Below are 288358 nucleotides of genomic sequence, written 5' to 3' on the forward strand. Positions count from 1 at the left end.
TCGGTCCACAGTAATCGTCTTCAGATCTGTTTGGAAAACAATAAGTTATAAAATAATGAAAAGAGATTCATTCCGCACAGACAGAAAACACGAGCTTAATTATGTTATGAAACATACCAAACTAAAACAGAGAAATCCCTATATTATTTTGTGCAGACGGTGTTGAACTGTTTTTAGAAATGTTAAAAAATTGCATCACACCATCTTCGAGAATCAAAACCGATTCAGCTAGATATTCTCGTAATTTCAGTCCCAGCTGTAAATTACAGACTGTTCCATTACTGTTATTAACCGTCTATACATATCCTTATGTTCAGTCAGCGTCAGAGACGGTTGCATGAGGTCGTAGACAACCATCTCTGACGTTGCTAGACATAAAGGTTACATGTAGACAGTTAATAATAGTAACTGAATAGTCTGTAAGTTACGGTTGATACTGCAACTACAAGAATTCATAGCTGACTTCTTTTTGAGATCCGAAGATGGTCTGATGTTAGACCGAAGTCGATTATCTTCAATAAAAAAAAATAATGATACATCTGAGTATTTTATAACGCAGTTTTTAACCCTGTACTATCCTAAAATGATTAAACCAAAGCGAGAGCATCTTAACACGGATACAAAGTTAGCTTCCCATTGTCGAGCAGGTATAATAAGACAGTGCAAACAAGACAACAGTGATGGTAAAGTCGTTAACGGCGTCTTCATAACAAACAGGGTACAGCTGCGACAACACACACACACACACACACACACACACACACACACACACACACACACTCACTCACACAATGAATTATACTCATCAGGTGTCGCTACTATACATATAGTTGACAAATATTTTGGACAACTACGTAAAAATTAAAATTAGTTAAGAAACTATACTGGAACTAAAAAGATTTGTTACAGTAATAAACCAAAATAATCGAAATAGTTAAATGAAAAAAAATTGTTTTTAGATTGATAAAAAGAAAATGAAGGAGTCGACATACGTGAAGTCTAAAAACTATGGTGGTAACTTAAATATGAGTAAGAATAGGTACATATATCAAGCTAAAGGAACTAACCAAGTTAAATAAAAATGCAAAAAATAAATAATAAAAAGAAGCCAGACGAACAATCAGTGGCCAATGCTGACATAGGTTTTTTCCTATTTACCTATTTTGATGTCTTTCATTCCGAAATATCCGAAGATGTCGATAGTCTTATGAAACGTCCCCTTAGAAAAATTATACATGACTGTGCTTAAACTGACGCACAATATTTTTAGCGCAACGCAATCTGACTTTCCAAAATCCCTACAAAAGAATGGCCCTGACTAACATTAACCTATACCTTTCACAAATCACTTACCTCACAAAAATCTTCGTTACTCGAACTACAGCAATACAGCGAGCGCCACTACTGCCAGCTAAATAAAAGATTCAAACTACGGAAGGCACTAACTACTGATAGGCATAGTTAGCAAATGAAAGATTTTAATAGAGAACAAACAATGTATTTACCTTAATAGTCATCAAAAGTCATAATATATATAGCAGTTCATTACATCCAGTCTTAGAAATTTCAAAACTCCGCCATCTCTCACCCCACATCCACCACTGCTGGCGGCTCACCTCCAACTGCGCAACGCTATGCGCTGTTCACATCCAGCTGCCCAACACTACAATGGCAGACAACAATGCAAACTAACCACAGACTGCACACAGCACAGCCAGTGATTTTCATACAGAGCGCTACGTAACGTTGCCAATAAGAAAACATAAACAGCCTACTTACATAGCCCCCATGCTCCCCAAAAAAATTTTTCGAATTGTTTTGGGCACTGGTCAATACATATTTGTTAAAAATTTTTCACAATTACAATAACAAAGAAATCAAGTGCACACACGTATTAATACAATGTTGGTCAAAAGCTAAAATTTTCTTACAGTCCATAAAGACAGTCCTCATCGTTCATCACAGTAAAATCGCAGTGTTTTTCTCAAAGTCTGAGCACTAAAAGAAAATGCACACAGAAGTGTTGATTTCCGTGCAGTCTTGAAGAAGTAGTGTTGTCCTTCCAACAGAAAGACAATGCTGACTCTTGACATGCTGACAGGTAATGGGTCTCAACAGAGCAAACCCACAGCAGAGTCATTCGACGTTTTGAAGAATATTGGTATGTAGGTCATCACAGAGTAGACCCACTGTAGTCCTGGAAGAGATTACGGTATTGGTGGGCCACCAGAGGTGCAGAACCACTGCAGTCCTTGTAGAAATAATGCTACTGGTGAGTCAGCAAAGGTGTAGACCCACTGTAGTCCTTGTAGAAATAATGGTATTAGTGGGTCATCAAAGATGCAGACCCACTGTAGTCCTTGTAGAGATGGCCAGCAGCCATCTGTTGTGACTGTGCAGGTGCACAATCACCATTGAAGGGTCTTGCAGATAATATAGCAAGTCCATAACCACCACTTGTGCACTCACAAAGTTTTTGGAATTGTCCTTAGAACCAGCAATGCTGTTATCCAGTCCCTTGCTGAATTATTCACACACATGCAAACACTAACAGTCCCTACTTCTCACATATTGTCCATATACTGTGACCAAAAGAAATGTGTGCAGTGAAATGTAACTTACAAGTTACTTAATTTGATGAACTGGTGTCAATTACAATTTTATAACATAAGAATACGATAAGAAAGGTACAAAATACATCATTAAAGAACATAACAATACAGAGAACATTTGTAGTACAGGCTTTACAACAGAATAGAAATAAACATATACATCAGTGTTACAGAAATTATGACATAAGTAAATACATAAAAGATCAGAATAACTTTTGAAACATCAACTTCACACATGAGCAACAAAACAGAACAGATAAATAATGTCTAAGCATATTTACAATGTAAATAACATATTATTAATGCCAATTATATTTGAGGATAACAGTATTCCTCATCATAGTGAATGTAGCTTAGTACTAGAAAATTTCTACAACATAAATCTTATTAACTAACCACATAAAGACAGGAAAAGCACAAATACACAAGAGTACACAAGCACATAGTGGGATAACACACAAGGAAAGGACAGGGTTCGTTTTCAGTGTAACATTTGGTACTGCAGTCCAACCCAAAACTTCAGTCCATAGATCTTTTTTTTCTTATTTCAACATTTGTTTCCACCAAAAAAATCCTATCCAAGATTGCTTTCTGTGTTCTGTTCATATCCTCTTTCAAAAATAGTTTTTCTCCACTGTACACTACTTTTTTTTGGCCAAACCATTTTCTTATAGCTTCTCAATGCATTTCTTCCAATCCATCATAGTTAGTTTCTTATATAGTCTACCCCCACTTAAGCTAACTTAAATCTACTGAGCTCAGATATATATACCAAGGGACGAGGCAATGCAGCAGCACAAAACAATTAATACAAACAGCAATGAAAATAATTCAAATTGGCAAAGCTACCAGCAATATTACAACTAATATAAGGCAATAAGCAGCAAACAAGAAAAATAAATCAGTAGTAAACTGGCTTAGCAGAGTAATACAAAGTGAAATTTAGTAGCACTATGCCTGGCAAACAGGAGCAGCAAATGCAATAACTTATACCTAAACTTGACAAACCCACAAGCAAAAAAAAATAGTACACTAGAGACAACAGTGCGGATAAGGGAAATGTCTATTCACATCTTAATGTCTATATAATTAAAGTGGTGCACCACAAGAAGTTATTCTACCAAAAAATTACCAAGTAGTTGAAAAGAAAATTCCGTATGCAATTCCTGTGAAGGGAAATGTCTTTTTATGCTCCTTCGTTTTTTTTAATAGATCATAAAATTATTTACTGGATCGGTAGGCATAAAATATTTATATTAGTACATCTATTAAATTTTATTTTAACCAATGCTGCTGCAGCTAGAAACTAGATATTAAACAAAATGAGCAAATATGTACAAAGGAGGGCATGAAACATCATTCATTAGCCATACGGCATTTCATAAGGTAGTAAAAAAATCTCTCAACTAGAAAGACAGTAGTCATAATCAGGTGTATAGACATAAAATATTTCTCGTCATTTCATTAGACATTTCAGTAAATATCATAAATTAAGAGCTCCACAGTGTTATCATATGTTTTCAAGTTTGAGCATGTCGTATTTGCGATGCTTCCTACAAAGGAATGTCAATAGCGAGGATAATGGCCTCCCCTTTTTTTTCTACCTGTGCCTCTGAAAAGGCACACGCTAATGGCTTTTTTTCCAGGCGTCTTTCGTGCAGCTGGGTGCCCATGATGCATTACGTGAAGGTGGTCACTTAACTTTCTTACCGAAATATTTACGACAGCAGTTTCCGCTACAGTGACAGTCTCATATACAAAATTTCACGGGTCGAGAATTTGCGTTGCAAATGTGTAGAAACAAAATCTTATGAATGTAACAGTGTCCAAAAAATTTTCGCCGGCATTGTGATACATTCACGCATTTACACACATTTCATAACTCTTAAAGTACGATTCTTGGTTTCCAACATCCTTTTTCACAAGTCAGAGTCCCTAACCACTATTCATTATTCCTTACCTTATTACACATATACATATTCGTCGACACTTCTTCAATATTTCATCATAACAGATACGTAGCATAATCAAATAACTCATATAGCATCAGCCCATTAATCATAAACATACCTCAGCAGCATAATACACATCGTCATCATAATAATAACATCATAACACCTCAGTCAAATCTCAAAAACGTCGTAGCTTTCTGCAATAATTTCAAAACCTAAAGAAATTTCTCCGCTCATTTCAGTAGTCTCATCTACCTCAAATGTACTTTAAAAATAATGATCTCGTACCAAATACATCATTCAAAGCTCTCATAGTATCACAATGGTTCCGAAAAAATATGAACAGTTCACAAAGTACAGATAAAATACAGTTTCATAAGTGTGACGTTATCCAACTGTGTAATTACGTAAACATTTGTTACTGATGTAATAAAAAAAATGTTTATCTCTCAGTTAAATGACCAGATAGCTGTGTAATTTGTGTGTTAGAGGAATATGGTACCGATGTGTAAAGTTTATAAGCAAATACCATATTAGCTAGGGCTCCTTGTGCTTGCCACACACATGGTGCACAAAGTAAGCGTGTACCCCCCTGAGGATTAATGTAATTATACTCTCAGGTGTTACAGATTACAGCAATGGAATGAAATGTATCACGGAAAACCTTTGTACCATTGTACTTCAAATATCTTTAAAAATAAATATTTTAAGTACAAAATTAATCACTCAAATACGTGTAATGTAGCGCTAAACTGTGCGTCTTGCTGTAAGATAATTCTGTGGATGTGTCGTAGTTATCGTCCTCTGAAAGCTAAGTTCTGCAGAAGTCAATGTACTTACCTCATGATAAACAAAAGTGAAATGCTTTCGTATAGATATCGTAGTTATTACGTACCTTAGTGTGATCAAGAAAGTACTATAATGTAACGTATTGTTGTGCTACGAAAGAGGCTGTCTCACTGTAGCTATACCACAAAAGTTACTACTAAAACATGTTTTACTTTCCAGAATAATTCAGAAAAACTGTGCAGATATAAAACAGAAACACCGCAAAAGCAACATAGTAAATTGTCACTCATTAGTAGCGTCATGATCAAATCGTGTATCTGTCACATAAACTAACCACTGTGTCATCTGGTATTTCACAGAAAGTACTTTAAATCCAGAATGTATTTTCAAGTAAACCAAAATTTTGCATTAAAATCTCATTAGCAGTACTGGTAAATGTTCTAAGTATGTGAGCCTTATAGTCGTTACGTAATCGTGCAACTAACAAGCAAGAATGCACACACACAATAACACTGTGTCGTCTGTTCACAATAACAATGCATTCGTAATTCTGTTTAAATAAGTTCTCTTGGTTCTTGACTGGGTATTTAACTTCAAACATTGTTGCATGTTAACAGTTTTTAAGTGTGACAAAGAGTACCAGTAACGTGAAGTCAAAGATTTTATGGCAAAGACTAAGTTAAAAACAGATTATCTTTCAATAAACGGTTTTACATGTGAAATGTGGTGCAATCCTTTTCTCTTCCTAGTATGCAGAGGTTCAACTTGAACAGAATTATCATGCGGTATACGTCAGTGAGGAATGCTAAAATTTTTCTCAAGGTTAGCGTCTATGTTATTTTTCTCTAAGCCAGCCGGCGCACGCGGTTGCCTGCGGTGCGAGTCATTGTCTGTTCCTTTGTTGGCGCGCGTCGTTGTTGGGATTAGGAGACCCAAGTTCTACAAATTCGCCTTGCCGAGAGGGCCCAGCCCTGTTAGGATCCCGCCAGTTCTGATGAAATTCGCGTCTGTCGTTATGATTATATCGTCTGTCATCATATCGGTTGTTCCTGTAGTTTCTTTCTTGTCGGTTAAGTGGTGGAGAATTTCTCCCTGAATCGTAACTGCGCGCTGGACCGTTGCATCTGAAGTTATTCTGTCTCCCTTGATAATAATTATTTTGGTTCCCATATTGTCTGTTTCTCTTATTGTCTCTGTGATAGTCATTACCGCAGAGAGGTGATCTTTCCCTGTAATTATTACTATTCTGCCAACGATTGTCATACGGGTGGTGTCTGTTTTGGTCACGATTTGTGTTGTGAGAATAGCCTTGTCATGTCCAGTTATTATATCTTTCATCGCGGAATTGCGACGGATGTGACCTGTAATTGTTGTGTTCCTGTTTTCGCGTTCCGCGATTGTCAGTGTCAATTTCTAATTCCTGTAAGAGTCCCTGAAAAGCTTCAGTGTCGTCTTTGCAACGCCCTGCGTAAAATAATATGTCGTAAATGTTCAGGCAGTTTGATTAAGCAAATGCGGATGAGTTCTGAGGGACTGTATGGGTTTGACAGGTACTGATTCTTGTGCAACATGTCTTCAAAATATTTCACAAGACTGGAAAATTCAGATTGTTCGAAATGTTTCATCATTATGATGCTATGTTTTACTCGGTCTTGTGTAGCTTGAGACCAATATGCTGAGAGGAAGGCATGGTAAAATTCTCCTTCACTGTGACAATCGTGAATGACCGATCGCATTCTTACAGCTGGTTCATTCTCTAAAAAGCCACACATAAATTCTAATCTGTGCTCTAATGACTAGTTGGGAGGAAAACAATGAGAGAATTGATGGAGCCACGCTTGTGGATGAATGTCGTTGGCAGAATTCTTAAACGTTTTGAATTTACGTGTAGTAATGAACAGCTTATAGTCAAAATCATCGTGTCGGCGAGTAGCATATCGGTCATTGTTACGTCGTGTCGGCGGTTCCATCTCAAAATTCGGTGCACCTTGCCAATTTCTTTCATAATTTCCGAAATGCCCTGTGTTATTATTTTGTGGCTTTTCCGTATTTCTAAGTTCCTCTTCTCGTGTTGGAGCGCGAGTGTCCTCTGAAATATGAAATTTTTGTATTACTTGTGCCAACTAATCTTGTACTTCCCGGATTTCTCTTTTGTATTGCGTATTAATTTGATTCTGATTTTGTTTGAATTTCTTAATTTGTTCATACTCTTCTGCGTCAGTGATGGCTACAGGTCTTGTGTCATTCAGATCATCATCTACCTTTGCAGATAAGTTAGTGAACTGATCCGAAAGTTCGGCTACTTTCTCCGATAGTGTACTTATTTCCTCAGTGTGTTTTTCTGAACCAAGTTTCAGAGTGTCCATTTGTGTTGAAATCGTATCCACTGTGTCCTTTGAGTTTTCTTGAGTTTTTGCAAGTTGCGTAACCGAATCGGTAGATGCAACTGAGTCAATTTTAGCTTGCAAGGTGTCGTGATTTTCATGAACAATAGTTTGCAGTTCTTTTATGGCTGCTTCGTGATTCTGTAATGCATTTTCATGACGCGAAAAAATAGGTTGGAAATGCTCACAAATTTGTGTTTTTACGTCATTACAGACTTTTTGACATTTCGATTCGATTTTATGTAACTCAGTAGTTAAATCTTCACGTGTTTGTTCAAGCGTGGTGTCTAACTTTTGAAGATTTTGTTCCATTGTGTCTAACTTTTTAAGATTTTGTTCCACTGTGTCTAACTTTTGAAGATTTTGTTCCATTGTGTCTAACTGTTGCTGTGTTTGTCTCTGGTGTTGTTCCATTGTGTCTAACTTTTGAAGCCTTTGTCCCATTTGTCTCTGATTTTGTTCCATTTGTTGCATTAATTGCAATAATAATGTATTAGTGTCTGGAATCTGTTTCTATGCTTTTCGGCAGTGAATTTGCACCGGCAACATTCACATTTTGACAAGCGGAAAATGTGTCTTGACTCATTTGAGAAAACGGTGAGAACCCAAAACCTGAGTCTACAGTATTTGCAATATTGTGTTCTGTCATTCCGGATTCCTGAGGCGAGCTGTTGCCGACCGATCGATCGATAATGCTTCCCTGTTCACTACCTGTTTCACTGTCTACACCATTATTTGACACCCGCTCCATTTCCCTATGCACAGTTACCAAATTACTACTTTGAATGTTTGTTAACTCACTACACAGTGGTACTGGTAAGCTACGCTCGTCGTCATTATTATTTCTCAGTTTACTTTGGAGCCTAGTGTTACGTTATCCACACGCCATTATTGTCACAACATTTCAGACGATAACACAGAAAAACACAATTTGAAGAGCAAAAATAGTGGAACACATTAACATAGCACTGAAAATAATATCTAGTTAATTGCAAACGCAGCTGCGAAATACTTGGTGCAAATCTACATGCGTGCCACACCTGTTTTACTGTACAACAATGAAAGACTTCAACTACAAAGGAGATTCTCCCTACAATTACGCGCTAGCAATAAACAAAATCTACACTAATCACACAAACTACAAGAAGAAAAAATCAGAAGATTCCAGTGAGGTATCCTCGGCTAAGGGTCGACATATGAAACGTCCCCTTAGAAAAATTATACATGACTGTGCTTAAACTGACACACAATATTTTTAGAGCAACGCAATCTGACTTTCCAAAATCCCTACAAAAGAATGGCCCTGACTAACATTAACCTATACCTTTCACAAATCACTTACCTCACAAAAATCTTCGTTACTCGAACTACAGAAATACAGCGAGCGCCACTACTGCCAGCTAAATATATGATTCAAACTACTGAAGGCACTAACTACTGATAGGCATAGTAAGCAAATGAAAGATTTTAATAGAGAACAAACAATGTATTTACCTTAATAGTCATCAAAAGTCATAATATATATAGCAGTTCATTACATCCAGTCTTAGAAATTTCAAAACTCCGCCATCTCTCACCCCACATCCACCACTGCTGGCGGCTCACCTCCAACTGCGCAACGCTACGCGCTGTTCACATCCATCTGCCCAACACTACAATGGCTGACAACAATGCAAACTAACCACAGACTGCACACAGCACAGCCAGTGATTTTCATACAGAGCGCTATGTAACGTTGCCAATAAGAAAACATAAACAGCCTACTTACAGTCTGACTACTGTTTGTTAATGATCATTGACTGGAAGTAAAAAAGGATATTCCCTTATTTCTTTTTGTGACAGACGCCAAGTTTATTTTGTTTGCATATGATATGAACGTTTGCAATAAATAGCCAACGAGGTATATGCTTTTAGAGAGATTCGTTAAAGAAATTTCCATGGACATCAACAAATTGATTTAACCGTGGTGAAAAAACAGTGGGCTTAGGCCCTGTTTCCCAAGCCAAAATTATATTTATTGTGTGCTATGCCTCCAAGCCTTTCCAATAAATCCAGCGAGTATCCTTGAAGAATCGTTCTTTTACTAGGACAATTTTTCATCAGTAAATTTGGCAAAAGATACATTTTGTGCATCTCAGAAGTTGCAAGACGTTTCCTCCCAGTGTATGTCTAAAATATGACACTAAGCAGATACAAGACCTTGACACTGTCAAATTCTTGTGATTACAGCTTGGTAGTAAATTCAGTTAGGAAGGGAATATCACAGAACTGGTCAAGCACTAGACAAATATTTTCAGTGTGGATGCTGTCATACATAGATGACATAAAGTAAAAATACTACCATATGTTAGATACTTTCATTTCATGTCATATGGGATCATTTTTGGCGGTAACCCACTAAGAAAAGCTAAAGTTTTCAGAGACCAAAAGTATAGCACACAAATTATTTGAAGTGTGGATCAAAGAAAGCCTGCGGACACCTGTTTAAGGAATTATGGATACTAACTACTGCTTCCCATATTTTAATGCCTAACGAAATTTCTCATAAATAATGTACATCATTTTCAAGCCAACAGTTCATTTCATGGAATCAGTACTGTAAATTAGAATAGCCTTCATAAAGATTTAAAGTGACTTTTTTTCCAGATTAAGGAACACACGTTTTCAGTAACTTGCCGCCAGCCATAAAATGTATAGCCATTACTAACTTTCAGTTCAAGAAAAGCCTGAAGGATATTTTGGAGGCTAGCTCTTTCTACTACATTGATGAATTTGTTAGTGAAGTCAACTGACCTGTATGTTATCATAATGGTAAATAACATGAGTGTTACATAAAATCTCTTCACGTATTCAGCATAGTAATGTGAGAAATGTAAATAAGTGTCGTAAAATGATTTTCAGTTTGATGATGCATGGTTACAAAATCTGAAAATTATGATAAACACTTCACTGTGTTATACATTTACATGTTATGTGACAAGGTTGCAGTAACGTCTTAAATGAAATACGTTCAGGGTTTTTTGGGTTATTCCATATCCGTGAGAACTATTTCTCTTAGAATCTGTGGAAGTAACATTAAAATATCTCTTTTTAGCGTTCCGTATTGTGCCGCGTGTCGAAACCTTCCGCAAAGTTTTGCTGTTGTTCCACGTTGTGCCTGTCTGGTGGAATCGTTGTTGTGTAGAGTCTCTCTACCAGAGAGGCTTGTGGTGCGAATGTGGTCCGCGAGGCGGTGTGGCAAAGACCTGTGCTGGGAGCACCCCGAGTATGAGCCAGGCTGTGGTTGAGAGACGTTGTTTGGAAAGCTGTAATTTGGAAAGAAGCTACCTTTTGGCATCCAAGAACACTTCGGTTGCACAGTATTGGTGTTGTCCGCACCAGATTGGCGGTTAATGCAATGGTTGGAGGTCAATACATCTGTCACTATAATGTCGCTGCGTCCTGGCTGCATTACACATGGGTACTGGATAACTCCACGTGAAGCTGAGTACTTGCCCATCTCTGTGTTGTAGTCGTTCGTCTTGCATAATTGTAACTGAGTCTGCCCTTGTGGGGCACCATTAGTTCCACTATTTCGTAACTAGTTTTCATTGAGTTTGCCCAGGTGGGAGCCATTGTTTTGTACGAATGTGTGGGTGCAGTGATAACTGATTTATGTTTCAGGTCTTATCACGCCAGTTTAATGATGTGTGTAATGTATTGGCAGGTACTCTGTGAACCCACTGAGGTAGCAGAGAATGAATTCTAATGCTGCAGATTCGTTCTTGAGTTACGTTATTACCTTTTGTAACTGAACAGTTCCCGTCTCTTAATTTGGCTTTCATCTCAAGGAGTTCTGCACCTAAAGATGCTTTGTAACTGTTTACTACTCCTGTGCAGTAGCTGAGCAAATTTTAAATTGTGGCACGAGAAACTGGTGTGTACAAAACTTGCTATAATGGGGTCCCGCTGTAATTTGTTGTTGTGTATTTCAACTGCTTTGGCTAAATAGGATTTATCTGAATATTTTTTCTAGGTTTGAATTGTAATTATATATTTTTTTAATAATTACTACATGGATTATTAAGATAGCATTAGTGATTTTAAATGTTTTATCACAATTGTTATCAAGCTCGAGTTGAAACTTTTAACTGATGTTATAATTGCTTTGGGCTCAAATTTGACACTACTATATCACCCGTACTTTACCCTTGATATCGTATCAGTGTAAATACTCGTTCTTATCAGTTAAGGCTATCCTTGAAATGGCTCCTCTTTAAAGAAGAAAAATAAAAGAGATAGGGAAATATGTTTTTTAATAACGGTTGAGTAAGAATTGCTTGTTAACAAGTTATGTTTAAATTAATGTTACCCCGGCACCATACCATTCCTTCACAGCTCCTACCATACCATGTATCTCATTCGGTAAAAATGGAACCTTTATCGGATCACTTCGTTGCCCGTCTGTCTGTATGTCCTACTCTTAAAATAAGGAAACGAGTCTCATTCAATAACGAAAGAGACAAATGGGTCTAAAGAAAAAAAAGTATATTTTTACAAAACATAATCCCCTCGAACATTTATGCACTTGTTCCAACTGGCTACAAGATTTTTATCCTGGCTGTAAGGAATTCTTTATCTTGATGTTTGGACCAATTTTCCACAAACTTTCTCACATCCTCGTTGTCCTGGAACCTCTTCCTACGCAATGCCTCCTTCAGTGCAGCAAACAAATGGAAATCACTAGGTGCTAAATCAGGTCTGTTAGGGGGATGAGGCAATACTTCCCAGCCCATTTTGTCGATGGTTCGCTGGTTAGCTGATCAATGTGAGGGCGTGCGTTGTCTTGCTGGAGAATCACACCTCTCCTCTGAGATCCACGACGTCTCTCTCTCAAAGCTGGCTTCACCTTGTTTGAAAGCAAATCCGAATAGTATTGGCTGTTTATTGTACGCTGCTCTTCGAGATAATCACAAAAAACTGGACCTTCAGCACCCAATAACACCGTCAGAATGACTTTTCCTGCTGATGCTTGTATTTTGAATTTTTTCTTGACAGGTGAGTTGGTGTGCTTCCACTCCATACTTTGTCTTTTTGATTCTCGCTCGTAATAGTGAACCCAAGTTTCATCACAAGTTAAAATTTTATTGAAGAAGTTCTCACTTTCTCTTTCATACCGTTCGATTGGCTCTGTGCACACTCTTAACCTTGTTTCCTTATGTAACCGCGTCAACACCTTTGGGACCCATCTTGCACCTGTTCTGCGGTACTTCAGTTTGTTACGGATAATGTTGTAAACTGTACCAGTACTAACTTCAACCTTATCAACTATCATTTCAACAGTCACACGGTGGTCGGCATGAATAAAGTAATCAATTCCACTTTTAAGTGAGGGAGTCGAAACTCCAACTGGTCGGCCAGAACGGTGTTCGTCAGTCACTGAGTCGCGACCATTTTTGAACTGCTCTACCCACTTGTAAAAATTTACATGAGTCATACAACCTCACCATAAACTTTAGACATTCTACAGTGTATAATTAGTTTCTCGCCTTCAGAGAGTAAAAAACGAATAACAGAACGTTGTTCAACTAATGTGGACGTTTCAAGCTGACTCGCCATCTTGAAATGTATTTATGAGGTTGTAAACAAAACAATGTTGATACATCAGCTGATTAGGGCTCATCCCACAACTTAAAGCCATAAAATTACCAAACTTGCCCTACTAACAGTTTTTTGCCCAGACCAATTTCTTTTGTTTTTTTTTTTTTAATTATTGAACGACCCCGTATCTACGGTCCCTTGGCGGTGCAATACATCGAAACTTCAAAGTCAATCAAAAGATATTGCCGTTTATGCCAGATATTTTGATGCTCTAAAACTCGCTCGTCAAAAGCTATAGGGTACTTTCCGTTGATCTAGAATCATGAAATTTGGCGAGAAGCAATATTTAACAATACAACTATGGAAGAAATAGGAAAATCGTTAATTTTTAGTTATATAACAGGAAAAAATATTTCGCTGTGATATTTTGCCAGACTGTCTGTCCATCCGTCTGTTAAGACCCCTTTTTCTCAGCGACGGGTGGACGTATCAATTTGAAATTTATGTCACTTACTAAGATCTATGGTCCCTTGGTGATACAAAAAAGTTAAGCTTCTAAGTCAATGAAATCAATATGGCACATATTTTGGTACATATTTTGGTTGACCTAGAATCCGGAAATTTGGCAAGAAGGTAAGGAGGTTTCACAGTGCAAGTAAAGGAAAAAAAAAAAAACAGGAAAATTTTCATTTCGTCTATATTCTCAACCCCTAGGGTGGATGTACTGCGTACATACATAATTAAGTTGGTATGGAACCTTGTACTGTTTTTTTAGGATGATCTTTCTATTTAAAGTGAATCTCAGTCAGCCTATTTGTATTTCTCTGGACTGCCGTATGTATCTTCACGGTCGAAAAACGTCTTAACGTCACTTTGACTTCCTACCAATGATTACAGCAAACATCATCTGTTTACGAATAGTGAAATTCGTACTTCGTTCTTTCCATATTTTTGTTTCCTTGTGACATATGCGGAGGACTCGGAAATCAGCATGATATTCTCCTAAACTAGTGTGAGAAACACCTAGATCCCACACGTGGACTGGTTAAAATACAAGATCAATGGACGTTAACGCTTCGCTTAAAATTCGATTTGCGATCGTATAATTTCCTTCTCACAATGACAAATTTTTTGCTCTGCATTACAGGAGCAATTTATTATGTAACTTAAAAGATGGAACTTTTCAAAACTGAGCACAGAATCTGTTTAACACGTCACAGTATGTATTCTTCTTTTTCGACGGCGTAAATGAATGTAAGAGGAGATATTATCTCAGAGTTCATTTATAGAATACTGTAAAACATGCTTTGGCCAAACGTAATGAATAACAGTGAGCTGCAGTGAATTAGCTAAAAGAATCTGTATTAATGGTCAACGTCTAAATTTTTGAAGCGCCCCAAGTAATTCGCTTACAGTTGTTGACTGGTGTTACCAACGTGTGAGAATTCTACCGAATACACTACTACAACGTCAAAGTAAAAACAGAAATACGTATGTGTAGTTCCCGTAAGAATCTGTACGAACCGTCGGCTGTATTTTTTTTTTATTGAGGAGCGTGCTTGGGGTAATCTGTACATTAGCAAACACAAAGGAAGCTGAAGATAAAAAAATGTTCAAATGTTTCTGAAATCTTATTGAAGTTAACATCAGTCCCTAAGCTTACCCACTGCTTAACCTAAATTATCCTAAGGACAAACACACACACCCCCGCCGGGACCAGCTGCACAGTCCATGACTGCAGCGCCTTAGAGTGCTCTGCTAATCCCGCGCGGCAAAGCTGAAGATAAGCAAACTCTTTGTAATGCAGTACCTCGTCACCAGAAACGTCCAGGCTGCCGGAGACTGCTCAGTCCAGAGGTAACATACGAATTTAGATGAACTCTGAACCGATGAATAGCAAGGAAAAGTGTTCGGAGAACCAGTCGTACAGAAGCGAGGTGGAGTCATGTTGCTTTGTAACTCTCTCAGTAGTACGCTGTTCGCAAGTAAAATATTAGGCGGAAATCAGCGGAGCAGACGTGTGTGTACCAGGACATATGATAAGACCATAAAGAAGTTTTGCTTTTTCTTAAACTGTGCTTCAGAGGAGCAAACTTGCGTGTGTACCCAGGACATACGAAAAGACCATAAAGGAGTTTTGCTTTTTCTCAGACTTTGTGCTTCTGCTACGTTTATTTCAGAAGCTACGTTTTTTTCTATCACGAATCTATAGAACGTAAATGAGTTTTGCTTTTTCTCTCAAACTGTTTTCTAAAGACCATAAATGAGTATTGCTTTTTTTCCCAAGCTTTGTACTTCTGCTATATTTATTTCAGTCACTAATGTTTTCTAGCACTCTCCCTCTTGACTTATCTGTGATACGTCCACCATGTCTCTTCGCATACTGTGGCGATGAGCTGTAGCTTTCTGAATCTCAGCAATGTAGTAGTTTGTACAACATAATTACAGGCACTGTGGGTGGCTAATATGTCAAAATACATTAAAGACAAGGCAGAATAAGCTTACAGAGTTTTTATTTCTCAATTTCATCTTTACATGAATTATCTCTATATCGATGGGAGGGGGTAAGCAGTTCCGGCATTCGCCTTACAACCAAGGGAAACCTCCCGAAAACCCTGGTCGGAACTGAGGGACCACGCTAAACTGTCATGCAGAGGCGTCGTCCTCAGGGTCAGCGGTGCGTGGCAGACGAGCAGTGGGTGGAGTGGGTCGAGTCGCTCCTGCGTAGTGTGGCCGACGTGTAGCGAAGAGGCGCCGATTCGAAGCAAGATTCGCGGATGCGTAGAGTCGCAGATGCGTGGCAGCCACTCCTCCACGCCGTACGTACACTCGACGCTGAACGTCCGCTCGCAGGCCTCTTGCGCCCACACTCGTCGACGCCGTACGCCCACTCGTCTGCGGCCTCGACTTCCCGAAGCTCTGAACCTGCAACATGACCTGCGCACGGCCTGAAAAGGCCGGCAACAAAACCTTAAAAGGTCGGCAGGCCTCAGCAGGATACAGGGCCCGTCAGGCCGACGCGTGGCGCGGCCTGTCCTAGGAGGACCAACGACGGGCCAAGCCAGAGCTTAACTCGGCCGAGGCAAATCGCAGACTGGTGGACGCACAGCGTAGACTTCTGGACGTGTAGCGTAGAGTCGCGGACGCGTAGCCTGGCGTAGTCCCGTGGGCGTGCGGCGTAGACTCGTACATGGGAAGCGTAGGCTCGTAGATGCGAAGCGTAGACTCGTACATGGGAAGCGTAGACTCGTACATGGGAAGCGTAGACTCGTGGATGCGAGGTGTAGACTCGTGGATGCGAAGCGTAGACTCGTGGATGCGAAGTGTAGACTCGTGGATGCGAAGTGTAGACTCGTGGATGCGAAGTGTAGACTCGTGGGTGCGAAGTGTAGACTCGTGGATGCGAAGCGTAGACTCGTCGATGCGAAGCGTAGACTCGTCGATGCGAAGCGTAGACTCGTGGATGCGAAGCGTAGACTCGTGGATGCGAAGTGTAGACTCGTGAATGTGCAGCGTAGACTGTGGGTCGCGCAATGTAGAGTCCCAACAGAGTTGCTTGCCAGATGTGAAGAGTACGAACACGTAGCATTTCCATATGCGTAATCCTAGGCACATAAAGTCACACACATAGATAAAAGTCAGACGTGCAGCACTGGACGCGTAAGTCAGATTAGTAGTCACAGCCAACGTGTAGCCATCCAGGCGTCTGAAGTCGCAGATGAGAAGAATTTGTGGAAGCCGCAAAGGTGAAGAGTTGCAGACGCGTATTCGTCGACGCACCTGTGGAGAGACGTACTTACCTATACTTACGTGAGAGGCTCTCGCTGTGCAAAGCTGCCGTCGCCCCGTGTTGTCCTCTCCTACTGCTGAAACGGTCTGTCGCCCCGTGTTGTCCTCTCTTGCTGCTGAAACGGTCTGAATTTCAGGGGCAGCGCGCCTCCTTATATAGCCATTGCGGCTTTGTTGAGCTGCATTTCCGAGGAAACCGGGTGCGATATATCGTTGCTGCGCCCCCCTGGTTCTAGTATTACAATGATCAGTAATATATTACACATCTCCCCTCTTTATTCCTGCAAATACACATGCTTCCTCACCTTTCCGAGAAGGCCGCTTTTAGCCGTCCTGCCGTTTTTAATGAACGGTTGCAATTTGCAGTCCCTAAGCAATAGCAGAAACGTGTTCTCTTATCTGTGTCCTCATAACGATTTTGCGACGCCCGCTAGCCATTTGTCGCCGAAAGCAGCAGACCTTCGTCTGCGCCGTTGTAAAATCACTATAACCGGGATGTTTCGGATGGAAAAGAAAGAAAAGACCCAGTAATCTTTTTGAAATGAGACGTCCCATCGTTCTTGGAATGTTAGTCTCTGATACTACTTAGTTTCGTTTCATCCTGAAACTCTTCATTTGTGGATACAAATGAGACAACAGTACTTTGCATGACTAGCAGTCAGTATATTTACGATTTTCTATCGAGTCGTTGAAAACCTTTAAAGAAATTTCGCTGTGTGACATGATGTTAGCGCACTAAGACAGTCTAACGCTTTTCAGTTGAAACTACTTCATCTAGGTCACGTACAAGGAGTGTAATTCAGTACGATGAGGCTGTAAGAATGCTCGTGGAGCAAGGAAATCATTCGACAGGATTCTTGTGCCATTTTACATAACTTTGACGAAGGTAGCTTATTATGAATTTGTGGCTCTATGAGTGCACCATTAAACGACGACGGCCATTGGATACTGTCTGATGATTTCTTTTGGGTCTTTCGATATTTTGTGAATGGTCGTGAAATAGCTAATACTCGAAAATGCATGGGATGTTTCACTGCATAAATGAAATAGACTATGCGCAGGGAAAGCAGCAAAAACACAACACATTATCATGCCTAATGTAGAAATGCCATTGGAATTCAAAGCAGCATATAGTCTTTGCGGAATGGATAAATATAGTCCCTGTGTCGTTTTCAAGTGAATCTTATACTATTCTTCCCGCAAAATAGTAGCCAGTTTAGGTAATAATGATGATCTTTGGTAGTAACGAGATCTTGCAGAGTATTCATGGGGTCCATGGAATACCATAATGTACCAGCTCAGATCATCACCGCATCCCACGCCGTGTGTTTCACTCTAGGGTCGTAGACTCGGCCAGAAGTTGGAAACAGTCATCAGAAAGACTCATTCAACCAACTGATTTTCTTCCATTGCTCCTTCGCCCACGTTTCATGTCTACGGCATCACGTTGTCCTGTTATGGCATTTGCATCACAGATTAGTAGTTTTGGAAGTCCAGCTTACCTTTCAATTTTTCTGCTTCTGGAGTTCTCTTCGTGTTGTTTCGGTGCTGAAAGGATTCGCGCGTGCGACATCCAGTTCTGCAGTGACTTTTGTAGCTGTCGCCCTCTTTATTTTTCCCCGCAATCCCCTTCAAGGTCCGTCTATCACGATGACTCAGCACAATCTTTCGTCCGCGTTGTGACTTAGAAAATGATCTTTTCCGCTTTCGTGTGTGCGGTATAAATCTTCGGTAGGGTATCTCTTGAGACACCAAACAGTTGGGCTACCTTGATTACAGAAGCACCCAGCATACGTGCAACACCAATTTGCCCACGTCTGAATTCACTTATCTCCGATGCGCTGCACTCATAAGTACACAAAAGACTTGCAAGGAGACAGACTTATTTGCTATTACGATTTTCAAGAAGTTTTGGGTTAAATGTAGAGGAACTGCGAATTTGATAAATGTACTCAACCTCAGTAGTATCTGGCTTTGTAAATATTTTTCTTATACCGCAAATTTTGGTCATTGTGTGCGTCTGTGTGTGTGTGTGTGTGTGTGTGTGTGTGTGTGTGTGTGTGTGTGTGTATGTTTTAGACATCCTGGCAATTTACTTGGTTTGAAAACGATGGAAACTGACCTCCTGTATAGCTGAGGCAGCATTATTTATAAAAGATTTTCTAATTATTCTGAGAAAAATATTTGTGTAACTGAGATGATATGATTGCAAGAATGTCAGAAGGGAAGTTTTCTAAGGCAAGGTAGTTTTTTTTATATATATTCGTAGCTATGTAGTTTCTTATTGTTAGAACATTGTGTACGGTTAAAATTACTACAAAAGTTTGTAGTGAAGTACATTGTTTTGTCTTATAATTGAAATAAGTGTCAAGGAAAGTAATTGCAAACAAGAAATTTATGATGATGATGATGTTGATGATGATGATGATGATGATGAAAATGTTTGGTTTGTGGGGCGCAAAACTGCGCGGTCGTCAGTGCCTGTACAAATTCCCAATCTTGACACAGTCCAGTCTAGCCACTTCACGAAATGATGATGAAATAATGAGGACACCACGAACACCCAGTGCCAGGGCAGAGAAAAATCCCCAACCTGGGACACCAAGATCCAGAGGCAGCAACGCTAGCCACTAGAAATAAATTTAGTACGAAAGATTTTTGCTAACTTGTCTAGTTGTGAGAACTTTATAAAAGGGTGTATTGTTGTTAATGAAGCATTGTTATACTTGGAATCTTTGTTCTCATTTATCAGTGGTTAAGTTCAGTTCGTCATTTTCTCAGTCTGTACCTTTGTGAATGTGTCTGTATACTCGCACAGCGCATCACGAGTCGTGTGCTGCAGAAGCATTTTTAATGAAAAGTGAAAAGATACTATCTTGCATTCAACATTGCAAGTATGGTAAATGAAATTTCATTTTTGACTGTTTCATCGTTATCTTAGTAGTACCAGGTTGCAGAACCTACGAGCGTTCCTTGCGCAAAGCTAGGAGAACAAATTTAATTATCAAAATTCATGTCCGCTGTAAGGTACAATGATTGTCGGAATGTATTTATGAAAATACCAGTTCAGAGATTTCGTATGAGTAAAAGATTTCAGAAAGGTGTTATCCTGTGAACTTTCAAGCAGTTTTAACACAAAGGCAGATGCGTTAATTTTTATGTTCACTTGCTCTGTGATTACACTGACAGTTCTGGTACAGTGATTATTTGCGAGGCTAAAGATAAAAATTTGCTATATTCAGGCCCAACATTTTCCAAGTCGTTTGTTTTTCAGTCAGACAGCATACACGTATGCAAATTTCTGAGTCATTTGTTTTTCAGTCAAACAGCATGTTAATTTCATTGAGAACGGATTTCTCTCTCTCGCAGGCGAATTGTTTAATGTACTGGCTAGCCTCGACTTCGCATCGTGTAGCGTCTGCTTCACATACTTGCGTTCAACATTTAATATTTAACACAGTCGTCACCCTGTACCGAAATTTACACGTTTTGATATCAAGATAAGTTTTATCAGATACCAACCAGACATTCACTAACACGAGTTTAGAAGTTTTTACACTTTACATTGTAAGTAGGCTGTTTAGGTTTTCTTATTGGTAACGCCACGTAGCGCTCTCTATGAAAAATCACTGGCTGTGCTGTGTGCAGTCTGTGGCTAGTTTGCATTGATGTCTGCCATTGTAGTGTTGGACAGCTGGATGTTAACAGCGCGTAGTGTTGCGCAGTTGGAGGTGAGCCGCCAGCAGTGGTGGATGTGGGGAGAGAAATGGCGGAGTTTTGAAATTGTAAGACTGGTTGTCATGAACTGCTATATATATTAGGACTTTTGATGACTATTAAGGTAAACACATTGTTTGTTCTGTATTAAAATCTTTCATTTGCTAACTATGCCTATCAGTAGTTAGTGCCTTCCGTAGTTTGAATCTTTTCTTTAGCTGGCAGTAGTGGCGCTCACTGTATTGCAGTAGTTCGAGTCACCAACATTTTTGTGAGGTAAGTGATTTGTGAAACGTATAGGTTAATGTCAGTCAGGGCCATTCTTTTTTAGGGATTTTTGATAGTCAGATTACGTTGCGATAAAAATATTGTGTGTCAGTTTAAGCACTGTCATGTACAATTTTTCTAATAACATCTACATCTACGTGATTACTCTGCTATTCACAATGAAGTGCCTGGCAGAGGCTCCAATGAACCACCGCCACTATTCCGTCCACGACTGGTACTTTCAACGTACTGAGGACACTGCACAGACGCCATTCGCGGCCAGATACAACTGCGCTACCTGCAGGCTTGGCCAGCGTCTGCATTTATGTTCAACCATGCGGTGTTTCCATATTATTGTCCAGCCCTTTTAGCAGTCAGAGCCAGAACTGCCAAGCAGCTGCAATTCTCGGGAAGGCAGAAGTATTTTGGGTTAATGAATCATGGAGCCTCTTACATCACGCCTATGGCATTTTCAGACTACCTACATCTTCCACGAGGACGCCCCGTCGATAATTGTTTCGCGGAACAGAGGAAGTTGGTTGTCACGCGGCGCTGTAGGAAACAATGAAATTGATAACTTTGACTGTTTTGGTACTTTCATGGGGCAACATCCAAGACGACGAGTGTGGTAATGGTATGTCTGACCTATTGAATCCTTTAATAAATGATGCCGTTCCTATAAGCTGTTGTTGCATTTTACAACCGCAGTTACTATTCTGGCTTTCGATATCGCAGAGTGTGGAACACTATACAGTGCCAGCACAGTACTGGCCAACGACCGCTTCGTTGTCTACAGGAATTCTGCGATCTTATTGTGGGCTTATTGTGCCTTTTGTCTCCTGCCGCTTACCCACGACTTGAAGATCCCGTGCCGGAACAACTCGCTGCTGTCTCGTACACCAGGCGTGGTGCAACATGTAGCTGGCTACCTGGGCATAAAATTCAGGCAGAACACTGTACATAGTTTACTGGTTTGCAGTGAGTAGCGTAAAGTTAGGCCAGCATTCCGATATTAACCCAGAAGAACAGAATGGCCTTAACCGTACTGCGAGTAAGTTGGAGAAGTAGTATAGAAGTACATGCAGAATGGTTCAAATGGCTCTGAGCCCTATGGGACTTAACATCTGAGGTCATCAGTCCTCTAGAACTTAGAACTACGTAAACCTAACTGATCTAAAGACATCACACACATCCATGCCCGAGGCAGCATTCGAACCTGCAACCGTAGCAGTCGCGCGGTTCAAGACTGAAGGGCCTAGAACCACTCGGCCACCGCAGCCGGCTACATGCAGAATCGAAGCAGTGCAGGGGCCTGTCGTGAATCATGCATAGATAGCTAGCTAATTCTAGAAAACATTCCCCGCCAAAGACAAGGTCTCGGGTTCGAGTCCTGGTCCGGCATATGGTTTGTGTGTAGCGCGGGCTGTGCAGAGAAGTGCATGCGCTCTGAGTGAATGATGAAATTCTCGTTCTCCACTTGATAAAGCCATCCCACATCGCTAAATTTTCTGTCGTTTGTTAGTATTGAAGCCGGCCGTGGTGGCCTAGCGGTTCTAGGCGCTACAGTCTGGAACCGTGAGACCGCTATGGTCGCAGGTTCGTATCCTGCTTCGGGCATGGATGTATGTGATGTCCTTAGATTAGTTAGGTTTAAGTAGTTCTAAGTTCTAGTGGACTGATGACCTCAGATGTTAAGTTCAATAGTGCTCAGAGCCAATTGAACCATTTTTAGTACTCTAGAGCGACCATAAGTGGAATGACCACATAAAACTAATAGTAGGAGAAGCAGATGTCAGACTGACATTCATAGGAAGAACGTAAGCAAATTTAACTCATACCCAAGAGAGGTAGCGTACAAGTCGCTCGTTCGATCGATTCTTGACCGGTGTTGATCAGTCTGGGACCCGCATCATGTAGGACTGAAAGAAGCGATAGAGGAGATTCAACAAGGAGTGGAGCACTTCGTCACGGGATCGTTTGATCGACGCCGGAGCGTTACAGAGATGCTACAAGAGAGGTGTTGTGCGTTATGGAGAGGTTTACTACTGAAATTTCGAGAGAATACTTTACGGGATCAGTCGGAGGACATATTACTTCCTTCCACATACATCCCGTGAAATGACCACGACGAGAAAATTCGGTAATTTAGAGGTAATATAGATGCTTACCGACAATCATTCCCAGGCGCCATTCGCAAGTGGAACGGTAAAGGAGGGTCGTCCAATAAGTAGTTCAATACTTTTTTTTCTCTGTCAGTTTCGGTCGAAAAATTGCGGAAATTGTTGTGGGACATTCTCTCTTCAGCCCCTATAGTTTCATGAAGTTCCGATAGGTGGCGGCGCGATGCGTAGCATTCAAAATGGAGTCTGCAACGGAGGTGCGTCCCAAATACACTACTTGCCATTAAAATTGCTACACCAAGCACAAATGCACATGATAAATGAGTATTCATTGGACAAATATATTATACTAGAAATGACATGTGATTACATTTTCACGCAATTTGGGTGCATAGATCCTGAGAAATCAGTACCCAGAACAACCACCTCTCGCTGTACAGCTTCAACACGATACCACAGTTCATGAAGAGTAGTGACTGGCTTATTGTGACGAGCCAGTTGCTCCGCCACCATTGACCAGACGTTTTCAATTGATGAGAGATCTGGAGAATGTGCTGGCCAGGGCAGCAGTCGAACATTTTCTGTATCCAGAAAGGCCCGTAGAGAACCTGCAACTGCGGTCGTGCGTTATCCTGTTGAAATGTAGAGTTTCACAGGGATCGAATGAAGGGTAGAGCCACAGGTCGTAACACATCTGAAATGTAACGTCCACTTTTCAAAGTGTCGTCAATGCGAACAAGAGGTGACAGAGACGTGTAACCAACGGCACCCCATACCATCACGCCAGTTGATACACCAGTATGGCGATGACGAATACACGCTTCCAGTGTGCGTTCACCGCGATGTTGCCAAAGACGGATGCGACCATTATGATGCTGTAAATAGAACCTGGACTCATCCGAAAAAAAGACGTTTTGCCATTCGTGCACCCAGGTTCGTCGTTGAGTACACCATCGCAGGCGCTCCTGTCTGTGATGCAGCGTCAAGGGTAACCGCAGCCATGGTCTCCGAGCTGATAGTCCATGCTGCTGCAAACTTCGTCGAACTGTTGGTGCAGATGGTTGTTGTCTTGCAAATGTCCCCATCTGTCGGCGTTCCTTATTACCCTCCTGAACCCATCGATTCCATATTCTGCTAACAGTCATTGAATCTCGACCAACGCGAACAGCACTGTCGCGATACGATAAACCGCAATCGCGATAGGCTACAATCCGACCTTTATCAAAGTTGGTACGCATTTCTCCTCCTTACACGTGGCATCACAACAACGTTTCACCGGGAAACGCCGGTGAACTTCTGTTTATGTATGAGAAATCGGTTGGAAACTTTCCTCATGTCAGCACGTTGTAGGTGCCAACCTTGTGTGAATGCTCTGAAGAGCTAATCATTTGCATCTTCTTCCTGTCGGTTAAATTTCGCGTCTGTAGCACGTCATCTTCGTGGTGTAGCAATTTTAATGGCCAGTAGTGTAGCTTGTATGAGTGTCTGGTATCTGTTCTGTCGGACATGTCCGAAAGAACAATCACCACGCAAAATCTGCAGCTGTTATACATTACACGTAAATTCAAGGTGGAGAGGGAATGAACGGAAAGAAATGGAGGCGAGGGATCACTGCTGTCAGCTGCATCGGTACATTAAGCGGAATCAACGGCGACGAGTGAAAATGTGCACCGGACCGGGGTTCGAGCCCGGGACCTCATGTTTACTGGGTATGTGCATTAACCACCGCCGCACCCAGCGTTATCGCAGCTGCACGGACTATCTCGGCTCGTCTCACGGCCGATCCACAGTCCCATCGAGTGCCACCTGTCCGCAGCCACGGCCCATTTCCTCAATGTGCGCTCTCTGAGATTTCGACAGGTTTTTTTTCTTTTTTCTATTTCAACTTTCTATATGGAGTGGGCTGGCAGCAGCATAGGCGCCGCTCTACAGGCGACAGACCGACAGAAACTACAGAACATGGAGACATTTAAAACATAAAGAAGGAAATACGGCGAAACAGAGATATAAAAGGGGAAACGTAATGAAAGATATCGTAAAAAGGGCGATAAAAATCATGAACCTGTACACAAAAAAACCACACACTATGACGATTAAAAGACACTCAAGGTGAAGTACGGCCGGAGAATAAAAGCGATGGGGGGCGTAGCACATAACAACCGCTGACACCAACACTATCTACAAGTACAGCACACGATTAAAATGTCAGCTCTTGACATCACGGGACAACGGCACCAAACACAACAGTGACGTAGCACACCGACGACGATGAACAAACTGAGAGGATCTGCCAGAGGGACGGAGACGATGGAGAAGGGAAGAAAGGGGGAAGGAGTGGTGGTAGTAGGGGGGAGAGGGGGTGAGACGGCCGGAGAGCGCGCCGAAGGGGGCCGCGGAGGGAAGGGCGTGGGGGGGAAACAGTCGAGGAGGGGGTGCAGGGACTCAGGGGGAAGGAAGAAAATCCGCTCTGGGAGAAGGAGGGAGATTTCCACAGGAGATCGGAGGTATTTGTGCATCCGCACTGAAGAATGTGGATCCACTGGCCAGCTGTTGTTGTTGTTGTGGTCTTCAGTCCTGAGACTGGTTTGATGCGGCTCTCCATGCTACTCTATCCTGTGCAAGCTTCTTCATCTCCCAGTACCTACTGCAACCTACATCCTTCTGAATCTGCTTAGTGTATTCATCTCTTGGTCTCCCTCTACGATTTTTACCCTCCACGCTGCCCTCCAATACTAAATTGGTGATCCCTTGATGCCTCAGAACATGTCCTACCAACCGATCCCTTCTTCTGGTCAAGTTGTGCCACAAACTTCTCTTCTCCCCAATCCTGTTCATTACTTCCTCATTAGTTATGTGATCTACCCATCTAATCTTCAGCATTCTTCTGTAGCACCACATTTCGAAAGCTTCTATTCTCTTCTTGTCCAAACTATTTATCGTCCATGTTTCACTTCCATACATGGCTACACTCCATACGAATACTTTCAGAAATGACTTCCTGACACTTAAATCTATACTGGATGTTAACAAATTTCTCTTCTTCAGAAACGCTTTCCTTGCCATTGCCAGCCTACATTTTATATCCTCTCTACTTCGACCATCATCAGTAATTTTGCTCCCCAAATAGCAAAACTCCTTTACTACTTTAAGTGCCTCATTTCCTAATCTAATTCCCTCAGCATCACCCGACTTAATTAGACTACATTCCATCATCCTTGTTTTGCTTTTGTTGATGTTCATCTTATATCCTCCTTTCAAGACACTGTCCATTCCATTCAACTGCTCAAACTTGTACTACTGTAGTAGGCGTGGGCTTCGTATCTATCTTGGCCACAATAATGCGTTCACTATGCTGTTTGTAGTAGCTTACCCGCATTCCTATTTTCCTATTCATTATTAAACCTACTCCTGCATTACCCCTATTTGATTTTGTGTTTATAACCCTGTATTCACCTGACCAGAAGTCTTGTTCCTCCTGCCACCGAACTTCACTAATTCCCACTATATCTAACTTCAACCTATCCATTTCCCTTTTTAAATTTTCTAACCTACCTGCCCGATTAAGGGATCTGACATTCCACGCTCCGATCCGTAGAACGCCTGTTTTCTTTCTCCTGATAACGACATCTTCTTGAGTAGTCCCCGCCCGGAGATCCGAATGGGGGACTATTTTACCTCCGGAATATTTTACCCAAGAGGACGCCATCATCATGTAATCATACAGTAAAGCTGCATGCCCTCGGGAAAAATTACGGCTGTAGTTTCCCCTTGCTTTCAGCCGTTCGCAGTACCAGCACAGCAAGGCCGTTTTGGTTATTGTTACAAGGCCAGATCAGTCAATCATCCAGACTGTTGCCCTTGCAACTACTGAAAAGGCTGCTGCCCCTCTTCAGGAACCACACGTTTGTCTGGCCTCTCAACAGATACCCCTCCGTTGTGGTTGCACCTACGGTACGGCTATCTGTATCGCTGAGGCACGCAAGCCTCCCCACCAACGGCAAGGTCCATGGTTCATGGGGGGAGGTTAACTAGCCAGCTAGGCCAGTCAAATTATATGAGAGTGTGATGTCAGTTCTTTCGGCATGTAGCACGTAACATGGTCTGGCATTTAATGTGATTAACTTTACTGATGTGACAAGCCATTATTTTAGGGGCCCCAACTTTTACAACTGCACGTGCAGATCTTTGCCGACATATCTCATGTGACGGTGTTAGATCGCTCTACCAACTGACTGTTTGTTAATGTGAAGTGTGTTTCTTGTCCTTCTGAAGAAGACGGGTTTAAATCCGTTGAAATAATGTTTAAGGTTAATTGAATAGCATCATTTATTGCAACTGGGCGGCTGTCTTATTCACCTGCTGTCACTTGTCTGTCTGGAAAGTGAACTGCTTTATTTGGTGAGGCGGTTAAATTTTCTTTGCAGTTTGTTTAGCGAGATACAAATTAGACATGCCTAAAGCCTGTTTAGCGTTCAACTGCACAGCACGAAGTGGCAGGAGCCAACGTAGAGATGGGCAGTAAATATGAAACGGTACAGAAGTGTTTCGAACAACCAGCTACATTTGCTCAAATCGTTTCAAAGAGAACTAAACGTACGACACAAATGATCTGAGGCGCCTTTTGTTGAAGTCAATGCCAATTTGTCTTTTATTTTTCACAACATTTCCAAAAAACGAAAAAAGATGAAATCGCACAAACAGGGTCATGAAAGCCAACTTTCGACAATTTGGCCCTTCAAAGTCTGTGTGTGCTGTACACCGCCCATCCCTTAGTGCAACGGGTCCAGGAAAACTGTCATTTGCTCACTCTTGGTGGAGCCACTGTGATGTTTCTGTGGGTTCCTGGTCATGTTGGTCTGCCGGGAAACGAGGCTGCTGACGCTGCCATAAAGGCTGGCGACTCGTTCCTATATCCTCTCCGATGATCTCTGTGTTGCCGTCTGTCAAGAGGTGGTGTCTGTCCGTTTCGCATCGCCAATGGTCCTCCCTTTACGGGAATAAGCGACGGCTTATTGAGTCTCTCCCAGCGCCTTGGACGACCTCCTTTCGGCCCTCCCGCCGGGAAGAGGTCATTTAAACTAGGCTGCGTATTGAGCACTGCCTTTTTAGTCATCGTCATTTGCTAAGTGGTGCTACCCCACCACTTTGTACACATTGCTCCCAAGTTTTAACTGTCCGCCACTTCTGACGGAATGCATAGTTTCTTAACCGTTCACGTTCCTGCTTGGGTTTGCCTTCTGAGTTATCGGCTGTTTTAGCAAATGACGCACGGGCTGACGGCCGCGTTTTACTTTTTATCCGCCAAAGCAATATGGTGAAAGCCATTTAATTTTCAGTCTTGGACCTCCGTTTCTGTATGGTGTCTTTTTTAGCTCTTTCTCCACGTCCCTGTTTCTCGCTGTCTTCTCTTCTGTCAATTGGGACTGACGTATAGTTGTTTTCTGACTCCTCTCTGTCTCCGTGGTTCAAATGGTTCAAATGGCTCTGAGCACTATGGGACTCAACTGCTGTGGTCATCAGTCCCCTAGAACTTAGAACTACTTAAACCTAACCAACCTAAGGACATCACACACATCCATGCCCGAGACAGGATTCGAACCTGCGACTGTAGCAGTCGCATGGTTCCGGACTGCGCGCCTAGAACCGCGAGACCACCGCGGCCGGCTCTGTCTCCGTGTTCTATAGTTTTGACTTGGGCGCGTATGACCCCAGTTGTTTTTGCACCCTAAAGCAAAACAAACAAACAATATTCTTAATGAGTCATAATAAGTTTGTAATTTAATAGTTTACGGATTTTCATAAAAACAAAAATACCGTGTCTATTAGCTAACCAGAACGTATTTCGAAGTTTCCTCCATTACATTCAGGTGGAACCTGTTCATTTTGCTTCGATTTACGTTCATTTTGCGGGCAACAAGAAGTTATCGTGGGTGAACGAAAATTTTGAGCCGTCTTGCAACTTTACCTACATCGAAATGTTTATCTATTTCGACTAAACTTTCCTTGTTGCTGTCAGTGTACAGAGAAATCACCACTGTTTACTGTTTTTTTGAGAAAAAATAGAGCTAGCATGAGATATTTGAAGATAGTCAAAGTTAATTTCAAAGGGGGTGGAGGGGGGTCGGTGCCACAGAAGACGACGGCTTTGACTACACATAAAATGACGGACGGGTATTCAACTTATATCATACATGGCGGACGTATACCCACTCTATGAAATTTAAACTTGTTGGTGAAGTAGTTATTGTGAGAACTGCGATTTCTCAGTCACCTTGATTGGTAACAAATGGTTCAAATTGCTCTGAGCACTATGGGACTTAACTGCTGTGGTCATCAGTCCCCTAGAACTCAGAACTACTTAAACCTAACTAACCTAAGGACATCACCCACATCCATGCCCGAGGCAGGATTCGAACCTGCGACCGTAGCGGTCGCACGTTTCCAGACTGTAGCGCCTAGAACCGCTCGGCCACTCCGGCCGGCGATTGGTAACAGATACGTGATTTCTTCCCATCCCTACTGCTCTCCATGTCGAGTGAACAGCGATGAAACATCGGCTGACGATCATCCAAACTGTGCACCAGATTGCTGCTACGTGCTTCGGCCTGCCATTTAATTGAGCCCATGAATCGGACTCGCCGCTGAGACGTTGCATTGGGTCGTTACTGATTTTGCTCGGTTGGCGTGAAGGGAGCACCTATAGAATAAATAGCTTTTGTATCTCGTAGCGCCTTTGGGACTTGTTGGGAGCGCCCACGAGACTAAAATTCAGTGGTGTATATCGCAAATTCAGTAATAAGTATTTTGAATTCGTCTCACGCTTTAACAGGTCTTCTTCAAAACCAAATCGTGCGGGTTAGTTCCGTGGAATCAAGTTAAGTTCAGTTGTGTGTGTTTTCTTTTAATTGTATAATACTGTTATAAAATCTGCGATAGTTATTTTGTATTTTGGGTTCCCCTTGTGATTAAACAGGGTATCTCTACACTGAGTTTATTATTCTTGAGAGGTGGCCATTGTCTTCGGGCAATGGCAACTCTCACTTATGTTTCTAATAATGTAACAATATTTGATGCAACTGATCGTCGTGTTCTTCTGAGAACACGAGTTTGATAGTAATAATATCATTTTTTGATCGTATCATTTAATTTACAAAGTACAGACTGACTGCCGTTGTCTGCAAACCAACACCAAGTTATAAAAGATTGACCAGAGGAATCGAACTGTTTTTATTGATTGAATAAGTTAAGATTGCCCATTGTTTCGTATATTTCCGTGTCATATTGAGTCCACAGCAGGAGGGAGAAAGAAATGAATGTATGTAAATAATTGCAGGAAGAATATTGGGGAGAGAATAAGGATCGAACGACACTTAGCGATTGTGGGTGTACGATAGGGAACAACTAGTCGATAGGCAGCGATTATGGAAGCTCTGAAACTTCAGTCTTTGGCTGTAGCGAGGTGTAGGAAGGTTGGATAGTCTGCAAAACTTACGTTTCAGTCTTTGGGAGGCAAAGCGCGGGGTCTATCCCACTGTGTATAATAGAGGTTTGACCGGCAAATTCTGAGCTGATGATTCGTTTGGAGCCGCCCCCACCATGAGCGGTCAGGCGAGCAGAACAGTAGCGTGGGTCCGAGTCGGGAACTCGTGCTGAAGACTTGGACGAGAGAGAACGCTTTCTGATATGGGTCGAGCCATGCTCGATTTGAGTGTGGGAAATGTGCTGTATTTATGATTAATGGTTTCACATTCGCTGAACAACCCTCATTTTGCAGCTGGACGTAAAGTAATATTAATATTTTGGGGGAATGAAATTTATTTAGGTAGGTAATGTTCAATAGTAGGTGATGTAGAAATGTTGCTTTGCTTTGTGGTAGTAATTCGCAATTTTGGGGTTTTATTACAATTTCGCGGTGAATAATTTAATCTAATATGTTTGAGCAAGCAGGTTTATTAGGAAAAATGAAATATTTAAGTGCGTGAGGCAATTTACTTAGATTTACACCTGGTACTCACCACGTGGGGATAATCAAGAATCTTATAACTAGTGGAGGCACGAGTGCTAGGGACCTATAGCATGTAAGTAGGAAGTGTGCTATTACATGAAATATGCATGTGGAATCAAGTACTGTTATACTTTTCCAGTTTTCTTACATATTGAAATCTTGAAATATTTAGTAACGTGGATTCCTTGTTAAGGACACGTGGTATCTCGTGTGAAACCGTGAGTAGAATTTTAGCAAACCAAGTGAAGATAATGCTTGCTTATTCATGTTTATTGGAATGTAGAGTCAGGTGGGGAGATTTTCTGAATAATTAAAATTGCAAAGCGGGGAAAGAGATTAGTAAACTGATAACGTAGGCATGAACTTTGGCTGCAACAAAGTAAGTAGTTGCACTCTTTCTATAAGAGCAGACAAACTTTCACTATTTTGTTTTATTATCTGTCGAAAAAAGAAATTTAATTTAATGATTTTACCATGTGTTTGAATGTCATCATTGGGCCAAGCAGAATTGACATAGCTTTCAGGTTAGGGCTTTTTTGCAAACGTTCCGCAAATAAATCCGTTGCGCGTAGTGTTAAACTGAAGTAGTAGAGGGAATCTTTCATTCTGAGGGTTGTCTCTTTCACTCATTAATTGCATTTCGAAGCCTTTATATTAGTATACTAGCATAAAGCATGTCATGTAATATCTTAAAGGAATTCTTCTTGGACTTGGGTTTATTGTGAGTGGTAATCCTGAATATGATCTGGGGCAAACGCGTTGAGCTTGGGTTGCAGACGTTGTTTTACTACGATAAAGATGTTACATGTGAGTTGTGTACAGCTCTCAGTCCAGCACCACCACTATCATCTACCGACACCACAGTTCTGTCTCCCAGAAAGACTCTTAACAGAGCTCTGAAGTATATTTCCTTAGGTTTGCTACGTAAGTATTACGGTAATTAACGGATAACAAAAGATAGTAAATTACAGCTTTCACGCCATAAATGTTCCTCAGTGGTAATTTCTTGTCTCACTTTTCCACAGACGTACACTGAGGTGACAAAAGTCATGGGATACCTCCTAATATCGTGTCGGACATCCTTCTGTCCGGTGTAGTACGGCAGTTCGTCGTGTAATGAACGCAACTAATCGTTGAAAGTTCCCTGCAGAAATAGTGAGCCACGTTGCCTCTGTAGCTGTCCATATTTACGAAAGCCTTACCGGTCTAGGATTCCGTGCACGAACTGATCCCTCGATTACGTCCCAAAAATGTTTGATGGCAGTCACGTCGGGTGACTTGTGTGGACAAAACATTCGCTCGAATTCTACAGAACAATCTGTGGCCCGGAGACATGGCGCTCTATCATTGACAAAAACTCCATCGTTGTTTGGGAATATGAAGTCCAACAAGCCGAATATAGCCATTTCCAGTCACTGATAGATTCAGTTGGACCAGAGGACCCAGTCCATTCCATGAAAACACAGCCCACACCACTGTAGAGCCACCACCAGCTTGCACAGTGCCTTGTTGAAAGCTTGGATCCACGGCTTCGTGGGGTCTGCGCCACACCCGAACCCTGCCATCTGCTCGTACCAATTGAAATCGGGACTCGTCTGACCAGGACACGGTTTCGCAGTCGTCTGGGGTCCAACCAGTACGGCCACAAGCCCAGGAGAGGCGCTGCAACCCATGTCGTGCTGCCAGCAACAGCCCTCCCGTCGGTCTTCTGCTACCAGAACCCATTAACACTAAATATCGCCGGTCTGTCCTAACGGATACGTTCGTCGTAGGTCCCACATTGATTTCTGCGATTATTTCACGCAGTGTTGCTTGTCTGTTAGCACTGACAATTCTACGCAAATGCAGCTGCTCTCGGCCGTTAAGTGAAGGCCGTCGGCCACTGCGTTGTCCGTGGTGAGAGGTAATGCCTGAAATTTGGTATTCTCGGCACACTCTTGACACTGTGGATGTCAGAATAATGAATTCTCCAACGATTTCATGAACTTCCCTTTTATACCTTGTTTACACGTCTGTATATGTGTGTATCGCTATCCCCTGATCTCAGTACATGTCGACAAACGTTCTAATTTTAACAAGAACAGAAGTGGCAAAACATTTATAGATAGTTGCATATCTTAGGAAAGATACACCGTCATGTGGTGGTTTTTGCGAATCATCAACATGGACAAATGCAATTAATGTGGATGATATGATACTCTATGGTATTCTGCGGTTTGAAATCACTCTGTTATTTAGCAGTTGCATCAATTTGATTTTGTAAATGATACTGACAGTATTATACACATGTATAATGCATTATTAATACTACAACTTCTCCCGGATAATTATTTTGTTCAAATTGCACAAGAATTCCACATGACGTAGTGTAATAATGTTGACTGTAAGTTGTGTTCATATCACTAAAATTACAGATCGTACATCAGAGCTTTTATAATTTTTGTATTCGATGTATTCAATTATTCTTAGCAAATTGATCATGAAAAGGAACCACAGAATACCACCCGCACACAACACTGACATATACTACCAGAAATATTTTTCTCCGTGATTCGTGCGTAGTTTAATTTTGGCCTCATACATCAGCAATGAAATCTTGTTCAACAATAAACACCATCAGCACTGTTCTTAGAAAATGCAGTCTGATTCGATTTAATTTTTTCTTTTATAAATAGAGTTCAGTACCACCGGTGCACATTTATTTCTTACACATCGGAATATTGTTCGCAGGTTCAAGTAATTTAAACTTGCTGCTGTGATAAAAGTTAAGATGGCGACCAACAAAAGATTTCATTCTTAATTAAGATTTTCCTATGATCAATAAATAATTAATCATTTAAATTGATGCCACCAATAAAAAATTATTAAATTGTTTTGCAAATTAGTTTAACACAAACCCATGCTATTTTCAACTACAAGTACAGACGAAGTTGCTATATAATCGCAACTAACAATGGCTGCGCTTCTTGCAGCTATGATAAAACAATTAATACAAAATTATAATTAAAAGAGAAAGTGATTTTTCAATAATTAATCATAAATAGTTTTAAAGCATTTGGCTCTATTTGTTTTTTACCAGCAAATGAACATAAAAGTACAATAATTTTACATTAAATGTTTTTCATTCAACAGACCTCAAATCGATTAGCGTCTTGTGTCGGCGACGTACGTCAGAAGAAAACGACAAAAGGGTACAAAACAAAAGAAAAGAATGACATAGATTAACAAAGAATGTGAGACAAATATTGTCTCTGTTTTACATAATTATCATCTTTTAAAGAAATAATTACATATTATTGATTTACGTAATTTTCCACACATCCATATTCCACTCGTAATATATATATATATATATATATATATATATATATATATATATCGTGGATGTTATAGTCATATAGCACTTAGAGCACTGGATCTTTATTTTCCAGTTATTTTCATTTTTGCTATCACAAAAAAAGAGGAACGTAAATCAGGTTTCAACGATCCCCCTTCGACGACGAGTTCTTTGGAAGGAAGACATGTTAGGATGTATCGCAGTGTCTATAGTGCGATTATTAAAGAAGCTCAATATCTCAATGGACAGGTTTACGTAAGGAAATCCACTGTTTCCAAAATAATAGTCCCAACATTGGCGCCAGTAGATTTAGGGAAATCATTGAAAACCCAAATCTAGACTGTCGGACAGTGGTTCCAGCCGCAGTCCTCCAGAATCAACGTCCATTTCCTTTACTTGTCAGCCACTGTAGTAGCTGTCCTCGGAGAAATAACTCCAAGTCTCTCTTAGGACTGTTGTGACTCATGGAGCTGAGGTTTATCTATATAAACGATTTTGGAGACAATCTGACCAGCCGTCTTAGGTTGTTTGCAGATTACGCTGTCGTTTGTCGACTAATAAAATCATCAGAAGATAAAAACAAACTGCAAAACGATTTAGAAAAGATATCTGAATGGTGCGAAAATTGGCAGTTGACACTAAATAACGAAAAGTGTGAGGTCATCCACATGAGTGCTAAAAGGATTTCGTTAAACTTCAGTTACACGATAAACAGTCTAATGTAAAAGCCGTAAATTCAACTAAATGCCTAGGTATTACAATTACAAACAACTTCAATTGGAAGGAACACATAGAAAATGTTGTGGGGCAGGCTAACCAAAGACTGCGTTCTATTGGCAGGACACTTAGAAAACGTAACAGACCTACTAAGGAGACTGCCTACACTACGCTTTCTAACATTCTGCGTGGTGTCTGTTGTTCTATGTCGTGTCTCCCTACCACTTTCGCGCAACGACGCTCTGAGCGTGTTTTTTAGGGAATTGACTAGTTTGAACCTGGGACCTGTTGCTGGTAAGGAGACGCCAGACCACACATGACATGTAGAATTCTGAAGAGTTCAGTGAGACTAGCGATGATATAACCAAATACTTAATGATTTCAGTGTCAGCTGCACTGCACGCCCTGTGAAAGAATCTTAATACTAACTAAATTTAGTGGAAGGGGTTCAAGGCTCTCCTATTTTTAGTTATCTGGTAAAATAACGTCGAAAAAGCAGTTAAGTTTACCATTGGAAATTTTATTCTACTCACAAACCATTGTTTATAAATTGCACTATTGATAAAAGGAAATTTTTTAATACAGGATGATAAAAACCAACTGCATTCAACAAAAATGTGAACGAATATTCCCTGAATGGGTTTCCAAGTTCTACAATGGATAAAAGGATGACCTACGCCATATCACATCTATAATCTAGGTTTAAATTAAGTTTCACAAAAGAGAAAACTATCAAAATGGTCTACAGTGACCCTCAATTATCTTTAATTACTTATCTAACTTGACATAAATTACAGTGGCTGATGTGGCTTCTCTATAATTATATAACAGAAAAATCATCGGTTTCAGATTTTAACTTACGTAGCAAATGTGAATACCATGAGCTTTAATTGACGATCGACCCTAGTATTACGCAAAACGCGGGTGTAACAGATGAGACTTCTGTAGTTGTGAGTGAAGCTTTATGCGCTGTTATGCGGCATCGTGTGCGTTCATGACCTTGTCGTTGGTTAGGCAGCGTCAGTGGGCGTCGGTCGGCACAGCTCCACGCACCTCGCCGACTCGGAAGCAACTCTCTCCTAACTTCTCCTTACTACAATTTTACCGAAGTTGGTTTAAAAAAAACTATTTGGCTGTGTTTTCATCTGACCAATCAGGGTCTCAATGTCAACCTTAAGCTCAGCCTAAAAAAATTCTGTCTATCCAATCAGAAACGTTATACTTTTCGTGGTGGGGCAATGTTTTTAACGTTTGCAATGTAACAGAGACGCGAAAAAGTCTCACGCTAAAACTTGTAGCTGGTGTGGCCCTTTTAATGCTATCGTAAGATCTATACTGTTCTTCTGGAGGGCTCTAGCTTTTAACATGGGCTGGGGGTGGTCCTGGTGGTTAGCTCGCGACGTGGGTGTCCGCCCCTTATCGTAGGGCCTTCTAGCTTAACACGGTTCTGCTCTCGGCTTCTGTTCTCGTTTCTCCCCTCGGAACTGCGTCTGTCTCACGGTGGGAAGGTATGACATGCATTTAGGCATTCTTGAGTTTGTCTGTGGTATTCCATTTGCTCACTTGCTACTCGTATTACTTTGGTTAATTTAATGTCACGATTTATTCGGAGCTATGTGACATACTACTGGATTTGCTTATCATGTCAGGGTTTTCATGGAAGGTGTTGGATTTGCCCGACACCTTACAGCTTGTCCGTCCTCTTTTAGAATACTGCTGCGCGGTGTGGGATCCCTACCAGGTAGTACTGACGGAGTACATCGAAATGTGGAAGAAAGTGTCACAGAAATGATACAGGATTTTGGCTGGAAATCATTAAAAGAAGGGCACTTCTCGTTGCGACGGAATCTTCTCACGAAATTCCGATCGCCAACCTTCTCCTCTGAATGCGGAAATACAGGGTGATTCAAAAAGAATACCACAACTTTAGGAATTTAAAACTCTGCAACGACAAAAGGCAGAGCTAAGCACTATCTGTCGGCGAATTAAGGGAGCTATAAAGTTTCATTTAGTTGTACATTTGTTCGCTTGAGGCGCTGTTGACTAGGCGTCAGCGTCAGTTGATGCTAAGATGGCGACCGCTCAACAGAAAGTTTTTTGTGTTATTGAGTACGGCAGAAGTGAATCGACGACAGTTGTTCAGCGTGCATTTCGAACGAAGTATGGTGTTAAACCTCCTGATAGGTGGTGTATTAAACGTTTGTATAAACAGTTTACAGAGAATGGGTGTTTGTGCAAAGGGAAAAGTTCTGGACGGCCGAGAACGAGTGATGAAAATGTAGCACGCATCTAGCAAGCATTTGTTCGGAGCCCAGGAAAATCGACTCGCAGAGCTAGCAGAGAGCTGCAAATTCCACAATCAACTGTATGGAGAGTCCTACGAAAAAGGTTAGTTATGAAACCTTATCGTCTGAAATTGGTTCAAGCACTGTCTGCGGCTGATAAGACTAAAAGAATCGATTTCTGTGTTTTTATCCTTGCTCAAATGGAAACAGATGAATCTTTCGTTTCAAAGATTGTGTTTAGTGATGAAGCAACTTTCCACACTAACGGGAAAGTCAACCGTCACAATGTCTGTATATGGGGCACTGAGAATCCGCGGGAAACAACTCAGTATGAACGTGACTCGCCTAAGGTGAACGTTTTCTGTGCCAATTCAGGCAATAAAGTTTTTGGTCCCTTTTTCTTCGAAGGTGCTACTGTAACTGGACTACAGTATCTGGAGATGTTAGAGAATTGGCTGTTCCCTCAGCTCGAACAAGAAGCACAACAATTCATATTTCAGCAGGATGGATCGCCACCACATTGGCACTCACCTGTCCGTAACTACCTGAACGTCAACTACCCGAGGCGATGGATCGGCCGCCAGGCAGCCAGTGACAGAGCACTTCATCACTGGCCTCCAAGAAGCCCTGATCTTACCCCCTGCGATTTTTTCTTATGGGGGTATGTTAAGGATATGGTGTTTCGGCCACCTCTCCCAGCCACCATTGATGATTTGAAACGAGAAATAACAGCAGCCATCCAAACTGTTACGCCTGATATGCTACAGAGAGTGTGGAACGAGTTGGAGTATCGGGTTGATATTGCTCGAGTGTCTGGAGGGGGCCATATTGAACATCTCTGAACTTGTTTTTGAGTGAAAAAAACCTTTTTAAATACTCTTGGTAATGATGTATAACAGAAGGTTATATTATGTTTCTTTCATTAAATACACATTTTTAAAGTTGTGGTATTCTTTTTGAATCACCCTTTATTTTGTCGACACCAACCTACATAGGGAGGAACGATCACCACGATATAATAAGGGAAATCAGAGCTCGTACAGAAAGATATAGGTGTTCATTCTTTCCACGCACTATACGAGATTGGAATAATAGAGAATTGTGAAGGAGGTTCGATGAAGATGTAGATGCAGATGCAAATGTAGGTCGCGTTGAGTGCAGGAGGCTGCGCTAGGAGTGTGGGTACGTGGTGTGTTTTGTGTGCGGAAGCGCTAGTGGCATAGCTGTGTTCGTGATAACATTTTTTTTGTTACAGGATGAGTTTACAGGTGTTACAAAGAGTCTCAGTGCGTCAGACAGTGACCGGGCGTTAGCGCGAACTCCAAAGAAGAGCTGACGCACCCCGTGTGTTGTAGCAGTAGCGTGGAAACGGGTAGGCGTCGGCCGTACGTTCAGTATTGCAGAAGTTACTCTAACACGTAATAGAGCTTTGCTACCTCCAGAATAAAATCACCAGAAGCTGACACGCTACTTAGAGCGTCTTCCAACATCCGAAATGCTAGCTCCTTTGCGACAAATCGATTGTGTGTGGTGCAGAATTCTTGGCAATCAAAGAACACATCGTAAATGACTACTTACAGCTTCAAATTTCAGACTAACACTGATGCTACTCTGTCAGCATTCAGACTAATCCCAATGTGGTTTGCTGCTAGAAAATTGAAAACATCTAGATTGTATCTCCTCTGATGATAACTCAAGCATTGCCCCGCCACGCATATCAGCTGCTGAAACCTTGGTCCAGTCATAGGAGCAATAGTAGGAGTATGAGACAGGTCATAATCGGTCGTCATTTTCTTACTATAAACACCCTCATGCTGTACAGATAGTCCCAGTCATCCCAGGAATACTGCACTTCAGCACCGATATATTGTGCATTTTCTGATTGTATAACTACTTCAAAGACACTGTCAGGTGCAGGCCTACATTTACACGTTCAGAACGACTGCATTTACACAGTACGTGTCGGCGAGTAACAGTACACTTGTAGTTGACTGCTGTAACTGTGCTCCAGCATAGTGAAATTGCATCAGATCCAAAAAGTCAGCAAGACATTCTGTGGGCAGCCTTGTGGTTCAGGCGGGATTTGCTGCATTCTCTCTTTCAGCATCAGATGACGGTCTGTAACAAAAATAGCAAAAAAATAATAATTATAATGAAGCATACACACCTAACAATAATAATTAGAGTTGAAATGGCAAAGTACTAACTTCTGATTTTGCCAACTGATCGCTGCTACTGGCGGCAGTTGATGCTATACAGCATACGCAATCAACTTATTACAAAGCAGATGCTCAAAGAGTGGGGAGCTGAACTTACATGAAACTGACTGCTAAGTGCAGGGACGCTCTGGGCATGTCAAATTCCGAGTATTCAATATGAAAGGAGGCAGACTTACTTGCCATTACGATTTTCAATAAATTTTGGCCATAAATATGAATCAAGTTTCGAATTTGATAAATGTACTCAACTTCTGTAGTATCGCTATAGCTATATTCTTTGTAATTGTGTTTCTGAGGCCACAGATCTTGGTCAGGGAGGTAACTTCTTGTGAAGAGAGTAGCAAGTAGTGTTTGTTAGACAGTCTGGTTACGTATTCGGTTTGAGAAGAAGGAAAGCTGGCCTGTCGTGTATTGGAGGCAGCATTATTTAAGAAGCGTTTCGTAATAATATGTTTTGAGAAACACTGGAGATTTTTAGCAAGTATTAATGAAACAGTAATAAGAACTTTTATGGTAATTCAGTTTTATATTTGTAACTGTGTTGTTTCTTATTGTTAGAACATTGCGTATGGTTGCAGTATGCTGTAGGAATTTCGTAATTAAGCGCATGGCCTTGTCTTGCAGTTGAAACAAGTGTCAAGGAAGGCCGTTTTATGCAGAAGAGCTACTAAGAAAAGTTTTTGCTAACTTGTCTAGTTGTGAGAATTTTTAAAAAGGGCGTCTTGTTGTTAAGTGCATCGCACATCGCAAGTACGAGAATCAAATTTGATTTTGACGGTTTCATCATTATCTTAATAGTAACAGGTTGCAGAACAGACGAGCTTTCCGTTCACACAGGTAGGCCAATGAATTTATTAATCATCAAAGTTCTTGTTCACTGTAACAGGCAGTGATTATTGTAACGTATTAGTGAAAATGTTATATCTCTTCAGGGGCTTACTGCTAGTAGAAGATCTCAGTAAAGAGCTATCTTGTGAGTTTCAAGCAGTTTTATCAGAAGGAGAGATGCGTTAAACCTTATGTTCATTTAATGTGTTATTCTAATAATAGTTCTGATACAGTGGTTGTTTGCAAGACTAAAGATAAAGATTAGCTATATTCAGAGCCGACATTTCAATCTGAGTCATTTCTTTTGCGGTCAGATAGCACACACAAATTTCATTGAAAACGTGCTTTCTCGCAGGCGAATTGTATAATGTACCGGGTAACCTGGATTTCGCATCGTGTAGTGTGTGCTTCACGTATTTCCGTTCAAAATTAAATTTTAACACAGTTCTGTTGCCCTGTACTGAGACTCACGTATTGCAATATCAAAGTAAGTTTTATACATTTCTGAGATACCAACCAGACATTTACAAACAAGAGTTCAGAAGTTTTAACATTAAACTTTCACCTGTCGACCGTTTCTGCCAGGATGGTAGTATGCTAATTTTTTGCAGTCAGATAAAGTTTTGTTTTGCAGTCATATACATGTTAGAGTTTCAATTATAGACTTTGACTAAGCAATTACTTTGAAGATTTATGGCACAACAACTGATATGCCTAAACGGTGTATAGCGTTACAGCAACACCGTTTGTTTTGCTTATTTATTACCAGTGACCACTATAGACAATTTTTTCTGGAGAACAGATAAAGTTTGCTTGCACAGGAATAGAATTTTTGTGTATTTTGAATGCTGAACTGTGACAAGTATTTTAAAGAGTGTAGTGCAAGTGAGATTCTTCCATTTTATGCATTTGTAATGTTATACTGTGCCTAGAGTAAATGATTTTTTCTATTTATCTTTGGTGTTGCTTATGATGTGGTCCTAGTGTAAGGTATTCTTGTTTATTGAATCTTGAAGTGTTGTATGGTTAGACAAAGGTTTTTTCATGGTGTATGCTACTTTGTGTCCTTTACTGACGTATAGGTGTTTCTTTGCACAGTGATATTGCCAAAAGCTTGGATTTGCATTTATTGGGTGAATTCTGTCACTGGTAATCTAAATATTTTTCTGTTTTCATTAAAATTTATAGGAAGTAGTTTTTACTGTTTATCTGTACAGTGTTGATCTTCAGTGTTGCGACATTTCCTTTTGCTAGCTGTATTGCATTAAAACGTCAAAAGCTACCAGAGCTAGGTTAAATGCCATAGCTGCCGCTTATGAAACTTTTGGTAATTCTGTATACAGCTAAGGGACAAGTGAACAAGGATGTTCTCACAATATTGATTTAACTGGGACAGATAGGACAATGCCTGACGGGATTGATCAGCGTAATCCTTCAGTGCCAAGCATGGAACAAGAAACTGCAGTTGGGGATCTGCTAATAGTGAATTACTGACGGTACGCATTCCTGATGACTTAGTTAACAAACTTTTGAGTTACATACAGCTTAGTTACGACCATTTTGGGGCCCGAAAGTGTTTTTACAATTTACGTGTCACTTTTTATTTTCACAATATGAACAAAAGAATTCGTACAGTACTTTCAAAATGTAAACTATGTCAACCTCCTACTATATCCCACTCTGCTCCACTGTTTCCCATAATGCCTACTAAATTGAGACAACTCGTAGCTGTCGATTTCTTTGGACCCCTTCCCAGAACAAACAACCGTTACTGTTTTGTTTTTGTGTCAGTAGAACGTATGACGAGATTTGTGTCATTCACCCCACTGCGTCGAGTAAAAGCAAAATCTATATCTACACACTTGTTAAACACTTTTTGAAAGAAGTTGGCCACATAGACAATGCAATACTCGACAGTGGGCCACAGTTCCGATTCATTACGCCATAGGAAAATTAAATCTGTCTTTAACTCCTTGGAAGTTTCAGACCCTTGTGAGCGCAAAATGAAAGAGCTTGGGAAACTCCTCAGACTGTATTGTCGCTGCAAATACAACAGTTGGGATAGACATCTTCATTTGTTTCAGAATGTACTGAATGAGTTACCGATTGATTCTACATCTTTGCCATCTTTTCTGTTGTTAAAGAACAAGCAGCCACCTGACCTAGACAGAGAAATTGTCCACTACCCAAACAGAGACAACGACGTCATCAAAAGTGATTGATGTAGCCTTAGCTAACATTTAGAGGGCTACTGAAAACAGGAAGTAGTTGCAACGATGTGTAAATATCAAACAGTCATACATAGGCCAGTAGGTCTTGGAGAAATCTCACATGGGAAAATCTCTCAATCATAAGTTCTTTCTTCTCTGCAATGGACCATTTCGCATACGTCGCATTATTCATGAAAATGCTGTGGAAGTGGACAAATTGAGGACACATAAATCGCTAGGTGTTCATCATGTATCTAATGTCACAGTATTTAATGAGTAATATAGCTTGAGGATCCATCTCTCTTTTATGGGTAAATCAGCTGGTGACTGATGCCTCTTCGAGCTGGGTGTTACTATTCCTTCTTTTAATTCATGGTACACTCCATTTCTTCTACTACTCTGTGTAGGTAGTAAGTGTAAGCGACTCTCTCATACTATACTAATTAAGTTGGCCTTCCACTACAAGAATTTATTTTCCCAACTGTTGATAAATATAATTTGCTATGAACTTTTGGTAGTTTGTGAATAATGTTTCAGAAGACTACTGTATTGATGCCATTTTTGAGATGTTTGAAAATATCTGAATGGAGCTAACATTCCCCAGCTACTGACTACTGGTAATACAGGGATATGAATTGCTAATTCCAACTGAATATGTATATTGTGAGATACTGCAACCAGTGCAAAGAATGATAAAGTAAGGTTGAAGTATAACATTTGTTAAAAAAGAATACTCACACCAAAAGGTAAGAAATGGTGTGCTTATGATGCAGCTGTATTTGGGCAATGAAATAGTTCATATTATGCAATTCTGTAAATGGTAATTACGCTGAACAATAATAAAGGAATAATATGTATTTAATTATGATGTGTTTCTAGGGGAAGAGATGTTTCTAAGAATAAGTATTTCAGGAAACCACTGAGGAGCAGAACATGATGTTATTTCAATAGTGATGATGTATGTGGATGTTTTCATGAATTATAATTTCAAGCAGCCAATGAGGGTAAGATAAGATTTTTGTCTCAGTAATGATGTTGAATGTTGTTTAATATTAACTTTAAAGGTACACTGGGTAGCATTGGAAACAAAAACCAAAGTACATTTAACATGAACATTTTCTTTCAGAACTGTGCTCTGCATGTGTGTCTTTATGAGGAATTCATTCAACAGATAACACAGCTACTTTGTGAATGGCTCCTGAACTTACAATTTTCAGGAGCTTGCAGCTTGTTAAGGAAAATATAAGTAACATGTTACTGTTTTATCATGAGTAATGATAACGGTTTTGTGGTCATAATGATACCATTGAATCTGATAAATGCTAAGATAATGTTGCATCGCAGATTTTTGCTCCACCATGATAAGCGGTTGACTGGTGCATGACTGACAGTAACTGTACTGTAATAAGGTTCTTTTTATTCTAAGAATGTGTATACAATAACTAGCTAATTTGGTTGTCACCATACTTATTCTTAATGTTATTGTACATGAGACATGCCATAGTTAACATTCTGGCCAGATAGATAAATGTATGTTAAGCAAGACACTGGATCCAAATCTTTTCATTTCTGTGATGTACTTTAAGAATAGAGCTGAACACTTAATATTGACAATTGACATCAAAATGATGATCAATTATATGGTTGTTTAAGCAATGTGGTTAAAATAACATCAGAATTTTACTGACATGTCTTATATACAATTCATGTGATACCCAGGTTATAAGATAACACTGAACAACAAATTTGAAGTGAAGGTGTTTAAATTGCGTGATTTTCAGTTAATTATGTTTATTTCAGTACAAAATGATACAAACTCATCATATTCACAAATATTTAGCGCTAGTTTTTTTTAAAAAAGTAACCTACATTTTTGTCTAAATGTGCGGTTCTAGGCGCTGCAGTCTGGAACCGCGAGACCGCTACGGTTGCAGGTTCGAATCCTGCCTCAGGCATGGATGTGCGTGATGTCCTAAGGTTAGTTAGGTTTAAATAGTTCTAAGTTCTAGGGGACTGATGACCTCAGAAGTTAAGTCCCATAGTGCTCAGAGCCATTTGAACCATTTTTTTGTCTAAATAACTCACTATCTAAATAAGCATTCATGTTCCAAGATTCTGCATAACAAATTTTAAGTGAATAATAACTCGAATTATGTTATGTGTTATCCACTGATAAATGTTGATGAAATCGATCCCCATGTTCATTACTTACTGCACCACAATCTTTCAGAAAGAAGTCAAGATGATTATGTAAGAAATGCATTTTCAATGACATGTTACAACAAAGTTTTTCATAAGATGACAACATGTTATCTACAAAATCCTTATAATTTATTGCTCGTTTTTTTCCCTAAGAACTGTAAACAGACTGTCTTAAAACATTTCCATGCACGCTTCTCATCACCTTGTATGATTTCAGCAAAAGTACGGTCACCAAAAAGCTCTCGAATCTGTGGGCCTACAAAGATGCCCTCCTTTACTTTGGCATCAATTAAGTAAGAGAGTTTGTGCCTTACGTACTGAAATGCGTCACCATCTTTGTTCGTTCTCTTAACAAAGTTTTTCATGAGACTCAACTTGATGTGCAAGGGCGGGATCAGGATCTTTTTAGGGTCTACTAAAGGTTCACTTTTAATGTTCTTTATACCTGGTTGAAGAGATTTTCTGGTGGGCCATTCATGTTTACTGAAATGAGATTTACGAGTTTGGCTATCCCATTAACAGAGAAAGGAACAATATTTGGTATACCTTAACTGCATACGTAATAGCAGTGCAAACACTTTCAAGTCACCACAAATCTGTTATTGAGAGTCATTATACTTGATAGCTTCTAGTAAAATTTTCATGATTTGGTATAACTCTTTCATATGCACACTATGCCCAACTGGAATAGAAGGAATCTCATTAGCAATATGTATAAGCACTGCTTTTAAGCTCAGCTTTGACGAATCAGTAAAGAGTCTCCACTCATCAGAGTTGTAATTAATTCTGAGATCCTTCATTAGACCATTTATATCTATACAAGCCACAAGACTCTCTTGCAAGTTATAAAAAGGAGTGAACTGTTGTTCTCTTCTGCAGTAGAATGAAACATTTATATTGCTTTCCACGAATGCTAAAATCTCTGCCTTAGCTTTAGAGAGCTCCAAATCTGTAATGAGATAACTTAACTCATTCTGATACATTTGGCAAAAACTCTAGATCTTGTAATGTACATGGTTCAGGACATTCAGAATCCCTGTCAGAAGTAATCTCATACTCTGTCAGTGGTTCAGGTATTGGCAATCCTTCCCCATATAGAACTGGACTTATGGAATGTTAGGATTGATCACTGTCCGCTTCTTCTTCTTGGATATTCCCTTCTTGATAGGATGAACCATACAAAAGTAGCAGTCACTGAGATGTTTAGTTAGCTCACGCATTACATGCATTAATAAAGTTACTGAAGTTGAAGAGGAGGGAGACAAAAAGATCACTAAAATTTGTGTCAAAATGTTTATCTCCAAAACATTGCACACAAGTATGACTAGGTACAATAATATAATCCATTCTTACTAGTTACTATGACTTTGACAAACCATTATAATATTTGATTTTAAACTTAACATAAAAATCCATATATAATTGTCTCACCGTAATAAAACAGTGTAACATGAAAATTAGAGCTAATTTTGAATTGTCTTTGTGATATTCGCGATCTGCACATTAGAATTGATAGGAATTGGCTATTTTTCATTCTATTTACATTTTCATTGCTGCACAGTGTAATCATTGCTATTGTCTATATTAGATAAGCATTTTGAATAGGAGACATGTTCATACATTTATATGTTTTCATGTCAGTCCATTACGGTATTAAGATGGATGTAACTAATTATCTAATTCTTTTGTAAATTCGTTTCATGTATTCAGTGCACACTTTGTAGATAACCTTGGTTAACACACACACACACACACACACACACACACACACACACACAAAGCGTAATGGACAGAATATACTGGATGGCTTCATGCAGTTTTCTGTGACACTATGTTGAGTGTCACATCATATCTCAGCTTATGAAAGATGGACCATTGGGAATACTTTCGTTATATCAATCCTACAGTGATCACTGTAGCTCTTCAGATTTTGGGTTGTCAGTGGATGTTGTAACAAGACACTTCATTCTCCATGAGTCTGCCTGGATAATGTACTTATTTTGAGCCCTGTGGATTGTCAGTGGAGAACCTTACGTCAAACTGTATGCTCCCTGAGTCTGCCCTAGGACAGTGCTCATTCTACCATGTTGGTGCAACTGTGATAAGCGTGTGTGCAGCAAAACAGTTATGTGTGTGACATTTTGCTGTGGTATTTTCCTCCCAATGCATGACGTTGTCCTCATAGGTTTTCTGAAAAATTTTGAACAGACAATTGGACTCATTTTTGAACCATACTGTAAATCTGAGTATCTATCTTGCTTTATTTGAACTGACAAGAATATTCACTTGCCTTCATAATATTATCTTAAATATTAGGATAGACAGTCATGGCTGCTTCGGAAAGTTTCGTACCATGTAGCATGAGATGTGTGTACCTTTCTACTTTTGCTACTTTCTACTTTATCTGTATTGATGGGAATTCTTACTTGTCCTTTAGGTTTCTTCTGAACATTTGTTCAGGTAATTGTAATTACTTTGTAATGCTTTGTATCTTATTACAAAATTATATGTATTTATGCCAACGTATTTAACTCAACTAGATTACTGTTCCACCAAAGCAAAAATCTTGTTATGCTGTGCCTTCTGTACCATCACAAATACGTAAAGTGACTTACTACTGGCAGGTTTGCACACTTTTTTGTATGCATGCATGCACTGTTACATTTATTTCAACTTACGTACCATATTAATATCACTTTGTACCTGTTCGCTAACATATTGCACTCATTGTCATCCACCCCACATTTGGATCCATGCTTTCATGATTATTTCCTTTGGAGAATTTTTTGAGTCCTTCCTGCTGTTGTACCAGCAGAAACTACTCGCAAAATTCTTGTTTGATAGGGGAGGGGTGATGAAAGGAGGCTGTCTTATTTACTATTACAATTTTCGAGGAATTTTACCCATAAATGTAAATGAAATTGTGAATTTGATAAATGTACTCAACCTCTATGCTATCGACATAACGATATTCTTTGTAAGTCTGTTCTGAGCCCACAGATCTTGGTCAGAGAGAATACTTGTTTTTAAAGAGAGTAGCAAGTAGTGTGTGTTAATTAGGCTATGTACTTGGTTTGAAACTAATGGAAGCTGGTCAGCTGTGTATTGGAGGCAGCATTATTTGAGAGGGATATTGTAATAATATGTTTTGAGGAACATGAAAGATTTTATGCAAGTATTAATGAAACAATAAGAAGAACTCATGGTAATTCACTTTTCTTTTATATTTGTAACTGTGTAGTTTCTTATTGGTAGAGCATTGCGTGTGGTTGTAGTCTGCTGTAGGAATGATTTAATTAAGCACATGGCCTTGTCTTGTAATTGAAAAAGTGTCAAGGACGGCAGTTATATACATGAGAGTTATTGAGAAATATTTTTGTTGTCTGTTTGTGAGAAATTTGTGAAAGGATGTGTCGTTGTTATGGCTTAATAAAGCGTAGTTATACTTGGAGCCTTTGTTATCACTTTTCAGTCGTTGAGTTTATTTCTTCGTTTTTTATTCTTAACCTTTATGACTGTTTTGCATACTCGCATTGCATGTCGCGAGTTTGCACTGCAGAAGTATTTTTATGCAATGTGATAAGATACCACTTACATTGCACATAGCAAGCAAATGAAATTTGATTTTTGACAGTTTCATCATTATTTTAATAGTAACAGGTTGCAGAACAGACGAGGGTTCCGTTCACACAGTTAGGGCAACGAAATTAATTACCATCAAAGTTCTTGTCCGCTGTAAGGTACAGTAATTGCTGGAATGTATTTGTGAAAATATTGTATCAGTTCAGACGCTTTATACCAGCTGAAGATCTCAATAAAGTGCTATCTTGTGAGTTTTCAAGCAGTTTTATCAGAATGGCAGATAGGTTAAATCTGACATTCATTCGCTGTGTTCCCCCCCATGGGAAACAGACGATTTTTCTGTTATGCTCATTTCTGTCTTTTTGATTTGATGATCAGGCTGGCTCTGAGCACTATGGGTCCTAACAGCTATGGTCATCAGTCCCCTATAACTTAGAACTACTTAAACCTAACTAACCTAAGGACATCACACAACACCCAGTTATCACGAGACAGAGAGAATCCCTGACCCCGCTGGGAATCGAATCCGGGCGCGGGAAGCGAGAACGCTACCGCACGACCACGAGCTGCTGACTGATGATCAGGACACAATGAAAATGAATATTGACGCACAACTCAGGGCCAGTTTCGTTTTCTGCGCTATGAATTTCGAAATAAAAATGTGACGCAAAACCTTTGTTCTATATGTGTGTGTCAATGATCTGCCAGTGAACATGACAAATGACTCAAAAAATTTTCTCTTCGCAGAGGGCACAAGTGCTACTGTGGAGGCGTGGAATTTGATATAAATTATATAGCTAGCTTTCCGACGATATATCTCCTAAATGATGGGCCACTAAGGTGAACGACTTAAGAGGTGAGATATGTGGCAGCTGAAGGTGTTGTTGTTGTGGTCTTCAGTCCTGAGACTGGTTTGATGCAGCTCTCCATGCTACTCTATCCTGTGCAAGCTTCTTCATCTCCCAGTATCTACTGCAGCCTACATCCTTCTGAAACTGCTTAGTGTATTCATCTCTTGGTCTCCCTCTACGATTTTTACCCTCCACGCTGCCCTCCAATACTAAATTGGTGATCCCTTGATGCCTCAGAACATGTCCTACCAACCGATCCCTTCTTCTGGTCAAGTTGTGCCACAAACTTCTCTTCTGCCAATCCTATTCAATACTTCCTCATTAGTTATGTGATCTACCCATCTAATCTTCAGCATTCTTCTGTAGCACCACATTTCGAAAGCTTCTAGTCTCTTCTTGTCCCAACTATTTATCGTCCATGTTTCACTTCCATACATAGCTACACTCCATACAAATACTTTCAGAAATGACTTCCTGACACTTAAATCTATACTCGATGTTATCAAATTTTTCTTCTTCAGAAACGCTTTTCTTGGAACTGCCAGTCCACATTTTATATCCTCTCTACTTCGACCATCATCAGTTATTTTACTCCCCAAATAGCAAAACTCCTTTACTACTTTAAGTGTCTCATTTCCTAATCTAATTCCCTCAGCATCACTCGACTTAATTCGACTACATTCCATTATCCTCGTTTTGCTTTTGTTGATGTTCATCTTATATCCTCCTTTCATGACGGTATCCTTTCCGTTCAACTGCTCTTCCAAGTCCTTTGCTGTCTCTGACAGAATTACAATGTCATCGGCGAACCTCAAAGTTTTTGTTTCTTCTCCATGGATTTTAATACCTACTCCGAATTTTTCTTTTGTTTCCTTTACTGCTTGCTCAATATACAGATTGAATAACATAGGGGAGAGGCTACAACCCTGTCTTACTCCCTTCCCAACCACTGCTTCCCTTTCATGTCCCGCGACTCTTATAACTGCCATCTGGTTTCTGTACAAATTGTAAATAGCCTTTCGTTCCCTGTATTTTACCCCTGCCACCTTCAGAATTTGAAAGAGAGTATTCCAGTCAACATTGTCAAAAGCTTTCTCTAAGTCTACAAATGCTAGAAACGTAGGTTTGCCTTTCCTTAATCTTTCTTCTAAGATAAGTCGTAAGGTCAGTATCGCCTCACGTGTTCCAGTATTTCTACGGAATCCAAACTGATCTTCCCCGAGGTCGGCTTCTACTAGTTTTTCCATTCGTCTGTAAAGAATTCGTGTTAGTATTTTGCAGCTGTGGCTTATTAAACTGATTGTACGGTAATTTTCACATCTGTCAACAGCTGCTTTCTTTGGGATTGGAATTATTATATTCTTCTTGAAGTCTGACGGTATTTCGCCTGTTTCATATATCTTGCTCACCAGATGGTATTGTCAGGACTGGCTCTCCCAAGGCCGTCAGTAGTTCCAATGGAATGTTGTCTACTCCGGGGGCCTTGTTTCGACTCAGGTCTTTCAGTGCTCTGTCAAACTCTTCACGCAGTATCGTATCTCCCATTTCATCTTCATCTAATTCCTCTTCCATTTCCATAATATTGTCCTCGAGTACTTCGCCCTTGTATAGACCCTCTATATACTCCTTCCACCTTTCTGCTTTCCCTTCTCTGCTTAGAACTGGGTTTCCATCTGAGCTCTTGATGTTCATACAAGTGGTTCTCTTACCTCCAAAGGTCTCTTTAATTTTCCTGTAGGCAGTATCTATCTTACCCCTAGTGAGATAAGCCTCTACATCCTTACATTTGTCCTCTAGCCATCCCTGCTTAGCCATTTTGCTCTTCCTGTCGATCTCATTTTTGAGACGTTTGTATTCCTTTTTGCCTGCTTCATTTACTGCATTTTTATATTTCCTCCTTTCATCAATTAAATTCAATATTTCTTCTGTTACCCAAGGATTTCTACTAGCCCTCGTCTTTTTACCTACTTGATCCTCTGCTGCCTTCAGTACTTCATCCCTCAAAGCTACCCATTCTTCTTCTACTGTATTTCTTTCCCCCATTCCTGTCAATTGTTCCCTTATGCTCTCCCTGAAACTCTGTACAACCTCTGGTTCTTTCAGTTTATCCAGGTCCCATCTCCTTAAGTTCCCACCTTTTTGCAGTTTCTTCAGTTTTAATTTACAGGTCATAACCAATACACTCCTGGAAATTGAAATAAGAACACCGTGAATTCATTGTCCCAGGAAGGGGAAACTTTATTGACACATTCCTGGGGTCAGATACATCACATGATCACACTGACAGAACCACAGGCACATAGACACAGGCAACAGAGCATGCACAATGTCGGCACTAGTACAGTGTATATCCACCTTTCGCAGCAATGCAGGCTGCTATTTTCCCATGAAGACGATCGTAGAGATGCTGGATGTAGTCCTGTGGAACGGCTTGCCATGCCATTTCCACCTGGCGCCTCAGTTGGACCAGCGTTCGTGCTGGACGTGCAGACCGCGTGAGACGACGCTTCATCCAGTCCCAAACATGCTCAAAGGGGGACAGATCCGGAGATCGTGCTGGCCAGGGTAGTTGACTTACACCTTCTAGAGCACGTTGGGTGGCACGGGATACATGCGGACGTGCATTGTCCTGTTGGAACAGCAAGTTCCCTTGCCGGTCTAGGAATGGTAGAACGATGGGTTCGATGACGGTTTGGATGTACCGTGCACTATTCAGTGTCCCCTCGACCATCACCAGTGGTGTACGGCCAGTGTAGGAGATCGCTCCCCACACCATGATGCCGGGTGTTGGCCATGTGTGCCTCGGTCGTATGCAGTCCTGATTGTGGCGCTCACCTGCACGGCGCCAAACACGCATACGACCATCATTGGCACCAAGGCAGAAGCGACTCTCATCGCTGAAGACGACACGTCTCCATTCGTCCCTCCATTCACGCCTGTCGCGACACCACTGGAGGCGGGCTGCACGATGTTGGGGCGTGAGCGGAAGACGGCCTAACGGTGTGCGGGACCGTAGCCCAGCTTCATGGAGACGGTTGCGAATGGTCCTCGCCGATACCCCAGGAGCAACAGTGTCCCTAATTTGCTGGGAAGTGGCGGTGCGGCCCCCTACGGCACTGCGTAGGATCCTACGGTCTTGGCGTGCATCCGTGCGTCGCTGCGGTCCGGTCCCAGGTCGACGGGCACGTGCACCTTCCGCCGACCACTGGCGACAACATCGATGTACTGTGGAGACCTCACGCCCCACGTGTTGAGCAATTCGGCGGTACGTCCACCCGGCCTCCCGCATGCCCACTATACACCCTCGCTCAAAGTCCGTCAACTGCACATACGGTTCACATCCACGCTGTCGCGGCATGCTACCAGTGTTAAAGACTGCGATGGAGCTCCGTATGCCACGGCAAACTGGCTGACACTGACGGCGGCGGTGCACAAATGCTGCGCAGCTAGCGCCATTCGACGGCCAACACCGCGGTTCCTGATGTGTCCGCTGTGCCGTGCGTGTGATCATTGCTTGTACAGCCCTCTCGCAGTGTCCGGAGCAAGTATGGTGGGTCTGACACACCGGTGTCAATGTGTTCTTTTTTCCATTTCCAGGAGTGTAGATTGTGGTCAGAGTCCACATCTGCCCCTGGAAATGTCTTACAATTTAAAACCTGGTTCCTAAATCTCTATCTTACCATTATATAATCTATCTGATACCTTTTAGTATCTCCAGGGTTCTTCCATGTATACAACCTTCTTTCATGATTCTTAAACCAAGTGTTAGCTATGATTAAGTTATGCTCTGTGCAAAATTCTACTAGACGGCTTCCTCTTTCATTTCTCTCCCCCAATCCATATTCACCCACTACGTTTCCTTCTCTCCCTTTTCCTACTCTCGAATTCCAGTCACCCATGACTATTAAATTTTCGTCACCCTTCACTATCTGAATAATTTCTTTTATCTCATCATACATTTCTTCAATTTCTTCGTCATCTGCAGAGCTAGTTGGCATATAAACTTGTATTACTGTAGTAGGTGTGGGCTTCGTATCTATCTTGGCCACAATAATGCGTTTACTATGCTGTTTGTAGTAGCTTACCCGCATTCCTGTTTTCCTATTCATTATTAAACCTACTCCTGCATTACCCCTATTTAATTTTGTGCTTATAACCCTGTAGTCACCTGACCAGAGGTCTTGTTCCTCCTGCCACCGAACTTCACTAATTCCCACTATATCTAACTTTAACCTATCCATTTCCCTTTTCACATTTTCTAACCTACCTGCCCGATTAAGTGATCTGACATTCCACGCTCCGATCCGTAGAACGCCAGTTTTCTTTCTCCTGATAACGACATCCTCTTGAGTAGTCCCCGCCCGGAGATCCGAATGGGGGACTATTTTACTTCTGGAATATTTTACCCAAAAGGACACCATCATCATTTAATCATACAGTAAAGCTGCATGCCCTCGGGAAAAATTACGGCCTTAGTTTCCCCTTGCTTTGAGCCGTTCGCAGTACCAGCACAGCAAGGCCGTTTTGGTTATTGTTACAAGGCCAGATCAGTCAATCATCCAGACTGTTACCCCTGCAACTACTGAAAAGGCTGCTGCCCCTCTTCAGGAACCACACGCTTGTCTGGCCTCTCAACAGATACCCCTCCGTTGTGGTTGCACCTACGGTACGGCTATCTGTATCGCTGAGGCACGCAAGCCTCCCCACCAACGGCAAGGTCCATGGTTCATGGGGGAAGGCAGCTGAAGGTACAGTACATGATCACCATCCAGTCCGCTTTCCAGTCCCCAAACCCGCTCCCTCCCGTTGTCAGTATGTCATCAGGGGGGGGGGGGGGGTAATTTCCAAAATTGTTCGCCTATCGAAGCCGCGGGCTCCGAACTATAGATATCGAACGTGAGATTCTAAATCGATCACGCGACTGTGGTTACAAGCATATTTATACTGGTAATTACAAAGGAAACGACTTACCTCATTCGTCGTCGACGTTGTCGTCACGAAAGAACGTCCATTTGATGTGTATGCTACGGGAAGTATTCCCTTTTTGCCGCAACCTGAGTAGATTCTACCAATGTCACGCAAAAATATGGGTAGAGTGTCACATTTCTGACAAAAATTCAAACAATTTTCTACATTGCATAAGCATGGAATTAGATTCTTCTATATGAGGTAATCGGTCAAAGAAACGACTACAATACCAGACATCCCACTCACTACCGATATAAATCGTTTGGTTTTTCCTAGTAACTCTCAAATAAGCATCATAACGCCCGTCACCCAGTCGCGTGATCGATTTAGAATCGCATGTTCGATATCCATCGTTCGGAGCCCGCGGCTTCGATAGGCAAACATTCTTGGAAATTGCCCGACAGGGCTTGACGTCGTGTTGTATTCGCCATTCCCTAAAAAAAGAAAAAAAAATATCTACACATCACGTAGGAATAGGATAGCAATCGGTAGTTGCCATGTACGTGTACTGACAAATAAATGATTAAAGTTTTAGAAAAACTGGATGACTGATTCAAGAGAAAAAGCTTCACATATTCAGCAAGTTGCAAACGCGTCGGTGCATCTCTGGTCTCCATTCAAGCTGTTATTCGGCTTGGCATTGACTAGCAGTGTTGTTGGACGTCCTCGGGCTGGAATCTTATTGGCTGGAGTAGACGTCTTCAGTGAAGAGTTCCGCTCCGAAATGAGCCTCGATGATCAGCGAAGACGTGTCTGGAGACATGGTGGACAGCGGTAGGGAACCAACCTGACAGTCGCTCGCCATACGGCCCGACAACTAGAAGTGATGGTATGCGGTGCCATTTATTTACGTGTCAGGACTCTTTTGGTTGTCTTCGGCGGCAACCTTACAGCTCAGCGGTATGTCGATGATATTCTTCGCCCAATTGTGTTGTCCTTCATGGCAAGCCATCCTGAGCTTATACAGGGTGGTCCATTGATAGTGACAGGGCCAAATATCTCACGAAATAAGCATCAAACGAAAAAACCACAAAGAACGAAACTCGTCTAACTTGAAGGGGGAAACCAGATGGAGCTATGGTTGGCCCGCCAGATGGCGCTGCCGTAGGTCAAACGGATATCAACTGCGTTTTTAAAAATAGGAACCCCCATTTTTTATTACATATTCGTGTAGTTCGTAAAGAAATATGAATGCTTTAGTTGGACCACTTTTTTCGCTTTGTGATAGATGGCGCTGTAATAGTCACAAACGTATAAATACGTGGTATCACGTAACATTCTGCCAGTGCGGACATTATTTGCTTCTTGTTACATTACCCTTGTTAAAATGGTCCGTTTACCAATTGCGGAAAATGTCGATATCGTGTTGATGTATGGCTATTGTGATCAAAATGCCCAACGGGCGTGTGCTATTTATGCTGCTCGGTATCCTGGACGAGATCATCCAAGTGTCCGGACCGTTCGCCGGATAATTACGTTATTTAAGGAAACAGGAAGTGTTCAGTCACATGTGAAACGTCAACCACGACCTGCAACAAATGATGATGCCCAAGTAGGTGTTTTAGCTGCGGTCGCGGCTGATCCACACATCAGTAGCAGACAAATTGCGCGAGAATCGGGAATCTCAAAAACGTCAGTGTTGAGAGAGCTACATCAACATCGTTTGCACCCGTACCATATTTTTATGCACCAGGAATTGCATGGCGACGACTTTGAACGTCGTGTACAGCTCTGTCACTGGGCACAAGAGAAATTACAGGACGATGACAGATTTTTTGCACGCGCTCTTTTTAGCGACGAAGCGTCATTCACCAACAGCGGAAACGTAAAACGCCATAATATGCACTATTGGGCAACGGAAAATCCACGATGGCTGCGACCAGTGGAACATCAGCGACCTTGGCGGGTTAATGTATGGTGTGGCATTATGGGAGGAAAGATAATTGGCCCCCATTTTATAGATGGCAATCTAAATGATACAATGTATGCTGATTTCCTACGTAATGTTCTACCGATGTTGCTACAAAATGTTTCACTGCATGACAGAATGGCGATGTACTTCCAACACGATGGATCTCCGGCACATAGCGGTACTGAATAGCATATTTGATGACAGGTGGATTGGTCGTCGAAGCACCATACTATGGCCCGCACCTCCACCGGACCTGACAACATGCATCAGCGCATTGCCAATGCATGTGCGAACATTACAGAAGGCGAACTACTCGCTGTTGAGGGGAATGTCGTTACACGTATTGCCAAATGCATTGAGGTTGACGGTTATCATTTTGAGCATTTATTGCATTAATGTGGTATTTACAGGTAATCACGCTGTAACAGCATGCGTTCTCAGAAATGATAAGTTCACAAAGGTACATGTATCACACTGGAACAACCGAAATAAAATGTTCAAACGTACCTACGTTCTGTGTTTTAATTTTAGAAACCTACCTTTTAGCAAATGTTCGTCTAAAATTGTTAGCCATATGTTTGTGACTATTACAGCGCCATCTATCACAAAGCGAAAAAAGTGGTCCAACTAAATCATTCATAGTTCTTTACGTACTACACGAATATGTAATAAAAATGGGGGTTCCTATTTAAAACGCAGTTGATAGCCGTTTTACCCATGGCAGCGCCATCTAGCGGGCCAACCATAGCACCATCTGGTTTCCCCCTTCAAGCTTGACAAGTTTCGTTCTTTGAAGTTTTTTCGTTTGACAATTATTTCGTGAGATATTTGGCCCGGTCACGATCAATCAGCAAGATAATGCACTCCTGCAGACGGCGAAAATTTCCTACGCTCGTATTCGTGCTTTCCAAACCCTACCTTAGCCAGCAAAGGACGTTTAGAGCATTATGCGCAGCGCCCCCTAATCATATACTGATCTTGACGATCTAACCCGTCGGTTGGACGGGATGTCGCACGACATCCCTCAGGAGGACATACAGCAACTCTGTCAAATAATGCCAAGACGTATAGCTGCTTGCATAAGGGCCAGAGGTGGACAAAACCGTTATTGAATTGCTGAATTTGTGAAGCTCATTTTCTGGAATTTGAATCATCTGCTTGTCTGTACACGTGTATCAGATCTTCCGATTTTCATCCCATTAGGACAGTTGCCTCGTGGTGCGTCTTTTTCTTTGTATTAGCTGGTGGCGCCGAGTATCTCGACTGGAACCCGGCCAATTATTTGGGCGGCGTCCCGAGTCGCCTTCTGCCCGCCGGGTTCCACAGACCGGCTGAAGAGTGTACAGCGTCCAGGCCTTCCCAGGCCCGGCTGTCAGCGAGCGCCTTGCCGCCACACATCACGGCTGCCGACAAAGCCAGACGGAGACTCAGACGTCCCCGTGGCGTGGAGGGGAAAGGAGGGTCCTGCCTGCCTCTGTTTTGCCGCACCGTTACCGGGCAACGGCACGCCGCACCGGCAGACCATTGTTGGTCGTTTTGCAGGAGCACCGCTGGGACAGCCACCCCGACCGGCCGCTCACCTTGAGAGTAAATATAGACAGCCAACGGCGGCACCAGCCCTGCTACGCTCCATTCCACCCGCTGCCGGCGGCGCCTTATAAAGCAGGTAGAGTCCGCCCGACTAACCCCGGCCGCGGGCGTATACGGCCGTCCACACAGTGGACGCTGCGGACACGGGTCTCTCGGTCAGTGTTCCCCACCAGGTACAGCTTCTCCTCCAGATGTCGATCTAGAGTTCGGTTATACAGGGGAGAGGGATGCCCGTTTGTTACCTTCTCCGTTCAAATTAAGGATGCCTCAGATAACTAAGATGAAAATAATAGTGAGACACGATGCTTGACACAAAAAAGAAAAAAGAAAAAAGAAAACTGCAGGACGCAGAAGTGCAGGAGTAAATGAAATGAAACTTCACAGGTCGAGATGGTATGTGATGTTATTTCAGTGATTGCAAAATCGAGTGAAATTTACAAAAAATTTGGTAGCATGAGCCCACTTATCAATATGAAGTTGAATCGCCTCTGTCCTGTATACAAGCCATCATTTGGATCCACAGGTGTCAAATACCCGTTGTATCCTTTCCTGAGACAAGCTGCCCACAATTGTTGTAACTTTTCCTTGATACTCTGGGACGAAGCTGACGTCCAAGCTACTCCCACACGGGTTCTATCGGGACAGATGCGGGGATCTTGCATCACGCAGACAGTTCAAAGAGAGACCTGCCGTGTAGACGAGCATTGTCGTGTTGGAAAATGACACCACGGTACTGTCGCATCAGAGGTAGCACAGGAGGATGCAGAATGTCCGTCCGTGACATACCGTTGTGGCAGCCATCACCTGAAGCCACGCTGGTTGGCTCTCGACTGTAGTAGTAGTATGAGCCCACTTATCAGTATGAAGTTGAATCCCCTCTATCCTGTATACAAGCACTCATTTGGATCTCAAGGGCGTTAAATACCCGTTGTGTCCTCTCCTGAGAGAAGCTGCCCACAACTGTTGTAACTTGTACTTGATACTATGGGACGAAGTTGATGTCCAAGCTACTCCCACACGTGTTCTATCGGGACAGATGCGGGATCTTGTTGCTCGCAGCAGTACCTCTGCATCACGCAGACAGTTCATAGAGACACCTGCCGTGTGGACGAGTATTGTCGTGTTGGAAAATGACACCACGGTACTGTCGTATCAGTGATAGCACAGGAGGATGCAGAATGTCCTTTTGTGACACACCGTTGTGTTAGCCATCACCTGAAGCCATGCTGGTTGGCTCCCGACTGTATTACGCCAGGAGGAACAAATATTGGAAGAATGGGATCTCCCCCCAGGCGCTGCAGTCATGGACTGTGCGGCTGGTCCCGGCGGAGGTTTGAGTCCTCTCTCGGGCATGGATCTGTGTGTGTGTCCTTAGGATAATTTAGGTTAAGTAGTGTGTAAGCTTAGGGACTGATGACCTTAGCAGTTAAGTCCCATGCGATTTCACACACATTTGACCATTTGAACATCTCTCCCCAGGTCGCCGCCATACTCACTGACGATAGTGAACTAGGGTACTGTAGAACCGTGATTCACTGCTGAACAACGTGCGACGCCGCTCACCAACAGTCCATTGTTCCCATTCACGGCACCACTCCAAACGCAGCCCTCTGTGCTGTGGTGATAAATGCAGTCTACACATGGAACATTAATTCCCAAGTCATGCTGCTCTTAGTCTCTAACCAACGACGAAGGATGGCGCAGAGTGTTGCACGGAGTCCCTTCAAAATGGTTCAAATGGCTCTGAGCACTATGGGACTCAACTGCTGAGATCATTAGTCCCCTAGAACTTAGAACTAGTTAAACCTAACTAACCTAAGGACATCACAAACATCCATGCCCGAGGCAGGATTCGAACCTGCGACCGTAGCGGTCTTGCGGTTCCAGACTGCAGCGCCTTTAACCGCACGGCCACTTCGGCCGGTCGGAGTCCCTTACATGTTTTCGAACGGCAGGCGGAAGTGTGGGTGTGGTGCACAATCCGGCGATTTGTTGTTATGGTGATCAGACGTGGTCAACCGTAACCTTGAAAATAAGTATACCTGGCCTCACGTTCCTGTGCAACCCAGCCTCGGCCAGCTGCCACATCCGAATAATCTAAAAGTCTGGATATTGCACGATTCGACCATCCAGCCAAACGGAGACCCACAATGAGGTCCCTTCTAGACTCTGTCAGGTTCTGATAATGCTGTATCACATGATTACACGGCATCTCCGTGCCCTTGATGGTGATCACTTAGCATCTAACGCTGTTCACGCCCTTTACATACACTAAGGGCCTAGTAACAACACTAAACACAAACAACAGTTCTACCTGTCACACAGAACTGCAACTCTAATCATTTTCATTGGCCCCAATGGAGTGCACGTCTACGAAACTGCATTGGCATCCGACCACGTGTTCTGGCAGCTTCACTGTTTTTGTCAGGCAGTGTTAAATGCTAAAAATTTTAAATTGCAAAAACTTTCCTGGTGTTGTGTAAAATATTTATTTCATCATGAACCAGGTTTCGGCTTCTTAGGTCATCGTCAGGTGACGACTGAACGTTGGACCCGCGGATAAAATAAAGCTCGACTCAGATATTATTCATGCAGATGCAGAAGGTACATAGAATGATGAGATATAGGTACACGTAATCGCAATGGTGTCCACCCTTCATCATACGGCACACGTCTAACCAGGAGCATAATTCTGTTCAAACCCGACCCAGAGTATAAGCAGTGGCGGTAAAAAGAGCTGCTGCGATGCGGTGTGACAAGTCTTCTGGTTTCTACAGTAGAGAGTGAACATAAACACTATCCTTGATGTAGCCCCACATGAAAGAATCGCTAAGATTCAAGTCCATGGCTACCACCAGGTACCGCAATGTCGGCAGCCACTGGACGGCATGTCCAACGACATGGCAACGTCTCATTGTGGTAATCTCGTACACAGTTGTGGGAATGTGGAGGAGCGCCATCTTGTTGATAGATGAAATCCCTGCTATCATTTTGCAGTTGTGGCTTGAGTCCCTAAGGCAACACGTGGAGGTAGGTGACAGGCTACCACTGACAGATCTCTCAGCGAAGAAGACTCCATTCATTTCTTGAACGACTTCGCTGTGTTGTTGTAAACTGGTGGTGTCTTGCGAAACATGCCACGGAAAGCTCTTTGAACAGTCACGAACCACTGTAACGGTCATTTTATAGCACGCAAAGTGTTTTCTCTGCTTGGTTCGGCGCCATTTTTCAGCAACTACGGTAGGTGATACACCCTTTGGTGATTTTCCAAATTAATTTGTCGGCAGTACGTTCAGAGAAAGGTATGAGAGTTTGTGTTTCACAAAGTGTACCATTTGTTACGTCATGTGTAGCCTTTTACCTATACCTATTTTTTTTAAAAAAATTTCGGGAATTTTGCTACTCCGTATGTAAAAATATAAACGCTACAACCCATTTTTTGAATGGGGTGGTCCATGACCCACCACTATTCCCCCGCCGTTTCCCGGGGATTCTTGCCGGCTCATGTCTCGATGCCAGATACAAAGCCACAAAAACATTTATATACCGCAAGTCACCTTACGCTGTACTTATCAACATACCTCCGTATACTGATTTTGTCGTGCTTTTCTGATATAATTTCGCGAGATGTACGTGGAATGAAGCATACATTGCTCGAATCTTCTCTGAATTTACCCTGTTAGCCTCACAAAAACAAATCTCTCCATGATGTAATACGTCTATCTTGTAGCGTCTGAAACTGCAGTTTATCATGAATCTTCGAAACGCTGTCGTGTATCCAACTCACTGACAAGAATAATGTGTAGAAGAATGGAAAAGAAATGTGAGGATCCGTTAGAAGACGATTAGTGTAGCTTTCGGAAGGATAAAGGCAACAGAGAGGCAATTATGACATAGCGCTTGATGATGGAAGCAAGTCTGAAGAAAAATCTAGACACTTTCATAGAATTCGTCGACCTGGAACAACCGTTCGAGAATGTAAAATGGTGCAGCCTGTTGAAAATTATGAGCAATACAGGGTAAGCTACAGAGAAAGACGGGTAATTTTCAGTATATACAGTACAAGAACCAAGAGTGAGGAATTAGACTGGAAGACGAAGAATGAAGTGCTCGGTGATTAAAATGGATGTAAGACAGGGATGATGTCTTTCGCCCCTAATGTTCAGACTATAATCCAAGAAGCAATGTCTGAAATAAAAGAACGGTTCAAGAGTGGTATTAAAATTCAAAGTGAAAGGATGTCAACGATAAGATTCGCTGATGACATTGCTACCATCAGTGAAAGTGGAGAACAACTACATTACACTAAATGGAATTAACAGTCTAATGAGTGCAGAATATGGATTGAGAGTTAATCGAAAAAGATGAAACTAATGAGAAGGAGCATAAATGAGAGCAGGAAGAAACGTAACATCCGAATTTTTGAGCGCTAAGTAGTCCGCCCCCAGTAGCTGAGTGGTCAGCACGACAGACCGTTAATCCTAAGGGCGCGGGTTCGATTCCCGGCTGGGTCGGAGATTTTCTCCGCTCAGGGATTGGCTGTTGTGTTGTCATCATCATCATTTCATCCCCATCGACGCGCGAGTCGCCGAAGTGGCGTCAAATCGAAAGACTTGCACCAGGCGAGCGGTCTACCCGACGGGAGGCCCTCGTCACACGCCATTATTATTATCACGAAGTTAAGGGATTCTGTTATCTTGGAAGAAAAATAATGGAGCAAAGAGTGCATGAAAAGCAGATTAGCAGTGGCGAAAAGGTCATTCACGCCCAAGAGAAGTGTACTAGTGTCAAATATAGGTCTTAATTTGAGGAAGAAGTTTCTGAGAATGTATGTTTGCATCACAGCACTAGATAGTAGTGGAAAAAGGACTGTGGGAAAACCGGAACAGAAGAGAATCGGAGCATTTAAGAGGTGGTGCTACAGGAAAATTTTGAAAATTAGGTTGACTGATAAAGTAATGTATGAGGAGGTTCTCCAGAGAATCGGCGAGAAAAGGTATACTCACAAGATTTGTTAAGACATGTCGTCATGTGCTTTCCAGCAAGAAGCATTCGCCTCGGCTGCCCCTGTGTCCCCACTCTGATGCATGGCCAGTGCAGCGCTCGCACAGCTGCTGCATTTGCACTTTTCACGGGAGTAAGAGTCGACCGCAGTTTTTGTATTGCATTGTATTGTATGGTTGGTTGGGGGTTGTTTTGGGGAAGGAGACCAGACAGCGAGGTCATCGGTCTCATCGGATTAGGGAAGGACGGGGAAGGAAGTCGGCCGTGCCCTTTGAAAGGAACCATCCCGGCATTTGCCTGGACCGATTTAGGGAAATCACGGAAAACCTAAATCAGGATGGCCGGACGCGGGATTGAACCGTCGTCCTCCCGAATGCGAGTCCAGTGTTTAACCACTGCGCCACCTCGCTCGGTGGATTGTATGGAACTGGGGACCAAGACACGATGGAGAGGCTTCGTCCCCGCCGTAGCCCTCAGTGGTTCGCAACCCCACAACAAGCTACAGCAGTCCACTCTTCCCACCGCCGTCCCACACCGAACTCAGGTTTATTGTGCGGTTCGGCCCCCGCCCCCCTTCTCACCCCCCCCCCCCCCCCCCCGCCCCCTTAAACCAGACGAGTGAACCCCAATGTTCGCGTGGTAGAGTAATCATGATGTACGCTTACGAGGAGAAAGTGTTTGCGTAGCAATCGCCGACATAGTGTAACTGAGGCAGAATAAAGGGAACCAGCCCGCATTCGCCGAGGCAGATGGAAAACCGCCATAAGAACCATCCACAGACTGGCCGGCACACCGGACCTCGCCAGTAATACGCCGGGCGGATTCGTGCCGGGGACCGGCGATCCTTCCCTCCCGGAAAACTGCGTTAGATCGTGCGGCTAACCGGGCGGGCCGACCGTAGTTTGCACACGCATCTTCGCACGTACTACTTGAACGTTTCATGTTAAGACTTGTAAACTTGTGTATGCAAGTGTCTGGTTGGCATCTCAGTGTTAAAATTTAATTTTAAATGGAAATATGTGAAGCACAGGCTACACGATGCGAAATCCAGGCTAGTCGGTACATTAAACAGTTCTCATGCGAGAAAGCGGTCAATTAAATTTACATACTCTGTTTGACTGCAAAACAAACGACTCAGATTAAAATGTTGGCCCTGAATATAGCTAATCTTGATCCTTGCGAACAATCACTGTATCAGAACTGACATTCTAATAGCACAGCAAATTAACATCAAGTTTAACGCATCTGACCTTCTGGTAAAACTGCTTGAAAATTCACAAGATAGCATTTCACTCAGATCTTCTACTGGTAGTAAGCCTCTGAACTGATATAATATTTCCTGAAATACATTCCTACAATCACAGTACCTTATAGAGAACAAGGAGTTTGGTGGTTCAAAAATGTTCAAATGTGTGTGAAATCTTATGGGACTTAACTGCTAAGGTCATTAGTCCCTAAGCTTACACACTACTTAACCTAAATTATCCTAAGGACAAACACACACACCCATGCCCGAGGGAGGACTCGAACCTCCGCCCGGACCAGCGGCCCAGTCCATGACTGCAGCGCCCTAGACCGCTCCGCTAATCCCGCGCGGCGAACTTTGATGGTAATTAAATTCATTGGCCTAACTGTGAGAACGGAACACTCGTCTCTTCTGCAACCTGTTACTATTAAAACAATGAGTAAATTGTCAAAAATCAGATTTCATTTACCGTAGCTGCGATGTGCAATGTAAGACGGTATCTTATCACTTTGCATAAAAATGCTTCTGCATTGCCAACTCTCGATGTGCAATGCGAGTATGCAAACACATTCATAAATGTAAAGAATAAAAAATGAGGAAATAAACTTAACCACTGATAATTCATAACAAAGACTCTGAGTGTAACTACGCTTTATTACGCCTTAACAACAATACACCCTTTCACAAATTTTTCGCTAATAGACGAGTTAACAAAAATATTTCTCAATAACTGTCATCTACGTATATAACTGCCTTCCTTGACACTTTTTCAACTGCGAGACAAGGCCATACGCTTAGTTTAAAGTCCTGCAGCAGACAAGAACCACACGCAATGTTCTAACAATAAGAAACTACATAGTTACAAATATAAAAGAGAAGTGATTTACCTTAAAAGTTCTTATTATTGTTTCATTAATACTCGCACAAAATATTCAATGTTCGTCGAAACATAATATTACAAAATCCCTCTCAAATAATACTGCCTCCAATATACAGCTGGCCAGCTTCCATTCTTTTCAAACCAAGTACATAGCCTGATTGTCTAACACACGCTTACTTGCTATTCCCTTCAAAACAAGTATTCTCTCTGACCGAGATCTGTGGGCTCAGGAACAGAATTACAAAGAATATCGTTATATAGATAGTACAGAGACTGAGTACATTTATTAAATTCACAAATTATTCACATTTATGGGTAAAATGGTGGTGGTGGTGGTGGTGGTGTTGGTGGTGGTGATGGTGGTGGTGTGGGAGGAGGAGTGGTTCACAGCACTCCTGAGCAACGTCAGTACGCAGTGGAATATCCCCTCACTCTTCAATGACAATTCTACGTAAGTCACGTCGAGTATGTGTCCCTTGTTGACACCCACAAACAGCTCGTTTCAGTTGATTGCTTTCATGTCCGGAGAACAGGCAAGCCACTCTATTTTGGTGAACCAGCATGCTTAAAAAACTTGTTCATGAGTACAGCACCATGAGCAGGCGAACTATCCACCATCACAACAAAATTGTCACCAAAGTGTTGGTGATATGGTCCCACTATTGGTTAGAGAATCCATTTCCTGTACCGTGGAGCAGTCAGTCCGCCCTCAATAACTACGAGAGATTTACATTGGCCCCATATAATGTCACCGTAGAACTTCGCCCCAACGCCACAGTGCTGCACTTACGGGATACAGTGTTTGACGCGTTCAGTATTACAGGGTTGTCTCAAACATGCTGTCTGCGATTGTCGGGGTACTAACAGATCCGAGTTTCGTTCGTAAACAACACCTGACGCCAATCCTGAAATGTCCATTCTGCATGATCGGTTGCCCATCTGTAACAGAATCCATGGTGCTGTGGCGTACGAAGTGAAGCTATCCATGGTCGTGGGGAATGGAGATTCGCATCATGTAGTCTGAGTCATCACCTAACAATTTGCTGCGACACCTGATGTCCTGTAGCATCTTCGAACGCCAAAGTCAGTTCTGGAACACTCAGCTCTTGGTTCCTTTAGTCCCGTGCTCCTGTCGAACGTGGACGGCCTTTGTGGTGTAAGTCCTCAACACTAAATGTCACTTGGTACCTACTGCATGTCAGCAGCAAATTACTGTGGCTTCAGTGCACACGTCGAGCAGCTTCCCTGGTTGAGAAGCCTTCTCTGTAGAAAGTGACGATAAGGACTCGATCATTGGTCACATTTATCCTTCCTGGCATGAGTGGATGTTCACTCGACTGTTCCGCAGACGGCGGTAATACGTCTCTGCTGGTGCTTCACTTTCAACTGAAGTGCTGCAATCCGTTAAGGGTTCAGCGTTTTACTCCCAGATGGCGCTCACGGTAACGGCGTGCATGTTTACAAACAATGTCAGGGGTGACCTCCCGATCGGTACAGGAATTGTCACTATAGGAATACGCCTGCACGTCACATCGGAGTGATGCAAATTTTCTGTCAACGATTAGGGCCTCCCATCGGGTAGACCGTTCGCCTGGTGCAAGTCTTTCGATTTGACGCCACTTCGGCGACTTGCGAGTCGATGGGGATGAAATGATGATGATTAGGACAACACAACACCCAGTCCCTGAGCGGAGAAAATCTGCGACCCAGCCGGGAATCGAATCCGGGCCCTTAGGATTCACATTCTGCCGCACTGACCATTCACGTACCGGGGGCAGCCTGTAGCAAACACCGTTCCTCACTCCCTTTTTATATGACTACAGTCGGATACGAATCACTCCCACATTTGTTGACTCTTGAAGACAAATTGCTACTTCTCACTTTTCATATTTCCATCGTTGTTGGACTTTTTCTGTAATCTCATAAATTAAGTGCTCGAGAGCAAATATTGTTTATCAAATCACTTCGTTGTCCTTTGACATTGTTTGCAAAACCACCTTCGCTGGGTGGTTAAGACATGGTTGCTTCACATTACAGGCAACAGGAGAACGAACAGTTTCAGGACTCGGCCATCCATGAGTCGGTTTCGGCAACCACCACTCTCTCAACAGTGGTTCTCTATGGAAAACCGTCTGGTGCATGGTCCCTTGACGCCATTCGCGTGATCGCTACGGTCGCAGGTTCGAATCTTGCCTCGAGCATGGATGTGTGATGTCAAATGGTTCAAATGGGTCTGAGCACTATGGGACTTAACATCTATGGTCATCAGTCCCCTAGAACTTAGAACTACTTAAACCTAACTAACCTAAGGACATCACACAACACCCAGTCATCACGAGGCAGAGAAAATCCCTGACCCCGCCGGGAATCGAACACGGGAAACCGGGCGCGGGAAGCGAGAACGCTACCGCATGACCACGAGCTGCGGACTATGTGTGATGTCCTTAGGTTAGTTAGGTTTAAATAGTTATTATAAGTTCTAGGGGACTGATCACCTCAGATGTTAAGTCCCACAGTGCTCAGAGCCATTTGAGCCAATTGAACGCAATTCGATCAAGATGTCTACTCCTGTTTTTCCTCATAGTACCATCATTCAACTCTAAACGTGTAAATGGTAGCTCTATCCAAATGACTTGCAATGCTAAAAACGCTGATTGTGTACTTGTGGTAGATCTGTGTACCAATTACGTAGTTGCAAAATATTCTACCACTGCTTTTTTTCAGATTCATTGCTGTTTCTAGTAGTTCTATTAATTTATGGCCGAAACTTCAACAACATACATGGTGGTATAGGGAAATAATCAGCTGGAAGGGTGGGTCCACAATTCTTGCATCATTCGTCCTTTGAATGATCACATTTATTTTCATTGCATGTGATAGCACAAAATAAAACACAATAATCACCAAATATCTTTGGGCCTAATTGGCTGTTAAATGAAAATAAGTCTTTTTAAATTTTAACCACAGATTGATATCACTATACTTTCAATTCTTGCCTGCCCAAGGAATCAGTGATAGCAACAAATAAAAAGTATGTCATATAAAACCTCTCTTAAACAATAAGTATTTAAAAGTTACACCTTCACAATCTCGTTAATCGGTCAAAAGAATGGTTCAAATGGCTCTGAACAATATGGGACTCAACATCTGAGGTCATCAGTCCCCTAGAACTTAGAACTACTTAAACCTAACTAATCTAAGGACATCACACATATCCATGCCCGAGGCAGGATTCGAACCTGCGACCGTAGCAGTCGCACGATTCCACACTGAAGCGCCTAGAACCGCTCGGCCACCGCGGCTGGCGTTAATCAGTCACAGTTATTATATTAAGAACTCCTAATTTAAAAAAAAAAACAGCCAAGCGTAGCAGATCTGACAAATTTTCTTACATCCATAGAACTGATACAATGACAAATTCAGCTTAAGAGAAGAATATTGAGCTATAATTAAAAATAGAAATCTAAGGAGATGGCAATCAGAACGAAGATTACTTTAAAATTTTCCTCAGCACACCAAGTATATACACAAACATTTGGACACGCGAAGGAACAACCTCAAAACTTAATTAGAACATCGCTTACATATGGACCTTTAGGCAGAATATTTAGAAGTTAAAGCAACTACATCAGAAACTAAGAAGAGAAAGGCGAAACTTAAAGAAGGCAAGCCGCCTAAGTGATCAGTTCGACTACAGTAACAACGGACACGCCTCAAATACAGCCGGAAGGCACGTGCAGGGGCACAACAGCAACAGGCCCTCGCTGCAGGCAGCCGCAGAAATATTGGGCTCGTGCTTCACGAGGGTGAGAAGCGCTGCTAACAGACACCACACAAGTCAGATATAGGCTACAGAAATACAAATTACGTGAGCAACAAACGCCACCATGTTAAGAGATCACGGCTATAAGCCCAAAAAGTCCATCATTAAATAAGGTAGCGAAAATTACTCCCAAAAAAACTGCCCAATGGAAATAGGTCTTAAATCACTAGTAAGGGAGTGTAAAAATATAATAATTAACGTCTTACCAAACAATTTAGGTAAACTTTGCACCAAAATTATTACTTTTACCCCTCCAAGGAAGTGTTTCCTTGAATCAGTCTTCAAACTTGACGACCATCTAGAACCTAGTTTCACAGCAGGCATATTATTACAGGGTATTTCCCTTAAAATAATTTAGAGATAAAACTTGCAAAATGTAAAAAAAAATCTTGAAGTCAGTGAACAGGAATTATGCCACAGGGCCCCTTACCAAGTTAATATAACTGACTAAAGAACTTCATTAAACACTAAATCACAAACAGCAAACTGTCATACACATTAGGCGAAAGGTAAGTTCCACTAGTAAATTACTGAATTAGAAAGTGTTGCAAGGCTTATGGCCTTTGTAAACCACAGCAAGTAAAAGTCTCAGTGCTACACTTGATCGCCAACGCAGGGGCAGCCACTAATTTACACCCAAAACTTTCACCAATGTAATGAATGCAAAGGTACAACACGGTTGGGACCAAAATGTTCCAGTGATCCATAAGGCACCAAAAGCAAAGGCACTGATATCAGAGAGCGAGCAATTCTGACTGCAGAATTTTCCATTAATAGACTTGCATACGCGGAAACGGTGAGGGCAAAAGTGCAAGCTTCCAGGTCCGCACAGCATAGATAAACAGGGAACTGAAAATCCATTGAAGGCCGTAGGAGGACGCCGCCGATACAGCAGTATGATTGTCGCTACCCAAGGGAGTCATAAGCTGATCTCGGCACAAAATGAAATAAGGGCCGAAGGAGCCGTTGTGTGCGAAAACCCACCCGTGGTCTGTGCGTTCTCGCCTCACATCCTGCCAACCTATTCCAAACACTCTGAGCCAGCGATCATCTACGAAGACAGCAAGTTAAATTTGCACCACCTATCTGGGCGCCAGTGAAAGAAGGCAGCGGGAAGACAGAGATAAAATGAACTGGAACCACCACGACTCAATGGCATCTGCTACATTAAGCACAGGGTTTGTGATAAATGTGTTGTACGTATGCTGCTTCATATCTCATCACAATTCTCATATCAGATCGGCAACAGGTAGAGCCAGATTAGGTTTGTCCGTCGGATCAGTGTGCTCAGTTCTCGGTTAGTGTGATTTTTGTTTCATACTGGCAACGGCCTAACAATGGGGCATAGGCCGCACAGAGACCGTCGTGGCCACTGAGGTTGGATTCCAAGGAGACGCGCCCACTCCGTGCATTTTGGCGCGCACCGCAAAACTGGCCAATCAAAACGCTAGTGGATTCCTTGCACAAGAAGTCTGGACGGCGACAAGGCAGAAAAGTCCTGCAATTTTTAGTGATTTGTGGTGGTTAGATTGGCAAAACTGTGAAAAGTTCTCGAGGCCAGACGAAGAGATCGTTTAGCACGTAACGAGCTTGTCACAAATGTGCTCCAGTCTCCACGGAAATAAGTCACGTTGATTCGTAGTTTCCTTGAAGAAGTAAACGTGTAAAGCCTAAAACACCAGTAACTTAAAGTGGTAAAGACTGAGCAAAATAAGACTGTCGCAGAAAATTTTTTAAGCTCCTCAACATAGGCAACTCAAAGTACCTCATCTGTATCTGGGGTAGGTGACGTAAGCTGGGTTGCCTATCTTAAGCTGATTGAAATATTTTTCGGGCAGTCTTGTGTTGTCAAAACTGTACAAGTCGAGCACATCCATTTCGTCATTGTTAAGTTCATTTAATTATGAATCTGCAGTTCTCATTCAGCTCTAATCTATTCAATTGATAAACAGACATAAATGCTTTGCCTGTGGAGACATAATTACCACGTTATCGACTTGTGCTGTGATGATAATTTATGATCTCATCAGTCAGAGTCTTAGAAGACTGGTAAATATGGTATTGTACTCGTCGCTAAACGGAAATTAAAACAAATCTAATTTCATCATTCTCATACTGAAGTAAATAATGGATCAATGGAACTTATTCCCAAATTTTCATGTCTCATTTAACTCAACTGTAATTAACATCATTTTTATACTTTTTTTGCGCACATAAGCGTGCGTCTTAACCCATAAAAACAATATGGCGACCCTGAAATAAATAAATGCCACATATCGTGATATCCACCTTTGGAATATAATTATTAATAGCAACCAACACTCCTATACTGTTTTCAGTTGCCACACGCCAAATATATGATTCAAAAAATGGTTCAAATGGCTCTGAGCACTATGGGACTTAACATCTATGGTCATCAGTCCCCTAGAACTTAAAACTACTTAAACCTAACGAACCTGAGGACATCACACAACACCCAGTCATCACGAGGCAGAGAAAATCCCTGACCCCGCCGGGAATTGAACCCGGGAACCCGGGCGCGGACCACGAGCTGCGGACAAATATATGATTAAATTTGTCCCAATAGTAGCATTTACCATGACAAATAGCGTGACAAGAATGAGGTACTCCATACAAGAGTAAACGAAGTGGAATAATATTGTGCTGAGACAGAAGAAACGAGAAGTAAAGGTCATTTAAAGGAGGACCGGATGTTGAAGGTCCCCAGTTTTGGCGGTGCGTCCGCTGCGCAAACGGGCGTGGCCTGTGGGCGGGTTACCACGGCCAGAACGTCTGCTTTCCGCAGAAGCTCCCCGGGATCCATTAGCATAACCAGTAGTCCGGCGGCGCTGCTTAGGGTTGCGTGGGGACAGTCGTTAAGGGGAATCCAAGGCTGTGCGGATCTGAGGCTCGCTACTGCACGCTGGAATTACTGTTCCCTTGCGAGCTGCAAAATTTGAACGCGATAATCCTCCTCATTTCTTGCTTGACAGTATATACGCTGCTCACGTCACGGTCCGTGTATTTTGACAAACTGAACTGTAAACTGTTTGTGGAAGAGTTTAGGAAATTACACAACTAGGAATCATGTGTAGGAAAAATGCAGTTGGCATACTACCACACTGCACACTATTAACGAAGGTCCGAGCCTATGGAATACGTTCACAGATGTGTGAGTGGCTCGAAGACTTTTCCAGTAATGGAACCCAGTGCGCTGTCTTGAACTGCGATTCGTCATCAATGACAAAGTAATCGTCAGGACTGCCTCAGGGAACAGTGACAGGCTCACTCTCTTTCTTCATGTACACGACGTCTCTCCTAAGAGTAGCCAGGCGCACTTTCCCTGGTGTCTCGGTAGACATGGGAAACTTTGTTTCTGCAATATGTAGCCAGAGTCAGTCCAAACAAACATTGCTCATCACGTCTTTCATGCGACGCCCAGCGTCGGCGCAAAGCGTCGCTCTGTTTACTGTTACAGAGAAAATAATTTTCGACGTGAAATTGTACAGCCGGCCGGGGTGGCCGAGCGGTTCTAGGCGCTACCGTCTGGAACCGCGCGACCGCTACGGTCGCAGGTTCGAATCCTGCCTCGGGCATGGATGTGTGTGATGTCCTTAGGTTAGTTAGGTTTAAGTAGTTCTACGTTCTAGGGGACTGATGACCTCAGAATTTAAGTCTCATAGTGCTCGAGCCATTTGAACCATTTTTTTGAAATTGTACGCGCACATTCGACAACAGTCCCAAAGTAGTCTAGTGCGATATTCGTTTTACCGATATGCATTTACAGGGACAGTAAAACACAAGAAATAATCAGCACTCCAGACACTTCTTCGGTTGTCATCAGGGCTCAGTTCGAAGCGGGACTCTTCACTGAAGACAATCCTAATACAATCCCTGAGATTCCAGGCCCAAGATGAGTCTGCAGACGCCCTGAATAGGGCCTTAATCTAGCTTCTAAGATAAGTCGTAGGGTCAGTATTGCCTCACGTGTTTCAATATTTCTACGGAATCGAAACTGATCTTCCCAGAGGTCGCCTTCTACATATTGATGGAATTGTATTGCGGTGGTGCGTAAGTTCGTAGCGTTTTTCCATAAGTTTAACAAACGCCACAGATACATATAACACAGACTTCAGTTATCATTAATACCTTCTCCGTCACTATTTACCTGAGTGTAGGTTGCCCGAATACCAGGACTAATGGTATAGGGTGCCATTTCTTTTCAGAGTAAGACCCCTTTGGTTGTCATCTGTGGAACCCTTACAGCATAGCGCACGTCGACGATATTCTACACCCCGTTTTGTCGCCCTTCGTAGCAAGCCATCCTGAGCTTACATTTCACAGGTAATGCCCGACCGCATACGACGAGAGTTTCTACTCTTTGTCTTCGCCCTTACCAAACCCTACCTTGGCCATCAAAGTCGCCGGATGTCTCTCCGAGTCATGGTAACGGAGCATTATGGGCAGAGCCCTACAACCATCTTGCGATTTTGATGATCTAACTGGCCAATTGGACAGAATTTGGCACGACGTCTCTCAGGAGGACATCCAACAACTCTGTCAAGCAACGCCAAGCCGTATACTCGCTTGCATAAGGGCCTATGGTGGAGCAACGAGTTACTGACTTACTCAATTTGTGAAGCTCTTTCTCTTGACTAAATCATTCATTTTTTCTGAAATTGTAACCATTTGTTTGAGTGTACATGTACATCACATCTACTGGTTTCCGTCCCATTCGAGTAATTCCTTCGTGGTGCCTCCCTTTTTTATCATGTTTTATTTTTAATTACATAAACGATCTGTCGGATAGGTCGAGCAGCAGCATGTGACGGTTTGCTGATGACGCTTTAGTGTACGAAAGTGTCGTCATTGTGTGACTGTAGGACGATACAATATTTGACAGAATTTCTGTTCTGTATGATGAATGGCAACAACAGTGTTGTGACGCTCGAGTACAGTATTAATGGCGTCGTTCTTGACACAATTACGTCGATTAAATATCTCGGCATAACTTTGCATAGCAGCATGAAAGGGAAGGAGTACGGAAGGTAAGTTTTAGGGGACGTAAAAGGTCGACATCGGTTTATTGGAGAATTCTGTGGGAGTGTAGCTCATCTATAAAGAAGATAGCATACATAACATTTGTGGTAGCCTTTCTTGAACACTGTTCGAATGTTTGAGATCATCGTAGCAATTCAGAAACATGCTACTGGATTTGTTACCGGTACGTTTGATCATCACGCTAGTATTACGGCGATGCTCCATGAACTCAAATGGGAGTGCTTGGGAGAAGACGTTCCTTTTGCGAAATACTATTGGGGAAGCTTTGAAAACCTGCGTTAGTGACAGGCTGCAGATCATTTCAGAAAAGGGAATGAACAGAATTGCCAGTAGGTACCTATTCCTAGCCACCATATGGCGGCTTGCGACGTCCGTTGTTGTTGTTGTGGTCTTCAGTCTTGAGACTGGTTTGATGCAGCTCTCCATGCTACTCTATCCTGTGCAAGCTTCTTCATCTCCCAGTGTCTACTGCAACCTACATCCTTCTGAATCTGCTTAGTGTATTCATCTCTTGGTCTCCCTCTACGATTTTTACCCTCCACGCTGCCCTCCAATACTAAATTGGCGATCCCTTGATGCCTCAGGACATGTCCTACCAACCGATCCCTTCTTCTAGTCAAGTTGTGCCACAAACTTTTCTTCTCCCCAATCCTATTCAATGCTTCCTCATTAGTTATGTGATCTACCCACCTAATCTTCAGCATTCTTCTGTAGCACCACATTTCAAAAGCTTCTATTCTCTTCTTGTCCAAACTAGTTATCGTGCACGTTTCACTCCCATACATGGCTACACTCCATACAAATACTTTCAGAAACGACTTCCTGACATTTAAATCTATACTCGATGTTAACAAATTTCTCTTCTTCAGAAACGCTTTCCTTGCCATTGCCATTCTACATTTTATATCCTCTCTACTTCGACCATCATCAGTTATTTTGCTCCCCAAATAGCAAAACTCCTTTACTACTTTAAGTGTCTCATTTCCTAATCTAATTCCTTCAGCATCACCCGACTTAATTCGACTACTTCCATTATCCTCGTTTTGCTTTTGTTGATGTTCATCTTATATCATCCTTTCTAGACACTATCCATTCCGTTCAACTGCTCTTCCAAGTTCTTTGCTGTCTCTGACAGAATTACGATGTCATCGGCGAACCTCAAAGTTTTTATTTCTTCTCCATGGATTTTAATATCTACTCCGAATTTTTCTTTTGTTTCCTTCACTGCTTGCTCAATATACAGATTGAATAACATCGGGGAGAGACTACAACCCTGTCTCACTCCCTTCCCAACCACTGCCTCCCTTTCATGTCCCTCGACTCTTATAACTGCCATCTGGTTTCTGTACAAATTGTAAATAGCCTTTCGCTCCCTGTATTTTACCCCTGCCACCTTCAGAATTTGAAAGAGAGTATTCCAGTCAACATTGTCAAAGGCTTTCTCTAAGTCTACAAATGCTAGAAACGTAGGTTTGCCCTTCCTTAATCTAGCTTCTAAGATAAGTCGTAGGGTCAGTATTGCCTCACGTGTTCCAATATTTCTACGGAATCGAAACTGATCTTCCCCGAGGTCGGCTTCTACATATTGATGGAATTGTATTGCGGTGGTGCGTAAGTTCGTAGCGTTTTTCCATAAGTTTAACAAACGCCACAGATACATATAACACAGACTTCAGTTATCATTAATACCTTCTCCGTCACTATTTACAACAGTCTGTCAACACTGGGTAACTTTTCGATTCCGCGACTGTAGAAATCACGTGGTTTTGAGGCGAAGAACTCGTCATTGGAGCGAATTTTCATACGGAAAAGAAGTTCCTAGAATGTTGTGCGATAGAGAACGGAAAAGGTGAGAATCTGAGGGCGCAAGGTCAGATGAATAGGGTGGGTGCGGAATGATTTGCCAACCTAGCTCCTGTGTAGTGTTTTTTGTCAGTCTAACAGAATGCGTGCGGGCATTATCGTGGAGTAGTATCACTTCACGCAGTCTTCCTGAACGTTGTTCTTGGACTGCGTCTGCAAGGCGTCTCAGTTGTTGACCATAAATGTTACCAGTGATGGTTACTCCTCGGAAAAGCGGCTCGCAGTACACCGCACCGTCGCTGTTGCGCCAGATGCATAACCATATCTTTTGGGGATGCGCGCAGGTCTTTGCACGAGGAGATAATGCTTTGTTTGGGCTCAACCGTTCCCTTCTTTTCCATACATTAGCACAAAGATACAAGTAACAATACCGTACAGGAATGATTGGTGTTGTTCACCAGCCAATTGATGAAAAGCAGTCACAGATACACATATGGCCACCAGCTAATTTATGAGATTTTGACCTACAGCCACGCACTATCCATACGCTCGATTCTTGAACTTTCCCCATTGCATGCACAAGGTCTCCAGATGATGGAATGATCGCAGTTTATGACATTTGCCAGTTCTCGAGTACACTGACTTGGATCATTGTGGATTAATGCGCCAAACTAATAGATATACGACAGCTGAGCGTCGAATATGTGGTATACTGATCGCCACATTAACTAATACACTATGAAGGCGGCTTGTAACAAACGTCGTGTTGGCATGAAGTGTACTACATCCTCAGATATGCCGATGATTAACTTTCAGAAATCGCATTTTAATGTTGTGTGGCTATGAGATGTGTCGTGCCTCGCCTGTGAAGGAAAAGCATTTATCAACACATGTCGGAATTCGACAGTGGCAGGATCAATATTGTGGTTTATCATTCCACAAAATGCTGCTTGTGTTGAAAGCGTCCACGCGTGTCTAGCGTAAGAGCGAACATTCCGGCTGGTTATACACTGAAGAGCTAAAGAAACTGGAACACCTGCCTAATATTGTGTAGGGCCCCCACGAGCACGCAGAAGTCCCGCAATACGATGTAGCATGGACTAGATTAATGTTTGAAGTAGTGCTGGAGGGAACTGACACCATGAATCCTGCAGGGCCGCCCATTAACCCGTAAGAATACGAGGGGATGGAGATCTCTTCTCAACAGCACTTTGCATGACATGCCAGATATGCTCAATAATGTTCATTTCCGGGGAGTTTGATGACCAGCGGAAGTGTTTAAACCCCAAAGAGTGTTCCTGGAGCCACTCTGTAGCAATTCTGTACGTGTGGGATGTTTCACTGTCACTGCCCAAGTCCGTCAGAATGCACTAAGCACATGAATGGATGTAGGTGATCAGACTGTCCTGCTTCCTTTCTTTCTGTGGCCCTCCACCGCAGACTCTTACTGTCTCGTGAATAAAATGTAGTGAAACGTATCTACGTTTTACGAGAATTGTTTAAAGCGACGTAGCATTGTATTCCTTTGTTTCCACCGTCTTCGTGCAGGAAACCGATGCTGACTTACGAAGATACACACGGTCGACAAAGAGAAGAACATCGATGGCGACTAATGAATTAATCTTGTGGCGGAAGGACTAATTCTATGTCTAAGGTGAGAACTCGGATTAAATCAACAATGACGTAGAATTCTAAAATGTTATTGATCGGGATTGTAAATTATATTACACGCAAATATAACTCTGTACTGAATTTGTCCGCATTAAAGCCAGTCAATACAGCCCGTAAAAAAGCCTTTCAAAAATTCTAAAGTTAAAGTTCAATAAACATAATTTTTTCTCTTTTCAAAAAAATCAATAATTTTTTTTTTGTTTATTTCACCACACAGATCTGATGAAAACAATCCCACCAGTGAACTGTTCACAGTACATGACTTTCTGCCCTACCTTCCTATTCATAACAACCCTACTCAGGTTAGACCATTTTTTGCTGATGTGGATCTTACAATATATTCGTCTGGCCAGAAACGCATATCATTCTTTCCATTTCACTTCACCGACCCCCACAATATCTAGCCTGTACCTTTACATTTTCCTTTTTAGATTTTCTAGCTTTCCTACTACGTTCAAACTTCTGACATTCCATGCTCCGACTAGCAGAATGTTATCCCGTCGTTGGTTGTTCCTTGCTTTTTGCATGGTCGCCTTGCCCTTGGCAGCCCCCTCCTGCTGATCCTAATCACTTTTTCAATTACAAGCCACATGTCCTGTGAATACACATTATGTGTCTTTAATGCAGTGGTTTCCATTGCCCTCTGCGTCATCATGCCGTTGATGATTTGTCCGGCTTTCTGTGGCAGTTCCCCACCCCAAGGGCAAGAGAGTGCCCTGAACCTCTGTCCCTCCTCCGCTTCTTTCACAAATCTGTTGGAACGAAGTGACTTCTTATGCCGTAAGACTTCGGCCGCCGTTTCTGATGATTATTATTCGAAATTTAAGCAGTGGCTGTGTTTGAATACGGGACCAGAATGTTTTGATTATTACTCAAAGACGCTGCCGCTAGACCTATCGCAAGTAATTAATTTCCTCCTACACGCGTCCGTGTGATTACACACTCTATTAAGAACAATTTCCCACTGTTTGTAATGCCCACGGGACCATCCTGAATGACTGCTTTATAATTATTGTCTTTGAACGAAAGAGTCATTTGTGTTCCTCTCACCGCATGTTCCCTTCAGTTACAAGTTAGATACCGTGGTGCATTTTAAAGGGCACAGTGCAAAAACATCAGTACGTAGGAAAGAAGAAAAGAGAGAAAGATGTTTCCAGAATGAAATTTTCACTCTGCACTGGAGTGAACATTTCACTCTGGAAACATCCGCCAGGCTGTGGCTAAGCCACGTCTCCGATGTATCCTTTCTTCCAGGAGTGCTATTTCTGCAAGGTTCGCAGGAGAGCATCTGTGAAGTTTGGAAGGTAGGAGATGTAAAGTTGTGAGGACGGATCGTCAGTCGTGCTTGGGTAGCTCAGTCACTAGAGCACTACAATGCGAAAGGCAAAGGTTCTGCCTTCGAGTCTCGGTGCGCACATAATTTCAATCTGCCCGGAAGTTTCAGAGAAAGATATGACAAAAAATAAGATGGTGTGAGTTGTTGAAACTGTTGCGAAGGTATCAGGAAAAGCAAACATGGAAAAAAGAAATATGGGACATGTCGGTTGGTGGAACAAGTACAAAGAATTGGAAAGTAGTATATGAATAAAGAGATATAATAAAAAGTTAGATGGTGTGAGTCTATGCGGCAAGTACAAAGTGATCAAGAAATAAATCACGAGGGAAGTTGGTCAAGGAGTATAGAGGTCATTGAGAGTAGCAAGTATAGAGAGAAGAAAGGAGTAACACAAAGGAGGAAGTACATTGTGATAATTCCTGAACTTTTAAGAAATAAATGGATTTTTCCTGTCGCTGTACATTAGTACTCCTGAATGTGCTAACTCCGTAATTTGCTCCCTGCATAACAATTACATATGGAGGACTACGTTAGATGAACTGCTAGAATAAACTGTGGCGGTTCGCTGACTGTGGAAAGAGAGGAATGCTTACCTCATGTCTTCTAAACATGTCTCGTTTTCCCCATTGGAATTATTCTCCATCGGTCGCTGCTTATAATATTGCTGTTTTGAACACCGAAATTGATTATGGTCATTGAGATCACTACTGTTATCAGTACAAGAATGTTCAAATTCTTTAATTTAAGAAAATTGTATGCCAAGCTATTCGTCTTATTATATGAAATAAGGGAACACTTATATCTGGCGACAGGATAAAATCAATGCCGCGTCAGTGTTACGGTCAGAATATCGAACACGACTACTGTTACCAATGACGGCATAGTCTTTTCTTGAGAATCATTTAATATCGAATCAAACTTTCAACATATCATTCATTTTTAACTTTTTTCAGCCATCGGCCTTGTGACTGGTTTGATGCGTTATGCCACGATTTCTTCCCTTCTGCCAGCCTCTTCATATAAGATTAGCACTTTTGACTATAAAACCATAATTCGTTCGTTCGAACTACCTGTTAGCATCAGCGAGTACTGAGCTAGCTTGCTTAATGACCACTACTAACAGTTTCTTATTTGCCCCTGCAGAGCGCATTTCCGTCATGGAGGTCGACCATCTCCGCCGACATTCGTCTCGTTCATTTGATTCATTTGTTCAGCCTCGAAAAGTTATATTTGATAAATAGTGTTGCCAGCACGAAAGATCAGTATGAATACGAATCCAGCGTGTTCAGTTTGGTTTATAGAGTTGCAGTATTCTTTTGGAAAACTTTTTATTTGCCAAGATCGCAAGGAAGGATACAACGACTGCTGTTTTAGATCAGTAAAATGGCCCTCTTCAGATACCACAATAGAAAATACACCCATGCTCATAAATTAAGGATAATTGTAGAATATGGTGCCACACAATGTGGCACTACACTAAACTGCCACTAATAGCATAGGCACATAGGGAACACAGACTACACAGATCTGTAAGTCCACGGTATTGGTGATAAGTTGAGAAAACCGTCCCTAAACATATGTGCTACAAAACGCCACTGTTTCCTGCCCATGTACCCAGACATCAGTGTGGGATATGATCACCACGCACATGTACATATGCCGCACAACGGGTTAGCATACTCTGGACAGGTGGTCGAGCAGCTGCTGGGGTATAGCCTCCCATTCTTGCACCAGTGCCTGTCGGAGCTCCTGAAGTGTCGTAGCGGTTTGAAGACGTGCAGCGATACGTCGACCGAGAGCATCTCAGACGTGCTCGATGGGTTTTAGGTCTGGAGAAAAGGCAGGCCACTCCATTCGCCTGATATCTTCAATTTCAAGGCACTCCTCCACGATGTTAGCTCGGTAGGGCGGTGCGTTATCATCCATCAGGAGGAAGGTGGGACCTACTGCACCCCTGAAAAGACGGAAATACTGGTGTAAAATGACGTCCCGATACACCTGACCTGTTGCAGTTCCTCTGTCAAAGACACACAGGGTTGTACATGCACCAATCATAATCCCACCCCACACCATCAAACCACGACCTCCATACAGGTCCCTTTCAAGGACATTAAGGGGTTACTATCTGGTTCCTGCTTGACGACAGATGAAAACCCGACGAGAATCACTGTTCAGACTATACCTGGAATTGTCCTTGAACATAGCCTGGGACCACTGTTCCAATGACCATGTACCGTGTTCTTGACACCAGGCTTACGGGCTATCCTGTGACAAGGGGTCAGTGGAATGCACCTTGCAGGTCTCTGGGCGAATAAACTATGTCTGTTCAGTCGTCTGTAGACTGTGTGTCTGGAGACACTTGTTCCAGTGGCTGCAGTAAGGTCCTGAGCAAGGCTACCTGCAGTACTCCGTGGCCGTCTGCGGGCACTGATGGTGAGATATCGGTCTTCTTGTGGTGTTGTACACTGTGGACGCTCCGTACTGTAGCGCCTGGACAAGTTTCCTGTGTGCTTGAATCGTTGCCATAATCTTGAGATCACACTTTGTGGCACACGGAGGGCCTGTGCTATGACGTGCTGTGTCTGACCAGCCTCCAGTCGCCCTAGTATTCTACCCCTCATAACTTCATTAATATGTGTTCTTTGAGCCATTTTCAACACACAGTCACCATTAGCACCCCTGAAAACGTCTGCAGACTTACTCGCTGCACCGTACTCTGACAATCACCAGCACCCCTCTGCGTATGTGGACCGCTGCCAACGCCACAGTGCGACGAACGCAGGTCAAATGCACCGCATGGTCATAAAAAATGGCTCTGAGCACTATGGGACTTAACTGCTGTGGTCATCAGTCCCCTAGAACTTAGAACTACTTAAACCTAACTAACCTAAGGACATCACACACATCCATGCCCGAGGCAGGATTCCAACCTGCGACTGTAGCGGTCGCGCGGTTCCTGACTGTAGCGCCTAGAACCGCTCGGCCACTGCAACCGGCGGCATGGTCATACCCCGAGATGATTTAAACCCACAAACCGCCCACCAGAGCGTTGTTTCACTATGTATATCAGCATTATCCTTAATTTACGAGCATGAGTGTAGTTCTTACATCCGTTATTAAAGCGAGACCCTTTGTCACAACCATGTTTACAATTCCAAACTCAAAAATTGTGGGAACTACAATTTTTTAGTTCTGAATTGTAAAAACGATTGTGACAAAGCGTCTCGCTTTAATTAACGATACAGAAAGGCTTTCTATTATGTTATCTGAAATGGCAATTTAACTTGTCGAAACTAGTAATCGTTGTATCCTTCCTTCCGATCTTTGCAAATGAGTGAAGTATTGAACGATCAACTTGAACAACTGTCATGGGATGTCCGTCCAGACCAAATGCCGAAAAAATTAACATAAACAAAGGAAGAAAAAATTGGCAGAGCTCTTGTCCGCGAAACGCAAAGTTCGCGAGTTTGAGTTTCGATCCGGCACGCATTCCTAATCTGCCAGAAAGTTTCATATCAGCGTACGCTCTGCCGCAGAGTGAAAATCTCATTCAATACAAAGGGCAATATGCACTCAGATTTTACATACTGGAGGAAGAGGAAGAAATTCCAATCAGCAACTTTCTCCTCAGAGTATGAAAACATTTTGATGGGGTCCGCCGGCCGTTGTGGCCGAGCGGTTGTAGACGCTTCAGTCCTGAACCGCACGACTGCTACGGTCGCAGGTTCGAATCCTGCCTCGGGCATGGATGTGTGTGATGTCCTTAGGTTAGTCTGGTTTAAGTAGTTCTAAGTTCTAGGGAACTGATGACCTCAGATGTTAAGTCCCATAGTACTCAGAGCCATTTGAACCATTTGAACCATTTGAATCATTTGATGGGGTCCACCTACATAGGGATAAACGACCATCATCATAAAATAAGGCAAATCAGAGTTCGCTCGAAAAGTTTAAGTGTCACTTTGTCACGTGCTGTTCGAGAGTGGAGCGGTAGAGAAATAACTTGAAGGTGTTTCGATGCACCCTCTGCTAGACACTTAATTGTGACTTGAGTGGTCATGTAGATGTAGATGTACAGACGAGTGAAGATGGAGAGGCCCATGTCAGTTCACATTGTTCATCTACTACCTGATTTCGGTTAGTATAGTCTCTGGACACTTCGGAATACAATTAAAAGAAATGCAGAGTCCTCAGTATTCTTGTACAATAGCCTGCCGCAGAAAGCAGTTGACGCTGCACGGTACAGGCGTTGTCCGTAGTCGCTGTTGGAAAGTAGTCGCTCTCTGGAGACCACCGCAGCGCAGGTGACCCTGTAACCTGTTTAGGTGTAAAGGGGACGGCGACGCCGCAGCCGCCCGTACAAGGGTACGCACCCGACGGCTTTTCTTGCGAGGGTCCGGCGCTCCCGGTGAGTCACGAGGTGCGCAGTCGCTGACACCCGCAAGAAGTCCCTCTGCGCTCGCAATGGGAAGACGGCAACGCGTGAGACGGGCCCGCCGTCTGCCGCGCAGGGAGGCGAGGCAAGGGTGAAGGCCCTGGCGACACCGCTCCCACACATTCCCAGCCGGACAGTCGCCGGCTTCTCCGAGCAGTCCCACAACGTGGCCGCAGGTCACAATCCGTCCGCACGTGAAGGGCTCTGATTCTTCAGTTTCAGATTCTTCAGACACAACCTACACGATGATTCCATCCCGTACCTCAACCCTAAGATTGGTTTGAACTCCACGTGCTGCTTCACGAACGTGTTCGATCGCCGCAATGAGACGGTAGTCGATATCTATGAGGTTCATTCAAATGAAACCTGGCCAGTGCGTCTACCTTTGCCTTACACGTAAGGTTGTAACGCCGGAAATGCATATCCTCCTATTTCCATCTATTGTACTATAATTTTTTTCCTTATTTTGTTACCCGAAGATATGATATTTCTGTGTCTTTATACAGGGTATTACAAAAAAGTACGGCCAAACATTCACGAAACATTCCTCACACACAAATAAAGAAAAGATGTTATGTGGACATGTGTCCGGAAACGCTTAATTTCCATGTTAGAGCTCATTTTAGTTTCGTCAGTATGTACTGTACTTCCTCGATTCACCGCCATGATTTCATACGGGATACTCTACCTGTGCTGCTAGAACATGTGCCTTTGCAAGTACGACACAGCATGTGGTTCATGCACAATGGAGCTCCTGCACATTTCAGTCGAAGTGTTCGTACGCTTCTCAACAACAGATTCGGTGACCGATGGATTGGTAGAGGCGGACCAATTCCATGGCCTCCACTCTCTCCTGACCTCAACCCTCTTGACTTTCATTTATGGGGGCATTTGAAAGCTCTTGTCTACGCAACCCCGGTAACAAATGTAGAGACTCTATGTGCTCGTATTGTGGACGGCTGTGATAAAATACGCCATTCTCCAGGGCTGCATCAGCGCATCAGGGATTCCATGCGACGGAGGGTGGATGCATGTATCCTCGCTAACGGAAGACATTTTGAACATTTCCTGTAACAAAGTGTTTGAAGTCACGCTGGTACGTTCTGTTGCTGCGTGTTTCCATTCCATGGTTAATGTGATTTGAAGAGAAGTAATAAAACGAGCTCTAACATGGAAAGTAAGCGTTTCCGGACGCATAACATATTTCCTTTCTTTGTGTGTGAGGAATGTCTCCTGAAAGATTGGCCGTACCTTTTTGTAACACCCTGTATATTGAAATTGTTTTACAATTTATATTTATGCATTTATATCGATGTATAATTGGTTTGTTTTGTAAATATTATTTGTATTTTAACGCTGGACCTTGCCTAGGGAAAACTATGCTATCGAATGGTTACATCGATAGGTCATGTGGAGAACCAAAGTGTTTAGGATCTTTGGTAGCGTTGGCTCAGCCGCGTGGAGCTTGGGAAGAGCATGGTCTGGCTGGAGTAGGGGGGTGGAGCAGGTGTGTTGTGTGACGCTCCCTCGAGTTGCAGCGCTTTCGGGGTCTGGCAGCATGTAATTGCGCTCGACTTGCTATGATAGTTTCTGGCACGCCGTCGCGGACGGGAAACATTAGCTGGCACACATCAAGAGCCCGTTTCGCCTTGTGACCGTGTGGAGAAGAAGGCGCGCCAACATCCAGCTTCTGCAACAGCGACGGCCGATAATAAGTGATTGTCACCACCTCCTCGATCGACGACTTCAAACCTTCAATCAACCAACAAGGAGGACTAAAAGCACTTAAAGTTTTAGAACTGTACGGCAGACCTCAGCTTTTCAAACTGTTCCATTTGCATCACTAAAATACAGCAACTTAGCACGAACCTTAGTTGCTCATTGTCCCAATTGCATTACCAAGCAGGGTCCCTTCCTTTTCCGAAATGAACGCGTGTGTCGTTAATATTCAAACGCCAGCATTAAAGTAATATTATTCTATTTCACTGCTTTAATTTCAAAGTCCAGTTAAGGTATTCGTAGCTGGCTACAATATTTAGATTACACAAGCACAAATTACGAGTGCGAGTTTTGTCACCACATTTTAGCTTACCTGTGACTGCAGCTCTTGTACGTACAAAATTTTACTAATGTTAATTGTTCAAAATCATTTAATTCAAGTTCAAAGTTAAATCTCTTATTTCTAAATTGTGTAGATTCAAGTAGCTTTTGAGATGATTATTGAGGTAGCTCAAGGCTAACCACATTTTATTTAATTTCGTAGTGCTTCAGAAACAAAGTTCAATATTAAATTCAGTCACTAAATTAACTTTCAGTTTTCCGGTTTTATTAATTCTTTTGCTAAATTAAGTCAGAGTTTAGCGAAATTTATTACTTTTGACAAACATTCAGTTTTCACACAACATGTGTCAACCTTCAGTTGCCACGCTTTTAGTGCTAATTATATGTGGATTAACCTTCTTTTTTCAGTTATTATAGTAGTTGTCCATAGGATTGGCGACCGTAATTTTCCCCATATCTCAAAAATCTAATTAATGCCAGTTGATTGTTAACGTAACGACCGCACATTTACTTTCTTTATTAACTTTACCCTTTTTCAAAATTAATTTACACCAATTTCATTTGCATTTTTCCTTTCATTTAGATGTAACCCTTCCTCCCTCTTTACCGACAGATTAACTTCGGTGATCATTGCTTTTCCCAAATTTCCATTAGGTACACGCGGTTTAATTTTTCACTGTCATTATGGTCGATAAGTGAGGGGGAGGTTACAAGGTGGCACCACGTAACTCCTCGTACGGTGGTGCCATCTATTCGTAGAGAGGCTGACTCGTGCGCACCGTCTGATGCTGCATAGCGCCAGTGTGGTTTCACGCCGAAGAGAAGGTGGTCACACAAGTTATCGTCCACCACCGAACATATAGGCGAGTAAGCGGGAACAACGAAGAGTGATTCGATATTTGGCAGCGGAGGAAGTTGGGAGGCCGTGAAATATATCGACGGATGAAGACTACGTACGGCCAGTACAGTCTGAGTCGTTCAAGCGTTGTGGAATGGCGCAAACGATTCCTCGAGCAGCGAGACTCACTGGAAGACGATGCTCAACCTGGACAGGCTCACCGTGTCATCACACCGGAAATGGTTTCGGAAGTGAGTGCTTTAGTCTTGGAGAGCCACAGAATCACCGTGGACGAGACCGATCGGTTACTGGGTATTAACGTGGGCGCCGCCCACACCATAATGCATCAACACTTGAACTTTCGAAAAATCTGTGCGCAGTGGCTTCCCCACTAGCTGACCGCCGAACAGCGCAAGACTCGAATGGCGCTGTCTTTGAGTCATCTGCAGCGTTATCATGAGGAGGAATACGACCTTCTGTCGTGTATTGTCACAGGTGGCGAAACATGCTATCACCATTTTGAACCGGAAAGCAAGCGTCACAACAAGAAGTGGAAACATGCAACTTCACCACCTCCAAAGAAATCGAAGGCCGTGCACACCAGTTCTGGTAAGGTCATGATGTCCTCCTTTTTTGACCACAAGGGCTCACTGCTTGTGGAGTTCTTGGAATGGGGAACCACCATCAATGCTCAGCGTTGTCAAGTCACTTTACAGAACCTTAGACGAGCCATCAAGTAGAAACGCCGAGGCATGTTGTCCAATGGCGTTATCTTCCTGCATGATAATGCCCGCCCACACACGGCCAATGTTGGGAAGATGACATTGCAGAAATTTCGGTGGGAAACGCTGGAACATCTACCGTACAGTCCCGACCTTTCACCGTGTGACTTTCATGTGTTTGGACTTCAAAACAAGCTATTCGCGGACAGCGATTCGCAATGGGCCGACGAAGTGTGTGACTGGGTCCAGGCCTGGATCCAACAGCAGGTTACTAGCTTCTTCAAGGATGGAATCGACCGGCTAGTGTTGCAATGGGATAAATGTGCCAACAGTTTTGGCGACTATTTTTGAGTATGTGTACTGTGTATAACAACATTTTTGAGTTTATAAAATCGTTACCATTACTTTACACTAGTGACCGGGTTTCATTTGAATGCCCCTTATACACCATCTGCTCAAAAGTATCTGGTCACGCCAATATATTGTGTAACTGATCACTAGATGTCACGAAAGCTGGTTCCGCCAGAATGAATAGAGGGTGGGAGTGTTGTGTTGTCAGTGTAGAAGCAGTAATACGAAACCTCAGTTACTCTCAACATGGACTAGCCATTAGATGTCACCTGGGTAACAAACTCATCAGAGACATTCGGCCAGCCGCTGTGACCGAGCGGTTCTAGGCGCTTCAGTCCACGACTGCGCTGCTGCTACTGTCGCAGGTTCGAATCCTGCCTCGGGCATGGATGTGTGTGATGTCCTTAGGTTAGTTAGGTTTAAGTAGTTCTAAGTCTAGGGGACTGATGACCTCAGATGTTAAGTCCCATAGTGCTTAGAGCCATCTGAACCACTTGAAGAGACATTCGAATCCATCTAAAGATGCCCAAGTCAACTGTTTGGGTGTTATGTGAAGTGGAAACGCCAAGGAACAACCACACCTAAACCAAAACCAGGCAGACCTCATGTACTGACGGACAGGGACCGCGGAGCACTCTGGAGGGTGGTTGTCGGTTGTTTGATTCGGGATAAGGGACCAAACAGTAAGGTCATCGGTCCCGTCAGATTAAGGAATGATGGGGATGGAAGACAGCCGTGCCCTTTCAAAGGAATCATCATGTCATTTGCTTGAAGCGGCTAAGGGAAATCACAGAAAACCTAAATCGGGGTGACTGGACACGGGTGTGATCCGTTTTCCTGCCGAATGCGAGTCCAGTGTGATAACCACTGCGCCACCTCGATCGGTGAGGGTGGTTGTAAAAACTCGCATTGTATCAGCAGAAGGGATCATTGGTGAGTTCCTAAGTGCTGCTAGCAGTGCAGATGGCGCAATGACTACGAGCAGTGAGTTAGAAGGAAATGGGTACAATGATCAAGTAGCTCCTGATATGCCACACATTTTTGTAGCCATTGCAAAGCGATACTTGGGGTGGTGAAAGAGCGACACCGCTATCTGTGAATGACTGGAAACGAGTGATTTGGGGTGATGAATCCCACTATTCCTTGTGGCAGTCCAATGAAAGGATTTGGGTTTAGTGAATGCCTCGTGAATGTTCCAGCAGTATATGTTGTTCCAGCAGTGAAGCACGGAGGAAGTGGTGTTACGTTATGAGGGCGTTCTTCTTGGACAGGATGTAGTCCCCTTATCGAAGTTAACAGCAAATTTGGAAGGATATGAACACATTTGGAGGAGCTGTTCGGAGACGATAATTGTTTCTATCGGCATGTGAATGCACCTTGTCATGAAACAGCATTTGTGAGGCAGTGGTCTATGGCAAACGACAAGCCAAAAATGTGCTGGCCTGCCCAGGGCCCCGACCTGAGCCCAGTGGGATGAACATCTCTGGGATGAATTAGAACGTTGACTACAATCCAGACTCCTGCATCCAACACCACTACCTACCGTGGTTTCAGCTTTCGAGGAATGGGCTGTCATTCCTCTGTAGACATTCAGACACCTCGTTCAAAGTGTTTCCAGCAAATGTCAAGCCATCACGAAGGCGAATGGTGGACTAATTCCATATTAATGTCTACTCATAGGTGTTCAGATACTTTTGATCAGCTAGTGTACATCTATAATGATTGATCACCGTTGTGAGACTTTGCATCGACATCTGTATTCAAGACGCCATTTGATAATATATGGAGGAGAATACTATAGAGGGGCCAAGCAGAGAAACCTCTGTGTGAAGTCAGGGTAGCTGTTGCGAGCCTGTGAAGCGTCTTCGACACTAGTAGATCATTATTAGATTTCAATCATTTATTCACAGTGTTTACAAGTTGTCGTTCTTCCTCGCTAGCTTTGGCTACCGCTCATTCAGATACATATTAGATTCTATTTGATGACTGTCCAGGAGAAGAATTTAGTATACTGTCACTGCAGTAGGTTCCTGGCGAAGAGGGGCGGCTGTTACCAGCACAAAGCGATCTCGCGCTGTCTGCTGGAGTGTACTCGGTCCCATTCCGAATTCTACAATGGCGCTTCATAACTTATCTGCGATGCACCTGTGTTGGTAGGCGTGTGGTCAGTTGATTTCCTCTCTGCTGCCTGTTAAGTTTCAGCACTTGGAAGTGCCTGAGTGTTGAACAGGAATGTGGATCCCAAAAGGCCCTGTTGCTGCCTTCCGTGTTGAAGTTCAGAACTGGGAGCAAACTGTGGTGTGGTGTTGTTGGAAGACAGTTTCTCCATCAGTAGATGGTAGATTATGAAAAGCATGAAGTTCACCAAGTGAAGACCATCATATATATCGTCAGCTAGTTTATGAACAGTGCTGTAATATCTAGCACATCATCGTAATCATAGAATCGAGTGGCATTACTATGAAAGCCATCGATCTCAGTGTTCAGCTCATGACGAGAGCTGGAGAGCTGGGATATTTAAAGGGAGCTGGCGTTAGACTACGACGCGACTCTTGGTTTGTAACAACTAAATGTCTCCTCCTTATTCTGCTGTTTTCAGTTAACAGGTTGCTAACTGCTGTGTCGGTTCCTTGTTCTGTGCACTCGTGAAAGATGTAGAGTTTCTTGCAACATGTCTGACAGCTAGCGAATTTGCTTGTCTCGTTTCCTTTGATTTTCTGTAACAGCCTCCTTCCCGCTGAATGTGTGTCCTCTCTCGGAATAGGGCGTTGTACTGTGCCGATGTCGACCCACATCATGATTATCTTGCAACATAATGGCTCTGTCTCTGGCATGACTTAATTCTTCCTGTGGCAGTGTTATAAGTTTTAATATAATTTCTAATTTCCTACCCCTTAGTATTCAGTGCCATAACAATACTTCTGGTATCGCCATCATTTCCTCCTTTTCTGTTCCACTGGTGGGTGGTGCTCCCCCCCCCCCCCCCCCCTCCTATAACATCAATCTCTGATTTTCTCGTCGTCATGATTTCACAAGACGACCTGCTCGTATAGTGTAATCTGTAGCACGCTGTCTTGGTTGGTTGGTTGTTTTGGGGAAGGAGACCAGACAGCGTGGTCATCGGTCTCATCGGATTAGGGAAGGATGGGGAAGGAAGTCGGCCGTGCCCTTTCAGAGGAACCATCCCGGCATTTGCCTGGAGTGATGTAGGGAAATCACGGAAAACCTAATCCATCAGTCCAGTCTTTTGACTGGTTTGATGTGACTGTCACGAATTCTTGCGCCAACCTTTTATCTCAGAATAGCACTACCAACCAATGTCCTCAATTATTTGCAGGGTGTATTCAAATCTCTGCCTTCTTCTACAGTTTTTACCCTCTACAGTTCCCTCCATTACAATGGAAGTTCCCTGATGTCTGCCGGCCGAAGTGGCCGTGCGGTTAAAGGCGCTGCAGTCTGGAACCGCAAGACCGCTACGGTCGCAGGTTCGAATCCTGCCTCGGGCATGGATGTTTGTGATGTCCTTAGGTTAGTTAGGTTTAACTAGTTCTAAGTTGTAGGGGACTAATGACCTCAGCAGTTGAGTCCCATAGTGCTCAGAGCCATTTGAACCATTTGAACCCTGATGTCTTAACACACATACTATTCCTTTCCTCACCTTCTGGGAGAACCTCCTCACTCCTTACCTTAGCAGTACAGCTAACTTTCAATATTCTTCTGTATCACCACATCTCAAATGATTCGATTCTCTTTCGTTCCGGTCTTCCAAAAATCATGTTCCACTACCGTACAATGCTGTGCTCCAAACGTATATTCTCAGAAATTTCTTCCTCAAATGAAGGCCTGCGTTTGATACTAGCGGACTTCTATTGGTCAGGAATGCACTTTTTGCCTGCGCTAGTCTGGTTTTTATGTCCTCCTTGCTCCGCGGATCATGGATTATGTTCGTGGGTAGGAAACAGATTCCTTAACTTCATCTACTTCCTGACCACCAATTTGGTGTTAATTATATTGCTGCTCTCATTTCTTCTATTCCTAATTACTTTCTTGTTGCTTCGGTTTATTTTCAGTCCATATTCTGTACTCATTAGACTGTTCATTCCATTCAACACTGTCTGTAGTTATTCCTCACTTTCACTGAGGATAGCAATGACCTCAGCAAATGTTATCACTGACATCCTTTCACCTTGAATTTTAAACCCATTCTTGAACCTTTTATTTCCGTCATTGTCTTTACGATGTATAGCTTGCATCCCTGTCTGAAACCCGTTTTAATCCGAGCACCGTTTTTACTCCGAGCACTCCATACGATCGTACTTCCGATAATAAGCGTAGACGTGGACCTGAAAACCGTTTTCAGAAATCAAGAAATTCTGCATCTGTTTGACTGCCTTGATTCACGGCTCTAAGGACATCTTGTCAGAAAAGAGTGAGCTGGATTTCACACGACCGGTGTTTTTAGGATCCATGATGGCTGGCACGGAGGAGGCCATTGTGTTCGAGACACATTACTACGTTTGAGCTCAAAACATTTTTTAAGATTGTGCAGCAAATGGATGTCAAAATGTTGGACGGCTGTTACGTGTATCACCACTGGTACTCCTCTTATAGATGCATGTGGTTTGTGCTTCTTTGCAACAACTGGACACGGTTTTATGTTCGAGGGACGCACGGTTTATTGTCGTTAATTGAGCCGCAAATTCTGTATAGAATTATAACAGCGATTCCATCGGGTCCTGCAAATTTGTTCGATATGACACTAGTATTTGATTCACTCATTGTTACAATGGCGCGAGAAGTGAATTGGGGTAATAGTTTCGGGGTTTGTAAAGTGTGATGTCTTGTTTTGTCTCGGCTCGATGGTGATGGTTGTCCCAGTCGAGATGACGCGGAACGGCGTCCGTCGATCACGACAACGCCAATCTGTAACTATTATAAAAACAAACTCCTCTCGCGGTTTGGTTATTTTTCAGATACTGTCTCTCAAAACTGATATCAACGTCTCGATGGAGCAGCACGCCGGAGTGTGTGCGCCGCCCTTGCTTGCAATTAAAGCAATTGTGTTCGATGTCTGTCGGTCATCTCCAATTATAAATATAGCGACTGCACCACTTGATAACGCGATGACTCCCTCGATCTGAAATGATAACCAAACGTCCTTTGGGTGTTCGCGACAGACTTTTCAGTTTATGCGAAATTGCTGACTGTAGTTATTATGCCCGGTTTGAGAATGGGTATTCAGACGTTGAAAATATAATGTCTCGAATCATCAATCCATCATCCAAGCCGATGTCACATCATGATTTTTGCGAGGATATTGAGTTGTTAATTATTACTCCGTCGTCAAGGCGTTCCTACGTCGCTTATTCAACAACTACACGACGTAATTGCAGAGATAACATACCCTTGAGCAATGTTCAGAATGCGTCGCATTTCAGTGTAATGTTATTGCTGTTTACAGTTAAATTGTCACTAAATCACTTTTCCGAAGAGTCAGTTAATTCCAAAAATAAACTTTAAATATCCATTAAATGATGTATGCGACACGAAGAATTAAAGTTGAATTAAAGTTTATTGCTCTTCCTAATTATTTACCCCTACACTGAGCACACACACCGATTTTTCATTCAGGGAATTGCGTCTGTTAGCATCAGCAATTCTGACCTTGACGATAGCTTCTGACAATACGGCGCAATTGTAAGTGCTTCGCGATTGCGTTTATCTTTTGCCTACTCAAGTCTAATAATTGAGTTTATGTCGGCGATCAGTCTCTTTCTGTGTCCCTTGATGTTCGTGACTATCAAGTATCACGAAGGCTAAGTCCCATCACAAATCAGCAATCACACGAGCTATTTTTCTGTCACATATATCAACTATCCCGTTATATGTCTAACGGTAAAGATGATTTTACTCCAGTCAGACTTCTGACTAATACTTCCAACCGTAAGACTTTTAAAGTTCAGATCGGTTTTGAAACAATCTAGTAGCGCTCAACATGCTTACTACTATTGCAACTGTACAAGAGAGAAGTGAAGCTAACATCTCCATTGCCGAGTTACGTTTTAGGCACAGCGAACTTACAGCTCGATGCGGCTACAACTCTCTTCTAGGATAAATGTTATTTTTGGTCAGTTGATGGTCTGGGCCTTAACCTTCGTAAATAATATTTTTTTTTGATTCTTTCCTTAGAGTTTCTGTTTCGTATCATATGGTATTCTTTCATTCAGTCCTTTTTTATAAGCATTAGTATTTATATAACATTCTTGTTAATCAAATTGTGAAGAGTGTAAATTTTGTTGTCAGTAGCTGTCATCACTGTCAGGATGACTGATTTTTATATTTATTTTGGCAACAAAAAGGTGTTCATTATGGGTTCTATCATTGGGGTGTTACAAAGGTACCCACTGATGATGGCACAAATGTGCAGAAACCATGTTATGCTTTATCAAGCAACGTGTTCCCTTAGTAGGTAGACAAAATTTTGATAATTTAATCTGCAAACAAGGCTGCTGCCAGAGCTTCAAAACCAAACGATGACGAGATACATTTCTTGCTGGTGGCAAATCTTCACTGAATTAAATATGCTGGACGCAGGGTGCTGACGTAATAAGCTCCAGACGTTTCGTACCAGGACGGGCGTCGTATTTTTGAGTTGGCCGCGCCCCTGCTATAACGGTTCCAGAGCTCTTGCGCCGCTAACGAAGTTCCACGGGTTTTGGCTGACAAGCCAGACCGAAAATTTATAGGTCTGGAGGAGGCGGATCGGAGCAACCGAATACCCTGGCCGCAAGATGGCCTTGGCAGCTCGTTATACAATGTCGGCCGCATCTTGCGTGAATGAGGTTTCATGAGACGTGTCTCTTCCTTAATGGACTCCCCAAAGTCCAAAGACATCACCGACAACATGTCTAAACAACTTCTCTATACATGAAAGGCAATGCCCTGACTGACTGACTGATTGACTAACTCACCATCGTCCAACCCAAACTCCTTAGGATAGAAACTTGAAATTTGGAGAAGATGTGGATCTTATACTGTAAGCGTCATTTAGGAAGGGTGTTTTCGAAATTCCAACCAAAAGAGGGTGAAATAGGGGATAAAACGTTTTCTGAAGAAATTTCGCTATTAAATGAATTTCCAAGCTAGACCTACGAAAATTGGTATTTGGTTTCTGGGACAGAAATAAATATACAAGTGTTTCAGTTTTTTTCGAAATTTAACGCTATAGGGGTGAAATAATGGGTGAAAGCTTGTTTTGAAAATATATCATTATAAAAGAACTAGTACAATATTTTTAAAACTGCATCTATGAATATTGGTATTCGACTTCTCTGCAAAAAAAAAAAAAAAAAAAAAAAAAAGGAAAAGGACTTTTAAAGGTAACATCTGAAAATTTTAACTTGACTTCTCAGTTAAAAAAATATGTGTCTCACAGTTTTTGGTAATTCAACCACTATCTGAGTGATGAAAATTTTTTTAGAAATATTTCATTGTGCAAGCATTTTGGAGCTAAATCCACCATATGAAAATTTGTATTTTTCCTCTCTGTTAGAAACAAAACATATGCTTGTCACTGTTTTTGGAAATTCACTCCTAAGGAAGTGAAATAGGGAGTGAAACATTTAATGAAAATATTTCATTCCAAAAGTATTTTTAAAGGTAAATCTTTGAAAATCGGTGTTTGGCTTCTCGGTTAGAGGTGAAAACAAACTCGTGTTTCACTGTTTTTGAAATAGGGTCAGAATGATTCACTGACTCCTTATTGCCCAGCCCAAACCGCTAAGGATAGGAACTTGAAGTTTGTAGAGGGTGTGAACCTTATACTGTAGGGATCGTTTAAGAAGATACTGTCCGAAATTCCACTCGTAAGGGAGTGTAATAGGGGTCGAAAGGCTTTTTGAAAGTGTGTCGCTATCAAGGGAATTTTGAAGCTAGAGCTACAAAAACTGGTATTTGGTCCTCAGTCAGAAAATAAAAAAATACATGTTTCAGCATTTTTGGAAATTCAACCATCAAGGGGGTAAAATTTTGAGTAAAATTTTTTTTTCAAAATAAATAATTACTAAAGAAATACTAAAGGATTTTTAAGGTTGCTTCTATGACAATTGGCATTTGACTTCTCGGTTAGAAATAAAAAAAAAAGAACGTGCTAGTGGTAATATAATCCTCTAAGAGAGAGCAAGGGGCTGAAAATTTTTAAGAAAATATTTCGTTACAATAAAAAATTTTAAAGCTAAATTTATGAAAATCGGTCTTTCACTTTTCCCCTTGGAAGTAAAGAAATATTTGGCGGAGATACCTGCACAAGAACGCAAAAAGCTCTATTAACAAATTTTTTTGTTCGTGGCTACCAGAATAGCTTTTTGGTTAGAGGTACATTTGGAAAAGACCCTTCTTATATGGCCTTAATTAGCGTGAAAAGCTTACAAGGTGCTGCAGTTTGTGAATAACATAAAAAATTCGATCAAATAAAAACAAAAAAAAATCTCTGCAGGCCATACAGTCTACTCGAGCCAAACAGTGGGCGCTAAACTAGTTTTTTTATATTTCTCCCCGCTACATATTCTCCTTTGGATTGTATTAATAATTAAGTTCGGACCTGGCATCTGTTGGGTTCCCCGAGTGACACAGGTGCTTTTCATTGGTTATAATATCCACTACTCTAACCTTTTTTCGCCCAGAAAAGCGTAGGGGATAAGAAGTTTCAGTTAAGCGCATGGCGATAATTTGGAATTTCTACAGGAAGTAAGAGGGAGGTGCGGAAAGTAACGCACAATAATTTTTTTCTCCCCTAGTATTGCAGCTGGAATGTTGAAATTTTATGACCGGTAGAGTTTGAAGTTTGCGCTACAGAGGGTATTTTGTTTTCATGTGCAGCCCTAGCGAGAGAAGCCTGAACTACGAAACAAACATGGCTCGCATGTTACTGTGTCAACTAGTGAAGAACAGCAAGGCGCGTTTTTGTTCATGACACATTGAAAATTCGTAAAGTTAGTGCTTTCTGGGTGCCTAAGAACCTGACACACAATCAGAAGGTCCAGCGAAGGATGACAAGCTTAGATCAGTTAAGGCGGTACACTGCAGAAGTGCATGACTTTCTGAAAGGAATCGTCACTGGTAACGATTCGTGGGCACACCACTACACGCCCGAAACCAAGCAGGTCTCTACGGAGAGGAAACATGCTGGTTCCCCAGAACGAGAGGAATTCAAAGTGACTCAACCTGATGGGGAAGTGCTTGTGACAGTGTTGGGGGATATGCGTGATGTGTTAGCGCTGGACTTTTCTGGACACGGGACCACTGAGAATGCTACAGCCTACATTAAAATTTCGATTAAACTGCTTCGTGCCCTTCGTGCGTCGTGACAAACGCCACAACATTAATGCTGACGGTGCCAAACTTCTTCATGACAACGCTCGCCCCATGTTGCTGCTCCTGTTCGTAAGAAAATGGCCAAATTTGGATCGGAGATGCTCCAGCATCCACCATACATTCCGGATCTTGTAACGTCGTACTTTCACGATGAGCTCCCTGGCTGGTCAACGCTTTGCGGCGGTTGCGAAAGTAAAATCAGCGGTCCGCAGATGGCTATTCTCCAACCAAATGGGCTTCTACGAAAAGGGCATGTTGAAACTGGTGCCACGATGGGATAAATGTTTTGAAATCGTTAGTGGCTATGTAGAAAAGTAGGTAATAGATATAAGTTGATTTGTCCTTTTTTTGGTTTGTTATCTATTAAACTCAGGTAGTTACTTTCCGATCTTCTCTCGTATAATGACGATTCCCGGCATCAACTTGATCATCCACAGTCTTAGAGGAGCCTGAAGGTAGTGTACTGTAACACAGAAACCGGCTGTGCATGAATAAAACGAGTAAATAAGCTGATGGTGTTATGCTTATTGCATATAGGAGACATAAAGCTGTTGCCCTAATATCCACGAGAAGATAGATGTACGGAGAGTTCAAATCGATGTTGGCTTCAGTACATTTGCAGAGATGAAGAGCCTTTCGCAGGGTAGATTAGCGTGTAGAGTTATACCAGACCACAATAGCTACAAAACGTAAAAAATGTTTCGGGAAGAGCAGGGAAGTGGTGGGCTGACAGCCCGTGACCATTCCCCGAGGTCTAACCCAAGAAATAGATTATGATGATGATCATCATCATCATATCATGAAAACCTCGCCACGCAAACCGCAGTTTCTCATCCGTCTGCAGAAGTTAAGCAAGAAGGGGCCCAGCTAGATCTTGGATAGGTGACCGTCTGGGAATTCCGGGTGCCGTCTTTTCAGGGACAAGCAAGTCGCCAAACTGGCGCCCAATTGAAAGACTTGTAGAACGCCATTGAACCATACAATATTATTATTATTATTATTATTATCATTATCATTATTATTATTATTATTACTGTCATTAGTAACGGGTATCCCACATAAAACCGGTATACCTCAAGTACCGATTAATTATCTCCGGTCGAACTACTTGCGGAGTTCAACTCTCAAAAGTTGGCTACACTGCACTTTATAGGAAAACTGAGTGCAGCTGTGTGTTCGTGCGTCACTTGTCAGAAGCCCGCATTGCTGAGGTGATACAGAAATGGGGCAGTTTGCATTAGAACAACGAATTGATATTGTGTAGCATTACGTAAAGACAAGCTCCATCCAGGAAAGCAAAGAATTGTCTCAAGCGAAGTATCCTGGTGGGACACTCCCACGACCACCACTACTCGAGATCTGTACAAGAAATGGTGAGCTGTAGAATCCGTTCAGAACGTCCAGAGGAAAAGGAGACCGGCAGTGAAGCCCCCTCGAGCTACAGATAGAATTCGCATGGACAATTCGAGCCCTCGGAAGTCGGTAAGGAGGTTATAGCAGCAGGTTGCTGTACCTAGTACACTGTGTCATCGTGTGCTAAAAGATGTTAAATTAAAAGCCCATCGTGTGAGGTGCAAGGCGGGAAATGTGACGACCATGAAAGAAGAGTCCATTACTGTGGTTGACAACTGACATCAATTTCTAACGGTTACCTGGACCCCTTGCTTTACTTCACGTCAGATGAGCCCTGGTTTCATTTGTTACATAAACTCCCAGAACTGCAGATACTGTTCGTAGGACAATATCCACTACTGGCCATTAAAATTGCTACACCAAGCAGAAATGCAGATAATAAACGGGTATTCATTGGACAAATATATTATACTAGAACTGACATGTGATTACATTTTCTCGCAATTTGGGTGCATAGATCCTGAGAAATCAGTACCCAGAACAACCACCTCTGGCCGTAATAACGGTCTTGATACGCCTGGGCATTGAGTCAAACAGAGCTTGGATGGCGTGTACAGGTACAGCTGCCCATGCAGCTTCAACACGATACCACAGTTCATCAAGAGTAGTGACTGGCGTATTGTGACGAGCCAGTTGCTCGGCCACCATTGACCAGACGTTTTCAATTGTGAGAGATCGGGAGATGTGCTGGCCAGGGCAGCAGTCGAACATTTCCTGTATCCAGAAACGCCCGTACAGGACCTGCAACATGCGATCGTGCGTTATCCTGTTGAAATGTAGGGTTTCGCAGGGATCGAATGAAGGGTAGAGCCACGGGTCGTAACACATCAGAAACGTAACGTCCCCTATTCAGAGTGCCGTCAATGCGAATAAGAGGTGACGGAGACGTGTAACCAATGGCACCCCAAACCATCACGTCGGGTGACACGCCAGCACGGCGATGACAAATACACGATTCTAATGTGCGTTCACCGCGATGTCGCCAAACACGGATGCGACCATTATGATGCTGTAAACAGAACCTGGATTCTACCGAAAAAATGACGTTTTTCCATTCGTGCACCCAGGTTCGTCGTTGAGTACACTATCGCAGGCGCTCCTGTCTGTGATGCAGCGTCAAGGGTAACCGCAGCCATGGTCTCCGAGCTGATAGTCCATGCTGCTAAAACGTCGTCGAGCTATTCGTGCAGATGGTTGTTGTCATGCAAACGTCCCCATCTGTTGACTCAGGGATCGAGACGTGGCTGCACGATACGTTACAGCCATGCGGATAAGATGCTTGTCATCTCGACTGCTAGTGATACGAGGCCGTTGGGATCCAGCACGGCGTTCCCTATTACCCTTCTGAACCCACCGATTCCACATTCTGCTAACAGTCAATGGATGTCGACCAATACGAGCAACAATGTCGCGGTACGATAAACCGCAATCGCGATAGGCTACGATCCGACCTTTATCAAAGTCGTAAACGTGATGGTACGCATTTCTCCTCCTACACGAGGCATCGAAACAACGTTTCACCAGGCAACGCCGGTCAATTGCTGTTTGTGTATGAGAAATCGGTTGGAAACTTTTCTCATGTCTCGTGATGACTGGGTGTTGTGTGATGTCCTTAGGTTAGTTAGGTTTAAGTAGTTTTAAGTTATAGGGGACTGATGAACATAGATGTTAAGTCCCATAGTGCTCATTGCCATTTGAACCATTTTTTTCTCATGTCAGCACGTTTTAGGTGTCGCCACCGGCGCCAACCTTGTGTGAATGCTGTGAAAAGCTGATCATTTACATATCACTGCATCTTCTTCCCGTCGTTTAAATTTCACGTCTGTAGCACATCGTCTTCGTGGTGTAGCAATTTTAATGGCCAGTAGTGTACATACCTGCATGTAGAACCTCTCCACTCAGAGAAGGTAGGTGTTCGGTGTGCTTTGTCCGGCATATGCATTATTGGTTCCATGTTTTCAATTAAAACATTGAACAGTGCCAGATACCTAGAAATCTTTTACTCTTTATACGCACACTTAACAATGCACAGGAGCTGTGTGCAGTATTCCAACAATATGGGGCAACCGCTTACACATGCAACTAATGTATGGCTCACATCACCACCGTGTTCCCTGGAAACAGACTTGTCAGTAGAGGCATCTTGTCCGCAAGGGTCCCAGACTTAACGTCATGTGACTTTTATTTATGGGGTGCACTAAAAAACTAAGTGTACACCGACGATCCTCGCACAATAGACGATCTTAAACAGAACGTTATTAGAGAAATTAACAACATCACGACTGCAGAATGACAGCGCGTTGTTGGGAACGCCATCACACGAAGTCAGCGATACCTCGATGCCCACGGCTATCACTTCCAGCACCTCTTACAAAAAGGTAACCACATGGTTCTTAACGTTACTACGAGGGTGAGTAAAATGAAAACCTTAAATTTGTAATAACAAATAGAAATTTCGCGCCGTTATCCTGTAAGTTGGTAAGCATGCTACAAACTGCGTGCAGAATGGCCTGTAGGTGGCAGCATAGTGCAGATGCACACATACCGTCGCAGTATCAGTATGAAGATGGCCGCCCCATTTGCGACTTGCACCAGGGAAGAACAGCGTTCTGTTTTCGGTTTCCGCGTAGTGAAGGTGTGAAACCTTTTGAAATTCATCGACGAATGAAGGTTCAGTACGGTGATGCGTGTTTGTCACAGAAGCAAGTCTACGAATGGAGTAGGAAGTTCGCAAATGGTGTGACTTCAGTGGAAGATGCTCTTCGTCCAGGTCAGGCACAACGAGTTGTGACTCCACATAAAATTGCAGCAGTTGAAGCCATAGTGAAGGAAAACCGCCGAGTGACACTGAATGACATTGCAGCATGTTTACAGATTAGTAATGGGACAGCACACCACCTTGGGCATGATGTGCTCCAGTTTCACAAAGTGTCCGGAAGATGGGTGCCACGGCAGCTGACTCCTGAAATGACAGAACGACATGTTGATGCTTGTGAAGAACTTCTTCTGCGCTTTGAACGAGAAGGTGATGGTTTCCTTGCAAGAATCGTTACTGGGGTCGAAACCTGGGTTCACTTCCACTAACCGGAAACGAACAGAGCGAGAAAGGAATGGCGCCATTCCTGATCACCAAGTTATTTCCATATCTTTGGACCACTCAAAGACGCAATGGGAGGAAAGAAGTTTCGTTCCGATGAAGATTTACGCCACACGGTGCATGAGTGGTTGAGCGGACTACCAAAAGAATTTTTTTAAAAGGAATTTATGCACTTTGTAAGCGCTGTAGGACTTGCATTGAGCGTGGGGGAGATTATGTTGAAAAGTGATACATCTTTGTACCACTTCTGCACAGTAAAAAATATTTAAAAAATATTTAAGGTGTTCATTTGGCTCACCCTCGCATATCTGTCGTTTTTTGGTCAGTTCACTGTTACTTGAATCTCGAGCTTATTATTATGACAGCTAATTAACTCGATCTTGCCGGCGCCCTTCTCCCGGCCTGAGTATTCATCTGCTACAGTGGAGATGGGTGACCCGGAATGACAGAGCGAGTCACCTTAACCTCCGATCGCTCGCGACTACGGGAGCAGATGCCGCCTAGGCGGAGCGGTCCGCTCCAGAAGGCGACGTGACCCGCCAGACCGCCCCTGGCCTTGAACCCGGACTCCGCCGTGCGTTCCGGGCGTGGCCGCGGCCGCTGCCGCCGCTGCGTCCGCTGTCCTTGTGCGGAGCCGCCGCCGGCCGGCCCGCCTCACGCACTGGCACGCACCCGAGAAGGCGAGGGCGACGCATCGTTCCCCGCCAAGACGACGGCAGTGACGGGCAAGCCTACGGCGGCGCTCCAATAGTCGAAATGCCAGACTTCTTGGTCACGACGTACTTGCGTGGGTTTTCTGGCACGACACTATCTCATCAAAAGTATCTGAACACCTATTAGTGGATATTACACTGAAGTGGCAAAGAAACTGGTTTACCTGTCTAATGTTATGTAGGGCTCCAGACAGCACGCAGAAGTGCCGTAACACGACGTCGCATGGACTCGACTAATGGCTGAATGGAATTGACATCATGAACCCTGCACGGCTGTCCATAAATCCGTGAGAGTACAAGGCGGTGGAGCTCTCTTCTGAACAGCGCATTGCAAGGCACCCCATATATGTTCAATAATATTCATGTCTGGGGAGTTTGGTGGCCAGTGGAAGTGTTAAAACTCAGAAGTGTGTTCCTGGAGCCACTCTGTAGCAGTTCTGGACGTGTGAGGTCCTGCTGGTATTGCCCAAGTCCGTCGGAAAGCGCAATGGACATGAAAGGATGCTGGTGATCAGACAGGATTATTACGTACGTGTCACCTGTCAGAGTCGTATCTAGACACATCACGGGTTCCATATCACTCCAACTCCACACGCCCCGCACTATCTCAGAGACTCCACCAGCTTGAACAGTCCCCTGCTGACATCCAGGGTCCATGGATCCATGAGGCTGTTTTCATACCCAACCACTCGGTACAATTTGAAACGACAGTCGTCCGATCAGGCAACATGTTTCCAGTCACTACAGTCCAATGTCGGTGTTGACGGTCCCAGGCGGGGCGTAAAGATGTCGTGCTGTCATCACGGGTACACGAATGGGCCTTCGGCTCCGAATGTCCGCATCGATGAGGTCTATACCAGTTTCTTTGGTGCTTTAGTGTAATATGGGCGGTTTCCGTTCTTGGTCTTTACTGTGGCTCGAACTCGGCTGGGGACACTTTAAATGTCTTGTCTAAATGTCTCTGAAGAAGTGACAGCCCACTCTTCCACTAGACTCGAAAATAGAGAAGGTCGTGACGTCGGACGCTGAGACCTGGAGCGAAGTCTATGTTCTAACTCGTCCCAAAGGTGTTCCGTTTGATTCAGAGGGGAGCAGGCCGCTGTGGCGGAGCTGTTCTAGGTGCTTCGGTCCGGAACCGAGCGATTGCTGGGGTCGCAGGTTCGAATCCTGCCTCGGGCATGGATGTGTGTGATGTCCTTAGGTTAGTTAGGCTTAAGTAGTTCTAAGTCTAGGGGACTGATGCCCTCAGATGTTAAGTCCCATAGTTCTTAGTACCATTTGAACCATTTGATTCAGAGCTGGATTCTAGGCATGCCAGTCCATTTAAGGAATGATATAGTACACAAAGCATTGCCTCGCAGATGCTGTTTTACGAGAGAGTACATTTAAGGCGACGAGGTGCGGTGCTGCTGTTAATAAAGTTCCACTCACCTTCATGTGAATCTCTTCTCTCACGCACGGCTCCTCGAAGTTACTGAAATGTAGTTCTCAGCCAGAAAGGTGAATAACAGCTAGATGAAAGTATTTATGTGCGTAAAATTTCTCTCTATTACCGTAAGCTTGCATGCACCAGTTGCTACGAAGCCTTACTCTAAGCTGTACAAGTGTAAAAAGTCCACAAGCACACATCAGCCATAACCGTAACCGGTTTATGGTAATTATTACTTATCCTTCACAGGAAGTTTACAAACGGATTATTTCTATCAGAATAGGTCGCTCAAATGTTGCTATCATCAGTCTCACGGAATAAAATGTTCACGTTTGCGAGTAAGCAACACGCCACGAGGAATTTAATTATTTAAAATGTCACAAAAAGTTCTCAGTTTCACACTGTTCATTAAACTGAACATTAAACGGAACTCTATTCCACACTTTACGGAACTTCTGAAACATTTTGGTACCGAAATATCACAATATTAATCATTTTCATCGGAGCTTATATCAATATGTCTGATCACTATGAGATCCAAGCCCCGTCATCTGTTCATCTCTCTACACAAAAGAAGTTTCTTGTTTCCGGAATACGCGCGAATATGCTAACTTCTTAACTTCTGAAACATCACAGCCAAACGGAAAGCAGCATCAAAACCCGGTCACTCCCGCGCATATGTACAGAATCAATCAAAATTTGTCACTGAATCAGGACTGTAAATTAACAAAATAGATTTTGGAAACTCGAAAATATAGAATTAACTGTCTCTTAAAGCTACTTTACCGGAATCAGAATCTCATTTCCCCAGTGCCAAAAACTCACGAAATAGTTAATAACGAATTCCCCGATACGAATGACTAACACACACACGTCATTATTGAACATTCCTCACGGGACCAGTTATTTCAATGTATAGTACAAAAACTTAACATAAAACATTATTTCACATTCACACCTTCATACAGTCTCATAATTAAGCACAACTATAATAGTAATTAATAAATAATTAGAAAATTAAACAAACGGAATTGCAAGTGAAGATGGCAGTATTTTGACTGCAGCTCAAACAGTATCCGTCAGCTAGTGACGTATACCAGACAGCATAGAAACTACATACAATCAGGCATCTGACGCCACCTGTCCTGCGCTTGACTCACACTACCCGTCTGTTCACTGCTATTATGTTCGATCTCATTAGGGACGATGTAAGGCGATACGCCTCACGTTGTCATGTTGATACAATTATCGTATTCGTGCTGTTCCTCTACTGTAAACAGTACTAATGCTGTAAAATGAATTCCTTTAGCGATTCATTAATAGCAAGGGGACGATGCTGTAAGCACGAGAATCACCACCATAGCGTAAGATAACCTCTACGGTCCTTCACTGTCGGCGCTACACTTGATGGTAGGTAATGTTCTACAGGCATTCACCAGACCCAAACCACTCCCTTGGATTGTCACAAGATACAGCGAAATTCATCACTCCAAATCACGCGTTTCCAGTCATCTATTGTTAAGTGGCACCCCTCTTTACACTACCGCAAGTGTCGCTTACTATTGTAAGGAGCCACTCGACCATTGCACACCATTATTTTTAAATCTCTACGCAAAGTCGCTGTGCTAGCTGGTCCGCTGGTTGAACTGTGGAACTCACGAGTCACTCTTACCGCTGATTTCGTGCGATTTTTTACACCTACAATACGTAATGCTCGACGATCCGTATCCAACAGCACGTGAAGACTACCTGGTCTTGGTTTAACTGCGGTTGTTAGCCGGCCGTTGTGGCCGAGCGGCTCTAGCCGCTTCAGTCTGGAACCGCACGACCGCTACGGTCGCAGGTTCGAATCCTGCCTCGGGATGTGTGTGACGTCCTTAGGTTAGTAGGTTTAAGTAGCTCAAAGTTCTAGGAGACTGATGACCTCAGATGTTAAGTCCCTTAGTGCTCTGAGCCATTTGAACCATTGAATTTGAACTGCGGTTGTTCCATCGCGTTTCCACTTCACAGGTACATCACCAAAATTAACTTGGGCGGCTTTACATGAGCTGAAATGTGTCTGATGAATAGGTTATCTAGGCGACATCCAATCACTAGTCCACGTTCTAAATCACTGAGCTCCCCTGACTGACCCATTCTGCAGTTATTGCTTTTCTGCTGAAGACGTAGCATGGCCCGCCTCTTTTCATTCTGCCAGATTCGTCTCTCGTGAGATCTAGTGGACAATTTTCCATTATACGAGGAGTGTTTGAAAAGCCCGTGCAAAGTCCGAGAGATGGCACTACCGGTGCGTATCGAGGTCATGTTTAGTTAGTAGCATCTTTGGAAAGAATGCACACCAAGTTTCAGCCATATTGGTCTATTTCTTTGTGTTTGGCATTCGTGTGAATCAAGAAAGTCGAGTGATTAGCAAAAAATGGACGAAGAAGAATTTCGTGTGGTGGTTAAACATTACTTTATGAAATGCAAAACGCCTCAGGAGACAAAAGTGAAGCTTGATAAACATTACGGTGGCTTTGCACCTTCGATTAGAACAGTTTATAAGTGGTTTCAAAATTTTCGGAGTGGCCGTATGGGCACAAGTGATGCTGAACGTTCTGGACGCCCTGTAGAGGTTACGACTGCAGAAATCATTGATAAAATCCATGATATGCCGATGGATGACAGAAGAGTTAAGCTGCGTGAGATTGCTAGTGCTGTGGGCGCCTCGAATGAATGGGTACATAATATTTTGCATAAACATTTGCACATGAGAAAGCTATCCGCAAGATGGGTTCCGCGATTGCTCACGCTTGACCAAAAACGGAATCGTGTGAAGTGTTGCAAGGATGATTTGCAGCTGTTCTGGAAGAATCTGCAGAGCTTTGAGCGTCATTTCGTCACTGTGGATGCAACATGGATACATTACTATACTCCTGAGACCAAACAACAATTTAAACAATGGGTTACCAATGAGAATCTTCACTAAAAATGGCGAAGACCAGTCCTTCGGCCGGAAAGGTTATGGCGACTGTCTTTTGCGATTCGCAATGGATAATCCTCATCGACCATCTGGAAAAGGGTAAAACTGTTACAGGTGCATGTTATTCATTGTTATTGGACCGTTTGAAAACCGATCTGCAAGAAAAACGCCGGCTATTGGACCGTAAAAATGTCCTTCTCCATCACGACAATGCACCAGCACACAGCTCAGCAGTTATGGTAGCAAAATTAATGGAAATAGGATTCCAACTCGTTTCACATCCCCCCTATTCTCCAGACTTGGCTCCCTCGGACTACTATTTGTTCCCCAATTTGAAAAAGTGCTTGGCGGGACAAAGATTTTATTCAAACGAGGAGGTGATTGCAGCAACTAATAGCTATTTTGCGGAATTGGACAATTCCTATTATTCGGAAGGGATCAACAAATTAGAACAGCGTTGGATGAAGTGTATAAGTCTAAAACGAGACTATGTTGAAAAATAAAGAAGGTTTACCCCAAACACATAAGTAGTTTTTATTTTTGCACGGACTTTTCAAACGCCCCTCATGTAGTCGTGTCCGGATACTTCTCACCAGATAGTGTATGTTCTGTGCCGCAAAGGGTGATTATCGTCTTGAAAACGTCAAGCTCCGACCAAGAAACTTGGTCATGGTGATAGTTCTTCTCTACATATTCACATTTTTTCCAACGTTGGTTGACAACTTAGTTACAAAAGTCTACATTTTACTTTTTCAGGAAAAGTTCTACCTCTAAAATCACCTCGTCGTTATTTTATAAATGCCTACTACACATTGATCTCTTCACCCCTGGAAAGAGGAAAATCCACTGTAAACTATGTGTGAAGTTTCAGTATCAAGTTACCTTCCATTAGGAACGTGGGTGCACTCAACGACTGTGATATGACTTTCAAATGATAGAGCACAGCAATCAGTCGGGCTTTTCTTGCAGATTTCATTCGGAAAATCTAGATTTTGACAAGTGTCTAGCCATTATCAAAACACCATTCCATAGTATCAATGCATGTTCTAGTCGTCAGCCCTCTGTCGGTCGGGCCTCTGTTATAGTTCGTTCAAAACTCAGAACGTCTTGAACGAACTGTGACAGAATCCCGAACAACAGGAGGCTGCAGTCGAACACTATCGTCCATCAGTACGAAGTCTGGACCCACAGCATCTCGCAACAACGGCGCATGAGATCGCAAGATCTCGTCACGATACCTGACAGCTGTTAAACCTTGCCGACTCACCCATACAATTTCACGAAGAGGGGATCGAGTGGTACACATAATCACTGCACACACTATTAGGGATCCTTCTTGATCTCGGTCTGTTTCCACAATGTTTGGATCCCACGTTCCCTCCAGATGTGAATCCATCGAGAATCACTCTCCAGACTAAATCGGGACTTATCTGTGAAAACAGCATTGACCCACCGTTCGACCGTTCAGGTGGCATGTTGATGATTCCATTCTAGACATTCCCTTGTGTGAAGATGCATCGGGGGCAGACATACAACCTGTCTCTGACAATAAAGGCCACTCTGCCGAAGCCTTCTGCACACCGTTTGCCTCAATACGAAACGTCCAATGGATGCTCCGAGTTCACGTGCCAGATTCTGTGAAGTACTAAGGCGGTAATGTCGCGCCCTTGCAGCCAAATAACTCTCCTCTCTTCTGAAGTCACACGTGGTAGGCCGTGCCCTGGTCTTCGGGATACGGTTTCGGTCTCCACAAACTATCGCCACATCCGAAAAACAACAGAACCATTCACATTAAGTCATCTGGCCAAATTAGTTTGCGACTGTCTTGCTTCCTTTCTTTCTGTGGCCCTCCACCGCAGAGAGTCTGGTAGGCATCTTCTCTGTGCCATAATGCACCGTCTGTGACTGTGTACACAGCGATTGTAGATGTGGGGCTACCTGGTAAACAATACCTCGTTTCATAGGTGCCCTGACGTCATCGTTGGCATGGTTGTCTATTGACCGGAAAGCCATCTACCGTGCGGCACACGATCGTATAGACATGTGGTTGACAGTTTGTATGACTATATCGTGAATTAGACACAGGAAGGGTGTAAGAGGTCCATGACTAAGGAATTTATAGCTAGCGCCCTCGAGCAGATGTAATTTCGATGGATTGCTCACGCGCTGCCTGCGATATGTAAGCTACAATAGAATCGCAGACCAGAGAGCAGTGTCGGCTGCAGTAGGAGCAGTGTCGGCACAGTAGTGGTAGCTCGCAGTCGGGCGGCTGGTCCGGTCGTGCCTGAGCGATGTAGTATAAGGTAAAAACAGCCGCGGTCATATGTAATTTGTTACAACTAAATTGGTACTATTGTTCTTCAAGTCCCATGTAAACATTTTAAAAAAATCTTTTAATAACAATCTTTCTTATAAAATTAACTTTTGACAATCATTCATCTGAATTTAAAGAATTTACTAATTTCTGCATTCATGGTCATCCCAATTATCGTAAGTAAAAATCAGTTGTTTCTTTTTATACATGACAAATCTAGTGGCCAGCATTGCACTGGGCTGTGCCAGAAAAATTTCTTATAGGAGGAGATATATACGTGTTATCCGGCGACTTCATTGAGGTAAGGATTTTCAATTTATTCAAAATGGTCTTTCAGGGCCATGACGCAGCACTGCTGACGTCCAAATTTACCAGATTAGATTCACAGTCAATTAATTATTGAAAGATTATATATGAGTCATGTTTATTTTTATTGGGAGGTTAGTCACGTTATTATTGCGAGGTTACGGAATAATAAAATGTTGGGAGGTTACACTAAATGTGAATGTTATAATTTTATATATAATTTTATACATATTTTTTCTGTTGGGAGGTTACAAGGGGAAATAGCGGTTTGTTGGTTTAATTTTGGACGACACTGTATTTGATACACATTCTGAGAAACCGGTCAACAGAGACTACAGACATGAAAAACAAAAAAGAAATAACGCCATGATTCAAATGGCTCTGAGCACTATGGGACTTAACATCTGAGGTCATCAGTCCCCTAGAACTTAGAACTACTTAAACCTAACTAACCTAAGGACATCACACACATCCATGCCCGAGGCAGGATTCGAACCTGCGACCGTAGCAGTCGCGCGGCTCCGGACTGAGCGCCTAGAACCGCTAGACCACCGCGGCCGGCTAGTAACGCCATGATCAGGGCCAGAAGACTGTGCAATGACGATGGGCCACCATGGCATCCTCTGCTATATTTCGCCGGAGATCAGCACACCGGTCTCCCAGCAATTGCCAGCTTGCCACACCTTGGAGCGGCGACTTCTCAATTGCAGCGACAGGGCTTAGGGGACTATGTTCCAATCTCTTCCACCCCTGCCATTACTACGGATTGAACCTAGGTCCTCAAAATGGCGTACTGGCCTTTCATTTATAGAGATTTAATGGTAAAACATACGCTACCTATCAGAGAAACAAATGAAACAAACTGAAGTTTAGTGTACGACTCATGCATTTTATAAGTAGCAGAACAATACAAAATGAGGTCTGAAATCCAATTTTATTCCAGTATTCTGTTAGTAAATGTGGTATCAAGCACCGATATACCACCCCACAGGCGTCAAAAAGTTGTCAATGGAATAGCAAGCTTCCGTCAGACGCCGACAGCGGTTACGTGGGACATTGTGGACCCAATGGTGCGCGCCCACTGAGCCACGCCTCCATCGGCTCTGCAGTATGAGCGTCCTCTGCTGCCACAACATGGGAAGGCTGGCGGCAGCCACACAGCCCACTCGCACTTGGGGGCTTTTCGCTGCGTGAGTCTGCACAGACGCTGCCAAGTCACAGCTCCTACACCATCGTTCATGCTTTAGTTCAGAGTCTCATCCTTGTTGCTATTGTATGAGATGGACTCTATTTCTTGCTGCATTATTTGTAACACGTCTCCGAATAGTTGTAGGAATACAAGTTAAGTAAACCTTCCGTTCACTGTGTTGAACCACTCTGCAGCCCACTTCTCCTAACCATAGTCGTATACAACATAAAATACAGGGTGATTCAAAAAGAATACCACAACTTTAAAAATGTGTATTTAATGAAAGAAACATAATATAACCTTCTGTTACACATCATTACAAAGAGTATTTAAAAAGGTTTTTTTTCACTCAAAAACAAGTTCAGAGATGTTCAATATGGCCCCCTCCAGACACTCGAGCAATATCAACCCGATACTCCAACTCGTTCCACACTCTCTGTAGCATATCAGGCGTAACAGTTTGGATAGCTGCTGTTATTTCTCGTTTCAAATCATCAATGGTGGCTGGGAGAGGTGGCCGAAACACCATATCCTTAACATACCCCCATAAGAAAAAATCGCAGGGGGTAAGATCAGGGCTTCTTGGAGGCCAGTGATGAAGTGCTCTGTCACGGGCTGCCTGGCGGCCGATCCATCGCCTCGGGTAGTTGACGTTCAGGTTTCATAACTAACCTTTTTCGTAGGACTCTCCATACAGTTGATTGTGGAATTTGCAGCTCTCTGCTAGCTCTGCGAGTCGATTTTCCTGGGCTGCGAACAAATGCTTGCTGGATGCGTGCTACATTTTCATCACTCGTTCTCGGCCGTCCAGAACTTTTCCCTTTGCACAAACACCCATTCTCTGTAAACTGTTTATACCAACGTTTAATACACCACCTATCAGGAGGTTTAACACCATACTTCGTTCGAAATGAACGCTGAACAACTGTCGTCGATTCACTTCTGCCGTACTCAATAACACAAAAAGCTTTCTGTTGAGCTGTCGCCATCTTAGCATCAACTGACGTTGACGCCTAGTCAACAGCGCCTCAAGTGAACAAATGTACAACTAAATGAAACTTTATAGCTCCCTTAATTCGCCGACAGATAGTGCTTAGCTCTGCCTTTTGTCGTTGCAGAGTTTTAAATTCCTAAAGTTGTGGTATTCTTTTTGAATCACCCTGTATAATGATTTCTGGTAAATGGAAAGAAACAGAGCGAGAATAATCAACAAAAGCTAAATTAAATGCTGAGGAGAAAATGTAAATAATGCAAACTAAAGATATACAGGGTGGTCAGAAACAGTCTGAAAAGCTTGTAATGGTGTTGCAGGGTAGGTTGTGCTGAGAAATAATTGTTTAGAAAAAGTTCGATACGTTGCGCCATTTCCAAGCTATTTAGCATTGAGGTTAGCCAATCAGGCCATTGCGAGAGCAAATTCAAGCACCTGAACGTGCTAAAATGCTGTAGAACACAGAATTCAGTGGGTCCATGACTTACCCCTTGCCGACCATGTGGCCGGATGGTTCGAGACGCTTCAGTCCGGAACCGGGCTACTGCTACGGTCGCAGGTTCGAATCCTTCCTCGGGCATGGATGTGTGTGATGTCCTTATGCTTGTTAGGTTTAAGTAGCTCTAAGTTCTGGGAGACTGATTACCTCAGATGTTAAGTCCCATAGTGCTCAGAGCCATTTGAACCATTTGAACTTACCCCTTGTTGAAACGTTCATTAACAGTTAAAACGTGCCTTTCTAGGAAGTCATAAATTTAAGCTAGGTGAGGAAAAGCTAGATTCGTTAATTTTAAGGAAACCAAACGAAGAACACGTTTGGCGACACCTCCTGTGGCAGGCTGCTTGAATTTGTGCGCGGGACGAACTGATCAGCTAACTTCAATGCTAAATAACTCAGTAACGGCGAAAAGTATCGAATTTTTTTCTTAACAATTATTTCTCGTCACAGTCCCCTGCGACACCCCTACAAGCTTTCTAGACTGTTTCTGAGCACCTTGTTAGGAGCAGAAACTGAAAATGTTGATCTGAAATGGAAAGAAATCGTATAAACAAAAGTTTTGTTCCCCCATCGAATTTTCACTGTGGAATGTAGGCTGATTCGAAACTGCCTTCCATATTAAAATTGTGTGTCAGACCGGAACTTGATCCTGTGATCTCTGCCTTTTGTGGGCAAGTACACTTCTAACTGAACAATCGAAACTCGACTCAGGAACCTCTACACTTCCGCTAGTACGTCTTCTCCTACCTTAAATATTTACATAACTTCTCCTGCATTGCAGACACCTTACGTGACTAGCACCACTGGAAGAAAGATCTTGCGGAGGCGTGGCTTACCCACACCGTAGGAAATTCATTCCACAATGAACCTGAATTTTCAGACAGTGGTGGCTGGTCGTGGGCTAAGCTCGGATAATCCAGTAGGTAAATCACTTGCTTGAAATGACAAATGTACCAGGTTCGAGCCCTGATCCATCAGGCACTTTCAATTCACAAGGAAATTTCGAAAGATTTCTTAATAATAGCAATACATAGAACATGTTAAACACTTTAAATAAACAGATTATGACAGTGCGTATGAATATGATAAGAGAATACAGAACAAACTAAGACAAAAAATAGCGCATGAAAAACAAAACATGGGCAGAGGGACAATTGAAACTTTGTAAATTCCTAACTGTTCATGATTTACTGTATGAAGGTGAATGAAGTGACACAAATAAACAAGAGAAGAGAATCCATACGATGTGAAATCCAAGAAAACGGGTAAAGCTGGAGTGAACATATTAACGAGTAGGTAGTCAAAATCTGGCTCTCAAAATTACAAGATATAAAGCTAAAGGCTGAAGAAGTCACTGAATATCTCGAAGAAGGTAGGCATCGTAACATACAAATGCTTAATGTTTGAACTACGGCAGAAGAAATATGTAGTGAACTTTGAGTCTAAAGAACTGGTGGTACACAATATTCCCAGAAGACCCCTCTGACAATCTAGGCAGTTCGTTCTAAACATTATGTATCCAAGTATAGTTTTACGTACATGCTTGTCGTATATAACACACAAATACATTCCAGTTCAAAATATTCAGATGTGTGTGAAATCTTACGGGACTTAACTGCTAAGGTTGTAAGGTGTCAGGCAAATCCAACACCTTCCATGAAAACCCTGACATGATAAGCAAATCCAGTAGTATGTCACATAGCTCTGCATAAATCGTGACATTAAATTAACCAAAGTAATACGAGTAACGAGTGAGCAAATGGAATACCACAGACTAACACAAGAATGCGTAAATGCATGTCATACCTTCCCACCGTGAGACAGACGCAGTTCCGAGGGGAGAAACGAGAACAGAAGCCGAGAACAGAACCGTGTTAAGCTGGAAGGCCCAACGATAAGGAATGGACACCCACGTCGCCAGCTAACCACTAGGACCACACCCCAGCCGCAAGTTTCAGCATGAGACTTTTACACGTCTCTGTTACGTCAGGACCATCCCCCAGCCCATGTTAAAAGCTAGAGCCCTCCAGAAGAACAGTATAGATCTTACGATAACACAAAAAGGGCCACACCACCCACAAGTTTTTAGCGTGAGACTTTTTCGCGTCTCTGTTACGTCAGGACCACCCCCAGCCCATGTTAAAAGATAGAGCCCTCCAGAAGAACAGTATCGATCTTACGATAACGCTAAAAGGACCACACCAGCTGCAAGTTTTAGCGTGAGACGTTTTCGCGTCTCTGTTACGTTGCAAAATTTAAAAACGTTGCCCCATCACGAAAAGTATAACGTTTCTCATTGGATAGACAGAATTTTTGTAGGCGCAGCTTAAGATTAACATTGAGACCCTGATTGATCAGATGAAAACACAGCCAGATAGTTTTTTTAAACCAACTTCGGTAAATTGTAGTAAAGAGAAAAGAGTTGCTTCCGAGATGGCGAGGTGAGCGGAGCTCTGCTGTCCGCCGCCCCCTGCCGAACACCAACAAGGTAACGAACGCACGCGATGCCGCATAACAGCGCATAAAGCTTCACTCAGAACTGCAGAAGTCTCATCTGTTACACCCCATTTTTGCGTAATACTAGTGTCAATCGTCAATTGCTCATGGTGTTCACATTTGCCACTTGAAGTCAAAATGTAAAACGCGATGATTTTTCTGTTATATAGTTATTGAGAAGCCACATCAGCCACTGTAATTTACGACAAGTTAGATACGTAATTAAAGATAATTGAGGGTCACTGTAGACCATTTTGATAGTTTTCTCTCTTGTGAAACTTAATTTAAACCTAGATTATAGATGTGATATGGCGTAGGTCATCCTTCGATCCATTGTAGAACTTGGAAACCCATTCAGGGAATATTCGTTCACATTTTTGTTGAACGCAGTTGGTTTTTACCATCCTGTATTAAAACATTTCCTTTTATCAATAGTGCAATTTATAAACAATGTTTTGTGAGTAGAATAAAATTTCCAATGGTAAACTTAACTGCTTTTTCGACGTTATTTTACCAGCTAACTAAAAATAAGAAAGCCTTCAACCCCTTCCACTAAATTTACTTAGTATTAAGATTCTTTTACAGGGAGTGCAGTGGAGCTGATGCTGAACTCATTAAGTATTTGGTTATATCCGCTAGTCTCACTGAACTCTTCTGAATTCTACATGTCATGTGTGGTCTGGCGTCTCCTTACCAGCAACAGGTCCCAGGTTCAAACTAGTCAATTCCCTAAAATACACGCTGAGAGCGTCGTTGCGCGAAAGTGGTAGGGAGACACGATATAGAACAAACAGACACCACGCAGAATGTTAGAAGGTCATCAGTCCCTAAGCCTACACACTACTTAACGTAAATTATCCTAAGGTCAAACACACACACCCATGCCCGAGGGAGGACTCGAACCTCCTCTGGGACCAGCCACACAGTCCATGACTGCAGCGCCTTAGGACATTCCAGTTACACTGAAACAAAAACTATAATATCAGATTATTATAGCCTGCTTACATTTTATAAACAGTTTGAATTGTTTCTGTACTATTCTGTAACATTCGTCGTATGGTAGTGAGCGTCTGAGTCATTTTCCTAACCGTTTACAGTGACTACTCCTTATTCTTTCAGAATCAATGCCATATCTTTTAAGATGAGTCTCCCACTATGCTCTAATTAAGGTGTTGGAGATCCTAATTTCAGTGTTATCCACTTCTGTGTAGGTTGTGTGGTATCTTAAAGAAGTATCCAGATCCCTACGTGTAGTTTCCGCTTGTCACCGATGTGTACAGTGCAGTTTGTGATTAGATGCTTGGCTTTTCCCATTTCTTGGCATTGGCATGTTCCTTTCTGGATTTCATACTCTCTAAGTATGTGGGATAAGCTTCATGTCGCATTATGATGTGTCCAAGGTTTTCGATTTAAACTGCTGTCGACGACGAAGTCAACAGAATCAAACCACTATTCAGATGGAGAGATCTGCCGAATCAGTGGTACGTGTCATTGTCGGAGGAGTGACAGTCGCCCAAAGTGCTGAGGGAAACCATGAAAACCTCAGTCAGCAGAACGGGTGTTTTATCCAAAACAAGTCCCGTTTCAGAAGACAACGGGGCACACAGTTCTAGCCAATCTCAAACTTTCACTACGGAATGTTTAGAAATTATGACAGGACTTTTTTGGGGCAAAACTTGATGATCACCATTGTGCATCCCAGTGTCTCGTCTCTGTGGCGGAACCTGATGATGGGAACATTGGAAACGAACAACACCTTGTCGTCAGAATTTGGTGACATTCACCAGAGAGACGGGTTCAAAGATGACCGAGGCAGCTGAACTCGTACAAAACCATTGGTCGACATGCCACCCTCCATAAAAGTTGATATAAAGAGTGGAGACAAAAATGTCGCACTTGGCATGCGAGTCCTCTCATCCCAATTCAAGATAAAAGTGTATCTAGTAAAACCTAGTCCCACCAATAGTCTTAATAGAAACATGATTTTTTTTAAAAAAAACTATGCTGTGGCAACGCTGTAACTGTCTGCAGCGTGGCCAAGAACAGCTACCATGAACTCTGCACTGTGCCAGAGCTACGACAAAGCTATGGCGAACGGATGTACGAAGTCGCTAAAGTTCGAGTCACGTTTGCGTCGAATAATTTGTTTTCTTTTTTTCAGTTCTAGCATCTAATTGTATCCAGAGTAAACCTCCACAGCGTGTATTTCTTTCTGTTACTGTTACCTTTATTAAGACATTAAGACGTGACATGACTTTCTTACAGAGGTAAACGACCGCTTTGTTTCATACGTGACACAAAAAAAAAACAATAGAAAATAATAGTGCATACAGTAACATCGTCAGTATGCAATGAGGCACAGGGTTACACGATAGGTAGGCTGCACTAGGTTGCATTTTATGCTATGCACAATCCCATTCTGTATGTTTGACATCTAGGCTTATCTTCTTAGAGCCGGTAGATACACTTACGAGCAACGTTCACTTTAGAGAATAAGCTCAAAGCGACCACCGTGCATTGTCAAACACTTCGCCACTAGCTGGCCCATACTTTCTGGATCCTACGCAACACACCTGCATCCACCGTTGCCGAATCAACAAGCACGCAACTGTTAGGCCATGTACATCCAAGGGTGGAGCACTATAAACCCGTCTCTTTTCGTGTCCCAACGAATAAAAATCTAGTGGATTAACGTCAGAGGAACGTGGAGGCAAGAATATTGGACCTTCGCGACCAATCAGTATCCCTAGAAACGGTTCATTTGAATAGTTACGCACAATTATTCTGGAGTGTGGCAGTGCAGCATCATGCTGAAACCACGGCTATCACAAAAAAAAAAAAAAAAAAAAAAAAAAAAAAAAAAAAAAAAAAAAAAAATGAAACGTTTCTAATGCATCGGGCTGATGTGGAGGTTGAAAATATCTTCACCATTGATTCTTCAGTCCATATTGATTCTTCAGTCCATATCACGTTATTTATAAAATGTTCTTTATCTCCCACTTGGTGCGAAAGCCATTCACGAAACTGTACTCATCGAAAGCGGTTTTCTGGCCGCTGGTGTTGAGTTAACGCAGTTCTTCAACGTGCAGTACTTCAACAACCAGTCTTTGAGGTATTTAGAACTGCCCTGCAATATCACGGGAACTTCGCTTAGATGACTGATGATCGGTTTCAAGAATCACGTACTCTGTTTGTGGAGTAAGTTGAAACGGTACAGTAGTTTCCGCTCCATAAGCAGCAGATTTCGCTGCTCGCTCGCACCGGGAAATAGAAACAGAGGCGGCTCCGCAGCCAATTTTATTGCGCGACGCGGCCGGCCGCGGGTGCAACAGAACCCATGTGGACGGGTGGAAAGAAATGTGTCAGGCTTCATAATACGTATTTATATGTGTCGTGTATTATGCATTTCTTGTACGTGGATGTCAATCTGCACATGAACTTTCCTAATCCTCCTCACACCTTTTCGTAAAGCGTGGCCAAATCTTTGTTGGGAAGTAGTTCTGTAGTATAGTAGTGCCAACCTTACTCCTGGCTAGGGGATCAGAGAGACAGCACAGGCAGGTAAAAGTCAAAGACTTTCCAGTGTCACAAGGTTTGGGGTGGAGAGGCTGGTCACGGCCAAATGGTTCGACCACCCTCTCCACCGGGGCCCAGGACGGGCGCCCGCCATATTCTTGGGGTGTTACAGAAGACGGGTAAGTGAGCAGACGTGCCCTCAGTGCGTCTGTCTCAATGTTCACGCATGGAAGAGAGGTATTTGAATATTTGTACTAATTCTTTTATTTCCAGCTTCGGATTGTGTAAGGTAATGAATGTGCTCGTTTAATTCCGGAAATTTGACCCCCTGTGTTAAAGTATCTGGTCCCCAGTTTGCCCGTTATTCTCCTCACATAGTGAATGTCCTATGTAAAATATTGGGAGACTTTGGTGGTATACATTTGGCCAACACAATTCCGTCTTACCCGTAGAAATGTACGTGCAGATTAGTATATAATATACCCGAGCTATAAGTTGTAAAATTGTAATATCTGTAAACTAAAACAATAGCTTCCATCGCTGTAAAGTCGAGTGATAATATTTAAAATAAATAGGTAATCAACTGTCATCAATCTTTAACATACCTTAAAAATCACAAAGAAGTCAAGTTAAAGGAATTTATTTAAAATAAAAGCTATAGAATGCAGGGACCCACACATCAGCGTGTGAGCCATCCAGCCCCTTGCCTAGTATCGTACAGAAAGGACACACTCTCTAGGCAGCGCTCTCAAGCTCCTCTCCCCAGTTATCCGTTGCGCAATTTTGATTCAGGGCTTGACGACATCAACTTTCATCTGGCGTCCCTAGGCAAGGAGGTAAGACGGTAAACTTTCAACGTCGAGTCCTTGAACAACCTCTATCCATTACTTGTGGACGAAGATTAACGGTTTCCCGAAAATGTTGCTCCAGGCGACGAAAAACATGTTTATCTGTATGACGCCTTTGAGGCTACCGTGCAGCAAACGCACAAGCAGCAGCAGCAGCTTGGTTATCGGATGTAACCAGCACAAGAAGCATATCGACGTATTCATCGTTTGCGAACACCGTCGGGAAGCTGCCCGAAATGAACCTGACAAAATCAGCTATGGTTGTGCACCACGCAATTAGTAGACGCATGCAAGCATTTTAATGGACCCCACTGGCATGTGATAGGCTATTGTCATGTGGCAAAATGATTTCTTTCTGACAAACGAAGAGAACTAGGGAAAGCACACCTAAAAACTAATAAATGAACTTTACGAGGATTCGAACCATAGCTCCTCGGTGGATGCTAGTTTGATGTTCCAGCAGTCTAGTCAGTGAGCTACGACGGCTGGAATAGTTATGGAGAGGTGAAAAAATTTCCGTCTACATTCCGGTCTTCGATCTGACAGTGTTGCCAGCTCCTCGTTTTCATTCAAGTATTTCCAAAAGCACCCGATCTGATTCTGCTGGATGAACTTTTGTCTCGAATCTGGATGAAGAATCGCGTGTCGACCTCCAAGTGCTGTATTTTTTCATCACCCTGAATATCCATGCTGCGTGACTAGAAGCTAAATTTTTGATGTCCTCTGCTAAACCTAGTGAGTCAGCCTAATTAAAATTTGCGCCTGGGCGAATTATTTTGCCTTCATTGGACAGGGAGGGACTTGCAAACGACCTTGGCAGTTAGTCAGTATGGACAACAGTTTCTCGTACACTGTGCCAACTTCGAAAGCCAGGGCAGTAGCAAAACACCCGAGATAAACAAGCTGGACTTCAGAAGACGTCGTGCAAAGTCGTTTTGAGAACGCGCGACAATTTTAGGATAAATTTACGAGTTAAACGGGCCGGTTGGGCAGCTCTTTTAACCTGTTTTTCACTGCCATAGGTGTATCACGTCTTCTCAATGATTTGTGTACTGGCCAGCATCGTCACATTCTATAACCTGTACCCGCTAATCACGACAGAGTTTATAACAGGTACTAAGCGTTGCGAGCAAGTGAGAGAACATGTTTTTTTTAGTTTATTCTAATTATAATTTTTTTTGCCTCCTGTTCTGATGCTAAAAATTATTCTCTATTTTCATGTCCGTGAATGCTTACTATGAGTAAGGAGCGTGATGTAAAAGCGGGGTCAGAAAACAACATGTGTGTAGAGAAAAACGTTAGGTCGTTATAAGTCAGTTGTGTGAATAAAAAAACGAAGTTTCAGCAGTCGATCCACTATAACTTAATGGAACTCATTCGAGTTCTGAAAAGAATATACAGAAATGCATACGTTACCTAGACGACAAAAGCGGTATGTGGAACAAAACTCAAAAGATGCTTCCAAGTTTACGCTGTTATTAGTTGATAGCACCCTCCACCTAAACCAGAATCATAACGTTTGTAAACAGCATCCTAGTGAACCATTTTGCTTGTTGTTATCTTATTTTTGTGCCGTCCTGTAACGTCATTTTCGGGCAGAAGCAACATTCTTTCATCTTTATAATGTACACACGAATGTTATAAGTTTTACTGTGTATTATTGTTGCCCACTTCGGACATCATGTTATATTATTACAGTGACTCAAATAGTTGTTTTGATTCATTATGTGATTTTTTATCTGAAGTTGATTATTGCAAGAGGTTTAGTGCAAGGGCTTGTTGTATTCATTTACGCTCTGTTGCTGTAAACTGTTGTTTAATGAAACGAAGCCTGATTAAAAGTCTAAGCTTGCGCACACCTGCAAATAAACAAGAAATCGGACAAGCATGAGTAGAGCTCACGCCTTAAGGGTAGCGCACAAACTTAATCACGTCTACAGACAGATCATCTATCCTTTTTGACGGATTGATTTGCGAGTATCGAAACATGTGATATAAATGGCCATACCTTTTAATTGTATTGACTTAGAAACTTGAATTTTTTACACAGCCAAGAGATCATCTACCTTAGTATTTAAAAGAAGTTACAACTTGCTGCCTCTGTACGTTCCTGAGAAAAAGGGGTCTGAACAGACAGACACCTAGATCGGTGAACAACAAAGTGATCCTATAACGATTCCGTTTTCACCGCTTCGGGTGCGAAAGCCCAAAAGTGTACTATATTTAGTAAGTCGATTATGGCTGAATACTTCATTTATATAAATACTTCCGCGTTTTAGTACAATTATCTGACACTGTCAGTGTTGCAGGACGCGATCTTTAAATATAATGTTGCGATCTTCTTTTGTAAATCTTTTTATCTGACAAGATCGCAAGGAAGGATACAACGGTTATTAGTTTCAAACAGTTGAATGACCATCTTCAGATCACACAATAGAAAGCAGTGTCTACTTCGGTTACTAAAGCGTAAGGAGGGCTATGCGTGAAGCGTTCAGTGAATTCGAAAGTAAAATTCTATGTACCGACTTGACAGAAAATCCTAGGAAGTTCTGGTCTTACGTTAAATCAGTAAGTGGCTCGAAACAGCATATCCAGACACCCCGGGATGATGATGGCATTGAAACAGAGGATGACACGCGTAAAGCTGAAATACTAAACACCTTTTTCCAAAGCTGTTTCACAGAGGAAGACCGCACTGCAGTTCCTTCTCTAAATCCTCGCACAAACGAAAAAATGGCTGACATCGAAATAAGTGTCCAAGGAATAGAAAAGCAACTGGAATCACTCAATAGAGGAAAGTCCACTGGACCTGACGGGATACCAATTCGATTCTACACAGAGAACGCGAAAGAACTTGCCCCCCTTCTAACAGCCGTGTACCGCAAGTCTCTAGAGGAACGGAGGGTTCCAAATGATTGGAAAAGAGCACAGGTAGTCCCAGTCTTCAAGAAGGGTCATCGAGCAGATGCACAAAACTATAGACCTATATCTCTGACATGGATCTGTTGTAGAATTTTAGAAAATGTTTTTTGCTCGAGTATCATGTCGTTTTTGGAAACCCAGAACCTACTACGTAGGAATCAACATGGATTCCGGAAACAGCGATCGTGTGAGACCCAACTCGCTTTATTTGTCATGAGACCCAGAAAATATTAGATACAGGCTCCCAGGTAGATGCTATTTTTCTTGACTTCCGGAAGGCGTTCGATACAGTTCCGCGCTGTCGCCTGATAAACAAAGTAAGAGCCTACGGAATATCAGACCAGCTGTGTGGCTGGATTGAAGAGTTTTTAGCAAACGGAACACAGCATGTTGTTATCAATGGAGAGACGTCTACAGACGTTAAAGTAACCTCTGGCGTGCCACAGGGGAGTGTTATGGGACCATTGCTTTTCACAATATATATAAATGACCTAGTAGATAGTGTCGGAAGTTCCATGCTGCTTTTCGCGGATGATGCTGTAGTATACAGAGAAGTTGCAGCATTAGAAAATTGTAGCGAAATGCAGGAAGATCTGCAGCGGATAGGCACTTGGTGCAGGGAGTGGCAACTGTCCCTTAACATAGACAAATGTAATGTATTGCGAATACATAGAAAGAAGGATCCTTTATTGTATGATTATATGATAGCGGAACAAACACTGGTAGCAGTTACTTCTGTAAAATATCTGGGAGTATGCGTGCGGAACGATTTGAAGTGGAATGATCATATAAAATTAATTGTTGGTAAGGCGGATACCAGGTTGAGATTCATTGGGAGAGTGCTTAGAAAATGTAGTCCATCAACAAAGGAGGTGGCTTACAAAACACTCGTTCGACCTATACTTGAGTATTGCTCATCAGTGTGGGATCCGTACCAGATCGGTTTGACGGAGGAGGTAGAGAAGATCCAAAGAAGAGCGGCGTGTTTCGTCACAGGGTTATTTGGTAACCGTGATAGCGTTACGGAGATGTTTAATAAACTCAAGTGGCAGACTCTGCAAGAGAGGCGCTCTGCATCGCGGTGTAGATTTCTCGCCAGGTTTCGAGAGGGTGCGTTTCTGGATGAGGTATCGAATATATTGCTTCCCCCCTACTTATACCTCTCGAGGAGATCACGAATGTAAAATTAGAGAGATTAGAGCGCGCACGGAGGCTTTCAGACAGTCGTTCTTCCCGCGAACCATACGCGACTGGAACAGGAAAGGGAGGTAATGACAGTGGCACGTAAAGTGCCCTCCGCCACACACCGTTGGGTGGCTTGCGGAGTATAAATGTAGATGTAGATGTAGAGAGACGCTTTGTCACAACCATGTTTGTAATTCCAAACTCAAAAATTATATTAACAACAGTTTTCAGTTTGCAGTTGTGACAAAGCGTCTCGCTTTAATAACCAATGTAGACACTGTTTTCTATTATGCGATCTGAAGATGGCGATATAACTGGTAGAAAGTTGTAACCGTTGTATCATTCCTTGCGATCTTGTCAAATAAGCTATAATGTTTTAATACTTTAGATGTCCAAAATCATGTTCTATGTGTAGGTGGAGAAACATGTGCTTCTCAACTTACAGCCTCGCTAGTCTGAATATGTCCCGTGAACATGACGTTCTATGCCAAAAAATCACCTCAGAGAAAGGGTATCCTCAAGGATACAGAGTTTTGCGCATAGAAGCTGTTGTCTTCGTTGACAGAGCAAGTGTGCAAAAAATTCGAGCATATAAACAGATGTGGGTTCCATCATTATTACAGACGCAGGTTCGAATCCTGCCTCGGGCATGGATGTGTGTTATGACCTTAGGTTAGTTAGGTTTAATTAGTTCTAAGTTCTAGGCGACTGATGACCTGAGAAGTTAAGTCGTATAGGGCTCGGAGCCAACCATCATTATTACAAAGGCCACGTTTGTCTCGATGTGTGCATTTCAACCCTCAGAGACATTCTAGAATATAACACAAATGGAACGAAAGGAAATCACATTAAAACTTTGCCAATTACATCTCTTATATGCATACACCTTCCCTCGAGGGGATCCACAGAATAGCGTGAGCTCGTACCGGGAATCACTTGGACCAGGAGCAGAGAATTCGCTGAGTTGCTGCATTGCCAGAGTCTCGCGGCAAAATTTTGCTGTGGGAGAAACCTGGAACAACATTAAATTACCACAACTTTCTGTATGTCATCGCTGTCCCTTTACGGCAAGCGACGGCGAACATTATACAACTTTTCAACGGACGGGAATTTTTTTATCTTTATGTCCTTGTCACTACGCGAGCTTTCATGATGTATTCACAATGCAAAGATCAAAGGAACAGAAAAAGAGAAAAATCAGCAATACGAAAATATTGCCTGGATGTATATGTAGATTCCACAGAAAGAACTATAATAATTTAAATCTGAGATTACAGAACGTACACTTTTTGCAGACAAGTAACACTGTAACAATATTAGAGCTGTGTCTTCTCGTTCCTCAAGCAGTTTTGCTGACTGGAATGAGTGTCGGCTCCTGAGACCTTGAGCAACTCAAGACACTTAGTAAAGGCAAGTCTTCCGGTCCGGATTGTACACCAATCAGCTTTTTTTGGAGCAAGCTGATAAACTAGCTCCTTTATCAGCGTTCATACACAACCGTTCGCGTAATGCAGAATGGAAATTCGCACGTGTCACATCAATACACAAGCAAGGAAACGGAAAGATTAGATGAATTAGAGACTCTCTTCATTGACAATGATTTGTTGTAGAATTTTTGAACCTGTACTGTGTTCCAGCTTTACGAAATATCGAAAACGAAAACGATGTATTGACTCCTTATCAACACGGATTCAGGCAATATCGTTGTTGTGAAACACAACTGCCTCTTTATTTGCATGAAGTAATGAGTGCTATCGACTGGGGACTTTATAGTTGTAGATTTTCAGAAGTCTTTTGACGCAGTTCCTTGTTATCAACTTCTAAACAAGTTGCGTGCCTACGGAGTATCATCTCAGTTGTGCGACCCAGTTCGTGCTTTCCTATGGGAATGGTCACAGTTCGTATTAATTGATGGGTAGTCAGGTTGTGACACCGAAGTGATACCTGGAGCTCCCAAAGAAAGGGATTTAGGCCCTGCCGTTCTTAATCTGTATAAACGATTTAGTAGACAAACGGCATCCCTTTGAGTTATTTTACAGACGATACTGACATTTACCTTCTACTAACGACATCAGAAGATCCTAACGTATTGCAAAATCAATTAAATAAGATATTTACATAGTGTGAAGAGTAGCAGTTCCCTAAACAATAAAAAGCGTGAGGTCCTCAACATGAACGGTAAAAACATCCATTAAATTTCCGCTACATGATAAATTACATGAATTTAAATGTTTTCGATTCAGGTAAATGCCGAGGGATTACAATTGCGAACAATTTAAATCGGAACCATTACATAGAAAATGTTCTGGGGAAGGTGAAGCAAAGACTGCGATGTATAGGGAGAACACACTGAAGCTGCAATAAATCTACTAAAGAGGCTACCTTCACTACATTTGCCCGTCCATTTCTGGAATACTGCTGCATTGTATGGGATCCTTACCAGAGAGGACTGACAGACGACATCGAAATAAAGTTCAAAGAAGGCCAGATCGTTTCGTAGTATCGCGAAGTACGGGAGGCAGTGTCATGGCTGCGATAAGAGATGATGATGATGTTTAGTTTGTGGGGCGCTCATCTGTGTGGTCATCAGCGCCCGTACGAAGTACCAATTTTCACACAGTCAAATCTAGCCACTGCCGCGTATGATGATAATGATGATGATGATGATGACAAACACCCATTCCCCCGGCGGAGAAAATGCCAACCCGGCCAGGAATCGATCCCGGGACCCCTTAATCCAGAAGTAGCAACGCTAGCCTCTAGACTACGAACTGCGCACTATGATAAAAAAAGTTATGGTGGCAATCATTAATGCAGTTGTGGCGAGATCTTCTCACAAAATTACAGTCATCAACTTTGTGCTCTACATGCACAAATATTTTGCGTTTGAAGTGTTTCGCAGGGTAATGCCCAAATAAAATATTCTCGGTTTAGGGCCTGGTTCCACACAGGTTACCGTGTTCTGACTGTGTTTCGACTGTCCTCCTACTGCGTCATGAAGCAGGAGATCGTAACTGAACCCGTCCTGTTCATTTTGCATATGCGTCAAGTACCTCGTTTCCACATAGCATGCTGTGTCGCTGCTGTGTCCATGCCGTACGCCTGTCGTGCTGTAGGGATTCCACGGTAGGCAGCAAGGGGCACAATCGAGCGAGGTGGCGCAGTGGCTAACACACTGGCCTCGCATTCGAGAGGACGGCGGTTCAATCTCGCGTCCGGCCATCCTGATTTAGGTTTTCCGTGATTTCCCTAAATTGCTCCAGGCAAATACCGAGATGGTTCCTTTGAAAGGGCACTGCCGCCTTCCTTCCCCGTCCTTCCCCAATCCGATGAGACCGATGACCTCGCTGCCTGGTCTCCTTCCCCAAACAACCCAACCCAACCCCCACGTGCACAACGGGAACATAGAACGTCACGTAGAAACTACATGAAGGCGAAGCTACGTCGGCTGTTGCTGGTCGTTTGGTGTGGGGGAGACGCTTGTAATACTTGTTGAGCAGCATCCAGAACTCTACGATTTGTCGCATTAAGATTTTCCGTCGACAGCACCTTTAGAGATACGAAACGGCCACGTCTCGCTGAAGTCCTCAGCAATCTTCTTCCACACTGCCTGAGTTGGCTGCGGCATTTCAATAGGCGACAGAAGTTTCCAGATCAGCTTACACGTGGAAATGATGATTCCATTAATTCATGCAGGAGATATTCTGTAACTGAAGCTCATAGAAATTTGAGAATACCAGTAGCAAGATATCTAGGAAACGAATGAACAGAATAAACAAAACAATAAACAATCAATAGTAAATGTTTAAATAAATGACACGTAATTATATACTAAATTAATGGTGAGTGCAGTAGAAAGTTCTACCTTAGTGTTAAAGCCAGTCTTTCCTCAGCTGAAATACGCTTCCTCCATTTTTTCCTGAACCCCACGAAGAAGGGATTGCAACAAATTTTTGAAATTAGTAAAACGCTTTCTAAAATACTTTACGAATTTCACAGGATCATCAACGATCCTATTAAATTTCGTGTGGAATGCTCCCTCTTTTTCTTCAGCTCTGAATAGAGCGTGAACCCAGCAACGACATTCCTTTCTTTCCCCACTCTTGTTTTCTCTTCAACGAAACTAAGTCCCGAGGGCCGCAACAACATCCTCATTTATTTGCTCGATTGGTGACTTATGTGGGAATGCAAGCGACGTGACACGGCAGGAGCACAGTCGCAACACCCCTGCCCCTTACAATCCATGTAACTTCGAATAAAACAATCAAGCTTTCAACGGCTGTCTCAGCCATCGTCATCAGGAGTAAAGAGCTTGGCTTTTGTCGGGACGCGGGAGCATCAGTTTCAAATGTGGCGGCAGCCGCCGCTTGCAGCATCTGGCGTTATCGGTCCCGCGGTCGATCGGATTGGAGACAGCCATCGAAAGTTCATGTCTTTTATTCAGAGTAACAAGACTTATAAAAGGAGAAAATTTTATTCAGGTAAAATTATTCTGTTGATTCCCACCTTCATAGGTAGAAATGATCATTGCAATAAAGTAAATAAGTACTCGCACAGTAAGATTTAGGTGTTCATTTTTCCAACGCGCAGTTCGAGAGTGGAACGGTCAAGAAACAGTGTGAAAGTGGTTCTATGGACACGCTGCCAAACACTAAGTGTGAACTGTTATCTTACAGATGAATAAGTAGATGTAGAACTGTTTGCTAAACACTGTCTGCACAAGCGGGACAGGCTCATCACTTTCATCACTTTATGGCAGTGTGACTACAGCTGTGCTCAACGTGGTGGATAGTTTGAGCACGTGCCTGACATACATTGGAATGTGTTTCGTTATAACTATGATCGTTCTACATGACTACTTATAACGCACTGACGATATCTGCACTGTCAGTTGGATTGGATTGGATTGGATTGGATTGGATTGTTTGGGGAGGAGACCAGACAGCGAGGTCATCGGTCTCATCGGATTAGGGAAGGACGGGGAAGGAAGTCGGTCGTGCCCTCTCAAAGGAACCATCGCGGCATTTGTCTGGAACGATTTAGGGAAATCACGGGAAACCTAAATCAGAATGGCCGGACGCGGGATTGAGCCGTCGTCCTCCCGAATGCGAGTCCAATGTCTAACCACTGCGCCACCTCGCTCGGTGCACTGTCAGTTGATCTCCAGATCTGCAACCCAAAAAAAAAAAAAAAAAGACAGATGACATTAGGACCTATGCTGACCTTCTTTCTGAGCTGGATTACTCTCCAGATGTGGGGCGCTGTCATTCCCATGGAATAGACGATGATGGAGTCAGTCGATAATTAAGCAAATAGCTTACGGCAGATCTGGTTTATTAGATCCGTACAATATTTGCCTTATTTTGCCACGTAATCAGCACCATGTTTTATGCATTTGTCCCCCATTCTTACTATTCCTGTTATCCTCTAAGCGAAGGATTCCCCACGCTGACTTCGAAGCTAGTTTTTTTCTTTCTTCTTTACGTCTTCCTTTCCGTTGAACTTGATACCATGCTATGATCCTTTCATCGGGCCAAAAGCTTACAAATCCGAGAGGTTGTAAGGAGGATGATCTAGCAGCTACCAACCCACTTTGCAAATATTTCCGTGTGTCAGCTGGGCCGTATTAGTTCGCGCGTTGTCTTCGAACACGTCTTTCCTCTGCGATTCGGACTTGATTTTGTTGTGTATCATGACGTAGTACTACAGGCCGTTGGTAGAGCACACTCTTCCGAAAAATCATAGAAAATAAGAAAATGAGCACTACAGAAGATAACGTTAAGAGCCGACGGTTGCACTTTGAATTACTTACGCGTAGTTAATTTTCGTAACATGCTCAAAATGATGTATCCAAGTTTCATCACAGGCGATAATGCTGTGCTCAGATGAATCACTTTATCCACTGAAACGATTTTTCAACTCGCTGCAAATGCGTAAACCCCGTTCTTTGTGATGACCGTGAATCTCTCTGCGAATCCACCTTGCGCAAGTCTTACAGTAGTTCAGTTCGCTATCCCTTTTAAACTTCTTCACCCTCGCGTAGAAACTCGCACGGTTCATAGTACTACTGCCTTGCTGTTTGTCCATGCAAAAATGTTGCTGAAGGTTCTAAACTTGTTGAAAATAAAAATCGAATCACAGAACACCATTCTTCAAAAGTACTTTCTTCTAACGGACACGCCAGAGATACCTTATGCATTATGTATACGTGTATGTTAATCGAACAAAATTTCCAACTAATACAAACAGAAGTCCCCATTCCTTGACTGCCGCGCACGGGAAAAAACAGCTCTTAAATCTTTTTGTACGAGCTCTGATTTTCCTATTTTATCATTATAATAATTTCTGCCTGTGCAGGTGGGTGCTAAAAGAATTTTTTTGGCTAAATTCCTACTTTACATATTCTAATTTACAAGGAGAGACTCAGGTTTTTTCCGTTGTTTAATAAAACTTCTTCATTACATGTTGCTTAAGCCAGAAAATCTGAGCACATCACACTCAAAAATGTAACAAAAGTGGGCAGGTAATGTACATCACTTCTCCAGCACAACTCCATTAACACCCGCCAAAAGTTAAACAAAGACGATCGAAGATGTGAACCCCTCAGTACTAACATACATTCAGATACGTTCAGAGAAAGTCGTACCTGAATCACTTTACGAATGTAAAAATAATAATAACAATTTGAAACGTCTTTTCAAAACTTGCACAGCCCTGTTCATCACAATTTTTTAAAATAATTCCTCAATACACTTTCTTTTAATATTTGTAAGTAAGTAAAATGAGACAGTTGGTTTAATTACAGTCAAGGTACCAAATTATTTTGTGATTTCTGAAGGATGACTGCGCATCAAGTAATCCATTTATTTGAGCGTATCGAGAAGTATAATACGTAGCGAAAACGGGCCACTGACCAGCTCCATTACCAATGGAAGTTGTCAGCAATGTAATCTGAAAGTTTGTCCTTCAAAGGCACGATGATAGGCCGGTGAATTTTGTCACTCTTTTTTTTTTTTTTTTTTTTGGTCGTCAGTCTACTGACTGGTTTGATGCGGCCCGCCACGAATTCCTTTCATGTGCTAACCTCTTCATCTCAGAGTACCACTTGCAACCTACGTCCTCAATTATTTGCTTGACGTATTCCAATCTCTGTCTTCCTCTACAGTTTTTGCCCTCTACAGCTCCCTCTAGTACCATGGAAGTCATTCCCTCATGTCTTAGCAGATGTCCTATCATCCTGTCCCTTCTCCTTATCAGTGTTTTCCACATATTCCTTTCCTCTCCGATTCTGCGTAGAACCTCCTCATTCCTTACCTTATCAGTCCACCTAATTTTCAACATTCGTCTATAGCACCACATCTCAAATGCTTCGATTCTCTTCTGTTCCGGTTTTCCCACAGTCCATGTTTCACTACCATACAATGCTGTACTCCAGACGTACATCCTCAGAAATTTCTTCCTCAAATTAAGGCCGGTATTTGATATTAGTAGACTTCTCTTGGCCAGAAATGCCTTTTTTGTCATAGCGAGTCTGCTTTTGATCTCCTCCTTGCTCCGTCCGTCATTGGTTATTTTACTGCCTAGGTAGCAGAATTCCTCAACTTCATTGACTTCGTGACCATCAATCCTGATGTTAAGTTTCTCGCTGTTCTCATTTCTACTACTTCTCATTACCTTCGTCTTTCTCCGATTTACTCTCAAACCATACTGTGTACTCATTAGACTGTTCATTCCGTTCAGCAGATCATCTAATTCATCTTCACTTTCACTCAGGATAGCAATGTCATCAGCGAACCGTATCATTGATATCCTTTCACCTTGTATTTTAATTCCACTCCTGAACCTTTCTTTTATTTCCATCATTGCTTCCTCGATGTACAGATTGAAGAGTAGGGGCGAAAGGCTACAGCCTTGTCTTACACCCTTCTTAATACGAGCACTTCGTTCTTGATCGTCCTCTCTTATTATTCCCTCTTGGTTGTTGTACATATTGTATATGACCCGTCTCTCCCTATAGCTTACCCCTACTTTTTTCAGAATCTCGAACAGCTTGCACCATTTTATATTGTCGAACACTTTTTCCAGGTCAACAAATCCTATGAAAGTGTCTTGATTTTTCTTTAGCCTTGCTTCCATTATTAGCCGTAACGTCAGAATTGCCTCTCTCGTCCCTTTACTTTTTCTAAAGCCAAACTGATCGTCATCTAGCGCATTCTCAATTTTCTTTTCCATTCTTCTGTATGTTATTCTTGTAAGCAGCTTCGATGCATGAGCTGTTAAGCTGATTGTGCGATAATTCTCGTACTTGTCAGCTCTTGCCGTCTTCGGAATTGTGTGGATGATGCTTTTCCGAAAGTCAGATGGTATGTCGCCAGACTCATATATTCTACACACCAACGTGAATAGTTGTTTTGTTGCCACTTTCCCCAATGATTTTAGAAATTCTGATGGATTGTTATCTATCCCTTCTGCCTTATTTGCCGTAAGTCCTCCAAAGCTCTTTTAAATTCCGATTCTAATACTGGATCCCCTATCTCTTCTAAATCGACTCCTGTTTCTTCTTCTATCACATCAGACAAATCTTCACCCTCATAGAGGCTTTCAATGTATTCTTTCCACCTATCTGCTCTCTCCTCTGCATTTAACAGTGGAATTCCCGTTGCACTCTTAATGTTACCACCGTTGCTTTTAATGTCACCAAAGGTTGTTTTGACTTTCCTGTATGCTGAGTCTGTCCTTCCGACAATCATATCTTTTTCGATGTCTTCACATTTTTCCTGCAGCCATTTTGTCTTAGCTTCCCTGCACTTCCTATTTATTTCATTCCTCAGCGACTTGTATTTCTGTATTCCTGATTTTCCCGGGACATGTTTGTACTTCCTCCTTTCATCAATCAACTGAAGTATTTCTTCTGTTACCCATGGTTTCTTCGCAGCTACCTTCTTTGTGCCTATGTTTTCCTTCCCAACTTCTGTGATGGCCCTTTCTAGAGATTTCCATTCCTCTTCAACTGTACTGCCTATTATGCTATTCCTTATTGCTGTATCTATAGCGTTAGAGAACTTCAAACGTATCTCGTCATTTCTTAGTACTTCCGTATCCCACTTCTTTGCGTATTGATTCTTCCTGGCTAATGTCTTGAACTTCAGCCTACTCTTCATCACTACTATATTGTGATCTGAGTCTATATCTGCTCCTGGGTAAGCCTTACAATCCAGTATCTGATTTCGGAATCTCTGTCTGACCATGATGTAATCTAATTGAAATCTTCCCGTATCTCCCGGCCTTTTCCAAGTATACCTCCTTCTCTTGTGATTCCTGAACAGGGTATTCGCTATTACTAGCTGAAACTTGTTACAGAACTCAATTAGTCTATCTCCTCTTTCATTCCTTATCCCAAGCCCATATTCTCCTGTAACCTTTTCTTCTACTCCTTCCCCTACAACTGCATTCCAGTCGCCCATGACTATTAGATTTTCGTCCCCCTTTACATACTGCATTACCCTTTCAATATCCTCATACACTTTCTCTATCTGTTCATCTTCAGCTTGCGACGTCGGCATGTATACCTGAATTATCGTTGTCGGTGTTGGTCTGCTGTCAATTCTGATTAGAACAACCCGGTCATTGAACTGTTCACAGTAACACACCCTCTGCCATACCTTCCTATTCATAACGAATCATACACCTGTTATACTATTTTCTGCTGCTGTTGATATTACTTGATACTCATCTGACCAGAAATCCTTGTCTTCCTTCCACTTCACTTCACTGACCCCTACTATATCTAGATTGAGCCTTTGCATTTCCCTTTTCAGATTTTCTAGTTTCCCTGCCACGTTCAAGCTTCTGACATTCCACGCCCCGACTCGTAGAACGTTATCCTTTCGTTGATTATTCAATCTTTTTCTCATGGTAACCTTCCCCTTGGCAGTCCCCTCCCGGAGATCCGAATGGGGGACTATTCTGGAATCTTTTGCCAATGGAGAGATCATCATGACACTTCTTCAATTACAGGCCACATGTCCTGTGGATACACGTTACGTGTCTTTAATGCAGTGGTTTCCATTGGCTTCTGCATCCTCATGTCGTTGATCATTGCTGATTCTTCCGCCTTTAGGGGCAATTTCCCACCCCTAGGACAAGAGAGTGCCCTGAACCTCTATCCGCTCCTCCGCCCTCTTTGTCACTCATTAATTTAATATTTTAAGCTGTGTTTAGAGCAACCGCCTTTTAGTGAAATTTGAAAAAAAGCTATTTGTTTACAACTTTAACGCTGTGATGTTTTAATTAGGTTCTAAGTGTTAAATGTTTCTGTGGAGTTTAAGAAACAAGGTATTAGTAATTGTTATTACGAATTACAAATGTAACAAAGCCGCCTGTAGGAAATTTTGTATTTTCTAAAAATAATCTGGATTGTGAGAAGCTTTAATTGCAACTGTGCAATCTGTGAACACGCAGTGTTTTGAAATAAATGTTATTTTGTGTGGCCAAATCCACCAGCACGCACCACCTCCTAACTAAATCATTCCCTCCTCGTGTTCCATACGCAAACACCAATTTTCTTTAACTGTTCGCGCGTACGGAATGGGGCGTTTTCCTCCGGCGCCAGGTGAGCAGAACGTCAGCGGGCGATGGTGTAATCCGCGCTGCCGTTAGAAGGCCGAGCGGACGTCGACTCGCGAGTGTCGGGTTTCGTGGCTCACCAGTTATCCTCGTCGACTTGCGGGCTGTTGTCTTACGTACGGCGAATTCTGCGGCTTGTCCGTGAAGCAGCGAAGCCGTCAGCAATGGAACGTTAACCAATTAAATCTCTGTCTCATCGTAGGACTTAAAATTTTTCATCACTTCTCTTGTTTGGAAACAATTGACACACCTAGGATGAATCCCATAAATTAAGGGAAAATTAGAATTGCTATAGAAAGGGAAAACTTGACAGTTGGATAAGCTATTACCACGAAACTTCTGGGCTAAAATAACAAATGCAAGCCGTCCGACGCCGTGATATACAATGAGGTGACAAAAGTCATGAGGTACAGTCGTGGACAAAACGAGCGAGACCCCTCGCCTTTTCGTTATGTTGATCCGCACAGCCTTAAAGTCTGCTACACAGTATAACAGGCAAGGCGACGAAGAGCTAACAACATACTATGCAAGTTCGAGCAGCTGATGTGCTGAGACAGCTAGCACTGGCGAAACTCGCGCTTCGAAGACGCCACAGCATCGTCTGCCACCACTTCGTGAGAATCGAAATACCACAAGTATAAGCCAATGTGTTGTATTCACATATCTGTGACTATGACTTGGATCTGAAGTGTGGTTATGAATAGTACGTATGCTCACATTGCGAATCTAACATCATGAATAAAGACAAGGGGAAATGAATTAGGCGTCCTTCCTCTTCCGTAATATCTAATATACACTCCTGGGAATTGAAATAAGAACACCGTGAATTCATTGTCCCAGGAAGGGGAAACTTTATTGACACATTCCTGGGGTCAGATACATCACATGATCACACTGACAGAACCACAGGCACATAGACACAGGCAACAGAGCATGCACAATGTCGGCACTAGTACAGTGTATATCCACCTTTCGCAGCAATGCAGGCTGCTATTCTCCCATGGAGACGATCGTAGAGATGCTGGATGTAGTCCTGTGGAACGGCTTGCCATGCCATTTCCACCTGGCGCCTCAGTTGGACCAGCGTTCGTGCTGGACGTGCAGACCGCGTGAGACGACGCTTCATCCAGTCCAAAACATGGTCAATGGGGGACAGATTCGGAGATCTTGCTGGCCAGGGTAGTTGACTTACACCTTCTAGAGCACGTTGGGTGGCACAGGATACATGCGGACGTGCATTGTCCTGTTGGAACAGCAAGTTGCCTTGCCGGTCTAGGAATGGTAGAACGATGGGTTCGATGACGGTTTGGATGTACCGTGCACTATTCAGTGTCCCCTCGACGATCACCAGTGGTGTACGGCCGGTGTAGGAGATCGCTCCCCACACCATGATGCCGGGTGTTGGCCCTGTGTGCCTCGGTCGTATGCAGTCCTGATTGTGGCGCTCACCTGCACGGCGCCAAACACGCATACGACCATCATTGGCACCAAGGCAGAAGCGACTCTCATCGCTGAAGACGACACGTCTCCATTCGTCCCTCCATTCACGCCTGTCGCGACACCACTGGAGGCGGGCTGCACGATGTTGCGGCGTGAGCGGAAGACGGCCTAACGGTGTGCGGGACCGTAGCCCAGCTTCATGGAGACGGTTGCGAATGGTCCTCGCCGATACCCCAGGAGCAACAGAGTCCCTAATTTGCTGGGAAGTGGCGGTGCGGTCCCCTACGGCACTGCGTAGGATCCTACGGTCGTGGCGTGCATCCGTGCGTCGCTGCGGTCCGGTCCCAGGTCGACGGGCACGTGCACCTTCCGCCGACCACTGGCGACAACATCGATGTACTGTGGAGACCTCACGCCCCACGTGTTGAGCAATTCGGCGGTACGTCCACCCGGCCTCCCGCATGCCCACTATACGCCCTCGCTCAAAGTCCGTCAACTGCACATACGGTTCACGTCCACGCTGTCGCGGCATGCTACCAGTGTTAAAGACTGCGATGGAGCTCCGTATGCCACGGCAAACTGGCTGACACTGACGGCGGCGGTGCACAAATGCTGCGCAGCTAGGCGCCATTCGACGGCCAACACCGCGGTTCCTGGTGTGTCCGCTGTGCCGTGCGTGTGATCATTGCTTGTACAGCCCTCTCGCAGTGTCCGGAGCAAGTATGGTGGGTCTGACACACCGGTGTCAATGTGTTCTTTTTTCCATTTCCAGGAGTGTATTTTAGTTATTCTTTCTTAAATGAACTGCGCAGAAAATCATTCATCAGAAGTGAATAACTTTTTAGTAATGCCAGATGATATTAACAGCTTGCCGGCGTGGGTTAGTCGTGCGCTCAACGGCGTCATATCGCGGACCGCGCGGCTCCTTGCGCCGTCAGCTCGCATCCTTCCCCGGGCATGGATGTGTGTTAGGTTAGGTAGGTTGAAGTAGTTCTAGATCTAGGGGACTGATGACCTAGGCAGTTTGGTGGCATAGTTCTTTGAGCCGTATCTTTAGATTGCGTTGACATAGCCCACTTTTTTACACCACCAAGGGACCGTATACCGCAGGAAGTGCGATACATTTCCGCTTATTATGTCCACCCGTACTCGAGGTAAACGGGTTTTAAGGGTTGGGTAGACAGACAGACGGTCAAGAAAGTGAGACTAGTAGAGTTCCTAACAACTAAAATAGTTACTGAAGATGAGGGCCGCATAATAATTTGCCCTACTCTTTATTCGAATTGTTCCAGTTGCAATCGATACATCAGCATATTAATCGTAGCTACGCTTTCGATCCAAATCACGTTTACAGGAATGCAAATAAAATCCATTTGCCTATACACGTGGTAATTCAGATCCCACTATTAATGCCACAGCGTTTTAGATGTGCGAGCACTCCCATTGCTAGCTACCTTAAGGAACACTTCGGCTAATGAACGTTTTCTGGCTGTGGTACGTCTAATGGAGAATTCGAAGCATTGTAGAATACGTTTGGCAGCTACTTCACGGTTTATTTCCCGGAGTGGCGCAGAATTATCCTGCTAAATTTAGTCGCTAATAATAGTTTTTTGTTATTTCGATAAACATCCCAAATCATTGTCACACAAGCGGTGACTTAAAGGTAGACAATTCATGTTTTGAGTCCAGAAAGCTCTATGCAACGGAAACTGCAGATCATTTTGCCATTTTCATTGCGAAATTGCCGGCTTATTCATGTCTGGGGTAATAATAGAGGGCTGTTTGCCTAGGTTGTATGCTAGCGTGGTGAAAGGTGTTTTCTACTTCAAGGGAGGTCTGGTTTGTTTTCGGTTCTAATCTCGGTGGAGGCAGATAGACTATCAGTAATGGAAGTTTAAGAAATTTTCGCTCCCCCAATACGTTTTATTGCTACCTTTATTCTGTACCGGCGGCCTGTGGATGTCGATATGAAACTCTTGTAGAATTTCATACTTGTTACTGCCTACTTTTTCCGCTTCTGCCAATAACTGAATTACCTTAAGTGTGGCACTGAATGATTTTTAACTGAATTTCGTTATGAATCTTCACACATTGCTAAATTTGCACACTTTCATGGTAGGTCAGCAACAGTAATCCAGTATGACTGGTCTGAACGTTGACACAGATCATTTCGCGGCCGAATGAGCATAATATATTGGTAATTCGTAACGATCTGGGGTACTTTGTCTTACTAAAACAGTTATGTTATATCGATAAGCTGACATTCATTTTTATTAGTACAGTTCATACCAATTAGCGTTTCTTCTTTAATTTATATCTTATATTTAAGTGTTGTGGTTAACACACTTATCAGCATTAATATAGTCTTACACATGATAGAAAACAGTCTGACAAATTTCGGATAGGTTTTCAATTTCACGCCTGTACATAGTATGTTGGTAACACTTCGTCGCCTTGCCTGTTATGCTGTGTAGCAGACTATAAAGCTGTGCGGATCTGCATAACGAAAAGGTGAGGGGTCTCGTCCGTTTTGTCCACGACTGTACCTCCTAATATCGTATCAGACCTCCTTTTCCCCGGCGCGAGTCCCCTGCATAAATATTGAGCCATGCTACCTCTACAAACGTCCATAATTGCCAAAATGTTGCCGGTGTAGGATTTTGTGCACGAACTGACCTCTCGACAACGCCGGGCGGAGTGGTCGAGCGGCTCTAGGCGCTACAGTCATGAACCGCGCGACCGCTACGGCCGCAGGTTCGAATCCTGCCTCGGGCATGGATGTATGCGATGTCCTTAGGTTAGTTAGGTTTAAGTAGTTCTAAGTTCTAGGGGACTGATGGCCTCAGAAGTTAAGTCCCATAGCGCTCAGAGCCATTTGAACCATTTTGAACCTCTCGACTACATTCCATGAATGTTCGATGGGATTCATGTGGGGCGATCAGAGGGGCGTAAACATTCGCTCGAATTGTCCAGAATGTTCTTCAAACCAATCGCAAATAATTCTGGCCCGGAGACATGGCGCGTCGTAATTCATAAAAATTCCATCGTTGAATGGCGGCAAATGGTTTACAAATAGCCCAATATAACTATTTCCAGTCAACGATCGGCTCATTTCTATCATAGAAGCCAATCCATTCCTTCTAAACAGAGCCCAAGCCATTATGGAGCCACAGTGCCTTGCTGATAACTTGGATCCATGGCTTCATGGGGTCTCCATCACACTCGAATCCTATTATCAGCTCTTACCAACTGAAATCGGAACTCATGTGACTAGGGTACTGTTTTCTAGTAACCTGGGGTCCATTCAAAATGGTCACGAGCCTAAGACAGGCGATATCGTGATGTTAGCAAAGGCATTCGCGTCGATCGTCTGTTTCCACAGTCCGTTAACGCCAAATTTCGCCGCACTGTCCTAACGGATACGTTAGTCGTACACCCCACATTGATTTCTGCCGTTTTTCACGCATTGTTGCTTGTCTGTTAGCCCCGACAACTTTACTCAAACGTCATTGCTCTCGGTCGTTAAGTGAAGGCTGTCGGCCATTGCGATTTCCGTGGTGAGGGGCAATGCCTGAAATTTGGTATCTCGACGCACTCCTGACACTGTGGATCTCGGAATACTGAATTTCCTAAAGATTTCGGAAACGGAATGTTCCATGCGGCTAGCTCCAACTAACATTCCGCGTTCAATGTCTGTGGCCATAATCACGTCTAAAGCCATTTCACACGAATCACCTGAGTACACGTGACAGCTCCGCCAACGCAGTGCCCTCTAATACCTGTGCATGCGATACTACCGCCATCTGCAAATGTGCGTATCGCTATCCCATGACTTGTCACCTCAGTGTATTTATGGCACCTGGATACTGCATAGGATTGATGGTTTGAGGCTAGGGTGGCATTTGAAATTCTGAGAAGGAGACACAGCGAGATAAGAAGAATCAATCATCGGAATAATTGCACTGGAATCTGGAGGAAACCTCCTAGATGCCATATTGTTAAATGTTTATGCCTGCGTTCCTCGTAGGCTGTAACAGTAATTTTTATACAAAGATTCATCACGCAGATTGTCTCAACAGACCTTTACAACAGGTTCGTCAACAGTCAAGTCCACCTAAAAAGAACAAAAAACGTAGATTTATTTTATTTATTTAGCGTACTGCATTACGTGCAAATAGGAGTATAGACGTAATAGACGCAAAACTACACAAAAATGTAAGATTATTAGCAATTTCATAAACATAAAAGAAATGACATGTCAGATGGCTCCAGGAAGTCAGATGGATGCACAAGCATTGCCCGAACTCTTACGGGACTCGGTAAGATTGTCTGCCGCGAGTAATGAGTGTAATGGGCAGGGGCACTACGGATGCAGTGTGTGGACATTAAGATGGAAATGTGGGTCTCACGGGGAGCGTACAAGGGGTAAATTCCTACAGCCGCACTATCCTCTGTCCCCTCGGTGGCTCAGATGGACAGAGCGTCTGCCATGTAAGCAGGAGATCCCGGGTTCGAGTCCCGGTCGGGGCACACATTTTCAACTGTCCCCATTTATGTATATCAACGCCTGTCGACAGCTTAGGGTCTTGATTTAATTATCATTTCATCAGGAGCAGAAATGGTTAGAGAAAAAGGTAATACAACAAACAAGACACAAAGCAAATACAGACGTTGGCTCCTAGTGGGCATTGATTAAAATCAATGGGGACAGTTGAAAATTTGTTCCGGACGAGGAGTCGAACGTGGGCCTTCTACTAGTCAGATGCGCTGACACTGCGCCGTCCTTGACACAGTGGTCATCACAACTGCGTGGACCACCTCAGCGTGCCTCCACCCAGACCCGCGTTTTCAGCTTATCCACACAATATCAATGTGGTGCCCCTTCACCATTATTCCCGTTACTCGTGGAATTTCGCCCACTCCTGGAAGAGTTCTTCCCTGGTGTGCGTCCGGACTGAAGAAGTCATTGGCTGTCCTCGTCCTAACCCTTAGCTTCCCAGGTCATATTTCTGTCACACATGTCCCAGGCGCAGTTTGAGTAACCTCTATATTTAAATAGTCGTAAAAGTTGCACTCAGGAATTTCAGTTGAACAGTTGAGACTTTACGTAAAAGGTTGCATCATTACCACATAAAAAAGAATTCAAATAAATTTTAACGTTAATTTTAACGAAAAAACGCATTTGAACAGAAAACTTTGCAAAATGAACATAATATTGCATGATAATGTTAATGCTATGAAAACTCCAATACCTTTCACTCGAAATTCTACTTTTTGTTATATTTTTACTGTTTATTATTCATGTAATAATAAAGACATAAAAAACTCCCACAAGATATTTAAAAAATGAAAATTCCACAGGTAGTTTTTAGGTGTTTAGTTTTCTTCTCAGAGGTTTTCTTTGGATTCTTTAGAAATTTTTATAGAGATTTCACGTCAGATTGGCTTCTTGCAACTATGGCAAATATAAGATGTCTTGTTTTTTGGGTCGTACGTAGAGCATGTTTTGCAGTTTTGCGATAGTTCTACAACGAGTTGTACTCTTGGTTCTGCTATACGCCAAGCACAGTGAACGTTGCATGAAGTTCACGCCGTATGTGATACTATCTGATTCGCTTTTTATCGCTGGTGTCACCAACGAGTTTACAAGCCTCTTCAACAATTAAAGCGGTTCACCTGAGTATTGCCTTTGTAGGAATTGTGAAGGACAAACTCATTCACTCCACTTACGTCCGCCATGCGGAAAAATAATGCCATTGGCCATCGTTGAAAGAGGCTTCGACTACCAACGGTAGTTGTTCCGAGCAAATATATTTCTAGCAGAACCTTCAGCTAAAGATTCGGTCTCCACACTTCTGTCTTCATCTCTTCTATCGCTCGTGTCATTCAAGGAATTCGCCGTTGGCAAAACAAATTCGTCTTCACTTTTGCCCCGTTCCTATACTGTATTATATTCACTTTCAATTTCGTTGCCACTATCTGATACAACATCACTTCCTAATCGGTCCTCAAACCATTTTTAAAAAGTATACTCTAGTCAGTGTCGGTAACATGAACAGTAGACGTAGACCTAGCTGATGAATCGATAACACAAAGTCCCACGTGCCGTCTCAGTGACCGCTGGCACGAAAGAACTAATGTTTTACAGCTAAGTTTCGTTAAAGTGGCTACTGACAAAGGAAACCACGACAGCTTCGAAAAATAACAACTAGACAAATCTGTAACCTCCCACCCCACCATTATGCGTAAGCAACAGAGTAACAACAAACTCTAGCGGTCTGTGAGGCCGCACGTAGGACGTTTAGGGTTAATTATATCTATGTGATGTCTGTTCTTTCAGACATGTCCGTACGATCACACACCACATGTATGCTTACTTATCTTGTATTTCTCCAAGCGAATGAAGTCCCATTACAATTACAGCATTAGGAAACAGAGTCCAGCTGTCAGTGTGAACAAGGAAGAAGATCTCTGTACTAAAGCACGATCGATGGAATATGAGCTACGATTGGGCGGCGTCTGCGTAGCAAAGTGGCTCCGTTACAGCATTTATATAGCTATACGAAGCTTTTTACTGGACTAAGATTATCTAAAGATGCCAACTACTTTCCGAAACCGTTAATCTGAACATTTTATATATCTAACCGATCGTGACATATTAAATTATTATACAAACATTTGCAAAGGTTGCAAACTTCGAATTAGCAATATGCTAGTTTTTATCAAATATTAAATATGGAAACCGTGTATAAGTCTTCAGGCAGCGTAACTCACTGCGCGCAAATTACTCGGACTATTTTCATCCTGTGTCAACTCCTACCGACTTTCAATAAAATTTACACATACAGTAAGTTCAAATCTCTTCGAAACTTATCCTCGCAGACATCCCCCCAACCACCCCCCCCCCCCCCACCCTCCACCACAACCCGCCGCCACCCAAAGGTAATGTTGTTGTTGTTGTGGTCTTCAGTCCTGAGACTGGTTTGATGCAGCTCTCCACGCTACTCTATCCTGTGCAAGCTTCTTCATCTCCCAGTACCTACTGCAACCTACATCCTTCTGAATCTGCTTAGTGTATTCATCTCTTGGTCTCCCCCTACGATTTTTACCCTCCACGCTGCCCTCCAATACTAAATTGGTGATCCCTTGATGTCTCAGAACATGTCCTACCAACCGATCCCTTCTTCTGGTCAAGTTGTGCCACAAACTTCTCTTCTCCCCAATCCTATTGAATACTTCCTCATTAGTTATGTGATCTACCCATCTAATCTTCAGCATTCTTCTGTAGCACCACATTTCGAAAGCTTCTATTCTCTTCTTGTCCAAACTATTTACCGTCCATGTTTCACTTCCATACATGGCTACACTCCATACAAATACTTTCAGAAATGACTTCTTGACACTTAAATCTATACTCGATGTTAACAAATTTCTCTTCTTCAGAAACGCTTTCCTTGCCATTGCCAGTCTAAATTTGATATCCTCTCTACTTGGACCATCATCAGTTATTTTGCTCCCCAAATAGCAAAACTCCTATACTACTTTAAGTGTCTCATTTCCTAATCTAATACCCTCAACATCACCCGACTTAATTCGACTACATTCCATTATCCTCGTTTTGCTTTTGTTGATGTTCAACTTATATCCTCCCTTCAAGACACTATCCATTCCGTTCAACTACTCTTCCAAGTCCTTTGCTGTCTCTGACAGAATTACAATGTCATCGGCGAACCTCAACATTTTTATTTCTTCTCCATGTATTTTAATACCTACTCTGAATTTTTCTTTTGTTTCCTTTACTGCTTGCTCAATATACAGATTGAATAACATCGGGGAGAGGCTACAACCCTGTCTTACTCCCTTCCCAATCACTGCTTCCCTTGCTTGTCCCTCGACTCTTATAACTGCCATCTGGTTTCTGTACAAATTGTAAATAGCCTTTCGCTCCCTGTATTTTACCCCTGCCACCTATAGAATTTGAAATATTGAAAAAAAAATTTACGCTTAGTACATTTCCGTTGTTCATGCAGTAATTCTGCGTTATCAGGCATGACATCTTAATTTATTACTTCTCTGCTACTAATTTTATTCGCAATACATTTTGCAGACACTATTAATTGGTTCGCTGAAAACACTGACTATTCCTATCCTTTATCGTTACTGGTGACGAGAAATGGTGTTTTTATGCTAGCATAAAGAAAAAAAAGGAATGGGTGAGCGCAAACGGAACAGCAGCTCCCTGTGAAAAGACCTGTACGCATCCACAAAAGATAATGTTATGCATCTGGTGGAGCAGTGACTGTGTGAAGTACTACGAATTTCTTTCCCGAGGAGTGACCATCAGTGCTGACATTTTTTGTCAACAACTGAGACATCTTGTAGACGCAATCCAACAACGACAAGTAGGGAGGCTGCGTAAAGTGAAGCTACTCTACGATAACGCCCGTCCGCAGTCTGCTAGATTGACAAAAAAAACCATTATTACAAATATTATTAAATTAAATCAAGAATCGTAATACAAAACCTAAAATAATTATAAAATTAACTATACAGGACTAGGACTGGGAAGCCATTCCGCACCCACCTTATTCACTTGATCTTGCACCATCAGATTTTCACCTATTCCACTCTCTATGAAACAACCTAGAGAGAACTTTCTTTCCGCATGAAAATGCGCTTTGAACGTGCCTCGACGAGTTCTTCGCCTCAAAACCACGTGATTTCCACAGTCGCGGATCTAAAAGTTATCCCAGAGTTAGCAGACTGTCGTAAATAATGAAGGAGAATAGATTATTGATCACTAAAGTTTAAACAGAAACTTATGGGAAAACGCTACGTAATTGTGCAGAAACCCAATACAAGATAGTCCGGTAATCATGTCCCCGCAGGCTAGTGGTTTTCCAGTTAACTGTGAATGTGTGCTTAAGAGGTGCCAGTGGTTTCTCTTACGTAACTACGAACAACCCCAATACAAGATAATAACAGTAAAAACCTTCCGGTACTCATGTCTCCACATGCGAGTAGTTTTCCAATTAACTGCGAATATGTGCTTACGAGGCGTCACATGTTTTCTCTGAGGAATATTTTCCTAGTCAGAACACATGTTTCTGAATTGTGAACTTTTCGACCATGCGCTCATTTAATCGGGCTCAAATTTCACCAATGGTCCATTGTTGGAGAACGTGGTAGAATAAAGACGGTTCGGCAGCACAGTCGGCTGCTGATGTAAGACGACATCTGAGTTGCCAGTAAGATCAAAGAGGGGCAGGTCGAGCACGGCTGTACCCTGGTCTCCAAAGGTCACCCGACGTCAGTGCTTTCTCTGGGTTTATCTCAAAACGGAATTGTACAGCATCGGCGTTGACGCAGTTGGAGAACTGGAGTAGCGAATTGTGCAATCTTGTCAAGATTTATGAGATCATCCTGGGTGTCTGGCAGAATTCGTAACTCACTGCAGAGACCATTTTGGCCTGTTAGATGTCTTTCACTAGCTGTAGAATGTGCTCCTGAACCATCGTTAATCAGCCACATTCACCAACCATGGGCAATGGGTGAAATTTGAGCCCAGGACGACATTTGACAGATCTCGAGCCCTGATAGCAGGTCTGAGGAAAGAAGTAAAATAAAGACAAACATGGCGAATAACTGGGAAAAGCATTTTAAAGCCTGTTAACAGAAGAAAGGACAGAGTACCAGGAAATAAATTGGGAGATACGGGAGAACCAGGACGGTGAACATGTAGAGAAAATAACTATGAAAGACGTACAGAAGGCGGCTACACATATGGAAACTGGGAAATCTTCAGGGCCTGAAAATGTACCAGTAGAATTAGTGACTTATGACCCCAGAGGTTTTGTGTAAATATCTAAGCAAGTTATTTAATAAACGAATGGGGGATGGGGAGGAAATTCCAGCAGAGTGGAACTTGGCATATCTAAGCCTCATACATCTTCTGTGTAAATATCTAAGCAAGTTATTTAATAAACGTATTTGGGGTGGGGAGGAAATTCCAGTAGAGTTGAACTTCGCGTATCTACCCCTCATACATCAAAAGGGAAGCAAAATAGTATGTAACTGTTATCGTCGCATGAGTTTCACAAGTACAATTAGCAGGCTGTAGAGAAGGATTTTAAATTGATGAATGGAGAAGAATGAGATTTTCACTATGCAGCGGAATGTGCGCTGATATGAAACTTCCTGGCACATTAAAACTGTGTGTCGGACCGAGACTCGAACTCGGGACCTTTGCCTTTCGCGGGCAGGTGCTCAACATTTTTTTTTTTTAATCTCATTTTGTTCGCTTTCGTTTGTTGCATCTGCTCGGGGCGGACTTCGTAAGACACCCGTTTAAGTTCGTCGGTGATCGATTAACTCAGTTTTTTAATTATAGAGGGCAGCTAACCCTCCGACCGAATGCGCTGAGCTACTGTGCCGGTGTCATCTGAGCTACCCAGGCACGACTCACGATCCCTCCTTACAGCTTCAATTCTGCCAGTACCTCGTCTCCTACCTTCCAAACTTCACAGAAGCTCTTCTACAGGAAATTTCAAGAATGGAGAAGTTTGTAAATGAACTGGAAGAACAAACTAGCTTCAGAAGAGGCAGGTGATGTGTAGATAACATCTTCACTCTAAAACATGACATGGAGAAGAGATTGAGAAGGAATCTAAGCAGTCATCTGGGTTTCATAGATCTTCGGAAAGTATATGATACAATGCTACTAAAGCTACTGTTCGAGGTGCTTTGATCAGCGAAACTGCCAAATCTTTATGTAGCAAGGATCATAAACCACAACACGTCAGGATAATGTGTCATTATAGTAGGAACAAAGTTTCTAGAGGGGCCTTCAGAAGAACTAAAGGATTGAAGCAAGGATGCTGTCTCCCTCCCACATGCTTTAAGACATATGTGCAGAAGGCGATGGATCTGTGGTGTAGGGGAGAGGGATTGCAGTACGGAACCAGTATGTGCACACACCTTTCTATGCTGATGATCAGATCGTTACAGCTAACGAAAAATGTTATATGTTTCACATGCTTAGGAAGTCGTTGGAAGAATATAGAAAGTGGACTTTGAAAATTAATTTTGAGAAGACCGAATATCTAGGGAAGTAACGTGGACGTTGACGAATATCTTATTACTAATGTAAAGAGGTTAAGTAGCTGGGTAGTATGACAGAGATATCCAACAACTTATCAGTCAGGGAAGGGTGAATACCCAAAATTTAAATCCTGTACTTTAGTCCGCAAAAATGAGTTTAAAGTTTAAAATTCATTTATATAGCTGGCCGGAGTGGCCGTGCGGTTCTAGGCGCTGCAGTCCGGAACCGTGGGACTGCTACGGTTGCTGGTTCGAATCCTGCCTCGGGCATGGATGTGTGTGATGTCCTTAGGTTAGTTAGGTTTAAGTAGTTCTAGGGGACTGATGACCTAAGATGTTGAGTCCCATAGTGCTCAGAGCCATTTGAACCATTTTAAATCATTTATATAAATCCATCCTGGAACCAATAACAAGCTGTGGGACTGAGTGCTGGAGACTCAGAGAAATAAATAAAAAGAAACTTGGAACTTTAGAAACGGACCACTTGAGAAGAGCCAGTAGAATCTCCCAACTTTACCAAGAAATGAGGAAATATGAGAAAGGACACAGACTCATTAAAGTATTAATAAAAGAGAAACAGCTAGGATGGTTTGGGCACGTCAGAAGAATGGAAGAAGACAGATGGCCCAAGAGAGTACTTTCATGGCAACCTCCTGGAAGGAGAAGAAGAGGAATACTACGGGAAGTGTGGCTAAGTTGTATCCAAGAAGCGATGGAGAGATGAGGAATGGACGAGGACGAGGAAGAATTGCGAGATCGAGGCATTTGGAGCAGAGGTCTGGGATGCGGCGGCAGCTGTAGGCCAACCGCAACAAGGAAGGACGACATTGGAAATATCTCTCGTAATGGGTAAGACTATACAGTAAATTGTGACATGTAACATGTTGCAGTGTTGGATTTTGTGTTTAGGTAGGTCATGAGTGGAAGATGAGCCCAATTCCATTTCAAATATACACTCCTGGAAATTGAAATAAGAACACCGTGAATTCATTGTCCCAGGAAGGGGAAACTTTATTGACACATTCCTGGGGTCAGATACATCACATGATCACACTGACAGAACCACAGGCACATAGACACAGGCAACAGAGCATGCACAATGTCGGCACTAGTACAGTGTATATCCACCTTTCGCAGCAATGCAGGCTGCTATTCTCCCATGGAGACGATCGTAGAGATGCTGAATGTAGTCCTGTGGAACGGCTTGCCATGCCATTTCCACCTGGCGCCTCAGTTGGACCAGCGTTCGTGCTGGACGTGCAGACCGCGTGAGACGACGCTTCATCCAGTCCCAAACATGCTCAATGGGGGACAGATCCGGAGATCTTGCTGGCCAGGGTAGTTGACTTACACCTTCTAGAGCACGTTGGGTGGCACGGGATACATGCGGACGTGTATTGTCCTGTTGGAACACCAAGTTCCCTTGCCGGTCTAGGAATGGTAGAACGATGGGTTCGATGACGGTTTGGATGTACCGTGCACTATTCAGTGTCCCCTCGACGATCACCAGTGGTGTACGGCCAGTGTAGGAGATCGTTCCCCACACCATGATGCCGGGTGTTGGCCCTGTGTGCCTCGGTCGTATGCAGTCCTGATTGTGGCGCTCACCTGCACGGCGCCAAACACGCATACGACCATCATTGGCACCAAGGCAGAAGCGACTCTCATCGCTGAAGACGACACGTCTCCATTCGTCCCTCCATTCACGCCTGTCGCGACACCACTGGAGGCGTGCTGCACGATGTTGCGGCGTGAGCGGAAGACGGCCTAACGGTGTGCGGGACCGTAGCCCAGCTTCATGGAGACGGTTGCGAATGGTCCTCGCCGATACCCCAGGAGCAACAGTGTCCCTAATTTGCTGGGAAGTGGCGGTGCGGTCCCCTACGGCACTGCGTAGGATCCTACGGTCTTGGCGTGCATCCGTGCATCGCTGCGGTCCGGTCCCAGGTCGACGGGCACGTGCACCTTCCGCCGACCACTGGCGACAACATCGATGTACTGTGGAGACCTCACGCCCCACGTGTTGAGCAATTTGGCGGTACGTCCACCCGGCCTCCCGCATGCCCACTATACGCCCTCGCTCAAAGTCCGTCAACTGCACATACGGTTCACGTCCACGCTGTCGCGGCATGCTACCAGTGTTAAAGACTGCGATGGAGCTCCGTATGCCACGGCAAACTGGCTGACACTGACGGCGGCGGTGCACAAATGCTGCGCAGCTAGCGCCATTCGACGGCCAACACCGCGGTTCCTGGTGTGTCCGCTGTGCCGTGCGTGTGATCATTGCTTGTACAGCCCTCTCGCAGTGTCCGGAGCAAGTATGGTGGGTCTGACACAGCGGTGTCAATGTGTTCTTTTTTCCATTTCCAGGAGTGTATTTGTATTAATATCTGATACTGAAGTCAGTGGCGGCTCGCAACCATGCATTTGCAACTGTCTCGTAAACATTTCGTTTGTGGACCATTGTTTACTGGAACGGTTTATAGAGGGCATTCGGAAATTCCTGTTACAAACTTCTAAGATTTGTAGAGGGTAGTGAGCACGTAATATTATGAGTAGGAACCGTAGCGTTTCCGTTCTACGACGGTTTCAACTCAGATGTTTAACTCATCCACTTCTGCTTGAGGAACCGATTTAGGCTCTTAGCACTTTTGTCTTAACACTTAAACACAACGTTTTTTACATTATTCCAAAACAAAAAAGGGAACGAAGCATAATGTACATACAGAACAGTACTGATGCATTACAACAGCGACTCGATGTTGCGACCACCAATATTGTTACAGACATTGTGCCTACGAAGCGTGTTCTGGAACACGCTCTCATCCCACTTGGTGTTTCTTCAGTTTCCAGTGCAGGGCCAGAGATCGTGCAACAGATCTTCCTCTGTCTCTACAGGAATCTCGTAAATCAGACTTTGCATGCGATTCACAAGAAGTGGTCCGTAGGAGTTGAATCCAGCGATCGCGGCGGCCACGCAGTTGGACCACCTCGGCCTATCCATCTTTCACGATATCGTCTGTTGAGATGTCTCCGAACCGCGATTGGAAAATGAGGTGGACCACCATCTTGCTGGAACCACATTTCCTGACGGTAATTCAATGACACAGATTCCAAGAATGGATCCAATACGTTTTCCAGGAAGATCAAGTAAGAGGAACAGTTAGCTTGAGTGGAAGGAGATATGGCGCAGTCACAGGACCGTCTAGAATACCTGACCACGTATTAATACCAAACTGGTGCTGAAATCCCCGAACAAGCGTGCCACGAGTGTTTTCGTTTTCCCAGACATGCCCGCTTTGCACATTCAGAACGCAGTCCCTAGTGAACTTACATTCATCTGTAAATAACACTCGACGTGGAAACGGGGTGTGTCGATACGGTGGTGCAGGAAGCACGTGGAGTAGACAACGCATTGGGGAAAATCGGCTGGACCCACAGCGTGTGCCCTCTGTAAGTGGTACGGATGTAATTGTTGCTCACGAAGAATGTCCAAGACGATACTAACGACCACTGTACGAGTATTCGTTGACGGGTTGTCTTCAACGCGACGCAGTAAATCTTCTTCACATTCAGTCGTGCGGCATTGTCGTGGAGCACCACGGTCCTGCCTTCTCACTGTGAAGTTACCTGTTTCTCAGTGCCGCTGTGTAACTTGGGCACAAAGTTTGTGCGATGGGGTGGTACGTTGCAGAAAACGTTCGTGATACAGCTAGCTAGCAGGTCTTCCGTTACCTGGAACTTGGGCATCCACAAGGAGCATGTCTCTGTATTTGGAAAACGTGTACCGAACCATGTTTACTGTACCTGAGACGCACAGGCATTGGCAGGTCTCGTAGCAAGGTAGACGTTAATTGTCATCAGGTGGCCGTGTTACGTAGTGCACGTCAACCTCTCTACGCTATTCCTACGCTATTAGACACCAGGAGAAGCAACTGTGAGACATTTCTCTCATCAAACGTGGACGCATCACACATCTGAAATGCAACCGTCACATGGGCTCCTATTCAGAATATTATGTACTAATTCCACTCGACAAGGTCTAGAAGGTTTCAACAGGAATTTTCGAACACCCAGTATTAGATAAAGCTTTTGGCAATGTTAACAGGAACACACACTTTGAAATTCTGAAGATAGCAGGAAGGCTATTTGCAACTTCTACAGAAAACAGACGGCAGTTATAAAAGTCGAGGGGCATGAAAGAGAATCAGTGGTTTAGGAAAAAATAAGACAGGTTTGTAACCTATGCCCGATGTTATTCAATCCGTTCAATGAGCAAGCAGTAACGGAAACCACAGAAACGTTTGGAGAAAGAATTAAAGATCAGGGAGAAGAGATATAAACCTTTGAAGTTTTCCGATGGCATTGACGATGTGTCAGAGATTGGAACGCATGCTGAAGAGCAGTTGAATTGAATAGACAGTGTTTTGAAAGCAGGATATAAGATGAACATCAACAAAACGAAAACCAAGATAATGGCGGTGCAGAAGGAATTAGATTATGAAACTAGACACTAAAAGTGGTTGATGAGTTTCGCTGTTTCAGTAGCAAAATAAATGATGAAGTCTCAAGTAAAGTGGCTAGAAAATGTATACTGGCAATGACAACTAAAGCGCTTCTTAGTTTGCAATTGGCTGTTGCTCACAGCAGTTGACTAGGTACTATGTACCGCTATGTTTAGTATATGAGAAGTATTTAAATATGGAGACATTTACATATGTCCAAAAGGATGGATAATCGAAACGCATAAGGCAGTTCCAATCCATAAACAGTGTGACTAAGACAATTTGCAATTCTGATTGTACCACAGCCATTACTTCTCATACGTATTTTTCCAGTCGACGAACGGAGAAGGTAATTTTGTTAACGTCGATTATACATTTAAGTTTTGGGAAGTATTTTCTAAAAGTATTTGTGTGGCGTGTAGCCTTGTAAGGAAGTGAAATGTTGGCGAGAAACAGTTCAGACAAGAAGAGAATAGAAACTTTTGAAAAGTGGTGGTACAGAAGAATGCTGAAAATTAGATTTTTATACCATGTAACCAGTGAGGAGGTGAATACACTTGGGGAGAAAGGAAATCTGTGGTACAACTTGACTAAGAGAAGGAGGAGGTATAGAAGTGGTTGGTTGGTTGATTTGGGGGAAGACACCAAACAAGCCGGCCGCTGTGGCCGAGCGGTTCTAGGCACTTCAGTCCGGAACCGCGCTGCTGCTACGGTCGCAGGTTCGAAACCTGCCTTGGGCATGGATGTGTGTGATGTCCTTAGGTTAGTTAGGTTTAAGTAGTTCTAAGTCTAGGGAACTGATGACCTCAGACGTTAAGTCCCAAAGTGCTCAGAGCCATTTGAACCATCTGACACCAAACAGCGAGGCCATCGGTCTCACCGGATTAGGGAAGGATGGCGAAGGAAGTCGGCTGTGCCCTTTCAAAGGAATCATCCAGGCATTTGCCTGAAGAGATTTAGGGAAATCACGCAAAACCTAAATCAGGATGGCCGCACGCGTTACTGAACTGTCGTCCTCCCGAATGCGAGTCAAGTGTGCTAAGCATTGCGCCACCTCGTTCGGTATAGAACTGGGGAGAAAAGAAATTTGTGGCACAGCTTGACTAAGAGAGGGGATTGGTTGGCAGAGATTACAAATGAAGTACTGGAGGGAAGCGTAGTGGATAAAAATTAAAGAGGGAGACCAAAAGATGAAGACAGTAAGCAGATTCGGGAAGACGTAGGTTGCCGCAGTAATTTGGAGGTGAGGAGGCTTGCACAGTGTCGGGTAGAATGGGGAGCTGCACCAAACCAGTCTTCGGCTGAAGACCACAACAACAACAACGACAACAATGACATTGTATGTTTTCACTTACCTCACTTTTCCCTGTCAATTACGTAGAAGTCGAATCGAAATTACTACCACCTAATTCACAAACTCTTAGGAGTGCAGACCGCAAGCCGAAAAGAACTAGGAACTTACGTCTTATACCTTTGGCAGGAACGCTGATGTCGCCGGAAAAGGAAGACGAACCTACTCCTTCCCAGACGTCAAAAAAATGCTTGGATCCACATGCTGCGCACTTACTCCGAATCAAAGAGAAACAAAAGATTGCGCCTGCGGAGAAGACGGTATTCCAGAGCGCATTATCTGGGTATGCTACTAGTATGTAGACGTAGCTACTGTTGGGCGGTGACAACTAACTCAGCAAAGAATTCCAGATGTTAAGAAGATCTCGCACCAGTTGTCAACCTGTCAGATCCCTTCGCATCATTGCTGACGCTGTGAGGCGTAACATAGAGCGATTTTGAAACGTGTGCAAAAAATCAAGCTGCGTCGGAGAGAGGTAGAGGGGATAGCGCAGTTATGTTTGGCGCGAAATAGCATTTAGTCATAATGGAGCGCTGGACCCCACAGCATCGTGCGTACGCTATCAAAGTATTTCATCGAAACGTTAGTTCGTACCAGCTAGTACGTCGTGCATTCCGAAACCACTTCAACTTTAATCGGAATCGGCTGGTGCCATTTGCCTGTGCGATTAAAAAGTGGGTTGAGAACTTTAAGGAGACGGCGTCATCGACAAAGAAGAAAACTGGGAGACCAAAAACTGTGTTCACACGTGAAAACATCGAACGTGCGAGAGTTGCCATTGAGAGAAGCCTTCGACACTCAGCTCGCCGGCACAGCGCTACACTTGGGATTTCAAACAGAACCGTAAGAAGTTTACACCAAGATTTGCATTTTCACCCGTAAAAAATCCAAATGGTTCAGACCCTTAAGGGAACAGATCATGTGAGCCGAAGACGGTTCTGCTTAGAAATTTTGGGCATGATTAATCAATACGAGGACACTGTACACCGTTTGTGGATGAGTGGTGAAGCTCACTTCCATCTCTCCGGTCATGTGAGCAAGCAGAACTTTCGATTTTGGAGTGACGTTTAATCCTAGAGAACTGCATCAGCAACGATTGCACTCCACAAAAGTTACTGTGTGGTGCGGCATGTCGTCATTAGGGATCATAGGGCAACACTTTCTTTAAGATGGCCTGAGCATGCAGTAACAGTGGCTATGTAGAGATACGCAGAGATGTGGGAAAACTTCTTTACTCCACAGCTTGCACACTACGAAGTGAACGACGAGACGTTTTTCCAACAGGACGGAGGAACCTCCCACATTGCTCGAATACGCATGCATATTGTCAATCGTTTGTTTCCAAATCATGTGATTCGCGAAATGTGATTATTGAATGGCCCTCTCGTTCACCGGACCTCACAATATGTGACTTTTTGTCGTAGGGTCATCTGAAAATCAAAGTTTACGAACCTAACCCTTCTCGAATAATTGAAGCCCTAAAAGACCGAATCCGACAGAATGATGTTCAAATCCTACTGGCAATCCTGCGCATTGGGATGAGTCACTTCAAAGTCCGGCTGGAGGAATATGTGCGTCTAAATGGACGCCATCTTACCAGAGGTATCTTCAAAAAATAACCGATGTTCTATTATTCCAGAAATACTTCTTCATGTACTTTAAGATTATGAAATTTAAAAAAATTAACGAATATTTTTACTTAACAGCTTTTTAAAAACCGCTCTTTATTATGCCTCAGCCTGTACATGGGAGCCCCCCCCTACCACCACCCCCATTATTTTTTGAGCCAGTACGTTCTCACTGCACTAATGGAACAATAGTGACTCTCAGGTAGGTTTGGCCGTTATCGCTGAAACAATCGGTCTTCGGTTATATCGGTTTTTTTTTTCACGTTAGTTTAACGTGACCCTTATAACAGCTCAGAATAACCGTTTTCTGAAATAACTGATTTTCAATTTTTTTTTATTCCTGCTCTTTCCTTTAATAAAAGTAGAAATCGAAGAAAGATTGCTATCTTTTGTCTCTCTCACTTTCAAGATACGTAGACTCAAAATACTAAATTGTTGTTTTTTGTTGTTGTTGTTGTCTTCAGTCCGAAGACTGGTTGGTCGTAACTCTCCATGCTACTCTATTAAATACGCAAATATAAGGGCACTTAGTCTGTTCACAGTTCGCTGTTTTTCTCGACAAGTGATAAGTGGTTGAATACTGCAAAAAATCACCAGTATTCTAATTGTTCAAAATTCTGCCCAAAAATCTTGTTGCAATCGGGGACGATATCGCAGTTTGGGCATTACGATTAGTCTGTGGAAAGTGGTGAAAACTGACACTGACAACACTATTTTTCGTGTTAGTTTGTCCGTTTTCAAGGGCCAAAAGCAGTTACGGCACATTATGTAGACACAAGCAGCAGATCCGTTACTTTCTTTTTTTATTATATACTGTCATTGAATTGTTAAGTTTTCCATTTATTTCTGTTACCTCAATTTCCTTCCTCTTTCATTATTTCATAGAAATGACAGACAAATCCTTACTCTTTTAAAGCAAATCAAATATTGTGCATCATGGCTGCACCACATATTAAAAATATTTCCAGACCAGCGTTGGTGCTATTCTGCAATGCAACGGATGTCTGGCGACAACAGCGACAAACAATCGCATAGCCTAGACGCGGACAAGTCTTGCACACTCAACGTAGGCGCTTACCTTGAGCCACGATGGATGGCAACAGAAACTTTATTGCCTCGGCAATGCAGTACCAATTCTTATAGTACGCGTTTGTTGCTCGTTTATGTGAGCTGTTATTAAAATAGCACTGATTGCTTTTTCCATTTTCTATAATAACAATACTTAAAACCAATCTAAATTTTAAGAATAAAAATTACGCCTTTTTTAAAAAAATGTTTATTTAAAAACGAAAAAATTTTAGCTCTGCTATTACAGCTAATTGGTAATCCGGTGTTTTACTTGGTTATTAGGAAAAAAGGAAAAAACACGTGTTATAACCGAGACCAAAGAAATTCCGAAAAATACCAGTTTTTGAGAAGTAAAATATCTGTATCGGTTTTAACCTGTCGGTTTTCCCCATCCTTGCTCAGGTACTGGTCTACGCACTCAATAAATCCTAGAGACCGAGGTAACGTGGTCGTCGTGCAGCGAAAATCGACACTGAACGCGGCATTGCGCATTAAAAGGAATGGAGCGAAGATTGAATTTAACGTTCCGTCGATATCGAGGTCAATAAAGACGGAGCACAAGCTCGGATAGATCCAAAGATGGGGTTGGGTATGTTCCAGTAATATTGTTCCATAATTTGTGTTATTTAGCATGTTGGATAGTGGGTTCAGAGCAAGGCAGAACCAGAAAGGACTTAATGAGTCTCCTTGGTGTATTCCACGCTTAATCTGTATTGGCTGTGATGTGATATTATTTGAATTTGTTTGGATATTCAGTGTGGTTTTCCAATTTTTCATTATTATGTTTAGGAACTGTATCAATTTAGGATCTACTTTGTATATTTCCAATATTTGTAGTAACCATGAGTGGGGTACACTATCAAAAGCTTTTTGGTAATCAATGTATGCGTAGTGTAGCGACCTTTGTTTAGTTTTAGCTTGATATATCACCTCTGCATCTATTATCAGTTGCTCTTTACATCCTCGTGCTCCTTTGCAACAGCCTTTTTGTTCTTCATTTATAATTTTGATCTGTGTTGTATGTGTCATTAATTTCTGTGTAATGACTGAAGTTAATATTTTGTATATTGTTGGTAGGCATGTTATGGGGCGATATTTAGCTGGGTTTGCTGTGTCTGCTTGATCTTTAGGTTTCAGATAAGTTATTCCATGTGTAAGTGTATCAGGGAACGTGTATGGGTCTGCAATGTAACTGTTAAATAATTTAGTTAGATGTGAATGTGTTGAGGTGAACTTCTTTAGCCAGAAATTTGCTATTTTATCTTTTCCAGGGGCTTTCCAATTTTGAGTAGAATTAATTGCTTGGGTGACTTCATGTTGCAAAATTATCACTTCAGGCATTTGTGGTATCATCTTGTATGTATCTGTTTCTGCTTGTATCCACCGTGCATGCCTGTTATGTTGTACCGGGGTTTGACCATATGTTGCTCCAGAAGTGTTCCATGTCTGTTTGGTGGATTGTCTATTTTAATGTGTGTGTTATCTATTGTCTGGTAAAATTTCTTTTGGTTTGTGTTGAATGTTTGGTTTTGTTTCCTTCTATTTTCACTTTTTTTTGTATCTTCTAAGTCGTTTGGCCAATGCCCGTAATTTCTGCTTCTTTTCATCTAATTGCTCTATCGCTTCTTGTTGTGAGATTTTACCTAACCTTTTTCGTTTTTTTTCTGACATTTCATTTCCTATAAATTGTGTTAGCTGTCCGATGTCTTTTCTCAGTTTTTCTGTTCTGATCTGTAGCCTGTGTTGCCATGCTGGTTTTGTGGGTTAAAATTATTATTATTATTATTCTTTCTTTTCTCAGACGTTATGTCTGGTCAAAAAATGGAAAGTGACCCGGACCTTGATCAAGCGTGACTTCCTTTTAATTGTACGGTATATGTTACATTGCATTTAGGAACTTTCGGGTAATTGAACATGTATCAATAATTACAGATTTCTGTAGTTGTATATATACGTTTGGATGTAGCTGTATTGCGTTTATATACTCGTGGATATTGTGTGGTATGACTCCTGTAGTTGATAGTATAATTGGTATAATGTCAACTTTATCCTGATGCCACATGTCCTTGACTTCCTCAGCCAGTTGGATGTATTTTTCAAATTTTTCTCCTGTTTTCTTCTGTATATATTATTATAAGAATAGCTATTGAAGACAGTCGGTCTTAACTTCAAATTGTAATCTGAGGATGTAGAAGATTTCTGCTGCATACAAAGTTATGTGATTTGTTTCTTATCTATTAATCCGAATCAGTATCGTTCTTGAAGTCTTCAAAATGAGACTCCGCCTCGGAATCTTCTATAGTCTGTCGTGGTGTGATTGGAATTGCAGGGGACAGTAAAAGCTCCATTACGTCCATCGACAAGCATTTCATATGTTTTTGCGGCAGTTTTCTAATACTGGAAATACATGGATCGGAAATTACCAGAAGCCGCTTAAAAAGCCTTCCATAGCTTTTATTCCTGAACACTTCCTGGAAAAGGTTTTGCGATATCTTATATTATCTTTGTTCTTCGCTTCTTGTGCTTCTTCAGATGACTGACCGACTGGTAGCAGTGTATGGGCTATTATTTGTGGACTGTGAATCAATAGCACATGCACTGCCATCGTAATACAATACCACGGATACAGCTCAACGAATTTTCTCGCAGTTTCCGACGTATAATTGTGGAACTTATCGGTTGTGATTTCACGTCCACTCGAAATGACTTGTAAGATGAGGTGAAACCGTTCTATTAAATCTATGTCCGATGATGTTATGAGAGCAGATGTTTTCGAATTTTGAAAAAAGGCGTCAAGCTGTGTTTCCATCGTTGGTACTTCGGTAGCCAGGTTTCAGACGATCGGCAATAAGTCCCAATCCCTGAATTCCTTTTGAATGATATTCTTGCAAGTTTCTACCAATTCTTTTTCTTGTGCACACGTGCACGCCAATTTTAATCCCACATTTGTATGATAAATGCAAGCAGCATTCGAAGAACCTGATCAAGGCATGTAATAGTAATAAACCAAACCTTAGATTCTGTTCGTTGATTTATTTTTGTAAAACATCATCGATGTTATTGAAATCTTTACTATTCGTAGAACTCTCACATAAATAGCATCGTAGCGAAGAGTTTATGGATGAGAGTGCATTGCATACTCTGCCATCAATCATTGTGAGCGTCATATTGAACGAAACCGTGATTTCTTCTCCGTGCATTATATTTTCAAAGGGGACAAGTGACTCTGTCTGCTGTACAATGTATTGTACCTCACTGACCGTAGTTTTTGTGCTGTCGTGCAAAAAGTGTAATCTCAATGGTCTACAGAATCACAGAGACGAAGGTTTAGAAGTCTTCCAAATCGCTACTGCTGCCTTTGACTGTGGATCCACAGAAATAAGTTGTAAGGTTGCCACCGACGTAAAAAATACATTCGCATCTCATACGCGCTCATCCTAAAATGTCTTTTTTTTTATATTCACTTCGTCCACAACTTCCGTCACAACCCCCATTTGCAAATGAGTTGCATGTGGCTAACATTCGCTTGATACACACTACGAATGCTACCCTCTTGACATAATAAAACACGGTCGGCTGAATGATCCAATAATGCTTGTAGCTGGACTTCAGCCATGTTTTCTGTGGTGGTGATAACAGTATTCGGTGGATAGTAACGTTTTTTTGCTTCCTCCAATTTCTTACAGCGAGGATACATTTTACAGTTATTCTCCTTACTTCTCGTTCCGAATTCCTGATATTGACTCTTTGTGAATTTGTATTCAACGTATAGTGAAAGTGTGGGCTCGGCGGACAAAGTTTTCTTGCTTGATGCGATCGACTCAAAAGCCTGTCGATACTTGGACGCTCGCGATCGACTTGTTCATTGTTGTCTCATAACCAGCCTTTGCAGCATCCAACTGACCTGCTGAGTGCAGGCTCATTTGATTAGCATAAGTTAAATCTTGTGGCGTCAAGGTTTCACAAACTGACTAGGTTGTTCTACGTTTCGACCTCTTGCTCCCCAGAAGATTGGCAACTGCATTTACTAGTCGATGGTAGATCACCGTCAGCTTGATACTTGCCACTAACAATAGGTGTCGGAAATAAAACGGGTGCATTAAGCCATTCATTGTTTTGTTTCAAGACGGGACCCTCTGTACTGTTAGCCTTTTTCCATCTTGTTCTCAGTTTACAAGACAATGAGGAGAGAGACTTTCATATCCTTCGGTACCTGCAACGGTCGACCAGGTTTTTTGGGAATGTTGTTCCTCCAGGTGAGGGATTAAGGCAGGTAGGCCATCTTTCAACCGGTGTTTAACGATGTTGATTATTTCTTGCCGACTGAACTTCACGAATTCATCATTCGAAACAGTGTGAAAAATGTTCCATTAGAATTAGCTACAAATTAAGTACAGACAAATAGCCAAAAATCGTAAGCGTGTTGCACGGGAAATATAGTTCGGAAGCCTACAGCGCCACGCGCTATTTCGACCGCTGCACGGCGCCATTTTGAGATACGATATGTGGGATGCACAGGCCCAAGCAAACATTCATTATACAAGAGAAAAGGCAGATTTAGGCAGCTGATTCTTGTCCATTCCATCAGATAACTGGTCAATCTGTAGTCTGGGAGCTGTAATTCCGCGGTATATTGCAGCATATGGTTCTTTTGCTCCCATTGAAAATGCAAGTTCAGCAAATCATGGTCGTTTTGTACAAGCACCGAGAAAGATATAAATAGGATAATCATGAGTTTAGATTGTGTTAGTGTATGAATAAGTTCTACATACCTGTAGCAATCGTTTCCATCTTGTAGAATTGAATTTCTTGTCTTCACTACGTACATATCCACTCACTAACGTAAATTTGCCACAGCGATGCGTGTGCTCTTGACGAAGGTTGCCTTTGAACTGATGTAACTCGACAGGTATCGAAGGTAGGGACCTATCCTTTTGGGGTGCGATGCACCAATCCTTCCCCTACTCAACCCACCCCTCCAAATTCCCAGAATCGAAAATTGGTTGGAGGAGGCAATGAAAGTCAGCTAGTAATTAGACCAGGCTCGTCCAAGAATTGCGCCCCGCGGGCGCCAGGCAGTGTAGTTCAGCGCCCCGTCCGCGACCGTGTGCCGCTAGTGTCGGCATAGGGGCGAGAGAGAGAGAGCTGCGGAGGGCTGTTACGTGGTCAGATCGAACGCAAACAAAAGAACCGAGGAAGCGCACGTCTGCAAAGAGGCCGATGAGCCGTGAAACAAGCAAACCATTTACCGTTTAGGTAACAACTAGTGTTCGTGTGGAAGAATTACTGCGCAAAGCTTTAGACAACAATATCCAGAACAAGAATCAAAGAACATCTTAGCTGTTTTCTGACCCACAGGTTCATTCTATTAGTACTGCACATGCGCACTCGTCATATGCACAATAGGCGTCTTCTGAAAAATATATCTGTTTCTTACATGAACTAGAGTCATAAATATTCTATTTTAGGAATAACTTTATGTAAGGGATATAGAGTCGCATTCTTACTGTTAGTAGTTACAAGTAAACATTTTTTGTTATACGTCGGGCTACATCTCTTTGTATCCCTTTTCAGAGTTTATAAATCGGATCCTTAATTTTACTGTTTTGTACGTAATAATTTTAACCGACCAGGTTTGAAAACTTATTAAAAAATAGAATTATGCTTATAAAGCTCTTTAATTCTTACAGTCAACATTGTTAAAGAAGACAATTAACATTTTACACTTTTTTCTTTTTAGAGAAAACGGTTTTGTCAATGTTTGGTACAATATTCCCTGAGACTGATAACCTCAAAGAATTAGTCAAATTTTTATCGCCAAGTAATGAACGGTTCTTAGTTTTAGCAAGCTTTAAAGGAGAGAAAAAGCGCTCACAGATATACGTGGAACCAAACATTGAGAGAACTTAGGCCGCGTGCTTGTGCAATAGAGCATATTTCTCTCGCGGAAGACAGCTGTAGAAGTCATCCAAAGTTTTACACGTAAGAAAGCGGTCCTTCAGGCGGATATCACACTGCAGGTCAATCAGCTCTAGTTGAAGCACTCGTGAGACGTCCTATGCTGAAGGGAAACGGGCGAACAAATATATCTAAGGCCGATTGAAGCTCACTTATCTCCAAAAATCTGTTGTCAAACCGTTCTTGTAATTAGCAAATGATTGCAACATAATCTGAAAAATCCACATCTTCTTTAACGCTGTCTAGTGCAGGAAAGTGTCCACAATTCTTCTCGCGCAATTGTTTTTCACACGTTGGAGTGAAATGCTCAAAGTATTTAAATGACCAGTAAGGTCACTCAAAAAAGCCAAATTCGCCACCCACTTAGGATCACTAAGCAATTCTTCTGGACGTCCTTTCATTTCCAAAAAGGTATTTATTTCGCCCCTCAAGGAGAAAAACTGATGAAGCACCTTGCCTCTGCTCAGCCATCTTACTTCGGCGTGGTAGGGGATGTCCGGGTATTCCGCTGCGATATCAGCCAGAAATTCTTTAAATTGGCGATGTGTGAGTCCATGCGAGCGAAGATAATTAACGGTTAGAAGAACTGTGTCCATAACATTTTTTATGTTGACAATCTTCGCACGAAGTGCCTCCTGGTGTATCAGACAATGGACAGTCGCGAATAAGGAACACCAACTTCAGCCATTTTTGGCCTCACGTAACTCAGAAATCCAGTGCGTATCCCTTGTAGCGCAGGGGCTCCATCCATTGTTACACTGGTCAGCCGTTCCCATTTTAAACCCATTGACTCAAACACGCCGGCCGGAGTGGCCGTGCGGTTCTAGGCGCTACAGTCTGGAGCCGAGCGACCGCTACGGTCGCAGGTTCGAATCCTGCGTCGGGCATGGATGTGTGTGATGTCCTTAGGTTAGTTAGGTTTAATTAGTTCTAACAAGGGAACCTCCCCATCGCACCCCCCTCAGATTTAGTTATAAGTTGGCACAGTGGATAGGCCTTGAAAAACTGAACACGGATCAATTGAGAAAACAGGAAGAAGTTGTGTGGAACTGTGAAAAAATAAGCAAAATATACAAACTGAGTAGTTCATGGGAAGATAGGCAACATCAAGGACACTGGGACCGCAGGAGCGCCGTGGTCTCGTGGTAACGTGAGCAACTGCGGAACGAAAAGTCGTTGGTTCAAATATTCCATCGGGCGAAAACTTTAACTTTTTATTTTCAGTTTATGTGACAAACTCTTATGTTTTCATCACTTTTTTGGGAGTGATTATCACATCTACAAGAAAACCTAAATCGGGCAAGGTAGAAGAATCTTTTTACCCATTTGCCAAGTGTACAAGTTAGGTGGGTCGACAACATATTCCTGTCATGTGACGCACATGCCGTCACCAGTGTCGTATAGAATATATCAGATGTGTTTTCCTGTGGAGGAATCGGTTGACCTATGACCTTGCGATCAAATGTTTTCGGTTCCGATTGGAGAGGCACGTCCTTTCGTCTACTAATCGCACGGTTTTGCGATGCGGTCGCAAAACACAGACACTAAACTTCTTACAGTGAACAGAGACGTCAATGAACGAACGGACAGATAATAACTATGCAAAAATAAAGAAAGTAAAACTTTCACTCGTGGGAAGCCTTGAACGAAGAACCTCTTCTTCTGCAGCTGCTCACGCTACCACGGGACCACGGCGCTCCTGAGCTCACGTTCTCCTTGATATTGCCTATACGACACATGGACTATTCAGTTTGTATATTTTGCTTATTTTTTCACAGTTCCACACAACTTCTTCCTGTTTTCTCAATTGATCTGTGTTCAGTTTATCAAGGCCTATCCACTGTGCCAACTTATATCTAAATCTGAGGGGGGTGCGATGGGGAGGTTCCCTTGTAAGTTCTAGGCGACTGATGACCTCAGAAGTTAAGTCGCATAGTGCTCAGAGCCTTTTGAACCATTTTTGAACTCAAACACGTTTTCCACGGCTAGAAAAATATCAAAACCCGTGGTTATGTCTTTTGATGGTATAAGATCGAGAAATTCTTCGCTGACACGCAGATTGTCGTTGACACCTCGAATGAATATGACGAGCTGAGACATGTCCGCAACGTCCGTGGACTCTTCAAGAGCGATAGAAAGTGAAATGAAGTTTGCCGCTCTCTCCATTAATTGCTGCTCCATATCTGAGACCACATCTTCGACTGTGTGAGCAACAGTTTGAGGCGAAAGAGCTATTTTTTTTCAAATTTTTCCGTGAGGTCTGGTGGACAAATACAAGCCGCCGAGTCGACCAGGCAATCCTTGATGAGATTCCCCAACAGCAAAGGGTTTCCCTGCTTTCCCAATTCCCAGCGATCATTTGTAACTTGCGCACAAACTTTGCCCACCTGTTTCGTGCTCGTACCACGCGAAAAGACAACATACAATTAATTTTGTCCAATCCTGTTTTTAAAACACTTTCATCACTTTAACAATTAACTGTTTCATTAATTGAAACTCAAATGAAAAACTAACAAATAAGATTGGTTTCAGATACGTTTTCCCCCAGTTCCGCTGAAACGGACAGCGATGTGTGGTTGCAAAATAAATTTTTATCTATTGCAATATTTGCGTACAGGGGCATGGCGAGGCTCGGCGGACGGCCTGCACCGCCAGCTGAGCGACCCGGCTCGGCCACAGCGACAACATACGAATTCGCCCGGGGCGCTGGCCGCGGGCGATCGCTGGCGCTAGCGCCCCAGGGGCACAGTTTGGACGATCCTGAATTAGAGTGTGTAACGAAGATGTAGAGTATTGAGCAGATACTGGCAGTGATTTATGTGCTGTGAGTAAACGTTGGTTAGAATCATTGCCAAATAGAAATGAACTTGTAATAATGGCAGTAATGGGGGTGCAGATGATTGTAGCAGGAGAAGTTAAAAAAGAAAAACCTCATAAACACGAAGTTCTGTGGCCAGTGAAAATAAATGGTGTGCAAGTACTCCATAACTTCCTTATAATCCCTGATTTATGTATAAAAATGCCAACTGGCGCAGATTTCTTTAACCAGTAAAAAGGGAGATTAAATTATAATAAAAATGTAGTAATTTTTTTAATAAATGGGAAAGATATTGTTGTACCATTTTTTCGAAACAATGATTTGACCAAAGAAGAAGTAGCCACTATACAAATTAGGTAGTGTAGAAAGATGGAAGATTTAGAGGGCTAAAATGAGCATGCTGATGATGTGGCCATGGACCCTGACTAAGAGAACAAAAAGTAAAAGAGGTGCCAGATTTAGAGTTGAAAAGACACATTAGTCCAGAGCTTGGAGGCCTCAGAGGGTGTTGCAACCTATGTAATGTCAGGTGTTTGATGAACACAGGTGCTTGAGTTATTGACAACGCTATTTCTGTTTCTTTTCATATTGTCCATCTTCCTCTTCTGTCATTCTGAGCTGAATCTATTATCTTTAATTTTCTTCTCTATCAGTGAAGGTTGTTGTTGTGTCGTCTTTATCATTATCATTCATCCTCGTTACGGTCAGAGTAAGGCAACGGCAAACCACCTCCAGTAGGACCTTACCTAGTACGGCGGTGCGGGTCCCCGCGTCATTCCACTATGCTCTGTCAAGAAGAATGGGACTTCATTTCATTTCCATCACTGAAGGTAAAGTGTTTCAGAGTCTCAAAGGGCGTTATGGGGTCTTGTGACGCAATAAGTTTTATGGTGAGAGAAATGGGGGTCAAATTGTAATACAGTGAAGTGACGACATAAGTATGTTTACATAGGATAATAATTAAGGTACGGAGGTGATGATGTAAAGGGAAAGTGGAAAAAGAGTGCATTTTCCTGCTGAAAGCTGACAGTAAGGATTGACTTTAGTAATGTTAGAAGTTATTTTCCATGGTATGAGGGAGTGCAAAAACCATTAATGCATCAGTTACATTAATGGCAAATAGTAAGGAATATCCTGTTGGAATACGTAAAAATAAATTGGAGGCTGAATGAAATGTAGGGAAATGAAAGTACCAGATGTGACAAGTGCAGTTAATAAAGGAGATTTTGATGAGGAACACTATTTTATAAGTATAGTGGCCAGGAAAAGGTGTGTTGTGATGATGAAAAGAGCTATATAGAGGTCACATAGTTGAAGGAAGTTTAACTAATGTGAGGAAAAAATATTCCTGGATAAAGCTGAAGAACATTTATTATGAAAGGAATATGAATGAATATATATAATTTTGATTTCTGTTCAACAGTGGTAAAAAATACGAAGAAGTGATGCAAAGAGACACTTCATAAAAGTGGTAACTATGTATTTAATATGTTTGCAAATAATTGCTTTTTGGGAAATATGTTTTTCACAATTAAATTTGCTCAAGTTGAGTTTAAGTAAAGGAGAAGTTTAATTTTTGCTTTCAATAGCAACAAGTTTTTTTTAAAAAACTCAGTAAGTCTTCTAAAGGAAATAAATTCTTGAAAAAAATTTCAAGTAGATTTGATCTTGCTGATTAAAGTAACATAAGGAAGCAACACTCTGTTAATTTACTTTCATCTGAAGTCAAGTTAAACGAAATATAAAATTTGTAAATAATTTCTTGTAAAGATGAATGATTGTGTATTAGGATGTACGTAAAGAAAGTAGTTTTACATGGAAGTATGGTTTCAGGGACAACATTGCATGTAAACCCTGGAAGGACAGATGGCAGATATGTGGAGAATGGAGGAACGTTATGGACCCTACAACGCAAAGTTGCTATAATCAAAAACCAGGGAAATGTATGTGATAAAAAAGATGATAGTGATTTGCTGGTGCTAAGGTAAGATAAAATACCATTATTAAATGGAGGGACACAAATCGCAGTGCCTTTAAATAAAAAAGTGAACAAGTAGTTAACTTCAAAAGACTTTCATGAAACATAAATTTAAAAATGTTGAAAAGTTATTAAACTGTTGAAAATTTGTTTTGAAAATTTGCATCAATTATATCAAATAAGAAATGACTTTTTAATAAAGAAATTAAAAATTAGGCTAGACTAGTTGTAGACTGCCAAGTCTGGAGTAAAAAATTTGTAACTTTATTTTATAAGGATGAGAATTTTTTGAAAGATTTAAAATTTGAAGCCAGGATCGATAATTTGTATAATTCTAAAATTTTTGAAAAAAACTTTATAATCTTAGGGGGGTGTGAGAGATGGCGCCTTATATCGCTCCTGTCTAGAGCCTGTGTATCGGGAGAATGACTCATGCGTACGAAGTGACAGATGGTCTGAAGCGGGTTCAGTCGAGTACGTAGTTCTAATTTTCATCTGCTAGAGTCCACTAGTGCACAGAGACATTCAAGGAACAGGCCAAGAGAATATTTTTGTGAATTTTTCTGTTTATTTCTTGAAGGCTTTTTTGTTTGTTTATATTTCTACAGTTTTCTATATGTTTTTAGTAGTGTGAATGATGCGTGAATGTCGTGTAAAGTAAATACTGATGAACGCTGTACGAACTAGAGAGAGGAAGGTTTAAAACAGTGTGAATGCAGACGACGGGAAATTTTGTATCATAATATGTTAAGTAAGTTTATGGTAAAAGGACAGCTAATTGAGTGCAAATGAAAATAGTTAATAAGGTAAAGTATAAGCAAAATATCAGAATGTTAAATATTTATTGCGGGAAAAAGTACAGTTCGAAAGTGTGTTACTTATTGGTTAGTCATGAAAATCGCGGACTAACGCGGGAGAATAATGTTTTTCTATTGGCCTTAACGAAAACTGATCAATCGGGACGGAGTATCCTTTGTGTGTCTTTTCTCTTGCAGATATACACTCCTGGAAATTGAAATAAGAACACCGTGAATTCATTGTCCCAGGAAGGGGAAACTTTATTGACACATTCCTGGGGTCAGATACATCACATGATCACACTGACAGAACCACAGGCACATAGACACAGGCAACAGAGCATGCACAATGTCGGCACTAGTACAGTGTATATCCACCTTTCGCAGCAATGCAGGCTGCTATTCTCCCATGGAGACGATCGTAGAGATGCTGGATGTAGTCCTGTGGAACGGCTTGCCATGCCATTTCCACCTGGCGCCTCAGTTGGACCAGCGTTCGTGCTGGACGTGCAAACCGCGTGAGACGACGCTTCATCCAGTCCCAAACATGCTCAATGGGGGACAGATCCGGAGACCTTGCTGGCCAGGGTAGTTGACTTACACCTTCTAGAGCACGTTGGGTGGCACGGGATACATGCGGACGTGCATTGTCCTGTTGGAACAGCAAGTTCCCTTGCCGGTCTAGGAATGGTAGAACGATGGGTTCGATGACGGTTTGGATGTACCGTGCACTATTCAGTGTCCCCTCGACGATCACCAGTGGTGTACGGCCAGTGTAGGAGATCGCTCCCCACACCATGATGCCGGGTGTTGGCCCTGTGTGCCTCGGTCGTATGCAGTCCTGATTGTGGCGCTCACCTGCACGGCGCCAAACACGCATACGACCATCATTGGCACCAAGGCAGAAGCGACTCTCATCGCTGAAGACGACACGTCTCCATTCGTCCCTCCATTCACGCCTGTCGCGACACCACTGGAGGCGGGCTGCACGATGTTGGGGCGTGAGCGGAAGACGGCCTAACGGCGTGCGGGACCGTAGCCCAGCTTCATGGAGACGGTTGCGATTGGTCCTCGCCGATACCCCAGGAGCAACAGTGTCCCTAATTTTCTGGGAAGTGGCGGTGCGGTCCCCTACGGCACTGCGTAGGATCATACGGTCTTGGCGTGCATCCGTGCGTCGCTGCGGTCCGGTCCCATGTCGACGGGCACGTGCACCTTCCGCCGACCACTGGCGACAACATCGATGTACTGTGGAGACCTCACGCCCCACGTGTTGAGCAATTCGGCGGTACGTCCACCCGGCCTCCCGCATGCCCACTATACGCCCTCGGTCAAAGTCCGTCAACTGCACATACGGTTCACGTCCACGCTGTCGCGGCATGCTACCAGTGTTAAAGACTGCGATGGAGCTCCGTATGCCACGGCAAACTGGCTGACACTGACGGCGGCGGTGCACAAATGCTGCGCAGCTAGCGCCATTCGACGGCCAACACCGCGGTTCCTGGTGTGTCCGCTGTGCCGTGCGTGTGATCATTGCTTGTACAGCCCTCTCGCAGTGTCCGGAGCAAGTATGGTGGGTCTGACACACCGGTGTCAATGTGTTCTTTTTTCCATTTCCAGGAGTGTAGAATGCTTACAGCAGTCTAACGAAGTCGGAGCCCAGTTCAATGGTACCTGTTTCAAACGTGTTTTAAAGTTAAAACGTATTTGTTCCGGTGTGTTTCTTTAGAAAGTACGGATTTTTTAAGTAATTTCATGTATGAGAAAAAACAGTAATTCCGCGTGGCATACTGAGCAGATCGGTAACTAAAAACTTGAGTGCATTAGACAACGATAAACTTAATAGTACGGCGAGCACTTTAATTTAAGAACAATCCGTGCTTAGTAGCTGTTCAGATTTCAGGAAATACGTAATCATGAACTTGCGAACGTGAATGAAAGGGTTTGTGCATGACTGTGTTAAATTAGCACGGGTTTGGCAGTAAACGTGTACATTATCAAGGTTCAGAATATACCGAAGTTTTGCCAATTTTTCCATTTTTCATTCAAAATTAAGACCTATTCCCAATTCTTTGAATAGTTACATTGTGTGCAGCCTAGTGCGAGTTGCAGTACGGTAGGTCTCTGCTCGGCTTTCCTACCGGCGATCTGCTGCAACGAGTTCACAGGTAGGTGCAGGTAATGGACGAAAGGAACCACGCGGTCGCAAGGTGTCCCTTAGGTTCATTATGCAGCGCTTCCGAATGCGTGTCAGTAGTTCCACCATAGAAGATGCTCACCAAGCGCTGTTTTATTGCTATGAACTGAACCGTGTTCTTTGAAACGTATTTCGAACGTCCTGCCTGTTTGACCTATGTAAATTTTTGGACAGTTTCCACACTTTACATACAGCTGCTGATGTGAATTTCGAGACTTTACTGTTCACACTCTGCGTCAGTCCGAAGTGAATAATGTCATTAGTCCTAAACCCAATACGCAAATTTACATTGCGAAACTGTCTAGGAATAACTTCTGAAACCCATCCTGTATAACTCATGAGCATGTACACGACATTTTTGTGTTCCTGTTCACCTGTTAGCGTGCTGTAATTATTTTTATCCTGTTATTGCTTGTGAATTTTCTGTAGTAACTTAGTTACTGTTGAGACGGGACAACCGTTGCGTACTGCAGTTCGTTTTATAATAGCTACTTCTTTATTCCTTTCATGCTCGCTTAACGGCAGTTTTAATAACCTATTCATCATGGATCATAAATATGTTGTCTTGATTCCTTCAGGATGCTAAGATTTAAAGTCAATAATCATGTCTGCAGAGGTCGGTTTTTCGTACACCCTGAAACAGTGTTTACCCGCCTCTCTAGTAACCGTAAATTCGAGATAGTTGATGGCTCTTTATTTTCGTGCTCAACTGTGAATCTAAATTTTGGGTGAATAGCACTCAATTTTTATGCTTTCAGAGTAAGACCTTATGTCTTAATACTTTCAAAATTTCACCCTTTAAATATCTTAAGATACTAATTCATTTTCCAATTTTATAATCTTCTTCTTTATCATCATTTTACAGTTTTACGCGTCTATCCTGATACTTTTAACAGAAGGTTAGTTTTACGAAGGGACCCTCTCTTGTTAAACCCGTAACATCCCCGCCATTCTCCCTCACACTCCCCCTTTTCCCTTGCCCTCTTTGCCCACCCGCAGTCCCCCTCCTTCAATTTTATAAGTTCACCATTTTATTCCTTTTACATATTACTTACCCATTGTCCTATGCTGTTAATGTTTCAGTGAGAAGTTTTACATATTTAAACATTCTATAAATTTTAGCACGACCTCTCTTGTTAAACTCATGGCATCCCCACCACTGATTTCCTGCTTCCTTTCCCATTCCCCAATCAGCCTCACTCCATTTTCTCTTCTTCCGTCTCCCCTACCTCCAATATATATATATATATATATATATATATATATATATATATATATATATATATATATATATATATATATTTAAAACACTGACCACAGTTGCAAAATACAGAACTCTGATATGTGATTCTATGTAGACAATTACTGCTGCAACTACCACTCCGCGTTCAAAGTCTCTTAATTCCCGTCGTGCTGGCACAATCAGGCTGCAAACCTTTTCACATGACTCACCTGTATATAAATGACAGCACTGCCATTTCACTGTCCTTTTATGCCTTGTGTGCGAGATACCATCGCCATTTGTTTTTGTGCATATCGCTATCCCAAGACTTCAGTGTAGGTGCTTGGATTGCTCTGCAGTTGCACATTAAGTCCTCCCTACACCCTATGTGACTAAATTTGTTCTGTGCCTTGGTAGTTCGCTTCTAAATCTATTAAGAGCTCTCCAAGTAGTGTAGTGTAGGTGGGATCCACGACTAATTTATTCCCTTGGTGGTGGTGGTGGTATGTTCCTATGGGACCGAATTGCTGAGGTCATCGGTCCCTAGGCTTACTCACTACTTAATCTAACTTCCTCGGGGGGGGGGGGGGAGGGGGGGGGGGAGGACCGCGCGAACCGTGACAAGGCGCCTGAAACGGCGCGACTACCTCGCGCGGCTTTTCTTCCCTTGTAATGAAGCCCTCTTGCTCAGGAACACATTCTGACTACAGGAAAACGCCTCTAATATCTGGGTTGATGATCACTGTAAAAATGTACCCAAGGCGACTTGTCGCAGGTGTTTAATTGTAAATCTGTTCTCTGTTTACTGTCTGCTTCTTCCGTTCTACTTCTCTCGGCACTCAGTGTGCTACGCGTGGAGCTGCAATTTGGAGCGAGGGGTACATCTTTGGGGCTGGAGCTGCCCTGAGGTACCTCGTTCTTGTGTACGACTTTGTAAACAACGGTAAGGAGAAATGAGCTGCAAAGTGATGTGTCAACTGTCGTCATAGGAAAGTTGGACAGGGCAGAAACGATTATCAAACAAGTTAACACAGTAAACAGAAGATTTAATCAAATTTTACACTCCTGGAAATGGAAAAAAGAACACATTGACACCGGTGTGTCAGACCAACCATACTTGCTCCGGACACTGCGAGAGGGCTGTACAAGCAATGATCACACGCACGGCACAGCGGACACACCAGGAACCGCGGTGTTGGCCGTCGAATGGCGCTAGCTGCGCAGCATTTGTGCACCGCCGCCGTCAGTGTCAGCCAGTTTGCCGTGGCATACGGAGCTCCATCGCAGTCTTTAACACTGGTAGCATGCCGCGACAGCGTGGACGTGAACCGTATTTGCAGTTGACGGACTTTGAGCGAGGGCGTATAGTGGGCATGCGGGAGGCCGGGTGGACGTACCGCCGAATTGCTCAACACGTGGGGCGTGAGGTCTCCACAGTACATCGATGTTGTCGCCAGTGATCGGCGGAAGGTGCACGTGCCCGTCGACCTGGGACCGGACCGCAGCGACGCACGGATGCACGCCAAGACCGTAGGATCCTACGCAGTGCCGTAGGGGACCGCACCGCCACTTCCCAGCAAATTAGGGACACTGTTGCTCCTGGGGTATCGGCGAGGACCATTCGCAACAGTCTCCATGAAGCTGGGCTACGGTCCCGCACACCGTTAGGCCGTCTTCCGCTCACGCCCCAACATCGTGCAGCCCGCCTCCAGTGGTGTCGCGACAGGCGTGAATGGAGGGACGAATGGAGACGTGTCGTCTTCAGCGATGAGAGTCGCTTCTGCCTTGGTGCCAATGATGGTCGTATGCGTGTTTGGCGCCGTGCAGGTGAGCGCCACAATCAGGACTGCATACGACCGAGGCACACAGGGCCAACACCCGGCATCATGGTGTGGGGAGCGATCTCCTACACTGGCCGTACACCACTGGTGATCGTCGAGGGGACACTGAATAGTGCACGGTACATCCAAACCGTCATCGAACCCATCGTTCTACCATTCCTAGACCGGCAAGGGAACTTGCTGTTCCAACAGGACAATGCACGTCCACATGCATCCCGTGCCACCCAACGTGCTCTATAAGGTGTAAGTCAACTACCCTGGCCAGCAAGATCTCCGGATCTGTCCCCCATTGAGCATGTTTGGGACTGGATGAAGCGTCGTCTCACGCGGTCTGCACGTCCAGCACGAACGCTGGTCCAATTGAGGCGCCAGGTGGAAATGGCATGGCAAGCCGTTCCACAGGACTACATCCAGCATCTCTACGATCGTCTCCATGGGAGAATAGCAGCCTGCATTGCTGCGAAAGGTGGATATACACTGTACTAGTGCCGGCATTGTGCATGCTCTGTTGCCTGTGTCTATGTGCCTGTGGTTCTGTCAGTGTGATCATGTGATGTATCTGACCCCAGGAATGTGTCAATAAAGTTTCCCCTTCCTGGGACAATGAATTCACGGTGTTCTTATTTCAATTTCCAGGAGTGTATTTCTCCAAGCAAACGAAGACTTGCACCAAGAAATAGAGCCTAGCTCTCAATGTTACAAGGAAGAGGCTCCACGCATGAGTGGGTTGAATGGCTGCCGCCGGCTGTCCTACATTATGGTGGCAGAAGTCGCTCATGGCACTGGAGGCGTGGTTAGTTCAGTAGACGCACACCACTGGGTCGGCCAGAACTCTCGTGACCACTATCGGCGTCCAATGGAAACTTGCAGTTCCTTTGTCAACTTCGTGACGCGTATGGGGTGGTATTGTTTCGTGATACCACACCAGTAACTAAGATAAATGGCTCGTTTAAGGATATGTGCACATGGCTGGTGTGGACCGATGATCCTCAGACTGGTGGTCCGTACTCACCCACAGGAAAAAAGAGTGCCAAAACAGTTGACTGGAGAAACTGGGGTTTTGTGTCGAAGCTTTCTCACGATTTTTTTTTCTGCCGCGGACTTTTCCTTTCAAATCCTTACATCGTGTTCTAAAACACGGTGTGGGGTCCGGAGTATACCCAGGCAAACTATAATACTATTTTAATTTATTCTGACTACATATTGATTCACTACTTTAGTGTGTTGCGAGGGGTTGACGAGAGATACCAAACAAACGCTAATTGATGCCCCAGTACAAGGGATTTCCATAACTTTTGATAGTCGTAATTTGCAGTTAAATTGAAAACTAGTAATTTTCCCTATATCGCGTTTCCCGTTGCCAAGGAAACGTTGGTGCTAAGTTCGAATAACTCTTAGCGCATCAAACCATCAGAGAAGCACAAAAGAAACGGTTCTAGCCGTTAGAAGATGTCAGTGTTTGGGAACCTAGTAACTTTATGAGTCTGCACAAAACTGTGCAGATGAGCACAGTTAGGCTGATTGTAAATAGCAAAGCAGTCTGTGCATTCGGATGACCCACCTCCCCGGATAATCCTCCCCCTACCCACCCCCTACATCTCGCCTTCCCCCTCCCCCTCCCCCTGCCCCCCTCCCCCCCCCCCTATAGCAAGAGCTCAGCTTCTAAGGGGCCCGAGTTTTTCTGCCTTCACGATGCGTTCCGTACCTGATACAGGCAGTCTGCATGGCCCTACCGCTTAGGCGCCGGAATGGGACAGTTTACCTGAACTTCAAAGGTACCAGAAAGTCGGTAGAATGTTGCCATTTACTTGGAGAAACACTTAATGATCTTGTTGCTCGCTAGTTGCGAAAAGTGCCATCGCTAATTACGATGGCAACTCGTAAAATCGATGGCATCTGTGCCGCCGCTAGTGTGATGTGTAACGTTGGGTTGGGTTGGGTTGGGTTGGGTTATTTGGGGAAGGAGACCAGACAGCGAGGTCATCGGTCTCATCGGATTAGGGAAGGACGGGGAAGGAAGTCGGCCGTGCCCTTTGAAAGGAACCATCCCGGCATTTGCCTGGAGCGATTTAGGGAAATCACGGAAAACCTAAATCAGGATGGCCGGACGCGGGATTGAACCGTCGCCCTCCCGAATGCGAGTCCAGTGTCTAACCACTGCGCCACCTCGCTCGGTTGGGTAACGTTCTGCTGCCATATGCTACCTTTAGTAACTCGCTCGTTCGCCCCCAGCTACATGTTACATTTAATCACCTTGTACGTGTCTTCTGATTACATTGGTGTGCGGATTTTCTTGACTGACCAAGAATTGTCTACCAGTCCAGTAATTACTATTTCCTATCTAGGCACGTTTACTACCTATTTCAGTGCCCCGTACAGTGCTATCAGCTTCATTATTAATGGATTTCTGGGATTCGTCAAAATATACATCTTTCAGTTTGCTTTTAGGTTGGTTCCACCTCTGGTAAACACAATTATTACCTTTTTTTACTCAGACATGTTTCACCAAAGTTACAGTGAAACGCCTGGTTAAATTCCCAGGACAGAACAGGTAGTTGGAATTGTAGAAAGGGGCCAAAAATGAGCGGCTGTCAGTTACACTCGAACACATATAATTTATTTAGTTGCCCAAACATTACAGTGCAAATTTCCGAGCTTAACTATCGACTCAATATGTCACACAATCTTATGGCTTAAGGGCACAACCTATTTAATTTTTAAAACGGCTGAAGGCCAATGATTTAAAACACAACTACAATAAATTTTCAAAAGACAGAAAGCGCAAGGTTTTTTTCCTTAAATAATATTTCAAATGAGGCTGAAGGCCCAAGCAATTTAAGACTTGACAAGTAACGAATTTTAATTTTAAAACGGCTGAAGGTCCATGATTTAAAACACAACTACAATAAATTTCCAAAAGGCAGAAGGCCCAAAGTTTTATCCAAATATATTTTAAATGAGGCTGAAAGCCCAAACAATGCAAGTAAGGAGCTTTCAATTTTAAAACGGCTGAAGGCTCATTATTTAAAACTCAACTAAAAGCATACAAATTCAAACCAACGGCTATGAGCCATTAAAATACACAATCAAACACCAATAAGAAAAGGCAGTACAGCCAGCGGCGCTCAGAAGTTTCCGGGGGTCGGTCTGCACTTAAAATATTAACGTTCGCTTAGGGGAGACAGGTAGTCGGCCCAACTATATCCGATCCGCCGGCAACCCAACCAAAACACAGTCAACGGATCCACCAACAAGACGACTTGCTTTCCATCCGACCAGTACACAAGGAATTCCAAAGGCAAAACATAAAAGGCGTAGCCGCCCACAACCAATTACACATAAGCTCAAATGGCTCTGAGCACTATGGGACTTAACATCTTAGGTCATCAGTCCCCTAGAACTTAGAACTACTTAAACCTAACTAACCTAAGGACATCACACACATCCATGCCCGAGGCAGGATTCGAACCCGCGACCGTAGCACCCCCCGGTTCCGGACTGCAGCGCTAGAACCGCACGGCCACCGCGGCCGGCACACATAAGCTGTCAAAACTACGACAACACGGAGAGGAAAGTACACTGCCTGAATTTTACGACAGCGGCCAGGGTAGGTAACCGGAACGCTAATGGCCACAAGGCAGAAAATTCCGCTGCTTCACTTGGACTTCAAATTACCGAACTAGAGTTAAACTCCACCGGATGGTGGCCAAAATTTCGCCAACTCGAACACTCGCTGTTGCTCACGGGAATACCCCCAACAGCCAACCATGAAAACCAACGGCACAATGTGAACAGACTGGCTTCGGTAATTAAATCACCACTCAACTTTGATGTCCTGGGTCGGTGAGCCACGAACCTCGTAGCAGTCGGAACAGCTGCCACACACTCCAACACTGCGTAGAGACCGCCAGCAGGCCCGGCCCACTGCGCTGCGGGGAGATTTCCTGGCTGATCCACACCAACCGACCGACTGCAACACATCAGCACGGAGACAGCACTAAAATAACTGGGCAGTGAAGATCACGGCTACACACAATTTCACAAACGCTTGGACGAAGAACGCGACCAATGCAAAAAGCAGTGACTGTGCAATCACCACGACGAACCACGGGTTGGGACACACACCGCGAACCCATAAGCGATCACACGTCGTCCGGTAAGACGACCAACCGACGATCAACCAAGACCGTCCCCAGCCATGTGTGCCGGCAACGGTCAGGGGAGTCGTGGCTATACGAACCTCACTGCCGCTCCAGCCCGACCGAACTTTTGCCGCGTCGCAACCGTCCGACTGCAAAGTCCGAACTCCACTGCTGGCGCGTTCCAACTAACTTGTCGACACACGACGACCGGAAAGTAATAGCAGTCCAGCAAAGATAATACAGCAGGGCTTATATCGATAAGCGCTGCTGCTGCCGCTCACGGGCATGCAAGCAGCAACTCAGTGACACAAGTAATTGAAACTAACATAACGAGGTGGCAGCACGGCAAAAAAAAAAAAAAAAAAAAAAAAAAAAAAAAAAAAAAAAAACAGGATGATAAATAAGAGATGGCACGAACACGAGCCACGCACGGCTCATACAGCATCTTCAGTAGGCTTTTTTATTTACTTTCTATTACACAAAACTGCTTCTCTCTATATATACACAACTGGCCATTAAAACTGCTACACCACGAAGATGACGTGCTATAGACGCGAAATTTAACCGACAGGAAGAAGATGCTGTGATATGCAAATGATTAGCTTTTGAGAGCATTCACACAAGGCTGGCGCCGGTGGCGACACCTACAACCTGCCGACATGAGGAAAGTTTCCTACAGATTTCTCATACACAAACAGCAGTTGACCGGCGTTGCCTGGTGAAACGTTGTTGTGATGCCTCGTGTAAGGAGGAGAAACGCGTACCATCACGTTTCCGAATTTGATAAAGGTCGGATTGTAGCCTATGGCGATTGCGGTTTATCGTATCGCGTCATTGCTGCTCGCTTTGGTCGAGATCCAATGGCTGTTAGCAGAATATGGAATCGGTGGGTTCAGGAGGGTAATACGGAACGCCGTGCTCGATCCCAACGGCCTCGTATCACTAGCAGTCGAGATAACAGGCATCTTATCCGCATGGCTGTAACGGATCGTGCAGCCACGTCTCGATCCCTGAGCCAACAGACAGGGACGTTTGCAAGACGACAACCATCTGCACGAACAGTTCGACGACGTTTGCAGCAACATGGACTATCAGCTTGGAGGCCATGGCTCCGGTTGTCCTTGACGCTGCATCACAGACAGGAGCGAATGCGATGGTGTACTCAACGACCAACCTGGATGCACGAACGGCAAAACGTCATTGTTTCGGATGAATCCACGTTCTGTTTACAGCATCATGATGGTAGCACCCGTGTTTGGCGACATCGCGGTGAACGCACATTGGAAGCGTGTATTCGTCATCGCCGTACTGGCATATCACCCAGTGTGATGGTATGGGATGTCATTGGTTACACGTCTCGGTGACCTCTTGTTCGCACTGACGGCACATTGAACAGTGGACGTTACATTTCAGATATGTTACGACCCGTGGCTCTACCCTTCATTCGATCCCTGCGAAACCCTACATTTCAGCAGGATAATGCACGACCGCATGTTGCAGGTCCTGTACGGGCCTCTCTGGATACAGAAATTATTCGACTTCTGCCCTGGCCAGCACATTCTCCAGATCTCTCATCAATTGAAAAGTTGTGGTCAACGGTGCCCGAGCAACTGGCATGTCACAATACGCCAGTCACTACTCTTGATGGACTGTGGTATTGAAGCTGTATGGGCAGCTGTACCTGTACACGCCATCCAATCTCTGTTTGACTCAATTTCCAGGCGTATCAAGGCCGTTATTACGGCCAGAGGTGGTTATTATGGGTTCTGATTTCTCAGGATCTATACACCAAAATTGCGTGAAAATGTAATCACATGTCAGTTCTAGTATAATATATTTTTCCAATGAATACGCGTTTATCATCTGCTTTTTTTCTTGGCGTAGCAATTTTAATGGCGAGTAGTGTAGGTAGAGAATTTCAGTTTATAAGTAAAATACACCTTAAAACAGAAAAGGATGCATCACAAAGGAATTATCCGAATGAGGCGGAAATAGTTAAATGTGATGTACGTGTACAGACAAACATCTTTACAACCTCAGGTAAATTTCATTATTTATTCAAGAGAAAGAGCTGCACAAATTGTGCAAGTCAATAAGGCGTCGGTCCATCTGTGACCTAATGAAAGAAGTTACTCCACTTGGCATTCATTGACAGAGTTGTTGGATGTCCCCCTGAGGGACGTGGTGCCAAATTCTGTCCGTTTGGCGCGTTAGATCGCCAAAACCCTGAGCTGCTATGAAAGGAAATGGCCACCCAGAGCATCAATCCCGGGCGACAGTCAGTTTCGTCTCCCACCGCCGTCTGGGGCCCCTCCAGACACGTCTTCGCTGGTCGTTGAGGTTCAGTTCGAAGCGGGACTCACTACTGAAGACAATTCTACTCCCGTCAGTGAGATCCCAGGCCCCGATGACAGCCGCAGGCGTGACTGCAGACGCCCTGTCACCCGCCATGCTGGTCGACAGTCGAGAGTGATGGTGTCATTTCATTTCATATTAGGACCCCTTTGGGCTGTAATCGGCGACACCCTTACATCACAGCGGTACGTCGACGACATTCTACGCCCCGTTTCGCCGGCCTTTGTGGCAAGCCATCCAGCGCCTACAATTCAGTAAGACAATGCCCGACCGCACACTGCGGGAAATTCTACTGCTTGTCTTCGTGGTTGCCAGACCCTACCTTTGTCCACATGGACATCGGATCTCTCCCCAATTGAGACCGTTTGGAGCATTATGAGCAGAGCCTTCCAGCCAGTTCGGGATTTTCAAGATCTAACGCGCCAATTGGACAGAATTTGGCATGGTATTCCTCAGGACATCCATTAGCCCTACCAATCAATGCCAAGCCGAATAACGACTTCCATAAGGGTTAGAAATGGGCCAACGCTGTATTGACCGGCTCAGTTTGTGAAAGTCTTTCCCGTTCAGTGCTATTTTAGTAAGAGTGCCAACAAAAGCCGGGCGGAGTAGCCGAGCGGTTCTAGGCGCTTCAGTCTGGAACCGCGCGACCGCTACGGTCGCAGGTTCGAATCCTGCCTCGAGCATGGATGTGTGTGATGTCCTTAGGTTAGTTAGGTTTAAGTAGTTCTAAGTTCTAGGGGACTGATGACCTCAGCAGTTAAGTCCCATAGCGCTCAGAGCCATTTGAAGCATTTTGCTAACAAAAACGAGCAACAAACACCTGGCGTGAGAATTGGTACAGCATTACTGAGACAATAATGTCCCTGTTGCCGCATGTCGTGGCGTAAGGAACACGTGTATTTGGAGTGTGCAAGGCTTCCCCCTACCCTGGTCTATACGGCATTTTCTCCCTGTCGTTGTCGGACATCCGGTGCGTTGCAGAATGGCACCAACTCTAGCTTTACGAAGTCATATGTCAGTAAAGTACGATACTTCATTTGCTTTAAAGAATAAATAGTCTGCCATTTGTGTGGCTGGTCTCGGCGGAGGTTCGAGTCCTCCCTCAGGCGTGGGTGTGTGTGTTTGTCCTTAGGATAATTTAGGTTAAGTAGTGTGTAAGCTTAGGGACTGATGACCTTAGCAGTTAAGTCCCATAAGATTTCACACACATTTGAACATTTTTTCATCTGCCGTTTTTATGAGATAATAAAAGAGGAACGAAATTATGGTAACAGTTTTAAAAGAGGAACATAACAGTTCATTCATAGTATACAAGAAAAGTAGAAAGTTGCTGACATGTTGCTCGTGTCTACATAATACAACTAACTGCTTGTAGCCGTTGAAAACGGACAAATTAACACGAAAAACAGAGTTATTCAGCCTCAGTTTTCACCCTTTAGCACTGACTGTTCGTAATATCCACATAGTCGTATAATTCCACGATTACCACATAATTTTCCAGCAGAGTTTCAAAAATTAGAATCAAAAGAAGAATACAGATGACTTTTTTGCAGTTTACAACACTTATCACTTTCCGAGAATAACAGCTAACGGTGGACGGATTAAGTTTCTTATATTTGCCTATTTAATTTAGTATTTTGAGTCTACGTATCCTGGAGCTGAGTGAGCCAATATTTTTCAGTCTAGATTTCTACGTTTATTACAGGAACCAATGGGAATAAAAAAATCGAAAATCCGTTATTTCAGAAACCGTTTATTTTGAGCAGTTTTCACACTCAGGTTAAATTAGTGTGGAGAAAAACCAATTTCACCGAAAATCGGTTGTTTTAGTCATCTACTGTAGAGTGGCTTGAGGAGTGGTCGTGAGTTATCGTCTTCGTACGGGTAATCAATCTATTATGCAGAGCAGAGAAGTGGAGTTGATTCACAATTGGACCAGAGCCACAGTGCCCGTTCATTGTGCAGCGGCATGAGCGCTCGTATTTTGGGCGTAACGGGGACCGGTCTGGAGCCGGTGGGGCGGGTGTCCGCCCCGCGCGCGGTCCGCCGCCGCCGCCGCCGCCGCCGCCGCCGCCGCCGCCGCCAAGGTCGCAGCCGCCGCCGCCAGCGTATAAAGCCGCCGGCGCTGCTTCCCTCGCCACTCTGCAGACCGCTGCCGCCGCTGTCCGCTGTCCGTCGTCCGCAATGAAGCTCCTGGTAAGTGGCTGCGCTCTGTGACGCCTCTGCTTCGATACTCTGGTGGAACACGCGTAAACGGCTGCTGCTGCACCACTGCACGAGTTGTTATACGACGGTTGGAACTTCAGTGCGATGAAACCTCATTAATTCACACTAATCACAGCTAGACCCCGTCCGAATTATAGAAATTCACATTATTAAATGGCTAAATTGGTCACCCGGTGACCTTTTACCCAGTTTCACGTCGGCTGGCTTCTGGCTGCCAGAGGTAACAAGTATTCAGCTGCCAGTATTTCGTATAATAATTGGCTGTCATAATCTATTCGATAAAAGTTGTTATCTAACGTTAAGGTTAAACTCAGTTCACACACATGTGTGTGAAATCTTATGTGACTTAACTGCTAAGGTCATCAGTCCCTAAGCTTACACACTACTTAACCTAAAGTGTCCTAAGGACAGACACTCACACCCATGCCCGAGGGAGGACTCGAACCTCCGCCGGGACCAGCCGCAGAGTCCGTGACTGCAACGCCTGAGACCGCTCGGCTAATCCCACGCGGCAATTAAACACAGTAAGCCTAGTATTGCAATTAGAAAATGTCTATATGTCTTGAAGCAGAGTAACTTAGCCTGAAAATATCCAGTTTTTGAATATGAGAGTATTTGGCGAGTTCCAACAACCTTTTCTCGCTGATACCACCCCCCCCCCCCCCCCCAAAAAAAAAAGAAGAAGGGGAAAAAGTTTATCGCTTACTGCATATTCGCTGTTCATGAGTAACGTCAAATAATAGCACATTAACTCATTTATTAAATAATCCAACGTTTGAGCCGGACGTTGTGACAGAGAGGTTCTAGGCGCTTCAGTCCGGAACCGCGCTGCTGCTACGGTTGCAGGTTCGAATCCTGCCTCGGGCATGGGTGTATGTGATGTCTTTAGTTATGTTCCAGTAGTTCTAAGTCTAGAGGACTGATGACCTCGGATGTTAAGTCCCATAGTGCTCAGAGCCATTTTGAACCAACGTTTGAAGCTGTTTTACACATGGGTTCAAAAATGGCTCTAAGCACTATGGGACTTAACTTCTGAGGTCATCAGTCCCCTAGAACTTAGAACTACGTAAACCTAACTAACCTAAGGACATCACACACATATCCATGCCCGAAGCAGGATTCGAACCTGCGACCGTAGCGGTCCCGCGGTTCCAAATTGAAGCGCCTAGAACCGCACAGCCACACCGGTCGGCTTATACATGGCAATTCGATTCTTAAAATACTTGGGGGTGAGAGGGGTACTGGTATTTTGTAAAATAATTGTCTCCATTTTTAGTAAGGGACGTTACATCTAATGCATGTAGAGGTTAAATAAGAACGAGATGAGGTGCCTTCTCTATTGGGCTGTGTACTGCCACTTTCATGTCCGTAGTATAGCTGTGCCAAAGACAGATTTAAGTCTTCTTACACGGGCTTTAATTCTGTATGGAACGGTTCACCGCTTGCAACGTCTGCAATTAAACCTTCCTCGCAGCTTTTTCTGTTAGAGATGTTGCGCCGATTACAGAAACTGAACAACCCTCCAGTTCTATCCTTGAAACCTCTTTGGCCTATTCCCAGTACAAGACACTCCTTGTTGCAATGTTTGTTGATTAAAAACGCGTCTCGCGCTCTTGGTGCACCATCAGATAAACCTAAAAAGGCAGTGGAGGCCGCAGTAGTCAGAATTAGAAGCGGTGGTGGCAGTCAACTTAGACAACACTAAAACCGTGGAAAAACCCGGTCGAAGCAGAAACGAAATACTCGAAATGAAGATAAAAATTCAATCACCAGTAGCAAACGGTATCTACACAGTCCTTCGTCCAGTTTCCACAGATGTTCACAACAGAACCACAGGGACAACTGACCAGCTTCGTCATTTCTGACACACTGGCCGGCCATAACAAGCTATGCGAGTTAATGTCCCGATTCGTGGCCCGTATCGTCACTAGACGATTTCCCCATTCGTCTCTAGTCTAGCTATATATTTAATTACAGTGGTACGTCCGCGTAATGCCAGCTGGCGCTATTTAATAAGGTTTCTGCTCAAAACTGAACTTATTAACAAAGTTTCGGATTTCATTCACATAAGATGTATCCACCTTTGTACTGGAGGAGGTAGTGCCACATTGAAACGAGAATGGGATGAGAGGCAAGTGAAGGTATTGCACTTCGGTCTTTTCTCATACACTTCAGTCCTAAAAGCTATGAGATATCTCATAATATTGTGTCGGCGTAGCACAACAGCTCGACTTGTTATGGACTCAACAAGTCGTTGGACGTCCTACGCAGAAATATTGAGCCATGCTGCCTCTATAGCCGTCCACAATTGTGAAGTTGTTACCAGTGCAGGATTCTGTGAACGAACTGACCTCTCAATTATGTCCCATAAATGTTCGATGAGATTCCTTTAGGGCAATCTGGGTGGCCAAACCATTCGTTCGAATTGCCCAGAACATCCTTCAAATCAGTCGCGGACAATTGTGGCCCATTGACAGGGCACATTATCAGCCATAAAGAATCCAACATTGTTTGGGAATGTGACGTCCATGAATGACTGCAAATGACTTCCAAGTTCTCTAACATCCAGAGAACCCAGTCCATTCCATTTAAATACAGCCCACACCATTGTGAAGCCGCCACCAGCTCGCACAGTGCCTTGGGTCGATGGCTTCGTGGGGTCTGCGCCACATTCGAACCCTACCATCAGCTCTTACCACTGAAATCGGGGTTCATCAGGCCAGGGCACGGTTTTCCAGTCCTCTAGGGGCAACCGATACGCTCACGAATCCAAGAGAGCCGCTGCAGTCGAAGTCGTGGTGTTAGCAAAGGCACTCGCGTCTGTCTACTGCTGCCATATCCCATTAACGCCAGATTTTGCGCACTGTGCTACTGGGTGCATTCGTCGTATGTCCCACTCCGATTTCTGCGGTTATTTCATGCAGTGTTCCTTGTCTGTTAGCACTGACAACTCTACGGAAACGCCGCTGCCCCCGATCGTTAAGCGAAGGCCGTCGGTCACTGGGCTGTCCGTGGTGAGAGGTAATCCCCTGAAATTTGGTGTTCTCGGCGCGCTCTTTGCACTGTGTATCTCGGAATACTGAACTCCCTAACGATTTCCGAAATGGAATGTTCCATGCGTCTAGCTCTAATTACCATTATGCGTTCAAAGTCTGTTAATTATATGTGCGTATCACCTCAGTGTATTTCACCTATGTGCTGAGAATTAGTACGTTCCGAACTGCGAAGTGTTTCTACCTTAGGAGCTGTTTCCAACTATACCGGAGGATATTTCGCTTTCGTCTGTTTTTAGTCAGCTCTCCTTAATAAGCCCCAAGACAGAAACTAATTTTTTCAGACATCTAAAAGCATTAGCTCTCCTGAGGATCGGCAGTAATCGTCAGGAAAACTTAATTTGTGGCTCCTGAAGATATCTGGATCCTTACCAATAAGGTACTCCAGCGAATGCCCGTATCCCGCCGTATTAACGGCATCGATCTCACGAAAGAATTTTAGAATGGGACCTGACGCAAAACTACTGTAATCAGTAGTTTCTAATATTGTACTTTTACTACAAGTTGTAGTCATGCAACATCAGTTGCATTCGTTTGGAACGTTTATTAACTCCACGTGATGTCGACTTCAGCTAAGTAACTAATTTTAATATACAGCCACACAAGTGATTGGTGTTTTAGCTGTATTTTGTGTCAACTTCACTCTGTCGTTATAAAAATTTTATTCTGCATCTACGTCTGCATACAGGGTGATTCAGTGGTGACGTTACAGACTTTATGGGATAATGGGAAAGTGCAATGTATCATTTTGAGGTAAAGGACCGCAGTCGAAAAAAGAGCGAGTTTCAAGTTATGAGCGAACATGCACCGGTACTGCAGTGTAGAGAACATTCAGAGGCAGTGTTACGGACCAAAACAAGAAAAAAAATTAGTAAATATGGACTCTAAAATGCATAAATTAAGAGGAATAAGCATTTGTTTATCTTTGACACTGTGAAAAATATCTCTTCCACTGCAAGCTCTTCGGTTTCTATATTTTTTGTAGGAGATGGTATGGACCAAAACAAGAAAAAAATGTCTAGTAAAAGTAGGCTAACTAGTGCGTACCTTAACAGTTATGGGCACTTGTTCAGTGGAAGAGAAGTGTTTCATAGTATCGAAGATGAATAAGTGCTCATAGCTCTTAAGATATGCAGTTAGAGCCCGTATTTACTAGAGTTTTGGTCTACAATGCCATGTCTGAAAGTTGTCTACCCTACAATCTTAGCCGGCCGCTGTGGCCGAGCGGTTCTAGGCGCTTCAGTCCGGAACCACGCGGCTGCTACGGTCGCAGGTTCGAATCCTGCCTCGGGCATGGTTGTGTGTGATGTCCTTAGGTTACTTAAGTTTACGTAGTTCTCAGTCTACGGGACTGATGACCTCAGATGTTAAGTCCCATAGTGCTTAGAGCCAGCCTACAATCTTAGCAACAACAGTATCGGTACATGTACTCCAGTATCAGAGGTATCAGAACGATTTTCGCTTATAACTTCCTACTCGGATGCTATCCTTACCTAAAATTGATACATTTTCCATTCCCCATTATCCCTGAAAGTTTGTATCATTTTTCCTGCATAGTCTCCGCAACGCAGTGTATACTGCGTGGGACGCTACATCGTAACCATACCAACAATTTCCTTTCATATTCCATTGGCTTATTGGGCGAGGGAAAAAAGAGTGCCTGTTTGCGTCTGTTCGCACTCTATTCTCTCTTATCTTATTCTCGTAATCTCCATGCGGGATTTAGACCGGCCGCGGTGGTCTAGCGGTTCAGGCGCTCAGTCCGGAACCGTGCGACTGCTACGGTCGCAGGTTCGAATCCTGCCTCGGGCATAGATGTGTGTGATGTCCTTAGGTTAGTTAGGTATAAGTAGTTCTAAGTTCTAGGGGACTGATGACCACACATGTTTAAGTCCCATAGTGCTCAGAGACATTTTTTCAGCCATGCGGGATTTACGTTGGCGACAGCGTAATGGTCTCGCAGTCTTCTTCAGATACAAGTTCTTTGACTTTACCCAACAGTTTTTCGCGAGAAATACCTTGTCTTTCTTCCAAGCATCCCTCTTTGACGATCCCGAGCATTTATGTTGCACTTCCGTATGGGCTATACGGACGCGTTACGATCCGAGTAGTGCGTCTCTGAATTTGTTCTCTTTCATGCCTACTTGTTAAAGGCTGAAATGATATATAATTGGTCGCACTAGAATCCCCTACGTGATTTATAACCCTTTGAACAATCTGACTCAGCGACATCGTCAGTTACAATCACAGTTGGAAGAGATTATCGGGATTGGACCGTAGGATTGGACCGTGGAACACTGAAAAGGTGTTGCTTGGTCGGATGAATCACGTTTCTTCTTCACGATGTCGGTGATCCAGTCCAGATATGCCGTCATCCAGGTCAACGGCTACTCCAAACTTGCTTCGAGCCACTGACGCAGGATGACGGGTGCAATATTGTATTATGGGGAAATATTAGCCTGAGCTTCCAGATGAGCATTACGGGAACATTACTGCTGACCACCTGCATTCCTTCAGGCTTGATGTCTTCCCCAAAGGCGATGGGACATATCAGCAGGATCACTGCCCCTGTCAAAAGGCCAGAATCTTAGTAATTTGGGAGTGTGGCAGCGATCTAACATTGATGTCTTGGCCTCCAAATTCGCCTCATCTGAACGCGGTGGAACACATCTGGGGTGCTATCAGGCGTTTAGTAACACATTAACATTACATAGTAGGTATTTTCTGTAATTTAAATGGCATTACAAGTTGTTCAGCTTTTTCCCCTAAGTTTCAGCTTATAACTAAGTCCTGCATGACCGACAAAATCAATTACATTTGTTTAAGTTCGTATTTGGAAAATATAACAGTTTGAAAACTTCTCCTCCAAACAAAGAGGTTTGATAGAGAGCGGTAAGGGTGGGGGCGGGGTGGAGGGTATGAAGTATAAAAGGGTTCTGTTCGCTGTACGTTGCTTTTGTAGATGTATATCAATCATTAAAACGAAATTTTACTCTCTCATGCTCGTCAGGTATTCAGCGAAGTCAACCGTTTTAAATCCTTAGGACAGAGGGTAGATGGAAGAGATGGAAGACTTCCTAGGAAGTATCACGCTCAAAGTCTTGCGCAGAAACTGGATGCTGCTATCTTCGCTATGAGAATGATCTCGAGTGTCTCTGACACGGAAACGCGAAGCCTTGTTGACTTTGCTTACTTTTTCACTGTATTATCTCGTACGGTGTTGTATTTTGGGGCAACCGTGTGCACTCACAAAGAACAATCTTTGCTCAGAAAAGGGGAGTCACACTGATCTACGATGTAGATTTGCGAGCCGTTGTTCAAGTGCCCCATCACGGGGTTTATTGTTGACGATACTAACCCATTCAGAAGAATTCAGTGAAAACCACACAGAAAATTAATATCAACTTGAATACCATTTCCTTAACCATTGTACAGAAAGGTCTGCATTGTTCAGCAGGTTTCATTTTCGGTACGCCTGCAGCAGAAATGGAGAAAGTGACAAAACCCAAGTTGGTAGCTTTCCTTGTGACACTACTCCTATCCTGCAGAAGAATTCCTCGCACTACGCGAGAACGTTTCTCTATTAAATGTTAGCTATTCATATATTCCTCCTATCTTTTTATTTTCTGTAATTTCGTTTATCAATTTTCGAATCAGCGTTCTGTTGACTATAAACCGACTCGTTCCACGATCGTGTAGTCGTAGCTCGCATGGTCCTACGGAACCTGATAAGTAAATAAATAAACAGCTGAATAGTTGTTGAGCAGAAATCGTCCACACATATTATGAAATGTGTGTGTGTGTGTGTGTTCAGAAGATATGCCCTCATAAACAAAACAATTAGACACATGAAAAAATAGCGCATGATGCGTGACGTTTAAATTTATTTATTCTGTGCTACCATATCTATTGGCAATAAATTTCGCAGATAGTACCCACATTTGCCGGTAAATGCACCTAAAAAATTGTATCATGGTATGACACATAGTTCATGAGATACGTCATAAAGACTGAGATGCGTGAGAAAGTGGCGCAGTGTGCATGACGTTTAGATTTGTCACTTCTTTGCTACTAATTCTATTCGCAACGCTTTTTGCAGACAGTATCCACATATGCTGCTAAATGTACCTACAAAATTATATCATTGTATGGTAGAGAGATCCGGAGATATGACACCATAAGCCCCGAGGTGCGTGAAAAAATGCCGTATGTTGCATGAAGTTTTAATACGTTTATTCTGTAATACTAAGACATTCCTGCAGTTGAGTCAATTTAAGGAAACTGCTGATACCTGGCAACACTTTTGATAGCTTGAAGTGCGAAGCGCAAACGGCTCTGGGCGAAAACTATAGCCATCAATAGAGCTGTCTAGAGGCTTTGCTCTAGAGAGGTTTTGCAAGATCGCGTTGTACACACGTGAATCAGCTGCTCCCAGCGTACAGAACCTATACGTTTCTAACAGAAAATTGGAAAAATGGACACCCAAACAATGCTGGATTTGTCCGCTAGTACACATTACATTATAGATTTTAATAATAATCTGTAAAAAGTACCCATACACTTACCAGTGGACATCAATATGAGGTGTATCCAGCCTTTGCCTTTCTGATAGACTGAACTCTGCTGGGGACCCAGTGAGGCGCCTGGATGTCTCTAGATGTTTGGCAATCCATTCTTCCTCAATAGTTGAAACCAGTGAAGATAGTCATGTCGGACTCTGGGGTCTGGAGTAAAGTTCACTTTGTAACTCATCCATTAAATTCAGAACTCTGGGCAGACCAGTCAGGAATGTTACTGTCCACAAAACATTTCCTCACAGGCGTTGTCTTATGGCAACTTTTATGCTTTCTGTCGTGCTGATACAAAGAATCATCGAGTCCTCTACTGTACGCAGTACACAGTGCCATAAAATACGTTCGTATACGTATTCATTTGGAGTCTTCATAAATAGGAGGACCACAACCTAGCCAAGGAAAACACCCTCCATGCTGTAACACCAGCTCCCCCCTAATCCACTGTCGGAACTACACGTGATAGCAGGTAACGTACTCCAATCATTCGCCATACCTAAGTCCTTCCATCGGATTACAACAGGCTATACCGTGATTCGTCACTCCGAAGAACTTGTTTCTAGGTCACCATTGCACAGTGGTATTGCTCTTCACACCACATCAAGCGTCGCTTACATCTACATATGCGTCCAAATATATACACCGCAAGCCACCGTACGTTGCGTGGCGGAGGGTGCCTTGTACCACTATTAGTCATTTCCTTTCCTGCTTCACTCTCAAACAGAGCGAGGGAAAACGACTGTACTTTCCTCCGTACGAGACCTAATTTTTTCATATCTATCTTCGTGGTCCTTACGAGAAATATAGGTTGGCGGCAGTAGAATCGTTACGCAGTCAGCTTCAAATGCCGATTTCCTAAATTTTCCCAATAGTGTTCCTTTAAAAGAACGTCGCCTTCCCTCCAACGATTTCCATTTCCAGCATCTCCGTCATGCTTGCGTGCTGATTGAACCTACCGGCAACAAATCTAGCAGCCTGTCTCTGCTTCCTTTAATCTGCTGGGGATCCGAAACGCTCTAGCAGTATTCAAAAGTAGATCGCACTACTGTTGTATATACGGTCTTCTTTGCAGGTGAACCACACTTTCCTAACATTCTCCCAATAAACCGAAGTCGAGCATTTGCCTCCTGTATCTCGCATTCCCCAGCTTAGCATTGGCTACAAAAACGCGTGGCTTATGAGAGGCTGCTGGAGAATTGTACCCCATTCTTTTTAACTCCCTGTGCCCCGTTAAGGGTCTAGCTGGATCGCTGTTAGCACTTCGAAAGATGATGATGATGACTTATGGTTGAGGGCGCTAAACAGAACGGTCATCAGCGCCCTTGCATTAATAATAAACCGATGAACGTGATGAAAATCTGTGGGAAAAGGTCAATAAAGTGGAAAACCAAAAATCATCCCCCCCTCAACCCCCCCCCCCCCCCCCACAAAAAACGTAAGGCAATCCCAATAATGTGAGCTTCATAACACCCCGCAATAAAACGCCAACGACACACAGCAGAATAACTAGATAAAATCGTGGATAAAATACCTGTGAAGACACCGTTAAAAAAGGGACAGATAACTGCCTCCTACCCAATATTGTGTGAAGAATTCCGGATACCACACAAAATGCAGGCCGATGTGGCCGGGCGGTTCTAGGCGCTTCAGTCCGGAACGGCGCTGCTGCTGCAGTCGCAGGTTCGAATCCTGCCTCGGGCATGGATGTGTGTGATGTCCTGAGGTTAGTTAGGTTTAAGTAGTTCTAAGTTCTAGGGGACTGATGACCTCCGATGTTAAGTGCCATAGTGCTCATAGCCATTTGAACAATTTTTTTCAGTGATGACCTCAAATATTAAGTCCCATAGTGCTTAGAGCCATTTTTGAACCACACAAAATCTTAAAACACGGACAACACTCGCTTCGTTATCAGTTAAAACAGAGGGCTGATCCTGTGGGAGACCCAGTTCAACCCTCAGGTCGTCAATTAAAACACACTCACTTAAAATATGTCGTGTTAACAACTGTGTCCAGCATCTCTGACATACTGGGGGCTCCACCTGACGTCAGAGGAAGCCATGTGTCAGTGGGCGATGTCTCACTACAAACCGTGTAAGGGCTACTTCTTGAGACCGTAGCGGGCGGATGGAGGTAAAATACGCTCGCACTGGAGTTTGTATGGAACGTAACTTGTTATTCCTCACTTCAGCCACTGAGCCTCCCATCAACACATGGCCTTCCTGGTCGCAAATGAAGTGACAGCCTGCAGAGGGCTTGAACATCGAGCACGGCGAGGAAGGGAGCAAACCTCCTCGCCAGCCGCATAAGAATGTTCGTTTCACTGAATCCCTATGGGCTCTGGAACCCACAGGAAAACGATTTCTTTGCCCTGCCTTTGTGAGAGAAAAAGAGCTTCCTGCACTTGTTGCACCATCCGATCTGCTGGATACATCTGTCTAGTAGGAAGAAGGGCACTTTGAGAATCTGAACAGATGAATTTCTTGTCACAACGCCGTGTCATCTGCTCCATTGGCCTCAGGGTAGGAAACAATTCCGCGTAATAAACTGAAAACTGTCCCGAGGACAATGTCGGGGAACACGACAGAACAAATTCCTTCCACTGATTTCGTTCGATTTTTTACATACACCCACCGCAATGGTCGACGGCCTCATTAATACATGAGCTCTGCATGGTCTTGATTTAGTTGCGAATGTCCCTTCGCGTTTTTCCACTTTACAGTCAAATCACCAACTGTCGAGGTGGGCAGCTTTACAATGGTTCAAATATTACTGATAGATTTGTTACTCAGGTGACACCCAGTGGTCGATGTTTGAAGTTACAGAGCTCTCCTGACCGATCCATTGCGCTGTTACTGCTTCTCTGATGACAACACAATACTCTCCGCCTCCTTTTATACTGGCTGGTCCGCCTGCCGTGACATCTAGAAGTCAATTCCGCATTACGTAGGGATGTCCGGATGCTTTTGATCAGATACTGTGGATGTACCTTGATTTGCTGAATTGCTTAGGCAGCTAGTCACGTGCAGGTGGCAGCAGTTAAATAAAATAAATAAAAACACGGAGCATCAAGAGTGTGTGTGTGTGTGTGGGTTGCAGGTGGTGCTGTGCAGTGTGGTGGCCGCTTGCGCCGGCCAGGTGCTGCTGTACCCTGCCCCCCTGCTGCGCTACAACCACCTGGCGCCGCTGGTCGCTCCCATCTCGACGCAGTTCCGCGCTCAGGACGAGCTGGGCCAGTTCACGTTCGCCACGGCCGGAGACAACCAGGTGAGGCACGCCTAGCACACAGCTGCCGTTTGGACTGTTCATCTTTTTAAAAATATCATGAAACCGATACATCAATATTTAAAAGATTGTCCTAGCCCGAGCTCGATATATTGAAAAAGTTGTCGATGTTGTTGTTGTTGTGGTCGTCAGTCCTGAGACTGGTTTGATGCAGCTCTCCATGCTACTCTATCCTGTCCAAGCTTCTTCATCTCCCAGTACCTACTGCAACCTACATCCTTCTGAATCTGCTTAGTGTATTCATCTCTTGGTCTCCCTCTACGATTTTTACCCTCCACGCTGCCCTCCAATACTAAACTGGTGATCCCTTGATGCCTCAGAACATGTCCTACCAACCGATCCCTTCTTCTGGTCAAGTTGTGCCACAAACTTCTCTTCTCCCCAATCCTATTCAATACTTCCTCATTAGTTATGTGATCTACCCATCTAATCTTCAGCATTCTTCTGTAGCACCACATTTCGAAAGCTTCTATTCTCTTCTTGTCCAAACTATTTACCGTCCATGTTTCACTTCCATACATGGCTACACTCCATACAAATACTTTCAGAAATGACTTCCTGACACTTCAATCTATACTCGATGTTAACAAATTTCTCTTCTTCAGAAACGCTTTCCTTGCCATTGCCAGTCTACATTTTATATCCTCTCTACTTCGACCATCATCAGTTATTTTGCTCCCCAAATAGCACAACTCCTTTACTACTTTAAGTGTCTCATTTCCTAATCTAATACCCTCAACATCACCCGACTTAATTCGACTACATTCCATTATCCTCGTTTTGTTTTTCTTGATGTTCATCTTATGTCCTCGCTTCAAGACACCATCCATTCCGTTCAACTGCTCTTCCAAGTCCTTTGCTGTCTCTGACAGAATTACAATGTCATCGGCGAACCTCAAAGTTTTTGTTTCTTCTCCATGGATTTTAATACCCACTCCGAATTTTTCTTTTGTTTCCTTTACTGCTTGCTCAATATACAGATTGAATAAGATCGGGGAGAGGCTACAACCCTGTCTTACTCCTTTCCCAACCACTGCTTCACTTTCATGTCCCTCGACTCTTATAACTGCCATCTGGTTTCTGTACAAATTGTAAATAGCCTTTCGCTCCCTGTATTTTACCCCTGCCACCTTTAGAATTTGAAAGAGAGTATTCCAGTCAACATTGTCAAAAGCTTTCTCTAAGTCTACAAATGCTAGAAACGTAGGTTTGCCTTTCCTTAATCTTTCTTCTAAGATAAGCCGTAAGGTCAGTATTGCCTCACGTGTTCCAGTATTTCTACGGAATCCAAACTGATCTTCCCCGAGGTCGGCTTCTACTAGTTTTTCCATTCGTCTGTAAAGAATTCGTGTTATTATTTTGCAGCTGTGGCTTATTAAACTGATTGTTCGGTAACTTTCACATCTGTCAACACCTGCTTTCTTTGGGATTGGATTTATTATATTATTCTTGAAGTCTGAGGGTATTTCGCCTGTTTCATACATCTTGCTCACCAGATGGTAGAGTTTTGTCAGGACTGGCTCTCCCAAGGCCGTCAGTAGTTCCAATGGAACGTTGTCTACTCCGGGGGCCTTGTTTCGACTCAGGTCTTTCAGTGCTCTGTCAAACTCTTCACGCAGTATCGTATCTCCCATTTCATCTTCATCTACATCCTCTTCCATTTCCATAATATTGTCCTCAAGTGCATCGCCCTTGTATAGACCCTCTATACACTCCTTCCACCTTTCTGCTTTCCCTTCTTTGCTTAGAACTGGGTTTCCATCTGAGCTCTTGATGTTCATACAAGTGGTTCTCTTATCTCCAAAGGTCTCTTTAATTTTCCTGTAGGCAGTATCTATCTTACCCCTAGTAAGATACGCCTCTACATCCTTACATTTGTCCTCTAGCCATCCCTGCTTTGCCATTTTGCACTTCCTGTCGATCTCATATTTGAGACGTTTGTATTCCTTTTTGCCTGCTTCATTTACTGAATTTTTATATTTTCTCCTTTCACCAATTAAATTCAATATTTCTTCTGTTACCCAAGGATTTCTACTAGCCCTCGTCTTTTTACCTACTTGATCCTCTGCTGCCTTCACTACTTCATCCCTCAAAGCTACCCATTCTTCTTCTGCTGTATTTCTTTCCCCCTTTCCTGTCAATTGTTCCCTTATGCTCTCCCTGAAACTCTGTACAACCTCTGGTTCTTTCAGTTTATCCAGGTCCCATCTCCTCAAATTCCCACCTTTTTGCAGTTTCTTCAGTTGTAATCTACAGGTCATAAGCAATAGATTGTGGTCAGAGTCCACATCTGCCCCTGGAAATGTCTTACAATTTAAAACCTGGTTCCTAAATCTCTGTCTTAGCATTATATAATCTATCTTCCATGTATACAACCTTCTATCATGTCAAGTTGTCGATATATGCACGGAAAAAATATCGACGTGCTGGCCAAAAAAATTTCGGCTGCGCGTTGTAAATATACTGGCAGTTTTAGAGCTGTATATTTAACTATTGACTTGTTACTAGATGTTCTGTACATCGACAAGCTAGCAGCCTGCTTAAAGCCACTAGAGAAAGAACTGAAAGAAAAACGAATCACGTTCAAGCCTGACGATAACCACTTAGTTAAAAATGGTAACTTCAGGTAAGTGGCACAATGAAAAGTGTCCGATGGGTCCGTCGTTCGGTTTCGTCACATACCGGATTTGTCTGGAACACTTCATGTCGAGTTCCCTCTTCTTTTTTCATTTCTGCAAACGTCAGTGACCTAGCGGTTGTAGTGTCAAAATTGCGTGGTGAAGTTAAACGTTCAAGTTTCTGTTGCTAACACCGAGTGCCGATTACCCCAGCATTTCCCTCACACGTCTCCGCCCACCGCAAAGACCAATCTTGTCATTTATATTTTTGTTAATTATTTTTGCAATTTTTTCTGAAGAACGGGATTTGAATAAAAAGAACACTAGTGGCGTTAAAAATTGTTTTTGTTATTCTATTCAAACCGCCACACCCCAGTGCAATCGGACTTCTTTTGTGCTACCTATGGTTGTTTCACAAAGTCAGAGAGAGAGACTGGACATGATGAAATCTCAAGAAGCTGTAAGACACCTTCACACTGTGAAAGTAAAATAACGTTCTACTACAATTTCAAAAGAACAATTTCAAATATTTGCCGAAAATGTCGACAAAAATATAATATGAAATAAAAGTATCAGCACCCGATATTGCCATTTCAGTATCGAAATATCGATGAAGAATAAATCGCCGATACATATCGATACCTTGGAGGCTAATCGATATTACATCAAAAGCCCTACTACCAAGCCGACCGGTGTGGCCGAGCGGTTCTAGGCGCTTCAGTCTGGAACCGCGCGACCGCTCCGGTCGCAGGTTCGAATCCTGCCTCGGGCGTGGATGTGTTTGATATCCTTAGGTTAGTTACGTTATAGTAGTTCTAAGTTCTAGGGGACTGATGACCTCAGAAGTTAAGTCCCATAGTGCGCAGAGCCGTTTGAACCATTTTTTAACCTAATTCCAGTCTCTGTCTGCTACAGTTTTTACCCTCTACAAATTAGTTTTAGAGGAGGGTTACATGTTGGCCACCAATCATTTGCTAAATAGAGCACTGCCCTAAATTTAACATTAATGAAGTATTGCACAGTAATTTGCCTCCTACCCATGCAACTACAATTGAAACTACACTTTATGTTTATCAGGCTACCGGTTTTTAAACAACAGTTCGTCTATGGGATTGAAGGAATTGTCCGGAATAAATGATTTTCGATTAGACCTAAAATTAGCTTCACTACCTGTCAGACATTTTATGTTATTGGAAAAATTATCGATAATTTTTATTGATGGACACTAAAGCAATTCCTGTTCCACTGACAGCTTTAATAATGAGTAATAAACGTCATTTTCTTCTAGTGTAGCAGGTGTGTATGTCGCTAATCATCGCAAACTGTGATGCATTTTTTATAATAGATTTCACTAACGAATGCATATGTTATAAAGGTACAGTTAAAATGCCTACCTACATGACGACCACGGGTGAACAGCAGATATTATTGTTAGTGCACGCTTTTGTTCAATCAGTACGTTCTGCATGGTGAGTTGCGTCCCCCAAAAGTATTCAGTAAGACATATGCGAAATATGTTCGGGGATTGATCTGTTTCTTTAGAACACTTGCAATTAAAGAAACAGGAAATGTAGTTGAACTTAGCAGTCTGTGTCGCACAGTATGATGCTTCTCTGACTTATCTTCATATGTTACATCACTTCTTGCTACGACTGTATTTGTTGTACAGAACGAAATATAGTGTATTCTCTCCAAATTAAAGAGAATCCATTTTTAGAGAACCAAATAATAATACATTGAAAAACATTATTAAGAATTTGTTCAATTGCTTTCTCTCTAAAGGGATTAATTATAAAACTAGTATCTTCTGCAAAATGTACTAATTCTGCTTTATGAATGTTAACTGGACGCTCATTCACGTACGTAAGGAGCAGGAGTGAGCCCAGAATCGACCCCAGTGGAGCTCCCTTCGTGATTTCTGCCCAGTCACGAAAAGTTTCTTTCCTACCAAAATTGTTTGAGTCTATTCAGCACGTCTTCTTCCAGTCTGTTTACGAAATGTGACAAACTAGTTGTTTGTAAAGCCATCAATCCCATAAACTTTCTTCTAGGAGAGTAACATGATGTACGCAATCAGACGCCTTTAAAGCTTGTCATATTTTGTGAGTGTATTTATAAAGAGCATTCTCAGTCAGGCAGTCCTTTTGGCATCAAAACTGCGATGTGGCAAGTGGACTGTTAGTTGTGTTCCCATTCTCAATGTGTTCATGAAGACGTAAGTCAGTAAACATGCTGTTCTTGGACCGTGTGGTACTGCCAGCCGCCTCGGTGAGACCAGTCAGAGGCGGCCAGAGACTGACGGACGCCGTGGTTTGCTTCCAGGGCCGCGTGGAGAGCAAGTCGCTGGACGGCGCTGTGCGAGGTGCCTACAGCTACGTCGACCCCACGGGCAAACTGGTGAACGTGCAGTACGTCGCCGACGACAACGGCTTCCGCGTGGTGGGCGCCAACAACCTGCCCGAGGCGCGATCCAGCGCCCCGGCGCCCGTCAGCGACACCCCGGAGGTAGGCAGCTCACCTCCACTCTCCCCACTTCTCTACCCTCTCAGTTCAAACAGCGCTCACCTGCACACCGCTGACTCCTGCTATCGTACGTTTCTGGTTATGAGCTTACAGTATGAAAAGACTCCATACCTTAACTCTACTCGCACTCCAAGTAAAACAATGTATTTTGTTTCAAAATACGAGGCGCGTTAAAAAAAAAAAAAAAAAGCAACGGGAATTCTGAAATTTTGTGCGTCGCATTAATCAGAAATTGCGATGTTTTCGTTGCGTGGTTCTTCACTGTATCACAGCCGTCAAATTATTAACTGAAATTCCTCACGTTCAGAAATGAGAAGGAGTAACTTGTTTTACTTCGTAAAAAAACTTACTATAGCCAACATGACCCAAATAGTTATTTTTTTCGACAACCGGTTTCGACAGGCTTTGCTGTCATCTTCTGGACTTCAAAAAGTTGTTACAAGAGGTATTCATTGTGCGTTGGAACCTCATGCCAAGTTGTCATATTAGTGGATAAAACGTAGCACATTATGCAAAGATTATTTCTACAGGTTATTTCTACTGGTAATCCGAAAGAAATGATGTATAATACAATATAGTATGTTAACTGTTGCAGATTTCTGCTTGTACATTGCTCGCCTTTAGACAAAAACCAGTAGTCGTGGATAGTTATTACTGTTTTTTACTATATCAGCATCTTATTTTACACCTATACTGTCTCTATAACAGTTGACTACGTGAAGTAGAACCCGTGTGACATTGCCGTTTGCTATCTTTTCTTTCATGTTTGTGGTGTATTACGAGAAGCTCAGATGCTTTTGTACCTTAGTTTATTAACAAAGTTAAATCTCAAGGGATGTCAGCTCCTTCACTTGTTGTGAGTGCGGAAAGCACTGTTAATTTGTGACGTATGCGGAAACGTTTTCCTGAAAAGCGTTTGCACGAAGTACTACGTTTTATCCACTAATATGACAACTTAGTATGAGGTTCCAACTCACAATGAACAATTCTTGTAAGAGTAACTTTTTGAAGACCTGAAGATGACAGGCAACCTGTCAAATCAGTTGTCTAAAATAAATATTTGGATGACCTTTGCTTCAGAAAATTTTTTACCATTAACTTATTAAATGAACGCCCCACTCTTCCTCTTAGGCTGTAATTCATTTCATCTTCCTTCCCGTTTCACAACTAGTTTCGGGATATCCATGTGGTATTTGAAGGTCTTTGCATCAAACGTCCAGGGGTGACACAGAGTGTTGAGAAAGTTACTGTGCCGTTACAATATGTGTTACAAGAGACGTCCACGGGCGGTTACCCAAGTCTGAACTCGTTTAATTTTATTGGTTGTGATATTCTTCTCACGATCGCAGATACTTCAATTTGCCCGCCCGGTTAACCGTGCGGTCTAACGCACTGGTTTCCTGACGGAAAGGCGTGCCGGTCCCCGGCACGCATCCGCCCGGCGGATTAGTGTCTAGGTCTGGTGTGCCGGCCAATCTGTGGATGATTTTTAAGGCGGTTTTCCATTTGCCTCTGCGAATGCGGGCTGGTTCCCCTTACTCCGTCTCAATTTCACTATGCCAGCGATTGCTGCGCAAGCACTGTCTCCACGCACGCGTACACCATAATAATTACTCTACCATGCAAACATTGGGGTTACACTCGTCTGGTGTGACGTTGCCGCGGGTTCCACTGGGAGCCGAACCACACAATAGCCCTGGGTTCGATGTGAGGCGGCGTTGGGGTGAGTGGACTGCTGTAGCCTGTTGTGGGGTTGTGAACCACTGAGGGCTACGGCGGGGACGATGCCTCTCCGTGGCTTCTAGGTCCCCAGTTCCATACAAAAAAATACTTCAATTTTGAAGGCGTGCTTGGGCGAGTGCTGATTTTGATCTGCGGGTTTAAAGTCTGGCAAGATAGAGCGCCATAGGTTTTTTTAAGATAACACGTTCCCCAAAAAAACCTCACCATAAAACGCATAGCAATGTTAGCTGTATGCGCAGTAGTACCATCTTCATACAACCACGAAAACTGAAGTTATTCAGCTACAATCACAAAAATTTTGCATTCTTAACATCAGACATCTAACACAAGAACTCACTTATAACTAATAACACATTTTCAGCTGTTTTATACCTAGGAGTTTGATCCCAAGCCTACCTCGTCATTCCAGGAGAGGCTGACGACCCTTATTTAGACTTATTTAACAGTGTAGAAGTCCAGATAATTGTTCCGCGTCCTCCCAACGAAAGTTTCTGCGTAAATCGGTGGAGCAATACGTCACGTGACCTGTCTCGAGCTTCGCAAAGGTTGCGACGATTTTGGCTCCGTCTGTCTACTGGGACTTCGCGTGACGCAACGGGAACTCCAAAGACGGATGTAAGCAACATTTGAGTTTGAAGTTAAATCCAGGGCTTAAAGAGTCCAAAATAATAAACAAGAACTGTGCGGAGCAGTCATTCATCCGTCCACAGAACGAATTCCTGCAATACATGTTTCGCACTGGTGATCGAAAAGTGCCCTTCTGAACCAGGAGACACACCGCCACCATGTGTTCTGCTACCTCCACGAAGGGAGGCGTGTAACTTAGTAGTGATAGTCGTTTTAAAACCGTTATTGGTAGTCTTACTGAAAGTAGAGCGGCGCTATTTGTTCTGGCCTACTGCATTGTATCACCGGTCATTACAGTTCCATTTGGCAGTACCACAAATGGCGCGTCCATGGTCTCCAAGGTTACCAGACAATAGCTGAGGCGCATTTGCACACAATTATCGTCCCTCGGGCTGTTGTTCCTGTTTGGCAGTAGGCCAGTTCTGTGACATGGTCATTGAGTGATGTCACTACAGCGTGGAGCTGGAGAATGGCGTATGTGTTAAGGTATTCAGAAAAAGGAAGGGAGATTTTAGTTTAAAGTCTCCATCGAGGACTGAGAACGAGCTAGGATTGCGAGGGTATGGGAAAGAAACCCTATCATGTCCTCTTCAAAAGACACATTCCGGTATTTTCTTTGAGCGCCTTAGGAGAACCACGTAGAAACAAAATCGGACTGGCTGGGCCGGGGTTTGAACTCGTTTTCTTCTGGACGCGAGTTCTACACTGGCTTGTGGCACTGTAATTACGCTTTATTCGCGGATACCTACAGTCTGGTGTTCTTTCAACATGACTTAACGCTGTTATTCGCACACTCTCTCTGTGACAATGAAATTCGGCCAGATATATTTCCGTCTGTAGAGTTGTAAGTCTTCCCAGCACCATCACATGACTCCCAACCTCCCTCTTTTCGACACTCCTCTCCATGCCACGGCCAAGCTGACTCCAGTCTCCCAGACCCTTACTCTATTTCTCGTTCCTAAGACCATCAGTCCCCTCGCCCCCTCCCTCCCTCCCCCCCCCCCCCCCCCCCCCCGCCACACACACACCTATCAGCCTTCAGCCCATATTACAACCCCTTTGTTTACGTCGCATTCTACCATGTCACTAACATCTAACGTTCCGTCAACTGTATCTCTTCCCAACGATAAGAGGTGTAACGTGAAGGCGCAGTGCAGGTCCTTCCAGTTTCAACCAATGTACAGTTGCGATTTTCCCTTTCTGTGCTACCTTTTTTAAAAAAAAGTATTCATTTATTTATTTAAACGAAATAAATGAATATTTTATTATAATTTTATTTATATTATTTATTTACACTAAACAAATTAATATATTTTTTAAAAAGGCAGCACAGAAAGGGAAAATAAGAACTGTACATTTAAACTAAATAAATAACAGATACTTTTGTATGCTGTAAAGAAAATTATTTTTTAATAATTATAAAAGAAGAAAGCTGTTAAATGTTTCAGATTTCAGTTATATTGTATTGGCTTTGTATATTTTAAAACAGTCCGCAGAGTGGCATGTTTGTACCACTGACAGTCCGCACTATCCCACAAGGGGCGCGGAGTGAAACAACAGTAAAGAAAAACATTTTTGTATTATCATTACATAAACAATGATTTTCCGTTTACTTGCGTCCACGTCTTTCAGTATTTTAGAAAAGACATTATTTTTTGCCTGGACTGTTACTGAGTGGTTTTTATTTAAAATGCAGGTATTCAGCTATTTTTTAAGTCTTATGTAACCCACAGAATGTGTGCGAGATACCAGTTCGGACATCAACTCTGACCCAGTGACCATATCAAAGATGTCAAGTAGGAATTACAACAGCTGTGGGCCAGCTTACCTCAGGAAAAGATACAGTGGTTTTATGACACCCTTCCCAACCGAATCATTGCATGCACCCAGGTTAGAGAGGGTGCCCTGTCATACTGATAAATGAGCTGATAATGCCAAGTTCTTTGAACATTTTACTGTGTTTTGTAAACACTGAAATAACTTCAGAATGCCCGCATCTCGTGGTCGTGCGGTAGCGTTCTCGCTTCCCGCGCCCGGGTTCCCGGGTTCGATTCCCGGCGGGGTCAGGGATTTTCTCTGCCTCGTGATGGCTGGGTGTTTTGTGATGTCCTTAGATTAGTTAGGTTTAAGTAGTTCTAAGTTCTAGGGGACTGATGACCTAAGATGTTAAGTCCCATAGTGCTCAGAGCCATTTGAACCATTTTTGAACTTCAGAATACCCTCTCAACCCGTGGAGAATCATTTCGTTTCCTCCTGCTGTTCTTCATGTTTCCCATTTTTATCATGTATTGTGTATAGCATTAAAATTTGTGAACATCAGGACAGTACATTTTCCGCCTGGATAGTTATTACATTTATTTATTCACCACTACCGAGATTTTGACCGTTTTCAGGTGATTGCTCATTATGAACTGCGCCAATGCATTGTCCCTTTCAAGAGGACATTGTTCTCGTATCATCCATGTTTAAATATTCCACGCGTATAATAAGACAGCAGTTTTCGTCACTTGTACAGAAGAAAGTAGCGCTTCACATAACAATTGCTGCCGAATTCGTGTCATCTTCGCACATAATTTACACAGTGCGTTCTCCAGGAGGGACATTTTAGTGTGTTCTACGTCCTTTTCTATAAATGACTTACTGTTTGCAAGGGATATATAAACATGGATGACAGAACGACGGTGTTCTCTTAAAAGGCACGACGCATTGAAATACTTTAGCATAATGTACTGTTCTGTACTCAGACTGAACAATAACCGAAAACACATTCGTAAAGAAATCCATTTCATAACGGACCAGAGAGAAAATTTGTCATCCCTAAAAACACACAAACACCCAAAGTATCTCCATTTTTTCTTTACAGAAATTACATTATCCCTACTTGGTGATAGTGACTTAGTAAGGATTTTATGCATTTGATTCCATGTGGAGGATGGAATAATAGAGAATTATTGCGAAGGTGGTTCGATGAACCCTCCTCCATGCACTGAAGTGTGATTTGCAGAGTATCCATGTGGATCTAGATGTAGATGTAGATCAGCTTTTGCAGATGAACTATGACGTGCGTGGCGGAGGGTACCCTGTACTGCAACACAAACTGTGAAGGTGGTTCGATGAACCCTCTGCCAGGCACTTAAATGTGATTTGCAGAGTATCCATGTAGATGTTGATGTAGACATTTCCTTTCATGTTCCCCTCGCAGATAGAGCGAGGGAAAAACAATAGCACACATACCTCCTTATGAGCCCTAATTTCTCGTATCTCATTTTCGTGGTCCTCAAGCCAAATTTATGCTGGCGGTAGTAGGATGTTCAGCAATCGGCTTCAAATACCTGTTCCCTAAATTCTCAATAGTGTTCCTCGAAAAGAAAATCTCTCCAGGAATTCCCATTTGTGTTCCCGAAGCATCTCTTAATACTTGCGTTTTGTTCAGACCTAACGGTAACAAAACCTAGCAGCCCGCCTCTGAACTGCTCCAATATCTTCCTTTAATCCGACCTGGTGCTGATCCCAAACATCCGATCAATACTTAAGAATAGGTGGCACTAGCATCCCATACGCGGTCTCCTTTGCAGATGAAACGCACTTTCCTAAAATTCTCCCAATAAAGGAAGTCGACGGCTCCCTCCCTACCACAATCGTCACATGCTCATTCCATTTCATATCGCTCAGATATTTATAAGAAAAGTGGCTGTATCAAGCAGGGCACTACTGATGCTGTATTCCAACGTTACTGGTTTGTTTTTCCTACCCATCTGCATCAACTTACTTTTTCCTTTTTTTTTTTTTTTTTTTTTTTTTTTTTTTTTACATTTAGAGCTAGTGCCATTCTTCACAGCAAGCAGAAATTTTGTCTTAGTCATCTTGCATCATCCTACAGTCACCCAACTTCGACATCTTACCGTACACCACAGCACCATCAGTAAACAACCGCTGATTGCTGCCCACCCTGTCTGCCAACTCATTTATATGTATAGATAATAATAGCGGTCCTATCACTCTTCCCTGGGGCACTCCTGAGGATACCCTTGTCTCTGATGAACACTTACCGTCGAGCCAGTGTACTGGCTCGTCGAGCTACACACATACCTGTGCACTTATTCCACATGGCAACACTGTATCAAATGCTTTTCGGAAATCTAGGGATATGGAATCTGCCTGTTGCCCTTCGTCCATAGTTCGCAGCGTACCATGTGAGAACGGGGCAAGCTGAGTTCCGCACGAGCCATTCTTTCTAAAACCGTACTGATTCCTGGACGTAAGCTTTTTGGGATCAAGGAAATTTATGATATTCGAACTCAGAATATGTTCAAGAATTCCGCAGAAAACCGATGTTAAGGATATTGGTCTGCAATTTTGCGAGTACATTCTTTTAAGCATCTTATACGCAAGTGTCAACTGCGCTTTTTTTCCAGTCGCTTGGAACTTTAAATCGGCGGGAGATTCGCAATAAATGCAATCTAAGAAAGGAGCCAATGCCGTAGAGCACTGTTTGTAAAACCGCACTGGGATTCCATCCGGACCTGGCGACTTACTTGTTTCCAAGTCCGCCCGGTTAGCCGAGCGGTGTAACGCAAGACTTTCCGGAGCGGGAAGGAGCGCCTGGTCCCCGGCACGAATCCGCCTGGCGGACTTGTGTCGAGGTCCTGTGAGCCGGCCAGTCTGTGGATGGTTTTTAGGTGGTTTTCCATCTGCGTCGGCGAATGCGCGCTGGTTCCCATTATGTCGCCTCAGCTACACTATGTCGGCGATTGCTGCGCAAACAAGTTCTCCACGTAGTCGTACACCACCATTACTCCGCCATGCAAACGTAGGGGTTACACTCGTCTGGTGTGAGACGTTCTCTGGGGGTGGGGAAGGGGGGGGGGTCTACCAGGGGCCGAACCGCACAATACCCTGGGTTCGGTGTGGGGCGGCGGAGGGGTGAAGTGGACTGCGGTAGTCGTCGTTGGGTTGTGGACTACTGCAGCTGCGGCGGGGACGGAGCCTCTCCGTCGTTTCTAGGTCCCCGGTTAACATAGAATACAATACAAAATTGCTTGTTCCAAACTCTTCTGGCGCAGACCTGTTTCCTCGCCTCAGACATCCATTTCAGCTAGTCATATTCAGCGCGACTGACGGCCTGGCCTTCGTGTGTGTCTGCAGGTGGTGGCGGCGCGCGCGCTCTTCCAGAAGCAGTACGAGGAGGCGGCGCGCGCCGCGGAGGCGTCGGCCGAGCAGACGCTGAGCCGGCGCCGGCGCCAGGCGGTGCTGCCCGTGCCCGTGCTGCTGCCCGCGGCCAGGACCACCGTCAAGGTCGCCAGATACGAGCCCGTCGACGCCGCCGTGCCCGCCTCCACCCGCAAGGTACCGCACATCACCTACACATCAGTTAGCACTGTCTCGAATGAAGCTTTCCAATATTCCACAACTGCTGCAAATTTCTAGTGGTGTCCCTCAAGGCTTGGTTTTGGGTCCTTTGAATCTCTATATTATGACAAACCATCAGCTATAGCCCACTTCGCAAATATTTTTGCCATTACTCTTCAGTCCGCCCCCGGTCGCTGAGTGGTCAGCGCAACAGAACGTCAATCCTAAGGACCCAGGTTCGATTGCCGGCTGGGTCGGACATTTTCTTCGCTCAGGGACTAGGTGTTGTGTTGTCCTAACCATCATCATTTCATCCCCATCGACGCGCAAGTCGCCGAAGTGGCGTCAAATCGAAAGACTTGCACCCAGCGAACGAACTACCCGACGGGAGGCCCTAGTCACACATCTTTTTTTTTTTTTTTTTTTTTTTCGTTAGCCTGCAGGCTGGTTTGGTGTGGTCCACCACGACTTCCTCTCCTGTGTCACCCAATCCATCTCGAACCTTACGCCTACGATTATTTGTCGGATATATTCCGGTCTCTGTCTTCCCCTACAGTTTTTGGCCTCCACAGCTCCCTCTAATACGACAAGCGTTTCCTGATGTCTTAATATATAGGGTGTAATGAGAATAACTGCAGATATTTCTGTTGGTGACTGCAAACAGTGTACTGAACAGCATTACATCAGTCACTTGCAGACTAATAATTATAGTTGTTACGAGTATTATGTTTTTGGGTTGGTTAGTACCTCCAAGTACGTGGGGCAGGAGCAAGCCATTGATGCATATGTTACCTTGGGCAGCTGGTGAACTGTCGAAGTGTGAAGAAATGGATGCAAAACAGTTGGCCTATACTGACAGGCGTGGTGCAATTATGAACATGCAGAAAACTTCAGGTCGTAAATTATGTTTGCAGAAAGACTGTTAGCCGTGTGGGACTGGCAGAGGGGTTTAAGGCACTGCAGTCATGGACTGTGCAGCTGGTCCCGGGGGAGGTTCGAGTCCTCCCTCGGGCATGGGTATGTGTGTTTGTCCTTAGGATAATTTAGGTTAAGTAGTGTGTAAGCTTAGGGACTGATGACCTTAGCAGTTAAGTCCCATAAGATTTCACAAACATTTGAACATTTTTTGGAAAGACTGTTAGACGCAGAGAAAAAACAACACACTGATCTGTGTATGTATTAAAGAGTACATATAAAAATATCTGTAATTACACCCATTACATTCTGTATGTCTTCTTGTCCTGTCACTTCTTCTAAAGTATTCCACATATTTTTGTCCATCGCCAACCTCCTCATTTCTGCGAACCTCCTCATTTCTTATCACTCCTCAAAATTTTCGGCCTTCTTCCGTAACATGTATCTGTAACGCTTGAAATGTCCCATTTTCCTGCCTTCCAACAGTCTCTCACTTACTTGCTTCCCATGCTGTGATACACAGAAACATTTTCAGCAATTTCTTCGAATTAAAACCCAAGTTTGATACTACTAGACTTCTTTTGGTCAGGAATATCCTTTTTTCCTGTGCTGGTCTGTTTCTTATACCCTTACTTCGTTCGACATGGCTCCATGGTAGCACAGTTTTACTTTGATGAACATCTTTTCTAGGTCGATTAGGCCTTTAAAGAGTTCTTCATTTTTCTTACGTCCATGCAGATCGTACAAGTATTACAATCAGTCCCAATTGTCGTTACCTCCTCAGAATTTTCTGAAACTGAGAAAATCTCGCTATTTCTGCTAAATTAATGGCTCAAATGGCTCTGAGCACTATGGGACTTAACATCTTAGGTCAGTAGTCCCCTAGAACTTAGAACTACTTAAACCTAACTAACCTATGGACATCACACACATCCGTGCCCGAGGCAGGATTCTAACCTGCCGGCCGGTGTGGCCGTGCGGTTAAAGGCGCTTCAGTCTGGAACCGCGTGACCGCTACGGTCGCAGGTTCGAATCCTGCCTCGGGCATGGATGTGTGTGATGTCCTTAGGTTAGTTAGGTTTAATTAGTTCTAAGTCCTAGGCGACTGATGACCTCAGAAGTTGAGTCGCATAGTGCTCCGAGCCATTTGAACCATTTGATTCTAACCTGCGCGGAGCCAGACTGAAGCGCCTAGAACCGCTCGGCCAACACGGCCGGCGCTAAATTAATGATCGTGTTGTTTAGCCTTCTGCCTGCTTAACAAGGCACAATTAACTGCATATCAGATGCTACTTTGACAAATCAGTGACGTGAGATCCACACTGTTGCAACGATTCAATTACTGCGAATATTCAATTATGCCTTGAAGAAAGATGTTTTCTTATACCCAGTCATCGCTATTACAATTTTCAGCACTACCGAACACACAGCGGAAGAATTTTCCAGAAAAACGTCAGAAAGTCCCACATCAAAACAACCGATATTTACGTCAGCTGTGGTAGTAAGCTACCACACAGTGAGACCACAGACAGCGCATACTGGTTATTATCGCGCGGGACTTTCTGAATGATATCTTTGGGGAAAATTCAAGCCATTATGTATTTAGAAGGCCCGATGATGAAGTGTATCGTCGAAACCGGTTGACAATAAATTGATTGAGAAATTACAGCAGACGGTTATGTTGAAAATTGTAATATTCCTATAGGTTGTGGTCCTCTACTCCCAAGTAACAAGGATGGACATGCCGAAATTCCAACATGGCTCGTTATAAAACTTGGATAGCCCACCACACACTTGCGACTAATGGATAATTAATAAAGAACTAAATGATATTTGTCTTATGCCGAAATTCCATCATGGCTGGTTATAAAACTACCGCAATACAGTGGTCCAGCATCCAAACTGGCAGAGGACGGTCCACTTGGAGCAAAGGAGTCAATGCCGGTCTGGCGAATGATTAGGGTGCTGAGAAACAGCTACACACTCTTACAGCTAAGGCACTTCGTTAGCATTATACCCACCGTAAATTCTCAGTTTCTTCTAAAATTGATTGGTAGTGCTCCACTGATTAGAGGCCGAAGAATTTAGTGTTTAATGGACGATCATTGCTCGAAAAGGGAGGGATTCCAAGTCAGTACTTTCTACATAGTACATCTGTCACATCGGTAAAGTGTGGATGAGCAGACAAGCCAGACGCGGGAAAAGACGATATTCATGACAGTTTATTTTAAAGATGAAGTTCTGAATTTGTGGTCCGTGCGTGTGTGGCGCTACTTTACTGATATCTGAATAACACCATTTTTGCCAGGGACTACACTATTTATTACAACTTACGTATTGAATTATCGTCTTTTAAGTCACTTTTAAGTGATTAAAGATGTTGAAATTAGTTGAAAATGACCTAAATGTCAAAATTTTTATTGTGGAAATCATAGTAAATAGTGCATTTCATGACGAAAACGTTGTGGATCAAAAAATTGAAAGAGACTGCGAACCCAAAACAAATATCAGTTAGTTCTTTATTAATTATCCATTAAACAACTGGGAGAAATAGTGAGACGATTTTCTCACGCTAAAAATAACCTCTTATTTCGAAAAAACATAAAACTCACAGAAAACCAAAAACTTTACTATCTTTACAAAAGTCCTACAAGGCAATACTTTTTCAATTTTGCAAACTGAAATTAATTAAACTGAAACGACCTAAACTGAGTTGGGGGTGTGGACTGTTCTGTTGCAACAATCGCTAACATTACCAGTACACGCCAGTAAAAATATTACCTTGAAAGCCGCGCGGGATTAGCCGGGCGGTCTAGGGCGCTGCAGTCATAGACTGTACGGCTGATCCCGGCGGAGATTCCAATCTTCTCTCGGGCATGGGTGTGTGTGTTTGTCCTTAGGATAATTTAGGTTAAGTAGTGTGTAAGCTTAGGGACTGATGACCTTAGCAGTTAAGTCCCATAAGATTTCACACACATTTGAACATTTGAACATTACCGTGAAAACATATCCGAAATGCAAATCCATTCCCATAAATGTAAGTCCTTCCATCGGGTTAATAATTCCTATCAACTTTCTTCATCAAAATCCTCCTCCAAGATGGACTACGCTAAAAGCTCTGCCAGCTTACCCCATGTCCGATACTCGACTACTCTCCGCTCTACAACTGAACTAAGGACACACGATTTCAGAGACACTATTTTCACTGCCGTAAGTCGACTAGTCCAGATGTTACGCCCAACTGCTTCGCTCTCGTAACATAAAATTTCCATTTATTCTGAAACAATCCGCAAATAACTGTCCAGTCCGCCTTTCAACTTATTCCTATAAGAAACAATTCACTCACTGTTTATTTATTTATTCATTCTTCACAATTATAGCCCATTATCCAGAACGCTGACGTAGGCCAGACAACTCACGTTTTTGTGACCCAATATCTCACGAAATAAGCATCAAACGAAAAAACTACAAAGAACGAAACTCGTCTAGCTTGAAGGGGGAAACCAGATGGCGCTATGGTTGGCCCGCTAGATGGCGCTGCCATAGGTCAAACAGATATCAACTTCGTTTTTTTTTTTTTTTAAATAGGAACCCCCATTTTTATTACATATTCGTGTAGTACATAAAGAACTATGAATGTTTTAGTTGGACCACATTTTTTCGCTTTGTGATGGATGGCGCTGTAATAGTCACAAACGTATAAGTACGTGGTATCACGTAACATTCCGCCAGTGCGGGCGGTATTTGCTTCGCGATACATTACCCGTGTTAAAATGGACCGTTTTCCAATTGCGGAAAATGTCGATATCGTGTTGATGTATGGTTATTGTGATCAAAATGCCCAACGGGCGTGTGCTATGTATGCTGCTCGGTATCCTGGACGACATCATCCAAGTGTCCGGACCGTTCGCCGGATAGTTACAGTACGTTATTTAAGGAAACAGGAAGTGTTCAGCCACGTGTGAAACGTCAGCCACGACCTGTAACAAATGATGATGCCCAAGCAGGTGTTTTAGGTGCTGTCGCGGCTAATCCGCACATCAGTAGCAGACAAATAGCGCGAGAATCGGGAATTTCATATTCGTCGGTGTTGAGAATGCTACATCAACATCGATTGCACCCGTACCATATGTCTGTGCACCAGGAATTGCATGGCGGCGACTTTGAACGTCGTGTACAGTTCTGCCACTGGGCACAAGAGAAATTACGGGACGATGACAGATTTTTTGCGCGTTCTATTGAACGACGAAGCGTCATTCACCAACGTAAAACGGCATAATATGCACTATTGGGCAACGGAAAATCCACGTTGGTTGCGACAAGTGGAACATCAGCGACGTTGGCGGGTTAATGTATGGTGCTGCATTATGGGAGGGAAGATAATTGGCCCCCATTTTATCGATGGCAATCTAAATGATGCAATGTATGCTGATTTCCTACGTAATGTTCTACCGACGTTACTACGAGATGTTTCACTGCATGACAGAATGGCGATGTACTCGTACTTCCTACATGATGGATGTCCGGCACATAGGTGGCGTGCGGTAGAATCGGTACTGAATAGCATATTTCATGACAGGTGGATTGGTCGTCGAAGCACCATACACCATGGCCCGCACGCTCACCGGGTCTGACGTCCCCGGATTTCTTTCTGTGGGGAAAGTTGAAGGATATTTGCTGTCGTGATCCACCGACAACGCCTGACAACACGCGTCAGCGCATTGTCAATGCATGTGCGAACATTACGGAAGGCGAACTACCCGCTGTTGAGAGGAATGTCGTTACACGTATTGCCAAATGCATTGGGGTTGACGGACATCATTTTGAGTCTTTATTGCATTAATGTGGTATTTACAGGTAATCACGCTGTAACAGCACGTGTTCTCAGAAATGATAAGTTCACAAAGGTACATGTATTACATCGCAACAACCGAAATAAAATGTTCAAATGTACATACGTTCTGTATTTTAATTTAAAAAACCTACCTGTTACCAACTGTTCGTCTAAAATCGTGAGCCATATGTTTGTGACTATTACAGCGCCATCTATCACAAAGCGAAAAAAGTGGTCCAACTAAAACATTCATATTTCTTTACGTACTACACGAATATGTAATAAAAAATGGGGGTTCCTATTCTAAAAACGCAGTTGATATCAGTTTAACCTATGGCAGCGCCAGCTAGCGGGCCAACCATAGCGCCATCTGGTTTCCCCCTTCAAGCTAGGCGATTTTCGTTCTTTGTAATTTTTTCGTTTGACGCTTATTTCGTGAGATATTTGGCCCGGTCACTATTAATGGACCACCCTGTATATATATACCTTGTACTTCCAAACATGGGCGCTAATAGAACGGTAGCACTACAAAAAAGCTAATATCGCAAGAAAGGAACAAGAAGGGGAAAACTAGTGTCTACCAGGACGAAACTACTGTAGACTCCTTAACCAACTACCCAACTGCTAGTTCTAGTGTTCGTATTAATGAGTAAAATCGGTACACTTCTGTTTATATTCATTTATTAGGGAGGATCCAAGCTCTACATGGGTGTTTCCGCTACTGGGTCCACCCACAAACCAGCCTCTCCGCTGCAACAATCGGTAACGCGATTCACTGCAACGTCTTAGAATCTACATTTCCGCAATCCTCGCTCCAACGCGAGTCACTGTGCTCTGCAGCTAGTGGCACCCCTTTCCAGGTCGAGCTGAAGGAGAAGGAGGAGGAGGTGCTGGCGGCCGCCCCCGTGCCGCTGCCGCTGGCCTACGCCGTGCCGGCGGTGCCCGCCGCCCCCAAGGCCAAGGTGCACCAGCTGGAGGCGGTGGACGCCGCCGTGCCCGCCGCCACCCGCAAGCTGGAGGTCAAGGAGAAGGAGGCGGAGCTGGTGCCCCTGCTGCCGCTGCCCGCCGCGCGCTTCGTCGTGCTCTGAGCGCGCCTCGCACTCAGCCCCACCTGCTAACCACATCACAGCCACCCGCCACTCCCTCCCTCAGAGGCCTCCGCGACCACCGACCCAGCCACGACGTCATCGGCGACAGCTCGGAACCCGACTGACCCGACTCTGCATCTCAGTGGACCAGATCTGGACGGCCGGTTGCACTGTTCGTGGATGTGCTCCAGTACACCTTCTGGCTTGTTCAGAAGCTTCTGCGGCCATCGCTCCATTCACAACGCGACTGGTGGCGCTCGAAACCCGAGTGACCCAACTCTGCGTACTAGTGGACCAGATCTGGGCTATTGGTTGCGGCGCACACAGACGAACAATTAGCCCCGAGCTGTAACACACCTTATGCTGAACTCGTCAGAAGATACAACCGGAAAACGTTCCAGAACACGACACACGTCGAATGAAAGTTCTCAGTGGTGTATGTGTTATAAATTGGCATCTGACTTGGGAAAACTAAATATCACTACTGCATTACTTTGACAAGACTGTTTACTAACCATGGAAAACAAATTGCTATTTCGTTTGTTGCATCCGATATTTAAGTTTTTCCATAAATACTTCTGGGAATTCGTCGGTTGTCGAGGAAGTTTCTGAATTTACAATAAAGCATCTCATTTTTAAATTACGTGTCCATTGTTTTTTTATTCCTGTATCACCTAGATCATACCACCTTCATTATAATAACAAAGTACCTTCTAAATGAACACTGTTATACGACAGAAGCTGATGTAGCTACGCTTACTGCGCGGGCTTTCATAAAAGAATGAGATGATGTGTTGTTGGTGGCCCTCAACTATGTAACCTCCGACTCAGAGTTGTAATATTGGAAGTTTTGGCTGGTTTCATTGTCTAGGGGCTGGGATACGTAGTTGCCGCATTACAAGGCAAATACTACTGAGTCTACAGTATACAATATGAATATGCACATGAATCGAATGGTCGAAAGTTCCTATCACTCGGCAACTGCGAATTTTGAACATGACATACACATTTATAAACGAAAGATTGCAATTAAATAAATTCTGTAGGTACTATTTTAACGACTTTAAATGATGATTACGATAGCAGAAGTACTTTTGAGACTGCCGTATATTTCTGCAAAACACTTATTGGTGTCGATGGTCCAGCAATTAAATAAAATATAAGTTGAATAACAGGGAAACAATAGATTCGTACTTCACGTAATTGGTTATGAACAACAACATACATCACGAGATATTCACTTCTGAACGCAGACTACGACTTCACTGCAGAAGCCACGGAAATCACACAAGAGCACAGGTCGGCACTCCGAAATATTTCTATCCTCCGCGACCACCCGCAAACTCCTCTACTGTCCGAGTCCTTCACGTGTGCTGTGTCGACCCTCAGAACTGCCGCCCTGCTCACAACTACCCATTTCCAGTCTGGAAACGATGATGCCATCCAGTCTCCCCATTCACGAGCGCTGTGATTGGCTAGCGCGCTCGCGCCATGTCTTCAAACCAACGCACCCACACACATATTTAAGCACATACGAAATACTGGATTTACATTTAAATACTTGAAATTAAATAAATTCCTACGGCTGGACCATAAACACGCTCTAACACACATTACTAAATACATAAACAATTAAATAAACATATATCAAAAGAAAAGAAGCAAAAGATAGGCCAGGAGCCTAATGCCTCTGTGCTTTCTAACACACAGTAAATATTTAACCAATTCCTCAAGAATAGTATACATGGGATATAAACAACGACGTATATGAATAAATATATTTATAAGCATGCTGCTACTGTTTTTTCGTGTAACTGTGGAGTACTTATGGCCTGACGCAATCATAGTAATTGGCCACTTTGACATCCAATAACTCATGTACCATTCAAGTTACATGCCTGTAATTCATACCAATATAGGTTTACACTAATAGCTTTCTAAAGACACGGCGATCGACAAAATCGGATGAAGCGTTTATATTTTGGAAATTCGTTGCTGGGTGTTACTTGTACAATTTACTGTCAGATATTAAACCTTAAACTAATAAAGATATTGAAAATCTGATTACACTATCAGAATCGTGGTCCAAATAATAGTAATGTACATGTTTCTTTTTGAGGTATCGTGATTCATCTGGCTACTGTTAATTTCTGTATGAACTGTGAAATGTCTGCCACTAAGGTTTCACAAAGTCCTCCATCTTTGGCCCTCCCGGCGCACAAGTCTCTTTCATCGACACAGTGTCACCAAGGAATTCCCAACCACGTGCTCAGCGGACCACGCGCTGGGGCTCTCCTCATGCTCAGCTAACGTTCGGCGCCGCATGGTTGCTGCCGGGCCGCGGCTTTGACACGCATCCGGTGCGGCTGGCCCAACGCCGAACATAGAATATTTCCAGGACGCCACAACTCGCCCGTTACCTCACAAGTGGGAACACTATAGCTTCCCAGTCACACAAATTATTATCTCGGATTTTTTGTTGCAACATTTTTTCTTTGGGCTATCTCCAATTTTATTCAATATGTACATTGAGCTAGCTGTGAAGGCAACTATGGGAAAAATTTTGAAAAGAAATTAATGTTTGAAGTTTGCCAGTATCATTGTAAACCCGTCGAAGATGGCTAAGAACTTGAAACAAGTCAAAGGATAAACATCAACGAAAGAAAAAAACAATGGTTATTGGGTGTATGCGAAACAAATCAGGCAATGCTGAGACTATTGCATTAGGAAACGGGACACTTAAAATAGTAGGTGACTTGTGTTAACTGGGTGCAGATGTAGCGGCTCTCTTTTCCAATAAGTCTGAAATAAAGTTTAGATCCCGAGCTGAAATTTTAAGATTGCAGTTTTTATAATTAAACTTTCATTCTGATAAGCTGTAGCTATCAGAGGCCTGAAAAACAGTAAAATGTCCTGGAAATAGTAATTAACCAGCATAAAGATCATAACTGGAGCTCTAAAATATGCGTCTGACTAATAATGCTCCGCTAGTAGTGGAAACGCTAAACCACAACTAATATGACCTCTTAAAAAAATAGAATTGACAATATCATAACTCCACAACTTAATTACTGATTAGAAACTCCACACTGCACTCAATAGAGAGTAAAGTAATCTCACTTTCATTTTGTTTCACTTCGTAAAAAAATATTAAGAGCAAATAAAAAGATATATTACTACAAGCACTTCATATCGTAATATTGGTTGCTGTCATTAAACAGAAATTAATCAATATTAGTTGCAGTAATCCTAGAGTGGCGCACCAGTATACGCGTCAAACCAAAATAGATACAAATCTAAGTCTAACGAAAACAAAATCCAAATGACATCTTCTTTCTTTGCTGCAATGGCAGTGTGTGATGCCGGCTCTTTAAGTGATTATTATCCGCCTTTATCACTTTCACATCATCCATGTATAGCATTCCCCAGAACTCAAAGCTGTCTGCTGGCTCGGCAGCTCTTTGATGACAGTATTGTGACATTAGTGTTACATATCGCTACGGTATGTTAACTCATTTTTGGCGCTGTTTCGTGGTTATTTTGTTGTGAATGCTGAAACTGTGAATGCTGAAACTGTCCGCTTTGACAGCTTTGCGCCCTCCATGTTGGGGTCATGTGTCTCTGGAAACATATCTATGGCCTCTGTTCTTGGCAGAAGGCAGTCTGTGGGTCTTATTAGGGGAAGAACGCCTCTTCATGGCATAAGGGCAGTTTTTGCGGAAGATGGATAGCAACCCGCTCTGCGACTTTTGAAAGCCGGCCTGACGCTTGCACAATCCTATGGTCAGTTACAGCAGCGGACACCCTACAGTCCCCAAAGAATAAATGAGGACGACATTTTAGGCTTTCTGCGTGAACACCCAAAGAGCAAGACTCCAGGGCAACATCTGACCGGCGTTGGAGAGTCAATTGCGTCCGCTCTAAAACTCTGATTCAGCCAGTAGGACTGTTTCGCTCTAGACTTTGTTCTTGGAACGTAAGGCTGACCAACCAAGGAGAGACTGCATTGGCCTAGTACCAACTTCGTCTTTAAAAATGTGGGTCTCGTATACAAAAGAAGGGAAGTTACATGCGCTTTCCCCAGCTTTTTCATGAATTATCAACTGTTCTCAGCCGACACGTTGGAACGGCAGAGAGTCGTCCCCTCCAGGTAATGGTTCTGGAAATGGGGAGTTGGCAACGAGCAGGGAAGAGAAAAAAATGGCAGCTGACTATCACCTGGAGAAGTAATTTTGAGGTGTTGTCAGCATACTTCGCTATTCTTGTGTTGCTGATTTGATTTACTGTAAACTGTAATTTTTGATTCTTTAACTCTGAATACGCACGCTGCACAGATAAGTAACTTGTTGCTTCATTCTTCGTACAGTCTTCCTCGTAAATGTTAGTGCCTCCCACAGTTTAGTGCCATTCGGGAATTTAGCTGGATATTTCGATAACTTTGTTCTCTCTCAGTTTGTTGTTACTTTCATGAAACATACAGAATAAATAAACTCCTGTTATACTCAGACTTGACTTAAACTTTAAGATCTTTTCATTTGTCGTAGAACTTTTTCAGATTAGGAGAACCATGAAAAACAAATATAACCCGTTGTATACCAGACTGCTTAACTCCACTGTGCTGGCGTTACCCTTGTGCACAGTGGCCAAATTAAAGGATAATGCACTTACTATTTTGTGAAAGCAACGAACATTGCACTCGCTCGTCTTGTAGTACTACGACTTGGTTTTATTACTGAGGGAGAGCTGAGTTTAATTACCCTAGAGTATAAGTTGGTCATACACTGGCATTAATTCACAATATAACCAACAGAAAAGTAACTTTCATACGAAACAGATCTTTTTCGACGAACATAAACCAAATATTTTTTCCAAGTTGCCACCCTTTCTCACTCAGGAACAATTCGAAATTAATAACCTCCCACGCTTATAATTGAAATTAATATTTTTACAGGGAACAAAAGAACATATATAACTCGAACTTTACACAGATAATATAAACTGGGAATAGGAAGCAAAGCATTTCTGAAAAAGAGAATTTATTTAACGCTGATTGTTGTTGTTGTGATATTCAGCCCTAAGACTTGTTTGATGCAGCTCTCCATGCTACTCTATCCTGTGCAGGGTTCTTCATCTCCGAATAACTGCTGCAACCTATATCCTTCTGAATCTGCTTACTATAGTCTTCTCTTGGTCTCCCTCTACGATTTTTACCCTCCATGCTTCTCTCCAATACTAAACTGGTGACCCCTTGATGTCTCAGAATGTATCCTGCCAACCGATCCCTTCTTTTGATCAAATTATGCCACAAATTTCTTGTCTTCCCAGTTCTATTCAGTACCTCCTCGTTAGATGCATGATCTATCCATCTAATCTTCAACATTCTTCTGCAGCACTACATTCCAAAAGCTTCTGTTCTCTTTTTGTCCAAACTGTTTATCGTCCACTTCTCACTTCCATACATGACTACACTCCATACAAATACTTCCAGAAAAGAGACCTTACATTTAAATAAATAAGTAATGTCAACAAGTTTCTTCTTTTCAAAAATGCTTTTCTTGCCATTGCCAGTCTACATTTTATATCCTCTCTACTTTAGCCATCATCAGTCATTTGGCTGCCCAAATACGAAAACTCGTGTCGTTTCCTAATCTGATTCCCTTAGCATCATTTGGTTCAATTCAACTAAATTCCATTATCCTTGTTTGCCTTTGTTGATGTTCAACTTAGCTGCTCCTTTCAACACACTGTCCATTCCGTTCAACTGTTCTTCGAAGTCGTTTGCTGTCTCTGACAGAATAACGTCGTTATCGGCAAACCTCAAAGTTTTTATTTCTTCTCCATGGATTTTAATTCCTACTCCAATGTTTTCTTTTGTTTCCTTTACTGCTTGCTCAATATACGAGGGTTGGAACTTTAATAGTGGCAACTATTTTCTTTACAGCTCGTACAAAATAGATACGTCTTTCAAAGTTTTACTGACCTTCAAAGTAGTCACCAGCATTGTGTATAACCCGTTGCCAGGGATGTGGAAGTTGCAGGATACTCTTAGCAGTGCCAGTTGTGTTGACAGTTCGAGCTGCGCGGTCTATTGCCCGACGAATTTGTAGCCGTTCTGAAGCAAATGCCGTGAAGTGTTTCCTTCAATTTAGAAACAGAGTTGAACTTACGAGGGCTTAAATCAGTGGAGTGTAGCAGGTGGTGTAGCACTTAGCAGCCCCATCAGTCAAACAAATCAGAAAGTGTCATTACTTCTGTCTGTATACTGTTCATTTCTGGAACACAACCTACGGCCAGCTTAGAGACAGAAGTGATGATACTTTCCGCAGGACCTGACCATCGTTTTGCAGGACAATGCTCAAGCACGTACACTGCAAGCTGTTACTGATTTGTTTGACTGATGTGGCTGCTAAGTGCTATACCACCTACTGCACTCCCCTAAATTAAGCTCTCGTAAGTTCAACTCGATTTCTAAACTGAAGGAAACACTTCACGACATTCGATTCAGAACTGTTACAATTCGTCGGGCAATAGGCAGCGCCGCTCTAACTGTCAACACAACAGGCACTGCTAAGAGTATCCTACGACTTCCACATCGCTGGCAACGGGTTATACACAATTCTGGTGACTACTTTGAAGGTACAACTTTGAAAGACGTATCTATTTTGTACGAGCTGTAAATCAATAGTTGCCACTATTAAAGTTCCAACCCTCGTATAAATCGAATAACATCGGGGATAGGCTAGAAACCTGTCTCACTCCCTTCTCAATCACTGCTTCCCTTTCATGTCCCTCGATTCTTTTAACTGCCATCAGGTTTCTGTACAAATTGTAAATAGCCTTTCGCTCCCTGTGTTTTACCTCTGCCACCTTCAGAATCTGAGAGTATTCCAGTCTACATTGTCAAAAGCTTTCTCTAAGTCTACGAATGCTAGGAACGTAGATTTGCCTTCCCTTAACCTATTTTCTAATATAAGTCGTAGAGCCAGCATTGCCGCGTGTGTTCCAAAATTTCTACGAAATCCAAAGTGATCTTCCCCGAGATCGGCTTCTACCAGTTTCTGTAAAGAATTCGTGTTAGTATTTTGCAACCGTGACTTATTAAACTGCTAGTTCGGTAATTTTCACACCTGACAAAATTTGCTTTCTTTGGGTTGTAATTATTACACCCTTCTTGAAGTATGAAGCTATTTCGCCTGTCTCATACATCCTGCTCACTATATGGAAGAGTTTTGTTATGGCTGGCTCTCCCAAGGCTATCAGTAGTTCTAACGGAATGTTGTCCACTCCCGAGGCCTTGTTTCGACTTAGGTCTTTCAGTGCTCTATCAAATTCTTCACGCAGTATCATACCTCATATTTCGTCTTCATTTACGTCCTCTTCCATTTCCATAATATTGCCCTCAAGTACATCGCCCTTGTATAGACTCTCTATACAGGGTGAGTCACCTAACATTACCGCTGGATATATTTCGTAAACCACATCAAATACTGACGAATCGATTCCACAGTCCGAACGTGAGGAGAGGGGCTAGTGTAATTGGTTAATACAAACCATAAAAAAATGCACGGAAGTATGTTTTTTAACACTAACCTACGTTTTTTTAAATGGAACCCCGTTAGTTTTTTAGCACACTTGAACATATAAACAAATACGTAATCAGTGCCGTTTGTTGCATTGTAAATTGTTAATTACATCCGGAGATATTGTAACCTAAAGTTGACGCTTGAGTACCACTCCTCCGCTGTTCGATCGTGTGTATCGGAGAGCACCGAATTACGTAGGGATCGAAAGGGAACGGTGATGGACCTTAGGTACAGACGAGACTGGAACAGCACATTACGTCCACATGCTAACACCTTTTTATTGGTCTTTTTCACTGACGCACATGTACATTACCATGAGGGGTGAGGTACACGTACACACGTGGTTTCCGTTTTCAATTACGGAGTGGAATAGAGTGTGTCCCGACATGTCAGGCCAATAGATGTACAATGTGGTGGCCATCATTTGCTGCACACAATTGCAATCTCTGGCGTACTGAATGTCGTACACGCCGCAGTACATCTGGTGTAATGTCGCCGCAGGCTGCCACAATACGTTGTTTCATATCCTCTGGGGTTGTAGGCACATCACGGTACACATTCTCCTTTAACGTACCCCGCAGAAAGAAGTCCAGTGGTGTAAGATCAGGAGAACGGGCTGGCCAATTTATGCGTCCTCCACGTCCTATGAAACACCCGTCGAACATCCTGTCAAGGGTCAGCCTAGTGTTAATTGCGGAATGTGCAGGTGCACCACTCGCTGATACCACATACGTCGACGCGTTTCCAGTGGGACATTTTCGAGCAACGTTGGCAGATCATTCAATAGAAACGCGATGTATGTTGCAGATGTTTGGGCCCCTGAAATGAAGTGAGGACCAATGAGGTGGTCGCCAATGATTCTGCACCATACATTTACAGTCCACGGTCGCTGTCGCTCTACCTGTCTGAGCCAGCGAGGATTGTCCACGGACCAGTAATGCATGTTCCGTAGATTCACTGCCCCGTGGTTTGTGAAACCCGCTTCATCGGTAAACTGCTCGCCGACCATGGTCCGTGTTTGTTACAACACGCAACTGAACGTCGGAGGTTTCAAGCGTCAACTTTAGGTTAAAGTATCTCCGCATGTAATTAACATTTTACAATGCAACAAACGGCACTGATTACGTTGTTTATATGTTCAGATGCGCTAGCAAAACTAACGTGGTTCCATTTAAAAAAACGTAGGTTTGTGTTAAAAAACATACGTCCGTGCATTTTTGTATGGTTTGTATTAAACAATTACACTAGCCCCTCTCCTCACGTTCGGTCTGTGGAATCGGTTCGTCAGTACTTGATGTGGTTTACAAAATATATCCAGCGGTAATGTTAGGTGACTCACCCTGTATACTCCTTCCACCTTTCTTCTCCCTAAACATAAATTCTTTCTCCAAATTTTTCTTTGGTTTATTTTATTGCTTGTTTAATGTACATGAATGAATAACATCGGGGATAGGCCACAACCCAGTCTCTCTCGCTTCTCAACCTCTGCTTACCTTTCGTGCTCCTCGACTCTTATAACTGCCGTCTGGTTTCTATACAAGTTGTAAATAGCCTTCCACGCCCTGTATTTTACCGCTGCTAATTTCAGAACTTCAAAGAGAGTATTCCAGCTAGCACTCAAAAGTTTTCTCTAAGCCTACAAACGCTACAAACGTAGATTTGCCTTTCCTTAATCTATCTTCTATGAGAAGTCATAGCGTCAGTATTGCTCCGTGTGTTCCATACATTTCTTGGGAAACCAAGCTGATTTCCTCCGAAGTCGGCTTCTACCACTTTTTCCATTCTTCTGTAAAGAGTTCGTGTTAGTATGTTGCAACCATGACTTCTCAAACTGATAGGTCAGTAATTTTCACACCTGTCAGCAAGTGCTTTCTTAGTAATTGGAATTCTTATATTCTTCTTGAACTCTGACGGTGTTTCGTCTGTTTCATACATCTTGTACACTAGATGGAAGAGCTTTGTCACTGCAGGCTCTCCCAAGGCTATCAGTAGTTCTGACGGAATATCGTCTACTCCCTGGGCCTTTTTCCGACTTAGATCTTTGAGAGCTCTATCAAATTCTTCTATCAATATCATATCTTCCATCTCATCCTCATCTGCGTCCATTTGCCTTTCTACAATCTTGCCTTCTACTTTATCTCCCTGTATAGACTCTCTATATACTCCTTCCACCTCTCAGCTTTCCCTTCTTTTGTTAATACTTGTTTCCCATGTGAGCTCTTGATTTTCATTCAGCTGCTTCTCTTTTCCCGAAAGGCCTCCTTAATTTTCCTGCAGGCGGTGTCTACATTTCACTTAGTGAAATATGCTTCTAAATCCTTACATTCGTCCTCTAGCTTAGTCATTTTGCACTTCCTGTCAATCTCATCTTCAGACACTTGTATTCCTTTTCACCTGCCTCATTTGGTGCATTTTTATATTTTCTCCTTTCATCAATTAAATTCAAAAATGGTTCAAATGGCTCTGAGCACTATGGGACTTAACTTCTGAAGTCATCAGTCCCCTACAACTTAGAACTACTTAAACCTAACTAACCTAAGGACATCACACACACCCATGCCCGAGGCAGGGTCCGAACCTGCGAAATTAAATTCAATATCTTTTGTGTTATCCATGACTTTTTATTAGGCCTTCTCTTTTTACCTATTTGATCATCTACTGCCTTCACTATTTCATCTCTTAAAACTACCCTTTCTTCTTCTACTGTATTCCTTTCCCCTGCTACAGTCAACCGTTGTGTAACAATCCCTCTGGAACTCTCTACAACCTGTCGTTCTTTCAGTTTATCCAGGTCCCATCTCTTAAATTGCTTTCTTTTTGCAGTTTCTTCAGTTTTAATGTACAGTTCATAACCAAAAAATTGTGGTCAGAATTCACATTTGCTCCTGTAAGTGTCTTACAACCTTCTTTTATGATTCTTAAAGCAAGCGTTAGCGATAATTAAATCGTACTCTGCGCAAAATTGTACCAGGTGTCTTCCTCTTTCATTCATTTTCCCGAATCCATATTCATCTACTATTTTTCCTTTTATTACTTTTCCTATTATCGAGTTCCAGTAAGCCATCACTATAAAATTTTCGTCTCCTTTAACTATTTCAATAATATATTTTATCTCAGCATACATTTCTTCAAATGTTCAGATGTGTGTGAAATCCTAAGGGACCAAACTGCTGAGGTCATCGGTCCCTAGACTTAAACTAACTTATGCTAAGAACAACACACACACACACCCATGCCCGAGGGAGGACTCGAAACTCCGGCAGGAGGGGCCACGCAGTCCGTGACATGGCGCCTCAAACCGCACAGCCACTCCGCACGGCATACATTTCTTCAATCTCTTCATCATGTGGGGAGCTAGTTGGCATGTAAACTTGTACTACTGTGGTAGGCGTGGGCTTGGTGTCCACCTTGGCTACGATAATGCGCTCACAATGTTGTTCATAGTGGCTTGCCCGCAATACTATTTTCTTACATACTATTAAACCCACCGCTGCATTACGCCTACTTAATTTTGTATTTATAGCCCTGTATTCAATTGACCAGAAGTCCTGTTTCTCCTGCCACCGAACTTCACCAATTCTCATTATATCTAACTTCAACCTGTCTATTTCCCTTTTTAAATTTTCTAACGTTCCTGCCAAATTAAGGGATGTAACATTCTGCTCCCTGATCCGTACAACGTTAGTTTTGTTTCTCCTGATGATGACATACTGCTCCAGAATAGATGACCCATGGGACGCCACCATCATTTAACCATAGAATAGAGCTGCATGCTCTAAGGAAAAATTACGGCTGTAGTTTCCCCTTGCTTTCGGCCATTCGCAGCATCAGCACAGTAATACCGTTTTGGTTGATTTAAAGGGCCAATTCAGTCAATAATCCAGACAGCTGCCCCTACAACGACTGAAAAGGCTGCTGCCCCTCTTCAGCAACCACACGTTTGTTTGGCCACTCAACAGATACCCCTCCGTCGTGGTTGCACCTACGGTACGGCTATCTGTATCGTTGAGGCGTGTAAGTTACCCCATCGACAGCATAGGTCCATGATTCAAGGATCTCGATTATAAATTTAAATGTTAGTAAGCTTGTATGAAGAACTGCAGAGAAGAGAGTAGAAGCTTTTGAAACGTGATGCCAAAAATAATGATGAAGACTGGATGGGTAGATCGTATAATTAATAAGGGAGAAAATAATTTATCGCGCAACTTGAATAAAGGAAGCGATAGGTAGCGTCATGAAGCATCATGGAATCGTCAGTAACAGAAGAAAGTGTGAATGGAGGAGAAGGGGGCGTGTAAAATTGTAGAAGGAGACCAAAGCTTCGCCACAGGAAGGAACAGATTCAAATGGATGTAGGCTGCGCTAGTTATGCAGAGATGAAGCGTCTTGTGCAGGACTGACGTGTGGAGAGATGCATCAAACCAGTCTTTGAACTAAACATCAAAACAAAAACAGTGTTTGTTTACGATGCATTGTGGTCCATGTGTCAGTTAAGACTGCAACCTCAGAAGAGGGTTTTTACGTCCATCTTTGTGACTCATGGCCGTTCTCTTGTGTAATAAAATGAAAAACCTGCAGCTGTTCTTTCGAAGTTATTTTATTGTATAGCAGCCAATTTCGGTGACTCAGTACAGCATCTTCAGGCCTTAACTGGCGCTGAGGGAGTGAACTCCAGTCTCCAGTCGTATACACAATCCCATCAGTGGCCATCTATGAACTGGATTCCGCAGAATACAGTAAAAGAGATGTTGTATCTGCAACCACCAACTACCAACTCTGTGAAACTTACGCTGCTGAAAATCTGACCGCCATGAGCTCGTCAGTAACGAACACGAAAAGGGAACGCCGAGTTGACACGTCAGTCGCCTATGCGCGTCGACTCCAAGCCATAAGCTCTCTCTTGCACTGACGCCCAGCAAGCTAGGTTCTGTGTAGAGCCTAACTCCTTTTGTAGACTGGGTCCGAAATGACAAGGTTACATTTCTGGCTCCTGCTAAGGCTGGCTGGCTTGCAAATCGTTCTGGGCGCTACGACTGTGTTACTTGTTATTTTTGTACAACCTTCCTGCTACAAATGTTACCACCGCGACCATGGTACTGGTCTTACTTGTACTGAAACTGCAGTTCCTTTGATGGTCGCAATTGCATCTTACTGCATCGGTAAAGATAGCGAAGTTCTGCAAACTGGTGCTCCACTCCCACTGACTGAAAAGTGCCAGGTCATCAACATGAACACTAAAGGGAATCAGCTGAACTTCGGTTACACAAAAAAGCGCACAAATCTAAATGTTGTCAACTCTACATACCGAAGGATTACAACCAAGAAAAATTTCAGCTAGAACGATCACACAGAAAATTATGTGAGGAAGGCGAGCCGCAGAACACGTAGAGGATGCAACAAATACACTAAAGAGAATGCCTACCCTACGTTTGTCCGTTCTCTGCTAGAGTGTTGCTGGGCGTTATGGGGTCCTTACCAGATACGATTGACGGAGGACATCGAAAAACTCCAAAGAAGGGCTACTCTTTTTGTATTGTTACGAAATACGGGAGAGAGTGTAGCGGGTAAGATACGCGAGTTGAGGTGGCGATCATTAAAACAAAGGTGTTTTCCGTTGCGACGAAAACTTTCCACGAAATATCAGTCTCCAAATATCTCCCTCGAATACGACAATATTTTGTTGAAAGGCACGTTCTTGGGAAGAAATGGTCATAGAAATAAAATAACAGAAATCAAATTAGAGCTCACTCGGAAAGATTTAAGCGTTGGTCTTCCCCGCACGGCGTTCTGGTGTGGAACGGTAGAGAAATAGCATGAAAGTGATTCGATGAACCCTCTGTCACGCACTTAAGCCTGAATCGCAGAGTAGTGATGTAGATGTAGATGCAGATTTGACACAGAGAAGTGAAAGGCGAGACGTCGGTCCTTGATCAGGTACTGTTGACTGAAATGGATTGGTGCTACACTGGACTCTGATATTCAGGGTCAGGCAGACTGTGAAAACCTTCCCACTACTTCATACTTTAGCCTTTGGGTCCAAAAGAGAATATGATCCCTGCTGCATGCCCTGAAATGTTATCCCTTTATGTAAAATGTAACTCAATGTGTGACTTTTGAAATTTTCCTTGCATATTTCTTCTTCCAGAAATTTTCGGGTTTGCAGCCGGACCCCATCAACGTTCTGCCACGATATTTCGGCCCAGAGACGTCCGGACATCCTCAGGTGAATAGACGAAATACTGAAGAGACCTGTTTATTTTTTCCTTTATTGATTTTCGATCCCCCCCACCTGGGGAGAGGTGGGCTGACAGCAGCTTAATACGCTGCTCTACAGCCGAGAGAAAAGTTAAACAAATAATGCTGAGAGAACAAACAATATCAAAAGGCAATGAAACGGTGACTTTGTTAATAACAGTAAAATGCCGAAAGTTGCAGAACTTAAAATACAAAACATGGCGTTGACGATGCGGATGAAGACACACAGGAAGGAGACATGCACAATTAGAAAACACGGCGACAACCTGGTTTCTGTTCACATGAGATAAAAACGACAACTAGTGACAGTATGGTGGCTGTTTGCAACACTGACAGGGGACGCACAACACTGAACACTCACTTAAAACAGCGCTGTAGAGGCGACACGGCAGCAGATGGGGGGGGGGGGGGGGGGGATGACCGATGAAAGGGATAAAGGGTTGGGAGGAAAGGAAAAAAAGAGGGGAGCCGATGGAGGGAGGGGACATAGAAAAAAAAGGGGGGCTGGGTGGACACAAGAAGGAGCGGGAAAGGCTGTGGAGGGGAGAGCAAAAGGACTCAGGGGAAAGAAGGGAGGCAGAGAGAGGGTAGGTGGGAAAAAACCAGGATGGAAGGGGGGAGTGGGAGCCCGGGAAAAAGACAGAGGAAAGGAGGGACAGGTGAGGATCAGAGTTGATAGGAGGGATAAATGGAGGAGAGAGGGCATCATCTGGGAGGGGGAGTCGACAGAAGTCACCTTGGGAAAGGAGAGGAAGTGTGTAGAGGTGGAGGGTAGGGGGGACACAAAGGTGAAGGCGCGGCAGAGGGCGGGGTTGGAGAGAAGAGGAGCAACCAGGGGATGACGAGGATCAAGGCTGCAGGAGGTGAAGAGACCTGATGCAACCATGGTATTTATAGTGAATTCCGCACATGCGAATCATACTGGCAGTTTATGGCATATGCTTTAGGAGGTGACATGCATGAGGCAGCAAAGTTGTGTGTGCTGCCCTCAGTGGTGAAGTAAGAACAAACTAATCGCTAAGTATCGACTGAGCATGTCGATTCCGTGGTGGCCACATAATTTTAATAATTGGATTCCAATTTTTATCCAGCTGAAGGCGTTATCACAATTCATTAAATTATTAGCACGATGTATTTCCACGGATTCTTTAATTACAGAATCCCAGAAGGTGGAAACCGATGGTTAAATTTTAGTATTATTGTATTCCATTGAATGTCTCATGGAAACGCAATGTTCTGGGACTGCTGATTTTCAAGGTTGACGCAGACGGGTGTTTCTTGCGTGTTCTACACAGCGTTCCTGGTACTTTCGTGTCGTCTGACGTATATACGCAGAGCCACACTCAAAGGGAATTTCATAACCACCCGCCTTCCTCAACTGTAAATCGTCCTTAATGGATCCGTCTAAGGCCCTGCTCTTTGCTGGTGGATGGAAGATGAGATTAATATTATTCTTCCTAAGCTATCTGCCTATTTTAGAAGACACATTCCTGGCATATGGAAGGAACGCAGTTGATTTATAATCATCAGCCTCCTCAGAGTGTTGCTTCTTGTTATAATAATTGTGCATGGCCTGTCGTATTTGACGCGAAGTATAGCTATTCTCTTTCAAAACCTCCTCCAGATGCATTCGATATTACATGCGCCCGATGAATTAAAGTACTAAGAACACCGGCGGTTTGTGTGGGATGATGGCAGCTGGACGGCTGAAGATATAGATCTGTATGTGTCGGTTTTCTGTACACCGAATGTCCCAAAGATGTGTCATTGTTACGGCGTACTAACACGTCTAGAAAGGGTAAAGTCCCATCTTTCTCAGTCTCCACAGTAAACTTGATGTTTTCATGTAATTTTTCCAGTTCTTGTCTGCCATGAGGCCATACAGCGGAAGTATCATCCGAGCTGCTCAGCTTAACGATTGATAAAATCCTTGGAATTACGTATATGGTGGCAGTACTTGCCCACATACGGCTTGAGTAAGGATGCCGCTTTGCAGTTGAATAAGTAGAAGCACCAATATTACTCACTATCAATCGTAGTGGAACGCCATCCTTGTGAATCTTGAGCAGCCCATACAGTCTTGGTGGAATAGCATTGTGTGGTCTCAGCCTCTTGATAACTTGTTCAGGTAAAGAACCATCAATCAGAAGAGTAGCAGTTTTTATGGATATACGGCGCGTTGGGTCCTTATCGATTTTGCGGTACATAGAATCACTTAGTTGATTATATATCTTATCGTTGTAGGCTTCCCTTGTCAAAAAGACTGTAGCTTTACCCTTATCATCAGGGAGTACGACCGTACCAATATCTTCACGGAGTTTGCGAAGAGCAGCTGTTTCCGCTGTAGAGATGTTACTCTGTTGCGGCGCACATTTCAGTAAGGTACGAAACGATTCCCGACGAACTTCGACTGCAGAATCCACGGGAAGAGGTCTAATAGCCTCCTCAATAGAACTGATGAAATCCATTAAAGAAGGTGAAGAAGGTGTAGGAGCAATGTTTATACCTTTCGCAAGCACTGACAACGTCGCATCGTCAAACGATTTCTCAGTGAGATTCACAACGGATCGTTCAGTAGGGGCTTTACGTGTTGCGAGACGATTAAACTTAGTACTCTGTCTGTTTGTACTATTCCTGTGGGCCCAGTCTGCCTTGGCCCAAGTTGCACCATCAATTCAATCCCAGCTAAGGGAGGAGCATCTTGCTGCCATCTTCTGATGTAAATAAAATTTAAAAAAATGGGATACAATAATACCAAAATTTTAGCACCAGTTTCCAACTTCTGGCCTCTGTAATGAAATAATCAGTGAAAATATGTCTTGTTGATAATTTAATGAATCGTGATAACGGCCTTCAGCTGGATTCCAATCCAATTATTAAAATCATGCGGTCACAACGGAATCGACATGCTCAGTCGATACTTAGCGATTAGTTTGTTCTTACTTCACCACTGAGGGCAGCACACACAACTTGGCTGCCTCCTGCATGTCACTTCCTAAAGCATGCGCCGTAAACTGTGTAACGTCTCTTAGCAAAAGACATATTATGTAATAAAGAGAAAGCATTATGTGTCATGTTTTGTTCTTGTATAGAATTATGTACTGTTTTTTTTATTTAGATAATACCTGTGTCGGCGAGTACTGAAACCGCCACAGACAATACTTATTAAATATCAAACAAAGATGAGAATATGTGACTAGTATAAATAGTACAAACCAACATTAATTTATCTGTCGTCTTCTTGTAGTTACGTGAGTAGGAAGAGCCTGTGACGTTATATTGTACGCTTGCGTAGCATTCTTTTGTTAAGATTGTGAGAGGGACGCCATTAGACATAGCTTTGGAAAGGTGTGTAATAACTTGATTTGTTTAAATGTTTTGAATAGAGTTACTTAATGAAACCTTGCATTATGATTTGTAATAAGCTTGCCTGGTATTTTATCCCATCCCTTTAAGACATTTTCAGTTATTTAAATACTATTCGTGGGGCAGAGCTGCGCTACGAACGAAAGAGCCGCTGCCGCGGCGCATTCAAACTGCATTAAATGAAATCAATCATACCGCAAAGAAGCGGGCAGGTAATAGCGAACTATAATTTTTTCTTTCAGCTTTCGGAATTGCAGAGCAGAGCAGCAGATTTTATGATGTGTTTTACAGGTTGACGCAGGCTGCTGACAATATTAACAGTGCAAAAAGATAATTTACCTTCATAACATAAAAGAAATCTTGCTGTGCGTAGTTCTGGTCTGGCAAACCTTATAGTAAAAACATCTTTCTCTATGACAATAGTCTCACGTTCTCGTGTTAGTCGTGGTACTTATTGGTCTTTTACTGTTAACAAAAATCCACTGCAAAATTTTGATCCCGAACAATCATTGCGTACTGTAACATCAGTATTGATAACGAAGTAATTTTCATTAACCTTTTCAATAACTATAAAGTAAGGAAGATATGTTGAGCTTTATGGCGAGTTACAGTAACGAAAAAATGTTCCTTTAATAGAAAGCCAGATGCAGAACAATAAGAACATAATCTATTTTGTTTTGTTGAAAATTAATGATCCAAAGAAAGCCACAACACAGCATCACTGAAAGGTATTTCGGGGCTCTTTTCGAAACAACATATTTTATCTCATATATTAGTTGTTACGCAAGTAATAATAAAACAAAGCAAATAGAAAAGAGCCAGCGAAAACCGCCAGTACGATTCGCATGTGCAGAATTCGCTAATACCATGATTGCATCAGGTCTCTTCACTCCTCTCCGGCCAAATGTGGGGTTTGGACCCCTCCACTATCCTCCATACTTATAAGTCCCTCAGCCACTCCATACTTTGTTATGGCCACCTCTCCTGGATATCCACCCCTCCCACCAACTATAAGTCCCTTCAAATCCTTGAATGCCTTGTGTTCCGCCTCGCCTATCGCATCCATCTCCCATCCCCCACGTGGATCCTTTACTACTTGATTCCTTCCCCGCACCTCCTCCTTTTCCTCCAATGGATATGGATCCATTACACCTCCCGCAAGCTTGATCCCTCCCACCCACTTGTCTCTCCCATCCTCTCCCACCCCAACCCACTGCCGTGCCCGCACTCTTGCATTCCTGATGATGTCCTCGTTCCCTCCATATGCTCCTCCTATCAGATCTAATCCTCCCCTTCTCTTGCTTCCCCCTTCTCCTCCAGTTCTCTCCCAGTTTCTCACTCCCTCCCCCTCCTTCCTCCCTGGGCTTCCACACCCAACCCTACCCTCTCCACTCCCCTCACCCTTTCTTTCTCCCATTGGCTTCTTCCCCCCTCCTTCCCCCCCTGCCTGTCTCCTCCCCAAACTGGCAGCCCCCCCCCCCCCCTTGTGTTCAGTGTTCTCAACGTTGAAGATCATCGCCAGTGTTTTGTGCAACAATGTTTTTCGTCGTTAGTGTGCATCAGCGTTCTCTTCAGTGTACTCTTCGTTCAGTGGACAACTGACTGCCTTCGTTTGTGAGCTCTGTCGACTTTGCTTATGTGTCATGTGCTGTCCACCGAACGCTCCCATCACATTCCTATGTATACCTACTGTTTTTAACATTCTTGTCTATCTGTTTTTTCTGATCTGTTTTTTCTGTCTTCCTGTACGATTTCTGTTATTCTACAGGCCGAAGAGCGGCGTCTGTAAGACGCTGGCGGCACCCCTTTGTATCAAAGGGATTTACAATACAGAAAAAAAAATCAGGTCTCTTCATTATTTCGTCTACTCACCTGAGGATGGCTGGACGTCTCTGGGCCGAAATATCGTGGCAGAATGTTGATGGGGTCCGGCTGCAAACCCGAGAATCACTGGAATAACCAATTTTTTTTTTTTTTTTTAGTTTTGTAGTGGCATAAAATGTCACATAGTGCAAAGGAGTAATTAAACTGGATGTTAACAAGTGTTAAATCTGGAAAAAATTTAAAACAAACCCCTCACACAGACTTTATCCAGTTTCTCAATAACCAGGTGTATGAATCGCACCTTCTAGATGTAACGCATGCGAAGCATTCCTACTGCACCTAATACAACGAAAAGGTCAGATCTAGTATGGTGACAGAATTTTATCTCGAAGCTTCTGCCTCCGACAAGTACGTGTCTTTAAGTCCAACGGCAACATGAACTTACCCGCAGAGCTGAAAATTTCATTTAAAATAAAAATCTCGTCGCAGCTGAAGGCAATTTTTTCCCTTTTGGCATTAAATGCCGCTAAAGCGAATGTAGTACGCTCGAGGACGAAGTTCTTAAGTGAACACATCTGGAGGTATGGAACATTTGAAAGGTTAACTTGAACAAAGACAAAAAGGAGTGAAACGTAAGTTCGTAAGCACCCATAAATTATACACTCTTAATATACTGTTCATTAACTGTTTCAGACACAAATCCCACTCAATGCACCACGTGTCTTTATATTACCATCCATGTACAACAGACAAAAACAAAATCACATACTTACATTAACGCCTTAAATATTATTTGCTGAGTGAAAGAGCAATGAGATAACTAACATGCAAGCTAAGATGACTGAATAAAAGTTGAATATTTATTCCCACGAATTCCAAGAAAGATGTGAGCTCGAACAAAGATACGGCTGCATACTTTCTCGTGCAAAGAAATATAATGTTTCCTAATTTGAAGAATTACACCCTACGAACAACAGTATAAATGCAGCACAGCTATGCAGGATAGCTGCGCGGTCTCAGGCGTCTTGTCACTGTTCGCGCGGCTCCCCCCGTCGGAGGTTCGAGTCCTCCCTCGAGCATGGGTGTGTGTGTTGTTCTTAGCGTAAGTTAGTTTAAGTTCGATTAAGTAGTGCTTAAGCTTAGGGACCGATGACCTCAGCAGTTTGGTCCCATAAGATCTTATCACAAATTTCCAGTTTACAGGTATGCGAGCCAGAAACTACCCCACTATAAACCAGAACGAATTCGCTTCAATGTGCTCATTTCATTTCCGCAAGACAAAGCGTCTGTACTACAGCAGCAAGCCGAAGAAGAGAACGTCCAGTCGCAAGACACGCTTAATCCGCCGACCAAGCGAGAACTCAGACGGACTCATCAGCAGAAACAGCATTTTCCTGAAGATGGCGATCAGTTGGATCGCCGAAATATCGAGTCAAGTTGATTTTAGGATCCGGTAGCAAACCCGAAAAGACTTTCATGCCACATCAATTAGTTAAGTTCCGATGCTCCGATGCCTTATACGGCTTTCTTTCTTGATATGTTTGGATCCCAAATCCTGAGTTTGGCCCTTTTATTGCTACACTATGTGATCAAAAGTATCCGGACACCTAGCTGAAAATGACTTACAAGTTCGTGGCGCACTCCATCGGTAATGCTGGAATTGAATACGGTGTTGGCCCACTCTTAGCCTTGATGACAGCTTCCACTCTCGCAGGCTTGCGTTCAGTCAGGTTTCTTGGGGAATGGCAGCCCATTCTTCACGGAGTGCTGCACTGAGGAGACGTATCGATGTCGGTCGGTGAGGCCTGGCACGAAGTCGGCGTTCCAAAACATCCCAAAGGTGTTCTATAGGATTCATCTCAGGACTCTGTGCAGGCCAGTCCATTACAGGGATGTTATTGTCGAGTAACCACTGCACCACAGGCCGTGCATTATGAACAGATGCTGAATCGTGTTGAAAGATGCAATCGCCATCCCCGAATTGATCTTCAACAGTGGGAAGCAAGAAGGTGCTTAAAACATCAATGTGGACCTGTGCTGTGATAGTGCCACGCAAAACAACAAGGGGTGCAAGCCCCCTCCATGAAAAACACGACCACACCATTACACCACCGTCTCCGAATTTTATTGTTAGCACTACACACTCTGGCAGATGATATTCACCGGGAAATCGCCATAGCCACACCCTGCCATGGATCGCCACCTTGTGTAGCGTGGTTTGTCACTCCACACAACGTTTTTCCTCTGTTCAATCGTCCAATGTTGACGCTCCTTACACCAAGCGAGGCGTCATTTGGCATATACCGGCGTGGTGTGCGGCTTATGAGCAGCCACTAGACCACGAAATCCAAGTTTCCTCACCTCCCGCCTAACTGGCATAGTACTTGCAGTGGATCCTGATGGAGTCTGGAACTCCTGGATGATGGTCTGGATAGATGTCTGCCTATTACACATTACGACCCTCTTCAGCTGCCGGTCGGTGTGGCCGTGCGGTTCTAAGCGCGTCAGTTTGGAACCGCGTGACCGCTACGGTCGCAGGTTCGAATCCTGCCTCGGGCATGGATGTGTGTGATGTCCTTGGGTTAGTTAGGTTTAACTAGTTCTAAGTTCTAGGGGACTAATGACCTCAGCAGTTGAGTCCCATAGTGCTCAGAGCCATTTGATTTTAGGGATGTTTAAGAGTGTGGAAATCTCAGGTACTGACGTATGATACAAGTGACACTCAATCAGCTGACCACTTTCGAAGTCTGTGAGTTCCGCCGAGAGCCCCATTCTGCTCTCTCACAATGTCTGGTGACTACTGAGGTAGCTGATATGGAGTACTTGGCCGTAGGTAGCAGCACAATGCACCTAATATGAAAAACGTATGTCTCTTGGGGTGTCCGGATACTTTTGATCACATAGTGTATTTGATAATACATGACAATCACAAAAAAGCAACTCTGAGACACACACACATTACTGGATCCTTCCGCACATGACGCGATTCAGCGTCATTTATACAGTTATTATTATCACAGAGATCGGCCTACATTCCATAAGGTTCGCATGAGATTGCGTCAAGCCGAATTTTGAAGGCAGTCAATTAACAGTTGTGACTGGGACACCAGATCCATAAAATCAACTGCATACGGCAATTTAATGCCACAGCGCAGTGGCTGGCGCACAAACTTGATGTATCGAAGATCGAATGTACGAATCTCATCAAATGCAACGAAATTTTTCATTTTTCTAAATGTAATCAAAAGCCTTTGATTACCATTTCTATGCAGTTGATTGATTTAAATGTATTTTTTTTTCTATTTTTAATACTTCACTGTGTCTTTTTCATCATCCTATTGACATTTTTATTTGCTCTTAATTTTCTCCCTATCCCTCTTTTTTGGTTTGGATTCTGCCTGTGTCGCCTACAATGTACAACGAAGTGCCAACCAAGACTTCATCTGTTGGTAACGCAGCATCCCGTGTAGCTCGTGTGGAAATAGTTTCAAGTAACCAATGAAAGCGAGAAATTACAGTTTGTTTTTACCGCTAAAACTGAAATTTTGCTGCGGAAGACGACTATGCAAACAAACATATTATTATTTTTTTTATGAGGCTTTCTCGTAGAGGTTAGCCTTAAACGCCGAGAACAAAGCGATCGTGATTTTAGTTCAGCTGCAGATTGTTGATCGCCGTTTTCTTGGATACACTACACATCACGAAGCTGCGGTTAGGTTTAGACATTACATTGAATTCAGGGCTACAATGTCCACCTCCTGGCGCAGTTCAGTCATTCGTCACTCAAAATCAGCTGTCGACGAAGCATTTCCCATTTCCGTCATAGCTTGTGGCTGACGCATCCAACATTTGTCCGCGCTACATATTAACAGCACTTGTGAAGCGGCCCGCCGTTCAAATGGTTCAAATGGCTCTATGGGACTCAACTTCTGAGGTCATTAGTCCCATAGAACTTAGAACTACTTAAACCTAACTAACCTAAGGACATCACACACATCCATGCCCGAGGCAGGATTCGAACCTGCGACCGTAGCGGTCTCGCGGTTCCAGACTGCAGCGCATAGAACCGCACGGCCGCTTCGGCCGGCGGCCCCCCGTGTTTGTGTGTCAATTGTAACCGAGCGCGGCAGCAGATGAGACAACACTGTAGCTGCAAGTGCAGACGTTAGTTACCAAATAATTTTAATCGGATGATAATTAAAAGTTCCCACCAGCCGAAGGTGCCATGTGCAAAACCACACGTGTTGCATTCCTTGGTCGCATATACTAATTAGCACATTCTCATGGTGCCATGTGCCTGCTGTAGCATGTAGTATGCTGTGATTGGTAAAAAAAAGGAACGTGACTACAAGAGCCAAAAATGTTACCGTGCAAAAAGCTGTAACAATGAGGAATTTCATCTGGTTGATCGCTCCCTAAATATGCCCAAATCTTGCCTACCCCCACCACGCACACTTTCTCCGGCCCAGTCGGTCACTGACTACAAATAAAATATTTTTATGACACTATGTCCGAAATTCTTTATTTATCCATGTGTCTCTTTTTCCATTTTAAAATGATCGTTAGAATTTTTCCGGAGGTCTTACTAGAAAGCATCCCCAACGGGAGCTACAAAAGGACATGTGCCTGAATAGATTCATAGTTACAATAAACACAATGCATATCACCATATTAATACTTGAACACCAAAATTGAAGTACTGATGTTTAACATTAATTATACAAGGAGGCCAACGATCCTTATATACAATGAAATTTTCAGTCTGCAGCGGAGTGTGCGCTGATATGAAACTTCCTGGAAGATTTAAATTGTGTGCCGGACCGAGACTCGAACTCGGGACCTTTGCCTTCTGCGAGCAGTAAAACATCCATATCGAGCAGCTGCGATGCGACTACTGCTAGGTCGATCATGTTATCAGCAGTGAAAAATTAACGTATCGTAGTAATGAAGTCTGTAAATAACGTTGTATATTGGCGTCGTTATTTCGCTTACCTTTCTGTAAGAGTGTGTGGTCATTTGCTGCCATTGCTGAAAATTTGAATTAAATTCCAAATTTTTAATTTCTTCACTCTGAATAATTACGACTTCCAACTTCCCTTATTATGCTGAAACTATATATTCCTTTTTTTTAGGGTATGCCTAGAAGAAGAATGCTAATGGATCAGAGCGAGAGACGCAGAGCTAGATAGATAATTTTTGCGTAGAGAAAGTCATAGCATTGTGGAAATTCATAATGATAATGCATTTGTTTTATTTAAAGATCATAGTATTAATAGTGGCCATCGAAAACTGATGTTCCAATTTTTAAAATTAATTATACAAGGAGTCCAATGAAACTTACATAATTCGAAAGGAACTTTGCCGCAGATGTGGTATGTGTACACATAGCCATTAGGAGAGGTAAAAGGAAGTAGACACAACCTTGAGAAAAGTTTTCCTTTGTCTTTGACATTGCTACCAACTTCTGCTACACACTGCAGATAATTCATTTGCAGTAACACACTCATAAAGGACAGCTGCAATGCCGTAACTGCTACGTCGTTGATGCCGACAGTACAAAACGAAACGTAGCAGCCGGCCGTAGTGGCCGTGCGGTTCTAGGCGCTGCAGTCTGGAACCGAGCGACCGCTACGGTCGCAGGTTCGAATCCTACCTCGGGCATGCATGTGTGTGATGTCCTTAAGTTGTAGTTGTTGTTGTTGTTGTTGTTGTTGTGGTCTTCAGTCCTGAGACTGGTTTGATGCAGCTCTCCATGCTACTCTATCTTGTGCAAGCTTCTTCATCTCCCAATACGTACTGCAGCCTACATCCTTCTGAATCTGTTTAGTGTATTCATCTCTTGGTCTCCCTCTACGATTTTTACCCTCCACGCTGCCCTCCAATACTAAATTGGTGATCCCTTGATGCCTCAGAACATGTCCTACCAACCGATCCCTTCTTCTAGTCAAGTTGTGCCACAAACTCCTCTTCTCCCCAATTCTATTCAATACTTCCTCATTAGCTATGTGATCTACCCATCTAATCTTCAGCATTCTTCTGTAGCACCACATATCAAAGGCTTCGATTCTCTTCTTGTCCAAACTATTTATCGTCCATGTTTCACTTCCATACAAATACTTTCAGAAACGACTTCCTGACACTTAAATCTATACTCGATGTTAACAAATTTCCCTTCTTCAGAAACGCTTTCCTTGCCATTGCCAGTCTACATTTTATATCCTCTCTACTTCGACCATCATCAGTTACTTTGCTCCCCAAATAGCAGAACTCATTTACTACTTTAAGTGTCTCATTTCCTAATCTAATTCCCTCAGCATCGCCCGAGTTAACTAGACTACATTCCATTATTCTCGTTTTGCTTTTGTTGATGTTCATCTTATACCCTCCGTTCAAGACACTGTCCATTCCGTTCAACTGCTCTTCCAAGTCCTTTGTTGTCTCTGACAGAATTACAATGTCATCGGCGAACCTTAAAGTTTTTATTTCTTCTCCATGGATTTTAATACCTACTCCGAATTTTTCTTTTGTTTCCTTTACTGCTTGCTCAATATACAGATTGAATAACATCGGGGAGAGGCTACGACCCTGTCTCACTCCCGTCCCAACCACTGCTTCCCTTTCATGTCCCTCGACTCTTATAACTGCCATCTGGTTTCTGTACAAATTGTAAATAGTCTTTCACTCCCTGTATTTTACCCCTGCCACCTTCAGAATTTGAAAGAGATTATTCCAGTCAATCCAAACTGATCTTCCCCGAGGTCGGCTTCTACCAGTTTTTCCATTCGTCTGTACAGAATTCGCATTAGTATTTTGCAGCCGTGACTTATTTAACTGACAGTTCGGTAATTTTCACATCTGTCAACGCCTGCTTTCTTTGGGATTGGAATTATTATATTCTTCTTGAAGTCTGAGGGTATTTCGCCTGTCTCATACATTTTGCTCACCAGATGGTAGAGTTTTGTCAGGACTGGCTCTCCCAAGGCTGTCAGTAGTTCTAATGGAATGTTGTCTACTCCCGGTGCCTTGTTTCGACTTAGGTCTTTCAGAGCTCTATCAAATTCTTCACGCAGTATCATATCTCCCATTTTATCTTCATCTACATCCTCTTCCATTTCCATAATATTGTCCTCAAGAACATCGCCCTTGTATAGTCCCTCTATATACTCCTTCCACCTTTCTGCATTCCCTTCTTTGCTTAGAACTGGGTTTCCATCTGAGCCCTTGATATTCATACAAGTGGTTCTCTTTTCTCCAAAGGTCTCTTTAATTTTCCTGTAGGCAGTACCTACAGTATCTTACCCCTAGTGAGGTAAGCCTCTACATCCTTACATTTGTCCTCTAGCCATACCTGCTTAGCCATTTTGCACTTCCTGTCGATCTCATTTTTGAGACGTTTGTATTCCTTTTTGCCTGCCTCATTTACTGCATTTTTATAATTTCTCCTTTCATCAATTAAATTCAGTATTTCTTCTGTCACCCAAGGATTTCTACTAGCCCTCGTCTTTTTACCTACTTGATCCTCTGCTGCCTTCACCACTTCATCCCTCAAAGCTATCCATTCTTCTTCTACTGTATTTCTTTCCCCCACTCTTGTCAATTGTTCCTTTATGCTCTTCCTGAAACTCTCTACTACCTCTGGTTCCTTCAGTTTATCCAGGTCCCATCTCCTCAAATTCCCACTTTTTTGCAATTTCTTCAGTTTTAATCTACAGTTCATAACCAATAGATTGTGGTCAGAGTCCACATCTGCCCCTGGAAATGTCTTACAATTTAAAACCTGGTTCCTAAATCTCTGTCTTACCATTATATAATCTATCTGATATCTTCTAGTATCTCCAGGGTTCTTCCATGTATGCAACCTTCTTTCATGATTCTTGAACCAAGTGTTAGCTATGATTAAGTTATGCTCTGCGCAAAATTCTACCAGGCGGCTTCCTCTTTCATTTCTTAGCCCCAATCCATATTCACCTACTATGTTTCCTTCTCACCCTTTTACTACCGAATTCCAACCACCCATGACTATTAAATTTTCGTCTCCCTTCACTACCTGAATAATTTCTTTTATCTCATCATACATTTCATCAATTTCTTCGTATCTGCAGAGCTAGTTGGCATATAAACTTGTACTACTGTTGTAGGCGTGGGCTTCGTGTCTATCTTGGCCACAACAATGCGTTCACTATGTTGTTTTTTAGTAGCTTACCCGAACTCCTATTTTTTTATTCATTATTAAACCTACTCCTGCATTACCCCTATTTGATTTTGTATTTATGGTCCTGTATTCGCCTGACCAAAAATCTTGTTCCTCCTGCCACCGAACTTCACTAATTCCCACTATATCTAACTTTAACCTATCCATTTCCCTTTTTAAATTTTCTAACCTACCTGCCCGATTAAGGGATCTGACATTCCACGCTCCGATCCGTAGAACGCCAGTTTTCTTTCTCCTGATAACGACGTCCTCCTGAGTAGTCCCCGCCCGGAGATCCGAATGGGGGACTATTTTACCTCCGGAATATTTTTCCCAAGAGGACGCTATCGTCATTTATCCATACAGTAAAGCTGCATGCCCTCGGGAAAAATTACGGCCGTAGTTTCCCCTTGCTTTCAGCCGTTCGCAGTACCAGCACAGCAAGGCCGTTTTGGTTAGTGTTACAAGGCCAGATCAGTCAATCATCCAGACTGTTGCCCCTGCAACTACTGAAAAGCCTGCTGCCCCTCTTCAGGAACCCTACGTTTGTCTGGCCTCTCAACAGATACCCCTCCGTTGTGGTTGCACCTACGGTACGGCCATCTGTGTCGCTGAGGCACGCAAGCCTCCCCACCAACGCCAAGGTCTATGGTTCATGGGGGAGTGGGGGGGGGGGTTAGTTAGGTTTAAGTACTTCTAAGTTCTAGGGGACTGATGACCTCAGAAGTTAAGTCGCATAGTGCTCAGAGCCTTTTTTTTTTTTTTAACGTAGTAACGGAACCGTCGGGGTAACCAAATGTTTATTAGCGTCGTTGTCTCACTTACGTTGGTCTAAGAGTAAAGGAACTACCGCTGTGTGCTTTTGCCGCCGTCGCCACAGAATTTAGTGTGTTCCTAATTTTCCGTATCTTCTTTTTGGGTACCTACAATATCCCTTATTATAAAGAAACTATATATGTTCTAGGCTATGGCTCCAAGAAGAACATTAACGGGTTGGACTGAAAGACGAAGAACCAGGAAACACAATTTTTGTGTAGAGAAAATAATAAGAATGATGCAGATGTTGATAACGATAGTTCCAAATGGCTCTGAGCACTATGCGACTTAACTTCTGAGGTCATCAGTCCCCTAGAACTTAGAACTACTTAAACCTAACTAACCTAAGGACATCACACACATCCATGCCCGAGGCAGGATTCGAACCTGCGACCGTAGCGGTCGCTCGGCTCCAGACTGTAGCGCCTAGAACCGCACGGCCACTTGGCCGACCAACGATAGTTCCATTGTCGTTCTGAAAGATATACAGGGTGTTTCAAAAAGAATATACGTATAACAAATTATTATTTTGTCCAAACTATCGATCGCTGCGCTCCCGCTCGGCTACTGGAGAAATGAATACATAACCTAGTTTATATTAATAGCCGCTAGATGTCATTTCTCTTCTGTTTTGCTTGGTATCCGTCTTATGTTTGAAATGGCTACACCGCCCGAGTTTTCCAAGTGCAGTTCCGTGATTACAGTGCAAAGACGTTTCAGGTTGAGGTATCAAATTGATCCTCCGAATGGGTGGAACATTCGCAGATGGTATCGACAGTTTCTAGGTACAGGATGTGTATGTAAAGGAAAGAGTCCTGGCCGCCCTCGTGTTCCTGGAGAAAATGTTGCACGAATTCAAACTGCTTTCCAACGTAGTCCTTCAAAATCAACTCGCCGTTCCAGTCGGGAGTTACAACTGCCTTCAACGACAATTTGGAGTGTTTAGAGACGTCGGTTGGTTATTAAGCCGTACAAGTTACAGCTGTTACAAGCTCTGCGTCCTGATGACAAACGCAGACGTGTGGCATTTTGTAACGAGATCCTTGGTGCTATTGACAATGATAACACTTTTGCCCAACGCATCGTGTTCAGCGATGAAGCGACTTGGCATAAAACAATGTTCGAATTTGGGGCCTACAGAACCCACACGCAGCCATTGAACACGTACGAGATTCGCCCAAAGTCAATGTGTTTTGTGCGATATCCCGGTCATTTGTTTACGGCCCATTCTTCTTTGATGGAAACGCGGTTAAATGTCAGCAGTATCTCGCTATGTTACCAAACTGGTTGTTTCGGAGGCTGCACGAAGACGACTTCATTTCTCAACAGGAGGGGGCACCCTCTCACTGGAATCGCCAAGTGCGTGAATATCTGAATGAAACTCTACCGAACCGTTGGATTGATCGTGAAGGAGCTGGCGACTTAGCATGTCTCAGCTGGACTCCACGGTCACCAGATTTACCCTCTCACTTCTTCCTATGGGGTTTCGTTAAAGACAACGTTTATGTACCATCACTCCCACAGAACCTGGAAGAGCTGAAGAACCGGATCAGTACTGCCATAACACCAGTGTCGAAGGATGTGCTTGCACGAGTATGGGAGGAATTTGAGTATCGATGTGATATTGTTCGTGTCGCTGATGGAGAACATACTGAACATCTGTAATTTGAACTTGAGAGGTTCGTAAATATGTGTGTAAAGTATCATATTCGTATGTCTTAAAGTTTAATAAATATATGCATTCGAAATACATATATTCTATTTGAAATATCCTGTATTTAAATGTGCACTGAACAAAACTCCAAATAATTTTGAGAACTGTAACTGCAGTTTGACGAATTCACAGAGAAGATTTTGTAACGCAGGTCATTTCGCGTCTGAGGTGACTTGACGCTATACAACGGCATTTACATCATGTCGTCATAAGGGAAACGTTACTTTGCCGCCATTAACACAAAATTTATTTTTCAGCGCAGTATATATTATCAAAGGCTCCCATTAAATGCTCGAACATTTAAAGACAAATCAAAGGGTTATTTCAAGAAAACAAGTAGCTACAACGCAGCATTAGCTAAGGATCAGTTCTACGTCTAAAATTTCAGGCGCTTTAAGATACATGACATTTGCTATCAGAGGTCAGGTCCACTGACGAAAATGGTCGAATTTCGACCACAGGCGACAATAACAATAGCTAAAGACTTACGGAACATGCTTTTCTCGTTCTCTGCAGCCAAACTAGTTTGGTTTCACCGTTACGTAACACTCGGCAACGGCCATGCCGCATTGGATACACCAATTTTTTGGTCTGGGTGATCCCTTTGAGCACCATTGCGAACTTTGGCGTTTTTTCTCTGGATTCTACTGAAAAAAACCAACTTTCATCACCAGTGATAACACGGCTCAACAACTCTGGATTGATTTCCGCCGGCAGAAGTGGCCGTACGGTTAAAGGCACTGCAGTCTGGAACCGCAAGACCGCTACGGTCGCAGGTTCGAATCCTCCCTCGGGCATGGATGTTTGTGATGTCCTTAGGTTAGTTAGGTTTAACTAGTTCTAAGTTCTAGGGGACTAATGACCTCAGCAGTTGAGTCCCATAGTGCTCAGAGCCATTTTTGATTGATTTCCGTTTGCTCTAACAGATCGGCTGCCACATTTTTCCGTGTTTCTCGCTGTTGTGGTGTGAGATTTTTGGGGACCATTTTTGCACAATCTTTCTCATACCAAGATCTTCAGTTATTATTAGACGAACCGTTTCTCGATTGATGTTCAGTTCTTCTGCAATCATTTTCACGGATAATCTTCAGTCAGATCGTACGAGTTTACATACCCTGCCAAGTTGACATCCGTCCATGAGGTTGATGGTCGTTCACTGCGATCTTCATCTTCAATATTCGTTCTGTCTTCACTAAACATTTCATGCCAACGAAAAACTTGAGCTCTTGACATAACCTTCTTTCCAAAAGCCTTCTGAAGCTTACCGTAAGCTGTCGTCGCGTTTTCAGCCAATTTAACGCAAAAAGAAATGGCATATCATTGCGCAATATTATGCGGTTCCATTTCTGTGACGAGAGACACAAACACGTGTTAACTTATTACAGATCAATCACAACTCAGCAGTTGCATCAATGTGCCGCTTGGACTAGAAGCAGCTTATAGACAAGGTCAAAGATATTGTGCCTACGCAAGCCCGCAGGGTTGCCACATCTTGCAAAGAAAATCAGTCTCATTACTTTATTGTCGTACCTCGTAAAAGTGTGGTTTAGGTAGTGAACCATCAGCTCATAGGCCCGTGTTTTATAGATGGTACACTGAACGCGCACAAGTATGGCAGCCTCCTAGCAGGCCATCTTCCACGAATGCTAGCAGACGCTCCTCTGCAGACTAGGAGGAAATTGTGGTGGGTGGTCGAAACAGTTTCATGTGCGTCAAACACCTGTGCCACATGCAAATTTCCGTCTTCTGAAACAGGATGTCTGCCCAGCACATAGTGCACGATGTGCTACAGTATGACTTCACGAATTGTTTCCAAATCGTTGGACTGGCATGTTCCCGGACTTGACGCCTGTAGGCACTTTTCTGTGCGGAAATTTGAAAGACGATGTCTTCAAGGACACACCAGCTACACCCGATGATATGCAATGACGTACTGCAGCCTGCTCAGACATCTCCGCTGAAATGCTAGAACATGTTCAGCAATGGTTCCATTCCAGACTGGAAACGTGTATTTCCGCTGCCGGTGATCATTTTGAACACAACTTGTGGTGGTCTGTTGTCTCGTTACTGGTCAGAATCCACATAACAAAGGGTGCCCCAGGGCTCAATTTTAGGTCCCTTGTTGTTCCTATTATACCGGGTGATCAAAAAGTCAGTATAAATTTGAAAACTGAATAAATCACGGAATAATGTAGATAGAGAGGTACAAATTGACACACATGCTTGGAATGACATGGGGTTTTATTACAACCAAAAAAATACAAAAGCTCAAAAAATGTCCGACAGATGGCGCTTCATCTGATCAGAATAGCAATAATTAGCATAACAAAGTAAGACAAAGCAAAGATGATGTTCTTTACAGGAAATGCTCAATATGTCCACCATCATTCCTCAACAATAGCTGTAGTCGAGGATAATGTTGTGAGCAGCACTGTAAAGCATGTCCAGAGTTATGGTCAGGCATTGGCGTCTGATGTTGTCTTTCAGCATCGCTAAAGATGTCGGTCGATCACGATACACTCGCGACTTCATGTAACCCCAAAGCCAATAAGCACACGGACTGAGGTCTGGGGACCTGTGCGGCCAAGCATGACGAAAGTGGCGGCTGAACACACGATCATCACCGAACGACGAGCTCAAGAGATCTTTCACGCATCTAGCAATACGGGGTGGTTCTAATAAAACCCCATGTCATTCCAAGTATGTGTGTCAATTTTTACCTCTCTATATACATTTTTCGATGGTTTATTAAGTTTTCAAATTTATAATGACTTTTTGATCACCCAGTATATTAATGACCCATATACAGTGTCACAAAATGTAAATTTTGTCTTATTTTCAGATGATACAAGTATTAGTATAAAAAACAGTACCTGTGACCTCACTGAGCAATCAGCTAATGAAATACTTGTAAGTATCAATGGTTGGTTCACAGCAAATGGATTGTCACTGAATTTTGACAAGACCAAGTACATACAGTTTTGTACCTGACCCTATAAGTATAAAGTATTCAAACAATGAAATTAAAGCTGTAGACAGTATCCAATTTTTAGCTCCACAAATTGACCACAACCTAAATTGAAAAACTCACACTCTAGACTTAATGAAATGCCTTAGTACAGCTACATTTGCAGTACGCATGATAGCAGAAATAGGTGATTTAAAAATGGAGAAGTTAGTTTATTCGGCCTAGTTCCATTCACTAATGAGTTATGGAATCGTCTTTTGGGGAAACTCCTCTCACAAAGAGATCAATTTCAAAATTCAGAAACGAGTCATTAAAATTATATCTGTTGTCAGTCCTAGATTATCATGCAGAGACCTCTTTAAGAACCTTGGTATTCTAACTACTACTTCTCAGTATATATACGCATTGATGTCCTTTGTCATTTCCAACATGTCTCTTTTTACACAAAATAGTGCAAAACATGACTATAATACCAGAACCTAAAACAATCTGTATAAGCTTAAAATTAGTACAAAAAGGAGTTAAACACATGTGTACTCATATATTCAATAAGTTACCAGAGCGTATCAAAGGTCTTCTAAGTGATAAATATCGGTTTCAGAGTGAACTAAAGAACTTCCTGTTGGCCAACTCCTTCATCGATGAATATCTTCACAAGGATTATAGCTCATAACTCTGTCTGCATTAGAATTGTACAATATCCATGTATCTGAGGAAAAAAAAACCTGTGACTCTTTCCACATCCCAGAGACTTATCTCCAAGGGATCCATGGAAAACGATAAATGATGTAATGTAATGTTCTTTAATGTGTATTACCACAGATATTGTACAAGTGTTGGTGAGGGAACTTTTCAAAATATGATATCTTGTAAAAGCCTCGGACTAGAATCCTGCAACAAACACTACCCACATTCTAATTTATCCTACTTTTAGTCAGTTGATGTTAATAGCCATCGTTCAATTTAAAAAAGTGTATGGTTGCATAAATAAATACTTTATAAGTATTATTACGGTTTATTGATTGGCTAACAATACGAGCCCCTGACCACAAATCCATTCTGCGAAAAACCGCACATCGATAGCACTTTCCATTTCCGCAAATTTACAGTGCAGGTTTTAGGTGACTCGCCATGTGTACAGAATTACAGTTTTGCGTTACTAAGGTACTATACTCCAAGAAAAATGTGCTGAATTTTGTTGACTGCGTTGTCTGCAATGTGGGCACCATCTCACACGGCAAATATTGTTCAAGGAATGGTGGATGCAAAAATCGAAGTGTCATAACGTGACCTTTTCAAAAATTTTTCAAGAATGCTGCACTCCATTAACCACCATTTTAGGAAGAAGACGATAATGCACAACGTTCTGTAATAGAAAAACATAATTGTTGTTGTTGTATGGGTAATACAGATTTTCATTAGTATCGGTTTTTGGGCCTACTGGAGGTTATGTTCCACTGAGACAGATAAAATTTCTTCTAATCCGCAAGATAAACGGAACTGAGGTATCAAATGAAGAAGAATGGCTGCAGATTTTACTGCCTGTCTAGCATTTACATCGGAGATCTACAACGCATAAAATAATACCCTCACCCAACTACACAGCCCAAGAAATAATCTGAAATTTAATAAAAACTTTAATTGGTATCATGTTACTGCAAATTGCATTTGTAAGGATAAGTAATGATACTCAAGCATTACACAAAGTAAACTTAGGAGCACGGAGATCTTGGTTAAACAGCAAAATTAGGCAACAGAAAGCAAAAAAGCCATGCTCTAAACCAAAAAAATGTACAATTTGCCCCTCTAGGTAGCGTCTTTCCCGAACAAATGTACAATCCTATGACAGATGGCAGATCTAAGAACACATCAACAGAACAGAAGAAAAAACACAAAAAAAGAAATAAGATATTCTCATTAGAAAACGATTGTAGGAGAACTCACAGACATTCACATAGTCAAGTCTTCTGGCACATACGTTTCACGCAAGAATAATGTGACTCTCGGACATACGAGGTCTGTTCAAAAAGTTCGTAACTTTGTCCACCGAATTTTTCCACGCTTACCTTTTACTTATTGTGCGTGGTCTCCTTCGAAATACTCTCCTCCAAAACATACACGGCTGCCAAACCCGTTTCCACTTCCAAAGCAGTCTTGGTACGTCTCTTGCTGGATCGCGCGAAGCGTCGCCTGCGTTTTTTTTATTATTATTATCTCGTTTATCTTTGCAAATCTTCGGCCTTTCGACGTCTCAGCATCACAACCGTATACCCACGCCTTGTCACCAGTTACGATTCTCTTAAGGAACATCTCGTTTTCATTTGCGCGATCCAAAAGCTCTTCACAGATTGCGAAGGCAACGTCTTCCTGGTCCTGACGCAGGAGCCATGGAACGAACTTGGCGCCAACACGGTGCATTCCAAGATGCTGTGTCAGGATTTCATGACATGATCCAAAAAAAAATGTTACATTCTTTTCCAGCCTCTCGGATAGTCAATCTTCTATTGGCACGCACAATTTCGTTGACGTTTCTGACATGTGCGTCGCCGGTAGACTAGGAGGGCGTCCTAAACGAGGGTTATCTTTACCTTCCGTCCGGCCATTTTTAAACCGTGTGAACCATTCGTAACACCACTACACTCATCACTGTAGGTTTCCTGCCTCGTTTGGTGTGTCTGTGTAAAGCTTTTTTTACGTTTCACGCAAAATTTAATGTAGACGCGTTGTTCTTCTAACTCTGCATCTCGAAATTCGCAAACTGAGCGACAAAACGTTCTACTCAATACAGCACTGAACAATAAGATATATACAACAATGAAACATCCGGCAGTTACATACAGTACTGACCATTAAAACTGCTACACCAAGAAGAAATGCAGATGATAAACGGGTATTCATTGGACAAATATATTACACTAGAACCGACATGTGATTACATTTTCACGCAGTTTGGGTGCATAGGTCCTGAGAAATCAGTACCCAGAACAACCACCTCTGGCCGTAATAACGGCCTTGATACGCCTTGGCATTGAGTCAAACAGAGCTTGGATGCCGTATACAGGTACAACTGCCCATGCAGCTTCAACACGGTACCACAGTTCATCAAGAGTAGTGACTGGCGTATTGTGACGAGCCAGTTTGCTCGGCTGCCATTGACCAGACGTTTTCAATTGGTGAGAGATCTAGAGAATGTGCTGGCCAGGGCAGCAGTCCAACATTTTCTGTACCCAGAAAGGCCCGAACAGCACCTGCAACATGCGGTCATGCGTTATCCTGCTGAAATGTAGCGTTCCACAGGGATTGAATGAAGGGTAGAGCCACGGGGCCTAACACATCTGAAATGTAAAGTCCACTGTTCAAAGTGCCGTCAATGCGAACAAGAGGTGACCTAGACGTGTAACCAATGGCAACCCATACCATCACGCAGGGTGATACGCCAGTATGGCGATGACGAACACACGCTATCAATGTGCGTTCACCGCGATATCGCCAAACACGGATGCGACCATCGTGATGCTGTAAACAGAACTTGGATTCATACGAAAAAATGATGTTTTGCTATTCGCGCACCCAGACTCGTCGTTGAGTACACCATCGCAGGCGCTCCTGTCTGTGATGCAGCGTCAAGGGTGACCGCAGCCATGGTCTCCGAGCTGATAGTCCGTGCTGCTGCTAACGTCGTCGAACTGTTAGTGCAGAAGGTTGTTGTTGTGACTTGGCAAGACAGCCAAGCCACTAGGAGGTAGCCGAAAGGGCACGCGTTAAGCTCACGCAGGATGGCGTGAAGTCTGGAACAGGTAAAGTAATTATACTAGCAAGAAAAGTACGTAGCTGCTGGAATACTTAACTTTAATCCATAATTGGTGAACATCGGTCTGACGGTACATGCATCACAAGATAAATAGCAAATGATAATGGCGCCTTGCTAGGTCGTAGCAAATGACGTAGCTGAAGGCTATGCTAACTATCGTCTCGGCAAATGAGAGCGTAATTTGTCAGTGAACCATCGCTAGCAAAGTCGGCTGTACAACTGGGGCGAGTGCCAGGAAGTCTCTCTAGACCTGCCGTGTGGCGGCGCTCGGTCTGCAATCACTGGTAGTGGCGACACGCGGGTCCAACTTATACTAACGGACCGCGGCCGATTTAAAGGCTACCACCTAGCAAGTGAGGTGTCTGGCGGTGACACCACAGTTGTTGTCTTGCAAACGTCCCCATCTGTTAACTCAGGCATCGAGACGTGGCTGCACGATCCGTTACAGCTATGCGGATAAGATGCCTGTCATCTCGACTGCTAGTGATACGAGGCCGTTGGGATCCAACACGGCATTCAGTATTACCCTCCTGAACCCACGGATTCCTTATTCTGCTAACAGTCATTGGCTCTCGACCAACGCGAGCAGCAATGTCGCGATACGATAAACCGCAACGCGATAGGCTACAATCCGACCTTTATCAAAGTCGGAAACGTGATGGTACGCATTTCCCCTCCTTACAACGTTTCACCAGGCAACGCCGGTCAACTGCTGTTTGTGTATGAGAAATCGGTTGGAAACTTTCCTCATATCAGCACGTTGTAGGTGTCGCCACCGGCGCCAACCTTGTGTGAATGCTCTGAAAAGCTAATCATCTCCATATCACAGCATCTTCTTCCTGTCGGTTGAATTTCGCGTCTGTAGCACGTTATCTTCAAATGGCTCTGAGCACTATGGGACTCAACACCTTAGGTCATAAGTCCCCTAGAACTTAGAACTACTTAAACCTAACTAACCTAAGGACATCACACGCATCCATGCCCGAGGCAGGATTCGAACCTGCGACCGTAGCAGTCCCGCGGTTCCGGATTGCAGCGCCAGAACCGCACGGCCACCGCGGCCGGCCACGTCATCTTCGTGGTGTAGCAATTTTAATGGCCAGTAGTGTATTAAACACGGGCGTGTGCAGGGATGCCTACCACATTTCGCTCCAACACACCATTGGTGCGAAATTACGAATGTTCCGGGATTTTTTGAACAGACCTCGCACTGATGTGTGAATTGGAAACAAAACTGTTGGGGAAAGGCCCTAAATGTAAAATTAAAAAGAACAAATTAGCACATGCAGACGTTAGGGACAGAAACAGAACCTGTTACGACACAATAAGGGAGAAACGAAAACAATTGTTAACAAAATGGTTCAAATGGCTCTGAGCACTATGGGACTTAACAGCTGTGGTCATCAGTCCCCTAGAACTTAGAACTACTTAAACCTAACTAACGTAAGGACATCACACACACCCATGCCCGAGGCAGGATTCGAACCTGCGACCGTAGCAGTCGCACGGTTCCGGACTGCGCGCCTTTTTTTTTTTTTTTTTTTTTTTTTTTTTTTTTTTTTTTTTTTTTTTTTTGCATCTGCTCGGGGCGGACGTCGTAAGACATCCATTTAAGTTCGTTGTTGATCGATTAACTCAGTTTTTTTATTACAGAGGGCATCTAACCCTCTGACCGAACACGCTGAGCTACCGTGCCGGCATGCCTAGAACCGCGAGACCACCGCGGCCGGCAATTGTATAACAGCACGGCTAATCAGGATATTTAAAGCAAAACAAGAAAATCCATAGGAACGAACAGGAAGATAACGTAAAAACACTAAACATTACCTCAATAAATAAAAAATACCGCACATGTGCGAGAGGGAATCGCTCTCTGAGGGTTCCATTCAAAATTTAATTACATACATAAAGTCTGTTATGTACAGGCAGTTGGCATTACTCGCAGATGGTAGAAGATATCGCCTTAGCTCTTTCACAGCCCAATAAAGGGAGCCTTTCTCCTTCATGCAATGTCCATAAAGCATTTGTTTACTTTGAAATTCTTGACTGGGATACACAAGGGAAGAAGGTTATGCAGGCCCTCAAAGTCGCCTGGCGCTAATCCTATCGCGAATGTATGGTCTTACATCAAAAAGAAGTTATAAGGAAAAAAGATCTTCATTTTCACACAGCTGTCAACGCAGATTTGACGCATTTGGACATCTCTTCCACGTGAATTAGCGAAAAACTTGGTTTCAAGTATGCCTCGGAGGTGCCAGGCAATTATCGACGCTGCGTGTAAATTTCTTCATTAGGACGGTATTGAAGGGCGACTGTTTTAATTGTTAAAAACCATTCAAAAGCCAATATCGCACAAAATATTTTTTATTCAAGAAAACCTGTTTTAACAGTCTTAGCTGTCACCTCCAGGTCTTAAACATTTCTCTGTGGTAAAACATGCACTTTTACGCTGAACCTCGTGCACAACTTTTACGCACTTGACATCTTGTGCATGAGGTTCAACGCAAAACGAACATGTTTTACCTCAAAAAGATGTTTAAGACCAGAAGATGACAGCTAAGACTGTCGAAACCGGTTGTCTCGAATAAAAAATATTTTGTACGTTCTTGGCTCTTGAATGTTTTTTAACAATCAAAATATGTGTCATATATGGCCGTATCTTTTGATGGCCTTTACTCAGAAGGTCAAATCTCTTACGCCGCCAAGAGATCGTAGACATTGGTGTTTGACGTAAATTTCAACTTGATAACTCTGTCTGTTCCTGAAAAAAAGGAGATTTAACAGACGTCCGTATCTTTTGATTGCATTGACTTAGTGGTAACTCGCGGACTCGTAGATGTTTGTGCATTACCGCATTTCGAAGTGATTGAATTTGCGCGAGCAACGACCTTATTGGCTAACTTCAATGGTAAACAGCTCGGAAACGGTGCAATGTGTCGAATTTTTCTCTGAACTATCATTTCACAGCACAACCTCCTCCCCTGTTAACACTCTTACAAGCTTCCCATACAGCGACGACCCGGTTCATAAATTTATTGCCTTTTCTTTGTTGTTGAATCGCTGATTACATAAGTATCACTTATGTTATTGACCTTCATTTGTTGATTTTTTTTTTTCTTCTTCTTTATTGGGTTTCGATTCTCCCCGAAGGGGGCGGGCTGGCAGCAGCTTTGTACGCCGCTCTTCAGCCCACAGAATTTTTTTAAAAAACTTGATAATAAGATAATAAATAATAAAAGCAGACGATAAAAACGGTGACTTTTTAAATTGTAGAACGGCTGAAATTTGTGGAGGTTAAAGTATAAAACAAAGGAGTGTCGATGCTAATGAAAACACGCTATAAGCAGACAGGGACGAGGTTGATGTTAATTGGGTGCAGTATTCTACAGCAGACAGTAAGTTAAATTTTTCTCTTTGGCCTCCAACGTACGGTTATACAGACATGCTGTTACTATTCATTAAATTACACTTGGTGTCTACACAAGTTTTTACATTCTCTTACGCATTAGTTGTTAGTTATTGCGACTAGTTAAGCAGTTGGAATTGTTTTTCGGTATTGTAGCAAAAACTTGCTGAGTAGCAACCAATTTTCTGTGAATGTCAGCTGCTGCACTCTTCTGTCAAGACGATGAACTACTATGACTGTGGAGCTGCCACCTTGTAGCGCGAAGCAAAATAAGGCGTTCGCCAGCGCCGATACGTAGTGGCATCTAACGGTGAATTTCTGAACTCTCAGTACGTTAAGTTTGCTGGACCCGTTTGGTCAGTCGCACAGGTATAGCGATGAGATGTTTACTTTTCGCCAGGCAGGATATTTGAACGACTGAAGGAACTCGGGAGGGTACAGCGGTCAGCATAGTAGTGTAGCTTCTGTGTGAGTGGACTCTATCCGTTCCTCACTAAAGATGATCTGACGTTGTTGGGTTGTTCATGCAGCTCTGCACGTAGCTATCCTGTGCCGATACTACCACCTTTGCGTAACTATTTATCGTAGTAAAGTCTTGGTCTTCCCCAAAAGTTTCCTCCATAGCCAAACTGACTTTTCTTATCAACCTGTCCATACTTTCAGTCAACCTTTGCCACACATTTACACCTACCAAATTCAATGCAGTACCGGTCTACCGATGCAACCTTCAGTATTCTTCTGCAGCATCACATTTCAAAATATTCTACTCCCTTCTTGTTTGTTCATCCTTTCAACATTTATTATGAGAACATGACCGTAAACTACTCATCGTCTTTTCCTGTGAGTCTCGCATACTGCCTCAGTACCCTGAATTAATTCCTCAGATTTTGTTTTCCGTGCAAAGAACGTACTCAGGCTTACTCAATAAATTTTCTTGAGCGTTTTTATTTCTCGCTTTCTTACATTTGAAATTGGTGATCTGCTTTCAGTTTTGAAGCTATCCAAAGCATGTAATGCTTACGGTTTGGTTACTGTATAGTAGCGTCTTAATTTTGTGTCCCAGGATACGCATCTTGTTTGTTATATCTTTTCCTGGTGAGCCTGTAATTTTTACTGCTTTTTTAATTATGCTCTTGAATGTCGTCCATGAATGTCATGTACAGTTTCGTTAATGAAACGGTTCCATGACTCCTGTTCTTCTCCTGTGATGTATCTGGAGATATTCTTGAGAGAGAGTTTGATTATAGGTATATATTATATGCTTGTAATGATACAGATGAATCAAAAAGAGAAAGACACATAAATACAAATAAATACATAAAGCCAAATAAATACAGTAACTGTAGAACGATGGAATACAGGCGCGAAGGAATAGTGTGAGAATGCCCAATCAGCAGAAACATAGAACTCATCAAAATGAATGGATCAGATGCAGCGGCATGAAAACTGGAGAACAGGAAAGCAGCAGGGAAGACGGAATAGGTCTTTCACCGAAGGAACGCGTGCTGTATCTCAAAAAATGGTTCAAATGGCTCTGAGCACTATGGGACTTAACTTCTGAGGTCATCAGTCCCCTAGAACTTAGAACTACTTAAACCTAACTAACCTAAGGACATCACACACATCCATGCCCAAGGCAGGATTCGAACCTGCGACCGTAGCGGTCGCGGGGTTCCGGACTGAAGCGCCTAGAACCTCTCGGTCACATCGACCGGCTTTGAAGAAAGGGAACAGAAGCGACGCAGACAACTCTGGAGGAATTAGCCTGATTGACAGACCGCGCCTTGTGTCTGATATAATTTAGTTAGAAGAACAAATAGGTTTTAGAAAAGGACAATCCGGCACTGATGGTATTTATAGTATAAAAAGACTGGTAGAGACGGACCTAGCGTTTGCAGAGTATGAAAAAGCTTTTGACAAAGTCGGTAGACAGATGTTATGGCAGATTATGGGAGGAAGAGGCTTTCCAGCACTTCTACAAAAAGTGAAAAATTGTAATGAAGATAGAGATAATTTGTCTAAAATCATCACAGGGAGTTCGACAGGGATGTGGCCTGTTTTCAACTTTTTTCATCACGTACATAGATGACCTAGTCAGGGCTTGGAGACAAAAGATAAACGAAGAGAAATTTTTAGTACCGTACTAGACGCTGAAGATGAAGTAATAATGCAAGAAAAATAAAGATAACCATCAAAGAGCCGTTTATCATCTTAGTTTATTGCCTTTTAAATTAAACACTAATAAAGCAATTCAGCGCAAAGTTGCCTATGAGATCTAAAACTGTAGTAAATAATGTAAAACTGCAAAAGTTAAGTCATTTTCAGTAGCTGTGCTGTGCTATAGGATAAAATTTCGACCGTGAAATTGACAACAACACCCTAAAAATTTAACGTAATCTGTAGAACATTACAAATACGCTACAAAAGCAAGCCACGAAAAATATGTATATGTTTTACAAAGTTATGGTAGTACCTACAATGCTCTATGCACCTGAAATCTGTGTTACAGCGCAAAAGCATATAGACAGCATCCAGGCTGCGGAAATGAGATTTCTCCCTAGTGTTAAACGGACCACCAGAGAAAGATCGCTTAAAAAGTGAAGACATTAGGAATGAATTACAAGTTGCGTCACTGTACAAGAAATAGCTCTAGATAGAAACAGATAGTGGGAACATGTAGATAAAATGCCTGAAAACAGAGTTCCAAAACAAGCTCTTGACAGCCGGCCGCTGTAGCCGAGCGGTTCTAGGCGCTTCAGACCGGAACCGCGCTGCTGCTACTGTCGCAAGTTCGAATCCTGCATTGGGCATGGACATGTGTGGTGTCCTTAGGTTAGTTGGGTTAAGTAGTTCTAAGCCTAGGGGACTGATGACCTCAGATGTTAAGTCCCATAGTGCTTGGAGCCATTTGAATCATTTGAACCAAGCTCTTGACTACAAACCCGACAAGCTGGAGGGGGGGACCACGGAAGAGATGACTGGACCTTAGTGTATTACTGATATAAAGGGTGTTTTTTCCACCGTGAAAAAGCTCTTAAGGATTGATCGATGAGAGGATACGAAAACAAAAAACTTCCAATGAACTTATGTCCGAAAATGCATGGTTTACATGCTAGAAACCATTCATTCAACCATACTTTATTATAGAGACTGTGTTCCAATTCGCGCTATTCCATGCAACCACAGTTACAGTATGCATGGTTTCCTCCTAGAGGGAGGTACTGTTCCTCATACGTCATGTCCTAGCGCCCTCACCTGGTAAATTGTGTCCCATTCACTTCTCTTGCTGACTCACCTTGTAGTGGATGCGACACACCTTTGTACACAATGATGTTTCCGTATTCGAATCGAGAGCTTTCCGGCATGGTGTTTGCTTACGGAACGGCACATGGCAATGGGCGGCGGGCAGCAAGATTGTATCAGGAGGCCTATCCCTGTAGACAACAACCACAGCATTCAATGTTTCCAACAGTGTTTCGCCGTTTGTCTGAGACAGGGTCATTTCAGGAAGCAGGAGATCATGAAGGGCGTATCCGAAATGTTCGGACACCAGACTTGGAGGGAAATGTGATTAACACTGTGGAAGGCGACCACCGTGTCATTACCAGGTTATTGACCCGCCACTGCATCGTAACATTCTCCATGGCATTTGTTACTACTCTTATCATTTAGAGTGTGTGCAGGACTTACTAGCAACAGACTTTCCACATCGGGAGCAGTTTCGTCACTTGTTTCTTCACCAGGCAACCATGATTCCCGGAGTCATGTCATCCACCATCTTCACAGATGAGGGCGCCTTTACGCTGAGGGGTATCTTCAACTTTAATAGCAGTCGTCATTGGGATAGTATGCAGAATCCCCGTGGTATGGTGACAGCGAATCAACAGCATCGGTGCAGCCGGAATGTGTGGGCCGGGATAATTGGCGACCGTATTTTGGGACCAGTCTTCCTTCCACGTCGCCTGACAGGCCGGAACTATCGGTGTTTCTTACCAGTGACTTCGGCTCCTCTGCTGGAAGAAGTGCCATTGATGATTCGAAGGGTTACGTGGCTGCTACATGATGGTGCTCCAGCCCACTTCGCCATTAACGTCCGGACCCATCTCAATCATGTCTTCCTTGGTCGAGGGATCGGCCGAGTGGGTCCAGTTGTATGGCCTGCTCGTTCACCAGAACTCAACCCGTGTGATTTCTGGTTATGGGGCCATCTCAAAAGTATCGTGTACGTAGGACCCATACCAGATGCGTAGACAACGGACCAGTGTATTCATGCTGTCTTTGACGCTGTTCGGATACAGCCTGGCCGATGTGAACGTGTGAGACAGAACATGCTTCGGCGCTTACACGCGTGCGTTGAGCAACATGGAAACTACACTCCTGGAAATTGAAATAAGATCACCGTGAATTCATTGTCCCAGGAAGGGGAAACTTTATTGACACATTCCTGGGGTCAGATACATCACACGATCACACTGACAGAACCACAGGCACATAGACACAGGCAACAGAGCATGCACAATGTCGGCACTAGTACAGTGTATATCCACCTTTCGCAGCAATGCAGGCTGCTATTCTCCCATGGAGACGATCGTAGAGATGCTGGATGTAGTCCTGTGGAACGACTTGCCATGCCATTTCCACCTGGCGCCTCAGTTGGACCAGCGTTCGTGCTGGACGTGCAGACTGCGTGAGACGACGCTTCATCCAGTCCCAAACATGCTCAATGGGGGACAGATCCGGAGATCTTGCTGGCCAGGGTAGTTGACTTACACCTTCTAGAGCACGTTGGGTGGCACGGGATACATGCGGACGTGCATTGTCCTGTTGGAACAGCAAGTTCCCTTGCCGGTCTAGGAATGGTAGAACGATGGGTTCGATGACGGTTTGGATGTACAGTGCACTATTCAGTGTCCCCTCGACGATCACCAGTGGTGTACGGCCAGTGTAGGAGATCGCTCCCCACACCATGATGCCGGGTGTTGGCCCTGTGTGCCTCGGTCGTATGCAGTCCTGATTGTGGCGCTCACCTGCACGGCGCCAAACACGCATACGACCATCATTGGCACCAAGGCAGAAGCGACTCTCATCGCTGAAGACGACACGTCTCCATTCGTCCCTTTATTCACGCCTGTCGCGACTCCACTGGAGGCGGGCTGCACGATGTTGGGGCGTGAGCGGAAGACGGCCTAACGGTGTGCGGGACCGTAGCCCAGCTTCATGGAGACGGTTGCGAATGGTCCTCGCCGATACCCCAGGAGCAACAGTGTCCCTAATTTGCTGGGAAGTGGCGGTGCGGTCCCCTACGGCACTGCGTAGGGTCCTACGGTCTTGGCGTGCATCCGTGCGTCGCTGCGGTCCGGTCCCAGGTCGACGGGCACGTGCACCTTCCGCCGACCACTGGCGACAACATCGATGTACTGTGGAGACCTCACGCCCCACGTGTTGAGCGATTCGGCGGTACGTCCACCCGGCCTCCCGCATGCCCACTATACGCCCTCGCTCAAAGTCCGTCAACTGCACATACGGTTCACGTCCACGCTGTCGCGGCATGCTACCAGTGTTAAAGACTGCGATGGAGCTCCGTATGCCACGGCAAACTGGCTGACACTGACGGCGGCGGTGCACAAATGCTGCGCAGCTAGCGCCATTCGACGGCCAACACCGCGGTTCCTGGTGTGTCCGCTGTGCCGTGCGTGTGATCATTGCTTGTACAGCCCTCTCGCAGTGTCCGGAGCAAGTATGGTGGGTCTGACACACCGGTGTCAATGTGTTCTTTTTTCCATTTCCAGGAGTGTATTTTCGACACGTACTGTAACTGTGGCTGCATGGTACAGCGCGTATTAGACCGCAGACTGTAACAATGTATGATTGAATAAATAGTCTCTAGCACGGAAACCATGCATTTCCGGACATAAGCTCACTAGATCTTTCTTGATCCGTATCCTCTCACCGACCAGTACCTAGGGTTTGTACACGGAGGAAAAACCCTCTATTGCGCTACCTAGTCATAAAGCACCTGGAAGCACGGTAGTAGATGGCCCAGCCCTGTGACAAGGGGAGAGTGCCCAAATAATATTTAATTCATACTTTTGACTACAGATTCAGATTCGTCTTCCAGTTGCGAGTCGAACGATATACGAGGTGCATTCAAGTTCTAAGGCCTCCGATTTTTTTTCTAATTAACTACTCACGCGAAATCGATGAAACTGGCGTTACTTCTCGACGTACTCGCCCTGCAGACGTACACATTTTTCACAACGCTGACGCCATGATTCCATGGCAGCGGCGAAGGCTTCTTTAGGAGTCTGTTTTGACCACTGGAAAATCGCTGAGGCAATAGCAGCACGGCTGGTGAATGTGCGGCCACGAAGAGTGTCTTTCATTGTTGGAAAAAGCCAAAAGTCACTAGGAGCCAGGTCAGGTGAGTAGGGAGCATGAGGAATCACTTCAAAGTTGTTATCACGAAGAAACTGTTGCGTAACGTTAGCTCGATGGTGGGATGCGTTGTCTTGGTGAAACAGCACACGCGCAGCCCTTCCCGGACGTTTTTGTTGCAGTGCAGGAAGGAATTTGTTCTTCAAAACATTTTCGTAGGGTGCACCTGTTACCGTAGTGCCCTTTGGAACGCAATGGGTAAGGATTACGCCCTCGCTGTCCCAGAACATGGACACCATCATTTTTTCAGCAATGGCGGTTACCCGAAATTTTTTTGGTGGCGGTGAATCTGTGTGCTTCCATTGAGCTGACTGGCACTTTGTTTCTGGATTGAAAAATGGCATCCACGTCTCATCCATTGTCACAAACGACGAAAAGAAAGTCCCATTCATGCTGTCATTGCGCGTCAACATTGCTTGGCAACATGCCACACGGGCAGGCATGTGGTCATCCATCAGCAGTCGTGGCACCCACCTGTGTGACACTTTTCGCATTTTCAGGTCGTCATGCAGGATTGTGTGCACAGAACCCACAGAAATGCCAACTCTGGAGGCGATCTGTTCAACAGCCATTCGGTGATCCCCCAAAACAATTCTCTCCAATTTCTCGATCATGTCGTCAGACCGGCTTGTGCGAGCCCGAGCCTGTTCTTAGTGGGCGTGTGAGTTGTCGCCATTATGCTCGGGTGTGCGTGCTTATCACATTGATAGCAGCCGTTGGTCGCACGTCACACTACAGTAAGATCAGTAATCCGCTTACACGCGCTAATCGGTAGTAATACTTGTACCCTACTGTAGGGGCGATTATCGCATCATGTTTCCGGAATAGCGATGTAAATCACCCCTGACCAGGTCAGTCTTCTCAATTCTCATGACTGTTAGCATTTAAGTACGAGGTGCATTCAAGTTCTAAGTCCTCCGATTTTTTTTCTCCGGACTGGAAAGAGATAGAAACATGCGCATTGTTTTAAAATGAGGCCGCGTTCATTGTCAATACGTCCCAGAGATGGCAGCACCGTACGGCAGATGGAATTTTACCGCCAGCTGCGAGAATGAGAACTGTTTTAAATACCTAAAATGGCGACGTTTTCCTTACTTGAACAGCGTGCAATCATTCGTTTTCTGAATTTGCGTGGTGTGAAACCAATTGAAATTCATCGACAGTTGAAGGAGACATGTGGTGATGGTGTTATGGATGTGTCGAAAGTGCGTTCGTGGGTGTGACAGTTTAATGAAGGCAGAACATCGTGTGACAACAAACCGAAACAACCTGGGGCTCGCACAAGCCGGTCTGACGACATGATCGAGAAAGTGAAGAGAATTGTTTTGGGGGATCACCGAATGACTGTTGAAGAGATCGCCTCCAGAGTTGGCATTTCTGTGTGTTCTGTGCACACAATCCTGCATGACGACCTGAAAATGCGAAAAGTGTCATCCAGGTGGGTGCCACGAATGCTGACGGATGACCACATGGCTGCCCGTGTGGCATGTTGCCAAGCAATGTTGACGCGCAATGACAGCATGAATGGGACTTTCTTTTCGTCGTTTGTGACAATGGATGAGACGTGGATGCCATTTTTCAATCCAGAAACAAAGTGCCAGTCAGCTCAATGGAAGCACACAGATTCACCGCCACCAAAAAAATTTCGGGTAACCGCCATTGCTGAAAAAATGATGGTGTCCATGTTCTGGGACAGCGAGGGCGTAATCCTTACCCATTGCGTTCCAAAGGGCACTACGGTAACAGGTGCACCCTACGAAAATGTTTTGAAGAACAAATTCCTTCCTGCACTGCAACAAAAACGTCCGGGAAGGGCTGCGCGTGTGCTGTTTCACCAAGACAACGCATCCGACCATCGAGCTAACGTTACGCAACAGTTTCTTCGTGATAACAACTTTGAAGTGATTCCTCATGCTCCCTACTCACCTGACCTGGCTCCTAGTGACTTTTGGCTTTTTCCAACAATGAAAGACACTGTCCGTGGCCGCACATTCACCAGCCGTGCTGCTATTGCCTCAGCGATTTTCCAGTGGTCAAAATAGACTCCTAAAGATGCCTTCGCCGCTGCCATGGAATCATGGTGTCAGCGTTGTGAAAAATGTGTACGTCTGCAGGGCGATTACGTCGAGAAGTAACGCCAGTTTCATCGATTTCGGGTGAGTAGTTAATTAGAAAAAAAATCGGAGGCCTTAGAACTTGATTGCACCTCGTATCTCTGAGCGAACTCTTTCAGAGTTATACTGTCCATCATAATATCTGTAATTCGTTCCCGGTTAGCTGTTGTTCTAGACTAGCAGCAAGACTAGTTCCGCCCAGTTTCTTAGCGTAACTTGTGTGCAGCAACCGTTATTCACTTGTAACAGGCTACCTCTCATCAATATGTTCTTCTGAGACAATATACGCAACATTTTACCATATCTGTTTGTTTTTCCTAGGTCTGTGGTTTCAGCATCATCAGTTGAATGCTGAAACCCCAGCAAGACATGAGAGAGTCTGATGCTGCCCGTCGACGGGACAACAGCAGAACTGCATATGAGTTTTAACATCGTCAGTTCACTGACAGTCAGTTTAAATTATAGCTGTCACACTTCTGATTAATCACATCATCTCAGATTATCTCGGGAAACAATCAGCCACACTGAGAACAGATGAGATCACCTAAGCGATCTAGGGAGAGAGAGAAGAAACAGAATTTAATATTTGGCCTGGTGTGAGTTAAGTTCGTTAGCTCAGGTCTTTCGTTTTTCTGTCTAATGAACTGTCCTAACCGAAAATTTTTGTTTGATGCTGTCTTCACTGTGAAGTCTGGTTTGATGCAACTCTCCACGGTGGGCTGTCCTGACAAGTCTCCACGCTAGGCTATCCTGTGGAAACCTCTTCCTTTCTGCGTTATTACTGCAACCTAGCTCCATTTGAACCTCCTTACTGCACAAGGTGTTTCCCTGTTATGGGTACAAACGATATGAGCGAGTAAGGGACAATCAAACAAGCAAATAACCCAAACAATCATAGGTTCTACAGTGATGCGCCAAAGAAACTGGTACACGCTTGCATATTCAAATACAGAGACATGTAAACAGGCAAAATACGGCGTTGCGATCGGCGACGTCTATATAAGACAACAAGTGACTGGCGCAGTTGTTAGATCGGTTACTGCTGCTACAATGGCAGGTTATCAAGATTTAAGTGAGTTTGAACGTGGTGTCATAGTCGGTGATGGGACACAGCATCTCCAAGGTAGTGATGAAGTAGGGATTTTCCCCTACGACCATTTCACGAGTGTACCGTGAATATCAGGAATACGGTGAAACATCAAATCTCCGATATCGCTGCGGCCGGAAAAAGACCCTGCAAGAATGGGATCAACGACGACTGAAGAGAATCGATCAACGTGACAGAAGTGCAACGCTTCCGCAAATTCCTGGGCCACCAACAAGTGTCAGCTTGCGAACCATACGACGAAACATCATCAACATGGGCTTTCGGAGCCGAAGGACCAATCGTCTACCGATGATGACTGCACAACACAAAGCTTTACTCCTCGCCTGGGCCCATCAACACCGACATTGGGCTGTTGATGATCGGAAAGATGTTGGCTGGTCGGACGACTCGCGTTTCAAATTCTATCGAGCGGATGGACATGTACGCGTATGGAGACAACCTCATGAGCCCATGGACCCTGCATGTCAGCAGAGGCCTGTTCAAGCTGGTGGGGGCTCTGTAATGGTGTGGGGCGTATGCAATTGGAGTGATATGGGATCTTTGATACGTCTCGATCGACTGTGACAGGTGAAACGGACGTAAGCATCATGTCTGATCAACTGCGTCCATTTATGTCCAGTGTGCATTCCGACGGACTTGGGCGATTCCATTACGACAATGCAACACCCCACATGTTCAGAACTGCTACACTCTTCTGAGTTTAAACACTTCCGCTGGCCACCAAACTCCCAGACATGAGCATTACTGAGCATATCTGGGATGTCTTGCAGCGGGCTGTTCAGAGTAATCCAACCCCCCTCGTACTCTTAAGTGTTTATGGACAGCCCTGCAGGATTCAAGGTGTCAGTTCCCTCCAGCACAACTTCAGACATTAGTCGAGTCCATGTCACGGCGTATTGCGGCACTTCTGCGTGTTCGCAGGGGCCCTACACGATATTAAGCTGGTGTACCACTTTCTTTGGCTCTTCAGTTGTATTTCAACACGACAGACAGCCGAAGTCGTAAAATAGCTCTTTTTATTACCTGATGATTAGTAATAGAAAGGGCTATTTTGCATCTTCGGCTATTAGTCGTATTGAAAAAGTATCAGAATTTGCTGACCCTTCAACATCCCACCATGCTAAAAATCTGTAAACATAGGTCCGGTAGCCAACCATTTCCCCTGGTACGACGCATTACGACTGAATACATGAACACTCCTCCGACAGAGTCCTCGAGGATCCAAATAGCAGATGTACACAGGAGGACAAATACATTTCAACAAGTTTTCAATACGACAACCGTTCATGTGAAAGCAGGCTTCACTACATCTCTTCGATGCCCATACATTTGTAATAATCCAACTCATGTTCCAAATACGTTGGCAACCATCCGCAGTACATCACTGGAGTTAATCGACATTATCAACAGTGCTGGAATATACCAAAGCTTTTAAACACCAACACACAAAAATTCAATACGTTCAAGTCGGAGGCCCTGGAAGGGCACTGTATTTAGCGTTCCGAAGACCCAGATGAAAGTGTGCCAGTGCACCATCATCCATCCTTTCAACATAAGGAATATCATCCAAATATTCTACTACCTTGTGTTGCAGGAAATTCATCTGCATCTACATGGTTACTCTGCAATTCACACTTAAGTGCCTGGCAGAGGGTTCGTCGAACCATTTTTTATGCTACTTCTCTACCATTCCACTCTCGAATGGCGCGTGGGAAAAAGGAACACCTAAATCTTTCCGTTCGAGCTCTGATTTCTCTTATTTTATTGTGATCATCATTTCTCCCTACGTAGGTGGGTTTCAACAAAATATTTACGCATTCGGAAGAGAAAGTTGGTGATTTAAATTTCGTTAATAGATCTCGTCGCAAAGAAAACCGCCTTTGTTTCAGTAACTGCCAACCCAACTTGCGTATCATATCAGTGACACTCTCACCTCTATTGCGCGATAACACGAAACGAGCTACCCTTCTTTGCACTTTTTCGATGTCCTCCGTCAATCCTACCTGGCAAGGATCCCATGTCGTATGGCGGTATCCCAGCAGAGGACGGACGAGTGTAATGTAGGCTGTCTCTTTAGAGGGTTTGTCGCATCTTCTAAGTGTTCTGCCAACAAAGCGCAGTCTTTGTTTCGCCTTCCCCACAATATTATCTTTGTGGTCTTTCCAATTTAAGTTGCTCGTAATTGTAATTCCTAGGTATTTAGTCGAATTGACAGCCCTTAGATTTGTGCGATTTATCGTATACCCAAAATTTATCGGATTTCTTTTAGTACCCATGTGGATGACCTCGCACGACCAGTAGAACAGCCAGTTGGGAAATATGGCCGTATCAGAGAAATCATTGGTCCCCATAATGATATTTCTTAAGAATATATGCTTGTTTCATTGTGTTCCACTCGCATCTTTCGTCTGTATATATAATAGTGAAACACCCTGCGGTCAAGACTTGGTCTCCCTCTATAATTTTTACTCTTGACACTTCCTTCCATTACCAAATCGACAGTTCCTTGATGACTCAGAATATGTCCTGTCAACGCATCCCTTCTTTTAGTCACTCTGTGCCCCAAAATACCTTTCATTTCAAAATCTGTTCTCTTATTCTCTGCACTGTTTATCGTCCACTTTTCACCTCTGTGCAACAGTACATTCCGCACAAATATGCCGGCCGCTGTAACCGAGCGGTTCTAGGCGCTTCAGTGCGGAGCCGCGCTTCTGCTACGGTCGGAGGCTCGAATCCTGCCTCGGGCATGGATGTGTGTGATGTCCTTAGGTTAGTTAGGGGACTGATGACCTCAGATGTTAAGTCCCATAGTGCTTAGAGCCATTTGAACCATCGCACAAGTATACTCTAAGACAAAAAAAAAAAAAAAACCACACCACGAATGAATTATTCGAATGGGACGAAATCGGTAGTTGTGATGTACATATACAGACTAACATAAGACCACAATTTCAAAAAAATTTGATAATTTATTCTAAACACAGAGTTTCACAAATTGAACAAGTGAGTAGCGCGTTGTTCCACCTCTGGCCCTTATGCAAGCATTTATTCCGCTTGGCATTGATTGACAGAATTGTTGGATGTCCTCCAGACAGATATAGTGGCAGATTCTGTGCAATTGTTGTGTTAGATCGTCAAAATCCCGAGTTTGTTGCAAGGCCTTGCCCATAAATCTCCAAATGATGTCGGTTTGGTAGAGATCCGGCGCCCTTGCTGGCCAAGGTAGGTTCTGCCAAGCAGGAAGACAAGTGGTAGAAACTTTCGCCGTGTGCGGCCGGAAATTACCTTGCCGAACTGTAAGGCCAAGGTAGCTTACCACCGCGGATGACAACCAGTGGAGTCCCGCTATGAAAACAAATGAAACCCCAGACCACGACTCCTGGTTGTCGGACTGTATGGGTGCCAGCAATCAGGTTAGTACCTCACCACTGTCAGCGGTCTCCCTTTGGAACGGTTACAACAAGGTATGTCGTCCAGTGTCTAAGTGTTCTTTCCGGATCGCCAACGCGACCTTCTCACTGACCTAAGCGTGGACGATTAACGGAAGCAACTTAGCCTCACTCAGCAAGTACATTAACAATTAGAATGGGGGGCAGACCTAGGATGCACAAACTTATCAGTCGAGATACAAGAGAGATAGCTCGTGTTATCTGCACAGAGGGGTAGGCGAAATTTGAACGACAGTATGAATATTAAAATTTCTTTGGCAAAAGCTTGCACTGGGCCACTGTGTTTGGAACTGACACAAATTTAAGCAGTCGCCTGAAGTACCTGGCCTTACTACCTTGAAACCTCAATAATATGAACAGCCTTACGAAAACGATACAATGCAATTAACCTGCTGATTGCACAGCACAAGAAATTTCCAGAAATCCTAATTAAGCTTAGCAGTCCACGTGGGCAATATTTGAATACACCAAATTTTCTATCAGTTTTAAATACAAATAAATGCATTTACATCTACGTGATTACTCTGCTGTTCACAATTAAGTGCCTGGCAGAGGGTTGAATAAACCACCTTCAAGCTGTCTTTCCACCGTTCCACTCTCGAACTGCGCGCGGGAAAAACGAGCACTTCAATTTTTCTGTGCGAGCCCTGTTTTATTTTATTTTATCATGATGATCATTTCTCCATTTGTAGGTGGGTGCCAACAGAATGTTTTCGCAATCGGAGGAGAAAACTGGTAATTGAAATTTCATCAGAAGATCCCGTTGCAACGAAAACGCATTTGTTTTAATGATTGCCACTCCAATTCACGTATCGTGTCTATGACACTATATCCCCTATTTGGTGATAATACGAAACGAGTGGGTCTTCTTTGAACTTTTACAATATCATCCGTCAGTCCCACCTGATACGGATCCCACACCGCACAGCAGTACTACAGAATAGGGCGGACAAGTGTAGTGTAAGAAGTCTCTTACCTTCTAAGCGTTCTGCCAATGAATCGTTGTCTTCGGCTTGCTCTACCCACACCATTATCTATGAGATGGTTCCAATTTAGGTTGTTTGTAATTGTAATCCCAAAGTATTTAGTTGAATTTGCAGCCTCCAGATTTGTGTGACTTATCGCGTAATCGAAATTCGAAATTTAGCGGATTTCTTTTAGTACTCATGTGAATAACATCGCACTTTTCTTTATTCGGGGTCAATTGCCACTTTTCGCATCACACTGATACCTTATCTAAAGCATTTTGCAATTCATGAATTTAAAACAAATCGCTCGCATGCAAACGTAAACAGTGTCTCATTACACACAACCGGAGCCAAAGCAGGCGAAGGCAGTCATTTAAAACACAATCTCAAACCACCTCTCAGCCACGCTGGCAATACAAAAGCAGAAGGAAGCAATTACAATGGTTGGACCCAGAGTTTGGAACAGTAATACCTTCGCTTCAAGAAGATCGGCTTCGTTCTCCGCAAATCTACATCTACATCTACATATACATGATTACTCTGCAATTCACATTTAAGTGCTTGGCAGAGGGTTCATCGAACCACAATCATACTATCTCCCTACCATTCCACTCCCGAACAGCGCGCGGGAAAAACGAACACCTAAACCTTTCTGTTCGAGCTGTGGTTTCTCTTATTTTATTTTGATGATCATTCCTACCTATGTAGGTTGGGCTCAACAAAATATTTTCGCATTCGGAAGAGAAAGTTGGTGACTGAAATTTCGTAAATAGATCTCGCCGCGACGAAAAACGTCTTTGCTTTAATGACTTCCATCCCAACTCGCATATCATATCTGCCACACTCTCTCCCCTATTACGTGATAATACAAAACGAACTGCCCTTATTTGCACCCTTTCGATGTCCTCCGTCAATCCCACCTGGTAATGGTCCCACACCGCGCAGCAGTATTCTAACAGATGACGAACGAGTGTAGTGTAAGCTGTGTCTTTAGTGGACTTGCATCTTCTAAGTGTCCTGCCAACCTTTGGCTCGCCTTCCCCACAATATTATCTATGTGGTCTTTCCAACTGAAGGTTTTCGTAATTGTAACACTCAGGTACTTAGTTGAATTGTGAAAGGTGGCTACACTGAGCCACAGCGCCAGAGAGTTTTGTTTCGCCGCCTCCACTGGCAGTGATTATCGAGAAGTAGCGGAGGGCAGTGCTTGTTGAGAACTCGTAGTAGTTTGTGCTGAGATGTCGTAGTGAAGAGTGCTTGTCGAGATGTGGCAGTAGGAAGTTCTTGTTGAGATGTGGTAGTAGCGAGTCGGTGTGGAGATATTGTAAGGATTAGAGTGATTTTCATCAATATAAATGAGGTAACAAACTCCTTTTCTTTTTTTCTCATTATTTCAATGTCCTGAATAATGCGTCATTACAGGTTCAGTCAACAAAGCATCTGGCTTGTGTTCTTGTATTAGAGTGTAATTCTGGTTTTCTTGCGCAATTATAGTATTTCTATTTTTTTATCACTTCAGTATAAATGGTATTTGAATTTTCTTGTCTTATTGAAGAAGAACCGTGCCAGATGTGTACGTTGAGTCATACTTCCACACACAGAACAGCTACACTTGTGCTTTGGGTTCGTACGTTTTATAGTTGCTGGGGGCTTAATTAATTAATTAATTGTGTTAACGAAAATTTTCATTTCATTCTTTGTTGTTGTTCTATGCAGTCAGATTGCGTAATAATACTAGTCAGGGCCAACCGTTTACGAGACACAGCGTAATCGGACATACAGCTACCAAAAATAGAAATTATTTTCAAATTTTATTCAATTAAGCCCCCATGCAATTGACAGCCTTGAGAATTGTACTATTTATCGAGTAATCGAATTCCAACGGATTTCTTTTGGAACTCATGTGGATCACCTCACACTTTTCGTTATTTAGCGTCAACTGCCACCTGCCACGCCATACAGCAATCTTTTCTAAATCGCTTTGCAACTGATACTGGTCTTCGGATGACCTTACTAGACTGTAAATTACAGCATCATCTGCGAACAACCAAAGAGAACTGCTCAGATTGTCACCCAGGTCATTTATATAGATCAGGAACAGCTTCTTTGTCGGACAAACTGAAGCCGCCAAATATCAGTTCTGGCCGTCAGTCAACGTGCAACCAAAATACGGCACGACCAGCAGGATGGGGACCGCTGCAGAATGCTGCCACGCCCACAGCTCGCGAAGCTAGCACCGGCATGCAGCACGCCCAATAGCGAACACTTCAACACAAGTGGCAGTGCCAGGCACTCGCCTCGCTGCCACTACGCCAGTTCTCCCTCGTTTGACTCACCTCCCGACCCCGGAGTACCACCCAGCCACACGGCGCGGCAGCCATGGCTCACTACTCTTCCAAGTCCTTTGCCGTCTCTGACAATATTACAGTGTCATCAGCAAATCTCAAACTCTTTATTTCTTCTCCCTGAACTTTCATTCCCATTCCAAATTTCACCAGCTTTTCCTCCACTGTTTGCTCAGTTTACGGGTTGTACACAACTGGCCATTAAAACTGCTACACCAAGAAGAAATGCAGATGATAAACGGGTATTCATTGGACAAATATATTACACTAGAAACGACATGTGATTACATTTTCACGCAATTTTGGTGCATAGATCCTGAGAAATCAGTCAAACAGAGCTTGGATGGCGTGTACAGGTACAGCTGCCCATACAGCTTCAACACGATACCACAGTTCATCAAGAGTAGTGACTGGCGTATTGTGACGAGCCAGTTGCTCGGCCACCATTGACCAGACGTTTTCAATTAGTGAGAGATCTGGAGAATGTGCTGGCCAGGGCAGCAGTCGAACATTTTCTGTATCCAGAAAGGCCCGTACAGGACCTGCAACATGCGGTCATGCATTACTCTGCTCAAATGTAGGGTTCCGCAGGGATTGAATGAAGGGTAGAGCCACGGGTCGTAACACATCTGAAATCTAAAATTCACTGTTCAAAGTGCCGTCAATGCGAACAAGAGGTGACAGAGACTTGTAACCAATGGCACCCAATACCATCACGTCGGGTAATACAACAGTATGGCGATGACGAATACACGCTTCCAATGTGCGTTCACCGTGATGTCGCCAAACACGGATGCGACTATCATTATGCCGTAAACAGAACCTGGATTCATCCGAAAAAATGACGTTTTGCCATTCGTGCACCCAGGTTCGTCGTTGATTACACCATCGCAGGCGCTCCTGTCTGTGATGCAGCGTCAATGGTAACCGCAGCCGTGGTCTCCGAGCTGATAGTCCATGCTGCTGCAAGCGTCGTCGAACTGTTCGTGCAGATGGTTGTTGTCTTGCAAACGTCCCCGTCTGTTGGCTCAGGGATCGAGACGTGGCTGCACGATCCGTTACAGCCATGCGGATAAGATGCCTGTCATCTCGACTGCTAGTGATACGAGGCCGTTGGGATCCAGCACGGCGTTCCGCATTACCCTCCTGAATCCACCGATCCATATTCTGCTAACAGTCATTGGATCTCGACCAACGCGAGCAGCAATGTCGCGATACGATAAACCGCAATCGCGATCGGCTACAATCCGACCTTTATCAAAGTCGGAAACGTGATGGTACGCATTTCTCCTCCTTACGCGAGGCATCACAACAACGTTTCACCAGGCAACGCCGGTCAACTGCTGTTTGTGTATGAGAAATTGGTTGGAAACTCTCTTCATATCAGCACGTTGTGGGTGTCGCTACCGGCGCCAACCTTCTGTGAATGCTCTGAAACGCTAGTCATTTGTATATCACAGCATCTTCTTCCTGTCGGTTAAATTTCGCGTCTGTAGCACGTCATCTTCGTGGTATAGGAATTTTAATGGCCAGTAGTGTATAATGTCGAGGATAGCTATCAAACCAGTTTCACTCTCTTCTCAACCACTGTTTCCTTTTCACGTCTTTCAACTCTCACAATTGCTGCCTGATTTCTGTAAAAGTTTTCCTCCCTGTATTTTATCCCTGCTACCTTCGAATTTAAAAGAATGCTTTCCAATCAACACAGTCAAAATTTTTCTCTAAATCTACAAATGCAGTAAATATACTTTTGCATTTCTATAACTTATCTTCTAAGAGTCGAGGAGCACGAAATGGAAACAGTGGTTGGGAAGGGAGTGAGACAGGGTTGTAGCCTATCCCCGATGTTATTCGATCTGTATATTGTGCAAGCAGTATAGGAAACAAAAGAAAAATTCGGATTAGGTATTAAAATCCATGGAGAAGAAATAAAAAATTTGAGGTTCGCCGATGACATCATACTTCTGTCAGAGACATCAAAGCACCTGGAAAAGCAGTTGAACGGAAAGGACAGTGTCTTGAAAGGAGGGTATAAGATGAACTTCAACAAAAGCAATACGAGGGTAATGGAAGGTAGTCGAATTAAATCGGGTGATGCTGAGGGAATTAGATTAGGAAATGAGACACTTAAAGTAGTAAATGAGGTTTGCTTATTGGGGAGCAAAATAACTGATGATGGTCGAAGTAGAGAGGATATAAAATGCAGACTGGCCATGGCAAGGAAAGCGTTTCTGAAGAAGAGAAATTTGTTAACATCGAGTATAGATTTAAGTGTCAGGAAGTCGTTTCTGAAAGTATTTGTATGGAATGTAACATGTATGGATGTGAAACGTGGACGATAAATAGTTTGGACAAGAATAGAATAGAAGCTTTCGAAATGTGGTGCTACAGAAGAATGCTGAAGATTAGATGGGTAGATCACATAACTAATGAGGAGATATCGAATAGAATTGGGGAGAAGAGAAATTTGTAGCACAACTTCACTAGAAGAAGGGATCGGTTGGTAGGACATGTTCTGAGGCATCCAGGGATCACCAATTTAGTTCAAAAATGGTTCAAATGGCTCTGAGCACTATGGGACTTAACATCTATGGTCATCAGTCCTCTAGAACTTAGAACTACTTAAACCTCACTAACCTAAGGACAGCCACAACACCCAGCCATCACGAGGCAGAGAAAATCCCTGACCCCGCCGGGAATCGAACCCGGGAACCCGGGCGTGGGAAGCGAGAACGCTACCGCACGACCACGAGATGCGGGCACCAATTTAGTATTGGAAGGCAGCGTGGAGGGTAAAAATCGTAGAGGGAGACCAGGAGATGAATACATTAAGCAGATTCAGAAGGATGTAGGTTGCAGTAGGTACTGGGAGATGAAGAAGCTTGCACAGGATAGAGTAGCATGGAGAGTTGCATCAAACCAGTCTCTGGACTGAAGACCACAACAACAACATTTTCTAAGATACGTCGTAGGGGAAGAACTGCCTCACGTGTTCCGACACTTTTGCAGAAGCCACATTAATCTTCGACAATGTTTAATTCAACTACTCTTTCCATTGTCTTGTAAATAATTCGTGACAGTATTTTGCAGCTGTCACTTACTAAACTGATGGTTCAGCGATATTCACACCTGTCAGCATATGTCTTCTTCGGAATAAGAGTCGTTATATTCTACTTCATGTCTAAAGGTGCTTCGTATGAATTAGCCTACGTAATACATTTTGCACCCCAGGTGGAATAGCTGGAATTAGCCCGCCACCCCAGCCACCTGAGGGTGAGGCGGGAGGCAACTTTAAAATTTCAAATGGGAACCCACATTTTTATTGCAGAATCAAATTCCACATAAAAAACTACGTATATTTTGTCTTAAACACTTGTTTTGATTCTTGGTAGTTGGCGCTGTAATTCGAGAAAATCCATGTTCTCATTTTTGTGTGGAAAAAGGTTACGGATAAACAAAAAATACTTATTTATTTCGTAAATTGTGATTCGCTAAATCTAAAACTCTCCCTCTCTCCCCATAGTGTGGGGTTTGAGAGAGGGGAATTAGAGTTTTACAAGTGTTGACCCAAGTATTAATTTTTCCCTCAGATTCGGATAAGTTTTGTTTGTTTCGTGGTAAAACTCGAAAATGATCAACTTTGGATTTTACACATTTTTCGTGTGAAGCTTATTTTTCGAGTTATTCTGGTTAGCCAACTTAAAATTTACACCTGTATAAAGCGTGTGGCGGCGATGCAGAAAAGAGAGCAGTCTTTATCATAATGCAGAAACTGAGCGATTTACCTGGCATCCAAAAGGCATGATCATTTGTTTTCGGGCCAAGCGAGGAAGAATTTCCGAAACAGCTAAGCTTGTAAATTATATGCGTGCCGCTGTGATTAAAGTATACCATCGACGGCGAAATGGTGCTATCCAAAACCGGCGCCGGGACAACTGGGGGGCACCACAGGCCATAGATGACAGAATGAGATTTTTCACTCTGCAGTGGAGTGTGCGCTGATATGAAACTTCCTGGCAGATTAAAACTGTGTGGCGAACCGAGACTCGAACTCGGGATCTCTGCCTTTCGCGGGAAAGTGCTCTACCAACTGAGCTACCCAAGCACGACTCACGCCCCGTCCTCACAGCTTTACTTCTGCCAGTATCTCGCCTCCTACCTTCCAGACTTTACAGAAGCTCTCCTGCGAACCTTGCAGAACTAGCACTCCTGAAAGAAAGGAGAGCACTTGTCCGCTAAAGGCAAAGGTCCCGAGTTCGAGTCTCGGTCCGGCACACAGTTTTAATCTGCCAGGAAGTTTCATAGATGACAGGTTTGAACGACTGCTACGGAAATGTATATGGACGAATAGATGTGCAGCTATTGAGTAACTGACGGACCAGATGAACAAAGGGGCTGCCAGCAGTGTCTGCTGAACGACCATTCAGCGAACGTTTCTGTGTGTGTGTCTCGACAGCAGGCGTCTAGTTCATTCACCCATACTGACTGAGGCAGCTGGACGTCCACTGAGTTGCGATAGGTGACCTTTTCAGATGAATTACGCTTTAGACTCCATCGAACAGATGGCCACTGCATGTACAGCTTAAAAAGTCTGAAAGCAAAACCGCACATGCTTTATGGTCCGGGGAGTCACCCCTTCCTTTCTGGAAGGCACAATGAATTAACACAAGTAAGTATCTATCCTTGTGGACCATTCCACACCTACAAGAAATCTGTTTTTCCTCTGCACGATGACATCTACCAGGAGGACAATGCAACGTGTCACACAGCTCACAGTGTACAAGCGAGGTTCGAAGAGCACCAGGGTGAGTTTGCCTTACTCCGATGGTCTCCAAACATCCTGAGTTTAAACCAGATCGAGAATCTGTGGGGCCCTCTCGATCGGGTTGTTCGTGTGATAGAGCCTCAGCCGAGACACTTAGTGCAGATGGCCACAGCGTCCACAGCGTCCTTCCAGAACCTCACTGACTCTCTTTCTGCACCTCTCACGCTCCAGAAGATGGCTGTTCACGCTTTTGACACTTGGTCACCTTAATGTGACTGGACAGGGTGTAGCATTTGTCTTCAACTTTGCTTCCTTTATGCACAGTCTCTAGGTATTTCTTCCATTTTTCAAACGTCTCTTATTTAATTAGAATGGACTTGCCATCGCAGCTCTTAAAATCCATACATGTGCTTCTCTTTTCTCTAAAGGCATCTTTCATTTTCCTATAGGCAGCATCTATGTTTCCATGGTCATGGACGCTTGTACAGCCTTACATTTGTCCTTTTGACACATCACCTTAGCCATTTCTACCTAGCCATTTTACGCTTCCTGTCACTCCCATTTTTCAGATATCTGTATATAGTGATATGGCTGCATGCTAAATATTTAGAAATTCACAACCTTGGTTTCGGCCCTAACTTCAATTTTTCTGCACGCTCAGGACCTGAACACTGAAGCACTTTCAAATACAACAACCTTCCTGTATAACAAAGCAACCGCCACGTCCTCTAAAACAAGTTATTTTTGAAGAAGTGTCAGAATTGCCCTCTCCTCCAGTCTGGTCATCCAGTTTTCACCCACAACGTCCGTTTTCTTCTTTTCGTGCTGTTGGTTGCCTCAACACACAATACGGCGGCCACAGGGAAGGAGAGAATTGCTCATTTCTGTTTAGCACTCGATGCTGTCATATTTTTCTGGCTGCACGCTCAGTGCTGAAGTGTTCTCTAAAGTTCAAATGGCTCTGGGGACTATGGAACTTAACATCAATGGTCATCAGTCCCCTAGAACTTAGAACTACTTAAACCTAACTAACCTAAGAACATCACACAACACCCAGTCATCACGAGGCAGAGAAAATCCCTGACCCCGCCGGGAATCGACCCTCGGAACCCGGGCGTGGGAAGTGCTCTCTGCGGCGAGGCTAATCCTAAGGGACGTTTCCTGTTCGCTTTAGCGCATGCTTTGTAGTGCGTTTCCTGGAACGCTCCAAAGCATCAGGCTCTTATTCTGTTACTCCACTTTTCTGGCATTTACTCTGTATCTCCGTGGAATCGGCATGTTATTTATTGGATCTGAAATGTTAGTGGTTGTGGGTAACGGGATACCCTTCCTGCCTCCAGGTCTTCCTGTCACACCAGTCTGCTACTACAGACGCACCACGAAGGAATTCCAGAGATACACCTGACAGCACAGAATACCTTACCGTGAAGGGCAACATCACGAGATTTAGAAAATCGTCGACGTTTCGCGGTCCTTTAAGGATTCCGCGGACAGTAACCAAAGGCGTCCTGAGGCGAAATGTAATGCCACCCCAGACGATCACTCCTGGTTGTCGGGCCGTACGGCGGCCGTCAGTCAAGGCTGGCATCCCACTGGCATCCACACATCTTCGGCCTGGAATCTCATCAACTGGAGTAGCGTTGTCTTCAGTTATAAGTGCCGCTTCGAACTGAGCCCCGATGACCAACGAAGACGTGTTTGGGGACTCCCCATTTTGTTGCCCTTGATGGCAAGCCATCCTGGGCCCACATTTCAGCAAGCTAATGCCCGCCCGCACACGGTGAGTGTTTCTACTGCTTGCCAGACCCTGTCTTGGCCAGGACGTCTGATCTCTCCCCAGTTGAGAACACTTGAAGCATTATGGGTAGATCCCTCCAACCAGCTCGGGATTTTGACTATCTAACTCGAAAATTGGACAGAATTTGGCACGACATCCCTCAGGATGTCCCTGTCAATGAATTCCAAGCCGAATAACTGTTTGCATAAGGGCCAGAAGTGGACCAACGCGTTATTGAATTGCTCAATTTCCGAAGATCTTTGTCGTGAGCAAATCATCCAATTTTTCTCAGATCGTAATCATTTGTTTGTCTGTGCATTTACATCACATATATGTATCACATGGGGATGTGGAGACAGATCTGGGTGAATAATGTGCAGAAGGACAATTTGATACATTTATTACTAACAACATATACACTAAAACAAGAGATAACTCTCTTAAAGTTAAGAGCATGTGCTCACATTCCGAGTCAAGGTCTTGATCAATCAACTACACAACTCGATAAGATATCATTTAAAAAAAACCTAAAACCATTATAAAGATTTACCTCGTTAAGATAGAACTCAAGGAAAACTGAAATATGATAAAAAATTTACTTCAACATCCACTAATTTACACTAAATTTAAATGTGGTCACGTGTCAGTTTATTACTTTACTACAATCCAAAACACAAGTAGTTAAAAATGAACTGTAATACGAAATAGTAGCTTGAATTTAAAAGTAATTTGCAATTAATGATTTACAGTTAAATCAAACACAACACACTACTGTTTAATAAAAGACAACTAATAGTTTAACTAACAGTGCTAAAATATCTGGATTAAATCTGACAACTACGAAATACAACTGACTGAAAATAAATTCCTGCAACCAGACTGTTTTACTCCATCAGTGGTTAGCCATTCCAGTATCACGTAAAATTACACACTGGAATGCAGCATAGGACATATTTCACTGTGCAGCTGCTACAGCAACACAACGCTGTGCACAATACAAGAGCTGAGATAATCTGAAAAGAAATCTTAGTTAGTGCTCACCAATTATCGTTGTAATTTTACCACACCAATCTGGGATACATTTATTATGTTTACCATGAAAGGCTCGCACTGCTTAGCAATAATACATCCACAGAAGACAACAGTTTTAAGTGGCAAAAGGCGAAGTTCGTTTAACTTCTCGTGGATTATCAGAATCTGTAGTATATATTACTCAATTCACACTAAGCAGTCAAGTTTTGACAATCCGGAGGACCACCAACCAATCATATTAGACAAGCGCTTTGACAGTAATTGCCTATAAAGTCAGTGAGCCTTAGCTCACTTATATAAATAGATGATACATTAATCTTGGCCAACTGCACGTAATTTTACTTGCACTTGGAAAAATGCACGCACAAAGCAAGTGCCAACGACTACTAATTACACAAACTGCACAAGGTCTAGACGGAGGTGCCACCTGTGAGCACAGTACCATAGTCGTTTAAAATAAGCTGGATTAGTCACACATCTCAAATACCCTTACTGCAGTTACCAAACGAGTGGAGAGCGCTGACACACGACACACAACTTAGCCCAGCTGACGTTTCTGGTTTAGAAGAAACTACCATTAATTTCACAGTTCGTGTAGCTCCCTTCCAGGAAGTTTAGCTGTGACTGAGTCCACTACCGTCAGGTAGTTCTTTCCAAAGCTGTCAATAGTAATCAGGAATGCCAACTGCAATACAACATAGTTCCGCAGCCAAGCCACTAGGTCGTATCTCAGGTCGAGTACAACACACTTTCCTTGTTAGTGGCTCAGCAACTCACGGCCCACATTAGAGGTGTTCGCCGTACTACCTCGTTCTCGACTCACCAGCAAGTCCCTTTAGAAAAACAACAGAAGACACGTTAATCAACCAGGCCATTGCTTACCATTTTCATCTGGGAAAGATGAACGCTCATAGTACGTTTGATCTTAGGATCGAATGAGAGCAAGGTAACTGGGGTAAGGAACGTCCCTCCAAATCCTTGGACACCAAGCACTCTGTCCCGCTTTCTGGATTCGTTTACCTTCCTCCACATGGATCCTCTACCATCTCATCAAATTCTCACCCTCCTCACCCACGTCGAACACCTCCATATCTCCTGTAACATCCACAGACTAGATTACAATAATTCCATTGTCTGCTCACGGATCGCCGATCTTGGTGTGCTGCTGTACCTTTACAAACACATCCCACTATCCCTACACCTACACACTCCATACCCTATCCTAGAGAAATTTCAACCAGTTCCCTCTCCCACAAAATGAGATCTGCCCCAATGTTTATCCCTTCTACCAACTTGAACTCTTCCCACCTGTCCTACTCAACATCAGGGCTCCTCTCTTCCTTTCTGTCTCCATACATTTCCATCCCTTTTGTCTTGTTACTACTTCCCTACCCACACCAAACTACACTTTACCCTCTGTCTTTCTCACCTTCTGTATTCCTAGTAACCACAACAACCCCTACCTTCGTTGCATAGTTTTCCTACCTACTGATCCCTATTTTTTCTATCCACACCCCTCGACCCTATGGAACGTATTCTCTCCTCCTGAAATACTTCATACCCAATGCAGCTCCTTCCAATTTTCAGTGTTTCCTTAGAAGAATGTCACCATTCTGTGATGTATTTTTAAAAGGTGTATATTTTCGTTTTTTAGCTGTTTTCCTTGAATTTTAATTTAAAATAGAAAAAAGGCTCTATTTTTTTCTCTCTATTTATATTTTTTAATTTTCTTGGCCAAACAACTGAATATTGTACTGCCGACAGCCCATCTTCCACTTGCGGTGATGGGGATGAAATAACAATAAAGGGAAAAAAGGAATGCTATTACCTCCCAGGGATCGGTAAAACAGGGTAGAATTTCTTTGGTAATTTTCTCCACTGCTTTACTGATGGCCCCGAAATTCTTAACCATTACCTTGTCTCCCAGTTGGTAAGAAGTTGGCTGTTGCCCCTGTTGTATTTTCCATCTTATGCCTACGAGCTAGCCAAATATTATTCTTGGCCTTTCTCCACTGAGTAACCAATTGCTATGATAATGCCTCCGCCACAAACGGGTCCACAAGGGACAATAAGTTACTCAGCGGAGTAGTAACCTCGAAGGTAAAGAATAACTCAGCAGGTGTTGCATGGTGACTTTCATGCCTTTCTGTGTCGAACGCCATCATCAACCACGGAAGTCACACGTCCCACCCATGATGGTCTCTACTGTGGTATGTAATGAGAGCCAACCACGAGGAGAGACGAAATTTGTGTGCCCAAACTATCTGCGTCCAGTAGTATCTCACGTGAAAGTGGGCGAACTTTTTCTAAATGTTTATGAACTGGTGGTAGCCCAGTATTCACATAGTAAGATGTGGGAAACCGCCTAAAAACCGCATCGGGGCTGGCCAGCACACCAATGTGTGCGGCTAACAAGGTAGATCTCAGAATCTTATCCTACTGATGGCCAACCATGATTAAAGTGTAAAGTCGTCTGTGGTCTGCATGTGATCGTAAGCTGCAAGTATATACTTGTCATGATTAATGAGCAACAAGATGGTAAACCGTGTTTGTGGTCAAACTTCTAGAATTGTTGTTGTTGTTGTTGTTGTGGTCTTCAGTCCTGAGACTGGTTTGATGCAGCTCTCCATGCTACTCTATCCTGTGCAAGCTTCTTCATCTCCCAGTACCTACTGCAACCTACATCCTTCTGAATCTGCTTAGTGTATTGATCTCTTGGCCTCCCTCTACGATTCTTACCCTCCACGCTGCCCTCCAATGCTACATTCGTGATCCCTTGATGCCTCAAAACATGTCCTACCAACCGATCCCTTCTTCTAGTCAATTTGTGCCACAAACTTCTCTTCTCCCCAATCCTATTCAATACCTTCTCATTAGTTACGTGATCTACCCACCTTATCTTCAGCATTCTTCTGTAGCACCACATTTCGAAAGCTTCTATTCTCTTCTTGTCCAAACTGGTTATCGTCCATGTTTCACTTCCATACATGGCTACACTCCATACAAATACTTTCAGAAACGACTTCCTGACACATAAATCTATACTCGATGTTAACAAATTTCTCTTCTTCAGAAACGATTTCCTTGCCATTGCCAGTCTACATTTTATATCCTCTCTACTTCGACCATCATCAGTTATCTTACCTCCCTAAATAGCAAAACTCCTTTACTACTTTAAGTGTCTCATTTCCTAATCTAATCCCCTCAGCATCACCCGATTTAATTTGACTACATTCCATTATCCTCGTTTTGCTTTTGTTGATGTTCATCTTATATCCTCCTTTCAAGACACTGTCCATTCCGTTCAACTGCTCTTCCAAGTCCTTTGCTGTCTCTGACAGAATTACAATGTCATCGGCGAACATCAAAGTTTTTACTTCTTCTCCATGAATTTTAATACCTACTCCGAATTTTTCTTTTGTTTCCTTTACTGCTTGCTCAATATACAGATTGAATAACATCGGGGAGAGGCTACAACCCTGTCTCACTCCTTTCCCAACCACTGCTTCTCTTTCATGCCCCTCGACTCTTATAACTGCCATCTGGTTTCTGTACAAATTGTAAATAGCCTTTCGTTCCCTGTATTTTACACCTGCCACCTTCAGAATTTGAAAGAGAGTATTCCAGTTAACGTTGTCAAAAGCTTTCTCTAAGTCTACAAATGCTAGAAACGTAGGTTTGCCTTTTCTTAATCTTTCTTCTAAGATAAGTCGTAAGGTTAGTATTGCCTCACGTGTTCCAACATTTCTACAGAATCCAAACTGATCTTCCCCGAGGTCCGCTTCTACCAGTTTTTCCATTCGTCTGTAAAGAATTCGCGTTAGTATTTTGCTGCTGTGACTTATTAAACTGATAGTTCGGTAATTTTCACATCTGTCACCACCTGCTTTCTTTGAGATTGGAATTATTATATTCTTCTTGAAGTCTGTGGGTATTTCGCCTGTCTCATACATCTTGCTCACCAGATGGTAGAGTTTCGTCATGACTGGCTCTCCCAAGGCCATCAGTAGTTCTAATGGAATGTTGTCTACTCCCGGGGCCTTGTTTCGACTCAGGTCTTTCAGTGCTCTGTCAAACTCTTCACGCAGTATCTTATCTCCCATTTCATCTTCATCTACATCCTCTTCCATTTCCATAATATTGTCCTCAAGTACATCGCTTCTAGAATTAGACACTCAAATAAACTGCAACATGGCGCCTGAACTAAAGGTCCACTTGGCCTGGAAGCTGACTGCACTACCAATGGAAGATGTGTATTGCCTGTACAAGATGGGACCGACACCTAGCTTTGGGTTCTATTGAAAGCAATGGCACTCAAAGGCAGCAGTCGGTTGTACAGAGAAGTGCAACTTTTTATGGTCAACCTCCGTTCATTTTAACAACTTGGGGAAAGGTGCTCAGACATGTGAGGTTACCAGACCCAGACGTTTTGGAACTGCTGAAGGAGTCTCTCTGGTGTATATATGCGGCACCGTTCAGTTTCCCAAAAGAGCTTACTTTTAACAGAAAGAGACATCTTGGTGAAAATTACTAACTTCTTAATTAAATGGAATAACGGTCCTCGAAAATTGTGTCAAAATACCTCTACACTTATGTATCATCGCCAGCTACTTAGTATCTCTCGTCTGCCCTCGTATTACGCGTAAAATTAATAATAAAGTTGGGCTCTTTCTATGACAGTTAAATCACTCTTCGGGTTTTGTTCTTGCAAATACTAAAAGAAAATTTAATGCACCAGGAATATTTCGTGCTTATATCCTGCAGAAAAATGACAAGCATTAGCAACGCCATTCCTGAACTCATTTACCTGTCACCTTGTGTACGTATCTCAGTTATCAACAGACACCAGTCATTTACGTATAATTTTTGTATGTTGGCAACCGAAATCAGTCTATACGTAGTTATTTTTTTAAATTTTTGTTGTACAATTGTCTAAACAATTGTACAGTCCACATCGTAAAGAGTAGTAATCAGAAACTAGAAATCAATAGCTCTATAATTATACGCAACGGAAAAGGAATTACGTTGGCTATACTTACGAAAGAGCAACATGAAGTAAGGTAAAAAAATTTTTTACCGAGAACCTGACAGTCAAATGCAGATATGTCTTAACATCAAAATGTTTAGCAAGTTTAAAATAATGGATTTCATAGTTTTCCCAGAACCAGCAAAAAAGATATCCTTGATTTGCCCCAAAACTAAGTGCCAAAATTAAGCTGCACGAAAACAGTCTTCTATCCGTCCAGTTCCGCAAAGCTTATAACTTCGTACCTAAATGAAAATTTCACACACCCGCTAAATCTAAATATTCTATAGAGGGAACATCTTAATCAAAACTTATCCATGTTACCATTATCACAAGGAAGAGATTTAGATTCCTTGGACGTTACTGGTATGTACACCTCAGTACCGACGGATGAGGTTCGGACTATTGTAAACAACAACTTATGTTCTTTTGATGATGGCCCTACCGAAGAAATAAATGAGGTAATCCATTTGCTTGACGTAATTGTCAAATATATTTATTTCAGTTCTGGGGACAATTTGTTGTTAGAGAGCTAGGGCTTAGCCGTGGATTGCCCCTTATCTTATCTAGCAAATATTTTCGTTACCAACTTATAAAATGAGATATTTAATCAATTAAGAACGTTTACAGCTAAGATGGTGGCTTGGCATCGCTATGTCGACGACATTGTAGTACTCTGCAACGGATCAAAAGATGAATGTGGGGCCCTCTCAAAAGAACTTAAGAGCTTAAGTACGAACATGCATTTCACTGTTCAACGTAGTGAACACGGCTCTCTTCCATATTTGGATTTGTTACTAACGATAAACGAGTTAAAGATCTCCTATGATATCTGCAGGAAGCCGACTACGACAGACGTGGTGATTCACTAGCCATCGAAACATCCAATTAGCTATTTAAAAAGAAAAGAAAAAAGAAGAAAAAGAAAGAAAAAACAGCAGAGTTTTCCTGCATAGACTGCATATGGTTCCGCCTTCAGACAGCTTTCAATCGAGAAATGAACATAGTCAGATATATTGCTCATGTTAATGGCTACAATGCCGATTTTGTTTATAACACTAACAGGTCGATCCAGAAGAAAATGTTGCCTGCCCTTCCGCTTGCACAACAACAAATAACCCTATACCAACGAACCAAATTACCAACAAACCATATTACCATATTGGTACGGAATTTGAGGATAGGTGATGCGAAAACATTTGAGTAGATTTAAACAATTTATTAAACAATCTGTTAAACAACAAGTTGGACAATTTCAACATAGGTGTTTCTTCAATTTTTTAACAAAAACTGACACACGATAGACTACAAGATACAACAAGGTGAACCACAGTTAAACAAATAATTATTTGTTTTATCGGATCAGATCATAAACAATCCACGAGCATAGGGTCTTTACACAGATTTATTCGCACCTGGCATCCACTGACAGACGCAACCGAACTTACTACAACTTCAGTAAATATCTTCCAGTTAGTAATAAATGACGCTGCTCATACAAGCAAAGAAATTAAATTGAAACTAAAAAATAATTATTATTGTTATTATTAAATAGCAAGAAATAATCAGAGCTGTTTGTATTCAGAACTACACTAGAAATTTTAGTTTAAAAAATTCAGAAAGAGGAAAATATTATTGCCTTTAATTAAACAGCAGATACATTAAAAAGATAAACGCACAATTCAACTGTCTATTCTATTAAGCTTCAATTTGAAGTAGGCAATTCACGCAAATCTCACCTGTCGACGCACAAAGGCAACAAGATGAATCAAATATACAAGACACGTCCTTACACGTCAGGTAACAGCACTTGACTAGACAACTAACAAGTTTTAACTTTAAAGCCTTCACGACAGAACAGAGATAGCTCTATGTATTCAGGACCAATTAAAATTAAAAATTAATGCACAAAATTTTAAACCTAAACTAAAAATGAATGCACAAAATTTTAAACCTAAACCATGAGATAAACAACAAGCAGGCAAGCAAGGAAAGCTAGATAATTTTAATCATTCGCAGGGCGGTATAAATAAGCTCTCTGCACATTCAAAGAAACCAAAATCTTACGATTTACAGTGCTGAGCATCACAGTAACTGAATGAAAACGGGAAAATACTATTACTAGAATACCAATTAACGTATCTGACTGGGGCGCCTGTTTCGGTCCGTCAGACCTGACAGTAATTACTGCCTTAGGCATACCCGGACCTTCCAGATGTAAATGACAGATTACAAGGTTCTACAACAGGAAAAACACATGTTCATCATTTTGATTTGCAGCTCCTTGTGTTTGCCGTGTTTGCAGTTAAAAATTGTTGGATGTGAGGTCCGCCAGTTATGCAAAACACCATTTTTTCTCAGTACCCAAACATGTTTCGGCACCACTGGGCCATCATCGGTGGGTTTTCGTTTTTATTTATTCTGCAATGTGAACATTTTTTTAAATGATTGTAAAATTATGTGCATCTTTAGTTCAAACAACAGATCGTTTCTTTTGTAAATACCTTTACATTTGGAGTGCATGAATTTTCTGGATTCCTTGTGTGTTAATTACTACAGGTAGCTTGTCATCTGCAGCCAAACGATGCTGATGAGAAAGTTTTGGTGGGAGTTAACCTATCTTCTAGAATGAAGTTTAGTTTGTCGCGATGTTTTCGCGCGTATATTCGTTTTTACTTACATTTTCGTGTGTCAAGCACTTCCATTCCTTGCTTCATGCTGAGGTGTTGTGATGCACACGCAACTATAATAAGTATTTTCCACAAATAACGTAGTAAAACACTTTTCACTTCACCAAAGCACAGTGTGATTGTGTTTTGTTGTGTGTCCCAGCCCAGTCAGTGAACATTTGTTCACCAGAGAGTTCGGCACCAAATTTGAAATTAGTCTGCATTTTATCTTTGTGTGTGTGTGTTTTCTGTGAGCTTCTTAGCTGTGTGTGTTGTTTTTATATGGTACTCCTTTTGTGTGTAAATGGAGCGACTTTGCAGATTTTAGTATATCTATTTTCGTGCGTGCGTGTGTGTGTGTGTGTGTGTGTGTGTGTGTGTGTGTGTGTGTGTGTGTAGACTTTATCTGTTTGTGCTGTTTTTATTTATAAAGTTCCTTTAACGTGTTAAATAGTGTGTTAAATGCGTAGTGTATTCGTTTAAGACCTGTTTTCCTTCTGCTATTGCCTTCTGTATATGGAAGTTTTCCTCAATGGTCATTTTGCTGTATAGGCTGTGGCTGGGTTTTAGTACTCTTAAGTCTGTTTCTATTGTGGTTGGGTGGCGATTGTTGGCTACAAGGTGGTCAGCAAATGTGCTATGGGAGCTGTTGCTTTTTAAAGCTTTGAGATGTTCTGAGTATCTTGTTTTGAAGTTACTACATGTTTGTCCTATGTACACTGACTGGGAACTGTTGCATGTGAGTTCATATATTCCTGATCTGTTAAATTTATACATGGGTGTATCTTGTGTTCTAATCTTTTTCTGTGTTGTGTTCTCCATCCTGTATCCGATTTGGAGTCCCTGTTTGTTTAATATGTTGCCTATTCTGTGAACAATCTTGTTCTTGTAGGTGAATATGTGCCATTTCGTATTGTGTGTGTTGTGTCTCGTGTGTAGTCATTGTTTGTGTTTTGTGTTGTTCTGTGGTGGGTGAGGATTTGTGTGTGTGTGGTATGTTCATTTTTGTACTGTTTGTACATTTTTTGATTCAATTTGTCTACCTTATGGTAGTATACCATTTTCTACTGCTATTTGTTTCATTGTGTTTAATTCTTGTGTGTAGTTCTGATTGTTCATGGGTGTTCAGTTTAATCTTTGGAGCATGAATTTGAAGTTTGCATGCTTATGTGTCAATGGGTGGTTTGATAGGTTGTGAATGGTGGTGCTTGTGGTTGTCGGTTTCCTGAATATTGTGAAGTTGTGTGTCTTGTTTGTTTTTCGTATGGTGAGATCTAGAAAGTCATCTGCACCAAAGAAAGTGGAGATTCTGTGGCTAAAGCAGGATATTAGGGAATTATATGGTAAAAAGCAGTCGCTCAACACTGAACTTTACCAAACACATTTAGATTTGGCCAACAAATTTACAAATTTAGACTTAAGAGTACTAAAACCAGCCACAGCCTATACAACAAACTGACCATTAAGGAAAACTTCCATATACAGAAGGCAACAACAGAAGGAAAACATGTCTTAAACGAATACACTACACATTTAACACACTATTTACCACATTAAAGGAACTTTACAAATAAAAACAGCACAAACAGATAAATTCTACACACACACACACACACACACACACACGCACACGCACACACGCACGAAAATAGATACACTAAAATCTGCAAAGACGCTCCATTTACACACAAAAGAAATACCATATAAAAGACAACACACACAGTTAAGAAGCTCACAGAAAACACACACACACACAAAGATAAAATGAAAACTAATTTCAAATTTGGTGCCGAACTCTCTGGTGAACAAATGAACACTGACTGGGCTGGGACACACAACAAACCACAATCACACTGTGCTTTGGTGAAATGAAAAGTGTTTTACTACGTTATTTGTGGAAAATACTTGTTATAGTTACGTGTGCATCAGAACACCTCAGCATAATGCGAAGAATGGAAGTGCTTGACACATGAAAACGTAAGTAAAAACGAATATAGGCGCGACACCATCGCGACAAACTAAATTACATTCTAGAAGATAGGTTAACTCCCAGCAAAACTTTCTCATCAGCATCGTTTGGCTGCAGATGACAAGCTACCTGTAGTAATTATCACACAAGGGATCCAGAAAATTCATTCACTCCAAATGTAACGGTATTTACAAAAGAAACGATCTGTTGTTTGAACTAAAGATGCGCATAATTTTATGATCATTTAACAAAAATGTTCACATCGCAGACTAAATAAAAACGAAAACCCACTGATAATGGCACAATGGCGCCGAAACATGTTTGGGTACTGCGGAAAAACGGTGTTTTGCATAAACGTCCGACCTCACATCCAACAAGTTTTAAAAAACACATGGTATTGACACAGGCAATATTATGTAACAAATCGTTTAGCAGCAAGTACCTTGGTACAGCGGACTCATAATCCCTTGAAATCAACAAGTCTTACAAAGCTTCAAATAGAACTGCCGGACGTGTCCCAAAAGATCTTTAATTCACAAGCGTACGTCAGTAAACACAGCTCTTATCTCGAGTATGACGTTCACACTACCAGTGCCGAACTCGACACTTGAACAACCAGCAGGAGTAAACTTAACCGCTCCTCACTGTTAACATTAAACCGGATAGAGCGAGCTCATCAAAAGTCTGACAGTAGGGAAGTCCGACCAAACGTAGCGTACGATACGGCTATACAGACCCAATTCAGCAGCTGGGAAAACTCCCCTATCGCACACCGCAGGATCCGTACTTGCACCACAGAGCCTTCCACAGCCCAAGCCCGCAACACCGACTCACAATCATGTCAGGAGCCTTCACTTGTATGGCTCACTATCGGCCTTTCCGCAATATAGGTTAGACATGGTCATCCTATTCGCACCATGCACGTCGCTATTTGAACATCACTGAAGTCAGAGACCGCGCGCACTCAGGAGGCCATGCGAAACCTCTGTGAGACAGCAATGGCTACTTGAGTAGAACCGATGTAGGTGTATCTTATAGGATACCATGTCCACCCCGACAGCTGAGTGGTCAGCATGACGGATTGCCGTCCTACGGGCCCGGATTCGATTCTCGGCTGGGTCGGGGATTTTCTCCGTTCAGGGACTGGGTGTAGTGTTGTCTTCATCATCATTTCATCCCCAATCCGGCGCAGAGGTCGCCCAATGTGGCGTCGAATGTAATAAGATCTGCACCAAGGCGGCCGGATCTGCCCCGTAAGAAGCCTCCCGGCCAATGACGCCAAACCCTCATTTCCATAGGATACCATATTATGGTAGAATTCCCACCAAAATAGGAAAAAAATATTAATGATAAAGGTGGTTTTTTATTCCGGTGTAAGATAGGTATTTTTTGATGAAGTTATTGGATGTGTTAATACCCGTAAAGGAAAATGATATATTTGAAGACCTGTAGTGAGGGAAACAGTTGTTAGGCTGCGATGGCAGCACTGTGGAGTCGTCAGTCGTGGATAGCTGCGGTGTGCAGCAAGCGGGATTCGTTGAGTGTACATTGTAATGCATGGACGCAGTTTTGGAACTACGTGAGTTGCAGATTTATTATGAGGAGGAATGGTGACTCAGAACAAAGGTTGGGTATCATAAGGACATAAAAAAAGGTTTGAAATAAAGAACTAGGTGTTATTTGATGAGGTAAAAAGTTTATTTTTATTTTGCAGTCTCGTACTGTTTGTCCACTTCACCCCCGTCACAGTCGAGTTTTCGATAGTTATTCTATTGATTGATCTTCTGAGTTAATTTACTGCACCATCCAAGCTATTAGATTAAATTAATTTTCGTATTAGAGTCTATAATTGTCTTTTTTATATAAGTTCCTTCCTAACTGAAAATTCAGAACTTAAAGGTTGAGTCATGTGTTCCATTGGCATTCGGTGTCAAGAGTATCAACCCAATTTGCTTGGACCAACTGTAGTTAGTTTTTAGCAGTATTTTTTTAGCTGTTGTGGAGTCTTGCTGTGTTTCTGTTTCTGTCAGTACTTCATTTAGCAGGTGAGATTCATAATATGCGATTGTTTCGTTTCCTTTGCACAATGTAGGTTGTGTGAGTTTCTTTATTTTACCAAGGCCATATGTCAGTGCAGAAATTTTCGTGTGTTCCAGATTACATTATATACAGGTCAACATTACAGTTACATTTTTTCCACGCAGTTCATTTTGACCAAGTCTACTGTGCGTGAAATTATTGGTTTGCTTATTTATTTGCTTATGAATGAGATCAGTTTTCACACACATAGGATTCTTTTCAGTCTCATGTAAGTGATGTGACTTTGAGATCAGTAGCACATTGAAGTTGTCAGTTCACATTCCCAGGTTTTTATTTACGATGACACACACATAAGATAAGACTACTCACTTACACCGGCTTTCCGCTCCGCCGCAGTGAACGAATGAATTACAACAAATGTTTCTACGGGTATATATTACGTATATTGCAGTGACTGTGCACATTGTTTATATTGGGCAAATGGGGCGAAATTTACGTATCCCTTACGAAGAACATCTGAACGTGACTGATTCCAAATCCGCACTTTCCAACCATTTGCTTGATACCGGACATACAGTTACCTATCCGGCAACCAGCTTACAGATCTTATGTAACGGAAGCAGACGTAGTACACACAATATTCTCGAAGAAATCCATTTCACGCACTCCCTAAGGCTACATCCAAACCAAACGCCGAACTTTTCTTTGCTTTTGGCTGATTTGACAGATACGCTGGTTAATGGTCCAAGATCGTTTAGTATTGTGCTCGGTAATGACAGAAAAGCCCAAATCTGGATAGTACAGAAGATAAACACAGTAATATACAGCCACTTGGCGATTTATTCTTTCAAAAAATACTGTATGACTGTAGCTCAGCACCATAGGAAACATTTTAAAAATCCTGAACGGTCAGCTGGATCTGAGACACAGAGAGACTATCTCGAATTTCGATTGTTCATGTTCCCTTCTATGAGTAGCCCCTTTACAATAACGACTGCAGCATATCATAGTCACAGCAATTTCCCTTTTTGTTCTCATTCACACAGTTTCACTATACATTCTTCAGTAGCGTGATACCCCTGTCAATTTTTGCTGTTTTCCTAATTAACCTTGCAATTATAATCATTGATCTAATTTAACGTAGTTGTTCCTGGGACCAAAAGCCAATTTTAATAACTCGTATTTTAATCAGTTTTAGGTTTTAATTAATGAGATTTCTAAACTAAAAATTAAGCACACTGCCCAGAATTTTTCCACTGTATTAAAAGTCTTAGTAATATTACCAACAACAAGCAACACTGTTGTTATTGTACAATGCATCTTCAGTTGTCAATTTGATTTGTAAAACGACTCCCAACCTTCGAAAACTTCTACCTGCATTTACAGGCAATCGTGCGGTAAGTACGGCCATTTGCCGTTTTAGTGTCCGCTATGACTTAATAGCGGCTGCATTTACACTCTATGTAATCATTTCTTCATTGCAGCCGAGACAGATGTTTTTCTAAGTAACATCAGAAGTTCAACACTGCGGGTACCATATTTACGGGATTCTGATGCTACAGTTTCGTGTTCTTGTGCTTATCCGCCCTATTTTTCAGGCCCAAATAAGAATGTCCCTCAGCGTGGTATCATAATTCGAAGCCAAACCCACTGGCGTCTCACAGTTGGCAACGGAAATGCAAGTTTTAGACAAACGTCGCTAGTGGTCGCAGGGGAACCTGGCGGATCCAATGACGCATAGCAACTGGACCAAGCCTTCAGCGGCTCCGACTACGAGCGCCCTATGCCGCCTCGACGTAGGGTATCCAGCGGCCGCTACTGGTGCAATGTGGGTCGCAATCTTCGACAGTTTGCAGTCTGTCAGTCTGTCACAGTTTGCTCGTGTATCAGTAACAGAGGCCTCGCACTGCACTATACTCTTAGTTTGCTTCTTGAAATAGCTGGACTTCTGCTGGTTCCTTTGTAAAATTCTTTGCAACGCTTGGAGAGAGCTACAAGTTAAGTAAAACTCCTGCTGCTGTCTAGCTTCCCTATGACGTGAGCTGCTGCACCACTTCGTAGCCCACCTCTCCTTGCGAAGTAGTTCACAACACTCAGTGACAGCCGATAAAAATCTAAGATTACTGATGGCTCTTTCAATATCCACTCCAGCTAATAATGCCATAATATGTGCCTTATACACTGAAGAGCGAAAGAAACTGGTACAGAAGGCCCAATATCGTGGAGGGCCCCCGCGAGCACGCAGAAGTGCCGCAACATGACGTGGCATGGACTCGACTAGTGTTTGAAGTAGCGCTAGAGGAAATTGGCGCCATTAATCCTGCAGGGCTATCCATAAATCCGTAAGAATACCAGGGGTTGGAGATCTCTTCTGAACAGCACGTCACAAGGCGTCCCAGATATGCTGGGGAGTTTGGTGGCCAGCGGGAAGTGTTTAAACTCAGAAGAGTATTTCTGCACCCACTCTGTGGCA

The 288358-nt window shown here is 43.2% G+C and overlaps 1 protein-coding gene and 1 non-coding gene across 2 annotated transcripts; both read left to right on the forward strand.

Moving 5' to 3' along the window:
* The first annotated feature begins 31573 nt into the window (after positions 1-31573).
* On the forward strand, positions 31574-210897 carry LOC124593915 (Nance-Horan syndrome protein-like). The gene is made up of 8 exons (XM_047132266.1): positions 31574-31594; positions 57869-57992; positions 83063-83145; positions 179391-179621; positions 190372-190539; positions 195498-195680; positions 203214-203414; positions 210027-210897. The coding sequence occupies exons 1-8, from the start codon at positions 31574-31576 to the stop codon at positions 210252-210254; spliced, it is 1239 nt and encodes a 412-aa protein (XP_046988222.1). The 3' UTR covers positions 210255-210897.
* Positions 138919-138992, forward strand: Trnat-ugu. The gene has a single exon. It is a non-coding gene; the product is annotated as a tRNA-Thr (tRNA).
* Positions 210898-288358: the final 77461 nt, after the last annotated feature.

Source organism: Schistocerca americana, chromosome 2, assembly GCF_021461395.2.
Source record: "Schistocerca americana isolate TAMUIC-IGC-003095 chromosome 2, iqSchAmer2.1, whole genome shotgun sequence".
NCBI lineage: Eukaryota > Metazoa > Arthropoda > Insecta > Orthoptera > Acrididae > Schistocerca > Schistocerca americana.

What these genes read in the sequence shown, in the direction of transcription:
- LOC124593915 (XM_047132266.1), top strand. Translation starts at nt 31,574, where the DNA reads ATGAACTTTGGCTGCAACAAA. An exon ending in CCACGGCCGGAGACAACCAG is followed by an intron (nt 190,540 to 195,497) that starts GTGAGGCACGCC and finishes GTTTGCTTCCAG; the next exon opens with GGCCGCGTGGAGAGCAAGTC. An exon ending in CCGTCAGCGACACCCCGGAG is followed by an intron (nt 195,681 to 203,213) that starts GTAGGCAGCTCA and finishes GTGTGTCTGCAG; the next exon opens with GTGGTGGCGGCGCGCGCGCT.